The 250795-nt window shown below is 39.9% G+C and overlaps 2 protein-coding genes, 1 non-coding gene and 2 pseudogenes across 3 annotated transcripts; 2 read left to right on the forward strand and 3 right to left on the reverse strand.

Moving 5' to 3' along the window:
- Positions 1-1067: 1067 nt before the first annotated feature.
- On the reverse strand, positions 1068-44411 carry Snx3 (sorting nexin 3). Its single transcript, XM_042701110.1, has 4 exons — positions 43972-44411; positions 8046-8141; positions 4952-5076; positions 1068-1813 (listed from the first exon to the last, which is right to left on the reverse strand). Exons 1-4 carry the CDS (start codon positions 44131-44133, stop codon positions 1708-1710), a joined length of 489 nt encoding a protein of 162 aa, XP_042557044.1. The 5' UTR covers positions 44134-44411; the 3' UTR covers positions 1068-1707.
- A 19485-nt stretch (positions 44412-63896) lies between these two features.
- Positions 63897-221550, forward strand: Afg1l (AFG1 like ATPase). The gene is made up of 13 exons (XM_042702129.1): positions 63897-64124; positions 78279-78502; positions 87026-87077; positions 93764-93865; positions 96228-96358; positions 111547-111646; positions 126077-126135; positions 165648-165730; positions 188798-188868; positions 189125-189225; positions 215706-215846; positions 220167-220280; positions 221235-221550. The coding sequence occupies exons 1-13, from the start codon at positions 64007-64009 to the stop codon at positions 221361-221363; spliced, it is 1425 nt and encodes a 474-aa protein (XP_042558063.1). The 5' UTR covers positions 63897-64006; the 3' UTR covers positions 221364-221550.
- LOC122103570 lies at positions 88989-89093 on the reverse strand. The gene has a single exon (XR_006146784.1). It is a non-coding gene; the product is annotated as a small nucleolar RNA U13 (small nucleolar RNA).
- LOC122127899 lies at positions 170934-171374 on the reverse strand (annotated as a pseudogene).
- Positions 182727-195218, forward strand: LOC122127777 (annotated as a pseudogene).
- Positions 221551-250795: the final 29245 nt, after the last annotated feature.

Below are 250795 nucleotides of genomic sequence, written 5' to 3' on the forward strand. Positions count from 1 at the left end.
CTGGGAAGTTGGCTCAGTAGTAGAGCGCTTGCCTTGCATGCCTGAGGCCCTGGGTTCGATTCCTCAGCACCACATAAGAAAAAAGAAAAAAGCCGGAAGTGGTGCTGTGGCTCAATGGTGGAGCGCTAGCCTTGAGCTGAAGAGCTGAGGGACAGTGCCCAGGCCCAGAGTTCAGGCCCCACGATCGGACCAAAAAAAAAAAAAAAAAAAAGAAAAAGAAAAATCTGTGAGACTCATCTCCAATTCATCACCAAAAAGCTGGAAATGGAGCTTGGCTCAAGTGGTAGGGCACTAGCCTTGTGCTAAAAGCTTAGGGACAGTGCATAGGCCCTGAGTTCAAGCCCCAGGAAAAGCACAAACCAAACTAACCAACCCTCCAAACACTGACTCATCTCTAGAGAAGGCTCTGGGATGGGAGGACAACTTTCTTTATCTTGGGATTTAACTAAAGGTCACAATGGGTCCCAAACCATCAGAGTTTGGGCAAGCTCCAATTAGAAACCACATTCCAGACATGCAAAGGCCTGGCCACAATATAAATTAGGCAGCAAGGGATTGTGTATTTTCTGATCTCTTATCCTTTATACAAGTCAGACTATAACGCTATGCCCTTCTACCTTAAAGAGGATAAAATGTGCCACTAGCCCAAGCCTAATTAAAGAGAAAGCAAGCATCTGCTGACTTATTATACCCTTGCTGAGTTTAAAGTCATTCAGATGGACTAGGAGAAAAATTCTTTTGAGAAATAGGAGGCATGATATTGACTTATCTTAAAAGGCCTTTTAAAGAATGACTTAAGATTATAAAGCATTTCTCAAACACACAAAGTCCTTCCTAACAATCCAATAAGCTTTAAAGGAATGCTTTTTCAGTGCATCACTTTTTTTGTTGTGTAAAAGAAAATGCCTCATTCAAAAGGTGGTAGCATATTTGATATCAGCACTGTTTAAAAAGGAATGGAGTTACAGGAATGAGAAGTATATAATTAGTAAATAATCCTTCTCAACTAGTGAGTTAAGCAGTAAGGCCACAAGGGGGAAAAGAAAAGCTGGAGGCAACACAATCAGTGCATATCAGAAATGCATTTGTATTTTTATTTGAAAACAACTTAAATTTTTAGACAAATGATCTTAGTATATAAATTTGATTTTGTTTTTATACAGAATATAAAGATTTCCCTCTTTAATCTTCCATGTGAGGGGAAGTACAGGCCAGGAGGAAGATATGTTCTGCACACAATGTGTATCTTACATGTGCGGCACTGGAAACGCGGGTGTAGTGCTCCTACACATAAATCAGATCAAGTGACATTACATATTGAGAGGGGAAAGAGAAATATTTGAGTTAATCAGATTCAAGAAGCAACCATGACACAAAATCTGGGCAAATAAGACAAAGTCAGCAACTTTAGTCAGGACACCAAAGATTACACTGGGACGATTTGTGAGGCTACAGTGTGCACCGCAGGAAGACAGCAAGACCTTTTATAGAGAAAGGCTAGAGTGAGGGATTTTCACTAAAGCAAATTAACTTCTTGTCAACGGCCCAAACAAAACAAAATAAAACTGAGCATATGAGTGTTAGTATACCGAAGGCATGTTATACCAGTTCTGTGCAGCATGCTAAGTTAGTTTGAACTTCTTCACTGGTGCATATGAAATCATGAATGGTCACAGATTTTTTTTTTTTGCCTCTTCCTGCCAAATTTCAGGCGTGTCTTATTTTAGATGGAGTATAGCTTTTATCTATTATTTCATCCTGTAAAAACATGTGAAGACATCGTTCATTCTGTGCCAGAGGATGACCAGCGACCCTGGGAATAAAAAATAAAAATTTAGTCCAATATTTTATAAAGGTGATGGTGGTAGGAATTATGATACAAAAAAAAAGAATATATTACTTACTAAAAATCATTCAAGACTACTGCATAAACTATACTTTATCAATTAATGGTATATTCCCTTTCTTTTTTGATTTTTCTCTTTTTGATTCATAAGAGTGATTTAAAAAACATTTCACCCAGTACTGGAAAAAAAAAATTCATGCCAGGTTATTTTTTAGTGCTTCTGGTATCTGTATCCAATTAGTTTAACTATAGCTGGTGTATTCATAAGACACTTAAAATGAACCTTAGGGTTAAAAGTAACAATATGCTGCTAGATTCTAAGAAACCATTTTAAAGATATAGAATTCACAGGCACCAGTGGCTCATGCCTGTAATCCTAGCTACTCAGGAGGCTGAGATCTGAGGGTCACGGTTCAAAGCCAGCCCAGGCAGGAAACTCCATGATACTCTTATCTCCAATAAACCACTAGAAAACCGGAAGTGGTGCTGTGGCTCAAGCGGTTGAGCACTCGTCTTGAGCTGAAGAGCTGAGGGACAGTGTTCAGGCCCAGAGTTCAAGCCCCACGACTGACCAAAAAAAAAAAAAAAAGCTATAGAATTCAAGCCCTCTATGGTATTATGTGTTTGGCCCATATAACAAGATCCTGTCTCAAAAACAAAACAGAACAAAAGATGTGGGAGTGAGAAATATAGGAAGCACATTTGCAAATATCCAGGTTTTCTCCTTTCTTGCTGACTTTTTAAAGATTACCATCATAAGTCGGGCGCTGGTGGCTCACACCTGTAATCCTAGCTACTCAGGAGGCTGACATCTGAGGGTCTCGGTTCAAAGCCAGCCCGGGCAGGAGAGACTGTGAGACTCCTATCTCCAAAAAACCACCAGAAAACCGAAGTGGCACTGTAGCTCAAGTGGTAGAGCACTTGCCTTGAGCTGAAGAGCTGAGGGACAGCGCCCAGTCCCAGAGTTCAAGCCCCACAACTGACCAAAAAAAAAAGGTTTCCATCATAGGCTAATGCAAACCACTGTGCAGCCAGACTTCTATTTCAGAAGGTTAAAAACATTTAGTATAAGCCAGAAACCTATGGCTCATGCTTGTAATCCTAGATCCTCAGGAGGCTGAGATCTGAGGATCACAGTTCGAAGCTAGCCAGGGCAGAAAAGTCCCAGTGAGACCCTTATCTCCAATTAACCTCTCAAAAATCAGAAGTGGCACTGTGGCTCAAGTGGTAGAGCACTAGCCTTGAGCACAAAAAGGCTACGGGAGGGCTGGGAAGGTGGCTCAGTGGTAGAGCGCTTGCCTTGCATGCCTGAGGCCCTGCGTTCAATTCCTCAGCATCACATAAGCAAAAAGAAAAAAACCGGAAGTGGCGCTGTGGCTCTAGTGGTAGAGCGCTAGCCTTGAGCTGAAAAGCTGAGGGACAGCACCCAGGCCCAGAGTTCAGGCCCCACGACCGGACCCCCCCCCCAAAAAAAAAGGCTATGGGACAGCACCCAGGCCCTGAGTTCACGCCCCACAACCTACCAAAAAAAAAAACAAAAAAAAAACAAAAAACAACCAAACACCTAGTATAACATTAAAGCCTTCCATAAGTCAGAGTGTTCATTAAAAAAAAAAAGTGGGGCTGGGAAGGTGGCTCAGTGGTAGAGCGCTTCTCTTGCATGCCTGACTGGGTTCGATTCCTCAGCACCACATAAGCAAAAAGAAAAAAGCCGGAAGTGGCACTGTGGCTCAAGTGGTAAAGCGCTAGCCTTGAGCTGAAGAGCTGAGGGACAGTGCCCAGGCCCCACGACTGGACACCCCCCCCCAAAAAAAGTAAACTGAAGGTTGTATACTCTGATAACCTCTTCAAGATTTTCAAATTACTAATGATTAATATATAAGCTTACATAACTGTATTTTCAAAGGATTTTATTTCCCTGGTGAAATCTTAAGGCCAATACATAATTACAGTATGACACTACTTAACGTAAGTTTTTGAAAATAAGTCAACTTGAGCTGGGTACAGAGTGGCACACATATGTAATCCCAGCTACTTCAGGAAGCTGAGGAATGAGGATCCCTTTAACCCAGCAGTTCAGGGCCAGTCTAGGCAACCAGCAAAACCCTGTCTCTTAAGAATTAAAATTAATTTGATAAAGGAAATGGGAATTGTGAAATGAGTCTAGGGGGAGGGGTCAACTGGGATGGAGGAGAATGATGAGACTCTGACAAGAAGCACTGGACACTTAGGTGGACACATTAAATTGCAACCCTCCTTGGATACATCTGGAGCACAGAAAAATAAAGATTTTATTTAAATGAAAATGAAAAACAAAAACAAAAACAAAACAAAACAGTATCCCAGCCTGTAATTTTAGCTATTCGGGAGGCTGAGATCTGAGTTCGAAGCTGACATGAGCAAGGAAGTCTGTGAGATTCTTATTTCCACTAAACAACCAAAACAAAACAAAACAAACAACCTGGAAGTGGAGCTGTGGCTCAAGTGGTAGAGTGCTAGCTGTAAGCAAAAGCAGCTCACGGATGGTGCACAAGACCCTGAGTTTCAAGCCCCAAAGTCCAGTACCAAAACCAAATCAAACCAAACCAAAAATGCAATCTCAAATGCAACCAAAATTAAAAGCTAGAAATACTGGCTTGATAGACCTTCTTACATTAAAAAAAAAAATTGCTATGAAGACAAAAAAGTACAGCTTTACATAAAATGTGCTGATAGTATCTCCACTGCAATCAAACGAAATGATTGCAAATGCATTGTACATTTTATTGCTAGAACATACCTTAAATCAGAAACTCATAAGTAAAACTATTTTTTAAAATACTGTAATTTTAAGTGTAATTTGCATAAATTAGCCAAGAAAAACCAATATAAAACTTAGGTCAACAAGAAGCTACTCATTTCAATCACTCAAGTGTGTTAATATTTATCACATGGTATTCAACTTGTTAAATACTTTCACACTTTGTTAGAAAGTTAGAAAACAGCAGAAAATGGCTGAAAGGCAAGGTAATACTGCAGTTTAGCTAAACATCTAAATTTCTACTAGACACCTAATGTCTCAAAACACTGTTCATCTCACCTTTTTGAAGACTAGAAAGCACTTACTTGTTAATAAATTGCTCCAGTCCTTGCTTCCTTTCCTCAATAAAATTGTCATCAAATATTCCATCATCTCCTCTAAAAGGAAGTTGACGCAAAAATGCTTTCCCGGGGAGCGGGGGAACTACAACCTAAAACAACACCAAAAAATGAAGTTTGTGACTATGCTTGACTGGGTTGTGAAATTGTATAAAGCTCAACACAAAGACCAAGTATAAACTCACTAGGAGAGCGATCAAACATAAAGAGGACTGGGAAAAAACAGTGCAAAGACTCAAATGTTTTGGAGGTAAGATAAAGCAGAAAAGCCCATGGGACCAGAGTTCCTCAAAGGTGAGGACTACAGTTTTCCTTGGAGATAGTGTTTCTCATGGACTTATCAAAGTTATAGTATACAAAGACAACTGAAATTAAAAGTATCTACATCTTTCATACACTTCTGTTGCTACTCCAGAAAAAAAAAATGCCTTCTTGCACTGGAAACCACAGACTCCAAAATCAAGCCTCAAAGAAATAAAATGTTAGGAATGTTCTTTGCAGCATGGTTAGATATCTCTTTTAATATCTTACCATCTACCTATGTCTCCAACTTGTGTTTGAGGTGACAACAAATAATTAGTTGTCTCTCTTCTATTTATTAAGCTAAGAAACATGTCAACTTTCTCTCAAATCCTCTATTCTTATCTTTCCCCAAAGACATCATTATTTTTCCATCCCATGCTATCAGAAGATCTTCAAAGTTCCCATTCAAAGCTTTACGTAGACCTAGCATGGGTGGCTCATATCTGTAATCCTACCTACTCAGGAGGCTGACATCTGAGGATCGCAATCCAAAGCCAGCCCAGGCAGAAAAGTCTATGGGAATCTTTGGTTGTTAATTAACAACCAAAAAGCTGCAAGTGGAATTGTGGCTTAAGTGGTAGAGCGCCAGCCGTGAGCTTAGGTGAGTGTGGAAGGCCCTGTGTTCAAGCCAGGTCAGATAGACACAAGAAAGCTTAACCTATGGTCAAGTATGTTTTGATCCTCTTTAATATCAAATTATTTTGCTTCAGCAGCCTGGAATGGTCTAGTTAGAACTCCTACATCAGTTTAAAAATCATGAATCCAGGGATGTGTATGTACGCATGTGTGATGACAAATAGGGTAATACTGGGTGAATACTAAAGCTAGAACTAATCATAAAGACTCTTATGGACTTATTGGGGCTGGCTTTGAATTGTAACTCTCAGATCTCAGCCTCCTGAGTAGGTAGGATTATAGGCATGAGCCACCAGCAGCCACTATATCAGATAATCTTGTCTTTAATTTTTAACATCTAGATGGAATTCTGTAATAAAAGACAACAATCTGGGAATGTGGCTTAGTGGCAGAGTGCTTGCCTAGCATGCATGAAGCACTGGGTTCCATTCCTTAGTACTACACATAAACAGAAAAAGCCAGAAGTGGTGCTGTGGCTCAAGTGGTAGAATGCTAGCCTTGAGCAAAAGCAGCTCAGGGACAGTGCCCAGGCCTTGAGTTCAAGCAAAAAAAAAAAAAAAAAGAAAGAAAGAATTTTTAAACAAACAAAAGATCTCAGTAAACATTTATGGAAAGATTAAAAAATGTCAAGTATATAAAAGCATGATCAATAATACTAGCAATCAGACAAATCAAAATCGAAATCACAATGTAAAACTTCTTAAAGCACTAGGAATAATAAACAATAAGGAGGATGTGAAGAGAAATAGAACCCTCATATACTACTGGTGAGATTGTGAAATGGTACAAATATACAGGGTTCAGTGGCAGATGCCTATAATTTCCATTACTTAGGATGAGGTAGGGAGAATCAGTTGAGTACAGAAGTTTGATGCCAGTATGAAGCACAGTGAGTTCAAGGACAGTTTGAGATACATGGTAAGATGCTGCCAGGAAACACAACAACCGTAAAACAAACAACAATAACAAAAGTTATATGCCAGAGCAACAAAATCCTTATATACTCAAAAAAAAAAAAAAAAAAGGAAAGAGAGGGAGGGAGGGAAGGAAGGAAGGAAGGAAGGAAGGAAGGGAGGGAGGGAGGGAGGGAGGGAGGGAGGGAGGGAGGGAGGGAGGGAGGAAGAAAAAGAAAGAAAACAAAACAAAACAAAACAAAACTGGGGCAGGCATGCCTGTAATCCTAGCTACTCAGGAGGCTGAAATCTGAGGATTGAGGTTCAAAGCCCAGGCATGAAAGTCTGTGAGACTCTTATCTCTAATAAACCACCAGGAAACCAGAAATGGTGCTGTGGCTCAAGAGGTAGAGTGCTAGCCTTGAGCTGAAGAGCTGAGGGACAGCGCCCAGGCTTAGAGTTCAAGCCCCACGCCCCTTCCCCCCACAAAAAAAAAAAAGAAAAGAAAAGAAAAAAAGAAAAAAAAAAGAACCATATGCTCAGAAAACAAAACAAAACCAAAAAAAACTTGCTAGGTGCTGGTGGCTCACACCTGTAATCCTAGCTACTCAGGAGGCTGAGATCTGAGGATTGTGGTTCAAAGCCAGCCTAGAGAGGAAAGTCTGTGAGACTCTTATCTCCAATTAACCACCAGAAAACTGGAAGTGGCACTGGGACTCAAGTGGTAGAACACTCATCTTGAGCTGAAGAGTTCAGGGACAACAACGCCCAGAGTTCAAGCCCCACAACTGACCAAAAAAATAAATAAATAAAAAGAAAGAAATCAAGTACTGATATATATTACAGAAGGAAAAATCTTTTTTTTTTTTTTTTTTTTTTTCAGTAGTGAGGCCTGAACTCTGGGCCTGGGCGCTGTCCATCAGCTCTTCAGCTCAAGTCTAGCGCTCTACCACTTGAGCCTCAGCCCCACTTCCGGCTTTTTCTGCTTATGTGGTGCTGTGGAATCGAACCCAGGGCCTCATGCATGCAAGGCAAGCACTCTACCACTAAGCCACCTTCCCAGCCCAACAGCAGGAAAAATCTTGAAAGCATGCAAAGTCAAAGAAGCCAGACACAAATGATCACATTTTGTGCTTCTACTTATATCATTTATGCGTATAGACAAGTCCATAGAGAAAGTAGATTAGTGCCTGCTTAGAGCTTTAAGTTGCATTATTAAAAATTCTTACCTTGCTTTCTCTCTCTAATTCACTTCGTAGCCATTCAAAATCACTGTATCTTCTTCTAACAGTAGATTCCTTCAGTTTGAAAATAGGAAGATTTGTCTGAAAACAAAAAAGTCACTTCTAAATTGAAGCATATTGACTTTAGAAAAGGGGAGAGGAATATGTGGAGTCTACCTTTGTTAAATTGATAATAAACAAGCCGTAAGCATTTTACCTGAAACAAAACTCAGCTAGTTATTAAGAAGTAGGTTACTTACACTAGAATACAACTTTTTTTTTTTTTTTTTGGTCAGTTGGTTGTAGGCCTTGAACTCTGGGCCTGGATGCTGTCCTTGAGCTCTTCAGCTCAAGGCAAGTGCTGTATGTACCACTTGTGGTTTTTTGGTGGTTAATTAGAGATAAGAGTCTCATGGACTTTCTTGCTTGGGATAGCTTTGAACCTCAATCCTCAGATTTCAGCCTCCTAAATAGCTGGAATTACAGACATGAGTCACCCGTGCTCAGTAGAATATAACTTTTAAATGTATCTTTGCAGCTGGTGTGTTGGTATGTTGGTGTATACCTGTAAATCCCAATACTTAGGGGAGGCTGAGGTAGGAGATAAGGTCAGCAGGGCTATACAGTAAAACCCTGCCTGAAATAAACAAAAGAACACACTTTTAACCTATATTTACTTTTAAATTGCCAGCCCCAGGACTGGCAATTTTTTTTTTCATTTTGCCTGAGGTTATTTACACACATAAATCCAGGCCATAATTTTATTTTGGTAAAAATGACAACTGAAGAACAGAATAGGCTCTGACTGTTATTTGGCTTAGCTAATTCTTCAGCAGACAGTCAGTCCTAATATGGTAAACAGACCTCAGCTACATTTTTAGTGAGACAGGGTCTCTAATATATGTAGCCAAGGCTGGCTTTGACTTGTGATCTTCTTGATTTAGTTTCCTGGGTGCTGGGATTTTAGGTATATGCCACCACACCGGCTTCTCAAAATGCTATTTCAATACACTGTGGGATGTAGGGATCAAAAAAATTAACGTATTTATCATATCAAATATTTACCTTTTGTGTCATGAGAGCATTTTATAAATCCTCTATTAGCTATTCTGTGAAATATGTATTAACTATAGTTCCTCTGCAGAACTATTCCTCTCATCTAACTAACTTTGTGACCAACATCCTTCCCCTTGGCCTCTGGTTAACTACTTTTCTACTATATACTTCTGAGTTTTTTCCCTCCCTTAATACCATGACTGAAAAAGCATTCTTCTTAATGCAAAGAGGGTAGGGGGGAAGAGAGGTGTTGCCATTTCTCGCACTCTTCCTTAGCTTTTTCCTCTCAAGGCTACTCTTCCTTAGCTTTTTCCTCTCAAGGCTGGTCCTCTACTACTTGATCCACACTTCTATTTCCAGCTTTTTGCTGGATGATTGGAGCTAAGATTCTCAGAAATTTGTCTGCTTTGGCTGGCTTTGACCCATGATTCTCAGATTTCAGCCTAGCAGATCTCAGCTCACAGGTATGAGCCACCAGTGCCTAGCTTAGTGTTGCAATATCTGTACTCTTATCAACAGTAAGAAATTAAGAAACATAATTAAGAAATTAAGAAACATAAGATTCTAAAAAAAGAAAAAAAAAAGTAATAAGGCAACCAGGGGCTAGAGGTATAACTTGATGGTATAATACAGTATGTTCTTAGGTTCATTAGAACAGCTCCTAGATCAGAGGTTTATAATCAAAAGAGTATGTTTACGAACCCCAAAATATAATGTCTAGTATTTTGAAGTTAGTCACAATGTAAGAAAAAAAATTAAACACTTTGCTCTTTACAAGATTTTAAAAGCTACTTATTGTCATTCTAACAACTTTTAAACTTATTGGGGGAAAAAATAACACGAGTGGCCTGGAGTCTAGGGGTATGGCAGTTTAGAGTGCTTGCCTGAAAGGCACACAGTCCTGAGTCTGATCCCTAGCACTGGCCTCTACAAACCAACCAACACAATTCAGACCCAAAGCAACAAGAAAGATTTCTATTATCTTTCTTGTTGTGAAGAAAAAAATCACTAGCACAGAAAAAAAAAAAAAAGTGCTATCAAGCCCAATAAAATGATTTATGATCACAGATTATTGTGTTATTAATAATAGAATTATCTTTCCTCCCTCTCCTTCCCTCCAATGTAACAGCTTTCTTGCTTACACCTTGAATGATGAAGTCTTGAAGACTTTTTTTTCCTGGACTGACTTCAAACCACAGTCTTCCAGGACTCAACTTCCAGAATAGTTAGGATTAAGGCTGGCACCTAGCTCAGGAATAGATATTTAACATGCATACAATGTACCATGGTGGTACAATGCCTTTTAATCAATCCTAACACTTGGAAGCTGAGGCAGGAAGACTGAGTTAGAGGCCAGTCTGGGCTAGTGTGGCACAATGAGATTTACCTCAGGGGGGAAAAAAAAAAAAACAAAGAAAAGAATTTAGCACAAAGCTTACAGGAGAGAAAACCAATAAATTCTATACCGTGCCAAAAATGCTCTATAATACTATATATTTTTTTAAAATTATGCTTTATTCTTAAAACGTAGTCTTTGCATTTGTCAAACTGGTAAGTATCATACAGCTGAAAAGAAAAAATTTAAATTTCACCTAAAAGAAAACAGTACCTGCTTACTTTACAGAGTAGGACATCATCATCTTGTAAACTTCACTATGAAAATTCTATTCACTTGTTAAAACTTAAAGCCACTAGTAAATAGTTGTCATTCAGCAAAAGAAAAGCTCTCATTCAGGACCTTAAATCCATTTTGTAGTGGTGTCAATTTTGTCCAAAGTGTATTAACTTCTCTCTATGTTGTGCACCTTAGAGCTGGGGATCCTCTATAGATGCTACTGGGCATTAACAGTGTATAGGTTTCAAGCATGAAACCAAATCTCACAAGAGTTTTAAAAGCACTTGAATTTTCTTTCCCAGGTAACCACAACATTTGTTCATTGTATAAATGACTAAGAGCAAAATTGCACCTAACAAGACTCTTATTATACTAAAAGTCAAGCTTGTATTTAAGAGGTGCTGGCTTGCTATACAGAAAAGTATTCTCATTCCTCACAGGAATAAAATTAGGTCCCCTGGAGAGCGGGATGATAATTCCCAGAAAGAAAGTACTGGATTATTTCTCTCTAATTTCATCCATTGGCTTTTTAACCAAGTTCACCCTTCCGCATTAAAATATTAAGTCTTTGTAAGTGTCTAAAGATAGAAAGGCCTTTACAGAGTTGAGTATTTTCTGCAGGTGAGATTTTACATTTTGAATTCCCTCCTCTCAAATTACTTTACAAAAGGGATTAACTGCTCTCTTTATTCAGTATGTTAAGATCAAGCTTGTGAAAAGAGGTCCCTAAGAATTTTCATACTTCTGGGTACGGAAGTCTATAAAGTTAATCTCTGAAACAACATATCAAGCTTACAGGTACAATGTTGAGGGAAGACTGCCAATTCAGCTCATTTTACCTTCCATTTTCCCTTTTGAACTTTTGACACAATCATGATTATATCTGATTCGCTCTAATTGACTAAGGAGGGGGAAAGTCCCTTCCCCTTCTATTATCTAGGAGCCTGACTGTTTATTTTTTAAAGGATGAGGATCATGGCTAGTTTAAGAAAATTTTTTTACTTAGTTTTCTCAGCTGGTTATGACTTTGTATACAGGGACTACTGTGGAGTTTTGATTAGTACATCAAGAAATTCAAGGTTGGGGCTGGGAATGTGGTTTAGTAGTAGAGTGCTTGCCTAGCATGCATGAAACTCTGAAACTCTGATTCCTCAGTACCTTATAAATAGAAAAAGCCAGATATTGGCACCGTGGCGCAAGTGGAAGAGCACTAGCCTTGAGCACAAAGAGACTCAGGGACAGTGCCCAGGCCCTAGGTTCAAGCCCCACAACCGACAAAAAAAAGAAATTTTAGGCTGGAGACCTGAACCAGTGGTAAATTGATTGCCTAAGCATACGTAGGCCATGGAGCTAATACCCAGTTCCACAAAAAGAGAAAACAAATTTGTTAATATTATATGCCCACTACATTTAGAGTAGCAAGACTGTAAGATCTAGAAGATCTTTTAACTTAATATCAAAATAATCAAATAAAAAATGGGGTTACTTTTGTTTCAATGACTGAATTATAAACTCTTGTGATTGGTCAGTGTCACTTTCAGTTTATTTAATGACCCTAGTAAAATGTTGGAAGGGGAGAAAGAGTAGGGTTATTTTCTCCCTTATGTGAAGTTTCAACAATTATTTACTGATCAGCTATCAAAAAGTCAGGTACTGGTAACCCATACATGTAATTCTAGCTACTCAGGAGGCTGAGGATCCTGATATTCAAAGTCAGCCCAGGCAGGACTTGCAGGTAAGTCAGTAAGACACTTGGTTTGTTTTGTCTTGGGGCTTGAACTAGCATTATCTGTGAGCTGTTTCTTGCTCAAGGCTAGTGCTCCACTTTGAGCCACAGCTCCACTTCTAGCTTTTTGGTGGTTAATTGGAGATAAGAGTCTGAAAGACAGGGCTGGAAAGGTGGCTCAGTGGTAGAGCACTTGCCTTGCATGCAAGAGGCCCTGGGTTCGATTCCTCAGCACCACATAAGCAAAAAGAAAAAAAAAGCCGGAAGTGGCGCTGTGGCTCAAGTGGTAGAGTGCTAGCCTTGAGCTGAAGAGCTGAGGGACAGCACCCAAGCCCAGAGTTCAGGCCCCACAACCGGATCCCCCCCCCCAAAAAAAAGAGTCTGACAGACTTTCCTGTCCATACTGAGGATTCTCAGTCTCAATCTCCTGAGTAACTAGGATTACAGATATGAGCCGCCAGCCTCCGTTTCCATAAGATTTTTATCTCCAATTAATCACCAAAAAGTTGAAGTGGAGCTGTGGCTTAAGTGGTAAAATGAGCAAAAAATACTCAGGGACAGTACCCAGGCCCTGATTTTCAAGCCCCACGGCTGGCAAAGACAAACGAACATACACAAGAGGTGCTAGTGGTAAATAAAGTAATTATTATTTAACATGCAATCTTGGCCCTTAGGAAGCTTATAACTCACCAAGGCCAGAAGATAAATATATGAAAATCTGAATTTGCATTGCTAAAAATAAGACAAAAGAAAGTTGGGGTACAGCACAGTGAGTGGTAAAATGCTTGGCTAGCACAGGTAGGGCGCTAGTTGATTCCTTGGCACCACCAAAGAAAAAAGAAGAAAATGACAACTGATTTGGCCAGGATTATTATTTTTGTAATTATACTTGAGACAAGGCCTAAGTAGTCCAGGATCACCTCAAATTCACTGTGCACATCAAGATGGTTCTCGGATCCTCCTGCCTCAACCTCTTGAAGGCTAGGATTACAAGCATGTACCTCCACACCTAACCTGCCAAGAATGATTTTAGCCAAGTGGGCTGGCTACCATACTACAGAAAGGTAGTTGAAAATGGTAAAAAAAGAATGTGAAGTAAACACAAAGAAACAAATACAGATTATACCTAGTAAGAAGCTCTTGTAGGAGATGATGGAAAATAAGACTGAAAAGGCTTGAACTCAGTCCTGAATGTCTGGCTAAGGCATCTGTTTTCACATCAGAAGTGGTATCTCTAAGCAGAAAAATAAAACAACAGAAATAAGAAGCCACAGCACATGACAGATTAGCTGTCTATGTTTAAGAGGTAGCATTAATGGGGCTGGGAAGGTGGCTCAGTGGTAGAGCGTTTTGCATGCATGAGGTCCTCAGCACCACATAACCAAAAAGAAAAAAAAGCCAGAAGTGGCGCTGTGGCTCAAGTGGTAGAGTGCTAGCCTTGAGCTGAAGAGCTGAGGGACAGCGCCCAGGCCCAGAGTTCAGGCCCCACGACCGGACCCAAAAAACAAAAACAAAAGAGGTAGCATTAAAAGTAACTGATTCAGCAGGGCGATGGTGGCTCACGCCTGTAATCCTAGCTACTCAGGAGGCTGAGATCTGAGGATCTCGGTTCAAAGCCAGCCCAGGCAGGTTCAAAGCCAGCCCGGGCAGGAAAGACCGTGAGACTCCTATCTCCAATAAATCACCAGAAAACCAGAAGTGGCGATGTAGCTCAAGTGGTAGTGTGCTCACCTTGAGCTGAAGAGCTGAAGGATAGCGTCCAGGCCCAGAGTTCAAGCCCCACGACCGACCAAAAAAAAAAAAGCAATTGATTCTAGTTAGTTCTTGGGTTTAATTGGCTTTAAGTGTATGGATAAATCAGACTACTGAGGTAAATTATAGTAAAAATCCTTTAGAAGTTTTACATCTAAACGCTTTAGATTTATCCAGAAAGTGCTGAATTCTGAAGCTAACTGTAAATCAGACTTAAAATATGGTTGTTTTACTTGAAAATAACAACTTCTGAGATTTAAAGAGCAAGATTTAGTATTCCCACACTGATACTTTGCTCAATACCAGGCTGAGTATAAAATCACACAATATTTTTCCTATTTACTGTCAATTTTATTTCCTAATGGGTACATCACACTTGCCTTTTTATAAATGTTTGTAGGAAATATTAGTATTTGTGGGAAAGTAATATCTGTCAATATAGGCACAGTGATGAGAGTTAGTATCAGAGACAGACAAGAATGAAGTCTATTGTCAAGGTAAAAACAATAAACTATATTAGCAAAGGCTGAAAGTGCTAAGTTTGGATAACCTAGCAAAGCCAGGCTGGGAGGCTGAAGCGGGAACATCATGAGTTTGAGGCAAGCCAGGATAATAATAGTAAGCTCTTGTCTCAAGACTACCTACCTCTACCTATCTAGTTAATTAGCTGAATGAGTGATTAACAGAGAGGAGTACTGTATAACTTTAATGTCTTGAGAGCACTTGCCTAGCCTGTACAAGGTCCTGGGTCAGATATCCAGCACAGCACAGGGGAGAAAAACAGCAACACACACACACACACACACACACACACACACACACACACACACACACACACACACACACACACACACACACACACACACACACACACACACACACACACACACACACACACACACACACACACACACACACACACACACACACACACCTTTAAAGACAGCACAGCACAGGGGAGAAAAACAGCAACACACACACACACACACACACACACACACACACACACACACACACACACACACACACACACACACACACACACACACTGTATCTTTAAAGAAGGTAGCTATCTGGAAATCATGCACTCCATATAAAATGACTTTTCCACACTCAAAAGTTGCCTTTTTCAATTATTAATTTTTTTTTCTTGTTGTTGTTCGTGAGGCTTGAACTCTGGGCCTGGGCACTATCCCTCAGCTCTTCAGCTCAAGGCTAGTACTCTACCACTTGAGCCACAGCACCACTTCTGGCTTTTTCTGCTTATGTGGTGCTAAGGAATCAAACCCAGGGCCTCATGCATGCAAGGTAAGCGTTCTACCACTGAGCCACCTTCCCAGCCCCTCAATTATTTTTAAAAATCCACTGCTAGCTTTTTCTGAGTAGTTTATTGGAGATAAAAGTCTACGGATTTTCCTGCCCAGGTTGGCACTGAACCACAATCCTCAGATTTTACTCTTCTGAGTAGCGAAGATTATAGATGTGAGCCACCAGTGCTCATCTCTTTTTAAATTATTATATGCCAAATACTAATTCGTTATTAGAATTTAATACTATATTTTTTGAAAACTATAAAATGGAATCAAATTATCCAGGGAAAAACTGAGATAGAAGAAAGTTCACATTAGGGGGCCGGGGGTTTAGTCCAGCAGAAGGGCACCTGCCCGGCACGCTCAAGGCCCTGGGTTCAGTCCTCAGCCCTGGGGGAAAAAAAAGAAAAAGAAAAAAAAAAAAAAGAAAGTTCACATTAGGTCTAAAAAGTATTTCTGGTATTTGTTTTTCTTCTTATTCCTACCTTAGTCTCTTGCATACTAGGATTATAGTCATGTACTGTTATGCCTAGTCTGAACACAGCTTTAAAATAACATGTAAATATGGTATTCTTAATGTCAGAAAATCAAAGCCAACTCCCCCCCATTCCTAATATATTTATATCCTTTCTACCACTAACATAAAATGAATTGTTCTTTTTTTTTTTTTGTCAGTTGTGGGGCTTGAACTCTGGGTCTGGGTGCTGTCCCCTCAGTTCTTCAGCCTAAGGCAAGCACTCTACCACTTGGGCCACAGTGCCATTTCCAATTTTCTGGTGGTCAACTGGAGTCTCACAGACTTTCCTGCCCGAGCTGGACTTGAACCATGATCCTCAGATCTCAACTTCCTGATAGCTAGGATTACAGGCATGAGCTACCAGCACCCAGCTTGAATTGTCGTAGGGCTTGAACTCTGGGCATGGGCACTGCCCCTCAGCTCTTCAGTTCAAGGTGACAGCTCTACCACTTGAGCCACAGCACCACTTCCGTTTTCTAGTGATTTATTGGAGATAAGAGTCTAACGGACTTTTCTGCCCGGGCTGGCTTTGAACCTCGATCCTCAGACCTCAGCCTCTGGAGTAGCTAGGATTACAGGCGTGTGCCACAGTGCCCGGCTTAAATTGTTTTGTAACCTGATTATCCTTCTGTATTACCCAGGTAATATCAAAAGTTCTAAGTGGAAAAAATAATGAAAATATAGGAAATAAGTTTTTACATGACATAACATCTAGGCAGTTTTTTTTTTTTTAATCTTAATGTCTACCTCATATCAACAAATCATTTCTGGCTGGGCAATGGTGGCTCATACCTGTAATCCTAGCTACTCAGGAAGCTGAGCTCTAAGGATCATGGTTCAAAGCCAGCCCACCAGACTCTTATCTCCAATAAACCATTCAGAAAACCAGAAGTGGTGCTGTGGCTCAAGTGGTAGAGTGCTCGCCTTGAGCTGAAGAGCTGAGGGACAGTGCCCAAGCCCAGAGTTCAAGCCAGACAGCCAACAAAAAAATAAAAATAAATGAATCATTTCTAAGAAGAGGAGCACTTTAAAAGATTCCCCAGGGGCTAGAGACTTGGCTCAAGGAGTAAAGTATTTGCCCAGCAAGTACAAGAAAGGCCTTGGGTTCAACGCCCAGGATTGTGAAAACAAGGTTCCTAAAATGACTGATACATAACTACTTTACTATATCTGGCTAGTTCAAAAGACCATACTAATAGCCCTCACAGGGAAATTTAGAGCTATAAGTGTTTACATTAAGAACAAGAGAAATTTCAAATCAACAACCTATACTTCCACTTTACTGCACTAGAAAGCTGAGGCAAAGAGATTGCAGTTTGAGACCAGCCTGCACTACACAATCAAAAAGGGCAAAAATGATAAAAATTTAAATAAAGGAAATATTCTTGTGTATATCTTCAGGACAAAAAAGAAGAAGAAAAGAAAACAGTTTGTTGGGCTTGGGTATGGCTCAAATGATAGAGTGCTTGCCTAGCATGCATGAAGAGTATGTCTATAGGTGCTTTTGAGTCTCTGTTTGAAGACAAGAGGAAAATAGTTGTTGAATCTAACTTGTTAGGAGCTACTGTTTTATTAAGATGTGCAAGCACTGTGTACATCACCTTTATAATAATGATAAAATATTTTAAGATTTTCTGATTAAAATGATCAGAAATGATTAAAAATATGTGTAATAAAGTCACTAAGTATCAATACATATGCATGGCAAGATTCTGCCTAGGACTTAAGCTACTTAGGTTTGTTTCTTAGAAACTAATGGCCTATTATGATAAACAGACATATCATTTATGTGTTTGCTTCTTTATAATAAGGTGTGTCAAAATATTTTTAAAGAAAAATTAAGGGCTGGGAAGGTGGCTGGGTGGTAGAGCGCGTGCCTTGCACAAATGAGGCCCTGGGTTCGATTCCTCAGCACCACATAAACAGAAAAGGTCAGAAGTGGTGCTGTGGCTCTTGAGTGCTAGCCTTGGGCTGAAGAGCTGAGGGACAGCTCCTCAGAGTTCAGGACCCACAACTGCCCCCCCCCCCCAAAAAAAAAAGAAAGAAAGAAAGAAGAAAAATTAAGTACCACTGTAGTATCCTGATGACTCTAACACTCAGGAGACTGAACCCAGAGAAGTTTGGGGCCCAGCTTGTACTACAAAGTGAGTTTAAGTCCAGCCTGGCCTATACAGTGAGATCATTATTTCCCAAAAACAAAAAAAATGAACCAATTAAAAAAAAAACAAAAACCCAAACACCTACTCCTCTCCCAACCCCAAAGAATCAAACACTCCACCACTGTTTGGCTATTTACTTCCCTTCAATTCACAACAGTCCTCCTGCTTACTCTATTTAAGACACTCTTCTTTTTCTCAAGAGTCCAGAAAGTTATTTGAAGTATATGACATACTTGGATTTATTTCCTCATGACTAGCTCCATGTTCTGCATCTTTGGCAGGAATGTTGATGCCTTCTCAGAACATCACAACAGAAGGCAGGTGATGGCAGTCCTATTACTGCATCACATGAGTAAGGCGACTAGTCAGCCAGATTCTCCAGTGTATATACATTCCTTCTGGGTGGTACCTCACCACCACCCTACCCCCCAATAAAAGTGGTAGATACTCTGCCAATGAGCACACCCAGCTCTATTTTCCTTCTTTGTAATATTTTTTGCTTATCCTGAAACTTGCCTTTTGTAATAAAATTTGTCCAACTAAATTCAATATTTACAAAACTGTCAAAGGGACAAAATGAATTCTGCTTCTTTGGGCTGTAGGCATATTTCAAATAGTACAGTACATGAGTACCTGGGTTCAATCCCTAGTACTAAAACATAACATCTACGTGCCAATGGCTCCTGCCTATAATCTTAGCTACTGAAGGCAGAAATCTGGAGGATGGTGATTTCAAAGCCAGAAAAAACTGTGATAGGACATTTCCAAAATATTCAGCTAGGAGCTGGGATGGTGGCTCAGTGGTAGAGCGCTTGCCTTGCAAAAATATCCAGCAAAAAATTAGGCTAGAGGTATGACTCAAGTGGTAGCAAGATGAGCAAGTATGAGGCCCTGCGTTCAAACCTCCCAAGACATCAGCAAAAAGAAAAAAGAATTTGTTTCTTGGAGAAACTACATATATAAATCAACATTTTTTTTTTGGGGGGGGGGAGGATGGTGGTCATGGGGGCTGAACTCTGGACCTGGGCGCTGTCCCTCAGCTCTTCAGCTCAAGACTAGCACCCTAACACTTGAGCCATAGCTCCATTTCTGGCTTTTTTCTGCTTGTGTTGTGCTGAGGAATCAAACCAGGGCCTCATGCATGCAAGGCAAGCACTCTACCACTGAGCCAACTTCCTAGCCCCAGCATTTTTCTTATTTGTGTGACTTGTTTTCTACTCTTTTTGTCCATTGGTTCTGAGGACTAAACCTTGAACATGCTAAGTATGTGTTAAACCACCCTCATCTTGCCTGCTTTTAGCCATTAACAGAAAAGTCCCATCCCCTGATAAACACAGTAGGAACATGCAGATGTGTAAGTGTATGGTGTTCACAATTTAATGATTTAATTGCCCACCACACCCAGCGTATCTTGCCTTTTCACACTTAGAAAATGATTTTACATTTTGATTAGAACACAAAAAAGTGAAGTACTCACTACAAGATCCTGAGATATTCAGAAAACAAGAACAAGACAAAAAACTAGGAGAGAACTCTTCAATACTGTTTGTTATTTACTCTAATAATGTACCAGATAAAGCTCCAATGAATGAAAGAAATGTTATTAGATGACTGTATGTCTGATACTCATAAACTGCTATTTATATAAAACAGAAAACTATTTTCCAAGAAGTATGACTAATCTGTGGAGTGTGATCACCAGGAATTCAAATGGACATTACATACTAATACAAATTTTTGGTGCCTAATTTACAGGTCTAAAATACATAAATACTTCAAGTCTAAGCACAGGAAACTGCCCATAGTACTGGTCTCCAAAAGGTAGGTTTTATACACTTACACAGGCTGACCTATTAAAGTCAGTAGCTCACAGATACCATATATGTAACCTGATTATCACTGATAGTGAAGCAGAAAACCAAGCTTCAAAATGTGATCACCTGAATATAGTTTAACACTAGATATCAGAAAAATGTTTACTAGGTATTTCTAGTATTTCTTCAGATAGTGTCACATGTACATTTGAAAAGGAGACTGGCAACAACATCAAAAGTATACTCAATAGGCCATACTCTATTTAACCAATCCTAAGAGATGTAAATGGATGCCGCACAACAGTTCTCATTAAATAGTTGCATTTCTCCAACTATCTACATCTACAGATAAAGGATAAGCTGAGAAGTGCTTAAGCTATTACCTCTCCCTTAATTACTTTTGATACTTGTTTTACCCAATCTAAGACAGCATGAATAACTAGAGATATGGTTTATAACCTAGATGAACTCCTAAATTCAGCTGGGGAGAAGTCATTTAAATGAAGAATAAGCTTTTAGGCTGCAGAACCTTTGAAATGTAGATTGTTACTAAGCCAAGGTATTTAGTTTCTTCCTTTCTTTCCTTTTTAAAAAATAAGGACAGGGCCTTCCAGTGATACAATTCCTTCTTATTTTAAAAGTACCCTTTATGGTATAATTTCCAAAAACAGAAAACGAAGAGCTAGACTAGCTTACTGTATAAACTAAGAAATTCCATATAATCTTCTTGCTTTATCTTTATTCTTCATTTGGAGCAAAAACTTATTTGTGAGATCACACAGGTTTTCATCGAACAACCTTTGAAAAGCATTGTACTATAATTGTTGGACAGAAAAATTCATAAAACTCCATGTACACTTACACAATTCTACAGCATTACACTGAAAGAAATATGCGTATTAACATCCTAAGACCTTTGTAGGATCATTTAAAAGATGTAAAATGATTTAACTTGTATCTTCCCAACTTGCCTACTCCTGAGAATCATGTCCTTCAAGTGCCATCACCTAGGGTCTAATTTAGTTAAATCTATGGTAGAATCTAAACATTAACATTTTAAGGTTCTGAGATACAGCCAGGGTTTAGAACTACTTCCCTAGACTGTCCAATTATGAAATGGGTACCTATATTATCACCAAGTGATTCTTGTTTAGCTGAGCATGACATAGGCAACAATACTTTACCTTGCTAACGAGAGTGATAAAATACTAATTCTAGTAAGAGGTACTGAAACTGTTTTTGCTGAAAAGCACTGACTGACTCCTTAGTTGAAAGAGAAAAGGTTGGTATCTCGGCCTCCATTTTGTATCTGTGCTCTTTGTTCTGTTTTTTTTTTTTTGTCTCTATTGTCACTTTGCAATCATCTTGAAATGCAAGAAGTACGTGACTTATTAATATGTTTATGAGGAAAGAGAGAACTGCCCCCAAAATGGGAACAGCAGAGAACTACAAAACATACCCAGAAACAATCTTTTTATCCTAACCAGATTGCTAAAGACAGAGGTAACAACTTTTCCAAGACTCCTCTCAAAACGTGCACTTGAGATAATGATCCACCAAAACAAACCTGTGAAGAAAACTGTTCAATCATTAGCATAGGTTTTGCCCCAGCCTAAATTCTTTGTCTACTTAAATCTAAAGTTCCTGTCTTCAGCCAAGAGGACTGAAGATACAAACTTGGCTTCTTACCACATATGCCTGTACCATGTAATAAATCTCCTTTCCCTGTCCTTCACCATTACTCATTTCTTTTTTGGGGTACAGGGCAAGTGGCAGAACCTGACATGTGGAAACACAAGATTTTAAGTCTGGGTTTTGAAACTCTGACTTCACTATCATAAGAATATCAAATGCTGGTGTCTCATTCTTGTAATCCTTGCTACGCAGGAGACTGAGATTTGAGGATAGAGGTTTGAAGCTAATCTAGACAGAGAAGTCTGTGAGACTCTTATTTCTATTAACCAGCAAAAAGCTGGAAGTGGAGGTACAGCTCAAGTAGTAGAGTGTCAAGCCTTGGAAAAAAACCAAGTGAGAGTGTGAGGCCTGAGTTTAACCTCCAATACTGGCGTACACACACAATACCATGAGAATACTGAACTCAGATGGAATACAAAATCATTATAGAAAACTGCAGTAGCTGGTAGCTCATACTTATAATACTAGCTACTGGGGAGGTTGGGAATTGCAGTTCAAAGTCAGCCTCAGCAGGAAAGTCCAATTTAAAAAATAAACAAAAACCTGGAAGTAGAGATGTGTCTCAAGTGGTAGAAGGCTAGCCTTAAACAAAAAAGTACAAGAACAATGCCCAATCTTAGTCCCAAGATCAGCACACATCAAACACACACAAAATAGAAAAAGAGTATCCTTAATAACGAGCTAGAAAAACTGGATTTCCACATATAAAAGAATAAAAGTGGAGGCTGGGAATGTGGCCTAGTGACAGAGTGCTTGCTTAGCATACATGAAGCGCTGGGTTTGATTCCTCAGTACCACATACACAGAAAAAGCCAGAAGTAGCACTATGACTCAAGTGGTAGAGTGCTAGCCTTGAGCAAAAGAAGCTCAAGGACAGTGCCCAAGCCCTGAGGTTCAAGCCCCAAGACTGGCAAAAAAATAAAAATTAAAATTAAAGTAGACCCTTATTTTATACCATACCAATACCAAAACAAATAAATAAATAACACCAGAGAGCCCTAAAACCATAACATGTCTAAAAGAAAACCTAGATGCCTGGCGCTGGTGGCTTACTTCTGTAACCCTAGCTACTCAGGAGGTGGAGATCTGAGGATCAAGTTTCAAAGCTAGCCAGGAGCAGGAATAACCTCCACTTAACTCCAATTAACTACCAAAAAGCCAGAAATGGCACTGTGGCTCAAAATGGTAAGAACTAGCCCTACACAAAAGTTCAAGGTCAGGTGCCAGGACTGGCAGCAAAAAAAAAGAAAACCTAGAACTGGATGTGGTGATGAAGGAAGATCAGGAGAGCAAAGCAAGCTTAGGCTACAAAGTGCACCTGTCTCTAGCTAAAAAGAGAAGTAGTCAGACAGATAGATCAAAGGAAACTTAAAAGGAAAAGCTCCTTGACATTCGTGTTGGCAATTCGTGGGTATCACACCAAGAGTTTGGGTTACAAAAGTAAACATATATGGGGCTGGGAAGTTGGCTCAGTGGTAGAGTGCTTGCCTCGCATGCATGAGGCCCTGGGTTCAATTCTTTAGCACCACATAAGCAGAAAAAAGCCAGAAGTGATGCTGTGGCTCAAGTGGTAGTAGGGCACTATCCTTGAGCTGAAGAGCTGAGGGACCATGTTCAGGCCCAGAGTTCAGACCCCACGACTGACAAAAATAATTAACAAACATAAATGAAACCACATCAAACTACAGTTTCTGCACAGCAAAGGAAATAAATAATCAATGAAATGAAAAGGCAATCCTGGGAATCCTACAAATAGAGGGGAAAGTTAAGCTTTACAAAAACTCATACAATTTAATAGTAAGAATGCACATAAACTAGAATAAAACTGAGCAAAAGTTAGGGATGTAGCTTAGTGGCAGACTGCTTGTCTATTGTAGACAAGAATCTAAGGTCTGGAAGTGGAGCTGTAGCTCAAGTGGTAGAGTGCTCGCCTTGAGCTGAAGAGCTGAGGAACAGCGCTCAAGCAGAGTTCAAGCCCCACGACCGACAAAAAAAAAAACAAAAACAAGAATCTAAGGTCTATCATTGGCACCTACCACATACACACACATCTCTGTGTATGTGTGTCCACCCATGCCTTCTCCCCTCCCTTCATACACAGAGGCTTTGAATAGGCATTTCTCTAAAAGAATATGAAAAGGTACTCAACATCACTATATTCATCAGAGAAATGCACATGAAAACCACTGTAACATACTATACCTCTTCACCTTTTATTTTTATTTATTTATTTTTTTGGTTTTGTTTTTGTTTTTTGGGTCCGGTCGTGGGGCCTGAACTCTGAGCCTGGGCACTGTCCCTCAGCTCTTTAGCTCAAGGCTAGCGCTTGAGCTAAAGCCACTTTAGCCAAAGCGCCACTTCTGGCTTTTTTCTTTTTGCTTATGTGGTGCTGAGGAATCGAACCCAGGGCCTCATGCATGCAAGGCAAGCGCTCTATCACTGATCCACCTTCCCAGCCCAACGTCTCACCTTTTAGGATAGCAATTATCAAATGTAGAATGAATGTAGAAAAGAACTTTTGTATGTTATTTATAAAAATAAACATTGGTGGGCTAGGAAGGTGGCTCAGTGGAAGAGTATTTGCCTTGCATGCATAAAGCCCTGGGTTCGATTCCTCAATACCACATAAACAGAAAAAGGCAGAAGTAGCACTGTGGCTCAAGTAGTTGAGCGCTAGCCTTGAGCTGAAGAGCTGAGGGACAGCGCCCAGGCCCAGAGTTCAGGCCCCATGACTGGCAAAAAATAAATAAAAATATATATTGATGTAATCATTATGAAAAACAATACGATGATTTTATTTCCTATGGGTAGACATGCACAAGAGAGGTGGCTGAGTCATATAGTAGCTCCACTACTCATTAATTTTACTTATTTAGTTGTGCTGGTCCCGGGCTTGAACTCAGGGGGGGGGCCCTGGGCAGAGTCCCTGCTCAAGCCTAGTGCTCTACCATTGAGCCATAGCTCTACTTCTGGTTTTTTGCTGATTAATTAGAGAAAGTTTCACAGACTTTCCTGTCTGGACTGGCTTCAAACCACAATTCTCAGATCTCACCTGTCTGGGCTGGCTTCAAACCACAATTCTCAGATCTCACCTTCCTGAGTAGCAAGGTTACAGATGTGATCCATTGGTGCCTGCTATTTTCAATTTCTTCAGGTATCTTTATATTGTTTTTCATCCTCTGATGTTTCATTTTATGGCAGTAGGAGAACAAAATACTGAGTGAAGTAACTTGTTCGAGGTTACAAGTAGTCTACTAATGGGCAAATATATATTTTTTAATCACAGAATTTCAAAAACCAGGCTCTTAAGCATACTATGGTTGTAATACCTGACTCAAAGTAAAATTGAAGAAAGTTCTAAAAACCCACTGAAAGAGCATTTGATAAATATCTCAAGGCAATTATTTCGTGTGGGGACTATGCAATACTTGGTTAAGAGGCTTAAAAAAGTTTAAACACTGAATAAACCCATAAATTAATATATAAAGTTTAACAAGATAATAAGGGTTCAAAATATGAACCCTGGCCAGGTACTGGTGGCTCATGCTTGTAGCTACTCAGGAGGCTGAAATCTGAGGATCATGGTTCAAAGCCAGCCAGGGCAGGAAAGTCTGTGAGACTCTTACCTCCAATAAACCACTAGAAAACCAGAAGTAGTACTGTAGCTCAAGTGGTAGAGCAGCTAGCCTTGAGCTGAAGAACTGAGGGACAGTGCCCAGGCCCAGAGTTCAAGCCCCATGACCGACCAAAAAAAAAAAAAAAAAAAAAAAAGTGAACCCTAATAGAAGGTATAAAATAATAAAGGTGAGACATATACTTCACCAGATCACCTGCTTAACATGAGATACGGGTTCCATCCTCATCTAGACAGACAAAGGTGAGATATGGAATTGCTACCTGGAATGGCAGAGTGAGAGGCTTAGTAAAGTCTCTACCTAAAAAAATTAATAAAAACTCCATAAAAAAAATTTGTGGAGGGGCTGGAAATGTGGCTTAGTGGTAGAGTGCTTGCCTTGCATGCACAAAGCCCTTGGGTTCCATTCCTAAGTACCACATAAACAGAAAAGGCTAGAAGTGGCACTGTGGCTCAAGTGGTAGACTGCTAGCCTTGAGCACAGAGAGGCTCAGGACAGAGCCCAGACCCTGAATTCAAACCCCAGGACTGGCAACAACAACAAAAAAAAAAACTTGTGAAGTTTTATTAACCATATTAGGATTCTACAAATTGAGTACTGGCATATAGTTCAGAAGCACTTTAAGCTCAAAAGAAAAACTATTGGTCAAGTGTGGTGCTAGACCTTTGTAATCCCAGCAGTCAAGATGCTGAGGCATAAGGATAGGGTCAGCTTAGACCACACATTGAGACCTTGTCTCAAAACAAGCAAAACACAAAATCCAAAACAATGAACTGTAAGTGTCAGCTCATAAAAGCACTAGAGCACAAGAAAACTTAAAATGTATTTATCCCTAGCACAGATTAAAACACCATTGTAAAAAAAAAAAAAAAAAAAAAGACAACCTACTGGAAAAAAAAAAAGAAGCAAAAGAGCAAAAGTCTGATACGCTCGCCCAGGGGTGTTACTGTCATTACCATGCCACACTAGATCCTAATAGTTGTGCTATCAGGTTGGGAAACTACTAGAGGGGCTTCCTGGTTAGGAAGAACATATAGCAAAATTCCATGTGTAGGTGATTGTTGAAAACAATTGGGAAGGGGCTGGGTATGTGGTTTAATGGTAGAGTGCTTGCCTAGCATGCATGAAGCTCTGGGTTCAATTCCTCAGCACCACATAAACGAAAAAGCCAGAAGTGGTGTGGTGGCTAAAATGGTAGAGTGCTAGGCTTGGGGGGGGGGGGGGGGGGGGGAGGGGAAGAAGCTCAGGAACAGTGCCCAGGCTCTGGCTTCAAGCACCAGGACTGGCAAAATAACAACAACAACCACACACACACACACACACACACACACACACACACACACACACACACACACACACACACACACACACACACACACACACACACACACACACACACACACACACACACACACACACACACACACACACACACACACACACACACACACGAAAGCCTGATATTGCAATAAACCAAAGCTGCAATACTGAGGCAAGAAACCAATGGACTTGCCAGACGTTAGCAGGACACTGGAGAATTACAAAGCCATGGAGGGCCTTGATAAGCTTCTACTTCTGGTCTGAGGCATCTCATGTTTAAAAGATAGTTATGAACATGGGAAACATTTTAAAATTTAAAATAGGAAAGTTAAACTGCCAAAGTTTTGAATGTATTCCCCAACTGAGCTTTTTCCCTTAAAGCTAGTGCCTTACTACTCTGAGCCCCAGTGCCACTTCCAGCTTTCTGGAAATTAATTGAAGAGTCTACAGACTTTTCTGCCCCAGCTGGCTTTGAACCACATCCTCAGATCTTAGCCTCCTAAGTAGCTAGGATTATAGGCCTGAGCCACCAGCATCTGGACATTATTATTTTTTTTTTTAATGCTTCTATCTTTGGCATTTAAGGCCAGAGATGTTGAACATTTCTTCATGGGTTTATTGGCCATTCTTGCTTCTTCTGAGAAGTCTCTCTTTAAGTCTTTAGCCATTTATTAATTGGGTTGATGTTTCTTTGTGGGTTTATTGGGGGGGGGTTAATTTTTTCAGCTCTAAGCATATTTTAGATATGAGACCTTGTTGGATGCATAGCTGGTAAAAATCTCCTCCCATTCTGGGGGCTATTTATTTAGTTAGCTTTATCCTTTGCCATGCACAAACTCTTCGGTTTGATGCAATCTCCATTATCCAGTCTTTCTTTGATTTGTTGTGATTCTGGATCTTTACGTAAGAAGTTTTGATCCATGCCTAAGAGCCCTAGTGTTTCTCCTACTGCTTTTCTTGTAGTAGTTTCATGGCAAAGAAATAGAAACAAGTCCTTTTGTCTTATCTGTGCTTATCTGTCACTGCAGAGGTAAGGAGGGTAAGGAGGGCACAGAAGGGTGGGACAAAGGGTGAACCAATGCAGCAATGATCCTCACTAGAAACTATGTTGAAAATGAACTATACAACTTGTCGGCCAGGATGAGAGGGAAAAAACCTGAGAGGGATCAAGGAAAGGGTGACACTGTTCAAACAGAAATTTACTTATTACCTGACATATACCTGTAATATCTTTGTACGTCACCTTTACAACAACAATAAAAATATATGTTAAAAATATCTGCCAGGCACCAGTGGCTCATGCCTGTAATTTTAGGTACTCAGGAGGATCATGGTTCAAAGCCAGCCTGGGCAGAAAAGTCCAATTAACCACCAGAAAACTGGAAGTGAGGCTGTGGCTCAAGTGGTAGAGCGCTCACCTTGAGCTGAAAAGCTCAGGGATAGCACCCAGGCCCAGAGCTCAAGCTCCATAACCAACAACAACAACAACAAGTATTTGTCTCTTAATGTGTTTAGTGAATGGGAATGGGATATACTATCATTTCTATAATCTAGAAAATTATGGTAGCTTAAAGGCCTGACAGTAAAGCTTGAGATGTTTTCTAAGTTAAAGTTTAGTCAAAAGCTAATAACCTAAAATATTTATCACCTAATACTCACAATTTTACACTTGTCTAGCTTCAGAAGTTAGTTGTCTGAGGGCACCAGATCTCAACAGCAAGGATTAAAAATTATCAAGGATACATATGAGTTGAGTGTACATATATGACTGAGATTATAGGTTTCTCTCATTTTCATCTCAGTATTTTCTTTTTTTTTTGAGACGGGGTCTAGTGTAAGTAACATTCCTGCTTCAGCCTCTGGAATAGCTGTGCTACTGTGCTCGGCTCCATTACAATTGTCAATGTTGCTGAGTGCTGGTGACTCACGACTGTAATCCTAACTAGTTAGGAGGCTGAGATCCAAAAATCAAAGTTTGAAACCATCCCCAACAGGTAAGTTCATGTGACTCTTGTCTTCAATTAACTACCAAAAAGCCAGAAGTGGAGCTGCAGTTCAAGTGGTAGTGCACTAGCGTTGAATACAAAAGCTCTAGGACAGCACCCAGCACCACTTGAGCTACAGTGCCACTTCTGGCTTTTTCTTTTTGCTTATGTGGTGCTGAGGAATCGAACCCAGGGCCTCAGGCATGCAAGGCAAGCACTCTACCACTAAGCCACCTTCCCAGCCCGCTAGGCTCCATTTCTTATAAAGGATCTTGGAGAATGGTTTTTTATCTTTTCATTTCAAAAAGCTGTATGCATTTCTTGGCCATCTTTAAAGTCAGTAATTTCATCACTTCAACTTCTACTTTCATTGTCACATTTCCTTTTTTGATTGACACTTCTGCTTCCCTGTTTCACTCATAAGGATCTTTGTGATTACATCCAACCTACCTAGTAAATTCAGAAAAATCTCATCTCAACATCCTTCATTTTGTCACATCTGCAGTAATTTTTGTCACTTCAGGCAATACATTCACAAGTTCTGTATATTGGGGAGTCAGTCTTTTTTTTTTTTTTTTTGTCGGTTGTGGAACTTGAACTCTGGGCCTGGGCACAGTTCCTCAGCTCTTTAGCTCAAGGCTAGTGCTCTACCACTTGAGCCACAGCGCCACTTCTAGTTTTCTGAGTGGTTTATTGGAGATAATAGTCTCGTGAACTTTTTTGCCCAGGCTGGCTTTGAACTAAGATCCTCAGATCTCAGCCACCTGAGTAGCTAGAATTACAGGTATGAGCCACCAGCGCCTGGCTGGGGAGTCAAGTCTTCTAACCATAGTCACCAAAATCACAGTTGCTACAAACAGCTGTGGCATTTGGCAATTTCTAACTAAGGACTACTGTGTGGTAAATATATTTTGCTACAAATTATTTGAAGGTTCTTCATCAAGAGGTTAAATCTATAAGGTTGGGGATGTCGTTTGGTGATAGAATGGTTGCTTAGCATGTCTGAAGCCCTCCTGTACAAGGTTAGGTTTAAGCCTGCACACCATGAGAGGTAAGAAAAAAGGAAGCAAAGTCTAGTTGTTCACTCTTTAAATTTAGAGTAGGTTTATGTCTTGCTTTGACCATTAAAATGTGGTAGAAGTGATGAAGTTTTGGAGCCTAAACTGAAAGATACTGCAATTTCTTTGTCTTCTTACAATATTAGTCTAAAGATTGTCATTTAAAGAAACCAGGGCTGGGAAGGCAGCTCAGTGGTAGAGTGTTTGCCTCACATGCATGTGGCCCTGGGTTTGATTCCTCAGCACCACATAAACAGAAAAAGCCAGAAGTGATGCTGTGGCTTAAGTGGTAGAGCTCTAGCCTTGCACTGAGGAGCTGAGGGGCAGCGCCCAGGCCAGAGTTCAAGCCCCATGACTGACAAAAAAAAAGAAAATCAGTCTAGCCCACTGGAGAAGAGCCACGTGGAAGAGAATATGGCTTTCTAGAGGATACACAGCATAAAACGCCAAATATGTCAACTCTCCTGCTTAAAACATCTACCTAATGAGCAAAGGCTGAGACTCAGAGAAATACCAGCCAGCACAAAGGGGGAGGAAAATAAAAGGTTGTAAGCCATTAAGTTTTAGGGTGGTCTGTTGTACATTGCCAACACAATAATAAAGGTACAGAGGGATATGAGTGAAATATTGGGATTGAGTTTTGGCAAGAAGTGTAACAGATGATCACATGGTTAAGTGTGGGAAGAGAATAGGTAGACTGTTTCAAGTATTCATAAAATACAATAAAACAGGAAATGATTATGATTAAAATTTATAACTGTAAGCTTCTAAGAGCTAAGCATCTCATTCATTTCTTAGCCAAAGATCTAGCATAGTACTTGTTATATAGTAGAGTTCAGGAAAGTTTCTTTATTGAATGGTTTGAGAGAAATCTTCTAATGCTATTTCAGGTTGGTGTGATTTTAATGAATACAACAACCATGTCTTATTAAAGTTAGCATTCAAAATGCTCAGTCATTGGGCTAGGAATGTGGCTTAGTAATAGAGTACATGCATGAAACCCTGGGTTTGATTCCTCAGTACCACATACACAGAAAAAGCCAGAAGTGGAGCTGTGGTTCAAGTAGAGTGCTAGGCTTTAGCAAAAGAAGTTCAGGGATAGTGCCCAGGCCTTGAGTTCAAGCCCCAGGACTGGCCAAAAAAAAAAAAGTGTGCAATCAAACAATTGGACCACAAGAGCTATTCAAGTTGAAGTCAGCAAAAAAAAAGTTAATTGTGGGGCTTGAACTGTGGGCCTGGGCACTGTCCTTTAGCTCTTCAGCTCAATGTGAGTGCTTTACCATTTGAGCCACAGCGCCACTTCCAGCCTTCTGCCTGTTAACTGGAGATTAAAAGTCTCAAGGACTTTCCTGCCCAGGCTGGCTTTGAACCACAATCCTCAGATCTCAGCCTCCTGAGTAGCTAGCTAAAGTCAGCAAATCTTTTTTTCTTTTTTTCTTTTTTGCTGGCCGTGGGACCTGAACTCTGGGCCTAGGCGATGTCCCTCAGCTCTTCAGCTCAAGGCTAGTGCTCTATCACTTTGAGCCACAGCGCCACTTCCAGCTTTTTCTGCTTATGTGGTGCTGAGGAATTGAACCCAGGGCCTCATGCATTCAAGGCAAGCACTCTACCACTGAGCCACTTTCCCAGCCCCTGAAGTCAGCAAATCTTAGTTAGAAAAAACTGACTACGTGTCTTGACAAAATTAAACTGAGAAGAAGCTAGTACCAATGGCTCATGCCTGTAATCCTAGCTACTCAGGAGGTTGAAGTCGGAGGATTCAGTTTGATGCTAGCCCAGGCAGGAAAATCCTTGAGACTCTTATCTCTAATAAATTCTCAGAAAAAGCCAGAAGTGGCACTGTGGCTGAAGAGAGAATGTTACCATTTGAGAAGCTCAGGGATAGGACCTAGGCCCAGAGTTCAGGCCCAGGGACCAGAAAAGAAAAGAAAAAAAAAAAAAAAAAACGGGAAGAAAACTGGGCAGATACATTGCAGATAAAAAGGGAAAAAAAAACAAAAACAAAACAAAAAAAACAAAAAACAAAAAAAACCAACAAACTGTAATTAGCCAGGGGGCCAGTGGCTCATGGTTGAGGAGTCTGAGATATAGGGATCACAGTTTAAAGCCAGCCCAAGGAAGAAAAAGTCCAAGAGACCATCATTCCCAATTAACAACCAAAAAGCTGGAAATGAAGCTGTGGCTTAAGTGATAGAGTGCTAGCTAGTCTTGAGCAAAACAGCTCAGGAACAGCACCCAGGCCCTGAGTTCAAGTCCCATAACTGAAAACAAAACAAAACCCCACAAAACTGTAAAACTGCAATTTATTTCACTTTAACTGTGTCAACATTATGGCCCAGTTCTATAATTCTAGTACTTGGGAAACAGGGTAAATAGGATCATCCAGTTCAAGGCTAATCGAGGTGAAACCCTATCTCAAAAGCAACGATCACAACACAAAACTTTTAGTGTTTTCATTTTTTTGTTTTTTGTTTTTGACAGTCTCACTATATAGACCAGGACAGCTTCAAAATTTCAATCTTCCTCAGGGTCCTTGACAGTAACTTCAATTGATTTTTTTTTTGACCAGTCCTGGGGTTTGAACTCAGGGTCTGGGCACTGTTCCTGAGTTTCTTTTACTCAAGGCTAGCACTTTACCACTTGAGCCATAGCACCACATCTGGCTTTTTCTGTGTATGTGGTACTGAGGAATCAAACCCAGGGCTTCATACATGCTAGGCAAGCTATTTTATCACTAAGCCATCATCCCTGCCCTCAATTGAATTCTTATGTCCATACTTCAACCAATAACAAATTTAAAATTTTTTTTAAATCACTTCTATAATGGAACATTGCCATTTTATGGAAGTCAGTATGTTACAGTGAAAAATAGTAAATTATATAGAAAATTAATTTGGGGGGCTGGGAATGTGGCTTAGTGGTAAATGCTTGCCTAGTATGCATGAAGCCCTGGGTTCGATTCCTCAGTACTACATAAACAGAAAAAACCAGAAGTGGTGCTGTGGCCTTGCACAAAAGCAGCTCAGGAACAGCACCCAGGCCCTGAGTTCACGCTTCTGGACAGGCAATATAGACAGACAGACAAATTATAAAGAAAATTAATTTGGGGCCACAAAATACCTAAATAACGATCCTGGATAGCTAGCCAAAACTAATTTCAAGTGTTAAAATACCATTTTCAGTTTTACTACTAGCTTGTTTTCTGACTTCACATAAAAAAAGATGGATTGGTTGACCTTTTTTTGCTGGTCCTGGGGCTTAAACTCTAGGCCTGGGTTTGGGCACTGTCCCTGAGCTTCTTTTTCTCAGGGCTAGCAATCTACCACTTGAGCCACAGTGCCACTTCCAGCTTTTTCTGAGTAGTTCATCGGAGATAAGAGTTTCATGGACTTTCCTGCCTGGCTGGGCTTCACACTGTGATCAACAGATCTCAGCCTTCTGAGTAGCTAGGATTATAGGCATGAAGCCACCAACACCTGAGTAAATTTTGTGTGTGCTAGTACTGGGACTTGCACTGGTGCTGTTCCTGAGTACTCTCCCACTTGAGCCATAGCTCAACTTCCTATTATTATTATTATTTTGGTTGGTGGGCTTGAACTCTGGCCCTAAGCCTTGTCCCCTGAGCTCTTCAGCTCAAGGCAAACTCTCTACCACTTGAGCCACAGCCCCACTTCTGGTTTTCTGGTGGTTAACTAGAGATAAGAGTCTCACAGTGGGGGGGGGGGGGGTGAGGATTGGGGGGGGAGGCTGGGAAGGGATGTGAAGTGTAAACAAAGGAGGAGGCTGCAATGCTTGATAAGAAATGTACTTATTATCTTGCCCATGTAATTGTAACCCCTCTGTACAGTATGTTCACAAAAAATTAAAATTAAAAAAAAGAGTCTCACAGACTTTCCTGCCCAGGCTGGCTTCAAACTGATTCTCAGATCTCAACCTCCAAGAGTAGCTAGGATTAAGGTGTTAGCCACCAGCACCTGGTTCTATTAACTTTTTAATATATGTTATATATTGAAAATCCTTGTGGCTGATAAGAAATTCTACATTAAAAAATGAGCCTTTAAAATTAAAGAATGGTGGGCTGGGAAGGTGGCTCAGTGGTAGAGTGCTTGCCTTGAATGCCTGAGGCCCTAGGTTTGATTCCTCAGCACCACATAAGCAAAAAGAAAAAAGCTGCAAGTGGCGCTGTGGCTCAAGTGGTAGAGCGTAGCCTTGAGCTGAAGAGCTGAGGGACAGCGCCCAAGCCCAGAGTTCAGGCCCCATGACTGGGCCCAAAAAATAAAAAAAATAATAAAATTAAAGAATGGTGCCTAATATTTCATTCAATAACCAGCTATAGGACTATGCATTCATATCTTCTTAGGACAGGGTGTTTCACACTTAATTCTATCATTCAGGAGGCTGAGACTGAAGGATGGGAAGTTTGTGGTCAGCCTGGACTACACAGTGAAACTGTCTTGGAGGGGAGAAGAAATTCAAGACTTTTCTGGATACCAACTATAATGCTTAATTTGATATCTGAAAAATTGCTGACTCTTCACACTTATATGCAAACAATATAATATGGCTCAAACATCAAATTATCTAATAACCAGTCTACCTTTGGTAGGGATGGTAAGCATGATTATGAGGGTGAGCAAGGAAGAAAAACCTCTATGACATGGAATCATTAACACAGCCAAAAGAAACTTTTTTTTTTGGGGTCCGGTCGTGGGGCCTGAACTCTGGGCCTGGGCGCTGTCCCTCAGCTCTTCAGCTCAAGGCTAGAGCTCTACCACTTGAGCCACAGTGCCACTTCCGGCTTTTTTCTTTTTGCTTATGTGGTGCTGAGGAATCGAACCCAGGGCCTCAGGCAGGCAAGGCAAGTGCTCTAGCACTGAGCCACCTTCCCAGCCCCCAAAAGAAACTTTTGTACTTTCCCCTTTTAAAATATATAGACTGGTAATATTTTTTTATATTAATAAGTTTTTTACTGTGAAAATACCATACAGAGGGGTTACAATTACATGAGCAAGGTAGACTGGTTATATTTATAAAGCAGACTTCTCTAAAATTTGAAAGTAATTTGCAAAAATGGCACTAGCTTAACTGAATAAACTTATTTTGCCGAGCTTCTTCTCATGCAGTTTTTATGTAGGGCTGGCCTGAAGCTATAGCAATGTGGGTCTTCCAAAGTCTGCTCTTCCAAACATTGTTCTTAATAGGTGTGTGATTGGGTTTATGATTCCTCTGGATTCCAAATGCCTCATATTATCCCAACTAAATCAAAACTGTACTGAAACTATAGAAAAACTTCATGAAAAAGTGTCATCAATTTACATACCTTCTTTTAGTTAAGCAAAACATGTGAGTTCTTTTGTTTTTATCTATCAGTCTTGGGGCTTGAACTCAGGGCTTGAGCACTGTTGGTGAGCTTTCTCACTCTAGTTAGGATAGTGCTCTACCACTTCAGCGACAGCTGTATTTCTGGCTTTTTGCTGGCTATTTGGAGATAAAGATTCTCACAGACTTTCCTGCCAGGGTTGGCTTTGAACCAAGATCCTCAGATCTTAGCCTCTTAAGTTGCTAGAATTACAATCATGAGCCACAGGTGCATGGGCTTTAAATAATAATAATAATAAGGGGGAGTACTTAACAATGTATAAATAATGCTGGTATTTGTCACTACATTTTTCAAATTGAACCGAAGATTTTCCCCCAAGGGACTCAAAACAATGAAATCTTTAAAAATATAAAATTCCTTTCATATATATTTGTCTTTTCTTGACTTCTGCCTTACTGTCAGAGATAGAAGTAGCTATGGCAAGAAAGATGAAAGATCGGGCTGGGAAGGTGGCTCAGTGGTAGAGCGCTTGCCTTGCATGCATGAGGCCCTGGGTTCGATTCCTCAGCACCACATAAGCAAAAAGAAAAAAGCCGGAAGTGGTGCTGTGGTTCAAGTGGTAGAATGCTAGCCTTGAGCTGAAGAGCTGAGGGACAGCACCCAGGCCCAGAGTTCCGGCCCCAGACAGGAACCCCCCCCCAAAAAAAGATACATTTCACTTTATATCTAGACCGCAATCTTATTACATTCCCCTGCAGTACTGGGATGACAGGAGCTTGCCACTCTGCCCTGTCATTAGTAGAGATGTAGTCCCAAGGACTTTTTTTTATTTTTTCCTTTCCTCCTCCTTTTTCTTTTTGTTTAGTCCAGGCTGGCCTTGAACGATGATCCTCATTTCTGTCTCTCAAGTATCTATGATTATAAATTTGATCTACTTTTTTTTGTTTAATCATTTATTGCCATTATTTTTAAATCTACTTTTGCAAAATTGTATCAAGGCTACCAATAATGGCTCATACTTCTCAACTACCTGTTATTTCTTAGAGACAAACAGCATAATGCTTACCAGTAAAAATTCTGGCTACAGGGCTGGGAAGGTGGCTCAGTGGTAGAGCGATTGCCTTGCATGCTTGAGGCCCTGGGTTCGCCTCCTCAGCACCACATAAGCAGGGGAAAAAAAAGCCGGAAGTGGCGCTGTGGCTCAAGTGGTAGAGTGCTAGCCTTGAGCTGAAGAGCTGAGGGACAGCACCCAGGCCCAGAGTTCAGGCCCCACAACCAGGCCCCCCCCCCCCAAAAAAAAAAAATCTGGCTACAGGGCTGGGAAGGTGGCTCAGTGGTAGAGCGCTTTCCTTGCATGGCTGAGGCCCTGGGTTCGATTCCTCAGCACCACACAAGCAAAAAGAAAAAATCCAGAAGTGGCACTGTGGCTCAAGTGGTAGAGCGCTAGCCTTGAGCTGAAGAGCTGAGCTGAAGGACAGTGCCCAGGCCCAGAGTTCAGGCCCCACGACCGGACAAAAAAAAAAATTCTGGCTACATAAGTATCCTAACTGGGGTGATTTTTAAATTATTGCTGTCTAAATCTATAATAATGTAAAAAAGAATCTCAACTGGTCTCTCTGAAGTGTCCCAAGTTATCTGAATATTTATTGAAGAGTGAAAACATGTATTGGCTCTGAAGGTCAGAAAATCTAGATCGAAACCCTCTGTCATAAGTAACTGTGACCTTGAGCAAGTTAACTTTCTTAAACTTCATTTAATCATACATGTCCAGTATGTTCACAATGTCAGATTGGTAAGCAAGGATGATTATGATAGCCCATGTACTCTAGGAACTTATAGTGGAAGATAATAGGAACTACAGGAAGACACAGGCAAGCAAATTCAATCCTAACAAGCTACATGGCACACAGGAAGTAAATATACTTTAGTATGAAGAAATCAGCAAAATCTCTAAATATGGCTGAGTAGGATAAGTCATAGCAGTTAAAGGAAGAGGCTGCTAAAGCAAAGCTGTTCTTAACAGAAGAGGAAGGTGCAGAGGTCTGGAGAGAACAAAACTCAGCTAGTACATAAAAGTAGACTTGGACTAAAGCATAGAATAAGAAACACTAGGGGCTAAGAAGGTGGCTCAGTGGAAGAGTGCTTGCCTTGCATGTGTGAGGCCCTGGATTCAATTCCTCAGCACCACATAAGCAGAAAAAGCCAGAAGTGGCTCTGTGGTTCAAGTGGTAGAGCGCTAGCCTTGAGCTGAAGAGCTGAGGGACAGCACCCAGTCCCAGAGTTCAAGCTCCATGACTGACCAAAAAAAAAAAAGAATAAGAAACACTAGTGGCTGGAGAGTAAAAAGGAAAGGACAAAGGATGAAGATGATAAGGATCTCAGCTTCTACATCTGGAAAACAGCAATATTATCAATTACATATATAGCACAGTGCATTGCATACAATAGTCAAGTGATAGAGCCCTCCAGTTTTTCAGTTTTAACATAGACAGAAAAGTCTTTTTTTTTTTTTTTTTTGTCGGTCATGGGCAGCAAAGATGGTGCTGAGAGGGAGTTGAGTGGCAGAGCCTAATTTGTTTACATTTAGTGCGTAAACAGCTGGTGGAAGCTTAGGTGCATGATAGGGTGTGACCTTTTACAGTGAATGGTTGGTTCCTTTTCCTCCCCATGCCACCAGGTCTCTTTTGCTTTTAAAAAGTGCTTGCTGTGTGTTAATAAATGAGTTCCTGCTTAACTTGACTGGGGAGTCTCCCCGATTGTCTGATTGTCTCTCGGGTTAAGGGAGGGTGGGGAACGGGGCAAGCGGCGCACCTTACCTTTCTTTGGACCCCATCGTCTTTTGTGGGAGGGACGAAGACCGGACAAGTCATGGGGCTTGAACTCAGGGCTTGGGCGCTGTCCCTGCGCTCTTCAGCTTGAGGTGAGCGCTCTACCACTTGAGCTACAGCGCCACTTCCGGTTTTCTAGTGGTTTATTGGAGATAGGAGTCTCACAGTCTCTCCTGCCCGGGCTGGCTTTGAACCGCGATCCTCAGATCTCAGCCTCCTGAGTAACTAGGATTGCAGGTGTGAGCCACCGGCGCCCGGCTCAGCCTTTTTTTTTTTTTAAGCATCACTAGGCAACCCTTTACACTTTTTCTTCAGGTTATCCCATCATATCACAAAATTTTGAAAGTAAACTCTTTGCTGTTTTTCTTGAGTGTATCTTACTGAGGTCAATTGCTAGATACCAAGATTTTCTTTAAAGATTCAGGAATTTGAAGGTGTCCCTAAACTAGGCTATCGATTCCCCTAACGGCTTTTTTTTTTTTTTTTTTGCCAGTCCTGGAGCTTGAATTTGGGGCCTGAGCACTGTCCCTAGCACTCTACCACATGAGCCACAGCACCACTTCTGGCTTTTTCTGTTTTATGTGGCACCGAGGAATCGAATGAACCCAGGGCTTCATGCATGCTAGGCAAGCACTCTACCACTAAGCCACATTCCCAGCCCCAGTGTATTGTTTTTTAATAAAACAAACTATCTCTAAACCAGGTCCAAAATACTTCAAATCTAACCCCAACTCTCACAACAATTACGTACTTAGGTGAGAGACCTCTTGTTTCTTGATCTGTTAAACTGAACAGTACAAAACAGAGTTCCTATAACCCAATATACAAGGCCAATTGAAAGAACTACATATCCAAATGTCCTCTGTGCAAATGACCTGATTCTTTTTTTCATTTCTGGTGCTGACAATGGTGCTTGAACTCAGCACCTCATGTTCTCACTCAACTTTTTCTGCTCACAACTGTCACTCTTATCACTTCAGCCATACCTGTTTCCAGTTCTGGCTGATTAACTGCAGATAAAAGTCTTGAGAATTGGTCTTCTTCTGAATGTGTTTTTTTTTTAATTGTGAAAATACTGCACAGAGGAGTTATGAACGTGTTTATCTGAGCTTAGTTCTCAGCCTCCGGAGTAGCTGGGATTATAATTGTAAGAAAGTGGTGCCCCAAAACCTGATTCTTCAAACTATTTTGGTCTTTAATAGAACATATTTATAAAGACTAACAATAAAATTAAAATAATATTATTTATTTCTCAGCTTTGAATCTATTTCTCAGCTTTGAATCTGGATATTTATTCCTTCCAGTTTATTAGAGGGCTGACTATAAAAAATACCCTATATGTATACGTGTTTAGAATAGCAAATGCTATCAAGATGCTACTTTTAATTGGGCACAAACAGAAAATTTAGTTGATCACTGACTTTTTACTTAGGAATTAATATTTAGGAAGAACTAGGTTTTGAGTGAGTATTATATGCCAGTCACCACGCTAAAGAGACTGATACACATGATCTCATTTGGTCCTACATAGTAGGTACTATTATCAGAATACCTATTTCAGCAGAGATTTGATTTTGTACCGTGTTCTGCCAGTAAATGGAATTATTATTGGAATCCAGAGAACAGATCCTTACCACCACTGTTGCTTAAAACAGCTGTCTTTATGTATAATAGTAGATCTTACAATAATTTAAAATATCCAGAAAATTAAAGTTATAACGCAAACTTCATAACAGTGACTGGATTTCCCTTTCAGCCCTTTCTTTAATATGCCAAAAATAATTTTAGACCCTGAGCTTTCCTAAACCTTTAATCATTTATGGTGTTCTCTGCTGTACCTACCCATTATAACAATTTAAAAAAAAATTAACACTAGGCCAATTATTTTCAAAAGCCCAGAGATACTAATCAAGTGATCCTAATAATCTTAAACACTATTCTCAAACTAAAAAAGATAAATGGAGATTGAGAAACTTGTATTCTAAAGTGCTACCATCCAGATAAAATTACCCTGTGAATTAGAGTAATTTCAATCAGATCTTGTAAAATTGAACATTTTTCTCAAGACTAGAATTAAAGTAACTATAAGACAGTTTAGGGGTCCAAACTCTGAAACATAAAATGCTTTTCTACATGGCAAATTCAACAGCAGCAGGCATTAAGGGCTAAGGTGAACAGCAACAGTTTAGAAAAGTAGTAACAAATAAAATTACAAAATACTGACCTATTTGTCTCAAGGCTATTCTACCTGAATATAATAGACCATAATTACTCTTAGAAAATATGAGACTGAGCTGGGAAGGTGGCTCAGTGGTACAGTGCTTGCCTTGCATGCATGAGGCCCTAGGTTCGATTCCTCAGCACCACATAAGCAGAAAAAAAAAGCCGGAAGTGGCGCTGTGGTTCAAGTGGTAGAGCGCTAGCCTTGAGGGGAAGAGCTGAGGGACAGCGCCCAGGCCCAGAGTTCAGGCCCCACGACCTGACCCCCCTAAAATAAGAAAACATGCTAACCACTGGGCACCGGTGGCTCATGCCTGTAATCTTAGCTACTCAGGAGGCTGAGATCTGAGGATCACAATTCAAAATAAGCCCAGGCAGGAAAGCCTGTGAGACTCTTATCTCCAATAAACCACCAGAAAACCAGAAGTGGCGTTGTAGCTCAAGTGGTAGAGCGTTGGCCTTGAGCTGAAGAGCTGAGGGTTAGCGCCCAAGCCCAGAGTTCAAGCACCATGACCGACAAAAAAGAAAGTAAAGAAAACATGCAACTTCAATAAGACCTAATGTCTTATTATACAATATCCTGAGTTTAGGAATTTTTGTTGTTGTCATAGTTTTTGTGCTTGAACTGGGGATGTAAACTCAGGGCCTGGCATTTTCTCTTAGCTTTTTTGCTTCAAGCTGGCACTCTTAACAATTGAACCACAGCTCCACTTCCAGCTTTTTGGTGGTTAACTGGAAATAATCTCATGGATTTTCCTGCCTGGGCTGGCTTCAAACCCAGATCCTCATATCTCAGTCTCCTAGATAGCTAAGATTACAGGCATCCAATCCTAGATAGGCATGTAATCAAGATATTAGGATGTCTTGAGTTTTAAGTTAACATACAGATAATCTCCAACAGCATTTTATAAGAATTAAAAACTCAATAATGCTTTATTACTGGATTCCTGCATTTATGACTATAATCATTAACATACAACAAACTGGTTAATAATATAAAAGCTAGTGCTGGGAATGTGGCTTAGTGGTAGAGTGCTTGGCTTGCCTAACATGCATGAAGTCCTGGGTTTGATTACTCAGGACCACATAAATAGAAAAAAATGGAAGTGGTGCTGTGGCTTAAGTGGTAGAATACTAGTCTTCAGCAAAAGAAGCTCAGGGACAGTGCCGAGTTCAAGCCCAGGACTGGCAAAAAATAAAACAAAATAAAAATAAAAACCAGAGGTTTTTTTGTTTAATTTTTTTTATTTCCTAATTCACTAATCACTTTTAAAAAGGATTATTTTCTGTATCATGCAAATGACCACATCTAAACTTATATTCAAATGTACTACCAACTATTTGGTAATAAGGTATCAGGTATGTATTTTTAAGTTATCACACTAGAATACATCTAATAGTGAATTCAGGAAGTAGGCACAAAGTTATTAAGGGGAGGAAGTGTAGGCAGGAGATTCCAATTCAATTGTGTGACAGGAAGTACTAGCTATGAATTTTTAGAAACAGGAATACCAAGTTTTATGTGGGTCCAAGACAAAAAAGGAAAATGTGCTAGCGAATAAGGGCAAGAGAAAATTCTTTTAATGAACCATCTACCAGATATTAAAAACAATTCAAAATCATTCCAAAAGCTAAAACATAACTAGCCCTTAACTTTTTGACTAGGCTTATGTGAGAATGTACTTCTTTTTTTGAGGGGGGGGGGAGGGTTCCGATTGTGGGCCTGAACTCTGGGCCTGGGCGCTGTTCCTCAGCTCTTCAGCTCAAGGCTAGCACTCTACCACTTGAGCCACAGCGCCACTTCCGGTTTTTTTTTTCTGCTTATGTGGTGCTGAGGAATCGAACCCAGGGCCTTATGCGTGCAAGGCAAGCGCTCTACCACTGAGCCACCTTCCCAGCCCTGAGAATGTACTTCTTTAGGTGTACTGATGTCTGAATTTTGCAGTTAATCTAAAAGATGACAAGCTTATGAATAAGGTTTAACACATTCCCGAGGGAGGCAAGGGTGGCTTGTAACATTAAACTATTACATTTCCTATCTTAAAGTTTGATGATTAACTTTCTTTTCCAGCAGCACTATACAAGAATATTTTTTAAAAGTGTGTGAGTTTTACAATGTTTAACTAATAAACCATATATTTAAAAATAGTTTATAGCCAAGCTCTGGTGGCTGTAATCCTAGCTAGTCAGGAGGCTGAGATCTGAGGATCCTAAAGCCTATCCTAGCGTAAGTATGTGCAACTCATCTCCAATTAACCAAGAGCTGGAAGTAAAGGTATGGCTCATGTGGTAGAGCACCTGCTTTGAATGAAAAGCTAAGGGACAGTGTTCAGGCCTTGATTTCAAGTCCTACTACAAGCGTACGTGCACGCACACAGGCACACACACATGCAGGTCAGGAGATACTTGTTGTTCAGTGATAGAACACCAGCTCAGCAACCAAGAAGCCCAAATTCAAATCTGAGTGCTACCAAAACTAAAAAGTTAAGATGTGACATTCTGTGCCTTGTGACACACACACAAAAGAACATGTCCTACTTAAATGTTAAACAGTAACTTTTTTTTCTTTTTCTTTTTGGGTCCGGTCATGGTTCCTGAACTCTGGGCCTCTCAGCTCTTCAACTCAAGGCTAATGCTCTACCGCTTGAGCCACAGCGCCACTTCCGGCTTTTTTCTTTTTTCTTATGTGGTGCTGAGGAATTGAACCCAGGACCCAATGCACGCAAGGCAAGCTCTCTACCACTGAGCCACCTTCCCAGCCCAACAGTAACTTCTTATGCAAATTTTTGTTACTCTTAATGCCAAAATCATCTTGTAATTTTTTTTTTTTTGTATGTGTGCCAGCCCCGAGGCTTGAACTCAGGGCCTGGGAACTGTCTCTGAGAGTTCTTGTTCAAAGCTAGCATCTTAACACTCGAGCCACAGCTCCACTTCTGGCTTTTTGGTGGTTAAATGGAAATAAGTGATTTTCCTTCGATCCATGACTCTAGATCTCAGCCTGTAATCTCAGGATTACAGATGTGAGCCACCAGCGCCCAGATAATGTAATTAATTTTTAAACATACATCTATACAAGGGCAAGTCTTTAATCCTGCACTACAGAATGAAAATGAGGCGCTATTTTCAATTAGCATCTTTCAAACGATCTAAATTACTTATTGCCAACAAATACTAGTTATGAAAATGTAAGTGTATGTTTCTACTTCAGCTGATTCCTTCATTCAGTTAAGTGCAAATCTCGAAATTAGAAGAGCAAGATCTCTAACTAAGTGAATAGGTTTTTCTTCAAATCGTTGTAGTTTTGAAACAGGAGCTTCGAGACGTTCCCCACACCTAGGCCGCCTTCAGCAGGATGACGGCCAAGAATGCTAAGGTCAACTATTTCTAATTCTAGGTCACACATGGCTCAACTCTCTCAAAAAAAAAATGTGTTAGGCTTCTGTGAACTATTATCAAGTTCTGCACAACCTACGATAGTTTGGTAGGTTGAGAAAGGCCTAGAACAATCGGCTTGGCCACCTCTGAGAAGTCTCCAGGAAAAGAAAATTGGGAAGGTTTCAACTCTGTGCAAACCCGTTCTCTACTCAAGTCAGTCACACCCAACTCCCTGTCCAGTGAAGGGCTGTGTTCTAGAAAGATCTACACCTTCCCAACTGAAATGTCATCCCCTGAGGAGCTGCTGGAAGGGCCCGAGGCGCTCAACACACGCCCCTCTTCTTCGAGTACCTTCCCCAATGCCAGCACGGGACTCCCTCGGCTGTCCCCAGACAAACCCTACACGGAGGGGCCTCTAGCTCAGGCCCCCCCGCAGGGGGTCCTGGCCTGGGTGGCTTTGGCCACCAGAGGGGACCCGCGCAGGGTAGGTCCGGGGGGAAGGGAGGCGGCGCGAGGGGTCCCTCCGGAGCGGGAATGGGCGTCTCACCTTGACCCTGATCTCGTAGGTGGTGAAGCGGCCCCGGCCGACCCCCACAGTCTGCGGGTTGCTCACGTCGATCTCGAGGAAGTTGCTGGGCGGCCCGTAGGCGTCATTCAGGTTCTGTGGTTTGGTGATCAGCCGCCTGGTGTCTGCCACCGTCTCCGCCATTTCGCTGAAGCCGCTACCGCCGCCGCCGCTGCCGCCGCGGGCTCTCTCCGCCCCCAGCAAGTTCCACGGACGCCGCCGCTGCCGCCCACCGCGGGGACACGGGGTTCGCGCGCAGCGGTCGAGAGGCGAACGAGCACGTAGGACGGACGTTCAGTCAGCGAGCGAAGCTCCGCCCCACACGCTCTTCGGGGCTTCCGCCTCGGTGTCCTGAGGAGAAACCGCTGACTCGCCGGAACGCCACGCCCGGGCTGGGGAGGCCCTGCGGAGGCTGGGAAGGGGCGCTGCGGGGTCCGGGTTGAGGAGAAGCGGTGTCACGGGACTTGTGGTCATGAACGGGTTCCCGCAGGACTACAGCACCCACAATACACCGCAGCGCGCCGCCGTCGGGCGACGGCCGAGGCGCAGAAGCGCCCGACGTCCGGGGGCGGGGCTTCCTGTCTCTCTGTGACTGCGTCTGAGGAGTCCCGGAAACGGCCTTCTGGCCGGAGGGGTGTGGTGGGTGGGGCCTGCAGACTTGAAGCGCAAAAGCCTGGGCTCTCCTCAGATGGAGACGTTCGGCGTCTACTATAAACCATCTCATCTCTCCACAGTCCTACGGTGAACCACTGGAAATGCCTTTAGTATAGAAAGTAGCTTTTAGTAAAAAGTCTTAAGTGATGATCTTTGGCACAGGCATAGTTTCACCAGACACACTTACATGGCGAAAGGGAAGTGGGATGTTCAAACCCTGGTTGGAGCATCAACTAGGTTCAATCGTTTCTCCTGGCACATCTATGCTCTGAGAATGAGCCTGTAAGCTACTTTGAGAACCGTATGTCTGGGTGACCTGTCTCTTTTTTCCCTCAAAGTTGTGAGCAATTTTTCTTAAGTAGTAAATGTGCCAACATGGCACTTGAAATGCAACTTAGAGGAACTGGGAGGCGAGCGACTGAGGAGGGGGAAGAAGGGGAGGCGAAGGAGAACGTGCCTATACATCTAGCTCCTTGGAGGCTGAGTCAGGATAATGTCAAATTCCAATTCAGTGTGAGCAAATCAGCTGGACGCTGCTTTAAAAAAAAAAAAAAAAAACCCGCAAGGAAGAAATGAGGAATAACTATATCCTAGATAATCTCAAAGAGTACAATTAAGTGCAAACGTTGAACTTTGAGATAGGATACATTTCTCTGAATAGTTATTTTCCTTGATGTTATGGTCTCACAATGATTTCTGCATTTTTATTATGTTTTATTAAGCCTATTTAATTATATCTGTCCCTTAAACTGAAAGTTTACAGATCAATATCAACAGCTTCCCCTCCCACCCCCCCCACCCCCCCTTGGCTTTTTTGCTCAAGCTGGCTCTCTCCCTACCACTTGAGCCACTCCTTCAGTTCTAACTTCTTTCTCTCTTTCTTTTTTTTCTTTTTTTCTTTCTTTCTTTCTTTTGTTCTTTCTTTCTTTTTCTTTCATTTTTTTGCTAGTCCTGGGACTTGAACTCAGGGCCTGGGCACTGTCCCTGACCTCAGGGACAAGCCTGAGAACAGAAGAAAAAAAAAAGTTACTTTGTAATAGAAAGGATGAGTCCTCTAATCAGGATACATTGAACTTATTTTCTTCCTGCTTCAGCTCCTCCATACTGGAGCTACACAGTACTCCATCATGCCCAGCCAAGTTTGCCAATTTAAACTAAATGTTTACATGATTCTAAAGTCAAACTGGGGCCAAGAGTTACGGTATCTGTAATCCCAGCTACTTGAAAGCCAAAGAATATCACAGCTAGATGGATGCTGGTGGTTCATGCCTGTAATTCTAGTTACTCAGCCTGAACGTCACAATTTGAAAGTCTATGAGACACTTATCTCCAACTTACCACCAAAAAATTCTGGCTTAAGAGGTAGAGCCAAAAAAAAAGAGTTAGAGCCATAGTCCTTAACAGGGACTCCAGGGGCAGCACAAAAAACAAAAAAACAAACAGCTGTCCAGCGCCAGCACAGAAAGAAAGAGACAGAGACAGAGAGAAAGGGAGAAGTTTTCCATGACAATCAGAAAAAAAATTAAAAAGATTTTATCTCAACAAGCAAGCTCTGTGGTGGTTCACACCTGAATACTAGCTACCTGAAAGACGTAGGTAAGAAGCATCTCAGTCTTAGGCCAGCCCTAGAAAAAGTATGAAGACTCATCTACAAACAAGTGACAAGAGATGGGAGTGTGGCTCAAGCTGAAGAACACTTGCCTATCAAGCATGAATTCCTGAGTTCAAATCCCACGACTATCAAAACAAAAAGAAAAGAAAGAAATGAAGGAAGAAAAGAAAGAATGAAAAAAGAAGAAAGAAAAATTAAGGATATTCATTGAAAAATCTGCTTCCAATGTTCAGCCATCTTCTAGTGGCCTTATCTTTGTATCCTTCCATAAACATTCTAGGATATACAGCATTAGCTGTAAATAGTGTAGGACACTATGATTGTGTACACCTGTAATCCCAGTATTTAGGAAGCTAAGGCAGGAGTAACATGAGTTTGAGGCCAGCCAGGGATACAGGGCAATTTCCAGGCCATACAGATTTCAAACAGGAACCCCTCTAAAAACCAATCAACCAACCAACCAGACAAAACAAAATGAATGAGTCAGGTGCTGGTTGCTGATACCTGGAATCCTATCTTCTAGGAGGCTGAGATCTGAGGATTGCAGTTTAAAGCCATCCCAGCCAAGAAAAGTCCATGAGACTCTTATCTCCAATTAAAAAGCTGTGGCTCAAGTGGTAGAGGTTAGCTTTGAAAGGAAAATGTAACCCAGGCAGAAAGTAACTCAAAAGACCACAGAGACACAAGTCAAGTACAAGAAAGATGTATTATTGGGCTGGGAAGGTAGCTCAGTGGTAGAGTGCTTGCCTTGCATACATGAGGCCCTGGGTTTGATTCCTCAGCACCACATAAGCAAAAAAAAAAAAAAAAGGCAGAAGTGGCACTGTGGCTCAAGTGGTAGAGTACCAGCCTTGAGCTGAAGAGCTGAGGGACAACGCCCAGGCCCAGAGTTCAGGCTCCATGACTGGACCCGCCCCCCCCCCAAAAAAAAAGATGTATTGTGAGCAGAGCTAACAAGGCCAAGTTCTCATGAGGAAAGTGAGAAAATGGCACCATCTGGCTCCTTGGAGCCCCCTTTTATTTTTATTTTTTAAAATTTTTCCAGAGTTCAAGCCCCACGACTGACAAAAAAAATTTTTTTTCTGCCTTCGTTACATTTTCCTTTTAAGCTTTGAGCAAAAAAAGATCAAGAACTGTGCTCAGGCCCTGAGTTCAAGCCCCAGGATAGGTGCAAAAACAAAAAGCAAAAAAAAATAGAAATGGAACCGCAGGATGTGTACACTTTTGCAATATCACTTTATGATTTATCTATAGAGATATATAGATATACTGTACATCTGTACAGTAATAAAAACATTCAGTCATAAAATGTGCAATAGGGGGCTGGGAAGGTGGCTCAGTGGTAGAGTGCTTGCCTTGCACGCTCGAGGCCCTGGGTTCGATTCCTCAGCACCACATAAGCAAAAGAAAAAGAAAAAAGCCGGAAGTGGCGCTGTGGCTCAAGTGGTAGAGCGCTAGCCTTGAGCTGAAGAGCTGAGGGATAGCGCCCAGGCCCAGAGTTCAGGCCCCACGACCGGACCCAAAAAAAAAAAAAAAGAAGAAAATGTGCAATAGGGCTATGAATGTGGCTTATTAGTAGAGTGCTTGCCTAGAATACAAGAAGCCCTGGGATTGATCCCTACATAAACAGAAAAACCTGGAAGTGGCACTGTGCCTCAAGTGGTAGAGGGCTAGTCTTGAGCAAAAGAAGCTCAGGGAGAGTGCCCAGGCCCTGAGTTCAAGCCCCAGGACTGGAAAAAATCATTCATTCATTAATAAAATACACCATAGTTCATTTGTTCCCTGACAAATATATGTTGTGATTTCAGTCTTTTACTATTACAACACTACAGTGAATAACCTTGAATATGCCAGTCATTACACACACATATTAATAGGATAAATTGTGTGTGTGGTCCTGGGACTTGAATCAGAGCCTGGGTGCTATTCCTGAGCTGCTTTTCTGAACGTTACAGCTCTACTACTTGAGCCACAGCCCCACTTCCAATATTTTTTGGTGGTTAATTGGAAATAAGAGCCTGTCCAGGCTAGCTTTGAACCATGATGCTCAAACCTCAGCCTCCTGAGTAGCTAGGATTACGGGCATGAGATACCAATACCTACTTAGGATAAATTCTTATAAATTGAATTACTGGGTCTGACAATGTGTTTATGATTTTGTGAAACACTGCAAAATTTTGTCTGTGCAGGTTTTAATGATTTACGCTGTACAGCAATGTATACAGGAACCAGTGTGTCTACAGCTTTAACACACTTCATTAGAAAATTTGGAATCTTTACTAATACGATAATGTCCAGTTTGAATTTTCCTTATTTTCAGTGCAACTCTACATCATTTTATGTGTTTGTATATAATTCATATTTCTTCTTTCTGTGCCAATTTTTTCAAATCATTTTATCCTTTTAAATTATTTATTTTGCTTAACAAGGAAAGTTTACTAAATATAAAAGGTAAGTCTTGGCTGGGAATGTGGCTTAGTGGTAGAGTGCCTGCCTAGCATGCATGAAGCCCTGGGTCGCACATACACAGAAAAAGCCAGAAGTGGTGCTGTGGCTCAAGTGATAAGAGTACTAACCTTGAGCAAAAGAAGCTCAGAGACAGTGCCTAGGCTCTGAGTGCAAGGTCCAGGTCTGGAAAAAAATAAAAAATAAAAAGGTAAGTCTTATATAAATGGCAATTCCCTCCATTTAAGTTTAACTTTGCTGGGCTGGGAAGGTGGCTCAGTGGTAGAGCGCTTGCCTTGCATGCCTGAGGCCCTGGGTTTGATTCCTCAGCACCACATAAGCAAAAAGACAAAAGCCAGAAATGGCGCTGTGGCTCAAGTGGTAGAGTGCTAGCCTTGAGCTGAAGAGCTGAGGGACAGCACCCAGGCCCAGAGTTCAGGCCCCACGATTGGACCAACAAAAAAAAAAAAAAAAGTTTAACTTTGCTAATGATTATTTTTATCACTTAGTTTGTAATTTGTGAGTTTGAATTTATTTTTATAGCTTCTGAATTATTAAAATGGTAAGACTTTTATTCAAGAAAATTACAATAGAGGTCATATATTTTGCGATCAGAGAGAATGGGTCCAAACTCAATACACAAAAAGGAATTTATATCTAAGGAACAAAGGAAAAAGGGGCAGTGATGAAAATTACTAAGAAAAGACTTAAGATTCTTTCTAAAGGCAACCCAAAGAGTGAGACAGCATAGGTGAAGAAACTGATCAGCTATAAAGGACAAGGAATTTCCAAAATAAGAAGATTCTTGCTGACTGACTTCAACAAAAATGGACATGGAAAACCAAGATAAAGACTCATAGAGAGATTAGTCCTTTTCTTAATGATGCCAAGCAAATATTATCCAAACCATCTCTTATTTTCAGTGTGCATACAGGTTTACCACAAAGATGGTGATTATTGTACCTAAAACTAAAAGAAGTTGCTGTAAAAAGTGTGGCTAGCCGGGCGCTGGTGGCTCACGCCTGTAATCCTAGCTACTCAGGAGGCTGAGATCTGAGGATCGTGGTTCAAAGCCAGCCCCGGCAGGAGAGACTGTGAGACTCTTATCTCTAATAAACCACCAGAAAACCGGAAGTGGCGCTGTAGCTCAAGTGGTAGAGCCCTCGCCTTGAGCTGAAGAGCTGAGGGACAGCGCCCAGGCCCAGTGTTCAACCCCCATGACCGACAAAAAAAAAAAAAAAAAGTGTGGCTAGTCTCAGCCTAACAAAGTGACTCAGTATATGAAAGGATGGATTTCTTGTATGCCCAAGGAAGAGGTGCTATGATTGAAAGCAGAGTTGGTTTGGTGGACAGGCAAGGCCAACATTCTGAAGAAGAAGGGGGGAAAAAAGGCTAAAACCACATAGATTAGGCTGGGCTGAGGTTTGACTATGTTAAGTCAACTCTAGATTCAATAAAAATACTGACCTAGGAAAGGGTCAAGTGATCCAACTCTAAACTTTGATGGTTTTATTGGTCTTAATTTTGAGGGGGGAGGAGATATTGAAACTATAAATTACCTGTTGGAAAATAAATTAGTGACAGTCAATACCTCCTACACATACAACAGAAAAAGACAAGTAGGAAAGAAAGTTCTGGAATGTGAAGTGATCTGCTGCAAGGTCTGTGATTCTATGGAGCCTCAGGTTGATTTGGCTAATGTGGTTGACTGCTCCAGGTGCTGTCCTCCATAATCTGGGTTTTAAAAAGGAAGGGGACGTCTGTCTGAGAGAAGGACCACTCTTTATTCAAGGAGTATATAAGAAGCTTTGGTCTACTTTAGAACCTCCAGTCCAGCTCTCAAGGACCAGAAGTATGATTCAGCTAGTAGAGTGCTTGCTTAGTAAGGGCAAGATCCTGAATTCAGTCCTTGGGACCAGGGGAAAAAAAAGCCTAACTAAAGTTTGTTCAAGGAGATAGTCTTTGTCAATAATGTCAAGGCTGTAAAAACAATACTTGGAATTCCATAGTATTTACTTTGAAGTACCCAGACCTTCATCATCTCCCAGATCACTAAGGCATTTCCTCTGAAGCTCCCTTCCCTGAAGGAAAGCTTTAAGAAGGAAAGATCAACCACCAAAGAAAGAATAAGGATTTCTGTTCTTTCCAAGGCAGCTCCCAGAAATTACCTTAGAGATTTTATAACAACCTTTGTGGGGGAGGGAGCAGTGCCTACCAGCATTCTGAGTTCTTGAAAGGCCAAGGTCTTCTTGGACCTTGTTTCCAAAAAAAAAAAAAAAGGGGATTTGATTTAATGAGGTGTGATGGAATGAAGGTCCCATGCCAGGACCAGTGGCATGTCATCTCTTTAGCTGAATAAATGTGTTTTCCTTAGAACCCTTGGACCTGCTTGGTGCCGGTGGGTCAGCCTGTAATCCTAGCTATTCAGGAGATTTAAGAATCTTAAGTCTGGGACTGGGAAGGTAGCTCAGCAGTAGAGTGCTTGTCTTGCATGCATGAGGCCCTGGGCTCGGTTCCTTAGCACCACATAAGCAGAAAAAGCCGGAAGTGGCACTGTGGCTCAAGTGGTAGAGTGCTAGCCTTGAGCTGAAGAGCTGAGGGACAGTGCCCAGGTCCAGAGTTCGGGCCCTACAACTGACCAAAAAAAAAAAAAATAATAATAAAAGAAAAGAAAGAAGAATTTTTCTTTTTTTAGGGTCCGGTTGTGGGGCCTGAACTCTGGGCCTGGGCACTGTCCCTCAGTTCTTCAGCTCAAGGCTAGTGCTCTACCACTTGAGCCACAGTGCCACTTCCGGCTTTTTTCTTTTTGCTTATGTGGTGCTGAGGAATCAAACTCAGGGCCTCAGGCATGCAAGGCAAGCCCTCTACCACTGAGCCACCTTCCCAGCCCAGAAAAAGAATCTTAAGTCTGTCTTTAGTAATTTCCATCACTGCCCTCTTTTCCCTTTTTCCTTAGGGAGCTGAGATCTGGGGATCACAGTTCAAAGCCAGCTCAGGCAGGAAAATATGTGAGATTCTTACCTTCAATTAACCACCAGAAAACCAGAGGTAGTGCTGTGGTTCAAAATGATAGAGTGCTAGCCTTGAGCAAAAAGAGCTCAGGGACAGCACCTCGGCCTTGAGTTCAAGCTCTATGACTGACGAGAAGAAATAACTCTTGGACACTTTTGGTCATCCAGGAATAAATGTGTATTAAGCAAACTGTGCCAAAATGTATGCATGTAAATATATAATACTCTTCTATCTGGGAGTAGAGTGGGCAGCACAAAGGGGAGGAATTGTAGACCTAACAGTTTTTGCTTCTAGGCTCTTTTGGTCTGGTCACAGGGATATAAAAACAAATAAGCTATGTATATCAATAGAATGTGATAAGAGCTACATATCATGGTCTTGGAGAAAAAATAGTAGGGGAAGGATTTCAGAAATAAGCAATAGCTGAGCACCGGTGGCTCATACCTGTAATCCTAACTTACTCCAGAGGCAAAGATCTGAGGATGTAATACATGGACTCAGGACCCCCAAAAGACCACCAGAGACCACGACCAAGGCAAACAGCAAAAGAGTCGTTTATTTGCAAGCTCAAGCTTGGTCCTCCATGTACTTGGTAACTGGTGACGCGAAGAGGCCCAGAAGCTAAAATCAGCATGACTTTTATACTATTGAACAAACAAGTTTAGAGGATTTCCACACAAGCACTAACACAATTGGTAGATTTTTTACAGAGATTATACTATTGATCCATGTTTGACAGTTTGATAGTTGCAAACCTTTTCTGAACACCTGGGCAATTGTTCTGTTTCTTAAGGGTGGGTAGGGTTGATGGCAACCTGAGGTTTTTCCCAGAATTTTTTTTTTTCTTTTTTTCTCTTGGAGTTATGCTAGGCTAGGGCAGCCTAGCACAAGATGGTGGGACCAGTCTCAAAATGGAGTTACTTTGGCTCTTCAAGGATAACAGTTTGAAGCCAGCCGAGGCAGGAAAGTACAAGAGACTCTTATCTCCAGTAAACTACCAAAGAGCAGGAAGTGGAAAAGTGACTCATGTGGTACAGTGTTAGCCTTGGGTGAAAGATACTCAGGGATGGTGCCAAGGCCCTAAATTCAAGCCCAAGGAAAGAAGGAAGGGAGGGAGGGAAGGATGGAAGGAGGGTGGGAAGGAAGGAAGGAAAGGAAGAGAGAAAGAACGAATGAACAGGAGGGAGGGAGGGAGGGAGGGAAAAAAAGAAGAAGGAAAGACTAAAGGAAGGAAGGAAGGAAGGAAGGAAAGAAGGAAAAAGAAAAGAAAGAAAGAAGCACTAATGGGATGAAAAGTTGGTGTGGTATTTTGTGGTGTTGGAGTTGGAGGCTGAGTCATCTTGTGCAAGTTAAGCACTCATTCCACTTACAGAGCCACACCTCCAGCCCTGTAGTTATTGGTAGAGGGACAAAATTACTTCTAATTTTGGGTGTGCCTGAATGAACAAGGTCCATACCAAAGATAGAGATAAACAAGGGAGGTGCAGAGAAAAGGAAGGGCATGACCCATCTAGAGAATGATACACTGTTCTAGATATCTAGAACTGGAATGAAAAGAAAATATGACAAAGATTAAGGCCCAAGAAACAAAACCATGTTTGATGTATTTATGGTTTTAGACATCACCTAAGTTACTCTAAATGAAAATATTGAATGGGAATTACTTTTTAGTTTAGTGCCAAAGGCTGTCAACCAGCTCTTTAACACACAGACCTTTGGGCAGTATTTCAGAATCAAACTATAGCTGAATGTTGTAGTGAAAGTATGTTAAATGAAAATTAAAGGATTAAAAAAAAAACTAAATTCACGTCCTACTCCCTACAGACTAGGCTAAAAATAAAAATGGAATCACTCTTACAAATTTTTATTTCAGCAAAGTAAAATTAGAACATTTATCTAATCTATCTATCTAACCAAGAGAAAGGCTAGTGTTCAGTCTGCCCAGGAGAACAGCCCCTCCCCTCTTCCTCTACACCTGACAGAAATCAGTAATCACCTATCACCTGACCGGGAATCAGCGGAGGACTCCAGGCTCTGAGGTCACTTCCTCATCCCCTGAGGTCATTTCCTGAACCACCCTAGTCCCATCTCCCTCTGACAGTGAGAGGTTCCCTAGGCATCACTTCTGCTTCTGCTCTGGACCCACCTCCTGCCTTTCCCTATGTAATCTGGCTCAATACAAGCCCTTGCCACCCCCTTCTTTTTCTCTTCTTCCTTCCCTTCTATCTTCACAAGTCTCCATCTCTTGCCAGCCCATAGTTTGCTCTTACCCTCCCCCACAACCAATAAACTTTTTCTGCCTGAACCATGTTTCCTTTCTGGTGAACCTTACATTTAGGTATGTAATCTCAGGTAGTACAGGGTTGGAAGGCTAAATAAGGAAAATTTCAGGTTCAAGACTAGACTGGGTTATATAGATTGTCTCAGAAAAGACAAGTAAAAAAATAAAAGAGAAACAAAGGGAGGAAAGGGAAGAAGAGGAGAAAAGAGAAAGAGAAGGGGAGGGGGGAGGAAGGAGGAAAGGGGAATAAGAGAGGGAGAGGGAAGGGAAAGGGAAGAGAAGGAGAGCTAGAAGAAATGTTATTACAGCCAAATGTCCCAAACATGACAGTTTTGATTGATAATGAGGTTCTCCTTGCCTATGTATTCCAAGTAATCTTCAGTTATTTTTCTATTTTTTCTGTCTCCCTCTCTCAACGTTAAAAGAAAAGGAACTGTGAATGAGCAATGTACATTTTGTACTGGAGTTTAAACTCAGAGGCTCAGACTTGCTCAGCTTGCTTGCTTAGTTGGCTCTCTACCACTTGAGTTATACCTCTAGTCCTGCCTGTTACTAGTTATTTTGTAGATGGAGAATAGTGAACTTTTCTGTTCAGCAAGCCTTGAACAGCATCCTAAGGATCTTACCCTCACTAGCTAGGATTACCTGGAATTGTTTTTTGTTTTTGTTTTCAGTACTTTTCTGTCAATAAAACCAACCTCTTTTTAGCTTACTAGAACATTAATTCTTCTTTATAGAATAATTGCTGTCAGAATGTAGAATAAAAAAGAAATCTAGTTAAGATCTTTAACTTGTGATAATATTGTCCTTACTAGGCCTTAGCTCAAGGAACATATTGATTCTTAGTTGTATTTGCAGAGGAAGTTCTTTTAACTTTTCATCTGGGAACATATCCTTGTACAAGGATATGTAACCTATAGATTGAGTTTGGTAGAAAACATGACCAGTATTATTGCATGAAGTTGTGGTCCATTAATCTGTCCAATGCTGCAAAATCTAAGCTTATCTCAAAACAGTATGCATATATGATTATAACACTGGTCACTCATCATCCCTCACACCATGTGCTCTCCTTGGCAGCCATTTGTTATTTCTTTCAGGGGAACAGAATTGGACAATGTCTTACTATGCAACCTACTATGCCAGCCTAGAATTTAAGTTGCACAGTTTGGCCTCAAACTTGAGATACTCCAGCTTTAATTTCCCTACTACTCAAATTTCAGGCATATGCCATCATCACTGGCTACCATTTGCTATTCTATTTGTTATTGTACTAACTAAATCAAACTTGTCTAAAACTAGTCTTAAGTGATTCCCAATAGTTCCATCTTTTCTACTACAAGTACTATTAATTTTCATATTACTTGAGCCTATGACTTTGAGAACTTTTTGGTCTTTGTTTTGTTTTGTTCTCCTGTATCATCTACCCTTTACTGAACTGCCACATCTTAGCTTGAATAATGCTGAATGACAGAGAACTCCATATTACCTCACTGTCTCTAATGATTTCCAGTTTATTATGCACAATGCTAGCATGATTTGGATGTTACTGTTGCTTTTTTTGTATCATAAGTATCTTTTGGCTAGACATTTATTTATTTACTTATTCTTTGGTCTGGGTGCTGTCCCTGAGCTCTTCAGCTCAAGGGGAGAGCTCTACCACTTGAGCCACAATTCCAGTTTTCTGGTGGTTAATTGGGATAAGAGTCTCAAGGACTTTCCTGCATGGGCTGACTTTGAACCTTGATCCTCAGATCTCAGCCTCCTGAGTAGCTAGGATTACAGGCGTGAGCCACCAGAGCCCAGCTAGAAATTTATATTTTATATGCCTGTCTGAGATGAAGACAATATTATAAGCAAATCAATTCTATTTAATCTGGGTTTGGTAGCAGAGATAAGCAAAATCCTGTAACTGTAGATGAGTTATTTCTCTTGTTATGTGTCCATTCTTCACATGTAAAATGGGAACACTAAGAGTACCTACTTATAGGGTGGTTGTAAGTATTGAAAAAAATTATTATTTGGAAGGCATTTGGAACAGTGCTAGATACACAATGAGCTCTGAGATATCCAGTTTCTATGTGGAAATTTCTAGCTTACCTAGAAATAATATGGTTGGAAAGTCATAAGGCCTTGAATGCTAGGCCTGAGAACAAATGATTTTGGTGATATTGGGTTAGGTTCCTGAGCTGAGGATAGCAACGGAATGTTGTAACCAAATGAATCTACTAGTGGAATGCCTAGTAATACTCTTGACCAGAAACCTTAGTTTAAATCTGGTAGGATGTTTGAACACCTACATTTATTTACTGTTCTTTTAGATTCAAACTAGTTCTCATAGACATTTCTTTTGAATGCAATATCAGCTAATTAGGTTTCAAATAAAACAGTTACCATAAGAGATTTATATTACTATAGCTTGAGTTTAAGAAAGCCAACAATTTCAAAATATGGTTAGTTTCAAAGTAAATTTTTGAAAAACTAACTTGAATACTGCATTCCGGATAACAAGGTTAAATAAAGGTTCTAATAAGACAAACAGTGACAATTTAAATAAATCAGATGTTTTTGTAGAAGATTACTCTGTGATTTTCTCCAATTATTCATGACATTTCACCCATTCATATTGTGATCTGCTTTAATAGTGGAAGAAAAAAAAGTCTTGTCTCCTTGTTTATTCTTTGTTCTCAAGGAGATAAGCTGTTTATAAAGATACGTTATTTGTTATTTAAATCACTTTTACTGAAGTTGTTTATTTCCTTGTTTCAGTTTCTAAAAATATTGCAACAATTGTAATGCTTCTTAGAGATGTCTATTCAATCCAGAGTGATTTGTACTGAAATTCTTTGCTAAATGGGCACAGGTGCTAATGTGTATGATATACTAGAGTGAGTCAAAACTAATAAATGCTTTAAAAAATAATAAGAATGTACTTGTGTCAACTTTTAAAATCTGTAATTAAAAACATTTTAGATCTAAAGTCTTAGATATTTATAAAGGTCTACATCTAGACATGCCATTTCATTAATATTTAATAATAGTTATAGTAATAATGATCATAATAAATTAGGCATAACACTAAAACTGCAAGCAGAAATTGCATAATTGAAATCCAGTAATCTATTTCTTATAAAATGCCCTTTAATCATTTTGCAGACTTTCAAGATCATAATTATTACATAAAAGTAATTACATTAAAAGATAATTTGCATGGCAGTAAAGTATCAAATTAAAGCTGAAAAACTGTACATGTAAACAGAACTATATATTTAAAAAATGTTGGAGATCAAAGGTGAAATTATATCCAGTTTCAAGTTTTCTATGCATATAATTACCTCTAAAATAAATTTTGGTGATCTGATACTAAAAAAGTACACAATAGTATAGCATACAGCAACATTACATCTTTTGCATATCCATCTATAAAGTTAAACTATGGCTTCTCCTAGGTAATCAACAGGATTGATGTGTTAAATAAAGTCTAGTGGATTTGACATTGTAAAGGGACAGTTGATTATTTTCCAGAACTAAAGATTCCAAATGAAGCTGGGTTGATTTGATATAATAATTTATAGTATGTATTCCTGCTGAGTAAGCCCTGGATACTGCAAACTCGGATCTGTGGTCGCATGTCTCTCCCTTTGAAGTTGATGAGAATTGCTTGGGCTAAGTGAGATACATGCTGGGAAAATTGGGCTCTTGTGATTGGTGTGGATAGACAATAGAGGTCTCCTGACACTTGCTTCCTTCATCTGGTCCCTTAGTTTTTTCCAGTCCTGGTTCTGACAGAAAAAGCTAAGCTTTGGAATGAACATTCCTTAAATTAGGTAGGATGTAATAACTAAAAAAGCATTCAGGTTTGATCATCCAAAAAAACCTTACTTGAGAACTTCATTATCAGTGAAGTAGGATAAATAAAACTTACTTTGATTCAAATCTTATCAAAATGATCTCTCCAAGATGCCTACTTGAAAAACAAAACAATAACAAGATGGTTCCTTTGAAGTCTAGGCCAAGTCCCTGCCATTCTGAGTTAGTCATCTGGAGCAAGTACTATAAACAAATGAGTCCACATAGTTTCATGAGACAGGACAACTCTAGGTCCCTGGAATAGGTGGGCATAGAAAAGGAAAAAAAGAATTTGTTTTCTGTTTTCATTAGATTACCCCAGCACGGAATATTAAATACAAATAACTACTCCATGATAGACTCTCTTTAGACTTTGATTTACATGACCTAAAATTACATTTCTGGTAAATGCAAATCTTCATGGTTAGGATATAGACTCTCCCTAAACTCATTGTCTCAATGCTTGGAAATGTACCAAAATGATTAAGCACTGCTAAATAATAGGATACTGTTAGTCTCCAAGATCAGAAAATATAAAGACCTAAGACAAGAACTACCATTTTAGGTCTTTACTCCCTACTCCTTTGTGTAAAATAGATGTTTCCCTTTCATACTTATCTCCACTGTATGCTGTTTTTCTAAAGTCCTTGATAAACTTCAAAATAATTAGTAGTTTTTACAATTTTCATTAAAATGATTACAATAAAAATCAAAAAAATTATGAGAACACATGCATGAGAAGGAAAGGGAATGGAGATCAGTCAGTGGATGTAATAATATGTACAAAGGTTCATAAAAACAAATAGATACTTTGTAAATATCTCAAGACATATTTTAGTCTAAATCATTTGGTTGAAAGAAGATAAGATAGATAGGAGACAGAGCTTGATTTTCTAAAAGTCTTATAAAGAAATTATAAACTGGGCTCCTGTAATCCTAGCCACTCAGAAAGCTGAGATCAGAGGATCACAGTTCAAAGCCAGCGTTGGCAGGAAAATCTGTAAGACACTTATCTCTAATAATCTACCCTTTTAAAAAAGTTGGAAGTTGCGGGGCTGGGAAGGTGGTTCAGTGGTAGAGTGCTTGTCCTTGCATGCCTGAGGCCCTGGGTTCAATTCCTCAGCACCACATAAGCAGAAAAAGCTGGAAGTGGCGCTGTGACTCAAGTGGTAGAGCGCTAGCCTTGAGCTGAAGAGCTGAGGGACAGTGCCCAGGCCCAGAGTTCAGGCCCACGACCGACAAAACAAAAACAAAAAATATCTCAAAAAAAAAAAAGTTGGAAGTTGGGCTGAGAATATGGCTTAGTTGTAGAGTGCTTATCAAGCATGCATTAAGTTCTGGGTTCCATTCCTCCATACTGCATAAACAGAAAAAGCCAGAAATGGTGCTGTAGCTCAAGTGGTAGAGTGCTAGCCTTGAGCAAAGAAGCTCAGAGACAGTGCCCAGGCCTGAGTTCAAGCCCCAGGATTGGCAAATAAGTAAATGAATAAAATAAAAAATTATACTGTATTTTGTAATCAATAGGGAAAATATCTCAAATTTAGAAATTGTAAAGGGAAGTGGTCACGTAGGTCACATCTCTGGAAAGATATATCTAATAGGGTGGCATGAAGAGGAAAGACAGAAGTACAGTTAGGTGATAATCAAATCTAGATGGTAGTGGCTGGATTCAAAGCATTTTAAGATAATACAGGATGACACTGTCCAAAAAAGAAATATACTCTTCACCTGTAACCCCTCTGTACATCACATTTATAATAATAAAAATGTTTTGTTTCAAAAAAAACAATACAGTCAATCATATTTGGTGAAGGGCTGGATGTGAAGAATGAGGAAGAGAACTTAGCTGAAAATGGCTCCCAGATTACAAATTTGAATGTAGAATTGTTTTGGGATTGCTGCTCTTTTAAAAAGAATGGGCCAGGTACAGTGGTTTATGCCTGTAATCTAAGTTACTTAAGAGGTACAGATTGGGAAGATTGTGATTCCAAATTTTCCTGGGCAAAAACTTCAACCAATAAAAGCTTAGCTGAGCTCTGATCCAAGCAACTCCAGAGGCTGAGATCTGAGGATCACAGGTCAAAGCCAGCCAGCGAAGGAAAGTCTATTAACCACCAAAAAACTGGAAGCAGGGCTGGGGCTCAAGTGGTATTGCACTAGCCTTGAGTAAAAAAGCTCAAGGACAATGGCAGTTGGCTGTAGCTCATGCTTGTAATCCTAGGTACTCAGGAGGCTGAGATCTGAGGATCTGCAGTTCAGAGCAGAGCAGGTAGGAAAGTCCATGAGACTCTTCTTCTTTTTTTTTTTTTTTTTTTGGCTAGTCCTGGGGCTTGAACTCAGGGCCTGCCCTGCACTTCTTTTGCACAAGGCTAGCACTCTACCACTTGAGCCACAGCACCACTTCCAGCCTTTTCTGTTTATGCAGTACTGAGGAATCGAACCCAGGGAGGGCTTCATGCATGCTAGGGAAGCACTCTACCACTAAAACACATCCCCAGCCCCCCATGATGTTGTAAGGTAAATCATCCCAGAAGCCACATTTTAAAAAATAGACTATTGGAGTCTTTATTATGCAGTTAACAGGCTGCAGGCCACCAGTTGTTACAAAGGCCTGCAGCAAGCAAATACACATAACACAGCTAGGAAACATGCTAAAGAGAAAAGAAATAACAAAAACAATACCAACAAGCCAATTCAGCTCCAATGGAGAGCTGAATTGGGAGACCATGATCACTGGAGAGGAGACAGGACACAGGATGTGATCACAGAGACACGTGGCATGGAGTCCTGCCAGCTAGGCTGGTCTGGGCCTAAATAGATCTGCACAGGGTGCAGATCCTCAGGAAATTCCTAGTCCCAGGCACTACTAGACTGAAAGATTCAGTAACCTATCATCCAAGTGCTTGTCCCTGCCTACAGGGATCTGGGCATGCCCATTGCCTGGGAGGCAGGTGATTGGGGGGGGGGGGGGGAAGTTCCTTCCCCCAGCATGAAGACAAGATGCCAGACCCTACCATCCACCATGTGGCCAAGATGTCACCAGCCAGACCTGGCCTCCTTACTTCAGTGAGAGTTGTTCTTCTTTCTTTCTTTTGGCTGTTGTGTGCTTGAACTTTGGATTTGGGTGCAGTCCCTGAGCTCTTCAGCTCAAGGCTAATTGATTAGAGATAAGAGTCTCATGGACTTTCCTGCCTTGGCTGGCTTTGAAACGTGATTCTCAGATCTCAGCCTCCTGAGTACTAGGATTACAGGCATGAGTCACTGACTCCCAGCTCCAGGAGACTCTTAACTCCCAATTAATCACAGAACAAGCCAGAAGTGGTACTATAGCTCAATTTGTAGAGTGCTAGCCTTGAGCCCAGGTCCAGAGTTCAAGGCCCAGGATTGACAAAAAAAAAAAGAAGAAGAGGAGGAGGAGGAGGAGGAGGAGGAAGGAAAGAGCTCAAGGACAGTGTGCAGATCCTGAATTCAAGTCTCAGGATACTCCCCACAAAAATATGTATGTGTATGTTTAAACATGCATTTTTCAGGTAGTAAAGAATTCTCTAAGCCGGGCGCTGGTGGCTCACGCCTGTAATCCTAGCTACTCAGGAGGCTGAGATCTGAGGATCACGGTTCAAAGCCAGACCGGGCAGGAGAGACCATGAGACTCCTATCTCCAATAAACCACCAGAAAACCGGAAGTGGCGCTGTAGCTCAAGTGGTAGAGCACTCGCTTTGAGCTGAAGAGCTGAGGGACAGCACCCAGGCCCAGAGTTCAAGCCCCACGACCGACAAAAAAAAAAAAAAAAGAATTCTCCAAATTATTTTTTTGTGCATTATACTTTTCTTTTGCCATTTCTTTGGAATCCTTTTTCTAGTGAGAACTTTAAGCTCTCAGAGTCAGCTTCCCAATGATTAAGTCCCCACCCTGTATCCACCTGTTTACAAAAATGTTACTATTTCTCCAAACTGTTTTCCTGCGTGACATACTTATTCCTGCTGTAGTTGCAACTGTCTCTTTTCTCAAATGTGACTCTCCCCCCTTTATAATACCTCTTCCTGGAACTGACTCTACCCCCAAATTCTCACAGTCTATGTATGTGATTGCCTTTGTGATCCATGTGACTGCCCCCTAAATCTTTAAGTTCAGCCTACACGTGTCCATGGCTGCTGCCACCATTCTTGTTTGGAGTAGCCCCGCAGGTCTGCACCCCTATCAAGCTTTGGGCTCGTATTGGTTGCTCTCCCTTGCCTCTCACTTCTTACAAGAACCATGTTTATGATTTCCTGGAATTCTTCCCTTGAGTCTCTACCTTCACACAACTAAAACTTGGTTTTCTCCACTGGTACTGCCATCCCTGCATGCTTGGAAAGTCTTAATTTCTTGGTAAAAGAAAAGCTAGGGAGCTGGAAATGTGGCTCAGTGTTAGAGTGATTGCCTAGCATGCATTAAGCCCTGGGTTCCTCAGTATCACATACATAGAAAAAGCCGGAAGTGGCACTGTGGTTCAAGGGATAGAGTACTAGCCTTGAACAAAAGAAGCTCAGGGTTAGCACCCAGGCCCTGAGTTCACAAGGCCCAGGACTGGCAAAAAAAAAAAAAAAAAAAGCAAGCCAAATGGTGCTTTTATTGATTCTGTAATTTGTCTTATCTTTTGTTGCAGTCTTTATTCAGCCTACTGGCTTGCCAACTTCCTGTATTGACAGCCTTTTCTGGACAGCGATTTGTATTCTCATAGAGTCTCAAATTATTCACTGTGTAGTCGGGTGCCGGTGGCTCACGTCTGTAATCCTAGCTACTCAGTAGGCTGAGATCTGAGGATAGTGGTTCAAAGCCAGCCTGGGCAGGAAATCCGTGAGACATCTCCAATTAACCACCAGAAAGCTGAAGTGGAACTGTGGCTCAAGTGGTAGAGCGCTCACCTTGAGCTGAAGAGTTGAGGGACAGCGCCCAGGCCGAGTTCAAGCCCCACGATCGGACCCCCCCCCCAAAAAAAAATTCGCCGTTTAATCGAATTTGGGATGATCACTTTGTGGCTTAGAAGTTCTCCTTTGGGGGCTGGAAGGTGGCTCCGTGGTAGAGCGCTTGCCTTGCATGCATGAGGCCCTGGGTTCAATTCCTCAGCATCACATAAGCAGAAAGAAAGAAAAAAAGCTGGAAGTGGCACTGTGGCTTAAGTGGTAGAGTGCTAGCCTTGAGCTGAAGAGCTGAGTGACAGCGCCCAGGCCAGCGTTCAGGCCCCATGACCAGACCAAAAAAAAAAAAAGAAGTTATCCTTTGTATACACTATATCCCATTATATACCACGACTACTTCCACTCTCCCTTTTTGGGACACTGGCTTTCCCATCCCACTTACAAATCCTTTCAAAACATTTTAGCTTAAACACACACATACAAAATTTAGTTTGTGTCATATTGAAAGTGACTTCCATGAAAATGTCAAAAGAGTGATAGGACCACATTTCAAGTATTCTTCAGAGATGTACTTGGAGGCAAACAAGTTTGAAGCTAACTTTTTATTTTCACTTTTGTCAGTCGTGGGGCTTGCACTCAGGGCCTGGGCACTGTCCCTGAGCTTCTTTTGCTCAAGGCCAGCACACTAACACTTGAGCCACAGTGCCACTTCCAGCTTTTTCTGTGTTTGTGGTACTGAGGAATGGAACCCAGGGCTTCGTGCATGCTAGGCAAGCACTCTGCCATTGTGCCACATTTCCAGCTCTGATGCTACCTTTGAGGTGGGGTGTAAGGAGGTAAAAAATATTTCGATGAAACATGAGGGCCCAAGGCCCTCATAGGTGCCCTAGCTCCAAAGGTTCAAAAGTAGCTACTACAGGATCTACTGTCTCCGCGCCCATAGTACTGCTCCCGGGGTGGGGCTTAGCATCGTCCCACTCTCCTTCCTCAGACCACAGAGGCTCATCCTTGCCACGCCCCTTCGCCCCTGCCCCACGCATTCGCGTTGCATGCTGGGAGTTGTAGTTTAGGGCGGGCCCATCCGGAAGGACGAAGTTGCCACAGAGTTCTGCCCGCCCCTCGGGTTGGAGGTCAAGTCTCTGAAGGTGCTCCCTCTCCACTGTCAGGCGGAGCCTTCTGCGAGCACGCCTGCACTTGTCTGTGCCACATTCCCTTTCTGGCTTCAAATAAAGTTTTCCTCTTCCCCCGCCGGTACGGAGTTCAAGATGGCAGCCTCCTGGTCGCCCTTGGCTACCCTGCGCTGCATAGCGCGGAGCGGGCTGAGAGGGAGAAGTGTCTGGTGCGGGGTCCGGGCCGCCGCCCCGGGGAGGCCCCTGTGGAAAGGTCAGTGACTGTGCCCGGAGTAGGCCGAACCCGTCCTTCATAGAACCCGGGAAGCCCGGGGTTCCCTCACTCTCCGGTCTCCCCCACGTTCCACAGGTTGGCCGGGCTGAGGGGTCTAGGAGAGGAGTTAGCTGTATTCATTACCTGCCTTGAAGTCCCGAGACAGCTGCCCTCAGGGGTCTCACGCTGAGGGTCCGAGGTCGACCTGTAGTTGCACTTTTCCAGTGGCCTGGGGAGCCCAGGTGTGGAGTGCCTGGCTTACGGGGAGCTGGTATATGGGTGGTGGCCAGTGACCCCCTTTCCCCCCGCCCCCCTCCCGTGCCTCCCTGTGGGTTCTGCGGGTGACGGAGCACGGGAGTCAGACTCCAGCAGGCTCCGCAGCCCTGGGGATTCTGGGAACCCAAGTACAGAAAAGTCCTCAGATTTGAGGGGTCAGGTCTTCTTGTTCAAGTAACTAGAAGCTTCAGTAGCGTGTATTTAATCTCCAGGCTTTCTTCATTCATTGATTCAGAAATATGAATGTTTATGAAATATGTTTATTTATTCAAGTATTGTCTGAATGAATAGATGTGTATCTGGAGTAACCAAGAAGCCACCGGAATGCTTTTTTTTTTTTTTTGATAGATCCCTGCTTCAACCTCAGCTTCCCACGAGTGCTCATTTTACTGTTCTATTGATATATGCCCACATTTAGTGTCCGAGTAACGGAGGTTCAAAGACAAGAACCTTGTGTCTTTGTTTTCTCAGCGCTTAGCACAGTCAGTGATACCTGATGGGCAGATAAGATTTTTGAATGCACAATTCGTTGTTTCTTCTGGCAACATGCCTCTCTCTCCCTCTCCCTCCTTCTCTCCCTTTCCCTCCCTCTCCTTCTGTTTCTCTCTTTCTCTCCCTCTCTCTCCCCCCTCTTTCTCTCCCTCTCCCCTCCCTCTCTCTCCCCCTCTTCCCCTCTTTCTTTCCCTCTCCCTCTCTCCCTTTCTCTCCCCCTTCCTCTCCCTCCCTCTCCCTTTCCCTCCAACCTTTTTTCAAATCACGTTCTGTAATCCTATCTTCTCAGGAGGCTGAACTCTGAGGACCTCAGTTCAAAAACAGCCTCGACAGCTGGACACTGGTGGCTAACATCTGTAATCCTAGCTATTCAGGAGGCTGAGATCTGAGGATAGTAGTTCAAAGAGCCTGGGCAAGAAAACCCATGAAACTCTTACCTCCAATAAACTACTAGAAAACCTGGAAGTGGTGCTGTAGCTCAAGTGGTAGAGCACTAGCCTTGAACTGAAGAGCTGAGGAATAGTGCCCAGGCCTAGAGTTCAAGCCTCATGATTGACAAAAAAAAAAAGAAAAAAGAAAAAAAAAAGACTTAAGGAGTGTCATTACCATAACATGATTTACTGAATGCACTTTTTGTATCAGACTCATGATATGCTAAGTGCTTCCAACACACATCTCATTTTTTTTTTAAGTATTCTTACTGGGGCTTGATCCTCTAGGCCTTGAGGTCTCTGTCCAAGGCTGGTGCTCTACTACTTGAGTCACACCTCCACTTCTAGCTTTTTGGTGGTCACTTGGCATTAAGAGTCTCATGAACTGCTGCCTGAGCTGGCTTTGAACCTCTGTCCTCAACATATCTCAGATTTCTGAATAGCTAGGATTATAGGCATGAACCACCAGCACCTGATTCATTTATTTCTCATTATCCTAATTTTAGGGATTAGGAATAGGAAGTTGCAGAAGTTATGAGGTAGTGTCACAATTTGTGGGTTCAAGTGAAGGCTATACTTGGACTAACTTCTTTCTCTAAAGACCATGCAGATAATCTACACTCATACTGTCTTCTACTGAATATGTAGTCAGAGCTAGATATGAAGATTAGATGAAAACATAGAGTCAATTTAAGAGCAACTAAAAATGTTCCCTTTCCCTCATTAAACAAAATAATATATTTTTTTTCTCTTTGTTGGTCATGGGGCTTGAACTTTGGGCCTGAGCTCTGTCCCAGAGCTTCTTTTGCTCAAGGTTAGCACTCTACCACTTGAGCCACAGTGCAAGTTCCAGATTTTAAGTGGTCAATTGGAGTTAAGAGTCTTATGGAGACTTTTCTGCCCGGGCTGGTTTTGAACCTCGATCCTCAGATCTCAGCCTCCGTAGTAGCTAGGATTACAGGCGTGAGCCACCATTGCCTGACAAAAGAAATTTTAAATTGAAAAATTGTTTAGCATTTACAGCTTTGTCTTCTGTCCCTTGATCTTTTTTTGGGTTACTCAGTGTTTACATTTCTATTTTGTCTTCATTTTTTTTTCATCTTTTGAAGTCTTATTTTATATAGTGTAATGTGACTGAAGCATTGTCTTAAACAAAAGAAGGAAATAGGTAAAAGAAAGGAATGTAGAGAAAGAAGGACAAAATGTCTTGCTGGAAAAAAAAAAAAAAAAAATGGTCTTGCTTACTCTTGCTTTTAGTGCCTGCCTAGCTCCAAGCCATTTAATAAATTGGAACTATGAAAACTATGGTCCCTAAAATGCTCTTCATCTAAATCATCTACTTGATAATATAATTTTAAACTCCTTAGGAAGTATAACATTATGAATTACATTTTGGGACATGTGTATTTCCATTACATTATTCCACAATTGACAGTGAAATTTGGTATATATATTATATATAAAGCATATATATATTTTTTATTTCATTAGCTGTTTTAGGTCTAAATGTATCTTCATTTAGTGTAGCAATTATTCAGCCTCCAGATAGTTGAAAATAATTTAGTGGAAACCAGAGTAGACTGGATATGGCTTGAAGTAAGAGTAAAGGTGAATGAAGCTGCTTAAAAGAAGGGAGATGGAATTATGACAACATCAAGTCCTTTCCATATTTTAGGCAGTTTGCAAAACAATTTCTTTGTCTCACAATTGAATTGATTTTTTTTTTTTTTGAGATGAAGTCTTGCTATGTTGCCTAGACTGGTCTCAACTCATGAACTCAAGTGACACTTCTGTCTCAGCCTTCCCATTAGCTGGAGTGGCACTCAGGCCCTGAGTTCAAGCCCCCTAAAATTATTCTTAGAAAAGTTGTTCTTAGTAATTCTTTGGGGTTGGGAATATGGTTTAGTGGTAGAGTGCTTGCCTAGCACACATGAAGCCCTGGGTTCGATTCCTCAGTAACACATAAATAGAAAAAGCCAGAAGTGCACTGTGGCTCTTGTGGTAGAGTACTAGCCTTGAGCAAAAAATGAAGCTTAGGGACAGTTCCTAGGCCCTGAGTTCAAGTCCTAGGACTGACAAAAAAAAAAGTAAGTTTAGCAGCATTTTTGTTGTTGTTGTTATTGAAAGGATTCAATTTTGAGCTTGTTAAAATTTAATAGATGGCTCCATGTAAATAACCTATTATTATGACACAGGAGGACTTAAAGGTAAAGATGGAATAGGAGACCCTGAGAGCTAGGAGAATGGAATAATGACCCTGAGAATAGGGTCATTATAGGAGGAAAGCAGCTGGGAAGGTGGCTCAGTGGTAGAGTGCTTGCCTAGCATGGAGAAAGCCCCGGAAGTGGTGCTGTGGCTCAAGTGGTAGAGTGCTAGTCTTGAGCAAAGGAAGCTCAGGCCCTGAGTTCAAGCCCTGGGACTGGGGTAAAAAAGAAACACCAAAAACTAGCATTTGGGGACTGGGAAGGTGGCTCAGTGGTAGAGTGCTTTCCTTGCATTCATGAGGCCCTGGGTTCGATTCCTTAGCACCTTATAAACAGAAAAAGCTAGAAGTGGTGCTGTGACTTGAGTGGTAGAGGCTAGCCTTGAGCTGAAGAGCTGAGGGACGGTACCCAGGCCCACAGTTCAGGCCCCACAACTGACCAAAAAAAAAAAAAAAAAAAAAGGAAAGCAGAAAAAGCTGAGGATGAGCCCTTGAGAAAAAGTCACAGTATTGGAAGACGGCAAAGAGAACAGAACTAGAAATATCAAGGAAGCAAATGTTTCTAGGTTTTCTAAAACGTAAAAGTTATTATGTTTAAAACTGCATTTTATTTAAACTAGCCAACTTGGGAATTTATTTTGTAGCGCAAGAGACTTTGAAGAACAGCTCTTCTTCTTCCTCCTCTGATATAGGGCTTAAACTCAGGGCCACCCAAGGTTGGTGTTCAAAACTGGTGCTTTGCAGTTTGAGCCATACCTCTACTTGTAGCTTTTTGTTGGTTAGTTGGAGATAAGATTCTGATGGATTCTCCTGCCTGGGCTGGCTTTGAACCTCAAACCTCAGATCTCAGCCTTGTGAATAGCTAGGATTACAGGCATGAGCCACCAGCACCTAGCTCAACATTAGTCATTTCTTTGTGCTAGGAACTTTCCAACTCCTTTAGCTCTTCATGAAATATAGGGTAGTTTATTGGAGAGAAGAGTGTCAAGAACTTTCTTGGCTGGCTTTGAACCAGGATCCTTAGATTTCAGCCTCCTGAGTAGCCAGGATTACATATGTGAGTGCTATATGCTTTGTTTTGATGGTACTGGGATTTGAACTTAGGACCTCACACTTGCTAGGCTTGGAGCTCCACTAATTGAGCTATGTTTCCAGCCCTGTTCTTTTGCTTTTGCTGTTGTTTTGGAATTATAGTCTCTTAGACTTTTCTGCTTGGTCTGGCCTTGTATTACCTACCATCCTTTAGATTTTAGCTTTCTGAGTAATTAGAATTATAGTAATTATAATTATAGAATTATAGGCACCATTGGTACCTGGCTTTTGTTGTTGTTTGGTTCTTGAAACAGTGTCTTGCTATGCAGTCTTGGCTGTCCTTGAATTTGTAGTGCCCCCTGCCTCGTCCTATTGAGTGCTAAAATTAGGTAATGTGTCACTGTACCTAGCCTTGCAATTTTAAACATAAGTTTAAAGGATAGATCCTATTTTAATATTCTCATTTACATGCAGATTAGCAGTTTAAAACTAATACAACTTATCAGTTACTTTATAACTCAGTTATTTTCTTTATCTTTTGAAAGAAAATAGTTTCCTTTAATCTCATTATTAAATAGTATATGAGCTGATTGAAGACTTTACTCAGTATGCTAGGCCATGCCTATAATTACTTCAGAGTAGCTTTATTCAAATTTTGAGGCAGCATTTTACTGATTTGTTATCATGAAATTTAAAGTATTTTTTTTTAAATTGTATGCACTGGCATATTTAAGATTGCTGGCTTCTAAAGGAAAAGAATGATAACCAGGAAGCATTTAGTTTTAATTTTCATAATTTTTCTATTTAAATCAAAAGCACCCTTTTAAGGCCCCTAAATCAGCCTTTTATAAATAAGGTAAATCATCTTGTGATGCATTCTTTGATGATGGCTTATGTTGTTTTTCTAAAGAAAAGCATTTAATTAAGATTTGATTTTCTCCTATTCTTTACTTTGTTTATTCATCACTGAATCAAACATAGGTCGTCAGTGTCACTGTTAAGTTGACTTTTTGGGTTGTTGATGACCACTGTAGTTCTCCAAAAGACAGCTGAATATTTATCTTTTGGGTGTAAGTAGAAGATAACAAAGCATAAATAGGCTGTCTCTGGCCTCAGCATAAGTTTCTGTCCCTATAAAACATTTCTGGTCAGTGGCTACTGTTTACAGTTTGGTAAAATCCACACAAATGTACAAATAACTCATGAATAATTTGCTCAAAGTATTTGAATGGATGTTTAATAAATATGCATTAAAAGCTAATTACAGTAATGAAGTTTACAGCTGAAATTTTAATCCAGCCCTTTAGAAATATTAAATGTGCTTTTCCTGATTGTGCATTTTTCTTACAGCAGTTGGGTAAACATTTTAAACTAGAAATATAAATTCCTCATATAGTTTTGATTTCATTTAACTAAGTATGTGTTCTTCTTGACAACAGCCTTCTCTTTGTGGAGAAGTGAAGCCTCTTCATTCCATAACTGTTATTTTGAAGAATTTTGATTAGTCTGCCTTAGGACTTTTTTTTTGTAGGGTCGTGGGGTTTGAACTCTGGGCCTGGGTGCTGTCCCTAAGCTCTTCAGCTCAAGGCAAGAGCTCTACCACTTGAGCCACAGCGCCACTTCTGGTTTTCTGGTGGTAAACTGGAGATTAGAGTCTCAAAGACTTTCCTTCCTGGGCTGGCTTTGAACTGCGATCCTCAGATCTCAGCCTCCTGAGTATTCACCCACACCGATAATTAACTCGTAGGCCTAATTCTACTAAGCGTGTCCCACACCCAGGGAGCTTACATGGTCACTTAGTCCGGAGGTCGAGGGGAGTCCGCCCAGGGCAGGTCGGGGCTGCTAGGGATCGCTGGAGGGAGAAGCGGCTGCAGAGGAGGGCCACCCCGTTCCGGGAGGCCGTCTCACTCAGTCTCCGCTGCCCTGGGTTTTTATATGTTTTAGGCTGCGCTTCTTCGCTCTGGCCCTGTCTGGTTATGCTGTCGGCTGGTTGCCCTGGTGACTCTGGCTGTGTCTGGTTATCGCTGTGGGATCTGCGGGCTCCCGGGGTGTGGGACACCCTTAGTAGAATGAGGCATAAGAGTTAGTTATTGGTGTGGGTGAATACTGGTATTTTCGATGTGTTTGAATAAATTGAGTGGAACTCATTAGTCTAAACGTGATGCTATCTGCGTGCTCGGCACACCTGAGTAGCTAGGATTACAAACGTGAGCCTCCGGCGCCGGCTTATGACAGAGCTTTTAAAACTGTTTATTTAGTTAAGGATTGAACTCAGTGCTTTGGGCTTCCTGCTAGTCCACCATTTGAACCATACACACAATTGCTCCTCCTCTTCTTCCTACTCCTGTTTCTTTGTGTTACTGAGGTTTTTTGAACTCAGGACCTCATGTTTATGTTCTCTGAACTTGTTTGTTCTATCTCCAACAGTGCTTTTTTTTCTGATTATTTTAGAGACCCAGACTAGCAGATTTCTGTCCAGGATTGGCTTCAAACTTGAATCCTAGATGTTAGCCACCTGAAATAGGATTACGTGTATGATCCATTGATGCCCAGCTTTAATAATTTTTTGATTGATTCTTCCAAGGAAAATTAAGTTTTTTTTCTTTCCTGTGGCTGGGATTTGACGCTAAGCCTTATGCTTGCTAGACAAGCCCTCTATCATTCTGAGCCATTTCCCAGCCCTTTTTTGCTTTTAGTTTTTTTTTTTTTTGGTCCAGTCGTGGGGCTCTGGGCCTGGGCTCTGTCCCTCAGCTCTTCAGCTCAAGGCTAGTGCTCTACCACTTGAGCCACAGTGCCACTTCTGGCTTTTTTCTTTTTGCTTATGTGGTGCTGAGGAATCAAACCCAGGGCCTCAGGCATGCAAGGCAAGCGCTCTACCACTGAGCCACCTTCCCAGCCCCTGCTTTTAGTTATTTTTTTATGTAGGGAATCACATTTTTGTGTTGGACTGGTTCTCTTCCATGTAGTTGGGACCAACATGTCTGCACCACCTCAACATCTAATTTATTTCTTTTCCTTCCTTCCTTCCTTCCTTTCTTCCTTCCTTCTTTTCTTCCTTCCTTTCTTTTCCTTCCTTCCTTCCTTCCTTCCTTCCTTCCTTCCTTCCTTCCTTCCTTCCTTCCTTTCTTTCTTTCTTTCTTCCTTTCTTTCTTCCTTTCTTCCTTCCTTCCTTTCTTCCTTTCTTCCTTTCTTTCTTCCTGGTGGGTCATGGGGCTTGAACTCTGGGCTTGGGTGCTGTCCCTGTGCTCTTCAGCTCAAGGCGGGCGCTCTACCGCTTGAGCCACAGTGCCACTTCTGGTTTTCTAGTGGTTTTATTGGAGAAGACTCTCACGGACTTTCCTGCCCAGGCTGGCTTTGAACCGTGATCCTCAGATCTCAGCCTCCTGAGTAGCTAGGATTACAGGCGTGAGCCACTGGCGCCTGGCTTCTAATTTATTTCTTGAGATAGGGTTTCTAAAGCTTCTAATTTATTTCTTGAGATAGGGTTTCTAATTTCTTTTGCCTCAAACTTATTGGTCTCTCTCTACCTCCTGAGCAGCTGGAATTATAGACATGGGCTATTGAGCATGGCTAAGATAATCAAGCAGTTTTTTTTTTTTTTGATGGGTCCTGGCTTGAACTCTGGGCCTGGGCGTTATCCCTTAACTCTTCAGCTCAAGGCAAGCGCTCTACCACTTGAGCCACAGCACCACTTCTGGTTTTCTGAGTGGTTTATTGGAGATAAGAGTCTCACAGACTTTCCTGCCCTGGTTTGAACCGTGATCCTCAGATCTCAGCCTCCTGAGAAGCTAGGATTAAAGGTATGAGCCACCAACGCCCCGGCTAATCAAGTTTTTTTAAACTTAAGTACACTTTAGTGCAATTTTGTGTTGGTATGTTCATCTATCTATTGTAGCTACTAACATCTTGAATTCTGATTGTGATACAACCTGGTATCATCTTCCTATTAGAAGACTATGTAGATTACACATGCCTTCATTTAGTATCAACTATATTAATATTTTGTACTTGAAGCTCAAAACATTGTTCAAAAATTATTGCCATAACTCTTTTTTTTTTTTTTTTGGTCGGCCATGGGGCTTGAACTCTGGGCCTGGGCGCTGTTCCTCAGCTGTTCCGCTCAAGGCTAGTGCTCTACCACTTGAGCCACAGCACCACTTCTGGTTTTCTGGTGGTTTATTGGAGATAAAAGTTTCATGGACTTTCCTGCCAGGGCTGGTTTTGAACTGTGACCCTCAGATCTCAGCCTCCTGAGTAGCTAAGATTATAGGCATGAGCCACCAGTGCCTAGCTATTGCCGTAATTTTTAAAAGTTATCTATATGGAAGATACAGGCTTTTACACTTGTACTGTAGCTTTGAACTTAAATTTTTTTTTGTTAAAAATGATTAGCATGTATTACTTGTACAAGGGGAATTTAGTGTGATCTCTTCAGATAAGCATACTATGTATTTTGATCAGAATCACCCCTCTAATACTCTTTCTTATCCCTTGTTCTCCCCAAGCTGCTGCCGGGGGAGGAAGAGCCAGAGTGTGACAGTGGAGTGCAGAAGTGCTGAGCTGGGCAGGGAGACTGGGAGGCCAGGAGCAGCAGAGTGTTTGTTGCTCTGGGAGGCCTGGGTACTTCAGATAAGAGGGCTTCAGAGAGGGCCTTTTGATTTTCTGTTGCCTGGCTATGTATGACAAAGGCGAGCACAGCCTTTATTTGTGGATAGCATTCTGGTTTTAATGAGGGTGATGTTTGGGTTACTTGCCTTCAAATCTTGGCCATTCACCTCAGTTTCCTAACCTTTTAGGTACTTTAGTTTCCTCATGTAAGAAACAATGGCTCAGTGGATTTTTTTGTTTTTTTGGTGTTGGTCAAGGGGCTTGAACTCTGGGCCTGGGCACTGCCTCTCAGTTCTTCAGCTCAAGGTGAGTGCACCACTTGAGCCACAGAACCACTTCTGATTTTCTGGTGGGTATTTGGAGATCAGAGTTTCATGGACTTTCTTGCCCGGGTTGGTCTTCAGATCTCAGCCTCCTGAGTAGGTAGGATTACAGGTATGAGCACCAGTGCCCGGCTACTCTGCCATATTTCTTTTCTTTTTTCTTTCTTTCTTTTTTTTTTTTTTTGGGTCCTGTCATGGGGCCTGAACTCTGGGCCCGGGTGCTGTCCCTCAGCTCTTCAGCTCAAGGCTAGCGCTTTACCACTTGAGCCACAGTGCCACTTCTGGCTTTTGAATTTTTGCTTATGTGGTACTGAGAAATTGAACCCAGGGCCTCATGCATACAAGGCAAGCCCTCTACCACTGAGCCACCTTCCCAGCCCTTACTCTGCCATATTTCTATCTCAGAATTTTCAAATGAAATCCCAGTTTTGAGAAGAAAACCTTAAGTTGTTAAAATGAATTTAGCTTTTTTGGTTTACATAAATGTTTCCTAATCTGTTGTTGATGGAGTCTATTATAGCACTAGCTGGCCTTGAATTTGGTGTCCTGCTTTTAGTCTCTTGAGTAGCTAGGATTACAGACGTGAGCCACTGGCACCTGGCTCTGCTTCCACTTTTAAAACATAGCTGTATAATAATGGAAATATCATTTACATATTATATAATTCCCATTCTGCTTCCACTTTTTTTTTCTTCCAATACTAGGGGTTGAGCTCAGGGTTTCACACTTCTTTTTTAACAAGGCTGGTGTTCTACCACTTGAGCCATACCTATAGTTCCTGCTTTTAGCTGGCTAATTATAGCTAGTCCAGACTGGGTTCAAATTGTGACCCTCAGAGCTCAGCCTCCTGAGTAGGTAGGATTATAGGCATAGCCACTGATGCAAAACTTTGCTTTTACTTCATTTATTCTATTTATTATTTTTATGCCAGTACTGGGACTTGAATTCAGGGCCTTATTGTCTGGCTTGACTTTTAATCTCTCAAGGCTTATGCTCTACTACTTAAGTCACAGCTCCAATTCCAGCTTTTTGCTGGTTATTGGAGATAAGAGTCTCTCAGATTTGTCTGCCTGAGCTAGCTTTGAACTGTGATCTTCACATTTCAGCCTCCTGAGTAAGTAGGATTATAAGCATAAGCCATTGGTACCTGGCTCCCATTCCTTTTAATTGTATTTCAAGACAGGATTTTAGTTGTTTAGCTGGCTTTGAATTTGGGGTCCTCTTGCTTTAACCTCCCAAGTAGTTGGTGCACAGATATGTACCACATGCTAGCCCTGACTTAATCTTGTAGCAAGTAGGCTATGGAGTGTAGTAGGGTCATCCTAAAACTCGATTTTGGAGAAAGCAATGAAATAAGGTGCAAAATTGAGGTGTCAGAAAAAATAGCACAGACTTTTTGGGCTTCTACAGTCTTCCATTTATGTTTGTAGATTAGTGTGTGGTACTTCAAAATGGCATTTTCCCACTGTCCATTTGTAGTACAATAAGACAAATTAATACAAATCAAAATAATATGGCAGCAGCATCACATAATTTGTGTACACTGATGTAGTAACAGATTTAATTTAGTGCGGCTTTTGAGAAGTCTTTTGTATTTCAATTTATACAGCTGCTATCCAAGGGCTAAGCTGGCCAATCTCTCAGCTCAGCCTTGAGTATCTTGCCGACTGCTTCTCTTTTTATGATTGCAGGCTAGCTCAATGAATGATCCATTTTCAATGTACCTTGGTTTTCTTTTCTGAAAAATGAGAAGAAAGTACATACTACTAACTAAAGATGTTAGGCTAGTGAAAATAAAAGCAGATGTGAAGGACTTTAAGTTCCCCCAAAACAGATCCAAAAAGAAACAACATACTTTGTCCCTAGTCCTGATATTTTCTATGAATAACTCCTTAAAATGAGGCAGCTTGCAATTGTAAACAGGGCAATGAAGACTGAGAAGTAGCTGCTATATTTGGCCTCCTTGGCATAAGCTATCTCAGCAGAAGTCTGATCACAGTGGGTTGAGAAATGAGCAGAATGTGAGGGTGAGACCACAGAAAGTAGAGGTCACTGGGGTAATTTGGCTGTGAAAGGAGGGAGGAAGGCCATATGTTTTATGACTATTGGATCAAGGCTTTGTTATTATTATTGGTGTTTTCCAAAAAGATGGGAAATGGTTGAGTGATAGGAAAAAAATAATAGAATGCCAGGTTTGTGGCTCATCCTAGTAATTCCAATATCTAGGTGGCAGACGCAAGAGGACTATGAGTTCAAGACTAGCCTGAGCTATGGAGAGGACCCTGACCAACAATACCAAACCAAACAAAGCCAAACAAAAACCTGGAGCTGGGCACCAGTGGCTCATGCCTGTAACCATAGCTACTCAGAGGGTTGAGATCTGAGGAGCACAGTTTGAAGCCAGCAAGATTAGGAAAGACCATGAAACTCCTATCTCCAAAAAACTACCAGAAAACTGGAATTGGCTCAATGGCTCAAAGTGGTAGAGTACTAGCCTTGAGTGAAAAAGCTCAGGGACAGTGCCCAGCCCTGAGTTCAAGCACCATTACTGACAAAAACAAAACAGAACAAAAGACCTAGTAGAGGTGGTTAATGAGGGCAGTGAGATCTCTGAAAATGTAGGAAAGGTATTAAAAAATATTTAAGGGCTGGGCTCAGTGGCTTACAACTGTAATCCCAACTATTTGAGAGGCAGAGGGCAGGAGAATAGAGGTTTGAACAAACCCAGGCAGATAGTGACATTCTATTTTCAAAGAACACGCTAGTTGGGGTGATTCATGACTGTGATCCCAGCTATATAGAAATAGAAGGATCATAGTCTGTAGCAAGCCCAGACCAAAAAAAAAAAAAGACCCTATCTATATAGAACTAAGGCAAAAAGGGCTAAAGGTGTAGTCTAAGTGGTAGAGAATCTGCTTAGTAAGTACAAGGCAAGGTCCTGACTTTAAACATCAGTACTATATTTAAAAACTCAAAACAAGAAAGAAAAAAAAAGAAAGAAAAAACGTCTAGGTAGCTACTCCTGAGCTGATTTGGCTAGTCAGCGTTGTTAGACAACTAGTTTCTATATAATTCACTACTCTTCGTAAGTCTGTACATATTGTTGCCCTGATTGCCTCTAGCAATCTCAACCATTGTCTTTTTTTTCCCCAGTCCTGGGGCTTGAACTCTGGTCACTTTCCCTGAGCCTGTTTGTGCTCAAGGCTAGTGTTCTACCACTTGAGCCACAATGGTACTTCTGGCTTTTCCTGAGTAGTTTATTGAAGGTGAGTCTAATGGACTTTCCTGGCCATGCTGGCTTGGAACCGCAATCTTCAGATCGAAGCCTCCTAAGTAGCTAGGATTACAGGCATGAGCCATGTGCACCCAGCTTATTGCACTTCTGTTACTAAGATTTTAGAGCCAAAGCACTAACTTCAGGTTCCCAATGGGCTAGACTTTGCTACCTGTTCCAAAATGCCAGTCATAGGGACAGGTATGGTAAAGGACAAAGAAAGGAATTTTATCATATTTATTTATTTATTTTCATTTTTTAATTTATGTGGTACTGAGAAATTGAACCCAGGGCCTCATGCATGCTAGGCAAGCACTCTACTGTTAAGCTACATTCCCACCCCCTGAGAAGTTTAACTGATGTGACCATGTTAGAAAGAAGGTTCAGTGACCTCAAATCCTTTTTGAAGGGACTAACAAGAACTTTGAAGTTTTTCTAGAAAAGGAGAGGTCTAGGGTATGCACATGTGACAGAGCAGATGATCTTGGTTAGGCCAGTGGCCTGCCTCATCATGATCTCAGTTCTGCTCCTACAAGGGGTTGGGGGGGGGGGGAGGAGTTGTGATTATTGCTATCACTTGAGGGTGGAAATATGGTTCCCATGAGGTAATAGTGGTGTCATAGGTAACTGCTGTCATTTGAAGAGACTGTGAGCTTATGAGATGATCTGCCTGGGAGGCTTTTTTGTCATAAAAATATTTGTCAGTCCTATCCTTCCTGGACTCCAGGAGAAAAAAACAAAAACTAGATAGAGAGGGACAAAAATGGAGGCAGTTAGAACAGTGACTAGTTTCCTTCATTTTCATCTATAGATAGTGGGCAGTAAAAGTGAGGTGGGGGGATGTATCCCCATCTTTTTGCTTATATCTCATTGTTTGGATCTGATCACATGTCCATACTTGACTACAAGAGAAGAGAGGAAATGTAATATACGAACAGCCTTAAACTTCTATTCAGGGCCGGGAAGGTGGCTCAGTGGTAGAGCGCTTGCCTTGCATGCATGAGGCCCTGGGTTCAATTCCTCAGCAACACATAAGCAAAAAGAAAAAAAAGCCGGAAGTGGCGCTGTGGCTCAAGTGGTAGAGCGCTAGCCTTGAGCTGAACGCTGAGGGACAGCGCCCAGGCCCAGAGTTCAGGCCCCACGACTGACCAAAAAAAAAAAAAAAAAGAATGTGCTAAGTTACTGTTATTAATTGTTGCTTCTGGAAAACAAAGAGGGCACCAACTGGTGGCACATCGCAGCACTGGAGGGAGAAGCTGAGGCAGGAGGATCTAGAATTCCAGGATATTGTGGGCTACATAGTTAGAGCCTGTCTCAAAAAAAAAAAAAAAGGAGGAAACAAAGAAGGAAGGAAGGAGAAGAAGGAAAGGGTGGATAAGGGCATTGCTTAGTGGTAGAGCATGTATTTAGCATGCAAGAAACCTTAGGTTAAATCTCTAGCACCAAGTGTTTGGGGCACTAGCACTATTAAATATATTTAACAAAGTCTAAAATGTCATGTGTTTTTGTTTATAGCCTATACAGTTCAGACATTGGAGAGCATCACCTCAACTGCTGCTTCTGAGGCCCATTTGAAAGCTTTGGCTATTTGCCAAGGACCCCTGGACCATTATGACTTTCTGATCAAAGCTTGTGAGCTAAAAGATGATGAACATCAAAGAAGAGTCATCCAGTGTTTGCAAAAGTTATATGAAGATCTTAACGGGTACAGTGTAGAGGCAGAAGGCTTTTTGTCAAAGGTAAGGTTTGTGTGACAAATGGAAAAGTTAAAAGTGTAGGCATTTCATTAGACAAAATAATGGCATTTGCAGGGAAATGGATGGAACTAGAAGAAATCATGTTGAGTGAGGTAAGCCAAGAGCAAAGAGACAAACGGCACATGGTCTCCTTGATAAGTGGATGTTAAATCCAAAACGTAAGGTGATACGACAAAGCAAGCAAGACTCAAGAAACAAAGGACCTCCACTCATCTGGTTGAATCATTACTAAATGACCCCATGCTGCTGATCACATATATGGTATATATGTGCACATTGGAGGGAAACTAGGAGGAAGATACAGAACTAGAGGGAAACGGGAAAACATACAACAGTAGGACCCATCAGCTGCACTGGACTTTGATCAAAACGAACCAAGCAACTCAATGGCAGCGATGGGAGGGAGAGAATGAGTGGGAAAGAGGGAACAGCTGACACTGTGCAAAAGGAAAGGAATGTACATATCACCCAATGTGGAAGAAATAACTGTATAGTCAAAATCCATAGAATTCATAAACTTTATAGACCACAATGAACAATTTGCCCCATGAAGGTTAGAATGTGTTTGTGACTTTAACTAAGCATCACTATTCCACAATATTGTGAAATTTGTGAAGTTATATAATCACTTAATCACAATAAAAAAATTTGCAAAAAAAGTCTAAAATTTTTTAAAAAGTGCAGGCATTTTATAAAAAGGATTCAGGGCAATGGGGCATGATCATGAAACAGCTGGAAAGTTTCCTATCAGTTTCTTTAAAGGAGTGTTGTCAGCTATGTTCCATAGTTTGCTTTCTTCTTCATGGATTCATGCAGTTTTTTTTTTTTGTCAGTCATGAGACTTGAACTCTGGGCCTAGGTGCTGTCTCTGAGCTTGTCAGCTCAAGGCAACTGCTATACCATTTTAGCCACAGCGCCACTTCTGGCTTCTTCTTGTTTATACAGTGCTGAGGAATCAAACCCAGGGCCTCATGCATGCAAGGCAAGCGCTCTACCACTGAGCCACCTTTCCAGCCCCTCAAGCAGTTTTATAGGTTATTAAAAGATGAAATGCAGGCTGGGAATATGGTTTAGTGGTAGAGTGCTTCCTAGCATGCATGGAGCCCTGGGTTTAATTCCTCTGTAACACATAAACAGAAAAAGCTGGAAGTGGAGGTGTGACTCAAGTGGTAGAGAGCTAGACTTGAGCAAATGAGGCATAGGGACAATACCCAGGCCCTGAGTTCAAGCCCCAGAACTGGCAAAACAAAAATAGTAACAACAAAAATTCCCAAGTCCAGTCTCAACAAAATTTTGACACAATTCCAACCTCTCCCTTTCTTCTAGCTCAGCTCTTAGTCTGGGAAGAGTTGTGGAGAAAGGGATATGGTTTTTCCTTTTTAGTGATTTGTGTGTGTGTGTGTGTGTGTGTGTGTGTGTGTGTGTGTGTGTGTGTGTGTGTGTGTGTGTGTGTGTGTGTGTGTGTGTGTGTGTGATTAGAGTTTGAATTCAGGGCATTGTGCTTGCTAGGCTAATGGTCTTCTACCTGAGCCACTTTTTTTTTTTTTAAATGCCGGTCCTGAGGCTTGAACTTAGGGCCTAGCCACTGTCCCTGAGCTTTTGTGCTCAAGGACAGTTAGGACTACCACATGAGCCCCAGCTGTACTTCCAGGTAGTAAATTGGAGATAAGAGTCTCACAGGCTTTCTTTCTTGGGATGGCTTCAAACTGCAATCCTCAAATCTCAGCCTCTTGAGCAGCTAGGATAGAGATGTGAGCCGCTGGTACCTAGCTTAAGTTAAGTGTTTTTAAGTTTTAAATTGCTCTTTTTGTCTTTCTCCTTTCTTGTCTTGCTTTCCTAAGCATGAGAGATAGGAAAGAGTAGGGCAACACATCAGAGTCTTAGGTACCCAGTCAACTTCTGGAGTCTGTTTGTTGAGGCTGTTAGCTCTTTATTTGGGCTGCACTTGTAGTCTGTTCCAGACTCATGGTGACCTTCATGATGTTCTATTTGATTACGTTCTCAAGACTCTGGGACCCTCTTGCTCTTATAGTTAGCCTTCTTGGGGCAAGTTCTTTTACAATGGTCCTGGCTGAATCACCTTTCATGGTGTCCACTTAGGACACAGGAAGCATAGTATTTTGTTCCACTAGCCCCTACTTTGTGGGCAGCTTCAGTCAACTTCTTGTCCTTGGAGTTCTGTAAGGAAGAAGTAGAAGAAGTCCTGTAAACCCCTTATATTCCTGAGGATGCATGTCAAGTTCTTCCAAGAACTCTTCCACACTCTGCTCTGCTAGCTGCCTGTGGATCTTCCTCACTTAAGCGAGCATCTGGCTTGGAATGGTATGTACTTATCTCAATTTACTCTCAACCTTAATTTCCTTGGGAACCCTTCTGAAATTGGCATGGTAAAGCCACAACTTTCTGCCTTGATCACTTGTTTTTCATTTCATTTTGGTTTTAGACCTTTTTTATTTTTATATTTTTCCTCTTAACCTGTTTTTTGGGTGGGGTGGTATCATGCTGTGTAGCCTAGATTAACCTCAAACTCAAGATCATCTTACCTCAGACTCAGGAGTGCTGGGATTCTAGGCATGAGACATTATACCTGGTTTGCCTATGTTTTTCTTTTAAAATAATCCCTGCATGGTCTGAGGTCAAGTAGTAGATTGCCTGCCTAACAAGTACAAAGTTCTAAGTTAAAACCCCAGCACTGGACTGGGAATGTGGTTTAGTGGTAGAGTGCTTGCTTAGCATGCATGATGCCCTGGGTTTGATTCCTTTGTATCACATACACAAAAAAATTAATAAAAATTAAAAAAAAACAGTACTATGAAATACCACTTCCTACATGGATATAAATCATGCATGGTCTTAGGGTGTGTGTTGAGGGGAAAGGATTACTTCCTTTCATCTCCACTGAGCTTTTGCTGAAATTCTGCCACTACAGGAAAACTCTCATTTCTTATCCAGTTAGTGAAGCCAATGTCAACAGTGGCATCAACTTTAAATTATGAGAGATGTTAGTAGTAATAAGAGTTATAATCTGGGGCTGGGAAAGTGGCTCAGTGGTAGAGTGCTTTCCTTGCATGCACCAGGCCCTGGGTTCGATTCCTCAGTACCACATAAGCAGAAAAAGCTGGAAGTGGCGCTGTGACTCAAGTGATAGAGTGCTAGCTTTGAGCTGAAGAGCTGAGTGATAGTGCCCAGGCCCAGAGTTCAGGCCCCATGACCAGGAAAAAAAAAAAAAAGTTATAATCTGATTCAACCTAAGAAACCAATTCTTCCTTAATTGACTGGTCACTACTCTTTCTTTTCCTCCAACCCAACTTTCTTTTTTCTTCTTTCTTTTTCTTTTTTTGTTGTGGTAAGCTCTTTAGAAAAAGACATTGCTGGGCACCCCTGGCCCAGCACCTATAATCTTAGCTACTTAGGAGGATGAGATTTTAGGATTACAGCTCAGGCAGGGCCAGCCCAGGCAAGAAAGTCCAGGAGACTCTTAGCTGCAGTAAACTACCAGAGTGGAGCTGTGGTTCAAGTGGTAAAGCACTAGTTTTTCAGTAATAGAAATTTTATTTGTAGAGTCTTTAATTTTTTTTTTTTTTTTTTTGTCAGTCGTGGGGCTTGCACTCTGGGCTTGGGTGCTGTCCCTCAGCTCTTCAGCTCAAGGCGAGCACTCTACCGCTTGAGCCACAGTGCCACTTCTGGTTTTCTAGTGGTTTATTGGAGATAAGAGTCTCACAGATGTTCCTGCCCGGATGTTCCTGCCCGGGCTGGCTTTGGACCGAGATCCTCAGATCTCAGCTTTCTGAGTAACTAGGATTATAGGCGTGAGCCACCAGTGCCCAGCAGAGTCTTTAATTCTTGTAAATAATATTGACTGATTTTTTTTTTTTTTGTAAACTCAGGACCTCATACTTGTAGACAAACACTCTACCACTTAAACCATATTCCCTGTTGTTTTGCTTTTAGTTTCTTTTTCAGATAGGGTCTTACTCTTTTGCTTGAGCTGGCCTTGGACTGTGATCCTCCTATTTTAACATCCTTAGTAGCTAGGATTTAAGGCATTTACTACCTGGCTTGACTTCCTTCCTTCCTTCCTCTCATTTTCCTTTCTCTCTCCCTTTTTCTCTACTTCTCTCCCCTCTTTTGGTACTGAGGGTAGAACTTAGGGCTTTGTGCTCATTAGGCAGGCTCTTTTTGAGCCATGCCCAAAGCCCCCCTTTTGTTTTTCCAAGTAATGTCTATTGTTATTATTAAGATGTTGTTCAGAGGGGCTACCATTTCCTAAGTCAGGTAATGAGTACATTTCTTTCTTTCTTTTTTTTTTGGGTCCGGTCGTGGGGCCTGAACTCTGGGCCTGGGCGCTGTCCCTCAGCTCTTCAGCTCAAGGCTAGCACTCTACCACTTGAGCCACAGTGCCACTTCTGGCTTTTTTTTTTTTTTTTCTGCTTATGTGGTGCTGAGGAATTGAATCCAGGGCCTCATGCATACAAGGCAAGCGCTCTACCACTGAGCCACCTTCCCAGCCCCAGAGCCCAGAGTACATTTCTTTTATTGGACAATGTCACCCCTTCCTTTCCTTTCCTCCAGTTTTCCCCTCTCATTCCTGCCCAAGTTACATAGTGTATGCTTACTAGCATGATTGTATTTGTTTATCCTTCCTCTCTCCCTTTCCATGCACCACCACCCCAAAGAAAAATAATCCAAAGCGAAAACAAACATCACCACTACCACCACCAATAACAAAAAAACCCATGTTTCCATTTCTTGGAGATCATTTTGAGAAATAGTTTGTTTCATAAATTATACCTTTGTATTCCTTCCCCTAAGGGTATGCAGAGCCCTTTTTGCCTTTTTTTTTTTGGTACTAGTCCTTCGGCTTGAACTCAAGGCCTGGGTGCTATACATAAGCTTTTTTGCTCAAGGCTAGCACTCTATCACTTGAGCTTGAGCTCCAGCGCTAGCTACACTTCCAGGATTTTTAGTACTTTAGTGGAGGTAAGCGTCTCCCAGACTTTCCTGCCTAGGTTAGCTTTGAACTATGATCCTCAGATCTCAGCATCCTGAGTGGCTAGGATTATAAGTGTGAGCTATTGACTCCCAGCCCTTTTTTGCCTTTGTCAAGTTTTGAATTAAATGTCTACCTGGACTGTGATACTTGTATTACGCCTTCTATGTCACTAGAATGACAGGCACTACTACCACATCCATGATTGATTGAGATGGGATCTCAAATTTATTCCTGGGTATTTTGAACTGCCATCTTGTTAATCTCCCCCTACTGAGAAGCTAGGACTACAGGTATGAGCCATTAGTGTCTTGCTTGATTTGTTGTTGTTGTTATTGGCTGGGGGCTTGAACTCTGGGCCTGGGAGTTGTCCTTGAGCTCTTCAGCTCAAGGCTAGCACTCTACCACTTGAGCCACAACACCACTTCTAGTTTTCTGGTGGATAATAAGAGATGAGTCTTACGGATTTTCCTGCTTGGGCTGGCTTTGAACCATGATCCTCAGATCTCAGCCTCTTGAGTAGCTAGGATTACAAGTGTGAGCCCCTTGTGCCCAGCTTGTTTTAAGTGCGGATATTTAAACTTTTCATTCTTTTTTTTCTCATTGTAATCCTATAGAAACTTTCTATAAGCTGAAGCTATCATATTAAAATAAAATATACTTCCACAGATTTATAAATCAGTAAGGAAGAATTGGTGGCTTAATATTACACTGCCTTTACCTATGTAACAAAGCTTTTTCTAATGAATATTTGAAGAAGTTATAAGCAGACTAGGCCATACGTGTAGCAAACTATGAAGAATGAACACTTATGGACACTTTACTTTTGTTATGAAATAAAACTTACAACCAGGGTAACTCTGACACACTTAATGTATGCATAATTGTTATTGTGCTGTGAGGTAATTAGGCATAAATGGTAAGTAGTTCATGTAAATCACTATAATTAAAATTACTTTTACACAGCCGAATCAAGCATTTCTAGAGTCAGGGAGGGAGGGAATTAAATAGCATATGGAGCAACTCTGAAAATCTGTTTCCATTAATCAGGGGTATGTAGGAAGCCTTGTTTTTTTATCTCTTGGGAGAAGACTTCATGACATATTTGCAAGAAAGTTGAGGTTGGGGGTTGAAATACAGTCATGTATCACATAAAGATTTTTTGATCAATGAGGGACTACATGTACAACAGTGGTCCCATGTAATTGCAAGAGAGCCGAAAAGTTCCTGTCACGTAGTGATGCAGCACAGTGTATCATTACTCATTCTAAATAGAGTCTTCATGAAGTCACTCTAGACAAAGAGATTTAAGTTGGATGGTGGTGGCTCATGCCTGTAGATGTAGCTACTCAGGCTGAGATTTGGACAATTGCGATTTGAACCAACCTGAAAAAAAGCCATACACTCTTGTTTTATCTACAGCTATATAGCTAGCTTGTAGCCATAGCTTGACAACTTTTAAAGCCCCCCTTATTTAGATATTTAAATGGCTTAATTATACGAATAAATGAAACAAATTGATGTAGGTAAGGTTAAGAAGGTTGTTTTGCAAATCAGCAGCATTAAAATATTTTTATTTCATGGCAGTTTATGGATGCTAACATATAGTTCAGTTTTTTTTTTTTTTAGTTTTAAAAAATCTTCATAGAAACCTGAAGTGATCTACGTTTATCAAAAAGTGGTCCATGTTGAGAATGATATAATGTGAGTTTATAAAAGATGTAATTATACTTAGCATTCCAGCTGGAATCATTGTCTCTGATTCTGTCATTTGGGAAGATAATAATGCAGTGGTGGGGGGAGTGGAGAGAAACAGGAAAAGTAGTATTCCTGCATTTTCAACAAATTGAAAACAATACTTTTATCTTAACAGCAACACCCGTATTATCTAATTGTCCTAATGAAAATTAGGCTGAAATAGCAGGTGGATGGACATCCAGAAAGGCAGAGAATATACATTTTAATTTATAACTTTGATGAGAACTACCTTGTATCATTTTGTTGTTGCTGTTGTTCTGAGAAAAGGTCTCATTCTGTAGTCCAGGGTGGCCTCAGACTTGTGGTTCTCTTGTGTCTGCTTCCCATTGTTGGTATTATGTACAGCTGCTTACCACCATGTCCAGCCTAGCAAGTGTGAGGCTTTGAGTTCACTCCCCAATATTACCAGGGAGAGGGGCGGGGGAAGAGGGAGCAAGGGAGCGAGGTGGGGGAAAACAGGTATGGTTCTAGAGCTGTCCTCACCTCTATCTCACTGGGTCTCTGGTTTCCCAGGGAGCCTCTGTGTTTGCTAGGGCCTGTGTTTTCTTCTTCTTATGTGGGAGGTTTTCTGAGAGCCTATATTCATGAAAAAACAATTTTCCATCTTCACACTGGAGTATTTTGAGTGAATTAGATTGGAAATCATTTTGTCTTAACCTTCATTCATGTTTATGTCATTTGTAACCCATTTCCCAAGTCTGAGCTCACTATCACCCCAGAAGTTTACAGGATAGTCTTAAAATCCCCTGTGTTTAAAACATTCAGTATTGTAATGTGCTAGACATGAGGTCCCCCTAATCCTAGATATTCTTTCAGTTCTAGGAAAATTTTTACATTATTTTGTGGGAAGCATCTTCTTTTTCCCTCTCTCCCCTCCATTTCTTGTTTCTTTTTGTCAGATGTTAGAGCTACCTGAGTTAGTCTTATTTCATCATCATCATCATTATTATTATTTTGTCAGTTGTGGGACTTGAACTCTAGGCCTGGGTGCTGTCCCTCAGATCTTCAGCTCAAGGCAAGCACTCTGCCACTTGAACCACAGCACTTCTTTCGGTTTTCTGGTGGTTAATTGGAGATAAGAGTCTTACAGACTTTCCTGCTGGGGCTGGCTTTGAACTGCGATCCTCAGATCTCAGCCTCTTGAGTAGCTAGGATTACAGGCGTGAGCCACCAGTGTCCAGCTTCCTTATTTCTTATCATGCTTTCTTTTTCTTTTTGAAAGTACTGGAGTTTGAACATGGTCCTTATGCTTGCTAGCCAGGCACTGTATCACTTGAGCTACATCCTCTGGCCCTTGTTTGCTTTAGTTATTTTTCAGGTATGATCTCATGCTTTTGTCTGGGACCAGATTTGGACTAGGATCCTTCTAACTCCTGGGATTACAGGCATGTACTACCATGCTTAGCTGCCTCGGATCTATTTATTTATTTATTTTTGTCTTCTCTAAGTGCCTCATATAAGTAGAATTATACAGTATTTTTTTGGTGTGACTTATTTCAGCTAACAAAATGTTTCCCAGGTTTCTCCACATTGTTAGCTTTGTCAGGATTTCTGTCTTTTAAAACTGCAAAATAATCTAAGTTCATAGATTTATATGAAGCTTTCTTATGTATTGTATATAATAATTATACATAATAATATAGTAATTATATATAATTGTAATAATATAATAATTATATATAACATATATATCACAGTATGTGATTCTGCTTAATTATTTTCATGGAAGGGATTTATAATTTGTTTTTAATTTGCAGCTTTTTTCAAGGAGCAAACCTCCCAGGGGCCTGTATGTTTATGGTGATGTTGGTAAGTGTTAAAATAAATTTGAGTGAGCCAATCAGAAAAATTTCCAGTTTTCACTTAGGAATGACTTTCATTTCTAGCCCTTAATCCACTACCAGGAGGGAACAGGGTCAGGTAGGGTGAGAAGAGGCAGTTAGCTTTCATTTTGACTTCTTGTAGGATGTGGCAGTAAAGTAAGGCAGAATTAGATACTATATCAGGGTGCAAACATTATGTAACATATAAAGTAAGTTAAGTTTTGGGAGGGAAGTAGATAAATCAGGGTATTATCACTCAATGTTATTGGATTCAGCTGCTGCTGCTTTTTTTTTTTTTTTGCCACTCTTGGGGCTTGAACTTTGGGCCTGGACACTGTCCCTGAACTTCTTTTGCTCAAAGCTAGTACTCTACCACTTGAGCCACAGACCACTTCTCACCTTTTCCTGTTTATGTGATACTGAGGAATTAAACCCAGGGCTTCACATGTGCTAGGCAAGCACTCTACCACTAAGCCACATTCCCAGCTTGCCTCAGCTCCTTTTTTTTTAAAAGCTGTTTTTCATTTTAACCTTTCTTTTCTTTTCTTTCTTTTTTTTTGTCAGTCGTGGGGCTTGAACTCTGGGCCTGGGCGCTGTCCCTCAGCTCTTCAGCTCAAGGCGAGCGCTCTACCACTTGAGCTACAGCGCCACTTCCAGTTTTCTGGTGGTTTATTGGAGATAAGAGTCTCACGGTCTCTCCTGCCCGGGCTGGCTTTGAACCACGATCCTCAGATCTCAGCCTCCTGAGTAGCTAGGATTACAGGCGTGAGCCACCAGCGCCCGGCTTAACCTTTATTTTCTATTAATATTTCTACTCATAGTCTAAGCCTTTAATAACCTAGTTATGATTATGATTATTTTTTGGGCTGGTACTGGGGCTTGGACTCAGAGTTTGGGCACTGTTCCTTAGCTGTTTTGCTCAAGGCTGTTACTCTGCCACTTGAGCTACAGCTCCACTTCTGATTTTTTGGTGGTTACTTGGAGATAAGAGTCTCTGGGAGGGCTGGGAATGTGGCTTAGTGGTAGAGTGCGTGCTTAGCATGCACAGAGCCCTGGGTTCTATTCCTCAGTACCACATAGAAAAGTCAGAAATGGCGCTGTGGCTCAAGTGGTAGAGTGCTAGCCTTGAGCAAAAGATGCTCAGGGACAACACCCAGGCCCTGAGTTCAAGCTCAATGACTGGCAAAAACAGTTAAGAGCCTTAGCTGGGCACTGGTGGCCCATGCCTGTAATCCAAGTTACTCAGGAGGCTGAGATCCAAGGATTACAGTTCAAAGCCAGCCTGGGCAGGAAAGGCCATAAGACTTATCTCCAATAAACCATTCAGAAAACTGGAAGTGGCACTGTGGCTCAAAAGAGCGCTAGCCTTGAGCTGAAGAGCTGAGGGACAGCGCCCAGGCCCAGAGTTCAAGACCCATGATGGACCAAAAAAAAAAAAAAAACCAGAGGAAAAAAAAACATCAAAGGGTTGGGAGCCAGTGGCTCTTACCTGTAATTGTAGCTACTCAGAAGGCTGAGAGCTGAGGATTGAGCCCAGTCAGACAAACCTGAGAAACTCTTACCTCCGACTACCAGCAAAAAGTTGGAAGTAGAGTTTCGATTCAAGTAGTAGAATTCCTTTAATGAAAAAGCTAATCAAGTGGCTTTGTGGTAGAGTGCTTGCCTGAAGAAGCCCTGAGTTAGATTTCCCAGTACCACATAAACAGAAAAAAGCTAGAAGGGGCACTGAGGCTCAGGTGCTAGAGTGCTAGAGTAAAAGAGGCTCAGGGAAAGTGCCCAGGCCCTTAGTTCAGTCCCCTGGCAAAGAAAAAAAAAAAGAAAAAGAAAAAGCTAATCAAGAGTGCAAGACCCCTGAGTTCAAGCCCCAGTTACTTCTCTTTCTTTTTTTTTTTTTGCACATCAGACAGGTAATGTGCCCATGTCATAACAAGGTTTAGAGGGAGGCACATATCACGCAAGTGAATGAGAACCCAATCATCACACTTATGAACTGGAAAAGGATCACTTCTCTTTCTTTTCTTCTCTTTTAATAGCTCATGGGGCTTGAACTCTGGGCTTGGGTGCTGTCCCTGAGCTCTTCAGCTCAAGGTGATTGCTCTACCACTTGAGCCACAGCACCACTTCTGGTGATTCATTGGAGATAAGAGTCTCAAGACTTTCCTGCCTGGGATGGCTTTGAACTGTGATCCTCAGATCTCAGCCTCCTGAGTAGCTAGGATTATAGGTGTGAGCCACCTGTACCCGGCTACTTCTCTTTCTCTGTCTCTCTGTCTCTTCTCACATACACAGTATTCATGAAGCTCAAATTCTTTCATCTTTTCCCTCTCCCTTTAGAAAATAGCTCCCAGTCTCTTCTATTGTGCTCTATTGTATTAGTTTATTGGCTAATTGGAAGTTGTTTTTTTGGGGGGGTTTGGTTGTGGGGCCTGAACTCTGGGCCTGGGCACTGTCCCTCAGCTCTTCAGCTCAAGGCTAGTGCTCTACCACTTGAGCCACAGCACCACTGCTGGCTTTTTTTCTTTTTGCTTATGTGGTGCTGAGGAATCTAACCTAGGGCCTCATGCATGCAAGGCAAGCACTCTACCACTGAGCCACCTTCCTAGCCCTAATTGGAACTTTTGAGACCTATATTACTTGCTTCTTTTTTTTTTTTTTAGTCCGGTCATGGGGCCTGAACTCTGGGCCTGGGCGCTGTCCCTCAGCTCTTCAGCTCAAGACTAGTGCTCTACCACTTGAGCCACAGCGCCACTTTCGCCTTTTTTCTTTTTTGTCTATGTGGTGCTGAGGAATCGAACTCAGGGTCTCAGGCATGCAAGACAAGCGCTCTACCATTGAGCCACCTTCCAGCCCCCTTACTTCTTATTTATACCAGATGCTTATTAGTTTTCAATGCCTGCACCTTGGTTGCTGCTAGCAAACCTAATTGTGTTACCTTTAGTTCTTGGCTTCCTGAGAACATTTTACTTCCTATATCTTCACTTTCATGTTCAGTCATTGTGAAAATCAGCAGCTCTGTTTCTCCTGTTACTTTAACCACTTAACCACAGATGAGGGAAAAGGCTAAGTAAAGTAAAACTCTTTTTTTTTTTTTTTTGTCATGGGGCTTGAACTCTGGGTCTGGGTGCTGTCCATGAGCTCTTCAGCTCTAGGCTAGCACTCTACCACTTGAGCCACAGAGCCACTTCTGGTGGTTAATTGGAGATAAGAGTCTCACGGACTTTCCTGCCTCGGCTGGCTTTGAACTGTGATCTTCAGATCTCAGCCTCCTGAGTAGCTAAGATTACAGGCATGAGCTAATGACACCTGGCAGAAAAAGGAATTCTAAAATGAGAAATGGCTGGACCTTTTGGCTATCAGTTTAGAACACTTACAAAAACGGGTAGTAAAAGATGGGCATTGTGCTCCTTTTAAAGGCCTCTCTGACTGGAAGAATAGATTCAGAATGCCATCATAAGCTCTTCTAATTTTTTACTGTTTTCTTGAGATTTGAGAGGTAGGCTTAAATAAGAAAAGATATGTGCTTCTTCGAATTTCACTCCTCACACCTGTACTGGGTGTGGGCTTTGTCATGCCTACTTCATTCTATTCTCTTTGTGGATGTGTTTCATTTATTTATTTATTTATTTATTTTTTGGGTCCGGTCGTGGGGCCTGAACTCTGGGCCTGGGTGCTGTCCCTCAGCTCTTCAGCTCAAGGCTAGCACTCTACCACTTGAGCCACAGCACCACTTCCAGCTTTTTTCATTTTGCTTATGTGGTGCTGAGGAATCGAACCCAGGGCCTCAGGCATGCAAGGCAAGCGCTCTACCACTGAGCCACCTTCCCAGCCCCTGTGGATGTGTTTCAATGATTGACTTAGATGGACTTTAAAACCATGGAACTCCAGCAGAGTCCATATATCAACTGGTAGGATTAACATCATAATTCAACCTTGAAAAGAAAATCTTTATCATATCTTGCACAGAAAAGCTTCAGTGATATTATTTCAAAGCTTCATTCTTGTAGTACAGCTAGTGGTACTGGCATTTGAATTTAGGGCCTTGTGCTTGATAGGAGGTCTACCACTTGAGCCATTCCTATAAGTCCCTTTGTTTATTAGTTATTTTTTTTTATTGGTTGGTTCTGGGGCTTGAACTCAAGGCCTGGGCACTGTCTTCTAAGCTCTTTCGCTCAAGGCTACTACCTTTCCACTTTGAGCCATAGCTCTACTTCCAGTTTTCTGGTGGTTAACTGGAAATATTAGTCCCATAGACTTTCCCATCTGGGCTGGCTTGGATCCAAAGTCCTCAGATCTCAGCTTCCTGAGCAGCTAGGATTACAGGCATGAGCCACCAGCACCTGGCTCACTAGTTACTTTTGAGGTTGAGTATCATTTTATTTTCCCACTGACCTGGTCTGTGCTCTTCCTACTTGTTTTAATCCATGTGGCTAGGTATGATGGGCATACACTAGTATGCTCTGCAATTGTGCTTTCCCATAGTTAGGATGACAGGTGCATTCCATGCTATCCAGCTTTTGGATGAAATGGAGTATTGCAAACATATCAAGGCTAGTCTTAAACCTTGATTGCCTGATTTCTTATTTTATGATTTCTTATTTTATCTATCTATCTATCTATCTATCTATTTTTGAGCCCTTCTTAGAGCTTGAACTTAGGACCTGGGTGTTGTTCTTGAACATTTTTGCTCGAGGTTAGTGCTCTACCAATTACACCACAGTTCCATGTCTGGCTTTTATTTTTTAGTGGTTAAATGGATCTTCCTGCCTGGGCTGCCTTGGAACCAGGGTCCTCAGATTTCAGCCTCCTGTGTAGCTATTGCAAGCATGAGCCACTGGTGCCCAGTTCATTTTTATACTTTGTACATTTTTAGTTTATAGGATTAGCTTATTTTTTAGCTTTATTATTTGAATTTTATTATTTTATCCCTTTTAATGATTGCCCTAAAGTGGAAAATGTGTTTTATTATATTACAATCTTATAATAGTATTTTCATGTCACAATGAAACCCCTCACTTTATACAATATATGCTAATATAAATAATATTTGTGCCATTACCATCATCTATATATCTATATAGATTATTAACTATGTAGATTGCTAACCCCAGATAATACATTATTCTTGCGATTTTGTTTAACTTTAGTAGTACTGACTGGGGTTTGAACGCAGTGCTGCATACTTGTTAGGGGAATACTCTTACCTCTTGATCTAATGCCCCCCCAGCCCACTTAGTGTTGTTCTAGATAGTTATTGCCTAAAGAAATATAAAAATGATAAATTTTTCATATATTCACCAAAATATTTATCATTTCCTGTGTTCTTCATTTCCTTGTGTAGACTAGTTTCCATCTGGTATCATCTTTGTTCAGCCTGAAAAACTTTTTTCAATAACTTTTTGTAGCACAGATGTGCTGCTAATTCTTCTAACTTTTGTTTTTCTCAAAATGTCTTCATTTTCTTTCATTTTTGAAAGCCATTTTTCCTGAGAACATAGAAACCCTAGATCTTTTACTTTTTCTCACTTTTGTGTAATCAACATTGTAAATATTAATATGTTGACAGTTTGGATTGTTGTTTTCTTTGAAGTGTTTCAAAATTTGGAAGTGGAACTGTGGTCCAAGTGGTAGAACACTAACTTTGAGCTAAAAGCTAACTGATAGTGCCCAAGCTCTGAGTTTCAGCCTCATTATTGGCACCAAAAAAAAAAAAAAAAAAAAAGGAAAAGATATTGTGTATTGAATTTTATTTTGGCAAGCCAGATTGATTTGTTCAAACCTCTTCATTTTCTTTATTATCTTTGGGTTCCTTTTCTTTATTGTTGGCTTTATTCTTGATCAGAGTCTTCTGATGATGTGGGAAAGATGGCTCTTGATAGCTGACAGATTGCTCTCTCAGCAGGAGGAATCATGATCCTCCTCAGAATTTATAATAATCCCTCTGAAAGATTGACCACCAATCACATGGATCCACCCTATAATTCAGAATCACACCAAGCAGAAAAGAGGCAGTTTACAGAAGGAAGGGATTTAGGATAGACTGAGTATAAAAATCTCACAAACAAAAAAAAAAAAGGAAAAGAAAAGAAATAACATGTCTATTGTAGTCCATAAGAGCTCTTTGTATCTATATCCTTTTTTTTTTTATTGTGAGAATACTGTACCGAGGAGTTACAATTACATGGGCAAGATAATGAGTACATTTCTTATCAAGCATTGTTGCCTCCTCTTTGTTTCCCTTTCCCATCCCTTCCCATACTCCCCCCTTTCCTTCACCGGATCCTCCCCTCACACCATTTTTTTTTTTTTTTTGTTGCCAGTCCTGGGGCTTGAACTCAGGACCTGATCACTGTCCCTGACTTCTTTTGCTCAAGCCTAGCACTCTACTACTTGAGCCACAGTGCATTTTCTGCTTATATGGTACTGAGGAATGGGATCCAGGGCTTCATGTATGATAGGCAAGCACTCTACCACTAAGCTACATTCTCAGCACCTAATAGCATTTTAAAGATATAGTTTAGCATACAAAGTAAGTACCCTCTTCTAAAAAACTAAGAGTTTCCAGCTTTCCAATAAAGGAGTATAGTTTCATTATATCAAAGCTACTGAACAATCACTAGAGCAATCAGTAATACTGTTTATAGTATTCTCATTATGTTTTCTTTAATTTTTAAGGTACAGGGAAAACAATGGTGATGGACATGTTTTATGCATATGTGAAAACGAAGAGGAAAAAACGGGTCCATTTTCACGGTTTCATGCTAGATGTGCACAAAAGTAAGTTAATGATCTGAGAAAAGTGATTTTTCATGGGTAAATTCTACAAAATAGTTGGCTTTAGTGAACATCTAATTTTTAAAATTTGATTTGGCTTGAAATGTAAGGTGAATCACCCCAGAAGCCATATTTTAAAATATAGAATATTGGAGTCTTTATTATATAGATAACAGGCTGCAAGCTGCCAGTTGTTACAAAGGCCTGCAGCATGTAAATACACATAACACCGCTAGGAAACATGCTAAAGAGGGAAGAAATAACAGAAACAATACAGTACCAACAAGCCAATTCAGCTGAATTGGGACACCATGATGACTGGAGACGAACCAGGAGACAGGACACAGGACACGATCACAAAGACACATGTGGCATGGTCTTGGCAGCTAGGCTGGTCTGGGCCTAAATAGGTCTGTGCAGGGGGCAGATCCTCAGGAAATTCCCAGTCCCACGCACTAGACTGACAGATTCAGTAACCTATCAGCCAAGTGCCTGCCCCTGCCTCCAGGGATCTAGGCATGGCCATTACCTGGGAGGCAGGTGATGGGGGGTGGGGGGGAGGTTCCTTCCCCCAGCATGAAGACAAGATGCCAGACCTATAATCTACCATGTGGCCCAAATGGCGCCAGCCAGAACTGACCTCCTTACTTCAGAAATAAGGTTATGTTATACTAATCGAATCAGAACTGGTTCTCAAGACCAATTCAGTTTTTTCCAATCAGAATAGAGGTTAACTGTATAAAGACCCAGCATTTTCAATTTCTACTATGTATTGATGAAAAATGTTAAAAAATGTACCTATTTCAAGATGTTCTTTTTTTGTGTGGAGGTGGTACTGGGGTTTGATTTCAGGGCCTTATGTTTTCTTGGTTATCTATCACTCTATCAGTTGAACATATCTCTAGCTCTTCTTGTTTGGTTGTTTTTGAGATAGGGTCTTACATTTTTGCCTTAGCAAGCCTAACTTTGGATCTTTCTATTTACATTCCCCCTTGTAGCTGGAATGATAGGTATGCTCCAGCATACCTGGCCTTTTTTTTTTTAACCAGTCTTAGGTCTTGAACTCAGGGCCTGGGCACTGTCCCTAAACTTTTTGCTCAAGGCTAGCACTCTACCAGCTTTTTCAGTTGAGATATAGTCTCAAGAACTATGCCTTAGCCAGGCACCGTTGGCTCACACCTGTAATCCTAGCTACTCAAGAGGCTGAGATCTGAGGGTCATGGTTCATAGCCAGCCCGGACAGGAAAGTCTGAGGGACTCTTATCTCCAATAAACCACTAGAAAACTGGAAGTGGCCCTGTGGCTCAAGTGGTAGAGCACTCGCCTTGAGCTGAAGAGCTGAGGGATAGTGCCCAGACCCAGAGTTCAAGCCCCACGACCAGAAAAAAGAAAAAAAGAAGAACTTTGCCTGAGCTGACCTAGAACCACCACAATCCCCTCCCCCCTTCTTTGTTTCTAATTAGCTAGGATTGGCTATAACAATAAGCAACTGTGCCCAGCAAGAAGTTATGGATTAGGGACTGCTCTTTGTAAGCATTTAGCTTGTATTTGCATGTAACTTTTGTTTCTTTTCCTAGTATTCTTTCTTCTTCTTCTTCTTCTTCTTCTTCTTCCTCCTCCTCCTCCTCATCTTCCCTCTCCCTCCTCCCCCTCCTCCTCCTGTTCTGGGTCTGGACACTGTCCCTTAGCTCTTCAGCTCAAGGATAGTGCTCTACCATTTGAGCCACAGCACCACTTCTGGCTTTTTCTGCTTATGTGGTGCTGAGGAATTGAATCCAGGGCCTCATGCATGCAAGGCAAGCACTCTACCACTGAACCACCTTCCCAACTCCCTAATATTCTTATATTATTTCTTTGTGTGTGTGTGTGTGTGTGTGTGTGATTTTTCTTATCAACTACGCTATAATCCTCCTACAACAGAAGCATTGTAGTTTTTTTCCTAATATGTTCAGCATTTAGTAAACATTAAATGACACGAGATTGGCTAGAATGTTATGAGCTGGAGATAAGGGAACATTTTGATTAGATATGCTAGACTTCTTGGGCTACATCACTCCCATTCCATCACTGAATTCTTCAAGACTGATAGCAATATACTGAACTGTCTTATTATGTATCTCTTAATCATCTCTGATGTGATTCAAGAATGGATCTTGAAGCTTCTTTACAACTCCACAACTATAATAATACTTGAATAACTTATCTGAAGGTAGAAGAAACACAACCAATTTCAACAGTCAACTGTGGTAGTATATAGAATTTAATTTTGATGTTTGAGCTAGTTTCACTTAGGAATTAAAAAATAGTTGCTTAAAATATACTGTTAATATTGTATTTGGTCTGTGTTAAATTTCATTCATTTAAGGAATTCATCGCCTTAAACAGAATTTGCCAAAAAGGAAAGCAGGATTCATGGCTCAATCATATGACCCAATAGCTCCCATTGCTGAAGAAATCAGCCAAGAAGCATCTCTCCTGTGTTTTGATGAATTTCAGGTAAAATGGAGATTTTTTTTAATAGAGAATGATATAATGAATGGAGTATAAAGATTTAAATTTTGCTCCTGTTGTTTTATTGTTGTATAAATCAATTTGATTCATCACTTTAACTTTCCTATCATTACAGGGGTCAGAAAACTATGGTATACATGTGGGTGAATCTAGCCTCCCTTTCTATGTGTGGCCCCTGAGAAAAGTATTTATGTTTTTAAAGGTCGTTGAAAGAAGAAAAATGAAAATACAACACATATATACTATGTCACATGCAAAACCTAAAATAAAATACTTTTCAGTCTTTTTTTTTTCTATTGGTGATACTGGGGTTTGAATTTAGGCCCTTGCTAGTCAGGTGCTCTACCAGCTGAAATGTGCTCCTAGTCCTTTTTTTTTGTCAGCTGTGGGGCTTGAACTCTGGGCCTGGGCGCTGTCCCTCAGCTCTTCAGCTCAAGGCAAGCGCTCTACCACTTGAGCTGTAGTGCCACTTCCTGTTTTCTGGTGGTTTATTGGGAGATAAGAGCCTCATGGCCTAAGATCCTCAGATCTTAGCCTGCAGTCCTTTTTGATTTTTGTATTCCTTTGAATAAGAATTTGCTTTTAGCTAGGGCTGGCCTGGACTGCAATCCTCTTATTTCCACTTCCTGTTTAACGGATTATAATTGTGTATCATCACACTTAGATTTTGATTGATGAGGATAAGGTCTTGAGAATGTTTTCCCTGGGCTAGCCTCAAACTATGATTTCTTAGCCTCCTGAGTAGCTAGGATTAGAGGCATGTACCACTGTACCTGGCAATTATTCATTCTTTTACAGTAGAAGTTCCCACCTCTAAATTGTCAATGGCTCTATATGTCCTCATATACCACAAAGATAATATAATTATAAAATAATGACTTTTTTTTGCCAGTCCTGGGGCTTGAACTCAGGTCCTGGGCACTGTCCCCGAACTTCTTTTGCTCAAGGGCATTCTACTGTACCTTGATCCACAATGCCACTTCTGGCTTTTTTTGTGTATGTGGTGCTGAGGAATTGAAACCAGGGCTTCATGAATGCTAGGCAAGCACTCTACCATTAAGCCACATTCCCAGCCAAATAATGACTTTTTTTTTTTTTGGCGGTCTGTCCTGGGGCTTGAACTCTGGGCTTGGGCACTGTCCCTGTGCTCTTCAGCTCAAGGCGAGTGCTCTACTGCTTGAGCCACAGTGCCTCTTCAGGTTTTCTAGTGGTTTATTGGAGATAAGAGTCTCACAGACTTTCCTGCCAGAGTCTCACAGACTTTCCTGCCCAGGCTGGCTTTGAACCTCGATCCTCAGATCTCAGCCTCCTGAGTAGCTAGGATTATAGGCATGAGCCACCGGCGCCTGGCTAATAATGACTATTTTTAAGTGTTATATAAAGAAACAGCTGACTCATATATCTAATTTAAGCCTCACAACATACCTAATCTATGAAAAAGGAAAAGAATTACCTCTTTTGACCATTTGAAGTCTCATATTTTCAGGATTCTCTGGAATTATGCAATGGAAAAGAGTAAGTGCTTCCTGCCACTCTGAAGAGGCATCAGTGTATTATAGAAGGAATCGACAGGAAATGGCTTTCAGTAAGAATTATACTTCTAAGAACATGTCAGTGAATCAATCAGAGTTTTCTATTATTAGCCTTTTAACTAAAATAACTCTAAATACAATTGAATATACACAGTTAATATATTTTTCATTTTAATATTAAGTTTAGCTGGATGCCAGTAGTTCATGCTTATAATCCTAGCTACTCAGGAGGCTGAGATCTGAGGATCACGGTTCAAAGCCAACCCTGGCAGAAAAATCCCCATGAGACTCTTATCTCCAGTTAACATTCAAAAGCCAGAAGTGGAGCTGTGACTCAAGGTGGTAGAATGATAGCTTTGAGCTATCAGGGGCAGTGCACAGGCCCTGAGTTCAAGACCCATGACTGACAAAAAATAAAAAATAAAAAATAGTAAGATATATTGATACTCAACCTTTGTAAAATGTAAAATGTTTGTATATCCTCATTTAATTCAATAATATTTTCTCTACATAGAGGTGAGAAATCTAATAGCATCAGCATTTATTATATATGATATAAAATAATTACTTTTAACAAAAATATAAATTTCAAAGTATTTAGAAAAATGAGTGACAAGTTTCTAGTCTGAGGAAGTTTAGGAGGCAAGAGTAAGAAAGGAAGCCACCACACTTTGTGTAAGGCACATGATCCTGAAGAAGACATGAGACACGGAGAGCATCTTACCTGTAAGGCAGAGAAGGAAAGTGCTTAGAGCCCATGATACATTTAGAAGCTCTGGAAAAATTTTTTTCTGATCCTGTGGCTTGAACTCTAGGCTGTACCTGAGCCTCTTTGTGCTTAAGGCTAACACTCTACTACTTGAGTCACAGAGCCACTTCCAGCCTTTACTGTGTATGTGGTACTGAGGAATGGAACCCAGGGCTTCATGCATACTAGGCAAGCACTCTATTGCTAAGCCACATTCCCAGCCATGTGGGCTGACTTCTAGTGTGAGCCACCTGTACCTAACTTGAAGATGTTTTAATTTAGTTTCTTTTTGTTGTTGTTGTTGTTTTTGCCAGTCCTGGGGCTTGAACTCAGGGCCTGAGCACTGTCCCTGAGCCTCTCTGTGCTCAAGGCTAATGCTGTACTACAGTGCCACTTCAACTTTTTCTGTTTATGCGATACTGAGGAATCAAACTCAGGGCTTCATGCATGCTAGGTAAGCCACTCTATCACCAAGCCACATTCCAAGCCCAATTTGGTTTCTTTTAAAATTTGACATAAATGTATATGTGGTAACGATTCCAGCTTCTGTTTATATCTGTGTTATACTTGTTTTTCTCTTTTCCAACACAATTTTAATTTTTTGATGGATTAAAGAAAGGAGTTCATGAAGGTAAAAGTTCCTAAGGGCCCCAAAAGCTACAATGTCACCCTGATAGTGAAGTCCTAGCAAAATCCTGTCTTGTTGACCTGGGTACTCACCACTGAGTTTAGCCTTTATTTTTTTTTTTTTTTTTTTTTTTTTTTAGAACCCCAGCCTATAATCCTGACTAACCCATCATTTTTAGTGCCCATCTAACTTATCATCGTAATGACTGCACTGACTCCTTTTTAGAAAATGATGATGCTCAGGGTTATTTATTGGCATTATTTGGCAGTTGATTTCTAGTGAAGGTTTAGCACGAAAGTTATTGAATAATTTCCACTTCTTCTTTTTTTTTTTTTTTTTTTTTTTTTTTATTGTAAAGCTACTATACAGAGGGTCACAGTTACATGAGTGAGGTTATGAGTACACTTCCTCTTGAACATTGTTACCCCCTCCATTGTTTTCCCCCTACCATCCCCTCCCTCCCTCCCTTCCCCGAGGTTCTTTTTTTTTTTTTTTTTTTTTGATTGTGATTAAATGATTACATAATTTCAAAGTCACAAGTTCATTCTAACTTCCCTGGAGCAAATTGTCTACCACAGTCTGTAATATATAACAGTGTTCACATGTTATATACCATATTTGTGATCAGCAGCATGAGGATATTTAGTAGTGGTTCAACCAGATGAGCGGGAGTTCTTTGTTTCTTAAGTCCTGTTAGTTTTGTCGTATCACTAACCTTTTGGATTTAGCATCCACTTATGAGGGAGACCATGTACCGTTTGTCTCTTCGTTCTTGGCTTACCTCGCTCAACATGATTCCTTCTAGCTCCATCCATTTCCCTGCAAATGCCATTATTTTGTCATTTCTAATGGCTGCATAATATTCCATTGTGTATAGATACCACAATTTTTGGATCCATTCATCTGTGGTGGGGCACCTAGGTTGTTTCCATATCCTAGCTATTGCGAACAGTGCTGCAATAAACATGGAGGTGCACGTGTCCTTGTATATTGGTTCCTGTTGTTCAGGGTAGATGCCTAGAAGTGGTATGACTGGGTCGTAAGGGAGGTCAATCTTTAGCTTTCTAAGGACCCTCCAGACTGCTTTCCAAAGTGGTTGTATAAGTGTACATTCCCACCAGCAGTGTAATAGGGTTCCTCTTTCTCCACATCCCCTCCAGCATTTGTCGTTGGCTGATTTGTGGATGTGGGACATTCTGACTGGGGTAAGGTGGTATCTCAGGGTTGTCTTTATTTGCATTTCCTTCACCACCAGGGATGATGAACATTTCCTCATGTGTTTCTTTGCCATTTTTATTTCTTCATTTGAGAAGTCCCTCTTTAGTTCCCTTGCCCATTTAGTAATTGGTTTGTTAGGTTTGGGAGGGATTAGTTTCTTGAGTTCCCTGTATATACAGGATGTTAACCCCTTGTCTGATATATTGCTGGTAAATATTTTTTCCCAATTAGTTGGTTGTCTTTCTAGCTTAGTTGCGATAGATTTAGCTGTGCAGAAGCTTTTTATTTTAAGGTAGTCCCATTTGTCGAGTCTCTCTCCAACTTGTTGTGACCCTGGGACTCTGTTCAGGAAGTTCCTTCCTGTGCCTATTAGTTCAAGTGTCTCTCCTACTCTGTCCTGCAGTAGTTTCAGAGATTCAGGTTTAATGTTAAGGTCTTTAATCCATTTTGAGTTGATGTTGGTGCATGGTGATAGGCTGGGGTCCACTTTTAGTTTTCTGCATGTGGCTGCCCAGTTTTCCCAGCACCAGCGGTTGAAGAGGCTGTGTTTCTTCCATTGTATGTCTTTGGCTCCTTTGTCGAATATCAGCTGGCTGTAGGCCTGTGGATTTATATCTGGATCTTCTATTCTGTTCCATTGGTCTTCGGGTCTGTTTTTGTGCCAGTACCATGCTGTCTTTGTGATTATAGCTCTGTAGTAGAGTTTGAAGTTCGGCATGGATAGCCCTCCCATATTGTCTTTATCCCCTAGAATTGTTTTGGCTATTCTAGGTCTTTTGTTGTTCCATATAAATTTTTGGACTGTTTTCTGTATTTCAGTGATGTACGTCATTGGGATTTTAATAGGAATTGCATTGAATTTGTATATTAATTTTGGAAGTATCACCATCTTTACTATATTAAGTCGGCCTATCCAGGAGCATGGGAGGTCTTTCCATTTCCTAGTGTCTTCTGCAATTTCTTTCTTTAACTTTTTATAGTTCTCATTAAATAGTTCTTTTACATCTTTGGTTAGGTTAATTCCTAAATATTTTATTTTTTGGGAGGTTATTGTGAATGGGGTTGCTCCCTTTATTTCCCTCTCTTCCTGTGTGTTATCAGTGTATAGGAAGGCAACTGATTTTTGTGGGTTTATTTTGTATCCTGCTATTTTGCCGAAGTGACTTATGATTTCTAAAAGTTTGGGGATGGAGTTTTTGGGATCGTGGAGGTATAGTATCATGTCGTCTGCAAAAAGGGATAGTTTCACTTCTTCTTTCCCTATGCGGATCCCTTTAATGTCTTTTTCTTGCCTTATTGCCCTGGCTAAGGGTTCTAGGACTATGTTGAAGAGGAGTGGAGACAGTGGACATCCTTGCCTTGTTCCTGTTTTTAGGAGGATTGGTTGTAGCTTTTCCCCATTAAGTATAATATTGGCTATTGGTCTGTCATAAATGGCTTTTATTGTTTTTAGAAATGTTCCTTCTATTCCTATTTTCTCCAGAGCTTTTAGCATGAATGAATGTTGAATTTTATCAAAGGCCTTTTCTGCATCTGTGGCGATAATCATGTGATTCTTGACCTTGGCTCTGTTGATATGCTGGATTACATTTATTGACTTACGTATGTTAAACCATCCCTGTGTCTCTGGGATGAAGCCTACCTGATCATAGTGTATTATTTTTTTTATGTGTTTCTGGATTCTGTTAGCTAGAATCTTGTTAAGGATCTTTGCATCTGTGTTCATCAAGGAGATTGGCCTGTAATTCTCCTTTTTGGTTGGGTCTTTGCCTGGTTTGGGGATGAGTGTGATATTGGCTTCGTAGAATGAGTTTGGGATAGCTCCCTCCTTCTCTGTTTCTCTGAAGAGCTTGAGGAGTATGGGTATTAGTTCTTCTTTAAAGGTCTTATAGAATTCTGCTGTGAATCCATCTGGTCCTGGGCTTTTTTTTGTTGGAAGACTTTTGATAGCTTCCTGTATCTCATTATAGGATATTGGCTTATTTAATTGGTTAACTTCTTCTTTGCTCAGTTTGGGTAACTTGTATTTCTCTAAAAATGCATCCATTTCCGCCAGATTTTCTTCCTTTAGAGAGTATAGCTTTTGAAAGTAGTCTGTTAGAATTGTTTGGATATCTTGGGTACGTGTTGTGATGTTTCCCGTGGCATCCCTAATCCTATTAATATGGGTTTCCTCTCTTCTTTTTTTAATTAATCTTGCCAACGGGCCCTCAATTTTGTTTATTTTTTCAAAGAACCAGCTTTTTGTTTGGTTTATTTTGGTTATGGTTTTCTGATTTTCTAATTGGTTAATCTCTGCTCTCAATTTGGTTATCTGGCTTCGTCTAGTAGCTTTAGGTCCCATTTTTTCTTGTTTTTCTAGCTGTTTTAGTTGCAACATGAGATTATTTACTTGGTCTGTCTCCATTCTCTTGATGTGGGCACTGAGGGCAATAAATTTGCCCCTCAGGACTGCTTTTGCTGTGTCCCACAAGTTTCTTTGTGAGGTGTTTTCATTTTCATTGAGTTCTAGGAAATGCTTTATTTCTTCTCTGATCTCTTCTGTTACCCAGGCCTTGTTAAGGAGTGTGCTGTTCAATTTCCATGTATTAGAGAAATTTCTGCGGTATGCTTTGTTATTGAGAGCTAGCTTGATTCCACTGTGGTCAGATAGGATACAGGGGATTATGTCGATCCCTTTGTATTTGCTTAAGTTCCTTGAATGAACTATGATATGGTCTATTTTGGAGAAAGTTCCATGAGCTGCTGAGAAGAATGTGTACTGTGTTGTTTTAGGGTGAAATACTCGGTAGATGTCAGTTAATTCCGCTTGAAGTATGGCCTCACTTAATTCGGTAGCTTCTTTGCCAATCCTCTGGTTGGTAGACCTGTCCTTTGGTGAGAGTGGCGTGTTAAAGTCTCCTAGTATTATCGTATTGGGATCTATTTTATTCTGTAAGTTTGAGAGCATTTGTTTAACATATCTGGGTGCACCGATATTTGGGGCATATAAGTTGATGATGGTTATATCCTCCTCTTGGATTGTTCCCTTTATTAATATGTAATGTCCGTCCTTGTCTTTCTGTACTGATTTTAATGAAAAGTTTATTTTGTCAGATATCAGGATAGCTACACCTGCTTTCTTATTGGGGGAATTTGATTGGTAGATCCTTTTCCACCCCTTCACTCTGAGTTTGTTTGTATGTTTGGCTGAGAGGTGGGTCTCCTGAAGGCAACAGATGGATGGGTCTTGTTTTCTGATCCAGTCCTCAGTTCGTTTTCTTTTAATTGGCGAATTCAGCCCATTTATATTAAGAGAAAGTATAGAGAGATGCATTGTTGTCCCTGCCATTCCGTTTTCCTAAGTTTTTCTTCTTTCCTTTCCTCCTGTGCTTGCTCAGTTAGACTTTGAGTAATGCCTGTTTGGGGCAGGTCCCAGTTCCTGGTTGCTTTCTTCAGGTTGTGTCCCCCCTCTTAGAATTCTTTGTAATGCTGGCTTAATGTTTATGTATTCATTTAGTTTTTCTTTGCTATTAAAAGTTTTCAGTTCTCCATTGAATGTGAATGCTAGCTTTGCCGGGTATATCAGTCTGGGTTGGCAGTTATTGGCTCTCAGGGCTCGTATGGTGCTTTCCCAGGCTTTTCTTGCATTCATTGTTTGTGTGGAGAGATCTGCAGTGATTCTAATTTTTTTCCCGTTGTAGTATAGCTCCTTCTTCATTTTTGCTGCATGCAGGATTGTTTCCTTATTATTCAGATCCATCATTGTTACTATTATGTGCCTAGAAGTGTTTCTCCTGGGATCTTGCTTGTTGGGTGTTCGATAAGCTTTTGTGATGTAGTTAAGATGGTCGTTTTTGAGGTGGGGAAAATTTTCATTGACTATCTTGTTAAATAGGTGTTGCATTCCCTTGCTCTGGAATTCCTCACCTTCGTCCACTCCGATTATGCGAAGGTTAAATTTTTTAGCATTATCTGCTTGCTCTTGAATTTCCCTTTGGTTTAATTTGAGTGATTTTTCCATATCTGTCACTTGAGTTTAGCCTTTAAATGATGGGTTTGGAAATGGAAAAAGGAACCAAAAGCAACTATCCGCATACTCATGTTCTAAATGAGTCTAGTCTTGCAAAAGGCACATAAGCAACACAAAGGATTTTTCCCCTTGCACACTGAATATGTGAGAGGTCAAGGGGAGACAATCCTTATTAAATATTGCTTATTAACAGAGAAGGCAGATGTCATGGAGGTGTCTGTCATCACCTGCTCCATCCAGCTTTGATTTGTTCACTCATTTACTCTTTTATTCCCTCAACACAGGACCCCATTGTCCCATGGGTCCCACAGCTAAATGTCCCATACCTATGAGTAACTATTCCACAAGCTTGTCATCAACTTAGGACTTGTGTGACATGGCTTTTGGAATTGGTCATGAATTCCAGCTGACACAGAGGAACTTTCTGTCTAGTTAGTGAGACAGGAAAAGCAAACAATAATAACAACAATGTGGAAAGTGACTGAATCACATTAAGGGAGGTGAAGGCACTTCCTAGACAGCTGCTGAACTTTCCAGAACTTCTCCAATCTCAATGAGTTATGATCAGTGCCATTCCCATTTTGGATACTACTATATATTCTAGGCATCTGTATACCATCCATGTACCTCAGCTTTCCAGGTGCTAGATTTCTATATCCCCATGCCCAACTACAAGTCTCCTTTCCTTAGCTGGACCTTCTGCATCTGTTTCCAAGAAACAGATTTGATTAGAATGAAATTCTTCAACTTATGCTTTACTTTTATTTCATGTCAGGAAAATTTCCTATGATCTGTAAAAATAGCAGTATAAACCTTGGTAAGACGTACTGTAAAGCTGGGTGCTGATGGTTCACACCTGTAAACCTTCCTACTCAGGTGGCTGAGATTCCAGGACTCTGTCTCAAAGCTAGCCTGAGCAACCTCCTGTGTCTCAAGTGGTAGAGCACTAGCCTTGAGCAAAAAAGCTAAGGGACAGTGTCCAGGCCCTGAGGTCAAGCCCTTCTCTTAAAAAAAAAATACTATGAGGGAATGTTTTCCTTACTATAAAGTTTTACCTATAATAAAAGAATTACCCAATAAACTAAAACTTAAGAAGAGCAAAGATGAGGCATCTACTAAGAATGCTCATAGCTGTTATAACAGGAAAACTAACCTTATACTTGAAGGGAGAATATTATGTTATGTAAGGTTATAATTTACCTTGTTCATACATTCCTTCTTAGAGCATATTTTCAACTTGTTCAGCCTTGTTCTCTTCTGTCCACAAATCTATTTTCTTCATAGATTAAGGAACTACAGTTAACAAGCACTTCTTCCCCAACAAGGCACTGAAAAAATATAGATGTTACAAAACAAGACTAACAAAAAATACAAATTGATTTTGTTTTTCGAGCACCATTTTTTTTTTTTTTGCCAGTTCTGGGCCTTGAACTCAGGGCCTGGCACTGTCCCTGAGCTTCTTTTACTCAAGGCTAGCACTCTTCCATTGAGCCACAGCACCACTTCAGGCTTTTTCTGTGTATGTGGTACTAAGGAATTGAACCCAGGGCTTCATGCCTGTTAGGCAACTACTCTACCACTAAGCCACATTCCTAGCCCTAGAGCAGCAATTTTTTTTTGTGTGTGTATGTGTGTTAGAATTGACAAATGGAAGACATACCTTCCTTGAATAAGGATGATCTAAATATTCTAGAATGAAAAATATTAGTCTTGCTATTTTATCTCATACAATTCCAAACACGATCTTGTAATTCACTGTATACAAGAAGAGGCCAGTGTGAGCCGGGCGCTGGTGGCTCACGCCTGTAATCCTAGCTACTCAGGAGGCTGAGATCTGAGGCTCGAGGTTCAAAGCCAGCCCGGGCAGGAAAGACCGTGAGACTCCTATCTCCAATAAACCACCAGAAAACCGGAAGTGGCGCTGTAGCTCAAGTGGTAGAGCACTAGCCTTGAGCTGAAGAGCTGAGGGACAGCGCCCAGCCCCAGAGTTCAAGCCCCACAACCAACCAAAAAAAAAAAAAAAAGAAGAGGCCAGTGTGTACATATACTCAGTGTTGAGAAGAGCCACAGATAGTAGAGTGCTTGCCTAGCATGCATGAAGCCCTGTTTCAATTCCTCAGTACCACATAAACAGAAAAAGCTGGAAGTGGCACTGTGGTTGAAGTGGTAGAGTGCTAGCCTTGAGCAAAAGAAGCTCAGGAAAGCCCAGGTCCTGAGTTCAAAGCCACAGGACTGGCAGAGAGAGAGAAGGGGGAAGAGGAAGAGGGAGAGAGAGGGGAGGACAGAGAGGGGGGAGGGGAGGGAGACAGAGAGGTGCCACAGAAAGCAAGAATATAAGGAAAAGAACATATCCCTTAAGAGATGATGTGATCTCTAAACAGAGCCAGAGTTCCCTGATTTCAATGTCCAGAAATATCTTCTGCTGGTTTGAAAGGAGTTCCTCCAGAATACCATCACTAGTTTATCACATTTTACCACTAAGCTACATTCCCAGCCCCGCCTTTTTTTTTTTTTTTTTAACACCAGCCTCCCTATGTTGCAATCCTCCTGCTTCAGCTTCCAAGTAATTGGGACAATATGTACATACAACTGCACCTTCCTTCCTTCCTTCCTTCCTTCCTTCCTCCCTCCCTCCCTCCCTCCTTCCCTCCCTCCCTTCCTTCCTTCCTTCCTTCCTTCTGTCGGTCATAGGGCCTGAACTCTAGGCCTGAACACTGTCTCTGAGGTCTTCAGCTCAAGGCTAGTGCTCTACAACTTGAGACACAGAGCCACTTCCAGCTTTTTCTGCTTATATGGTGCTGAGGAATTGAACCCAGGGCCTCATGCATGCCAGGCAAGCACTCTACCACTGAGCCTCCTTCCCAGCCCAACTGTACCTTTCTTAACCCAGTCTTCTGGACAGGAGAGGGGCCTCTTAAGTTCTTTCCTCTAGCCACAGTGCCACTTCCAGTTTTCTGGTGGTTAATTGGAGATAAGAGTCTCATGGACAGGAAACTGCCCGGGCTGGCTTTGAACCTTGATCCTTAGATCTCAGTCTCCTGAGTAGCTAGGATTATAGGAGTGAGCCACTGGCACTCTATTCTTATAAATAGGAATTTTTAAGATTATGTTTGGTAGCATTTAGATTACATTTGTAGGATATATGTTCTACTAGCCTGTTCATTTTTACTAAGTGTGTCATTTCAGTCTTATTTGTCATATGAGATGCACAATTCTTTTTTTTTTTTTTTGTTGGTCATGGGGCTTGAACTCTGGGCCTGGGCCCTGTCCCTCAGCTCTTCAGCTCAAGGCTAGCACTATACCACTTGAGCTACATCACCACTTCCGGTTTTCTGGTGGTTTATTGGAAATGGGAGTCTCACAGTCTTTCCTGCCCGGGCTGGCTTTGAACCTTGATCCTCAGATCTCAGCCTCCTGAGTAGCTAGGATTACAGGCATGAGCCACCAGCGCCCGGCTCTTTCTTTCTTTCTTTCTTTCTTTCTTTCTTTCTTTCTTTCTTTCTTTCTTTCTTTCTTTCTTTCTTTCTTTCTTTCTTTCTTCCTTCCTTCCTTCCTTCCTTCCTTTCTTTCTTTCTTTCTTTCTTTCTTTCTTTCTTTCTTTCTTTCTTTCTTTCTTTCTTGTGTGTGTGTATGTGTGTGCATTCATATGTATGATACTAGGATTTGAAATAAGACCTTATACTGCTATAACCTTATACTTAAGCCATGGACCAGTGAAATAGGTTATTTCATTTGTTTTTTGTTTTTATAATGTATTTAGTTGCTGTAAAAATAGCTTATCCTCTAAGTTTGCTTTAGGATACTTATCATGTCCTCTTTTGAATATTTATGTTAGTTGTAAACCATTTATTCTGAAGATATTAGAATACCTGAGGAAATATATTTTAAACTTATGTCTTCACGTCTCTTTTTAGGATATTAAATAGATATTTCACTGATATAATAAAAAAGGAAAAAAGAAGAAAAGAGAGCATTATAATGAGCAGAGTATCATGCAAAATTCTCCTCTATAAGCTATCAATATCATTTGAAAAATAGTTTTAAACCGTTTTTATAAAACAGGGAAGCTATTAAAAACTGCTAATAAAAACTAGGTGCTTATTTTTGTGCTAATACTAATTACTGATAATGCATGCTTATGTTTGTCACTCATTACATGGCACTGTACCAATCAGTGGATGACTGAGACTCAGGCACTTACACATGTAAATTAACCATTAGGTTTTTTTTTTTCTTTTTACTTAAGTGAGTCATAATGGAAAGCAACTCTAGGTCATAAAAAAATCTCTTCTCTTCAATGCTAATGAAATGTCTCTACTCTATTAGCAGACTACCCTTATTGGTAATCTGTAGCCTTCTCTTTTGTTCCTGGTGGTAATGAAATGCTGGGTGCTAAAAAACGCCAGCTCTCCAAGAATGTAGGGCCAATTGTCTTCTGTTCACTTACACTGTAAAATTACTGTTCCCCAGCAAAGCTGAACTAGTGCGGGGACAAGATCAAAAGAGTATACATTGGCACCCGGCTGCTGCAAGTGACTCCTGCTTTATTAATTAGTCATAACTTCTCCAAGTTAATTCTCTGATAGGGCAAAATTATTCTATAGTATTAAAGCAGCAAAGTATAACTCAGCCACAAGCCCTTACTCTTTGCTTCCTTCAGTTTTCAGTTTAAACCTCTGTATTATGTTTAAAAGCTAAATGTCTCTTTTCTTTTTTTTTTTTTTTCTTCTTTTTTTTTTTTTTTTAATTTAATTTAATTTTATTTGAGAACATACTGTACAGAGGGGTTACAATTACATGGGCAGGATAATGCATACATTTCTTACCAAGCATTGCAGCCTCCTCCTTTGTTTACCCTTCACCTCCCTTCCCAGCCTCCCCCCTCCCTCCCACCCAATCATACCCCCCCTCCCCCACCCCCCCCCCCCCCCCCCCCGACATTGTAAAGCTGGTTTTGACATGACATTTTGTACTTCTCATTGTTGCAACAGGTCCACCTGAATCCTTAAACGACTTGTTTGTTGTTTGTCCCCATCTCCTCCACATGTTATACTGATAAATGTCTCTTTTCTGAACCTTAGGAAACAAAACCTATTTTTAATTTTTTTTGAAAATATAGGCAAATGACTGTTTTATTGTCTTAAATTGAGTAACCTGTATTTAAAAAGTAAATGTATTGGGAATTTAAATTGGATTTTAAATCTATTTTAAAAGTGCAGTTGCTACTAACATTTGTAAGCTTGTTCTGTTCCCTCATCAGAAATGCCACTGGTGTTTGAGCATTTGAAAAGGAACTTCTTTGTGAGTGATTTTGCGGAAGCAAAATTTGACAATGATCCTAAGCTCCAAATTAAATAATATCTGCACCACTTTCCTTTTCATTTAATCTCCACTTTTGAAGTTCCTAAAGTCTTCAATTTTAAGGATCTTCACTCATTTTTTAAAGTTAATATGCTTTCAAGTTACAGCCCAAGATTGGGTGGGTAGGGGGGAGGGCACCTATATCCTTCTTTCCTGATTTTGTTTTGTTCTGGTGGTAAAGAAATCAATAAATGTTTGAGTTAGATATCACCTATAAAGAGAAAAGTAACTTAGATCTATTCAATATAGGTTATAGTTACGTTGTAACTGATTAGTTGGTAACTTTTAGTATTTTGGTCAAATTGAAAGAATTCCAGGTTCTATGTTCTTTAAAAGGGTTTTAAAATAATAATGTGATATATTTAGCTAGTATTATATAAAACAAGTTTTATTTGAGATTATTTGAAAGGTATTTTCAAAGAAACTGCAAAACATTTTTTTTTAGCACTGGGAATATAGAAAATATGTTATATTCTTAGGGGAACTTCCCTCAATGATTGTAAACAGTCTTTGTATTTTAATATTCTTGTCTTATTATTTTTTTGCCTCCTCTGTTATTTGGGAGGGGAGGGACAAATGGCAGTAGGCATAGTGAGTTGGTCATGTTCTCATTAATCAATCTTCTTTAATGGTTAGGACACCTATCTATTCTTTCTACTGTAATTCTATAGAAGAAGTTAACATAAAACTATTCTACATTGGCTTTTAAAGATAATTTCAATTTTTGGCTATCTTTTCAAATTTTAAAAGCTTTTCTAAGAAGTTATCACTAAGTTTACTTTGCAATCATGAATTTTTAAAATAATTTTAGAAAAGATCAATAGTTATATTTTTCTTAACCTAATTTAGACCGAATAGTTTTATGTCCATTATGCTAGCTTTGTCAGAAGTCTCCTTTAAAAAAAAAAAAAAAGCATTGTATTAACTGTTCTTGTAAAGGATTTTTTTTCCCTTTTCTTTTCGAAGGAGTATTTGTGTTTGTGAAGGTTAGCAGAGGCTGGCTGTGCTGGAAGTGACTGCAGTGCCTTTTGATTATTCATGGACAGTAATAGAAGGCACTTACAAAGAACAATGAAATCGCTTATTTTTGTGATGGGCCATCTGTTGAATTGTTTTGTGCAACAATTGCACAATAGTATCTATGTCATATCATTCTATTTTCAACAGCAGCTGATTATGTCTCACTGGCTACTTGTCCTTATTTCTAAAGTCTCATGACCATTTAAAGTCACCTTTCCAGGGACCTTTGCCAGAAAGGTATTAGAAATCGTAAACAACCTATGTATTTTAATATTCTTATTTTTTTGTCTCCTTTATTTTTTTTGGAGGGAGGGGCAAATGACAGTAAACAGAGTGAGTTGGTCATATTCTAATTTATTAGATTCTCTTATGTTTAGGACAGTTATCTATGCTTTCCACCTGTAGTTCTATAAAAGAAGTTAACATAAAACCATTTGATAATTTGCCTAGAAATTATAGGCTTGCAAAGAAGAGTCAAGTTTAAAGGACTGTTACATGGTCTTTCATGCTTTTAATTATCTACTTTCTTCTTCATGATGATAATTAGACTTTCTCTTGGAATTCACTTCCATCTTTTAAAAAAAGATGAACCATTAACAAATATGTTAGAGCAGAAGTGAAATTAAAATAAAACAAATATGTTGTTGTCCATAGGTCACTGACATTGCTGATGCCATGATTCTGAAACAGCTTTTTGAAAATCTGTTCAAAAATGGGGTCGTCGTTGTGGCAACATCCAACAGACCACCGGAAGGTAAAAACAAACATTGTGCTAGTCTCACCCAATTAGGTGGAAACTAACAAGCTTTTAAAAATCCATACTTCTGTACTAAATTTATTGTGTTAATAAATCTGATGACCTTGCTTATCATTAGTTTTATAACTGGCTTAGTATGACAAATTAGTCTGTATTTATATTTGAAAAATGTGTATATTTTAAGCAAGATAAAGCTAGCTCATCTCTCATGTTGAATGTACTTTTTCCCTGACTATTGCTTGTATGAATGGTTTCTAATACTTTACTAAATTGATCATTTCTAAGCTCTTGTGGCTTATTAGGAACATACTTAGGAAACTAAGATACAAGTGATCTTTAGACAAAAGTAATGAGTTTAAAATATTGTATCTTTCAACACATTATTGTGGTCAGTAAAATGTATAAACTAAAAAATATGTTTTATAAGAGACTTAATGTTAACATCTTTTTGCCAAGAATGCTCATCCCCTAGATATTTGCATGTCAGATGTTGCTTTGCTCGGGAAGCCCCTAGACCTATTTCAGTTTACAACTCAACCCTATTTTCTGATGCTGTTTCTTCTTACTCATCTCAATTTTTTTTCCCATAGAACTTACAGACCAGCTGTCATTCATTTATTATATTTTTGGTTTATTGTTTATCCCCTTCTAGGATGCAAAAAAATCATGAGGGCAGCAATCTTTAACAGGGCCTAACATACAATTTCAGTAATGTAAGGTACATTAAGTAGGTAGGTTTCATTAGGTAGTCCATGAAGAGAAGACCACGCGCTATTCAGGCAGGAGAAAAAGTTCATTTACTCCACCTGCCGCACATGGTGGAGAGGCATGGCTGAAAAGCAAACTGGGGTGACCCACCCCTGGTCCAGGACTTATCTAGGCCAGGGACTGGAACAGGTGTGGCCAGGTGGGGGGAAGGTGTAGCCATTCTGGTTCTGGATGTGACCTCAGGGTCTGGGAACCACCTATGATAGATGGGAGGCCTGTGACTAGTGTTGGCCCAGGATGTGACCTAGCTGGAGAGGAAGGTGACTACTTCCAGGTCTGCCAGTTACCTAGGTAACAGATATTGGGCAGAAACTTAGCCAAGAGGTAGGGAGGTGTCCCTGTGCAGACCTTACAAGTAAATAGTCTTAGAATCCTTTAAAAGGATCTCACGGCCTTGGGTTCAATCCCCAGTAGCACAAAATGAAGGAAGAAAGGAAAAGGAAAAAGAAAAGGAAAAGGCAAATAAAAGATCTCTGGCTGCAGTGTGGTGTGGGGAGTGTGAGAATGGAAATTACAAGGTTGGGATAGAGGAGACCATTCAGGATATTTGCAAAAATATTGAGAGAAGATAATGGAGCAGCCAAGTGATGAGACTGGTCAGATTTTGGATATATTTTTCGCACAGACTGAATAGGACTTAGTGATAGAATGGATATTTGGAATGAAAAAGAGGCATTAGAAGGGTAAAGTACCCATCCTGAGAAGGGAAGGCTGCAGAAAAAGAAGATCTGGGTAGGGAATTGGAAGTGTGATTTTCTATGAAGATAAGACTGATACACTTAAGAAGGATTTTTTTTTCTTTCTTTTTTTTTTTTTTGTCAGCCGTGGGGCCTGAATTCTGGGCCTGGGCACTGTCCCTCAGCTCTTCAGCTCAAGGCTAGCACTCTACCACTTGAGCCACAGTGCCCCTTCCAGCTTTTTTTTTTCTGCTTATGTGGTGCTGAGGAATTGAACCCTCATGCATGCAAGGCCAGCACTCTACCACTAAGCCACCTTCCCAGCCCCAATTTAAGATCAGACTGGAAATATAAATTTGAAATTATCAGTCCTAAAAGAGGGTAATGAAAATAGCTGGTAGCATAGGAGGATAACCAAGAAAATTTCAAGCAAGGAAAAGAAGTGGTACCAAATAATGGGAGACCACCTTTGTAATAAATGCTGCTAAAAAGTTAAAATGTGGTTGAGAGCGATCACTATAATTGCTAACATGGAGTTTTTTAGGGAGCTTGAAAAGAGCAATGTAGTAGTGAGTTTTTATTTTTATTTTTACTTTTTGGGGGGTCCGGTCGTGGGGCCTGAACTCTGGGCCTGGGTGCTGTCCCTCAGCTCTTTGGCTCAAGGCTAGTGCTCTACCACTTGAGCCACAGCGCCACTTCCAGCTTTTTTCTTTTTTTCTTATGTGGTGCTAAGGAATCGAACCCAGGGCCTCAGGCATACAAGGCAAGCGCTCTACCACTGAGCCACCTTCCCAGCCCCCCCCCCTTTTTTTTAAATAGGCTATGTCACATTTGATGACTAACACATCAATACCTTATTGTGGAAACTGCTGTCAAACTTGGCATAGCTTTGTGTAGTTGATTTTCTTTTCTTTTAATGTTATTTAATTCTTGAGATGTACTAGCATTTATCCTTGTTTGTATGCCTGTGTAAATGTGTGTGTGTACTGGCCCTAGAGCTTAAACTCAAGAGTCTTGCCACTATTTCTGAGCTTTTTTGCTCAAGGCTAGTGCTCTACCACTTCAGCTTTTTGGTGATTAATTGGAGATGTTTCTCATGGACTTTTCTGCCTTAGCTGGCTTGGAACTTTGATCCTCAAATCTCAGCCTCCTGAGTAGCGAGGATTACAGATGTGAGCCACCAGTGTCTGGAACAGCTGTGAGCTTTTTTAAAGGTAGGATTTCACTACATATCCCAACCTCATATCCTACCTCATATCCTACCTCTTGAGAACTGCAATTAGTTGTGTATTCTCATGCTCAGTTGGCAGTGAACTTCTTAATAGTTAGATTGTCTATCCAGGTGAAAGTGAGGTTTGCCTCTACAGTTGCTGACATGTTGATTTAATAAATGTCACCAGTATTGCCTATAGACATTCAGAGATAAAGTTGTGCATGTAAATAGAATGATGCTAGAATACTCTTGGAAACCTCCTAGCAAAGATTGCTAAAAGAAAAAAAAATGTGCTATTGTAATGTGGTATATTGAGGAAGGACAATCACTAGGAGAGGTTAAAGGACATTTTGGAGCTCATGGCTTTGTAGAAGTGAACAAAGTACTTGTATACCAAGAAAACATGCAAATATTGAGCTGAAGCAGCTATTTTTGAGATCAGAAATTCAACATTCAGAATTGCAAAAGTGAATATTAGTTGACTAAGAAAATGCCTTTTCTAAATAAGCTGTAGAATGGTTGTGTGTCACATACCAGATTTACTGGTATATAGTAGGCAGGCATCTTTTGTGTGTGTGTGTCTGTTTTGGTGCTGGGGATTGAAATCAGGGCCTTGTGCATGTTAGGCAAATGCTCACTGAACTATAACCCTAGTCATCTAAATAGTCATCTTAAATAGCTTAATATTTTATTTTATTTTTTATTTTTGGGTCCAAAAATAAAAACTGAACTCTGGGCCTGGGCGCTGCTCCTCAGCTCTTCAGCTCAAGGCTAGTGCTCTACCACTTGTGCCACAGCGCCACTCTGGTCTTTTTCTTTTTGCTTATGTGGTACTGAGGAATCGAACCCAGGGCCTCAAGCATGCAAGCATGAGCCACCTTCCCAGCCCAATAGCTTAATATTTAATGTAAAGCCAATCTGAGATGGGAGGATCATAAGTTCTAGGCCATCCTGAACTATAGGGTGAGACCCTGTATAAACAAACCATCAAAAGTTTAAAATATTTTAATGTGAAGATGGTATGTCTATGTGTGTGTGTATGTGTGTGTGTGTGTGTGTGAGAGAGAGAGAGAGAGAGAGAGAGAGAGAGAGAGAAAGACAGACAGACAGACAGACAGAGTCAGAGAGAGAGAGCAGGGGAGGGAGGGAGAGGGAGAGAGAAAGAGAGAGTGTGTGTGTGTGAGAGAGAGAGAGAGAGAGAGAGAGAAGCGGAGGGTGGGAGAGGGAGAGAGTAAGAGAGAGAGAGTATGTAAACTTCATGGGTGAAGAAAACGACTCAGAATATAGATACTAGGAAAAAGCAAAACAATTGGACAAAAACATATCAAGTTGGGTGTTATAGTGTATCCTTATAATCCTAGCACTTCGGAGGTCAAGACAGGAGGATCTGGATTTTGAAGTCAGCCTTGGCTACGTAATGAAATCCTGTCTCAAAAACAAAAACCTACTGGGTGCTGGTGGTTCATGCCTATAATCCTAGCTACTCAGGAGGCTGAGATCTGAGGATTGAGGTTCAAAGCCAGCCCAGGTAGGAAAAGTCCGTAAGACTCTTACCTCCAATTAACTACCAGGAAACCAGAAGTGGTGCTGTGGCTCAAGTGGTAGAGCCCTAGCCTTGAGCTGAAGAGCTGAGGGACAGTGCCCAAGTCCAGAGTTCAAGCCCCACAACCAACAAAACAAACAAGAAACCTCCAAAAACCCAAAACAAACAAGTAAACAAGAACAGATCACTCCTTGCCTGGTGCTAGGATAGAAGATGTGTTTGATGACAGGAGCATCAGAAGACTTTCTTCCTTCCTTCCCTCCCTCCCTCCCTCCCTCCCTCCCTCCCTCCCTTCCTCCCTTCCTTCCTTCCTTCCTTCCTTCCTTCCTTCCTTCCTTCCTTCCTTCCTGTCTGTGTCTATCATCTTTTCTTTCTTTTTAAAAATGTCTGAACCTCAATCGGTTGTGTAAGGGATTATAATTTAATTGCATAAAGGAATATAATTTAATTTTTGGTATTGGTTATGTGTTAAAACTCAAGGAACTGAAACCACCACCTCCCCAAAGTAAAAACAGCCCCACTAGTAAATTTTTAAAAAACCAAATAGCCTCATTTGTGTTTCTCTTTGTTGGTCATCATCAATGTTTCTTCCTTTTGTTCTTTCGTTCTTTCTTCATTCCTCTCTCTCTCTCTCTCTCTCTCTCTCTCTCTCTCTCTCTCTCTCTCTCTCCCCCTCCCTCCCTCCCTCCCTCCCTAGGGGAAGAAGTTTCTTGGTGACTGGAAAAAGGAGCTATAAAGGTGGTCAGCATGGCTGAAGAGTGAGGGGAAGCAGGATGCAGGGAGATACAGTATAAATCTGGGGGGAGATGGCCTAGTTCTTGTAAAGCAAAAATAAGAACTGGGGATTTTATTCTCTGTTCCCCTTTGGTTAAAAAAAGGAGAATGTACTCAAGGCCTCTTGCTTGTTAGACAACACTCTGCCACTTAAACCATATGTCTCTATACCTTTTTGCTTTAGTTACTTTGTAAATAGGATCTAACTTTTTTCCTGGATGTGCCTGAACCACAATCCTGTTTTTACATTCCCACCATTGATTAATTTATTAATCATTTGCTAGAACTAGGACTCATACTCTGCTCAGCTTTTATACTCATTGATGCCCCTCTGCCTCTTGAGAGGGTTAATTGGAGACAAGAGTCTGATTTGTTACCCAGGCTGCCTTCAAATCTTGATCCTTAGATTTTAGCTTCCTCCATAGCTAGGACTACAGGCATGAGTCACTAGCTTCTGGCAGTAAATTATTATTTTCAACATAAAATAATGATTATTTAAGCCAGGCACTGTGTCTATTGCCTGTAATCCTAGCTATTTAGGAAGTTGAGATCTGAGGATTGAAGTTCAAAGCCAATCTGGTTAAGAAAGTCCGTAAGACTCTTATCTCCAATTAATCACTCTCCCCCCCCCCCCCAAAAAAAAGCTGGAAGTAGCTCTGGCTCAAGTGGTAGAGCACTAGCCTTGAGCAGTGCCCAGGTACTGAATTCAAGCCCCAGGACCTGCACAAAACTTTTTAAAAAATTGAATATTTAATAAATATGTATTAAGTGGGGTTTCATTGGCTCGCGCCTATAATCCTAACTACTCAGGAGGCTGAGATCTGAGAATGGGGGTTTTAGGCTAGCCAGGGCAGGAAAGTCCTTGAGACTCATCTCCAAAGGTGGAAGTTGAGCTTGGCTCAAGTGGTACAGTCTTAGCCTTGAGTAGAAAAGCTTAAGAACAGTGGTGAGGCCCTAAGTACAAGCCCCAGGACTGCCCCCCTACACACAAGAAAAATAAAAAATACTTATTAATTTTAATTGAAAATAATTTATTAGGACCTAGAAGAGTAAGTAGCTGAGGGTTTTGGGAAGTTTTATAGAAGAAAAAGAAAGCTGGGAGGAGCCAAGCGACAACAGAGTCCTGTACATTACTCTTTGAGGCCTAATCTGGTTTCCTAGGTAGGAGCTGAAAGGATGAGACCAGTGACTTTTTTTTTTTTGGGGGGGGGGGTCTGGTGTGGGGCTTGAACTCTAGGCCTGGGTGCTGTCCCTCAGCTCTTCAACTCAAGGCAAGTGCTTGAGTGTGCTTGAGCCACAGCGCCACTTCCAGCTTTTTTCTTTTTGCTTATGTGGTGCTGAGGAATCGAACTCAGGGCCTCAGGCATGCAAGGCAAGTGCCCTACCACTGAGCTACGTTCCCAGCCCGAGACCAGTGACTCCCCCCCCCCCCCCCCCATCAGTCCTGGGGCTTGAACTCAGGGCCTACGCACTGTCTCTGAGCCTCTTTGTGTTCAAGGCAAGTGCTCTACCACTTGAGCCACAGCTCTACTTTCAGCTTTGTCTAAGTAGTTTATTAGGGACAAGAGTCTCAGTTGGTCGGGTCAGTGATGGCTTTTGATGATTAGTTTTTACTTTTCTGCTTGATTTTGATCTCTCTAGATATTTCTTTCTTTGTTTTGTTTTTTTGTTTTTTTTTGGTCGGTAGTGGGCCTTGAACTCTGGGCCTAGGTGCTGTCCCTGTGCTCTTCAGCTCAAGGCGAGTGCTCTACCACTTGAGCCACAGTGCCACTGCTGGTTTTCTAGTGGTTTATTGGAGATAAGAGTTTCACAGACTTTCCTGCCTGGGCTGGCTTTGAACCTCGATCCTCAGATCTCAGCCTCCTGAGTAGCTAGGATTACAGGCGTGAGCCACCAGCTCCCGGCTCCAGATATTTCTTTCTTGAGATCTGTAGAATACTTTACAGTATCTAGAATATGTAGTGCCTTGTAGTGCCTTGTAGTGTGTGCTGAGTTTGCATATGTATAGCAACACGTTTAGATGTAATACATTTTACTTAATTTATTTAAGCACTTCAAATACAATCCATACCAATAACTAACTCTTAGGCCTAATTCTACTAAGCGTGTCCCATACCCTGGGAGCTCACATGGCACATCACTTGGTCTGGAGGTCAAGCGAAGTCCACTGAGTGTCCTTGGGACTTCCGAGTCACAGAAGAGAGAAGTTGCTCCAGCGGAGGGTCTGTCCCGCATGGAGTCACCTCGCTCCTGGAGGCCGTCTTGCTTGGTCTCTGCTGCCCTGGGTTTTTATTTTCATTTCTGGCTATGTCTGATTATCAGCGTTGCCTCGATGGCAGCTTTGCTTCTGGTCACATCTGGTAATCCATGAGGGCAGAGCTGGCTTGCTTCTGTCTGGGTCTGGTTATCTGTGGGCTAGTTGCCTTGGTGATGGCTCTGTAGGCTCCCTGGGTATGTCCTTATCTCTATCCTCCACAGTTCTAACTCCTAATTTTACAGCTTAACATTTAATATAATTTCACAGCACAAATACATTTAATATATTCCTATTCAATAGCTTACCATATCAATATTCAATAACTCTATGTCAGTATTCAACAATACACTCTGTCAGTATTTAATAGCACACTATATCAGTACACATTATGTCAGTACAAACTATGTTAGTATTCAGTAACACACGTTATGTCAGTATTCCCTAATATTCCCTACATAGTAGTGCTGTCTTATATTTCACGACACAATCTGGTTAAGGCTCCTGAAGTACAGAGGATCATGAATTAAATATGTAGGAATGGGTATAATTAGAAAAGTTCCATCCAGCTAGGGCCTGGGAAGGTGGGTCAGTGGTAGTGCTTGCCTTGCATGCATGGGGCCCTGGGTTCGATTCCTCAGCACCACATAAGCAGAAAAAGTTGGAAGTGGTACTGTGGCTCAAGTGGTAGAGCATTAGCCTTGAGCTGAAGAGCTCAGGGACAGCTCCCAGGCCCAGAGTTTAGGCACTCTAATGCTCATATGCAAATAGATATATTTGTAGTTTTCAAAAATTATAATGTTAAGTCATTAGAAAAGCTACAAACCAAAAATCAAGAATGAAGAGTTCACATATATGAGTCCCACTTCTTATGTTCCAAAGTAAAATTTTGTTAATTTTACAAAATTCCAGTAAGAATAGTGCAGTGATATTATTATTATTATTATTATTATTATTATTTTTGTCAGTCGTGGGGCTTGAACTCTGGACTTGGGCTGTCCCTCAGCTCTTCAGCTCAAGGCGAGCGCTCTACCACTTGAGCTACAGCACCACTTCCGGTTTTCTGGTGGTTTATTGGAGATAGGAGTCTCACGGTCTTTCCTGCCCGGGCTGGCTTTGAACCGTGATCCTCAGATCTCAGCCTCCTGAGTAGCTAGGATTACAGGCGTGAGCCTCCAGCGCCGGCTACAGTGATATTATTTAGTTTAATGGAAACTCAGACAATAAACTGATAGTCCAGTAGATTAGATTAGCCAAAAATTGGAAATTAATACTTAAACTTGAGAAAAAAATTTGTGTGCTGTTACTGAAGCTTGAACTCAGGATCTTGTATTCTTCTTTAAAAAATTATATTTTATTATCTTTAAGTAATTGTACTGAAGAGATACAATTCAACACATCAGTTTTCCAGTATAATGCATCTTGATCTGTATCACTCCTTTCATCATTCCCACAACCCTACCAACAAAACCTCCCTTGATTTTCCTAGTTTCATAGGATATACATTTCATATGACTGCATTCTTTCCACCATTCCTTTCTTTATTTATCCTCCTTCCTTTGATCTCTCCCCACCACACACCTCAAATACCAGCTTCCTTGTATTTATTTTGTTAGACTGTTAAGTTAGTTGTTTAAAGGAATTACGCTATTTAAATTCCCCCTGCATATACCATTCACTTAGTAACATTTGTGTACATGTGCACATGACCCTGTATATGCTTATATATGTTTATAAATTATATATTTCACATATATATCTATATATTTTGCTGGTCATGGGGTTTGAACTCTGGGCCTGGGTACTGTCTCTCAGCTCTTCAGCTCAAGGCTAGTGCTCTACCACTTGAGCCACAGCCTCACTTCTCGCTTTTTCTGCTTATGTGGTACTGAGAAATAGAATCCAGGGCTTCATGCATGCAAGGCAAGCACTCTACCACTGATCCACCTTCCCAGCCCTTTACATATATATATTTTTATACTAAAATAAGGTTATTTACTTAAAAAGGATACATTGGACATAATCTGTATATAGAACAAAGCAATTAATAGTAAACTTAATAAGGCACCTTTTAAACCAGATGCTATACAAAATACATTTAATGTATTACATATCAAAGATGAATCTCTAGTTTTGGTGTTTTACAATTACATATATTTTAATAAGTTGTAATATATATATTTTTTCTTTTTTTATTGTGAAAATACTGTACAGAGGGGTTACAATTACATGGGCAAGATAATGAGTACATTTCTTTTTTTTTTTTTTTTTTTTGTCGGTCGTGGGGCTTGAACTCCGGGCCTGGGCGCTGTCCCTCAGCTCTTCAGCTCAAGGCGAGCGCTCTACCATTTGAGCTACAGCGCCACTTCCGGTTTTCTGGTGGTTTATTGGAGATAGGAGTCTCACGGTCTTTCCTGCCCGGGCTGGCTTTGAACCGTGATCCTCAGATCTCAGCCTCCTGAGTAGCTAGGATTACAGGCGTGAGCCACCAGCGCCTGGCTATGAGTACATTTCTTATCTAGCACTGTTGCCTCCTCCTTTGTTTCCCCTTCCCATCCCTTTCCATCTCCCCACCCCCCCCAGTATATATTTATAAATTGGAGAAGTGCCTAGCAAATGGTCTGGCTTCTAGTAGGTGTTCTGTAAAACTTAGCTCCTCCTTCTATTTATTTTCTGTCTTCAACCTTTATTTCAGTGCAGGAATATAGTATGAGTTCATAATTGTGTATTGAATTGATTGTAAAACTACAATATTCTACCAAATAGGAATACTTAATTAGATATGTAATCTACAGATTCAGTAAAAATATTCTTGGAACTTTTATATGTAAATTCACATACATGGACATATATATGTATGTGTGTATATATATTATATTGTGGCACTGAGATTTGAATGCAAGATTGTATGCTTGATGAAGTAGGTAGGCACTCTACCACCCGAAATGTGCTCTTAGTCCTTTCTCCTTTGATTATTTTTCAAATAGGTTCTTGGAACAGTTTTGCCTGACACCTGTGAGCCTCCTATATAGCTAGGATCGCAGATATGACACTACCATGCCCAATTTATTGTTTGAGATTGGGTCTCACTGTCTGGGTTGGCCTTGAGTGATTCATCTGGGCTCAGCCTCCTAAGTAGCTAGGAGAATAGGTATGAGCCACTAGCATCTAGCTGGAATTTTAGTTTTTTAAGAGGAAGCTGGCTATTTTTGCTTAAATGGCCTAACGTACCATTCTAGTCTATAATAACACAAAAATATCTAGGAAGGATAAATTAGATTGACTCCATAGAACCATGTAAATATGTCAATTTATGCAAAACCTTTTTTGTGTATGTGATGGTTCTGTGACTTGAAATCAGGGCGCAGGCACTGACCTTGAACTTTTTACTCAAGACTAGTACTGTACCACTTCAGCTATAGTTCTACTTTCCGCTTTTTGGTGGTTAATTAGAGATAAGAGTCTTGGCTTTCCTGCCAAGGCTGGCTTTGAACCTTGATCCTCATATCTCAGCCTCTTGAGTAGCTATTATCACAGGCATGAATCACCTTGTTTGGCCAACAATGTATCTTAATTACATGTTTTAAATGTTTTTCTTACTTTAAACTGATTTGTACATATATAAATAAGCATTTTTCATCCAACTCTTGTTTTTCATATTTGGCTGTTTAGGAGAAAGATCTGCATATCTATGTGCATTTCCGAAGTATTTATGTGCTTGTAATTACTTTAAAAATCCTCTTTGTATGTGTTTCATTTGTAAGTATTATTATAGTTATTCATTGTGGAGAATTTAGAGTCCTTATACCATTCTCTGCAAAATGAATGTCCCATAATTCTGGTACTCTATTTTATATGACCAAGTGTTCATTTAGTTGTGTTCAAAGATCATTAAAAAATCAAAAGCAAGAGCTCCTAAATTTTTAAATATTGTTTAGTAAATAATGACAAATGTTGATATAAATGTATTATAAAATCTTTATGTCTGAGAAAAATAATATTAAACAACTAATACTTGCTAGTGAAATAACATTTCAGAAGATGGATCTGTTGCATTAATAATTAGCATAATATTTGAATTGCAGAAAAACTCTTCAATTTAATGAATACAGTCATTTCTCACTTAAGTGTCCTAAAAAAACCTAAAGGTTTTCAAGCCAAATTATTTCTGTTTAGAATTCTATTTAGAAAATACTTTTCATTGTATAAAGTTTTGAATTAATGTGTCTTTACGAAGTCTGAATTTTAAAAAACTAACTCTTTGAAAATTAGGTCTCTTAAGAGTTAATGGCTATTATTATTCAGCTTTAACTTTGCTGATGAGTGGAAATCTTTTAATCAAGAATATTACAAGTGGATCTTTACATCTTTGTCATTAACATTTCTAAAAGATATACACTTGTTAAGCTTTTATCACAGTCTTATAAGTCATAAGATGCTATTCTATAAGCTAAAACAAGTTTACCTTAACACAAACTTCCTATTTTGAGTTCTGTAATAGTATACTTTTAGATAAGTAGTAATGCATGTTTCTGAATTTTTTTTTTTTTTTTTTTTTTGTTGGTCAAGGGGCTTGAACTCTGGGCCTGGGAGCTGTTCCAGAGCTCTTCAGCTCAAGGCAAGTGCTCTGCCGCTTGAGCCACAGTGCCACTTCTGGTTTTCTGGTGGTTCATTGGAGATAAGAGTCTCATGGACTTTGCTGCCCATGCTGGCCTTGAACCTCGATCCTCAGATCTCAGCCTCGTGCCTGGCTTTTGATAAATTTTTAATTGATTCACAATAAATGTTATATGTTTATAGGATCCAATTAAAAATATTGACATGTCTATATATCTATAAAAATATAATGCTAATCATGTATTTAATATTACAAACACCTCCCCAAATTTTCTCAGGCCCTTTTTTTTCATCTCTCACTGTCACCTTGTCCTGTTTTGTTATTTATTTTTATTTATTTTAATTTTTGTTATTATCAAACTCTTTGCTTTTTCTAGAGTTTCATATAAAGGAACCATATAGTATACATTCATTTTTATTGTCTGGCTTTCTGAATTCTACCTAATTATTTTGAAAGTCATCATGATTTTTCTTTTTATTGCTGCATAGTATTTCATTGTACAGTTATCCCACTGTTTGTTTTTCCATGCACCTAATGATAGTCATTTGGATTGCTGAAGTTTCTAGCTATTATATGTAACGCTGCTATAAACATTGAGTATATATTTTAAAAATGGGCTTATTTTCAGTTTTCATTGTTTTCTGTTAACTATGGCTGTCAACCACTATTACCCAGTAGTGCTTTTATGTACTTCTCTCAAAGCTTTTGAAAATACTTAACTATGAAAATACTTAACTAACCATAAGCCATTTCTTGCATTTTGCCCATTTTGTTTCTTAGAGGTACGATTATAGGAAAGAAAAGATCTCATTTTGAATTTTGAAATCCTAGTGGCCTACCAGCATTATCTTACCTTTTATGATATCCCTAAATAAAAATGTTAAATGTAACTGATTTGAAGCCTCTACTCCTTAATTAATCAAATAGTTTATGCAAATACTTTCTTCACTATAATGATAATATGATGAGTATTTTTCTAAAGAGAATAAATGTTTCTGAATGACCATATTTTATTTCTATAAGTAAATGTGACAGTTAAAATCTATCATCGTTATCAAATTTTCTCTAAACAAGAAAATATGGAAAATATCCCATAATGCTATACTTAAAAAATTGAGATATAATTTAACCTAATTTATATTACGTTTGAGTGAACTTTTTGACTATTCTTATTTTTATAATTAAAAAGTCTAATATCTTTATAGAATGGTTGTTTAAAAAGGATTTTTTCAATGGAATAAGATTTTGAACTCTTGAAAAAAAAATTGAAGTAGTCTCTTATTCCCCCTCTCCCCTTTTTTTTTTTTGTCAGTTATGGAGCTTGAACTCTAGGCCTGGGCACTGTCCCTGAGCCTCTTCAGATCAAGGATAGCACTCTACCACTTGAGCCACAGTGTCACTTCCAGCCTTTTCTGTTTATGTGGTGCTGAGGAATCAAACCTTGGGCCTCATGCATGAGAGGCAAGCACTCTACCACTGAGCTACCTTCCCAGCCCTTCTTATCCCCTTTCTTGAGATAAGGCTTTTACTCTGTAGCTTAGGCTAACATTAAACTCATGATTGTCTTGCCTCAGTCTCATGAGAGGTAGGATTAAAGTGTGCATCACTGTGCCTGGCTAGAAGTATCCTTTGTTGAAGAAAAATATGCAAAAACTTAAAACTTGTTGCATCTTCATTTGTTTGTCCTGAAAAATAAGGAATTTATTTATATATCTGGATGTATATGTAAACATATTCATGATGACATACACACACATATAAGTAAACATCTTTCTAAGGAAAAATAGTTTTCTTTATATTTATTTTTGCATCTTATTAAAATATGGTTTTAGTTTTTGGACAATTTCATTTAAAGTGGAATTTTTTTTTACCTTATACAAATACAGAAGCAATTCTGATTATTGATGTGTTTTCTAAAAGGTTAATCAAAAAAAATATATATATATATAAAACTTTTAATTTTTTACTGTAATTTATTTCACAATAGAACCCTATGTATTCAAGTATTAAGTGTATTTAAACATGTCATCTGACGTTGAATTATTGATTTAGGATTTTGGAAGGGAAATCTTCCACATTCTTTTTGTTGTTGTTGTTGGTCATGGGGCTTGAACTCTGGGCCTAGGCACTGACCCTAAGTTCTTTAGCTCAAGGCAAGGGCTCTGCCACTTGAGCCACAGCTCTACTTCCAGTTGTCTGGTGGTTAATTGGAGATAACTTTCCTGCCTGGGCCTGGCTTTGAACCTTGATCCTCAGATCTCAGTCTCCTGAGTAGCTAGGATTATAGGTGTGAGCCACCGGCAACTGGTCTTCCACATTCTTTATTTTTTAAAGCCAATTTGATTGAAGGCTTTTTGATTTGTTTTCTGTGACTGCTATTTTTTCTCTTATTATAGTGAATTTTGTATAGTCTCTGAATACAAATCAATGTTGGGTCATTTTTTTTTTTTTTTGCTTCTGTATTAAAAAATCAGTAGAAAGTTTTATTTACCTGCTTTAAAGATAAACTAATGTTATGATTAAAGCAAATTTAAATAAATTTTAAATAAATTTAAATAAAATGTCATTTATTTTTTTCAGATCTCTATAAAAATGGACTTCAAAGGGCTAACTTTGTGCCATTTATAGCTGTCCTGAAGGTAAGAAAAATCATTTACTTACAGCCTGAGACATTGATCAGTAATCTAGGCTTTATTATTGTTTATTATTTTGAAGAAGTTGTTTAGAGAGTTGTCATTTAACAAAGCAGTTTATAAATTCAATGCATCATGATCAATATCACCCCTTTCAATATTCTTAACTACCCATCCTGACTCAACCTTTCTCTTAGTTTTCTTAATTTTGTAGTCCATACTTTGAATTCTCGGCTCCATTCTCACCACCTTCTCCTTTTCATTCATGTATCCTTTTCCTGTTGAGCCCAGTCCAACTCTTGCAATTACCCGTTTTTCTGGTGTTTATTTTGTTGGGCTTTGACTTTGTTTTTCTAAGGAAATAAGCTGAGTTCTCCCTTGATTTGGTCTTGTATCCAAGCAGAATTCATCTTTGTATTTAGAAAGTGATAGTCAAAGACATAAGGAGAACATAATTATCTCTTTTGTACAGTATTCACCCATGTGTACATGAGAAAAATTACAAAATATAGTCTAAATTATTCTCTAACTGGAACATTGACAGTTTGCATTTTATAAATTTTAATTTGAGGTTTGCTCATAAATATTATACTGGAATGTTTAAACTTATACATTTGTTTCTGAAAAAAAATGTTTAATGTTCCTTGTTTCCTTCAGGCTAATGGCCATTATTAACATGTTTTCCCAGCTATTAAAGTTGCTATTCTAGAATAGCATTATTATAAAAATATTCTAATATATTTAAATGTGATTGCCATCAAGTTATCATAAAATTATGTCAAGTTGAGGCACATAAATAGTTTAAATATTTGTGTGTATCATCACTGCTTAGAGTTTAAAATAGTCTACATTACAATATGATTAAGAATAAAATAACCTCCTTTTTATTATTAATTTTAAGTCATTTTTACATGATTATTCAATAATTCTATTGTCTACCAGTATTTATTGAAAACCTACTATGTGCTAAGTGCCACACTTGTCATAATGGAGAGTACATATGTGAGTCATTCATATTTACAAGTAATAAAGACTATTTCTTTTGAGGATATAAAACATATACAAATATGTATAACCAAAAGCAAAGTATAGTGCCAAAATGACACACAATTATGTTGTAAAATAGAATCCCTATAATTTCAGGAAATAATATTTTTTGATTTATGTCAACCTATGAAGAAAGGGTGAAGTAATATTTATTTTTTTTTAATTTTATTTTATGTTATTTGAGAACATACTGTACAGAGGGGTTACAATTACATGGGCAGGATAATGCATGCATTTCTTACCAAGCATTGCAGCCTCCGTGAAGTAATATTTAATGAAGACTAAAACCTTAAAAATTCTTACTGGGAAGGGAGAATTGAAATTTTTTTTTTTTTTTTTGCCAGTTGTGGGGCCTGAACTCTGGGCCTGGGCACTCTCCCTCAGTTCTTCAGCTCATGGCTAGTGCTCTACCACTTGAGCCACAGTGTCACTTCCAGCGTTTTCTGCTTATGTGGTGCTGAGAAATCGAGCCCAGGGCCTCATGCATGCAAGGCAAGCACTCTACCACTGAGCTACCTTCCCAGCCCAGAATTGAAATATTTTTATTTTATTTTATTATTTATTTATTTATTTTTGGGTCCTGTCATGGGGCCTGAACTCTGGGCCTGGGCGCTGTCTCTCAGCTCTTCAGCTCAAGGCTAGCGCTCTACCACTTGAGCCACAGCGCCACTTCCGGCTTTTTTCTTTTTGCTTATGTGGTGCTGAGGAATTGAACCCAGGGCCTCATGCATGCAAGGCAAGCGCTCTACCACTGAGCCACCTTCCCAGCCCCAGAATTGAAATATTTTATCTTCAAATATCCTAAAGTCATAGTCTTTTTTGACCTTAGTTGAGATTCCTGTTGGTGCCACCTTTATTCCCTGTGCTCTACTTAGGATAATTCAAACATCTGTTTCCTTTACCAATTTTAGTTTCCTAAGGATTTTAATTTCCCTGAGGTATTTATAGACGTAGGAAAAATACCTTGAAAGTTGTCTGCTGTTAGTAATATTTTCCTTTTATATTTATGTTTCACATATGGGGGAGAAGGTAGATTTGCATTATTTCCTGTACACTAGGAAGCCAAAGTTATATGGCATGTGCAGATAACAAAATATAAAGAAGGAACTAAGAAAAATAGGGATTAAAATAATATATATAGTTTAAAATACACAAAATACCATAAGGATAGCCGGGCGCCAGTGGCTCATGCCTGTAATCCTAGCTACTCAGGAGGCTGAGATCTGAGGATCCTGGTTCAAAGCCAGCCCAGGCAGGAAAGACCATGAGACTCCTATCACTAATAAACCACCAGAAAACTGAAGTGGCACTGTAGCTCAAGTGGTAGAGTGCTTGCATTGAGCTGAAGAGCTGAGGGACAGCGCCCAGACCCAGAGTTCAAGTCCCACAACCGAAAAAAAAATACAATAAGGAGAATGAAATAGGAGGTACTCAGGAAGTTTTTGACTATGTTCTTTTTTGTTGTTTATTGTTTATTGTTTTTTGCTTTTGTAATTCACTTACTTAAATATATGATAACACTATCAATAGGTACCTCAACTGGCCAGATTGAATTTATTAATTTTCACTTCCTCTCCCAACCTTAATTTTTTTTCAAGTGGAAAGAAAACCAGAAATCAATAATTTATAATTAGAAATTGAATATGAACTGAAATTCTCAGGACTAAAATAGAAGATTAGATGAGAAAATATCTAAAATGTCCTATTTATTCAAAAGATTTTTCAAATATGATGAAACCTCAGCTCAATGAAAAGAAAAGTAGAACTGATTTCTCTGGAGCTTATCTGGCTCTTTGCATAAAGTTTCTCTGTAGGGGCAGGTTCTTGTGTATCAACTTAGGTAACAGTTTCCAATTCACAGATAATAGTGTTATACTTTTATTTTAGCAGAGAAATGTAGAACAAAAGTCAGCTTCAAAGCAAATAATCTTAGTTTAATAAAAAGATAAGATAAACAAGATTGATGGGGATGGATGGTGGCTCAGTGGTAGAGTGCTTGCCTTGCATGCATGAGACCCTGGGTTCGATTCCTCAGCACCACATAAACAAAAAGAAAAAAAGCTGGAAATGGCACTGTGGCTCAAGTGGTAGAGCGCTAGACTTGAGCTGAAGAGCTGAGGGACCGCGCCCAGGCCCAGAGTTCAGGCTCCACGACCGGACCCAAAAAAAAAAAAAAAAAAAGATAAACAAGATTGAGATTTGAAGAAATAGGTATATCATAAAGTATACTTATTTTATATATTCTTATCATTTAGTGTATGGCTTATTGCTTGGGGAATTGAAACATAACAAAAGTTATATAAGCTCTTAATAAATAATCCTATTTTTTTCTTTCTTCTGTGGCAATATGAGAGTTTGAACTCGTGGCTTTGTGCTTACTTAGGGTAGATACTCTACCACTGGAGCCGTACCCCTGGCCCATGACTAATGACTGTTTTCAGAAGATAGCAATGATGACAAGGAGGACTCATTCATATGCTATTTAAAGTCAAAGGCCTATCAGTAGATGAATAAGTAACATGGACTATATCTATACATTGGTATAGTGTTCAACCATAAAGTTCTTTTTTTTTGATGTATATATATTTTTTTTATTGTAAAGATACTATACAGAGGGTTACAGTTACATGAGTAAGGTAATGAGTACACTTCCTATTGAGCATTGTTACCCCCTCCATTGTTTTCCCCCCTACCATTCCTTCCCTCCCTACCTTCCCCGAGGTTCTTTTTTTTTTTTTTGATTGTGATTAAGTGATTACATAATTTCCCGAATTTCACAGTATTGTGGAACCATAAAGTTCTGATAGATGTTATTATGGCATGTAAATATGAATGGATCTTGAAACATTATGCTAAGTGAACTAAGCCAGGTGCAAAAAATTAGATAATAATTCATTTATATAAGGTACTTAAAAAAGACAAATTTATAGAGAAAGAACGTAGAATAGAGGTTACTACATGCTAGGAAGGAGGAATGGGTAGATATTATTTAGTGGGTACAGAGTTTCTTTATAGATGATAAAAAGTTCTGAAAATAGAAAGTGTTGTTGATCAACAACATAGTGAATATGCTTAAAGCTATTGGATAAGATGGTAAATTTTGTTCTGTGTATTTTCTAGAGTAAGTTTAAAAATAAGATTTAAAGTCTTATTGTGACAAAGTACAAAAATGTCCCCAAGTTACAAATTGAAAATTGCTCATATGAAAATCTAGGAAGATCTCAAACTGAATGTAAAAAGACAGTAAATTGATGACAACATCAATCAAGATGATAGAGATGTTAGAATTATCTGCTAAAAAATCTTAGTCATATTAAAAAGTACTTCAACAGGCAGATAATTCATATGCTTGAAGATGGCATTACTACTTAATGATCTTTGAAAGTTCTATTCACAGCAATATTTAATCATTTTAAATCTATGTGCAACATAGAACATAGCTTCTTAATATGTAAGAAATGACAGAATCATAAGACAAACAAATTCACATAGTGGGAGATGCTTTTCGTAAGCTTCTCTGTAATTTGTGGGAAGAAATATAGACAATGATAGTAAAGATTTGAGCAGGATAATTAAACAAACCTAATCTAATAAAGTTAGATGGATAGATCCTAAAATAGTGAGAATTTTAAAGAACATAGAAAATATTCACAACATGTGGACAAAAGATGTGGACAATCTTTTGTCCACATGTGCTACAAAACAAGTTTCGATAAATTTCAGAATTGGGAGTTAAACAGCATATTTTCTGGCCATGGTGCAATCAAACATTAGTTAAAAATATAATAAAAAAGGTAAGTGAAACAAATTCTTACATGTTTAGAAATAAAGAAATACGCTTCTAGATCGCACATAAATTAAAGAAATTACACAGGAAATTAAAAAATAGTGTTTTCAAGTTTCATTCATGTTGTACATCTATCAGAATTCCATTTCTTTTGGGGGTTGGTTGGAGGAATAGTGTCTCATAGGAGCCCAGGTGGATCTAGAGGTCAATTTTACTTCCTTAGCCTCCTAAGTGCTGGGTACACATATGCACCACTAGGCCTAATTTCCTTTGTATGGCACAATAATAATATACTATGTGGATATACCATTTTCTGTTTATCCATTTGTCTGCTGATGTGCATTTGTATGTTTCAACATTTTTGTGAACATTGTGTGCAAACATATTTGAGCTTATGCTTTCAAATCTTTTGTGTATATACCTAGAAATGGAAGTGTTGCATCATATGATAATTGTTTAATTATTTTAAGCTATTTAAGGAACTGTCATATTGTTTTCTAAAATGGCTGTACTATTTTACATGTCCACCAACCTGGGTTCTAGTTCCTCCACATCCTTGTTAACATTTGTTATTCCTTTTTTTTTTTTTTTTGGGTCCGGTCGTAGGGCCTGAACTCTGGGCCTGGGCGCTGTCCCTTAGCTCTTCAGCTCAAGGCTAGCGCTCTACCACTTGAGCCACAGCACCACCTCCGGCTTTTTTCTTTTTGCTTATATGGTGCTGAGGAATCGAACCCAGGGCCTCAGGCATGCAAGGCAAGTGCTCTACCACTGAGCCACCTTCCCAGCCCCAGCATTTGTTATTTTCTTACTTTTTTAAAATAATAATTATCCTAATGAGTATGCATGGTGCCTTATTGTAGTTTGATTTGCATTTTCCAAATTGTAAGTGATGTTGAGCATCATTTTCCTTTGGGAGAGTGGTAGACTTTACTGATGGTATATAAGGGAGTGCTCCTTAAGTCTTTCCCCTTCAGGAGATTTGGAATGTAAATTGTGTCAAGAGGGGAGAGTTATCAGTTGAGGCAGAGACTTCACAGCTGCTGAAGGCCTCTCTCTAGTACTGCATGGGGATGATGGTCTAGATGTCTTATTCCTTGCAGGCCATATGGTCCACTACACTGTTGCTATAGTCTAGTTCATTATCATACCAGGAAGTGAGCTTGATGGAATAGTTGTTAAGGGCAAAGTTCACCTCAGTATCAATGGTAGAAGAGAGAATATCCTTGTTATGGGCAATGTCCCTCAGCTCTTAAGCTCAAGGCAAGTGTTCTACCACTTGAGCCACATTTCCAGGTTTTCCTGCTTATGTGGTGCTAAGGAATCAAACCCAGGGCCTCATGAATGCAAAGCAAGCACTCTACCACTGAGCCACCTTCTCAGCCCCTGTAGGGGACTTTTCAATGTCTATTTCATTACCCTCTTGATATACTCATATTTGAGCCTTTTGTCCAAATCAGATAGCTCCACAATGGATATGTTGTGGGTGGGCACACAGAGCCCTGACAGTGAGCTTCCCATTCAGTGGAGAGTTTAGTCTTGCTCACAACCTTAGAAGTGCCATTATTACATTGCTGGGATGATGATCTGGGCAGTCCTATGACCATCATGTCACAGTTTCTCACAGGGGACATCCATGTTCCTCTTTGTGGTATAAATCTCTCTACAATGCAAAAATTGTCATAGATGACCTAGGCTGAGGGGGCTAGCCAGGTGAAGGTATAAGAGGTATTGCTGACAATCTTGAGGGAGTTGTTTCTCAAGGTTTATACCCATCACAAACATGAGGACATCAACAGAAAGAGTTCTTTGGACTCTAGCCTTCTACAAAGTAGTGAATTTACCAGTGGACTCTATGATATTTGATGTAGTTTGACAAGCTCTCACTTTGGAAGTGGTGGGGTTTCCATTGACAAGCCTTCTGTTCTCAGCCTTGGTTGTGCCATCGAACTTGTCATGAGTTAGGGGTGTGGCTCGGTAGTAAGAGCATTTGCCTAACAAGTATAAGAACTGAAGTTCAAACCCTAGTATCACCAAAAACAAACAAATAAATAAACAACCCCCCCCAAGCCCAAAGAAACAAAACACCAAACCAAAACCAAAAAGCAAACAAGTACAAAGAACCCTGAACTTGCTGTGAGTGTAATTATACTGGGACATGGAGACCGTGTATGTGAGGTCAGTGAAAGAGAGGTTATTGATGGGAACAACATCCAATTAGCCAGAGTTGAATGAAGCCCTGGTGACCAATAGTCCAACATGTCCAAGTCCATTTACTCAGACCTTCATCATTATGTCTCAGGGACAGCTGCTACTGCACAAGAAGACACAGCTGTCTGCTGAGGGAAAGAGCAGAGAACTTTGAGAAGTTATTCATGTGCTGCTTTTCAGTCTATATATCATTTCTAGTGGATCTTAGTTAAGCTTTCTGTTATAGCTGACTTTTCTGTTTTTTGGTCGGTCGTAGGACTTGAACTCTGGGCTTGGGCGCTATCCCTGCGCAAGCGCTCTACCGCTTGAGCCACAGTGCCACTTCTGGTTTTCTAGTGGTTTTTATTGGAGATAAGAGTCTCACAGAGTTTCCTGCCTGGACTGGCTTTGAACCGTGATCCTCAGCTCTAAGCCTCCGGAGTAGCTAGGATTATAGGCGTGAGCCACCGGCGCCCAGCTATAGCTGGCTTTTTGGACACTAGTTTGACAGAAGTACTGCTTTGATTACTGCCAGATAGAGTGAGAAACCAAGGTTCCTTATTTAGCTTTTATTGGCAGTTAAGATACTGAGGGCAAGGAATTCCAACTCCCCATGTGATCTTCATTGCTATTGTAGGAAGAGGGGATGCTCATTACTAGCTGTCTGGGAATGACAGTTCCAGTCTTACCTGATCTTGTCAGGTATGACCACAGTGTTGTGTGCCTCATTACAACCTCCTGAAGGTGGAACTCCAGGCTGTGCTTACTGGCATGGGTAAAGAGTGGATCTAGTTTTTCTCTGCAGTATTTGCTACAATAGTGAAGTTATCATCTAAGACTTTTTTCCCCACCTGGATACTTGGTTGAAGTGAATAGACTTTCTAGGGCCTGTCTCATTTGTTTGTGCCCACTGGCATTTCTGAATCATTATCTTTTCCAGCTCCAGTTCTAGGTTACATGATTAAATAAACACCCCTTTTACTGGAAAAAAAACCATCTTATTGAGCTTTAGATCTTGAAGTTTCTAGCTGTTCTTTTTTCTACGATTCAGAGTCTTCTTTATATATTATTGTTCACTTTTTTTTTGTACTGGGCCTGGGGCTTGAACTCAGGACCTGGGGCTGTCTGGCTCTTTGCTTTTTTGCTCAAAGTTGGCATTCTATGACTTGAGCCATACCCCCACTTCTGACAGTCTTTCAGACTTCCTGTCCAGGCTGCTTTTATTTTGGGGGGGGTCCGGTCGTGGGGCCTGAACTCTGGGCCTGGGCACTGTCCCTCAGCTCTTCAGCTCAAGGCTAGTGCTCTACCACTTGAGCCACAGTGCCACCTCCAGCTTTTTGCTTTTTGCTTATGTGGTGCTGAGGAATCGAACCCAGGGCCTCATGCATGCAAGGCAAGTGCTCTACCACTGAGCCACCTTCTCAGCCCTCCAGGCTGCTTTTGAACTGGGATCTTCAGATTACAGCCTCCTTGGTAGTTAGGATTTATAGGTGTGAGTTACCAGTGTTGTGCTAAAAGCTGAAGTTTTACCTGTTAATTCACCATCTCTAGTATATCTGGTTTTGTTATCCCTCTTAGTTATTTATTTTTTTCCCCAGTCGTGAGGCTTGAATTCTGGGTACTGTCCCTGAGTTCTTCAGCCCAAGGTGAGTGCTCTACCACTTGAGCCATAGAACCACTTCCAGTTTTCTGGTGGTTCATTGGAGATTAAGAGTCTCACAGCTTTGCTGCCTGGGATGGCTTTGAACCTTGATCCTCAGATCTTAGCCTCCTGAGTAGCTAGGATTACAAGCGTGAGCCACTGGCGCCTGGCTTTTCTTGGTTTTTGCATGTATAAAAATGTATGGCACAATGGACAAGGGTCTCATATCTAAAATATACTTAGAACTCAAAAAATTCAATCCCCCAACAGCAAATCCTCAAAGAAACAACTGCCCAATAAATAAGTGGGCTAAAGACTTAAAGAGAAACTTCTCTGAAGAGGAAATAAGAATGACCAATAGACACATGAAGAAATGCTCAACTTCTCTAGCCATAAAAGAAATGCAAATCAAAACAACATTGAGATTTCACTTCACCCCAGTTAGAATGGCCATAATCAAGAAATCTAATAACAGATTCTGGAGGGGATGTGGCCAAAAGGGAACCCTACTGCATTGTTGGTGGGAGTGTAAACTTGTTCAACCACTTTGGAAAGCAGTATGGAGGTTCCTTAAAAGACTCCACAAAGAGCTCCTTTATGACCCAGCAATCCCACTTTGGGGCATTTACCCAAATGATCACAAACAAGGCCATATGAAAGCTACCAGCACAACTATGTTTGTTGCAAGCATTATTTACTGTAGCTAAGGTATGGAACAAACCCAGATGCCCCTCAGTAGATGAGTGGATCAAGAAAATGTGATATATGTATATGTATATGTGTGTGTGTGTGTGTATACATACAATGGAATTCTATACTTCCATCAGAAAGAATAACATCGCCCCATTTGTTAGGAAATGGAAAGACTTGGAAAAAATTATATTAAGTGAAGTAAGCCAGGCCCAAAGAAACAGGTCTCATGGTTTCCCTTATTTGCAATAAATAGTATATGTCTAGGACAAGCAGAAAAGGTCAAAAGCTAAGTACATATGACCATATAAGATAATGTTAAGCAAAATGAACCCCAAGACAGGGACACAAGTGGTTTTTTTCTTTCTTGCTATTTTTTTTTTTTGGTCGGTTCTGAGGCTTGAACACTGGGCCTGGGTGCTGTCCCTCAGCTCTTCAGCTGAAGGCTAGCACTCTTACCACTTGAATGTTAGCCCCACTTTAGGGTTTTTCTGCTTATGTGGTGCTGAGGAATCGAACCCAGGGCCTCATGAATGCAAGGCAAACACTCTACCACTGAGCCACCTTCCCAGCCCCAAAATAGAAATCAGTTTGTTTTTTTTTTGGTGGGGGGGTCAGTCATGGGGGCTGAACTCTGGGCCTGAACGCTATTCCTCAATTCTTTAGCTCAAGGCTAGCGCCCTATCACTTGAGCCACAATGCCACTTCTGGCTTATGTGGTGCTAAGGAATCGAACCCAGGACCTCATGCATGCAAGGCAAGTACTCTACCACTGAGCCACCTTCCGGGCCCTCTTGCTATTGTTTTTAATATATTTATAATGTACTATGTGATTTTTTTTCTTTGGTATACTCCTCCCCCATGGATAATCCCTGTTTTCACTGTATTTGATTCCAGTGCCCTGCATCTTGTATATACACTTTTTTTTAAAAATTTTATTTTATTTTATTTGAGAACATACTGTACAGAGGGGTTACAATTACATGGGCAGGATAATGCATACATTTCTTACCAAGCATTGCAGCCTCCTCCTTTGTTTACCCTTCACCTCCCTTCCCAGCCTCCCACCTCCCCCCCACCCAATCCTTCCCCCACTTCCCCCCCCCACACCGACATTGTAAAGCTCGTTTTTGACATGACATTTTGTACTTCTCATTGTTGCAACAGGTCCACCTGAATCCTTAAATGACTTGTTTGTCCCCATCTCCTCCACAAGTTATACTGACATCAAATATAGTGAAAGCGGGGGTTACACTGTGGGGGAGGGACATACAAAGCAACAAAGAAATAATCTTATAAATGCGTTAGAAACACATGCATTAAAGAAAAAAAACATTAAAATACATATTTAAGGGTTCGTTTTCCTAACATCACATTATCTGACCTTTTCCACTTGACTCATACATATACTAGATATTGCAAATAAGGGAAACCATGGGACCTATGTTTCTTTGGGCCTGGCTTACTTCACTTAATATAATTTTTTCCAAGCCTTTCCATTTCCTAACAAATGGGGAAATGTCATTCTTTCTGATGGAGGCATAGAATTCCATTGTGTATATATACCACATTTTCTTGATCCATTCATCTACTGAGGGGCATCTGGGTTGGTTCCATATCTTAGCTATGGTAAATAATGCTGCAATAAACATAGTTGTGCTGGTAGCTTTAGTGTGGTCTTGTTTGTAAACATTTGGGTAAATGCCCAAAAGTGGGATTGCTGGGTCATAGGGGAGTTCTATGTGAAGTCTTTTGAGGAACCTCCATATTGCTTTCCAAAGTGGTTGAACAAGTTTACATTCCCACCAACAATGAAGTAAGGTTCCTTTCTGGCCACATCCCCTCCAGCATCTGTTGTTTTTAGAGTTCTTGATTTTTGCCATTCTAACTGGAGTGAGGTGATATCTCAATGTTGTTTTGATTTGCATTTCTTTTGTGGCTAGGGATGTTGAACATTTTTTCATGTGTCTATTGGCCATCCTTCTTTCTTCTTCAGAGAAGTTTCTCTTTAAGTCTTTCGCCCACTTATTTATTGGACAGTTGTTTCTTTGAGGATTTGTTGTTGGGGGGTTTAATTTTTTGAGTTCCAAGTATATTTTAGATATGAGACCCTTGTCCGTTGTATGGCTTGTAAAGATCTTCTCCCAATCCGTGGGCTTTCTATTGATCTTGCTAGCTATGTCATTTGCCTTGCAGAAGCTCTGCAATTTTATGCAGTCCCATTTGTCCAACCTTCCTTTGATTTGTTGTGTTTCCGGGTCTCTATTCAGAAACTTTCGGCCTGAGCCAAGGAGACCTAGGGTTTCTCCTATTCCATCCTGTAATGTTTTCAGAGTATATACACTTTTTTAATTTGGGGAGGGAAAGGGAAAAAACAAAATGTTTAAATAGGGATACAGGTTGACCCATTGTAACAATGAGATGTATAAGACACTATGTTGAAAATGAACTTTACAACTTGTAGGGAGCAGGGAGGGAGGAGTTGGGGAGGTGGGGAGGGAAGGGATGGTAGAGGAAAAACAAAGGAGGAGGTAACAATGCTCGATAGGAAATGTACTCATTACCTTACTCATGTAACTGTAACCCTTCTGTACACTATTTTTACAATAAAAACCATATTAAAAATATATGGCAGGATGCTGGACATTTTGATTACTCCATTGAGTGTATGTTATTTCCTTTAGAGGTGGTGTTTTATTTTGACAAGTAAATTTCTTGCAAATTAATTCTATCCATCTGAGGCTTGTTTTTAAATCTGTTAAAATGTATCATGGGGGGCTGGGAAGGTGGCTCAGTGGGAGAGCGCTTGCCTTGCATGCCTGAGGCCTGGGTTCAATTCCTCAGCACCATATAAGCAATAAGAAAAAGGCCAGAAATGGTGCTGTGGCTCAAGTGGTAGAGCGCTAGCCTTGAGCTGAAGAGCTGAGGGACAGCGCCCAGGCCCAGAGTTCAGGCCCCACGACTGGACCCCCCACAAAAAAATGTATCATGGTCAACCTTTTCTGTAAGTCTCTTTTAAGTCTTTCTTCTAGAACAACCTTTCTAAATTGTCTATGGTATCTGTCAGTGTTCAGAGAAAACTTTCTTCTCAAAATATCTCTAAAATCAGGCTGGGAAGTTGGCTTAGTGCTTGCCTCGCATACATGAGTCCCTGAATTTGTTTGCACCACATAAGCAGAAAAAAGCTAGAAGTGGCCCTGTGGCTCAAGTGGTAGGGTGCTAGCCTTGAGCTGAAGAGCTGAGGGACAGCACCCAGGCCCAAAGTTTAGGCCCCACAACTGGAAAACAAAAAAACAAAAGACAAAACCAAAAAAAAAAAAAACAAAAACAACCCAACAATCTGAAAATGGCTGTTCAGAATGTTTATTTTTCACAGTTTGGTTATTTGTGACTTTCTCATTGCCTAGCCTTTTGGAATTTCACCCTATTTGTGTACCATTTAATATTCAACTAACAATTAGTTATTCCTTTTTTTAAAAACTTTTTTATTTTATTTTTTTGGGGGGGGGGGGGTCTGGCCGTGGGGCCTGAACTCTGGGCTTTGGCGCTGTCCCTCAGCTCTTCAGCTCAAGGCTAGTGCTCTACCACTTGAGCCACAGCGCCACTTCCGGCTTTTTTCTTTTGCTTATGTGGTGCTGAGGAATCGAACCCAGGGCCTCAGGCATGCAAGGCAAGCACTGTACCACTGAGCCACCTTTCCAGCCCTAGTTATTCCTTTTGCAAATATGTTTCTGTATAGCTTCATCATACACTTAACTGTTTTGTGCAAACTCAGCTTCTTTACATTTACAAGATTCTGATCATTGTCCTTAGATTGCTGTGCTGAAGTCTATAAGTTGCCCATCATGGAAAGTCAGGAAAATGTAGTAATGTAGTACTCTCTTACTTGATTCATTTTTGTCTCTCAGGGGTTTCCTTCCTTCCCTCCTTTCCTTCCTCCCTCCCTCCCTTCCTCTCTCCTTCTCTCTCTCTCTTTCTTTCTTTCTCTCTCTCTCTCTTTCTTTCTTTCTTTTCTTTTGTTGGTTGTGGGGCTTGAACTGTGGGCTTGGGCGCTGTCCCTCACTTCAGCTCAAGGCTAGTGCTCTACCACTTGAGCCACAGTACCACTTCCCGTTTTCTGGTGGTTTATTGGAGGTAAGAGTTTCATGGACTTTGCTGCCTAGGCTGGCTTTGAACCTCAGATCTCAGCCTCCTGAGTAGCTAGGATTACAGGTGTGTGTCACTGGCACCTGGCTCAGGGGTTACTTTCTCTTACTAACCATTGGGTAATGTCAGGAATTAGTTGATTTATCTAGTTTTTTCTGTGTTTAATGACTTATGAGAAGACAAAATACAGTCTCAGCTACTCTGGTGTGGCCCGAAACAGGGCCTTTTGTTTTTGCTTTTTGACCCAGGGCCTCACTTTTGCTAAACAGATGCTGTGCACTCAGTTTAGTTTTTAATTACAAAGAGAAAAGAAATGATTTTTTTTTTGTAATTGAGACACAGAGCTGTTTTACCATAGATACAAAAAATATAAATAGAATAGCTATAAAAAGCAGTGATGGGCACAGAGGTTGCTACATCTTTCTCTTACATGTATGGGGTATATAATGTAACTGGAATATTACTTTCTAAAAGCTTTTGATAATATAGGGCAATGGACACATAATATGAATAAAAATATGATGGAAATAATATATGGAAATAATGTACATTTGTGGAAAATATTGAGAGAACTATCACAGAATAGTAATTGGGCCTATTTCTGAATATTGAGATATATGTGAATTTAATCCTGTCTTTTAGATTTTCAAGATTTATGGTGTGATTTTTGTATTATTTTTATAAAACTCCTATTTATTTATATAATACATTTATTTATGTACTCATTTATTTTTGTGCTAGTCATAGGGCTTTAACTCAAGGCCTGGGCTCTGTCCCTGAACTTTTGCTCAAGACTAATGCTCACACACTTCCAGCTTTTTTTTTTAAATTGTGAAAATACTGTACAGAGGGGTTACAATTACATGGGTAATGAGTACATTTCTTATCAAGCCTTGTTGCCTCCTCCTTTGTTTCCCCTTATCATCCCTTCCCATCTCCCCCCTCTCCATTAGTTTATTGGAGATAAGAATCTCTCACAGACTTTCTTGCCTGGGCTCTTGGCTTTAAGCCATGATCCTCATCATCTGGATAAAAGTGCAAGACCTTATCTGGACAGATTTTTTTTTGTTTTTAAGTATTTGTCTTGGGGCTTGAACTCTGGGCCTAGGCTCTGTCCCTGAGTGTTTTGCTCCAGGCTAGTTATTCTACTTGAGCCACAGCTCCACTTCCAGCAAATGAACTTGGGGTGTGGCTTAGACAGAGCACTTGCAAGTAGAGACCTACAGCACTATAAAACCAAACAACAACAAATCAAAGTTGAGGTACCAGCAGGGAGAAAAACTGATTGAATATGGGTATCATATAGGAAATAGAGTGTTAGTTTAGTGTATGTTGTTATAACAGAATACTTGAGACTGGGTAATTTTTGAAGAATATAGCTTTATTTCTTACAGTTCTGAGGCTAAGAATTCTAACATCATAGAACTCAAATATAGAGAGTACCTTTCATACCGTATCATCTCATGGAAGAAGGTAGAAGGGTAAGATGCACATACTTATGTATAAGATAGAAATAAGGAAAGGAGGTTCCTTTTATTAGGAACCAATGATAATGTCTTATGATGATATATAACATTAATCTGTTCTCCACGGCTGAGTCCTTTCCTTCAAAGTTCTACCTCTCAACACTGTTGCCTTGGGAATATTTCTAATACATAATTCTTGAGGAAATTCAAAAGGCCAGAGGAAGGAGTCATCAGAAGCAAAGAGGAAAGCTGACATGAATTAGTAAGTAAAAGCATATCATGAATGTACTTTGGAAGTACATGACTTAGGACAGGGAGAAATTTTCAGATAATACTTTTCTATTTTTCTTTTCTTTTCTTTTTTCTTTTTTTTTTTGCCAGTCGTGGGGCCTGAACTCTGGGCCTGGGCGCTGTCCCTCAGCTCTTCAGCTTAAGGCTAGCGCTCTACCACTTGAGCCACAGCACCACTTCCAGCTTTTTCTGCTTATGTGGTGCTGAGGAATCGAACCCAGGGCCTCATGCATGCAAAGCAAGCACTCTACCACTGAGCCACCTTCCCAGCCCACTTTTCTATTTTTCATTCTATACAATAATATGTGCTAATAAAAATGTGGAAAATAATCTGGTGGCTCACTTCTGTAATCTTAGCTAATCAGGAGGCTGAGATCTGAGGATCATGGTTCAAAGCCAGCCCAGGCAGGAAAGTCTGTGAGACTCTTATCTCCAATTAACCACCAGAAAACTGGAAGTGGAGCTGTGCTCAAAGTGGTAGAGCACTAGATCCCAGGGCCAGTGCCCAGACTCTGAGTCCCAGCCCCATGACGACAAAGAGAGACAGAGACACAGAGAGAGACAGAGAAGAGAGACAGAGAGAAAGAGAGAGAGAGAGAAAGAGGAACTGGTAGAATAGAACTAAGAACAGGCTAAGGGCACAGCCATAAAAATAAAAGCATCTTAGAAAATGTGAATTATGTAGTTGATATGGTTGAAAATAAAATCCATGCTAAGGGGACTAGCCTTATGAAAAATTATACAAAATGAAGTTAGAATAATCAAATGTAAGAATCATTACAGAAGTAATCATATAGAAAGCAGGTATAAGTGCTATTTCTCTCTCTCTTTCTCTCTCTTTCTCTTTCTCTCTTTTGGTCAGTCGTGGGGCTTGAACTCTGGTCCTTAGAGCTGTCCCTGAGCTCTTCAGCTCAAGGCGAATACTCTACCATTTGAGCTACAGTGCCACTTCCAGTTTTCTAGTGGTTAATTGGAGACAAGGGTCTCATGGACTTTCCTGCCTGGGCTGGCTTTGAACCATGATCCTCAGATCTCAGCCTCCTGAGTAGCTAGGGTTACAGGTGTGTGGCACTGGTGCCCGGCCATAAATGATATTTTAAGAAAGAAAGAAAGAAAGAAAAAGAAAGAAAGAAAGAAAGAAACAAAGAAAGAAGAGAAAGAAAGATAGAATAGAAGAAAACTTGTCCCTCCCCCATGGTATAATCCCTGCTTTCACTGTATATGATGTTGGTATAATTTGTGGAGGGGAAGGGAAAAAAACAAATTGTTAAAACAGGGGAAAAAATAGAAGAAAACTTTCTTGAAATAAAATTGGGTTAAAAGTCCAGATTTGGAGTGTTCATTGTATTCATTTCTTAATCTCATCAAAAGAATACATTTTTCTGATCTATAACTGAACTTCAAAGAGTAAAGACAGAATCTTTTTATCATATAGAAGAAAAGTTAATGAGAAAAAGGAAACTAGGGCTGGGAATGTGGTAGAGTGCTTACCTAGCATGCATGAAGCCCTGATTTTGATTTCTCATAAACAGAAGTGGTATAGTGCTAGTCTTGAGCAAAAGAAGCTCAGGGACAGAGCCCAGGCTCTGAGTTCACAACCCCCCCCCCCCTCCAAATAAAGGAAACTGACTTGAAACTTGTCAACTACCAGTAGATGCTAGAATAGTTTTTGTTGTTGTTGTTTTCTCCGTTGGTCAGGGGTCCTGAGCTCTGGGCCTGAGTGGTTTCCCTTAGCTCTTCAGCTAGGGCTCTACCACTTGAGCTACAGTGCCACTTCTGGCTTTTTCTGCTTATGTGGTGCTGAGGAATTGAGCCCAGGGCCTCATACATGCAAGGCAAGCACTCTAACACTGAGCTACCTTCCCAGCCCTAGAATAGATTTTTAACATTAAAATAAAATGATGCATGTTCTCTCTGATATATGGAAGTTAGATCTAAAATGCACTGGGGTACAACAAATCATAGAGTATTCTAGATATTAACACACAGTGAGTAAAGGAGATAAACACCAAGGTTATGTAGCTCTTTGTACTTATATAAAATGTACATATTGAAATGAATTCCAAGATATGGAAACAATTTTTTAAGTTTTTAGTTTTTGATGATTCTATCTTCTTTACCTTACATATGGTGTATCTACATGTATGTATTTGGGAGGGTTGGGCCTAAAACTCTAGGGAAAAAAGGTAGAAAAGTGAAGCAGTACAGCTCACTGGACATTAATGAAATTGAGCTATTCAACTCATGGGTGGAGATGGGAGGGAGAGACTGTGAGAGAATGAGAGAACAGAAGACACTGTATGAAAGGAAATGTACTCATGCTCATCCCTCCGTACATCACCTCTATAATAACAATAGAGCAAATTATTTTAAAAAGTTAAAATAGGTGATATCTGTTCAGCTAAACTGTCAAGTATGTGTCTAAATCCACAGATAAATATTTTGGCCATATGAGAGTTTAGGAATTATGGTCCTTGTAAAGCTTCCTGAACAGATCAAGATTTATGCTACTAGTCAAAATTAAATATGTACAGAGATAGTGGCAATCAAAGATTGGTGATAGTTGAATTGAATCTTATTAAACCTTGTCTCATCCCAGGCTATCTGGAAGACGATGAAAATTCTTCCACATCATGTGAGAACTTCTATAACTAAATTGACTATAATTTGCAGATACATACAGAAAAGGGGCCTTGACCCAAACTAGCAGTTTGAGAGGAAGAGTTTGTACACATCAGGACATTTCCAAAGAGCAGATGACACTTGAGATTTTTTTTTCTACTTTTTTGTTTTTTGTTGTTGTTTTTTGTTTTGAGTCCAGTCGTGGGGCCTGAACTCTGGGCCTGGGCACTGTCCCTCAGCTCTTCAGCTCAAGGCTACCCGCTCTACCACTTGAGCCACAGCGCCACTTCTGGCTTTTTTCTTTTTGCTTATGTGGTGCTGAGGAATTGAACCCAGGGGCCTCATGCATGCAAGGCAAGCACTCTACCACTGAGCCACCTTCCCAGCCCCTCTACTTTTTTTTTGTCGGTCGTGGTGCCAGAACTCTGGGCCTGGGCACTGCCTCTCAGCTCTTCAGCTCAAGGTTGACACTCTACCACTTGAGCCACAGGGCCACTTCCAGCTTTTTCTGCTTATGTGGTACATGCAAGGCAAACTCTCTTACCACTGAACTACCTTCCCAGACCTTAAGTTAAGATTTTAAAGGGCAATATAAACATTACCAGGCAAAATGAAAAAGACTCATTGTGTAGAAAGGCATATAGTAAAGATAGAGCACCAACATGATAGGTTAACATGTGGTGATTAATAAGTTCACTGAGATTGAGATTTTGTTAAAATAATAGCTTTCCCTATTCTGATTGAGTTTCAAAAACTTTGTTTAAAATTCAGATCCCTAACCCTTCCAAATAAAATTAAGATATGTTTTATATTGTGTGTAAATAATAAAGAACATTTTGTTACCACTTTTATTTATATAAAACAGTATAGAATAATTGTTTCTGCTTTCATGAATTTGTACTTCAACTTGAAATTTTGAAACTGAAGAAAACAATTTCTTGATAAGAATCATATTTTTCTGTTTCTATAATCATATTTTTCTGATAAATTCTTGAAAGGTCTTTGTTCTGATATTTTATAACAGCTAATTCTTCTAAAGTATGTGAACAAATAAAATTCTTAAGACATTTGCTGGTATCTACTGGTATTGCTTTAGTCTCCATACTGCAGTATTTTTAAATTTTTAATTTTTTGGTGCTACTGAGGATTGACCTCATGCCTTTCACTTATTAGTCAAGCATTTTGCCATACTTGCAGTCCTTTCAGCTTACTTATTTATTTTTATAAGGTTTCATGCTTCTCAGTATGGCCTCCTAATAGCTGGTATTACAGGTATGAACTCCCACTTCCAGCTTATTTGTTGAGATGGAATCCGGTTAAAGTTTTTCTAGGTTAGTCTCAAACTACAACCATCCTGATGCTCACCTCCTGAATAGTTTGAATTATAGGCATGAGCCACCATGTCTAGATGCACAGCAGTATTTTGAAGTAACCCATGATAGTCTGTACTTAGGTGAACGTACTCTAGTCAGTGGCTCAATCTGGCCTTTCACCCACTTTTCTGAATAAATTTTTATTGAAAAACTTCACACTCATTTGTTTATATATTGTCTATAGTTCTTTTTATATTATAGTGGCAGAGCTGAGTAACTACAATAGAGAAAGAAAGGAAGATTAGTGGGCTAAAAGTGGAGAGGGTGGTCCAGTGTGAGTTTCAGATAATTCAATAACTTGGGAAAGTCAACTTTATTAGGATTCTAGGTTCCTTAGAAATGTCTTCAATTTTAGGGCTGGGAAGGTGGCTCAGGGGTAGAGCGCTTGCCTTGCATGCCTGAGCCCCTGGGTTCAATTCCTCAGCACCACATAAGCAAAAAGAAAAAAGCCGGAAGTGGCGCTGTGGCTCAAGTGGTAGAGCGCTAGCCTTGAGCTGAAGAGCTGAGGGATAGCACCCAGGCCCAGAGTTCAGGCCCCATGACCAGAAAAAATAAAAATAAATAAAAAAAAAGAAATGTCTTCAATTTTAGATTTCAGAATGTAAGAATAATATTTTAAATGTACATTCATTGAATAGTATTCACTCAACATAATCTCACTGACATAATCTCACTGACATAATCATTTAAAATTATTATGGTTAGTTATACATGGTGGCTCATACCTATAACCCCAGCTACTTGGAAGGCAGAAACAGGAGGACACAGTCCAAAGCTGGCCCAAGCACAAGTGCATGATCTTATCTGAAAAACAGGCTAAAAGCCCAGAAGACTCTGGACTTGGGTCAAGTGGTAGATCATTTGCCTAGCCAGGCCCTGAGTTCAGTTCTCAGCACTGTTTCCCTGACCCTCAAATTATTGTGGGAAAAGAACACAAAGCGTTATTTTGATTAGAACAATACCTTTTTAGGTCAGTTTCAACTGTAGTATATCTTTGGCCTTCCTAAAGGTTGGAATTGCTAACAGATATTGCTATTCTCATTTGTTCAGCTCCCAGCAGATTTTTTTTGGGGGGAGTCCGGTTGTGGGGCCTGAACTCTGGGCCTGGGCGCTGTCCTTCAACTCTTCAGCTCAAGGCTAGCACTCTACCACTTGAGCAACAGCGCCACTTCTGGCTTTTTTCTTTTTTTGCTTATGTGGTGCTGAGGAATCGAACCCAGGGCCTCATTCATGCAAGGCAAGCACTCTATCACTGAGCCATCTTCCCAGCCCCCCAGCAATTTTGTTTTCTATTTTTCAGTAAAACAAAACAAACAAAAAAACCCTGTCAGTGCCTTCCATTACTTTCATAAACTCCTTTATTTGACCTGTAATGACCCATAAAAGACAGAAATGCTATTCATAAATTTTGAAATTGAAGAAAACAATTTCTCGATAAGAATCATTATCTTTTTATGTTTTTCTTAATCAGTTTAGCAATATGTAGAAATCTAAAATAATCTTTCCCTGTGAATGTTCTGCAATATTTTGTGTCATGCTTTGCCACACACTGATATATTCTGATATTAGTAATTTGGCACTTTAATTTTCTTTTTCAGAGACAGCAAGCTATCTTCCTTTTATAAAAACATTTTTCCTTAAAGTTAAATGTTAGGTGACTAGTTAATGATTGAAATGTCATTTGTAAGCTGCTGAACAATAACTAAGAAGGCATTTTATACTGTAAGTTTCCCTTTGATTAAACTCAGCTAGGAAATGAAATTAGAGAAAAATAAATTCTAGCATTTCTTTTAAAAAGTTTTCAACTTGGAAAGCATCATAATGTGATTTGGCTTAACATTATTTGAGTTTAAATAACACATAAAAGTCCTTATAAATATAAGGGTCTAAAAGTATTATTGTTACTATTTAATAATATTTGTTTAATATTCAGTAAAGACTACCTTCTACTTGGCTGTTAATATTTCCTGATTGTTGTAAATTCTATATATAAAACTGAAAACAAATAACATTTTTATTTTCTGACCATTACCCCCCCAAGGAACATTATTTCGATGGTGAACAATTAAAAAATTCTCTCATGATGTGATCTCCACCATGAACACTAGAAAATAGTTGATGTTCCTTAGATGAAACACTGCAGTGTCTAGCCTTCATCTAGCCACCGGCTCTATGATTTATAACCGTGCTAAAATATGTATACTTGCCCATTGTTTTCCTTGCTACAATTTTCATAATTGATGAGATGATTTGTGATTTTCTTCATTATAACTGTCCATATTAGACATTTCAGAAGGGTAAACCATCAGAATCAGTCATGTCAGCCTGGATGACCTCCACTGCATTGTCACCTGAGTCAGCCTTGTAGAGAGTAACCCTTTGTTAATGTGGTAATGTCTTCACTTAGGAGTTGTCTTTTTTATACTTAAGACTGAAAGGAATAAATGAGAACAAAAGTAGCAGATTGAACTCTTGAATTGAAAAGACTTTTGGTTGTCCCCCAAACCATTAAAAGTATTCATTTAAATCTGTGCATTTAATACTTTTAAAATACAAAAATGATCACTTGACATGTAAAATAGCTCCCTGTATAGCAACTTCTAATTTCCTGAATAATGTAAAGAAATACATTTGAGATATTTTAACAAATGTATATGTTTGAGAACAATCTAAGAGAATTTTCTCTAGTGATAAGCATTGATTTTTACTTGTGGATTTTTTTGTTTTGTGTTCTTGCAATTAATATATAACTAGGGTAAGAGTTGTAATGTGGATTTAAAATGTATTAAATTTAAATTAAGTTAAATTAAAATGTAAATTTAAATTACTATAACTTAGACAATGTATTAGTCAGGGCCCACCTATGGAATAGTGAATTGGGATGTATGCTTTTAAGAATACTTTCTTGCTTATAAAAATGAAAATAAATATTTCCCATGAAATATACTAATTACATATTTATATTTGACTGAAATGTAACAAACAATGGTATACATGCAAAATATATTCTAGCTAGGACTAATTCTTTTCTCTGAATAAACAATTATTTTTGGCTAAATTATAAGAAATTAACTCTCTGATGACAAAAGTGGTTTAAAGGAAGTATGTATTAAATATGAATTAATTGCTTCTTTGAATCATGAGATAAATTAGTTTAATAACACGTGGCAGTTTTCTTGGCTAGTGATGTAATGTGAAATTGAATTCTCTCTTTCCCCTCCCTGAAAACTCAAGCCAATTAGTAGAACTTTTAAGCTCTTTGTCACAGGCCACCATGGAGGTCTGCAGAGAAGAACTTTAATCCAATAAACATTTCATTTAGATCATGAAAAGAAAGCATGAGGAGACACTCCTGCAAGAGCGGGTGTTACTATGATTCTACCCATGAAGAGATGTGAGGAATTTGCCAAATTAACCAAGAGGTCCTCATATTTAACGCATAAATGTGTCAAAACTAACAGAATCATTATTTAATTTGCTTGAACTCTATATTGAGGAAACTCTTAAAAAGCCACAACTGTTTTCTTCAAAGCCTTCACTGTTGGACTGGATGGACAGGGCAAAAGGAGGTTGTGAGAAATCCAGATAGCAAATAACACTGGCCGAAGCTGGTCAGAAAAGGGAATAGATAATTAGGCGTAATTAGCGTGTATGAATCGTTGTCTCTCTGCCCTTAACTTGAATAAATTTTGAAGAAAAAACCCTAGTGGTACAAATCCTTTGATGTGGGAAGAGTCATTGTGGCTTGGCAGCATAAAGGCAGTGTTTTATACTTTTACATAATGGTTGTGATACAGAAGGGTGAATGGACCCTGCACCCCCCTGTCTGCTTTATACCAAGGACTTTTGGATTCTCTTGAAACAAAATGCATCACAAGTTTTCAGTTGTTCGTAATGAGGGAGCGGACCTCATCAGGGCTCAGAGGAAGCCATCTTTAGCTTTGTTTAAGTCTTAACCACAGCTTTTTTTCTTTCTGGGAAATCTGTTTTCTTAAATCAATAGTTCTTTTCCTTTCTTTCCTTGTACCTCCAATAAGACAAAGGAATAATGCATAAGAAAGCTAAATAGAAAAGTTAAACAAAAATTATCACATAAAAGACAACACGTTTTTGTGTTTTTAATCCTATGGGGGGAAAAATCTTTGCTGTGTTCCTCTGCTTTCAAATCAGTACATTCTAGTAAGGTTATTTTATAGTAAAATTCATATGAAAACATATAAAGAATCATTTTAGATTGATTTTTTGGAAGTAACTCATTTTCAAATTGAAATCACACAAAGAAAAATGAAGTGGTATTGGTATTTCACAGTATTTAAGTTTCTTAAATGGAAATCAGTTTCACTAAAAATATTACTCCATATATTGTCTATAAGCATTATTTGAGAGACATAGTTGATAATAGTAGGCTTGAGAGCCTAGCTTCGTGTCCAAAATAGACCACTATTTAATGTTTACTACTGAGAAGACAAGAAGTTATTTATGAGAGAGCAAGGCACTCACTCTGAAATTTTCTGGGAGAACTGAAATAATTAAGTTATCTAAAATACAATATACATTTTTTTGGTAGTTGAATTGTGTTTACTTTGATGATCTAAAATAATTCCAGATTAATCCTGAGCCAAAAGGAATCAGCTGTTTTTAAAACTGTAAAGTAAATCATATATTTTGCATAGATAGGGAGAGAGTGAAAACAATTTACACATTATCCTTAATATTAGAATAGTATCTCTAAGTAAGTTTTATGTTTCCAATATTCCAACCCCTTTGATCAGCTATTTTGGAATCACAGGAAAAAAAAAAAAACAACAAAATAACCCGATCCCTCCCTTCGGATATTTGTGTGCAGATTTCCTTCTAATTAATATTCTTCTTTTAACATATTTTAATTATAAGACTTTCTGCAATAGTCATCAGTGATCCATTCGCTGATGTGTAATCTATGATTCTATTTTTAAAAGTGCTGCTTTGCTTTAGTTTTGTTATGACGTTTTGATTTTAGATAGACTTCTTTCAAGCTACAATGCTCTAAGATGCTTTTGGCTACTTAACCCATTTTGCATATTGTGCCATTTGTAGAATAAAGTAGCCTTTTATACTTGAAGTTGATTTGAACTCTGAAAGGCAACACCTGAACATCTCACAAAACTGGATAATTATGGCTGATTGTGTTTTTCAGGTATAGGTCACAGGAAATTCATTTGGGGTAAAGTATGTACAAAGCTAAGAAATATGCAGATTTTCTGTTGTAGGATTGTGTAAAAATTATTTACAGTTAATACTTGCATAAAGGTTAGAAAGGTTGATGAAGTGATATTTAGTTTTGCTTTACTATTCACTGCATGTCAGAATGTAATTATGACTGATTCATGAAACTGTCTTAGAAACGAACCATCTTTATTAAAATGCTGATCAAGATAAGAGCTGACAGTAATAAAGAATAGAACATTTTAGTCTTGTTGCTTTTGAATGATTGCTAATTACCCCAGAGGTCATGTATAGTGCTTGGTAGGATTCATTGACATTATTTCTTTTAAGTCTGCTGTTTCAACAACATCTGAGCATGAAGACACAAACTGTGTGCACATTGAACAATAGTTTGGCCAAGTTTTCAAGGCTTTAAGATATCTAAGAAATCTTTTCCTGCTGTGTGAAGTAAGCTTTTTTCTCCTTCAAAATTATAGAATACTAGGAGTGCTTGGTGCAAAAGGCTTTGTATATTCATTTCTTTTTTTTTTTTATCCTTTTCTTTTTTATTGTAAAGATACTATACAGAGGGTTACAGTTACATGAGTGAGGTAATGAGTACACTTCCTCTTGAACATTGTTACCCCCTCCATTGTTTTCCCCCTACCATCCCCTGTATATTCATTTCTTATTGATTGTGTCTATACTTCCCATTTTAATGTTGGGATTAAGCAGTATATTATTGTTATTGATACAATGTCATCTCTGAATATATATAAACATAAAATTAATAAAAACAAAAATAGATATTGACTCAAGTTAAAATCCATGGAAAAGATTTTCTTTTTTTGAAGGGAGGAAGACTGGTCCTGGGGCTTGAGCACAGTATTTAGGAACTGCCCTGAGCATTTTTTTCCCCTCAAGGCTAGCACATTACTACTTGAGCCACAGCTCCACTTTTGGCTTTTTGGTGGGTTGTTGAAGTTAACAGTTGTATGGACTTTCCTGTCTGGGCTGGTTTTGAAACTTGATCCTCAGATCTCAGCCTCCTGAGTAGTCAGGATTATAGGTGTGAACCACTGGTGCCCAGCTTAGAAGAGACTTTTGAAAAAAAGTATTTATTGTTATTACAAAGGTGATGTACAGTGTACGGATTTACAGTGAGTTATAGTTATGGTAAAGAATACATTTCTTTTTGAACAATGTCACCCTGGAAGGGACTTCTTTATGCTTAATCAGAATAAAATACCTTCTTTGCCATATAAACCAGTTCAGTCTACTCAAAATGTTGATTTAAAACAAAGCAGCTAGGCCCAGAATTTTTTTTTTTTTCCAGCCCTGAGGCTTGAACTCAGGGCTTGGGCATTGTTGCTGAGCTTCTTTTGCTCAAAGTTAGCACTCTACCACTTAAGCCACAGCTCCACTTCCGGCTTTTTCTGTTTATGTGGTACTGAGGAATTGAACCTAGGGCTTCATGCATGATTGGCAAGCACTATACCACTGAGCCATATTCCCAGCCCCAAAAACAATATGTTTAGTTAAACATGAATCTATTAGCTGCATAGCCACTAGGTATACAATGAAGCATGTAATTGAGATAAATTGTGCCATCAAGGAAATTAGGATGTTTTAGTACTGAAAATTAATATACTAACAAATAACTATCATATAAAAGTATAGTATAATCAAAATATTATACTATAGAATGAGCAGGAGTGATTAACTGTGTGGTAGGTACGATGTTAACAATGATATAAAAGAACAAAACATTAAATTAAAATCACAATTTTTTTGTTTTTTTGCCACTCCTGGGGCTTGAACTCAGGGCCTGGGCTCTGCTTCTGAGCTTCTTTTGCTCAAGGATAGAACTCTAGCACTTGAACCACAGCTCTACTTCTAGCTTTTTCCATTTATGTGGTACTGAGAAACCAAACCCAGGCTTCATGCATGCTAGGCAAGCACTCTACTACTAAGCCAAATTCCCAGCCCATAAATAATCACAAATTTTAAATAAATTTTCTGCCCTCTCTAAGCTGGCAATTGTAGAGAATGAACGAATGAAATGGAAATATATGTAAGTTCTGAATAGTCTGTGTTTACAGATTTCAGGGAGAGATAAAACTGGAGCTTTAGCCAGGCGCTGGTGGTTCACGCCTGTAATCCTAGTTACTCAGGAGGCTGAGATCTGAGGGTCACGGTTCAAAGCCAGCCCGGGCAAGAAAGTCCGTGAGACTCTTATCTCCAATGAAACTGGAAGTGGTACTGTGGCTCAAGCAGTAGAGCACTCTCCTTGAGCTGAAGAGCTGAGGGACAGCACCCAGACCCAGAGTTCAAGCAAGCCCCACAGCCGACAAAAACAAAAACAAAAAAAACCCTGGCGCTTTCTAAGCATATTGCATCCATTCTGTGGATGTGTCACTGTCACCACTCTTGGTTTAATAATGATGCCTACAATTTTGTTTTTGCTCCAAGTAGAATGAAGTAGACTTTCTTGGAAAATTGGACAAGGCTCCAAAAGGAGAAGGGGAGGGCAAAAGAAAACTAGAAGTAATTTCAGTGCATGTTGGAAGAGTTACCTGGTGTGGAACTAAATAAGTTAGAAATAGTGAGGGCTGAAGAATATCTTTTGAGGAGCAGTAGTGAAGAGAGGGTACTGTAGTAGTAAGCAGCGATTAAAAGACTGTATCTAGGATGATCTTATGTGTGGAAAGCAGAATGCAGAGATGTTATACATAGTTAAATATTTTCTAATTTGGAGAATGCCTGAATAATCAAAACTTTTCAACAACTGGTATAATCAAAACAGTCCTTGAGTGGTAATCTGATCACCTGTTTACCAAGCATGAAGCCCTGAGTTCAAAACTTCAATACTATAAAAAAAAAAAAAGTAAATGATTCAAAAATAAACAGCAGTATATGACCTTCTCACAGGGTTTCTGAGTCTTCAGAGACCTTAGGAACAGTTATCCCACTATCTCATGTACCTTATGAACCTTATGTTTCATTATGGAGATAATGAAAGTTCATGTCTGAGATTATCTTACTAAAGATTGTCCAGCCAGAGATGGAGCCAGGCCTGGACTCAGATTTCCTGCTCTTCAGTGAGAGTTTTTTTTCTCCAAGCCATGTTATACAGGGTGATTGCCCATATATTTAATCATATTTGCATATTATATAGTCTTTAGGTACAATTAGTTATAGTCTCAGCTTCTTCTTTAATCAATCAAGAACTATTTATCTTTCTTTTATAAAAGTATAATCCATTTTATTAATGTACCTTTATTTTATTTATTTATTTATTTATTTATTTGGGTCTGTTGTGAGGCCTGAACTCTGGCCCTGGGCGCTGTCCCTCAGCTCTTCAGCTCAAGGCCCTACCACTTGAGGCACAATGCCACTTGTGGCTTTTTTCTGCTTATGTGGTACTGAGGAATGCTTGCATGCAAGAGAAGCACTCTACTACTGAGCCACCTTCCCAGCCCTAATAGTGTGATTGCTATGATATAGCCATCAGCTTTTTCTAAGCATCACTATTTGGGGACAATGCAAGGTCTCTAGGATTTTTCTTTATATAAAATCTTATGAGAGACCAGTAAATAGATTCCTTGATAAAAAGTCTAAACATCACATTGAGTGTGTGTACTAATGTTCGTTTTTTTTTTTTTTTTTTGTATATGTATATGTGCCAGTCCTGGACTTGAACTCAGGGCTTGAGCTGTGTCCCTGAGATTTTTTTTTTTTTTGCTTAAGGCTAGCACTCTAGTTCTTGAGCTACAGCTCCACTTCCAGCTTTTTGGTGGTTAATAGAGGTAAGAATCTCATGGACTTTTCTGCCTGGGCTGACTTTAAACTACAGTCATCAAATCTCAGCCTCCAAAGTAGCTAGGAAAAGGCCTGAGCTACTGGCACCTGGCTTGTGTATTAAATATTGAAAGCTCCCTCTCTACTGCTCTTCCCTCTCCCCTTTTCTTCCCACTCTCCACTTCATCTCATTTCTACTTCCCTCCTTATGCTCTGAACAATTATGTGACTCCTAGGTTCTGAATAAGGCATGGAATAAGACTTTAAAACTTCTGCCATGTTTTTTTTTTTGAGGGGGGGGTGTCTGGTCATAGGGCCTGAACTCAGGGCCTGGGCGCTGTCCCTCAGCTCTTCAGCTCAAGGCTAGCACTCTACCACTTGAGCCACAGTGCCACTTCCAGCTTTTTTTTTTTCTGCTTATGTGGTGCTGAGGAATCGAACCCAGGGCCTCATGCAAGCAAGGCAAGCGCTCTACCACTGAGCCACCTTCCCAGCCTCTTCTGCCATGTTTTGTAAATAAAATTTTATAATAGCCAAGTGCTCACTTGATATTTATAAGCAGAATCCAGTAAAATCCCAAGGCTGCATACCTTAATTACATATGATTTATTATCATTTACTTTCATACCTTACTGTGATCTAGAAGGATTAATAAGACTTGTTTAAATGTAATAGATCAGTGACCTTGGTACTGATTGAGATCTGAGGATTGTGGTTTGAAGCCAGCACAGGTAGGAAAGCCTATAAGACTGGTATGTCCAATTAACTATCAAAAAAAAGCCAGAAGTAGGAGCTCTGGCTCAAATGGTAGAACTCTAGTGGAGCTGTGGCTCAAAGAGAGCTCATGCTTTGAACAAAAAAAGCTCAGGAACAGTGCCTAGGCCCCCCGAGTTCAAGCCCCACGGCTGGTATCTCTCACTTCCCCATACATATATATTTTTTTCCCTTGCAAATTTAGTTTCAAAATTTAACTTTTTTTTTTTTGAGATACTAGAGTTTGAACTCATGGCTTCATGCTTGCTAGGCAAACGCTCTACTGCTGATCTACGCCACCAGCCCTTTTTTGTACTAGTTATTTTTGAGACAGAGTCCTACTTTCTTATTTTGGACTTTCCATATAACTAGAATAACTGGTTTAAGTCACTGGGTTTTGCTCTTAGGTGAGACTAGGTCTCACAAGCTTTTCTGCAGGGCTAGTCCTGAACTGTAATTCTCCCAGTCTCAGCCTCCTAAGTAGCTAGAATTACAGGTATATGCCGCAGCACCCAGGCCCCAATTTAATTTCCAGTGTTACCCAAGGTGCATAGAAAGTACAATCTGACAAAAATCTGCCGAAGTTTAATTGCAAGTCCTTGACCTAGAAATTCCATTTCTAGACATGTAATAGATATATTAACTCATATGCAATAAAATGCATTTCTGAAAATATTTTTGCAGTATTATTTGATAAACAAAAATCTAGAATAAAGTTAAACATACAAAAAAATAGTTTTAACAGAATAGTGTAGACATATTGTCACATGTAAGGCAGCTATCTAGAAGAATGTCATTGAAATATAGCTTATATAAAAAGATTGCTAAGATATCTCCAGGGCTTAAAAGCATAACTCAGATTATGCCATACCTACTCCTCCATTAATTTACAACCAACTAAAACTGTATGTGTGAGCACATATACAGACATGTATAAATATGGGTAGAAAAATCCTTGAAAAGAATAAAAACTAATTTTCTTTTGGCTGTACTGAGGTTTGAATGCAGAGCCTCATGTAGTCAAGTTCACCTTCCTTTCTTGGCTTGTGCTCTACCACTTGAGCCACACTTCCAGTCCCAAACTAAAGTTTTAGCAATGGCTTTTCACCCGAGTTCAAAGCTATTCTATTCACCTGAATAGGCTGAATAACTCTAAGACAAAGGGGAAAATAAAAAGACTTTATCGTTTTGAGACTCATTGAAACCTTTTGGCTTATTTGCATTGACAATTGGGACTAATAGTCCTACTTTTATAGGTTGTAATGTATTAATTTCTCAATAAATGATTGTAGTTGTGATTTTTGTTCTTCTGTGACAGTGTATAAAGATAATCATAATTAGAGTAAATGACTGAATGACATCTTTTTTTTTTTTTTTGTCGGTTGTGGGGCTTGAACTCTGGGCCTGGGCGCTGTCCCTCAGCTCTTCAGCTCAAGGCGAGCGCTCTACCACTTGAGCTACAGTGCCACTTCTGGTTTTCTGGTGGTTTATTGGAGATAGGAGTCTCACGGTCTTTCCTGCCCGGGCTGGCTTTGAACCGCGATCCTCAGATCTCAGCCTCCTGAGTAGCTAGGATTACAGGCGTGAGTCACCAGCGCCCGGCTGAATGACATCTTCTGAGTTAAATGACATCTCACAAAAACTCTATGGTTCTTGGCTCAAGGCTTGTTACTTTTTTGATGAACAGAAACAACTATATTAATATTAGGATTTTTTGTTTTGTTTTCCATCTCTTCTGCCAAAATAATTTGAATGGCACATACATAAACTTGTTTCCTGTTTCTAGTTACAAATTGTAAAGAAAACAGGTTTATTTTGGTTCATGTGGTCCATCGGTGGGACTCACCTGGTAATGGCTTTCTTGCTGGTATTCTGAAACCATACAGTACCATACAGAGGATCACTTGGCAAGTAAACAGGAGCCTGTGCACACATATTCTGGTCTCTCTCCTCTTCTCTATCTCCACTTCTCTCCTTTTATTTATTTTATTTTTTTCACCAATAGGAATTATTCTCGTTCTGATGACAGGTCTATTTGAGGGCACATCTTGTGTTTGTAACAGCATCTATGACTGTTAAGTTTCTAAAGGAGAAAAGTGTTTCTCTTGATAACATAATGCATACTAGCATTAAGTGATGAGTATGGCTGTGTTTCTAAGGACAGGCAGAGGTGACTGATTGTAGTTCTAGTTGAACCAGATCCTACAGGCAGAAGCTTAGCAAAGGAAGCTGTATAGGTAAGGACTTATTACTGGGATAGTGCTTGTGTCCTTAAAATCTACTAATCTTCAACTGTGGAGTTTTACCCTGATGACCTTACTAGTTCTAATTGCTTTCTATAGTACCCTTCCCCCCAAACACTACAATAGGTTTAAATTTTTACTTTTTTGTTTCAATTTTACTTTTTTAATTCCTCACAGTGGAGATTGAACTCTGCTGTGATTTTTAGAGGGGAAAACTTACCTTCTCACCATTGCTATATAGGAGCAAGACTACCACATCTTACTGGCTTACCGTTTTGGCGCAAAGGTATTTCAGATGCAACTAGTATCTTAGGTGATCCCAGGTTATCATCTTATCAGAAAATTGAACTGTTAATGGCCCCCAGGCTCTTGCAAACGTTGGTATAGGTTTTTGTTCTCTATTCTTACTGATATTTTAAATAAACACTATACTTTCTAAGAGTCCAAATATTTTGTAAAAATTGTTCTGCCTAATATAGTTGGGAAGAGAAAGTAAGTTTTTGTCATTTTGAAGAAAACTCTGGCTAGCTAAACCAAGTTGCCTCAGCTAGATATGTTGTCTTACCTTTTATAGATGGTGAGAGTGTTGGTATCTCTGAAGTGACAGAAGCTACCTCCAACTTTCAAACACTGGCAGAAACTCTGCAATGCTTTGTGTTGGGCTTCAGTGCACACTTGCAGTTTGGTCAGGGATTCCATCAGATGCTGGTGGTGCCTTGTCCTTCTGTGAATAGGCATCCAATTATTTGAAAATATTTGTAGTGACATATTTAGAAACACATTATTTCAGATTGGAATGTTTGCACATTTTAGTTAAAAGATAAAAATGTGACTTCATTTACAATGTGTGATATGAGTTGAAAACTCTTGAACCTGTAACACTCATGTGGTTTGAGATGTTGAAATCTTTACCTGAACCAATTTTAGGAGGTCATAAACAAGGTCATATTCTAGCCCTTCTGGTGTGTGTGTGTGTGTGTGTGTGTGTGTGTGTGTGTGTGTGTGTGTGTGTGTGTGTGTGTGTGTGTTTCAAGTCTTCTTAATTTAATCAGACTTTTCCAGTTTTATCAGTCCTTTGTTTCCTTAATCCTCTACTTTTCTCCTTCATTTTTCAAATAATTCTTGACAATCCTTGCACTTTTATGTACTTTACTCCGATTGCAGAGGAATAATGGGTTTCCTTTCATCTAATTTAATGCAAGCATAAACCAGAAGGAAGTCAATGCTACCAATCTCTACCTCTGTGATTCTCAGAACATAAACACCAACCTTGAAAAGTCCTATGGCTTTTCTTCCCATCTATAGTTTGACATTGTAATTATATCCCTCAAATCCATTCCATCCCTGTGCTATTGAAGAATAGCTATGTAATTTGGATTAAACTGATCAGAATTGGAGCTTGATTAAGCTTAGCCAGAGGTTCTCAACCCTGACCTGTCACAATCACCTAAGCCTTAAAAAAACAACAACAACAAATACACAGGCTGGGGATCTAACATACAAGGCCTCATACATGCTAGATTAAGTGTTGTGTTACTGAGCTATACTCCCAACCTAGAAATGACCTAACCAAGCCTTCTTCCCCAAAATGTACCTTCCTCCCTACTTTCCTGTACTAGGGTTTGACCTCAGTCCCTCACACTTGCTAGCAGGTATTCTGCCACTTAAGCCAGTTCCCCAGCTTCAACTGAACTTTCTAAATAGTTTCTGGATGAAACTGATGTGTGGCCAGTGTTGAGAGCCACTGGTCAGCCATCTTTCCTGCCACTGCATTAGTCCAAGAGACTTGAGCCTAAACTAATTAGTTTGTTCAATTGCCTAGACTACTGGAATTAGTTGTGGTAGTTTTAATCAGCCCATTCAGGGTAGCTGAGGTATGTAAATTTTATGTATGTGGAAATGGTCTCTGTCTCTTTTCTTTGTTATGGAACAAATGCACTATCTATGCTGGACTTCTGTACTTGGAGAACTCTTGAAATGCTCAAATCTAGCGTGTCACCAAATTCTTCCTCCAGTTCTTTTTGGATGACATAACCACATAGTTGCCCAAGCCAGAAACATAACAAGTTCTGTTGTTTGCTGCAATTTGTAAGTTAATGAATGATTTTGCCAAATTACTTTGCTGCAAAAGTTTATTGTTAGATGAATCGTCTTAATCTTATTAGGAAGTCTTCAGATCATGGGATTCTGGAATTTCTTCCTCCAGGCTGCTGATCTCATTCATTCTTTTCCTCAAAGAGATTTCTATTGAACACCTGCTATGATACATTTTTTTCCATCTTCATTCACAAATGAGAATATTTCTGCTACTTTTTCAGTTTCCAACCTTTGAACTGGCAGTATCTAACTGGAAGAATGTTCCATTCTATCGCAGAAGCTGTTTGAGAAAGCGACTATACTGGGTTTTCCCTTTTGTTTCTGAGTTTGTGTCTGAGCTTTGCACATACACAAGTTTGCTTATGGTTTCTTTGGTTTATTAAGATACACTGAGTTCTTACCATGTAATGTGGTAGATGTTGGGGATACAGTAAAACAACAGACACAGTCCTTCCTTATCTTGTAACATGTGAAAGCTGTTTTTACTATCTTCATTATTATAGGAAAACATATAGTTTTGTTATGTGTAGTATAATACAGCCAGACAAAGTCTTTAAGAAGTTGACTCTGTACAATTTTTCTAGGGGATTAAATTGTAAATAAGTGAGCAAATCTGGGTATTGTAGCATATGTTCGCTAAGTAACGGTGAAGGCTAGGCTTTGCTTGGAGAATACATAAGAAAAGGGCAATAGACACGGTACTTTCCCCAAGCAGGCTGACTGAGTTCTGCAAGCCAATAATCACGTGTAAAATTTCTGTTCTTGTATATCCAAGCAGGATGCACATATTGTGGGGTGTGGTGCAACACTTGAGCCTGCATTTGCATTCTTGCTCTATCACTTGGAGCTCTTTCATAATGGTCAAGTTTTTAAACCTGTCTGTGCACTAGTTTTCTTCTTCATCTGTAAAAGGGAGAGAATAATAATGCCTACCTTACAGTGGTTGAGAAAAATTTATACACAAGAATTAAATTAATAACAGTTTCCAAGGATACAAAGCCAGTATTTAAAATTGTATTTTTCAATTGTATTTCTCAAGACCAGTGCACACTAACACTTAGAAATGTTGACACAGCACTGGTAGAAGTTTTGATTGGTACAACCACCTTGGAAAATACAGTGCCCACAAATGTTGAGCATATTCTTTCCCTATGGTCAAATAGTTTCTCTTCTAGGCATATATCCATCGAGAGCATGTGCATATGTACACCAAAACCTGTGCAAGAATGTTGTGCCTGACTTATTTGTAAGAGCAGCCCCATATATCCATCAGTGGTGGAATGAATCAGTACATTATAGAGTATTCACACAGAGAATCTAATAGAGCAATCGGTGAACAGCATAAAAGAACAACATAAAAGAATGAATACTGTATGATTCATTTATATAAAACAACCAAACCAAGCAAAATTTTATGGTGTAAGGTCAAGAACTTACTACCTTTGGGAAGGGAGAATGTGGTATTTGAAGAGCTGCAAAGGTGCTGAATGATGTTCTGTTTGTGTGTGTATTTATGTGTGTGTGTGTGTGTTTGTGTGTGTGTGTCTGTGTGTGTGTTGCTGGAGATTGAACCCAGGCCTTAAACATGCTAGGAAAGCATTATATCTCTTGAGCTATGCCCCCCCCGCCCCTTTTTTAGTCAGTTGTGGGGCTTGAACTCTGAGCCTGGGTGCTGACCTTCAGCTTTTCAGCTCAAGGCGAGCGATCTACTACTTGAGCCACAGCACCACTTCTGGTTTTCTGGTGGTTAATTAGAGCTAAGAGTCTCCTGGACTTTCCTGCCCAGGCTGGCTTTGAACTACGATCCTAGATCTCACTCAGCTGCCTGAGTAGCTAGGATTACAAGTGTGAACTACCGGTGCCTGGCCTTTTTTTGTTTTCAAATTTTCCCTTCCTTTCTTTTCCTTTTCCCTTTTCCCTTCCTTTCCTTTCCGTTCCCTTCCCTTTCCACTTGAACTCAGGGCCTGGGCATTGTCCTTGAACTCCTTTTGCTCAAGGTTAGTGCTCTACTACTTGAGCCATAGTTCTGGCTTTTTGGTGCTCAAGGCTTGTGCTCTACCACTTGAGCCACAGCATCATTTCCAGCTTTTTCTATATAGATGGTACTGAGGAATCGAACCCAGGGTTTCATCCATGCTAGGCAAGCACTCTACCACTAAGCCACATTCCCAGCCCCTGATTTTGAATTTTCTAAACTTCAAAAGGTAGTATGAGGGGATACAGTATCTTATTTGGTTTGGAGGCATTTTGTTAACATTGCCTGGGTTGGCGCTCAGCCTATGATTTCTATGTCTTGATTGAGCTGAATAGCATCATGTTCCTGTATTATTTTCTCTCAAAAGAATTTGTGTGTGTGTGTGTGTGTGTGTGTGTGTGTGTGTGTGTGTGCCTGTCCTGAGGCTTGAACTCAGGGTCTGGTGCTGTTCCTGAGCTTTTGTGCTCAAGGCTAGTGCTCTACTACTTGAGCCACACTTCTGGTTTTTTGGTTGTTAATTGGAGATAAGAATCTCATGGAACAAATGGCACTGTGGCTCAAGTGTTAGAGCACCCACCTTGAGTTGAAGAGCTCAGGGACAGTGCCCAGGCCCAGGGTTCAAGTCCCACGACCTCCATCAACAACAAAAAAGAATCTCATGGACTTGCCTGGCAAGGCTGGCTTTGAACTTTGATCCTCAGATCTCAGCCTCCTGAATAGCTAGGATTACAGGCTTGAGCCACTGCACTCAGCTTAGCAATATTATTTTAAAATAAAATAGATTTGTTAGGGAAATATTCCTCTTATTAAGTCTTTGGTTCAGAGGTTAATATGCTGTGATTTTAAAGGATCTTCTCCACTACATCTTTTGTTCAAACTGGGAATGGGGTAAAAGCTATACAAAGTCATTTGTGAGGTGGTTATGTTTCCTAATGCTATTATTCAGGACTGCTAAAAATACATACAATGGATTTAACAACATTTTAAATTGTTCTTTCAGTCATACATTTTTCTTTCCAAAGTCAAAGGCTTGTGATTCATGAGTATGTGAGCCTTTCTCATTTTCCCCCCTAAATATCCTAATTGCAATTTTAGTTTATATAATTGTATTTGCCCTTTGTATAAAAATATATAAACTATTTTCAATAAATAAATATATAAACTATATTTCATCGGCTGGCTGATTAATATAATCGTGTTATGCATTAGAATTGGGTGCTGATAAGAGGTCACAGGTCTTGTAAATATATCTGAAAATTAGGAAACTGCTTAGAACTGTGCCTTTTAGATTGTCAACTTAGAAACAGCATAGCTTTCATTCTGTTCCACCCTTTCCCAAAGTACTCTGAAGACTCTAGAGTGAGTGAATAGAAAAAAATCAGGTTTATTTTTCTTTAAAAATATAAATTGGGTGTTAGTATTTTTCTGACAATTAAGAACTCACATCTAAGGGTTTTGGTTATAGTTCTTTTGCTGCTGATTAGGTATTCCACAGTGGTGATTAGTGAGTGTACAAATGCAATCATTTGGTAGGGCTTAATCACTTTCATGTTTGAGAAGTTAGTTACCCAGAAAGAGAAATTGAAGCTTGTATAACTTCCATTAGCCTTATTTTTAACAGCAAAAAATGAGAAGAAATTATGACTAAATTAGGAATATTGGGTCATATAAGATAAATTGTAATTTAAAAGAAATAGAGAACCTAGGCAGATACATTTCTATGAATGCTGTGTGGTGTTGTATTGTCTGCAGTAGATAGCATATGAATAATTAGCCCCTGCTTACCACACAGGAGTGTGGTAAGAGATATGGAGTGAGACGTGCTCCGTAAACACGTGTATTTTCTTTTCTTTTGAATTGGTGACTGAGTCTTCACTATTACAGGAGAGGACAAGAAGGAAGGCATATCTCTTTTCTAAGGTCTCCTATATTACTCAAAGCTGAAAAGGAGGTTATATGGGAATGCTCTTTTTAAAAAAAAACACAACAAAAAACAAACACAGATAGGTAATCTGAAGCAAGTAGTATTTGGGTGATTCTGCATTCCTTTCTGGTAGGATGGTTTAATGGGATATTAGCTTGGGTCCTAAAAGTGAGGCCTAGCGTGATTGTAAACACCTGCAAGTGCTGAGACAGAGGTGTCTATGAAGGCAGCAACTGGCTGTTTAGGCCAAACAGTATAAGGGATTTTTCTTTCTTTTTCAGACAGGATCTCACTGGGAACCCCAGGCTATGCTCAAATTTGAGATACTCCTGCCTTAGCTTCCTGAATATTGGGATTATAGATGTGTCTGTCCTACTACATCCTCTAAAAGTTGTTTTATTGTTGGTGGTGGTATTTTGTTTTATTTTGCTTTGCAGTGGTATTGGCACATGCTAGGCAAGCAGTTCAGCACAGGGCTATACTCCTAGGCCTTGTAGTATCTCTACAGATCCATCTTCTTGGGGACTATTTTATTTTAAGTAGATTGCTGTTGTGTACATCATAATGCTATACCTACACCAATCTTCCAACCCAGTTTTCTGAGTTTTTGCTCTTTGCTCTTTGTTCTTTGGGTTACTACTATCCAAGATTGCCCAGGACTGTCCTTGTATTAGCACTGCAAGTTCCGTGTTTTGAGAAAACTGTCTGTTTCAGGGAAACCCCTCAATCCCAGGAGTTACTTGGTCACCCTCTTCATTTTCACTCTTTGGAGCCCTTAGCAGCTGCAGCATGGGAAAAGGGAAAATGGATTCTCACTGCCACTGAGTGTGGCCTTCTGCCTGGAGTACGGATAATAAGGAGCCCTCTGTCCTCACAGTACAACCCAGAAGACAATTTGAGGGACTGAGAACATCACTATTTCTCAAGTGTGCCAGATGTTACTGTTCACATGATTTACTGCTGCATAGTAAATGGCCACAACATTTACAGGCTTAAAACAGTATGCCTTTAATATTTCTCCTGTTTCCATGGGTCAGGAATTTGAGAAGGGCTCAGCTGACAGTTCTAGTTTTCTTAGTACTGTAGTGGCTATCCTAGAACAGCTTACTGGTCAACACCTTTTTCTGCTTTCCAGGCCTCTCCAAGGCTCTTGTTTAGGTATATAAGCTTAGGCTTTTTTCTTGGAATAGTGGCCTGCAGGCATTTATATACTTACCTGGCCCCTTAGGGTTTCAGAAGAAGTATTCCAGCCAATAAATAAGAAGGTGCTTCAAATGTCATGTAGGATATTATTGCATAGCATCATTTCTATCAGTCTTGAGTCACAAAACTCCAGGGGAAACACATAGACCCCACTTCTTTTGGGTTGAAATATCAATGTCACATTATAAGAAGAACCTGGGATGGAGAGATTATTGCAGCTATCTTTGGGAAACTGTCTGGTATGAGTGGCTTAGCTTTGATGATTTGAAAAATGCAGGTTTTCATTAATATAAGTAGTAAAGTTATTAACATATAATTTTCCCTCATGAGTTTCATAAAGTAATTTTCACTTTGAATGCAAACTAAAAGGTTATCCTGTAAATATTTCTTGACTTATTTAAAAATACCTGGTCACCAGTTCTACTAGAATGAGTCTGTATGTATGTGTATTTACTCCAGCTGATCAAAGTAGGCATAGCAAAGTTTGTTTTTGCAGTACAGTTTTGGGGTGTGTGGCGTATTTGTGTGCATATATGCATCCTAGAGCATGAAAAGGAAAAATTGGTGAAGAAAAGGATATTTGTGACACAGAATGACTGCATCCACAGCAGGATAAGACAATAAAAGCATGATGACTGGGACAAGAACTAAAGGACAAGGATAGTGGTAGCTGTTTAGGAGTCTTCTACATATACCATCACTTTATATGGTTCTGGCCTAACTCTCTTAGGCTGCTTCTCTTTCACTGTGTTGCTTAAGACTTGTGAGTTATTATTCTTGTTGGTAGTTCCCAACCTCTTATTCCAGAGTAATGGGAATTAGGCTATGTTAAAAATAAAATAAAAACTCACATGCAGTTACTTGGAAAAATTTTCTGACACTACTGTTTGGCAATGTTTTAAGATCTTAACTTTTGAAAGCTGTATTTGATAGTGTATTACTTCATATATGTTTACTACTTCACCTTTAATTTTGTGAATCTTGTATGAATTCTATTTTATCTGAATAAATACATATACTATAGCAAAAGCTTATACTTCTGAACTTGTATTTTTTAAAAAACATATTTTATATGTTTGGATTGTAGGAATATTGTAATACAGTCCCACTTGATTCTGGGATAGATTATCGGAAAAGAGTACTCCCTGCTGCAGGAAAACTCTACTACCTGTAAGTTTTGTTTCATTTTTTTGTGAGTGTGTTTTTAATTTTTCCAAGTCTAAAATCTAGTAATTTATCAGGACAAGATGAGGAAAATAAACATGTTAATTAAGACTAGTTTTGAAAAAAAATCTCATGATTTTTAACCAAATGTTATTTTTACCAAAATGCTATTCTTTACACTGAGATTTTACATTCATATTTGCATCATTTATAAAGTGTGATTGGGTGAAATCTTAATTAGTTTTGAGGGGAGGAGTGATGACAGATGGTTAGAAAGTAATGAGATCCTCTAAGAAGAGACTGTGATATAAAGAGATTATATTTAACATGCTAAAGTAATTAATTATTTGTGGACATTTTATGACAAGTGTATCATTTATATTCTCCCAAAATTATTGTCTTATTTTGTAAGACAGTCTGTTTGTATTTATCATTGTTGACTGACTTCCATACAAAATTGATACAAAATATGTTCCATGGGCAAATGCAACTGGGTGTATTTTTAAATCTTTAAAAAATATGATACTCCTGAGTAGAAGCAATTTATAATAATAGATGTATTCAGCATGTACAGTTAATACCAAGAAACTTGTTTGTTTGAGAATGTCACTTGTGAAAACCTGAAAGGAAAAAGTGCTTTCCAAATGCACACTGTTGTTTAGTATGTGCCAACAGTATTTGGTGCATAGTGGGTTCTCAGTAAATAGATATAAGGACTAATTGTAATTGAACTAAAAGGCATGTTTCTAGTAATTTAAATTTTGATGACAACGTGCTTATGAGAGGTTGAGGAAAGTTCTTCTCTCTGCACCTTGTAAGCAGAAGTACTTACTGTTTTTCAAGCAGAAATTAGCTAGAAAAATCACATAATTAAAATTGCATACTTTACAGAGTACTAAAGGGACGATTTCAGTTTATTATTCAGTTTCAGATGATTATTATAGAAGGTTCTTCATCTACGCTTAAGTACTTTGTCTTTAAAGTACTTTATAATTGAAAAAAATTCTTACAGCCCTATTTTTTGCTTTCACTTGGACTTTTTCTTCTTTGTATCTTTTATCTTGGTGGTTTTTGGTTTCTTTTTCTGGTATTCACAATATTTCCTTGATTCTTTCTACCTGTTTCTTGCTATTCCAGGTGATTGGTACTTAGAAATGAATTATTATTCCCTTTATTCCGTTCTCAGAAGAGTTAATTCTTGCTTCCTGTTTCTCTACAGAATATATTCTTACATGGAAGAGTTAAGATATTTTCCTAATGAGGAGGTCTTAACACAATTTATTATGGTCCTAACTCAAGAAATCTATTTCATGATGCTGAGAGACTCTCAGTGGAATTTCCTGGAGACAAAAAAGCCGCTTTTGCTTGGAGCATGGAACAGAGCCATTTTCTCTCTCTGACTGACCATACTGATTATTGCTCTTCCAGGTTAACGTAAGATGGTTTTGACACAATGAAATTCAGTTTCATTCTTCAAACATACATGGGAGGAAAACAAATTCTTTTCAAACATCTCAGAATCCAGTAAACTGTAATCAACAAGGTTCACCTTGAAACTCTTGGAATCTCTTTCTTTTTTTTTTTTTTTCTATTTTAGGGTTGGGAAAGTGGCTTAGTGATAGATTGCTTGCCTAGCATGCATGAGGTCCTGGTTTTAATTCCTCAGTACCACATAAACCGAAAAAGCTGGAAGTGGTGCTGTGGCTCAAGTAGTAGAGTGATATAGCCTTGAGCAAAAAAGAAACTCAGGGACAGTGCCCAGGCATGTAGCCCATATATGTATATATATGAACACACACATACATATACATATATATACACATATACATACACACACATACATATACATATATATACACATATACATACACACATATATATGTATATATACATACACACAATTATCCCTTGCTGCGTCACTTATTGCAGAATACATAAATAGTGATCCCTCACCTATTGCAGGAATTATGTTCCAGAGGCCCCTGTGATAAGTGAAAATCCACAAAGTAGCAATAAGTGAACAATTATATAGTGAGGGACAACTAACACTGCTACTTTGCAGATTTTCATCTATCATGGGGATCTCTGGAACATAACTTTCACGACGTGTGAGAGGTCACCTGGATATGTATGTATTTATGTATATGTGCTATATATATATGTACACTTTTGTGGAAATATCACAATGAAACAATTCCTTAGACAACAAATAAATTCTAATAAAGAGTATATATATTCATTTACTCTTATTTTATGCTGATAAAATAGTATATATGTGTATATATATTCATTTACTCCTCAAGACACATTTGTTTCTTCAAAAGGGCTTGACCATAGTCATAACTAAGATTAGAGAGCTTTGGGCATACCTCAGTAGAATTAGGCAGATGTGTATCCCTGAAGAGACTTAGAAATTAAAGTCATCTCAGAAGTAAGAAAATAATAGATACCAAGATGGGAATTCTAAGATTGTACATCTTGTTTTACATGAGCACTTAAAGTAGAACTTTCACAAAAGAGTAAAAGAAAATTTCCTTAGGTCATGTGAACATTTCTGATTTAATTTTCTTCTTGCCTTCTTCTCATAGGAAAAATTACTACTTTTCTGTTTAGAACAGATTTCAATGTGGTGTACCATATATCGCCCAGTTAATATATCTGTTTGTCTTAATAATCTCTGGCCATAACTGTAACCCTCTGTATAGTATCTTTACAATAAAAAAAAAAAATCTCTGGCTAAACACCTGGAATTGGTTCCTGAATATTCAAGTCCAGTTTACCCCTTCTCAATTTGACTCCAGTGAATTTGGGCTCCAGCCTAATAGTCTGAAAAGAAAAATGAAATGCTAGCACGTCAAGCACTACCTCAGAGATCCTGTGCATGATTATGGTTCTTACTTGTATAGAAATATTTAGAGCTGGGCACTGGTAGCTTCACACCTGTAATCCTAGCTACTCTGGAGCCTGAGATCAAGGGATTGTGGTTTGAAGTTAGATGGGGTAGGAAAGGTCCGTGAGACTCTTATCTCTAGTTAACCAGCAAAAAACTAAAGTAGAGCTGTGGCTCAGGTGGCAAAGCACTGGCCTTTGTTGAAAATTAAGGGACAGTGCCCAGGCCCTGAGTTTTAGCCCTAGTACTACTGGTACAGACAGACAGACAGACAGACGGACGGATGGACGGAGAGACAGACGGATAGACGGACGGATGGAGAGACAGACGGACGGATGGACGGACAGACAGACATATATCCACAGAAAGAGAGACGTGAAGCAATTTATATGCTAAACAATTTACGTATTTGAAAGTGTAATTTTTTCATATATTGACAGAATTATGTAATCATTAGCACAGTTAACTTTAGAACATTTTACCACTCTAAAAAGAAATACTTCCTGCATTCTTTCTTTCTTTCTTTCTTTATTTTTTGTCGGTCGTGGGGCTTGAACTCTGGGCCTGGGCGCTGTCCCTCAGCTCTTCAGCTCAAGGCGAGCGCTCTACCACTTGAGCTACAGCGCCAATTCCGGTTTTCTGGTGGTTTATTGGAGATAGGAGTCTCATGGTCTCTCCTGCCCGGGCTGGCTTTGAACCGTGATCCTCAGATCTCAGCCTCCTGAGTAGCTAGGATTACAGGCGTGAGCCACCAGCACCCGGCTCTTTATTTTTTTATTTTTATTTATTTTTTTTGGATCCGGTTGTGGGGCCTGAACTCTGGGCCTGGGCACTGTCCCTCAGCTCTTCAGCTCAAGGCTAGTGCTCTACCACTTGAGCCACAGCACCACTTCCGGCTTTTTTCTTTTTGCTTATGTGGTGCTGAGGAATTGAACCCAGGGCCTCAGGCATGCAAGGCAAGAGCTCTACCACTGAGCCCCCTTCCCAGCCCCTTCCTGCATTCTTTAGATATTACCTCTATCCTTTCCCATCCAAATCTACTCTTCTACCTTGCCAGTCAAAGAAACCAATCTATTTTCAATCTTTACATATTTATGTGTAATGATATTGTGATAATATAAAATGTGGTCCTTAGTGATTGCCTTTTGTTTTCAAGTTCATCTGCATGATAACATGTATCAGCACTTTTTTTTTGGGGGGGGCAGATCTTGGGGCTTGAACTCTGGCCCTGGGAACTGTCCCTGAGCTTCTTTCACTGGAGGGAAACACTCTACCACTTGAGCCACAGCACCACTTCTGGCTTTTTTTTTTTTTTTTTTGAGTAGTTTATTGGAGATAAAAGTTTCATGGACTTTCCTCCCCAGGCTAGCTTTGAACTCCCATCCTCAGATCTCAGCTTTCCTGAGTAGCTAGGATTACAGGCATAAGCCACCAGTGCCCTGCTGTGTCAGCATTTTAATTACTGAATAATGTTTTGTTGAATAGATATACATCTTCTATTTATGCATTCATCAGCTGATGGACATTTAATGTATTTCTGCTTTTTTGGCTATTGTGAATAGTGCTGCTATTAACATTTTGTACAAGTTTGATGGGGTTTTTGGGGGTATCAACTTATAATTAATTTATTTTCTACATCTTGGAGTAGCATGCAGGTCATGTAAGAATTCTGTTAGGATTGGGAGTGTAGCTTAGTGGTAGAGTGCTTGCCTAGCAGGCATGAAGCCCTGGGTTCAATTCCTCAGTATCACATACACAGAAAAGGCCCGAAGTGTTGCTGTGGCTCGAGTGGTAGAACACTAGACTTGAGCAAAAGAAGCTCAGGGACAGTGCCCAGGCCCTGAGTTCAAGCCCCAGCACTGGCCAAAAATAAATAATTATATGTTTAGCCTTTTAGGGTACTGATAGACTTTTTTCCAAAGCAGCTATACCATTTTACCTGTCCACTAATCCACATCTATGACAATGTATATTATCTGTTTAATGGTTTCAGTTTTTCCGGTTTTATTTTGCTGGCTCTATGGCTTGAACTCAGGGCCTAGGCACTTACTTGACCTTGAGCTTTTTGCTAAAGTCTAGCATGCCACCACTTGAACCACACTTCCAGTGCCAGCTTTTTTAGTGGTTATTTAGAGGTAACATTCTCGTGGACTTTCTTGCTGGGGCTGGCTCTGAATCATGATCCTGAGATCTCAGCCTCCTGAGTAGCTAGGATTATATATAGGCATAAGCCATAGAAGCTTGGCTTTAGGTTTTGTTTTGTTTTTAATGATAGCATTTGTATGAGTTTCCTAGGTTTGTTTGTTTTTTTCCCCACTGAGGCATTTTATTTATATGCATGTGTTAATGCCTAGAAAAAGAATTCCAGGATTTTTCCTCCTATGTGTTTCCATCTTGCTTCTTCATGGTCCATGATGCTGTGGTGGTCAGAACAATGAAGCCAAACTGACGGGTTGAGAGCAGATTATTCTGCCATTTTTCAAAGTCTTTGAGCTGCACATCAAACCTGGGGCTGATTACTCCACACTTGTTTAACCTACCTGTGAGGTTCACAACAATTTTCCCAGCTCTGTGATCATCAGTGATTTCAAACTGGCCAATGTAGCCATGCTTCATCATCACAGTGAGAAACCGGATATGACTTTAGAGCACGGCCTGATCAGCACCTGGCGGTTTGCCTCTCTTCTCAGCATTGTTGATGCTCTTAAGGGCATCAGCCAGGACGTTCATGCGCACCATGATGGCGGCACAGAAAGGTGGTGAAAGAGTTCCTAGGGTTTTTATAACACAACAAGATGGCTTAAAACAACATCTGTTCACAGTTTTGTAGGCCCCATGTCTGTAGTCAAGGTATTGGCAAGGCTCCACACTCCCCTCTGAAACTGTGAGAGGTCCATCCTTCTACTTCTGTTCAGTTGCCATTATATTCCTTTGTTTTCCTTGGGTAGATAGTGTTCTTTAATTTCTATGTCTGACATCAAATGGTTACTTCTTATAACCATTTCTCTCCTATTTTTTTTTTTTGGCTGGTGTGGGACCTGAACTCTGGGCCTGGGCACTGTTCTTAAGCTTTTCACCTGAAAGCTAGTGCTCTACCACTTGAGCCACAGCACCACTTCTGGCTTGTTCTGCTTATGTGGTGATGAGGAATCAAATCCAAGGCCTCATGCATGCAAGGCAAGCAACTCACCACTGAGCCACCTTCCCAGCCCCACCTCTCTCCTATTTTTATAAGAAGTCAGTCATTTTGAATTAAGGGCCCAATCACTTAACTAATTGCATTTGCAATGTAATTGAGGTACTGGGAAGGGGTGTGTGTTAAGACTTTTAAGTATCTTTCAGGAAGATACAATTTAACCTAAACATCCTCTTAGTGGTTGTAAAATTAATTATAGGTGAGGTACTGGGGCTGGGGGAGGGGAAGGTGTATGACTTCTAAGTATCTTTTTAGGAAGATATAGTTCAACCTAAACACCCGTCCTAGTGAGTATAAAATGGTTTCTCATTGTAATTTTGATTTGCGTTCCTCTGAAAACTACATTCTCTGCCAAGAACCAGCACAATGTTGAATAGAAGTGATGAAAGTAAATGCCTTTATCTTGCTTCTGATCTTTGCAGAAAGACTTTGGTTTTTCACCATAAATTATGATATTATCTCTGGATTTTTCACAGATGATCATTATAAACCTAAGAGCATTTTGATTTGAATTTATTTTTTATCATGAAAGGCTATTAGATTTTGTGAAATACATTTTCTGTTACTGTTAAGATAACTGTGATTTTTGTCCATTGTTCTATTGATATGGTATTTTCTCTAAACTGAATTTCTGATGTTTAAATCAGTCCTGCGTTCCTAGGATTATTATCAGTAGGCTGTCATGTTAGTCAACTTTCCATCACAGTGACAGAATAACTGAGAAAATGTTTATTTTAAAAGGAGAAAAAGAGCTGGGCGGTAGTGGCTCATGCCTTTAATCCTAACTACTGAGGAGGCTGAGATCTCAAGATTATAGTTTAAGACCAGCCTGGGCAGGAAAGTCTTTGAAACTCTTAATCTCTAATAAACTACTCAGAAAAAGCTGGAAGTGGAGCTGTGCCTGAAGTGGTAGAGCACTAGCCTTGAGCAAAAGGAGACTCAGGAACAGTGCCCAGGCCCCAAGTTTAAGCTCCAGGACTGGCAAAAAATTTTCAAAAGGAGAAAAGGCTTATTTTGGCTCCTGTTCCAGAGGTTTCATAGTCCATGGTCAGCTGGCTCCATTGCTTTGGGGCCTGTATCAAGACTGAACATCAGGACAGGAGAGGAGTAAAGTTGGAAAGAAAAGACAAAGGAGGGAGGAAAAGGGTTGTAATATTTTATTCAAGGGCATGCCCCCAGTAACCTAATTTCATTTTAGTAGGTCTCAATTCATAAAGCAAGGGTGGGATCTTTCATCTGCCAATGGCCGTTTGGATATGTATAATATCAATCAAGGACCATACAAAATTATCAATTTAAGGATTAGCCTGCTATAATTTGCTCAAATATTTAATTAATTCATCCCCGGTGTGATGGGAGGAACTGCATCTGTTGGGTTTAATGTTAGTTTGTACTGATGAAGTTGCTACTAAGAACTGCTTTTCCAGGTTTGTGTCAGGCAGTCTGGAACAGTCAGTTCTTTACAATGGTAAATTTGAAAAGAACTGCTGGCAGTAATAGTAAGTTGTTCTGAACACAGGTGCTTATTTCTTAGCATGTCTCCTCAAGTGGGAAATGTGATGTTTGTAGAATGCAAGTCATAGGAGGCTGTTGTACCTAGCTTTCAGCTCATTGCCTTGTAGCTGAATGATCTTGTGTTGTAGGTTATCAGGCACGTCAGCTGGTTACTGATTGAATGGTGTAGCAAATACATTCAATTCCACTTACTTACTTTTCATATCCTTGAATCTTTTCATTAAAAACTTTAGTTAGATTCACACATTCACCAGCATATTTTTGTGTCATAGAAATATTTTGTCCTTCCAGAGTGAGGAAATACACCATTTGATTCCTTTTGAATTGCACTTTGTCACAGTCTTAATTTAGCTTCAAATTATTTAAAAGCAAGAAAGGGAGATGCTGATTGGGGGTCTGTAGGTTGTTGTTTAGTCCTGAGAGGTACTTGGTAATGTCCGCTATAAATAGTAGATCATACAGCTATTTGACATTGAGTTTCCTGACAGGTTTTCCCTTCATATCCATGAACTCCCTGACATCATCCTGTAGTTCATAAACTTGGGGAGCATGATTCCAAAAACTCAGTCATATTTTATAGTGATAAACAAGATCACTACTCAGAGTCAAGATCATTTAGTAACTCCTTAAACTGGTGGCTGTTAGACCCTCTGCTTTTTGTAAAATTTATGTATGACATTACTGTTGGTTTGAACTGTAACAACTGTGCACAGAGTCTTTCTTGTTGCATAATCCGTTGGCATATAATTAAATCACTTGGCTCAAAACTGAGATGATTCAGTTCTTTCTTAACAAATGCAATTAATCCGTTTTCAGAGCCAACCATAGCTGTAGTAAGACCACTTAACTTTTAAAATGTTAGCTCAGGATTTCTCATTGATAAAGCAAGTCTCTTCAACAACTCCTCAATTCTTGTAATGCCATGAATGGCTCCCAGTGACAGCAGATCCTCTCCTGTGTCAAAGCCTGCAGTTATTCTATGGACCAAAACAGCTAGTTAGGCAGTATTTGTTATGTCTGTTCATCACAAGCCAGAGAGAAAAATTGAAAATATCATACATAATCCGTCAGTTAAAAAAAATACCTGTATTACATTATTAATCCAGTCTGAGGGCATTCTTTAAGACTAATACCTAGAAAAACTGTACTTTGTTTGGTGATAATAAGTCCACAACAGCTACCATGTACTCTTTCACACACTCTCCCTCTACATTGATCTTTATCAAGACATTTGACTTTATCAGTTCTTTGAGTTTAGCATGTTTTGAACTGGAATGAACTATAATGATTGGCACTTTTTTAAAATTGCTTCTAGCACTCCCCTACAAACTTAAACATACAGGTTTGCCTTTGACTTCAACAACAAAAAAAGTAATCATTTGTCCATTTCTCTTGGAGAGATCAATATTTGTCACTACCTTTTGTTTATTTTGTTGTCATCATTTGTAGTATATTACATACTAAAGTTTTAAGAAGTAAGTATTTAGTGTGTGTATGTGGCCAATGACACCATTATTGTGCTTTGAACACTGTTCTAATTTTGCATCTTAGATCTGGAAATATCCGATGTTTGTATTATCAACTCTTGAAGTTTTTACTGTGTATTACAATCTTCATCTTAGACTCAGTTTTTTCAAAGATTGCTGATCATGGACGTGTGGATAAAGGTTGAACTAGATTTATCTGTATGGTCAGAGAAGTTGACATCACCCATCACTGAAGGAAAAGCTTATCAGCGTCTCAAGGAATTGTCTCATCTCATCACAACTTGTCTCATCATTTCTAGATTGCTGTAGTTTTGCCACTATGTGTTAATACCTGCAACATGAATACTTCTAGCTAGCCTAGCACTGACTGTCCCTGGAATTACTGCACTTCAGGCAGATGGCACATAAGCAGTCCATGAGAAGCATAAACTTTAGTCCTGTTATGTACTCATCTATTTCCTGTTTATCCTGTAGTAGATGTTCCTTGCTTGTTCCTCAAAATTCATGTTATTATTACGATTCACTTAACACAAACTTACGTCACTATGAAGAAAGTTTCTAGACCTATTGAATTTCAAGTCTTACCTGCTGTTGCCTTGGCAGGGCTGAACCAAATGATTTCTGAGGCCTTGTAAGGCCCATGCATTGGATGTTCCCTCCTCCTGTGATAGGTTCCACCATCTCCCAATAGTGCCATCAGCTGGATACTAAGCCTTTAACACATGAAGCTATGGAAAACACTTAAGATCCAAACCATGATAGTTATTAAGATGGTTAATCCTTTTTATAGATTGCTCAATTTGGCTTGCTAATTTTTTTTGAGTAATAAGGAAATAGTGGTTATTAATTTTGTTCTCTGGAGATATCTGTATTTGGTTTTGCTTTTAGGATAATACTACCTTACAGAATGAGTTCAGAAATTTGCCTTCTTAAAGGTTCTGTTTTCTTCAGTCAATTTCAGTAGCTTTATCTTTCTAAAAATTTATAGGTTATCTAATTTGTTTTGGTATACAGCTGTTCACCTTATAAGTTGAATACTTCTTATCTAAAATGGTTAGGACCAGAAGTGTTTCTGATTTTGGAGTGTGTGTGTGTGTGTGTGTGTGTGTGTGTGTGTGTGTGTGTGTGTGTGTGTGTGTGTGTGTGTGTGTGTGTGTGTGTGTGTGTGTGTGGTGTGTGTGCTTGAACTCTGGGCCTGAGCTCTAATCGTAAACTTCTTTGCTCATGGCAAACACTCCATTTCCAGATTTTTTTTTTTTTCAAATTGGAGATTAGAGTCTCTGGTTTTCTCCTGTTTGGGCTGGCTTTGAACCTCAATCCTCAGATCTTAGGCTCCTGAGTAGTTAGTATTATAGGCGTGAATCACCAGTGCTCATCTCCTTTGTTTTTGCTTTTGCTTTTGTTTTTGTTTAGGTTTGGAATTGTTGCTCAAACTTTTTTTTTTTTTTTGGTCATCGGCCTTGAACTTTGGGTCTGAGTGCTGTCTCTCAGCTCTTCAGCTCAAGGCTAGTGCCCTACCACTTTAGCCACTCTGCCACTTCCTGCTCAAACTATTTTAGTTGAGCATCCCTAATACAAAATTTGTATTTTCAAATTAAAGACTTTGAAATTATGTAATCATTTAATCACAATCAAAAAAAAAAGAACCTCGGGGAAGGGAGGGAGGGAGGGGATGGTAGGGGGAAAACAATGGAGGGGGTAACAATGTTCAAGAGGAAGTGTACTCATTACCTCACTCATGTAACTGTAACCCTCTGTATAGTAGCTTTACAATAAAATAAAATTAAAAAAAAAAAAAGAAAAGAAAAAAAAAAAAAAGAATACAAAATCAATAAAAAAAAAAAAAGAAAAAAAAATAATATATAGCTATAAATTTACTCATTCATAAAGTATCAACAATAAAGTGAAGAATTAAAAAGAAGTTGCTATCAACCTTTCTGAAAGTAAAAGGACTAAAAGGAATACAAATTGAGCATCTTTAATTTGAAAATACAAATTTTGTATTAGGGATGCTCAACTAAAATAGTTTGAGCAGGAAGTGGCAGAGTGGCTAAAGTGGTAGGGCACTAGCCTTGAGCTGAAGAGCTGAGAGACTCATATATATATATATATATATGAGTAGAATATAAGCCTCCTATAAAAATATGAAGAACATTTTTGGATTTTCTTAGAATTTTTATCCACTTGTTATTTCATCTTCAAATAGATCACAGCAATAAACTGAAGGTCAATCTCTAGCATAAGAAAAACTGATCTGGCAAAAGTTCTGGGTCTTCAGTTACATACTGTGTACCTTTGTTAGCTATTAAAAGTATCCAGTCTCTCCCACTCTCTAAGTTCACTTTTATTTTTATTATTTAAAAATCTTCTATCATTATAGTCTTTCTGAAATTTTATTAAAAAGAAGTGCTTCTGGATCCACTACACAGCAATTCTGTGTTACTCTACTGATTTATTTTAGGGAAAATATAATATAGAGAGTTGACCGATGTTTTATATGGCATTGTGGTTGAGGAGAGGGGGTGAAGGTCTGGAATTTGAGAGTTAAAGGTGCTAGATCCCACTTTCTGTATTATATACAGGTCAAGATTAATGGAACCAGGTAAATTATTCTCCAGGTGATTGAGAAGGGTGGGAAATTTAGAGACTGAAATGGATCTTTGAACAGTCAATTAAGCCTTTGAGTGACTGAAAAGATAAATACTAGGAAGAAATCCATTCTAACAACTGATTCCGTTATGTAAAACAAACCTACAGGATTTGAAATGCAACCAAGTCTGTTTTATATTAAGGCAAGTACAAACCAACTTAATTTTAGACCTGCTTCCAGCCCCAGATTATGTTTAGTGTGAGGACAAAGAGCCATACAGCATGAATGCACAAGGAATCAGTAGAGTAAAAAGGCTCTCTGCCAGGGAAGTTTGGCAAAGAACTCTAAGAGGAAGGGGAAATTTCTCTGTCAAATCAACTTTGGCTCTCTAGAATAGAGAACATAGAGAGAGAGGGACTAAGGAAAGCCAACCCTATTCTACTTGTTGATACCTTAACAAGCTGTTGATTTTTGAAAGGGGATAAAGGAGCAAAGTGTGGGTAGCATTCTGTTCCCTTGAGTCAATCCTAATGAAGTGGGAGGTTCTTGAAGAAATTAATTTCCATTTAAATTCATGTGTGACCCTCTTCTGGAAACCTCCAAGTGTTTTGGAATTTTTGTTGAGAATTTCAAATGATCCAGCAATAATAAGGTCTGTTTTTTGTTTATTACATGTTTTATTTCTTTGAGTCTAAGTTTTATGTTGAATACCTGATTTCAGCCGGAAAAAATTTCCTCAAAGTGGAATAACTGACTACTTCATCTTTCTTTACGGATTTAAAATATGAAAAAGTAAATCATGATTCTCATACTTTCAAAGCAATGAGGCTTTCAGTCCATGGTACTGTACTCCAGGATTCCTGTAGGAACTGATGCCAAATTTCCTGGCAACTAAACAGTGGTTGATTCCAGGGCTTTTCTGACTTAAAGACACAGTGGTGCTGCACAATAGAAAAATAGAAGCCTTCTCCTCCACTTCAGACTTAGCTTAACAAAAGGTGACAGAAGCAGTGAAATGGGTGGTTTCACCAGGGAATTGCAGAGCAAGAGAAGTCTCTGCTCAACCCTAGCTATCCCACTCTTAGAGGGAAGGAGGAGGGAGAGAGAGAGAGAGAGAGAGAGAGAGAGAGAGAGAGAGAGAGAGAGAGAGAGAGAGAGAGAGAGGGAGAGGGAGAGGGAGAGGGAGAGAGGAGAGAATAAAAGCTTTCTGAAAGAACGACTTTACTTCTGCATCTGAAATGACTTGAAATCTTTTGCTTTGGTCAACTTAACTGTGGAGGATTTTCTTCTTTGATTCATACCTGAACCAAGCTACTATATATTAGCATTTGATTGATAAGCAATCATCCAGAGTAGGAAGACAGTTATATTCTTTATCCCTATTCATTTCTGTCTCCCATAGGAAAGGGAGTACTATTCAGAGCATCTGAGCTTAGTTCCTTGATGTGTTCCTGATCATTTTGATGCTACCCTAGTCAGCTTTCCTTGTAGGTTCAACAGGGCATTTGATTCTAGGACATTATATTATTTTTGTAGCTCTAAAGAGAACTCCAAACATAGCTTATTTTTCATGCTGTGACATTTCCATACAGCTACTTAACTACCTCTGCCAAGGCCCTACCATGTGTCCTGATTCAAATTTTACCCTTTAGGCTGGAATATTTTTCAGTTAGGTTTGTAATTTGAACTTAATTTTAATTAATATTTGTAATTTTGTGTCATCTTTATTGTGGTGTATTTTTGTACATTTGTTTTCTAAATACGCTTGTTGCCAATCTTAGGTCTTATATTCTAAACACAACTATTTTAAAATCCTGGCTCTTTAGAGCTCTACAAGCATGGTTATATGTCTAAGTATACATTTTTGTTGTAAGGCAATGTTAATTTTTTAGCAAGGAACTGATAAGAGGGTCCTGGAGTTGTGAAGTCACTGATGATATGCCAACTTTGCTTAATTAAATAACATTATATTCTTACCTGTTTTGAATTTAAAGGCACTTTTTCTGGCTAATGTTCCTCCCCCGCCCCCAATCTTGGGACTTGAACTTAGGGCCTAGGCACTATCTCTGAACCATTTTGTGCTCAAGGCTAACACTCTTCCATGTGAGTCCCAGCACCACTTCTGCCCCTTTTTTGACTAGTTTATTGGAGATAAGGGTCTCACAGGGGCTGGGATGGTGGCTCAGTGGTAGAGCGCTTGCCTTGCATGCCTGAGGCCCTGGGTTTGATTCCCCAGCACCACATAAGCAAAAAGAAAAAAGCTGGAAGTTACGCTGTGGCTCAAGTGGTGGAGCGCTAGCCTTGAGCTGAAGAGCTGAGGGACAGTACGCAGGCCCAGAGTTCAGGCCCCATGACCGGACCCCCCCCCAAAAAAAAAGAAAGAAAGAAAAAAAAGAGTCTCACAGCTTTCTTGCCCAGGCTGGCTTTGAGCTGGGATCCTCAGATCTCAGCTTCCTGAGTAGCTAGGATTACAGGTGTGAGTCACTGGTGCCCAGGGTAAAGCTTTTTTTTTTTTTTAAATAATCTTTTTTTGGGGGGGGAGGGAGTCCGGTCATGGGGCCTGAACTCTGGGCCTGGGCGCTGTCCCTCAGCTCTTCAGCTCAAGGCTAGCGCTCTACCACTTGAGTCACAGCGCCACTTTCAGCTTTTTTTCTTTTTGCTTATGTGGTGCTGGGGAATCGAACCCAGGGCCTCATGCATGCAAGGCAAGCACTCTACCACTGAGCCACCTTCCCAGCCCCTTTTTAAAAAATAATCTTGAAATTTCCTACTTAAGAAAGCCAGGCTCTCATATGGTTTGAAAAATGGATTTAAAATATTTTATGTATATGACATTTTATTAAGAATTTCTGAATTCTTTCATTAATTAAGTTATATTTATTATGTTATGCCCTACCTATGTTAATAAAGCAATTTGAAACAGTTTACATCAAAGCAATTTATATTGTCTCTTGCATACTTGGAATGAGATGGAAAATGCTGGCTGTTGGCAAGGACATAGAACTAGTAGACTCTTAGTACACTGCCAACCAGAGTATTTACTGCTAGAACCATCCTAGAAAACTGTTTGGCATTGTCTACTAAGCTGAACATACCCTAGAAACAGCAACTGTACTTCTCACTTTATGTCCTACAGACTATTTGCATGAGTTTACCAAAGAATATTACTGGAGTGTTCATAGGAACACTATTCATAGTCACCTCAAACTCTGAACTGTGTATATACTCACTGTTACGGGCTGAATTGTGTTGTATTCCCCCCAAATTCAAACATGGAAACCAATGATATTATTTTATTTGGAGACTGTTTTGGCAGAGGTAATTAAGATTAAATGAAATATTTTAACTATATCCTGTGTATTAATTGAATATAATCCATGTCCTTATAAGAAAAAGAAACTTGTGCCCAGACATGCACACATACAATGGAAAGACATGGAAGACCACAGTCATCTGCAAATGAAGCGGAGAGGCCATAGGAGCAACTGGTTCTGCCATACCTTCCTCCAGAACTAGAGAAAAATACGTTTCTCTCTTTTTAAGCCACCTATTGTTATTTTGTTTTGGTACCCTTTGGAGATAAACATACCCATCAACAGGGAAATGATAATAAATTGTGGTATTTTCATGTAATATAATACAGTGCAGTAACAAAAATAAACTACGCTTGAAAATCAAGATAGATGAGTCTCAAGCATAATATTGAGTAAAAAAGCCAGACACATGGTAATAAGAGAAATGAAATTAGCTGAAGCAATGGATGTTATACTCAATTTGGAAATGATCTAGGACAGACTCTTAGTTATTTCACCAGTGGCAATGTAAAATAAAGGCATTTGCCCATATTAATATCTCCTGGGAATTTTGAAACACTTTTTCCAGATTGCCCTTGACTTTCCAAATGCATGGATATTCCTGGTTCTTATCTGGCTTTTCATGTTAAAAGGTCTACAGACTTCCTATTGGAGTTTTAGTTGCTCCGAGCAGTATTGACTGTGCTGTCCCCAGTTGGAAAGCTGTAAAAATGAATATTGTTTACTTCTCCTCCAGAGTCTGCCTGTTTCTGTCCACTGTCCAATCCCTTTTGGTACTAGTTTTTGTATTTTGTCCACAATTTATGGTTATCAACTATGAGTTGGACAAATGGTTAGACTAGGGCTTACTTTGTCCTACTAGAAGCAGAACTCTTTCTTTGTTCTGGCAGAATGCCCTCAGGTATTTTTCTGGGAAATGTACATGGGTAATGTACATTTTTTGAGGTCTTACATATCTGAAAATGTCTGTATTTTACTTGAGTAGCAATTTGATTGGGCATGAATAGTTTAATGATAATGTTCCTTTAAAATTATAGACATGATATCATTATCTTCAAGTTTATCTTATTTTACTGTTTGAATAGAAGTTCCTTGATCTGCAATATTTAACCTGTTTTTCCTCTCTGGAAATTTTTAGGATTTTTCTGTTTCTGGATTTCCTGAAATTTCCAGATAATGTCCCTTGTAAAGGAGTTCCCCTTACCCTATTCTTTGTGCTGGATATGCAAAGGACTCTGCCAACTTATCAAGTCTTAGCTTTCAGTGCTAGAAATTTAAATTTAATTTTTCTTTTGCTCTTTTCTTTTCTCACATTCTTTGGCATACTTCCTAGTCAGATACTGAAATGTCTGGATTGGTCTTCTAGTTAGATCTAAAATACTCTGGGGCATGAGAAATTAATTGTGTAGGACTCTAGGCACTCACACACAGGGAGACCAAAGGAGGCTACTCTTAGGTGAGGAACACAAAGGTGCAATGCCTGTATGCTTCTGATTGTATAAAATAATATTTATCAAAATAAACTTCAGGAAATGGAAACAAGGTTTTTTTCCCCCTCTGTTGTTTTTGTTTTCTTTTTGTCTTGTTTGTTCATTATCTGTCTTTGGGAAGGTAAGGGGTACAGAAATGGATGGCCAAAGGTTGAACAAATACAGCAGTGGTACTCACTAGACACTATGTTGAAAATGAACTATACAACTTGTGAGTGGGAATGGGAGGGTGGGGGAAGGGGTAACATCCAAAAAGAAATATACTCCTCTATACATCGTCTTTAAAATAACAATACAAATTTTAAAAAGAATACAAAATTTAAAAAGGTATTAAAATGTGCATATCGTTCAGCTTTATTAGATAATGTAACTAGTTAGATTTTTCATTAGCTACCTCCAAATATCAGTATTTGTAAGTTCTTTCTTTTGGCTCTTCTAATAGGTAGTAGGTCCAGTTCTAATATGTAGTAGTTCATCCTAGTAGTAACCATTTATCCTTGTTTCCTCCAGAGATAAAACTTTCTGTCTTCTTCCTGGGATAGAAGCATTGCTTGTATAATTCTGGATGTTGAAGATTTGGGGTTGTTGGTTTCACTGTATAATGTGTAGTATTTCAGTGTTGTGTTTGCCCATCTTTCTTCAGTTAAAGCTTTTCTAGATGGTATCCTTACCAGTTTCTACTAGCGTGGAGTTAGGGTAGGGACTTGCTATTTAGGTAGAGGAGGAACTGCTGCGGAACTGCTATTGCCTTATTTTTAGTGCGCCCCCCCTCCTACTTACAGACTGACTTCTTGTTTGCCTAATGTATCTAGTAGTGCTGAAAGCTTTGGAGGGGTCTTTGGTGAAAATTGACTTGCATTCCACCTCCCATGTTCTCATTTCTCAGTTTACTAAGGTCCTTTTCATCCATTTCATGCCAGTCTTTGCTTCTTCTACATTAATCTAATCTTTCTAAGGGATTCTCTTAGAGAGCTCTTCCTTTTATTTTCTTGTCTTTGCAGAAGGTAAATCATCTCTCTGAAGAAAAGGAAAAGGATCTTATGATGAAAACTGAATGCCAAGGCCAGTGAATCTTGCTCTCTTTCCTCTCTTTATAAAGATGTTGTAGAATGGAGAAAAAGAGAAATATAGAAGAGAGGTAACAGGAAGAGTGGGGCTGGGCCTCCTGCTAGTGCAACCATACAGCAGGAGTCCATACTCAGTTATTGTAGGCTCATTTACAGATCTTACCCGTCCACTTTGTGACTTAATTGAAAATATTTTGCAGGGAAAAACCTGCATAATATTCCATTGTATGGATGTATCCAGATGTATTTAATCAATAACTCCATCACTGGACAATTAGATTCTTTTTCACTTTATTTATTTTTTATTTTTTTGCCAGTTATGGGGCCTGAACTCTAGGCCTGGGCACTGTCCCTCAGCTCTTCAGCTCAAAGCTAGCGCTCTACCACTTGAACCACAGCGCCACTTCTGGCTTTTTTCTTTTTGCTTTTGTGGTGCTGAGGAATCGAACCCAGAGCCTCATGCATACAAGGTAAGCGCTCTACCACTGAGTCACCTTCCCAGCCCTCTTTTTCACTTTAGTGATATTATAATCAGTCATAATTAACCATTACTATTTCCTTAGTTAAAATTCCTATGAACAGAGTAGTGGATTCTATGATACGTATTTTTGTTTTTGTTATTAATTACTATCTCTAAGTAGTTGTATATATCTTGATCAATGTCACCCCTTTCAACATTCTCACTCATCCCTTCCCTACCCGCCCTTCTCTTCCTCTTTTAAAATTTGTAGGATAAACATTGGATTCTTTTTTTCTTCTACTTTTTTTTTTTTGATTGGTCGTGGGCCGTGAATCTAGGCCTGGGTACTGTCCCTGAGCATTTCAGCTCAAGGCGAGTGATCTATCACTTTAGCTACAGCACCAGTTCTGGTTTTCTGGTGGTTAATTGGAGGTAAGAGTCTCACAGACTTTCCTGCCCAGGCTGGCTTTGAACTGCCATCCTCAGATCTCAGCCTGCTGAGTAGCTAGGATTACAGGTGTGAGCCAGTAGTACCCAGCTTACATTGGATTCTTATCTTCAGTTTCCCCCTTTTCCTAGTCATTCATCCACTCTCCCCTTCCCCTTAAACTAACAGCACCACTACTTTCTTGTGTTTTATTTTGCTAAACTTTTTTTTTTTTTTGCCAGTCCTGGGGCTTGAACTCAGGATCTTGACCCTATCCCTGAGCATTTTTTCCTTAAGTTTGGAGCTCTACCACTTGATCCACATCTCCACATCCAGATTTCTGGTGGTTAATTGAAGAACCTCATATACTTTTCTGCTCAGAAAGGCTTCAAACCATGATCCTCAAATTTCAGCCTCCTGAGTAGCTAGTATTACAGGTGTGAGCCACCAATGCCCAGCAATGTGTTACATATTATCTGGTTGGCCTGTGTTTTACTTTTATTTATTTATGTTTTTGTGGGCCCTGGGGTTTGAACTCAGGGTCTAAGCACTGTCCCTGAGCCTCTTTGTGCTCAAGGCTAGCACTCTACCACTTGAGCCATAGTGCCATTTTCAGTTTTTTCTGAGTAGTTTTTGGAGGTAAGAGTCTCACAGACTTTTCTGCCTGGGCTGGGATTGAACCACAATCCTTAGATCTCAGTCTTCTAAATAGCTAGGGTTACAGGTATGAGCCACCAGTGCTCAGCCTGTGCTTTACTTTTATTATCACTATGAATGAATACTGGACAGAAACAACTTAAGGGAGGAAAGATTTATTTTTTCGTGATGGTAAAACAGCTTATATTACACTGGACTGGAAGTAGAACAGTGCTGCTTACAGGAAGAGGACAGGGAAAGACAGAGACCAGTGACAGGATCCCTGTGTCCCACTTCCTCTAACCAGGCTCCCCTGCCCCCAGTCCTGTCACCTCCTAATAATTAATTCAGATTTGGGGTCTATCAATGGATTAAATCATTCATGAAAATCAAAACTCTCATGATTTCATTGTCTCTGGGAATATTCTCACTGACACACCTAGGGGTGTGCTTTACTAACCTTCAAGGCTTTTCTCAATCCAATTAAGTTGACAATTGATATTAACCATCACATCCTGAAGTCTTGTACTAATATTATGATGAATGTCTTTTCTATTCATACATTTGTTCAGAGTGTTTTTTTATTTTTTCCGTGTCTCTGCCAGATAGGATAGAAGAATAGTATCTCATTATTTCACTTTTAATGAATAATGAATAATTTTCACACATGCTTCTTGCCCTTTGAACTACCTTTTCATGCAATTTACCTGTTCCTGTCCCTTGACAATTTCTTAAAAATATTTTATTTTTGCCAGGTGCTGGTGGCTCATGCCTGTAATCTTAGCTACTCAGGAGGCTGAGATCTGAGGATCTCAGTTCAAAGCCAGCCTGGGCAGGAAAGTCTGTGAGACTCTTAGCTCCAATAAAACACTCAAAAACTGGAAGTGGTGCTGTGGCTCAAGTGGTAGAGCAGAGTGCTCGCCTTGAGCTGAAGAGCGCAGGGACAGCGCCCAGGCCCAGAGTTCAAACCCCACTACCAACCAAAAAAAAAAAATTTTTTTTTATTTTTGAGGGCTGGGAAGGTGACTTAGTGGTAGAGTTCTTGCTTTTCATACATGAGGCTCTGGGTTTGATTCCTCAGCATCACATAAGCAGAAAAAGCTGGAAGTGGCACTGTGGCTCAAGTGGTAGAGCACTAACTTCGAGCTGAAGAGGTGAGGGACAGTGCCCAGGTCTGGAGTTCAGGTCCCATGACTGACAAAAATTTTTTTTTTAAATTAGCCTATATTTATAATATGATGAGGTTTTACTGTAACAATTTCATAGATATGTATAGTGTACTCTGAATGAAGGCAGTTTTTCTGTTGGAGTTTTAACCTTTTAATCTGTTGGAATTTTTAAAATTTTTATTTGATAAGTTCTGGATTTGTGATCATATAATGAAATTTTTCTAAGGGTGTTATAGGTAAAAATTAAATTTGTGTCACACGTGATGGTTGAGATAGGAGGATCATGGATTTGAGCACCAGCCTGGACTACATAGTAAATTCAAGGCCATCCTCAAACCTGTGGCTGTGTAGACATAGACATTTATATAGAGAAACCCTGTCTTAAAGACATAATGAAACCAAAAGCCAACATAAACAACCAATTTTAAGAAAAAAACTGGGAAAATGACAATTTTGCCATCTCATATATCATTACTATATGTGATATCAGGTATAGAAGTTTCACATATGTTTGAGAAGATATGTTTAAAATATAGTCTGTTGAACCACATGTTAATAATGTATTATAGATGGGGCTGGGACGTTGGCTCAGTGGTAAAGTGCTTACCTGGCAAGCATGAGGCCCTGGGTTCCATTCCTCAGCACCACATAAGCAGAAAAAAGCCGGAAATGGCGCTGTAGCTCAAGTGGTAGAGCGCTAGTCTTGAGCTGAAGAGCTAAGGGACAGCGCCCAGGCCCAGAATTCAGACCCCATGACCGGACCCCCCCCCCCCCCCAAATAATAACATATTGCAGAAAGAGCACTGCTGGGCACCAGTAGCTCATATCTGTAATCCTAGCTACTCAGGAGGCTGCAATCTGAGGATTTGTGGATTTGTGGTTCAAAGCCAGCACAGGCAGAAAAGTCATGATGAGACACTTATCTCCAATAAACCACTCAAAAAAGCCAGAAACAGAGCTGTGGCTCAAATGGCAGAATGCTAGTCTTAAGCACAAAGAGGCTCAGGGACAGTGCCAAGGCCTTAAATTCAAGCCCCAAGGACCAGCAAAATAAATGAGTGAATGAATAAAATAAAATAAAAAGGGCACTAAGGTTAAAAAAATTGCTACCAAGTAATTTATTGCTTATTTACCAAATATTTATGGTAAACGTTATCTATCTGAGTTATTTTTCAGAATTTAGTTCTTCCTTTATATTGGATAACATGCCTCGCTTAAGGCAAGATTGATTTCTAAAAGCATGCAGATATGTTGTGTGGCTAGTGTTGCTGTGTGTGTGCATGATATGATATGGATCAAACCCAGAACTTTGCACATGCTTGACCAGTGCTGTACCCCAGACCCACTCTCTCCTTTCTTCTACGTATCTTAAAAGGTAAATCATTTCTCCAAAGCTTGTGCTTATGCACGCTGTCATTGCAAGGTGTAAATGGTCCAAATGAATTCTCCAGAATGGTATATAAACATACCTGTGGTTGTGTGGGCATAGACATTTACATTGTCTCTCTCCATAATCACTTTCTGTGATATCATTTAGTTCTTTTAATATGGCTTTCTTCAAATTTTATATAGGCTTTCTGAAAGGAAATAATATTTCTCTTACAAGAAAGTGGTAGAGTCGCTATAATTTGTAATGTGACAGTTCCATGCCCTTCATAATGACTTTGTGTTTTGCTGCATTTTTAGGTCATTTGCTATGGAACAGTTGAAGAATTAGGTGGTTGTATGTTAAATGTCTGCCACTTGATAATTATCTCAAGGGAGAATGGTTTTGTTTAGTTTAAGCTTAAAAAATACAATATGTTGAATTAATTTTCAGTAAGACTTTATTAGAGTGGATGTTCAGATTGTAGTTCAATTAGTTCCCCAACTAGCGAAGAGTGATTTGTGTGTCAAAATTAAGCATATTGGCAGGTCATCCTGTATAATTTTTTTATGAAGAATTGGAGTAAACTTACATTTTCACTTCAAGTTTTTTTTTTAAAGTAGTGTTTCTTTCTTCTACAAGTTATTTTATTTTATTGACTGCTAATTTACCAACCACTCGAAGCAAAGTGAGAAGAAAAAAGGCCATAGCATTATCACATTTCTATATGTGGGTTCCCTCAACCATATGGTGATTTCTAATTAGAATACAAAAGATTGTGGGATAAGGCTAACTTCGTAGTAACTATGATAGTATGTACCACAGAGAGAATTTTCTGGAATTTCCAAAAGTCCACTAGTGAGAGAAAGTGTGAGATGTATAATTTACCCTTTTACTTATAGAAATTTATCTTATGTAAGTCCTCAGACTTAGAGAAGTCTGATAAAGTTATTCATGTGCAGATCAAGTTGGTATTTTGAAACTAGTAATTTAATTCTGGATGCTTGATCCTCTCAGTCAGTAGCTTGACTTGGGTTTTCTTTTTTTAAAAGCAGCTTCATTATTTAATTTCACGTGTACCCTCTCAGTAGAGATTTCAAAGGATACTTTGCTGGATGCTTGACTGCCTTGTCTATTTGCTCTTGTTTTGCATGCAAGAGAGAGCCAGGAGCTTTCTTCTCATTGTGTACACATAGTATTAATGGATTTACTCTGCCTGTATTGGTCTCATTACTGAAAACAGCTAGAAGCACAGAAGTCTTTCAGTGTATGCAAATAAGGCAGAATCATCTACCTGAGAGTTAATATTCTCTGCTTTTAAGTGTATTCTAAATCTAATGTTTGTATTTAGAGCATAACATCCTGTTCTCTTTTTTATGGGCAAAAAGCTAAGCAGGCTCAGGCAGCTGTTTGATGTTGGCTTCAAGTGTTATTAATTTCATATTCTATTATTCTTTTCACTGTAGCACAAGTGAAGCTGATGTGGAGGCTGTCATGGATAAGTTGTTTGATGAGCTGGCTCAGAAACAAAATGATTGTACGTAAGTTAATTTCTCTTGAAAGAGAATACATTTAGAACACAATGCCCAATCTCCACTGACCAATTAATAAGTTCCATTGCTGTATATGGGTTGATGCCACGCTCAAGTGGCAGTCATTGTATCAGCATTTTGTCTAATTTATGTGTTGAATCATGTGCTATTATTCATCAAGCTATGCATTTCCTATCTGTAAGAGATGAATTTTATAGTAATTATCCAGACAAGATTGAGTCTTTGTTCATGTTCCCATAGTAACTAGACCAAGGATTCTAAAAGTGCAAGGCAGAGAGCTGCGGCTGAATAAAGCCTGTGGAACCATTGCCGACTGCACATTTGAAGAGCTGTGTGAGAGAGTAAGTATCCAGGCACGTCCAGACTCATTGGCCTTTTCACATGTTAAAATCCTTCATGTTCTCCTCTCCGCCTGTTTCAGCTTTAAATGTTTTTCAGAGTTAGGACCAATGTAAAAATCTCATTAAGAGAAATACTCATCTATATTTGCCATGTGCTTTTTATAGGTATTGGCACAAAATTTGGACTTAGAATGGCTCTAAAGCAAAATTAGAAATGCAGAGAGAATTGTCAACTGTTGCTGGAAGTAAAAATAAAATCAGTTTGGGGGCTATAATGTAAATTCATATATGAGAGATTAAAAAAATCAAGATGAGGTTAGCACGTGAGATAAAAAGAACACATAGTAATATTACCAGGATCCAAAGAAGCATGACTTAAATAATTACCATTTTCATATTCATTACCTGTCTGCTGTGCCATAATATCTGGCCTATTTGTGTTAGGGTCAAAGAAAATGAATTTCTAAAACTCTGACATCTTATCACATAAGTAATATGTTTTACAGATAAACTATATACATGTGCAAACATTTTTATAAGTGAAGGAGACTGCAGATTCATTATAAATATGAATTCTGCATTTTCAATATTCTAGAATTCTCAGTACTCAGTGAATATTCAGTATGCTTATTGATTATAAATATTAAGGAAAACATACAAATTAGATATAACTTTAAACATTATTCTTTGATTAAGTATCATTCCTAATCTCTGATTTATCTTGACTTTTACATACAAAGAATTGCTTTGCTATAAGGGAGAAGAGAAAGCTTTATTTATATCTGCCAGGCATTTTATGAATACTTTTTATAAAAGCTAGTGACTTCCAGCTTGATAAATTTGTAACTTTTAAAACAGACTCTAATTTGCAGTGTTGTGGCACTTCAGACTGCATAGGGTTTTGGATCAATGAGGTTGGGGTTATGCCTATTTCAATCAGTGATCTCATTCAGGCTAATGTGGACCCTTCAGACTTCTACTGAACTGATCTCATTAAGTTCCTAATAACCTGCTATCTCCAGACAGAATTCTATTAAGGTTTGCATTTAGGTTTTATTCCCTTTGCCAGAGAAACACAATCGAGAATACTCCCATGTTCTCAAAGCTGAAGCTCTTCCCTTTGCAAAAGGCACCTGGTAAGGACAGGGCTGTTGAATTTTTCTGGGTCTAGGTCAGGAGGCAAGGAATTTTCTTGGAGCAGACACCAATAATTTACCTGTAGTTAAACAATAGGTACATTATTTTTGAAGACTTAGGAAAAGACCATTTAAAGGCTAAAATGTTCATAGTCTGTTTACTTAATGATGGAGAGGCTAGGAAGAAAGTTGATTGGGATTCAATGATAAAAATGAAAATAATAGTTATAAACTTACATAAACACTTATATGAATCACTTCTATCTTACTTGACAAAAATAGCTTGTAACAACTGAGCTGTTTTATTCAACTGTGAACCAAACTCTTAGAATAAACAAAGAGGTTTTATTTTTGGCATAACTTTCTTAAAAAATCTGAGATGATAAACTATTATTTTAAGATATGAAGAATTTCTTTTATTTACCATTGTGTGTAGTATTATGATTTACTACTCCTGTATGTAGCAAAGTGATATGAATTAATATAGAACACAACAAGGGTACAATTATTGTAAAAAGGAATTCATGATGTTGAGTAAATCAGATGATAAAATACATCTAGATGATAAATTGTTATATTTAGTGGTTCAGTAACACAGCAAATAATTTTAATGGAAACATTTAAGGATATTATACTTTTTCTTCATATCTTCTTAATTCATGAAATTTTCAACTGTTTTGTTTTAAAATATTTTGTAGTGCCATTGTGCCTGATGATGTTTTTCTTCCCTAAATTAGATATATCCTCATATGCCAGTGACTTTGCAAAAGACAAATTTGCTCTTTCCACTACATCAGACAAGTTCTGAATGATCAACAAAAGACACTGGCATGTGGGATAGGGTTAGTTCCTAGTATTAAGCCATGAGAGATATGCAAAGAAAGGCTATATTTTTAAGTGGTCAATTCATTTCTCACTGTTTGTTGTAATGATGATTTTGCATTTCTTTGCAGCCTTACAATTGTGGCAATTCAGATATTGAATACTTGTATGAAGGGGCTCCTTAAATTGATTCAACTTCAGACACAGCCTAAAATTTAATTAATTATAGTGATCTTATTAGCCAGGCTATCTAGTTGTAAAAAACAACCCCCCCCCCCAAAACACACACACACACACACACACATGTTCAGTAAAGAAAAAAATATCCAAGCCCAGTAAAGAAAGAATCATCCTGTGTGACTGGCAAGGTGTCAGCTTTGGACTGTCTAAACTAGTTTTCTGGGAAGCTCAATACACACCATACCACCATTATGACATCATTAGGAAAACTTCCTACAGCAAGGTCCGAATGCATTGACAGTCTGTAATGATTGTTTTTGAGCCATGGTCCCTTTCTTAGGGGAAATAATTTATTTGTAGATTTTTAAACATACTGAGTAGACCTCTGTACATTAGTGTCATTTTTACTTTTTTTTTTTTTTGTGCCGCTAGAGATTGAACCCAAGGTCTTCACACAAATATCCTGTCACTTGAGTTAGGCTTCCAGCCCTTTTCTATTTGTCTTGATAGTGCTAGGGTTTGAATTTAGCCTCTCACAGAATAGCATCTGTCACTTGAGTCATGCTATATTATTATCTTGATAAAGGGAAAGATTGATTCAACTAAAAAATAGTGACATATGCCACAAGTAAAATGAAAAAGACACTAGGTATCCTGCTTTTTATATACCTGTCCCTGGTCCAGAGAGATCTGCATTTAACTTCTTGATATCTCCAGGATTCTTTCTGTTATTCTACACTGTGACGTTCAAAGAAGCAGTCCCAAGTAGCCCCTATTGTCTCCTTTGCCTTTCTTTTCTTTTCTTTTTTTTTTTTTTTGTCGGTTGTAGGGCTTGAACTCTGGGCCTGGGCGCTGTCCCTCAGCTCTTCAGCTCAAGGCGAGCGCTTAGGAGTCTCACGGTCTTTCTTGCCCCAGCTGGCTTTGAACCGTGATCCTCAGATCTCAGCCTCCTGAGTAGCTAGGATTACATCGTGAGCCACCAGCGCCCGGCTTCCTTTGCCTTTCTGTAGCAAAACAATTCCTGTGACATTGCTGCTTTGTGTATGCTCATTTTCTACCTAAGCTGACTTCTGATGATGCTATGTCCAAATAAGTCAGCCAGTCAGTCTGGCTAAAGCATGATAGTAGAAAAGCATGATAAAGCACTTGCATGATAATAATAGCTAACAGCCATGAACCAAGCTAAGCACCTTTCATAAATTAGCTTATCTAATACTTAGCATAGGTAGGCATTATTATTATACCCATTTTATGGGTGGAGAAATTGAAACACTGAGGTGCTAAAGGTTACTTTCCCAAAGTCACACAGCTAGTAAGCGGCAGAATCAATGGTAGTTTGGCAGCTGGATTCTATGCTCTTTATCACTACATTGTTTCTGAAAATGTTCTGGACAAGCTCTGCCTCAAATCATTTATATGATTATAATTCTTTCACTAAGTATACTTTGCTCGCCTGAAGACTATATGTGGTCTGTCTCCAGGCCAGGGCCTGGTATTAGGTATTCAATCTTTTTCTTTTTTTTTTTTTTTTGTACCAGTGTGGGGCTTGAACTCAGGGCCATGTCACTTGTCCTGAGCTTTTTTGCTCAAGTCTAGTATTCTACTACTTGAGCCACAGCTCCACTTCAGGTTTTTTTCATGGTTAATTGGAAATAAGAGTCTCAGGAACTTTCCTGTCTAGGCTGGGTTGTTTGTTTGTTTGTTTTGCCTTTGTTTTTTTGTTGGTTGTGGGGCTTGAACTCAGGGTCTGGATGCTGTCCCTCAGCTCTTCAGCTCAAAGCTAGCACTGTGCCACAGCGCCACTTCTGGTTTTCTGAATGGTCTATTGGAGATAGGAGTCTCACAGACTTTCCTGTTCCATCTGGCTTTGAACTTCGATCCTCAGATGTCAGCCTCCTGAGTAGCTAGGATTACAGGTGTGAGCCACCAGCACCCAGCTGTCTAGGCTGTTTTTGAATGGAGGTCCTCAGAGTTCAGCCTCCTGAGTAGATAGGATTACAGAACATGATTTGAAAAAAGGTAGGGAAATGTTCCCTTCTTATGAGAGAGTAAAAAGAGAATTGTCTTTCTTCTTCCCTTTTAGAGATTGAATAAAGGAAAATGAAGCAGTTCAGCCACATGAACATGGCATGATCTTTCTAGTTTCCTTTCTTGACAGTTTGCCTTGACTTAATTGGAGCATATGGAAAAGTCACAATCATAGTTACTAACATCACTTACATACCTCTTAGACCTCTAGTGGTCCATGAGAGCCTTTCAGGGGTTCTTGAGATCCAAACACATTATGTAAATGCTAAAATACATTTTTTTTCTCATTGGGGTGATAGTTACAGTAATGGTACAAAAGCAATGTGTTGAATCAAGACAGTGGCACCAAATCAGAGGTCTTGCCACATATCTATAATAAAAACAAATGACAAACAAAAGCTAGTTCCCTTTAAGTATATATCCTTCAAGAAGGAGTAAAAGTGATTAATTTTGTTGTCTTAACCTTGAAAATATGTCTTTTCAATATTCTTTCTGATGAAATGGGAAGTATTCATCATGATACTCTTTTACTGAATAAGAAGTATGGTAGATGTCTTGAAGAAAAGCCCTTGGGAAGTCGTTAGAGGTGCAAGATGAACTAGCCACTTTAGTTCAAGAAAATCATCTTTTTGGGCTGAGAAGGTGGCTCAGTGGTAGAGTGCTTGCCTTGCATGCATGAGGCCCTGGGTTCAATTCCTCAGCACCATATAAGAAGAAAAAGCTGGAAGTGGCGGTGTGGCTCAGGTGGTAGAGCGCTAGCCTTGAGCTGAAGAGCTGAGGGACAGCGCCCAGGCCCAGAGTTCAGGCCCTACAACTGGCAGAAAAAAAAAAAAAAGAAAAAGAAAAAAAATCATCTTTTCCTTAAAGACTGAGTGACAGACAAACTACTGTTACTTAGACTTGGCAGACATTTTCTCACAACGTTTGACAGACACTCGCTTCAAAAGTCATTTCGCTCTTTCCCATCTTACAAGATGGCGGATGAAAAGGCTGAGAAGCCGGACACGAAGGAGAAGAAACCTGAAGCCAAAGAGGCTGGTGCTGATGGCAAGGTGAAGAAGGCTACCTGTAAGGCTAAAATACTCAAGAAAGGGAGGCCTGCTGCAGCCAAAACCCTGACCTGGTCCGAGGAGTTGTCAGATACTCCAGGTCTGCTATGGATTCCAGAAAAGCCACTTACAAGAGGAAGTACTCAGCTGCTAAATCCAAGGTTGAAAAGAGAAGAAGGTTCTTGCGACTGTCACAAAAACCAGTTGGTGGTGACAAGAACAGTGGTACCCAGGTGGTTAAGCCTAGATACTACATTGAAGATGTGCCTCAGAAGCTGCTGAGCCATGGCAAAAAGCCCTTCAGTGAGCATGTGCGAAGGCTATGGGCCAGCATCACTCCAAGGACCATCCTCCTCATCCTCAGTGGATGCCACAGAGGCAAAAGAGTGGTTTTCTTGAAGCAGCTGGGCAGTGGCTTACTACTTGTGACTGGACCTCTGTCCCTCAATTGTGTTCCTCTGTATGGAACACACCAGAAATTTGTTTTTGCCATCTCCACACAAATTGATACCATCAAGGTGAAAATCCCCAAACACCTCAAGAAGGTGAAAATCCCAAAGCACTTCAAGAAGCAGCTGTGCAGCCCAGAAACCAGGAGGGTGAGATCGACACAGAAAAAGAGAACCATGAGGTTACAGAGCAGCACAAGTTTGATCAGAAAGCTGTAGACTCACTAATTCTACCCAAAATCAAAGCTACTTATTCTTCAGCTCCAAGGCTACATGAGACCTCTTTTTGCTCTTACATTGGAATTTATCCACACAAAATAGTGTTTTAAACTTACCGAGAGCCAATTAAATCATTTATACATTAAAAAAGAAGACTTATTTCAAGTAAAACAACCAATAATATTTTTGCCAGTGATAAAATTTGAGAAAAGAAGTGAAAATTAAAACTTTGAAAAACTTGGTCTTTTTTCCTCATGAGTGTGATAGCTTTCTAATTCTTGAACTTTTTTTTTAATCTGTTTAGATTAGTGGTAAAACTTAAAAGGCAGTGTTGTTGTTGGGAGTTATTTTGTTTTGCTTTGAGACAGTGTCTCCTTGTGTAGCGTAGGCTAACCTTTAACTCACAGTCTTCCTGCCTCCATCTCCTGAGTAGTGGATTAAAGATATGTGGTACCATGTACAAATGAGTTTTGATAATTATATAATTAAATTGTCAATTTTTGGAAATTTTAATATATTGAACCAATAACCAGTGTATACTCTTGTAAAATCATGCATCACAAAAGATCCATTTAAGATGCAAGAAAGACTAATGGAATGTAACAGTTTTGAAAATGTAATACTGCTTTGGATTCTACTTTGCAACTAAAAAAAACTAAATCTTAATCATATATTAAAAATTTTAAATATCTGCTCCAGAATGCCATCCAGAAAACTCCCATTACCGTAAGTTATCATGTTCCTTTAGGCTATTCTTTAAAAAAAATTGTTATTTAAATTGTTATATTACACACACACACACACACACACACACACACTTACACACACACACACACACACTTACACACACACACACACACACACACACACACCCTTCCCCACCCCAGACACACACACACACACACACCTTTCCCTACCCCAGACCTGGGGCTTGAACTCTGGGCCTGGGCACTGTTCCTGAGCTTCTTTTGCTCTAGGATAGCACTCTACCACTTGAACCACAGTGCCACTTCCAGCTTTTTCTGTTTATGTGGTACTGAGGAATTGAACCCAGGGCTTCATGCATGCTAGGCAAGTACTCTACCACTAAGCCATACTCCTAGCCATTATATATTTTTAATTGTTACTTTAATAATTGTTATTATAAGTTATTTATTATATTTATGTTATATTATTCATTATACAAATTGTTATTATAAATTGATATAGAGAGGGGCTACAGTTACATGTCAAGTCATGAGTACATTTGTTTTTGAATGTCACCCCTTCTTTCATTCTTTCCCAGTTTTTCCCTTGCATCTCCACAATCAAGTTATATATTTTATTTTCAATATAGTGTCTAGTGAGTACCACTGCTGCATTTATTCAGCCTTTATCCCTCCATTTCTGTGCCCCCTTTTACCCTCCTAAAGAGAGATAAAAGAAGACAAAACGAAAAGAAAACAAAAAATAGCAGCAAAGAAAAAAACCTTTTGTTTTCATTTCCTGGTGTTCATTTAGATAATCCTTAGGCTACTCTTCACAGTGAGTGTCTGAGATTCTGCTTTTTGTAGATGTTCTTGACAGTTTTGAAGAGCACTAGTCAGGCATTTTGTAAGATACCTCTTGTCTGGTATGAGTCTGGTGTTTTTCTCATGATTAAACTGGCTTTTGGAAGAAGTTACAGAGGTAGAGGGGTATTTTCATCATACCATATTCAGGGACCATACTGTGGCTTATTACCATTGATGCTAATGTATCCTTCATTATGCTTGGCAGAAACAGTATTTGTCAGGTTCCCCCCCTCCCCCCCCCCTTTACATAGTATTCTCTTGGGAAGGAACTTCTTCTTGACTTTATATATAAATATCAAGAAATAGTATCTGTAATTATTAGGCTATTAAAATACTTTTCTGTTTACCAACTTTATATCTATATAACCAGATTTTCCTAATTACTTCAGCCAATACAACTCAATTGTAATACATTGAATATGGAAACAGATATGAAAATCTGACTATTTTTTGTTAAGCCAGACATTAAAGTATGTGGAACAGTGTCATCCTTCTTATGAAGTTATTTTTACTTTGGAAAGTTATTTTTTATAAAATGTTTTTGTGTTCATTTTATGGATTTAATGTAACAGTTTAATCATTGTAACTTTAAATTAATTTAAAATAGTTAAAATTTTTCTCAGCTTCAATTTTTAATAAACATTAGGGAAAATAAGACATATAAACAAAAGTTTTTGGATTCCTCAATAAAATTTAAGAGCATAGAGGGGTCCTGAAACCAAAATGTTTGAAAACCACTTGCTTAGGGTTAAACTTTTGTGCACCAAAAATGAAAGAATCATTTTCAAAGAAAGCAAGCAAGCCAAAGCTGAATTCTAAAGGCTTAATGAGTAAACTAGCTATACCTAAATTTTCCTTATTGAGAAATATAATTTTTACACCTGCAGAAAATTGTTTCCTCAACCAACAACTATGTTCACAAATAACTATTTGTAAGAGAAGTTTGTTATTTGTGTCTTAAAAATAATGACAGGTAGCCAGGTGTGTTTGCAAAAAGTCTGGGCAGAAAATAAATCATTTGATGCATCTGCATGCTGATTATTCACTATCCACTTCTTGTTTGCTAGCTCTCCCGCTTCCTCCCCTCCTAGTACTCAAGGAGTGGAGGACCATCAGATACATGGATTGGCTTTCATCTGTCTATTAATTTTAATTATATCATCTTATATATTGTTAGAATTTTAGCAGTACCATAGTATCTTTTAACAAGTTATAGAGTAATATTTCTCTTCTCTCTCTCCCTGTCTCTCTCTCCCTCTTCCCCCCACCCCCCCCACTCTCACTTTTGTTCCTGTCCTGGGGCTTGAACTCAGGGCCTGGACACTGTCCTTGAGCTTCTTTTGTGCAAGGCTAGTTTTCTACCATTTGAACCACAATTCCATTTCTTCTTTTTTGGTAGTTTAATAAGTCTCATAGACTTTACTGCCTGGGTTGTCTTCGAACCATGATCTCACATGTCAATCTCTTGAATGGCTAAGATTACAGGCGTGAGCCACTGGTGCCTGGCTTTTCTCTCTCTTTTTTTTCTCTCTTTTATGCCTTCTTTGGTTTTATTCCAAATGAAACCACTGGTTAGGAACTACTTTTGATTTGTATCTTGTACTTCATACACAGTCAGGATACTAAAGGAATGAATAGCTTTTATCTGTAGTATTTGGCTAAGACTCCAGACTGGTAGTATTTGTATGCCAGCAGTTGTGATTAGCATGACGAACTAAAGGCATTAATCAACAGAGCTGAGGCAGCCCTGGGATCTCCTTGGCCCTTTACTTTCCTCTAGTGAAACCATTCCTGTGGCGTTGCTGATTTCCCACTTATACAGACTTCTGACCATGCTATGTCCAAATAAGTCAGCTAGTCAACCTGGCTAATGAGGTAACAGGAAAGACAGAAATGATATTACAAAGAGCTTAGTAGGCAGTTCTGGTTCTTGTAGGAATATGAACCCTGTATCACAAATGAGCACCAATAGTTTTGTTCTCTGTCTTTCATGCCATGTTCCTAGTGAACTCTTATGCTACACAGTTTTAGTGTTAGAAAGTTATCTAACCTTTCAACAAATACTGAATCTTCTCCTAAGACCTGGCCCCCCATTTGTCTTTCAGTGTCAGTTTGGGAAGTGCAGTGGAATGAGTGAGAAAACCTCATATTTGCTAGGCAAGGATTCTTACGAGAGCCAAAGCCTCAGCCTTGGCAACTATTAAGTTCATTCATACCTGCATGTATATTTTATAAGGAATAAAAAAGAAATATAAAAGTTTCATTCAAAAAGTTCAAATGTTAGTAAAGGAAACAACCAAATCTCAAGTGTAGTAGAGTAGAAAGAGGTCCAGTGGAATCAGGCAATCACTGGCTTACTCAGATAAAGGAGATAACATAACCACTGTAGTGTTCAGCTCCCTTACCTATAAAATGTCTTATGGGATCAGTGAATTTCTCTCATTTGTTTATCTATCATAGTCTACTTCAAGGAGCTGTCCTTACAAATTTAGTACATATTAGGAGAGTAGCAGGATTTAAAAGATTGCCAAGGGTTGGGAAAGCTCCTAGGAGATAAGAAATTAAAAGAGGAAGTTAATCTTGACTTTACAGTGATTAGAATTTAGATGAAAAGAGTGAAGATATTGCTATGATCATCTGAAGCCAAGTACCACATGTTTCAGTGAGGATGGAAGATGCTTGCCTAATGAGAACACAACGTAAGTTAGAGAGAAAATGAAAGTCGTGGACAGATCCATCATAAAAACTAGGCAGAGAAATACAGCCTTCTTATTCTGATTTAGAATCACTGTAGATTTTGGGCAGGAGCATGAAATGTAATATATTAGGAGGATTTATGAGGTGCTACACTCCAAGTTTCACCAGCAGCATTTTCCAATGGGTCAGCAAATAGTATTTCCTCTTGGGAAGGGCCTTCTTTCAGGAAGGAAACTTAGTTAAATAAACCAACATGCTAGATACTTGCTTAGCTTACCTTAAGCAAAGGAATAGTCAGAATCTTACCCTTTTATATAATATGGCACTTCTCCAAAATCAGCAAATATTTCCTGAGTACTTAATGAAGGCTGGCATAGTTCTGAGAGATGTGAGGAGGACCAAGATGAGTGTGAATCAGGCTCCAGTCTTACATAGCCTTGCTTTAGAAGATGATCAGTACATAGATCAATAGAATGTGAGGCAGATTATAATTAGTATTACAGAAAACGTGGCCAGAAGGCTGTGGATGATAAAGAGGAATTGGGCCTTGGAGACTGAAAGGTTAGAGATTCTGTTGGTGAACCAGTGGGTGGGAGAGAGAGTATGTGTGGATAGCCATTTAGTTCCTTTAAAGGCAGGTTCATGAAAGAAACTTCTGTGGCTTCTTTTCCTAAGGTTTTATGTTATTATGAAAAACAGAGTTGGAGCCAGGCTCTGGTGGCTCACGCCTGTAATCCTAGCAATTCAGGAGGCTGAGATCTGAGGATTGTGGTTTGAAGCCAGCCCAGGCAGGAAAATCTGTGAAGCTCCTATCTTCTATTAATCACCAAAAAGCCAGAAGTATAGCTGTGGTTGAAGTGGTAGTGCTAGTCTTGAGAAAAAAAGTTCAAGGACAGTATCCAGCCCCTGAGTTCAAGCCCCAGGACCAGCAACAAACAAACAAAAAACAGAGTTGGAAATTATAGAATGTATTTAGAGAACTCCAGAGTCCCATGGTTGTGCTCCTATTAATGACAGAATAGCTTTTATTTGACCAACTCAACTGATAATTACATCTGTTAAATCTAAAATCTGAAGGAATCACCAGTCAGTATGTACTGAACAAAAATGTACTGAACAAAAATGCAATCAACATGAAATAAAGGATTGATCTAGATGAATCTCTCTCTCTCTCTCTCTCTCTCTCTCTCTCTCTCTCTCTCTCTCTCTCTCTCTCTCTCTCTCTCTCTCTGCCAGCCCTGAGCTCTTCTCTCAGGACTAGGGCTGGATTTGAAACATGATCCTCAGATCTCAGCCTCCCTAGCAGCTAGGATTATAGGTGTAAGTCACCAGTGCCCAGCAAATTTCTCATTTTTATATTTTTTATTTTGTGTTGTATTTTCTTGAAGAAGGAGCACATTTTGTCTCATAATGGACACCTAAATACTTAGTAGAAACTGTTTCTCTTTCTAGCTTGAGGAACCAGAGGGGAGCAAATGAGCGACCATAGCAGCTAGAAATCTAGGACAAGGGAGAATGAAAAAGGAATAGCCTTAAATTCTTTACATAAACAATTCCCAAATCTTGGTCTGGTTTATGAAACATACATTCATAGATAGGTGAGGAAAACAACAAAACTGAAAAGATTTCGGTGCTGTTCATTACAGAGTTAGTACTTTGACCTTAGCTAACTTAATTTCCTGTTAAAATAGAAATAGTTAATTTTTCTTTTTCTTTTTGGTTGTGGGGCTTGAACTCTGGGCTTGGGTGCTGTCCCTCAGCTCTTCAGCTCAAGGCAAGTGCTCTACTGCTTGAGCCATAGTGCCACTTCCTAAAATAGAAATACACAGACACAGATACACACATAGACACACAGACACTCACACACTTAAGAATCAATCACAGTACTCTGCCAAGCATTGTGGCATGAACATTTATCCCAGTACTTGGGAGGAGGAGGCAAGAGGATCATAAATTTGAGGCCAGTTTGGACTATATAGGTAGATCTTGTCTCAAAAACAAATGAACAACAACAAAGAATCCCAAGTCTCCATAATGGATCATATATAATGTCTAGAGTACAATCTCAAATTATGAGGTATATGCAGTCACAAGAAAGTATGACTCAATTTCAAGAGAAAAAACCATCAACACACATTGAGATGACACAAATGTTGAAATTAGAGACAGAGGCTTAAAAATAGCTCTTTATTGTGTCTATACTCAAAGATATAAAGGAAAATATACTGGTTGTGAATTAATAGATAGGAAATCTTAGAGAAACTGAAAATATAAAAAGAATCAGATGGAAATTGTAAGACTAAATTTAAAACTTAAGAACTTTACTTAAAATCTTTACTGTATATGCTTAACACCAGATTGTAGATGCCAAAAGAATTAGTGGAGTTGAAGATTGATCAATAAAAATTATGGAAAATGGGAGAAAAAAATCACCAAAAGAAAGAACAAAATGTCATGGCATTAAAAAAATTGCATCAAAAAGTTTAGTACATCTCATTGGAGTCCTGAAAATAAAGAATCATCCAAAAGAAAAGAAAAAGGCAGGAAATTATTCTTAAATGATATGTATTTATAGATTTTAGAAGCTCAACAAACCCCTAGCAGAGACAGATTCATTCCTAGTCACCTCATAGTTGAATTTCTGAGAACCAGAGATAAAGAAATCAAATCAAAGCAGCCAGGGGAACAATAATATGACTAAGGGCTAACTACTCATCTGAAGCAATAAAGGCTAGGAAACAGAAAACATCAATTTTAAAGTGCTGAAAGAAAAATATTTTCACATTTTAATTCAATCTAATATAATCTTAGATTATATGCAATATAGTAGTATAACTGGTGTGAAGTCTGTGTAAAAGTACCAATATGTAAAGTAACACAGTTTGGATGAAAACTTTTCTCATTAGAAATAATGCAATGTAATATCATTTTAAAACATTTGTATTGGATAATCTGACAAAAATGCATATAATTGCCACTGTAGCTTGTGTGTGTGTGTGTGTGTGTGTGTGTGTGTGTGTGTGTGTGTGTGTGCGCGCGCGTGTGTCCCTGGAATTTGAACTCACAACCTTGCACTTGTGAAGCAGGCATTCTGTCACTTGAGCAACTCCACCAGTCCTTTCTTGCATTGATTATTTTCAAGATAAGATAACATTTTATTCTCAGCCAATCTGCACTTTGATCTTCCTATTTGTGCTTCCCTTTACTACTGGGATGATAGGTGTTTTCCTCTGCACCCAGACATTGTTTGAGATGAAGTCTCACAAACTTTTATACTTTGGCTGCCTCAATCTGCCCCTCTCTAATTTCTGCCTCTCAAGTAGCTATATAGGCTTGAGCCATCTCATCTGGAACTTTTATATGTATTAGTTGCTGCCTCTGCAGATAAGACTAAGCTATGAGAGAAAAATCAGACTTTTGTGGGTATCTCTTTATGTAGATATTACTTGTTAGGGTGTATGGATTGGCAAACAGAATGGACTAGATCTCATCTCTTGATTATTCCCTGGATGGGGAGCATAAACCAGGTATAAATGTTAAATTGACAATACCAGATCAATCTGAGAGAAATCTTTAGGATTGCATTTGGAGGGGCACAGGACTGATGACAAGTAGCTAGGGCTGTGATACTTTCAATTTAGATGACCAGAAGAATGACAGGACCCCTACTTAGAAGTACAAAAATAGGGGAAGGAAACTTACAGTTGGAAATTTAGGACAAGTTAAAGATCTGACAGATCTAACTAAAAGAGTTAATGGAATCATTTGAACTAACATAGAAAAATGAAGAGATGACGTTATCATGGGGTTGGAATGTGAGTTATCACAAGAGTTAACAGAATAGCCAAGATGGGCATGATTGAATCAAAGGCACAATGTCTTAATGAAGAGTTTCTTAAAAAATGAAAATAATTTACTAGGTTGGTATGTGTGTGTATATATAGATAGATGGATAGATAGAGAGATAGAGCTATCCTGGAATTTGGATGTTACTCTGTGTTCTGTACAATGTGTTAATATAATAAGCCACTACTCTTAAGGTTATTCATAACAATTTTACTGCTCTTCAGTCTTTTTTTTTTGGGTCCAGTCGTGGGGCCTGAACTCTGGGCCCGGGCGCTGTCCCTCAACTCTTCAGCTCAAGGCTAGCGCTCTACCACTTGAGCCACAGCATTACTTCCAGCTTTTTTCTTTTTGCTTATGTGGTGCTCAGGAATTGAACCCAGGGCCTCATGCATGCAAGGCAAGCGCCCTACCACTGAGCCACCTTCCCAGCCCTCTTCAGTCTTAATATATATGAAAAACTAAATTATAGAACTCTTCATATTTACATGGAGTTAAGAAAATAATTTTATATACAATTTATTATCAACCATTTCTTTCAGAAATTTTCTGTATCATCTCTTTATCATGTCATAATATAAATCCAAATTGCTAACTATTCCAGACTACCGCATCTTTTACAGTATGTTTCTTTTTTCTTTTTTTCCTTTTATTGTCGGTCATGGGCTTGAACTCAGGGCCTGGGTGCTCTTCCTGAGCTCTTTCACTCAAGGCTAGCACTGTACCATTTTGAGCCACAGCACCACTTCCAGGTTTTTGGTGGTTAATTGTCTTATGGACTTTCCTGCCCAGGCTGGGTTTGAATGGCAGTCTTCAGCTCTCAACCTCCTGAGAAGCTAGGGTTACAGGTGTGAGCCGCTGATAACCAGCTGCAAAATGTTTATTAATCTTCTTTGTTGCTTTAATAAAGCCTATGACTCTTGTTTTTCTTAGGCCATATTCTGATAACATGCTGATCACATCTGTGTTCATGAAATAGATTTCTACTTCTTATTTCCCTGTCTTGAAAACAAGTCTCCCCTTCCTTTCCCCCTTCTCTTCCCTCTTCCCTTCCTTTCCCTCCCCTTCCCTTCCCCTCCCCCTCCCCTTCCCCTTTCCCTTCCCTCTTCCCTTCCCTTCCTTTTCCTCTTCCCTCTCCTCCTGTCCCCTCCCCTCCCCTGTTCTCTTCCCTCTTCCCTTTCTTTCCCTTCCCTTCTCTTACCTTCCCTCCCCTTCTCTTCCCTTCCGTCTTTCCTTCCCTTCTTCCCCTTCTTCCCCTCCTTCCTTCCTTCTCTCCCTCTCTCCCTTTCTCCCTCCCTCCCTCCCTCCCTCCCTTCCTCCCTCCCTCCCTCCCTCCCTCCCTCCCTCCTTCCTTCCTTCCTTCCTTCCTTCCTTCCTTCCATCTCTTTCTCTCTCTCTTTCTTTGTGCCAGTCTTGAGACTTGAACTTAACTTCTGGGTGCTGTCCCTGAGTTTTTTGCTCAAGGCTAGTGCTCTCTACTTGTGCCTTGGCTCCTCCACTTCTGGGTTTTTGGTTTTTTTTCCCAATAGTTACTTGGAGATAAGTATCTCATAGGCTTTTCTCCTGGGCTTGCTTTGAACCGTGATCATTAGATCTCAGCCTCCTGAGTAGCTAGGATTACAGATGTCTTTTCTACTAGTTTCACTTTTAGCAATTACATAGCTGGTGGCTGCTCAGTACATAATTTCTAACTAATAAAAAAAATTAAAAGTCATACTGTTTATTTTGTTGTTGTTGTTGTTTTGTTGTGAAAATACCATACAGAGGGGTTACAATTACATGGGCAAGGTAATGAGTACATTTCTTATCAAGCATTGTTGCTTCCTCCTTTGTTTCCCTTTCCCATCCCTTCCCATCTCCAACCCCCCCACCCCTGCCATACTGTTTATTATTTAAAGTTCTTACCAACATTTATTTTCCTGATCTTTTTCTTCCTGTTGAACTAAAGCAAAAACTAAGCAAAATGAAATAGAGAAAAAGAATAATTTTAGAAGGTATTTATATCTTAGCTGATTCCAAAAAGAATTTTATATGTGTGTATACACACATGTATAATTTAAAAATAGATTTAAAAAATCTTGGCATAAAGAAAATAGAAGAGGGGCTGGGAAGGTGGCACAGCGGTAGAGTGCTTGCCTCAGATGCATGAGGCCCTGGATTCGATTTCTTAGCACCACATAAACAGAAAAGTTCAAAAGTGGCATTATGACTTGAGAGGTAGAGTGCTAGCCTTGACCTGAAGAGCTTAGGGACAGCGCTCAGGCCCATAGTTCAAGCCCAAGGACTGACAGAAGAAGGAGGAGGAGGAGAAGGAGAGGGAGGGGGAGAGGGAGGAGGAGGAGGAGGAGGAAGAGGAGGAGGAGGAGGAAGAGGAGGAGGGGGAGGGGGAGGAGGAGAAGGAGGAGGAAGAGGAGGAGGAGGAGGAGGAGGAGGAGGAGGATTAAGTTGAAAGATAGAAAAAATAGTGTATATAAATCCCTGTCATAAACTACACAGTTTTTAAGATTAAAAAAAATTAAATCACTTCTCAGCTTCTGTCAGCCAAAGAGGGAAAGTTATTCAGTATGTGAGAAGATGGATGAAATAAACCAGAAGCAAATTAGAAGTTTTGGAGGTTTTTCTGGCTCTTGGAGCATTTATAAAAGGACTCCTAAAAGATGCCAGCTTACAAGTTCCTTAGTATCACTCCTGCTGCCAGTCTGAGTCTGGATAGTACAGATTCCTATATCCAAGCTGAGAGCATAATTACAAAGTTCAATGAAACTGCTGCTGTGAGGGAGTGAGGAAGCCAGTACTTTACAAGTAAGCTTTTCTTTGAATTGCCTAACTTGATCAAAAAAATTTTTTTTAAATTAAATAGACTTATGTTGTTCAGGCCTTTCACAAATGTTCATATTTTAATAAAATTTGGGTAGCAGATAATTGAAGGTTGTCTTTTCAGCAAGAAGATGAAGAGAATAATTCTATCAATACTACTCATAATTTGAAGGATTTGGCCCTTTGTGTACCCAGCAGCACGGAGAGCCATTCAGCCTTGCTTTGATTTACTTTTCAATATCTTTAGAGTACGAATTAACATTTTTATACCAAGTATTTCTATGAATTGGAAAGCAGAGAACAGATGGAAAAATAATAACTCTTTTCTATCTACTTCATTTCCAACTCTGATTGGGATTTTCAAATATCTAAGCAGAAAAGGACTCAGTTTCTCTCCAATGGATTCTCAGAAGGAAAGAAAAAAAAAGAGCAAAAAGAAAAAAAACTCACAATGAAACCACTGCATTTATAGGACTTCATAAATGTCTACAAGTTAGAATTTTAAAATTTACAGTAAGTTCTTGACCATTTGAAAGTCATTTTCTTTTCCTCTTTAGCTTCCACTTAGCCCTGATGTCCAAATGAAAACAGAATTGATTCACCTTAAATTTCACATGCACATGCAAGGCAGGGTATCTAGAACCTGTTCTTGAACTATGTGGATAATCTTTCAGATTTCTTATGGAAAGATACCAAAGCCAGAAAAATTTGCAATACTCTCCTTCCCACAAAGATGAATCAAATAGCGCCCTCTACTGAGAGGATACTGCTTTCATTATGGTAATGATCAAATGCTAATCCTCAGGTACGATCATTTTGGTCAAATAACACTGTTACTAATTACGTCATCATTATTGTATATATAGTTATTAAAAGCACTAAATTTAAGGTTCTTTTTTTTTTTGGTCCGGTTGTGGAGCCTGAACTCTGGGCCTGGGCGCTGTCCCTCAGCTCTTCAGCTCAAGGCTAGCACTCTACCACTTGAGCCACAGTGCCACTTCTGGCTTTTTTTTCTTTTTGCTTATGTGGTGCTGAGGAATCAAACCCAGGGCCTCAGGCATGCAAGGCAAGCACTCTACCACTGAGCCACCTTCCCAGCCCTAAAAGCACTAAATTTAAAATAGAACTCAGAAAAGAAACAAGTTAGCCTTGGCCACATATATTTATTGTCTTCTGTAGACTCTACAATCATAGCATTATGTCCTTAGGTATTAATGATTGTGTAAATTTCCACCTGTTTTGAATGATTGTAAGATAGCTTTTCCAATTGGAAAATAGAAAGGACTGTTACAGTGTTATGTTAATGAACAATTTTGTGAAATAATTCTAGCACCATTTGGGTGGTTTTCTTCCCTTTGCCAATATTTTTCTTCAGCATCTGCTCAATTGCTAATATCTATCTAGATTAGCAAATAACAAAAAGAACCCAACTATCTTTTTGTGCAGCTATAATAACTTTTCCTTGTTTTTTTATTATTTCAAAGGGTTAATTGTAATGCTTAACAGTAGTGGCACATGTTAAACTAAATGGCTTCCAAATAAAACTCCTTAAAGTTGGTTAGAATGTAGCTCGTTGGCTGTTTGTCTAGCATGTGCAAGGCCCTGGTTTCAATCTCCAGCAGTACATTAAAAAAAACAAGAAGAAAACAAAACAAGAATAAAAAACAAGGAAAGAAGGGAGGGAAACATTAAACTCAACAAATGAGGGATTAGGGTATGGAGCTCAGTAGTGGGGTGCTTATTTAACATGTGCCATGTTCTAGGTTGAACCCCATCACTGTACTACCCCTTATGAGAAAACCTCAACAAAACACAGACATTTGTAGATGACTTTGAAAGATGTTATATTATCTGTATGTACAGAGTAATGTTCTGTTCAATGCACTCATGTTCCATTTTTGCCAGAAGCTAAACAAATTTTAGCAAAGGAGCCATGGTGACAAAATTTAATTGTTCAAAATGTTTCCCTGGCTTCTAATAAAATGTAGGGTCTAAAATTTTCATTGCTTTACTCAGAAACTTTAGATACTATGAGAATTAGAGGAGAGTCTAGGTTGAATCATCTTGAGATGGAGATAAGTACCAAAGTTCTAGGATATGGTTAGCTGCATCTTCTCTTTCCCCTTTCCCTTCTCCTTCCTTCTCTCCTGTCTCTCTTTTTAATAGACTCTAGGCTTCTTTCTGACTGTGCCTTACACTATAGTTCAACTGAAAACTTAAGCTGAACAAAGTGCCTGGTCAGGACTTGCTAATAATCGAAGTATTTGGGGGTGTATCTATGAGTTGTGAGTCCTGAGAGATGCTAACTTACCATTTTAATTATGTTGGTGTGATAAAACCCAGATCATTCCATTTATAAAAGGGGCAATTTTCAAGTTCTTCCAAATTTCAGACATCTGTGAAATGATTGGACAGTCCATCTTTGTGTCTTGGTGACATTGTTAGTTACAGGATCTTCAGAATTAGATAGCAGAATTTGGGTCATCTCAAATTACATACACTAAGATAGTCAAGTAAGGAGAAAGAAGGGTACATCCTCCTCATTTACTTGGCCAATTAATTCTTCCATAAGCTATCCATTAAAATAAGACTCTGAGTCCTCAAGAGCACTGTATTAGCCATTGAAAGGGGATGTGCAGCTTGTTGAAGACCTGGCAGGCTTAGGTAGAACTAGCCTCCTGCCTTTCAGACTGCAGGAGTCACAGAGTACAGCTTTTCCTCTGTACTTGGTCTTCTGAGGTAGAATTTGTAAGAGTTGGTGGTATTTTCTAGAACAGTGAGGTTTTTCCCAGCTGGATGTTACAGTAATTAGATTTCTTGTATTAAAGTGCCATCTCTCTTGTGGGGAAATGCTTGGCAAATACACACATTTCAGTGTTCTGGTTTTCTAAATATTACGTTAATTAATTTAGAATTTGACAGCTATAAGTTGTTTTAACATCAACTCGCATGGTAATTTCAGTTTGTGTTGAGAAGGGCACATTCCTCCTAATTCCCATTAAGCATTTGTTCCTAAGGTACTTGTCTTTAAGGTCTGAGGTATTGTTATTTCTGTGTAAACAAAGCAAGATGCCATGCACACTTGTTTAATGAGGTGCTGTCAGGGCATCGCCACAGGGATTTATAAAGACACTCTGTATAGATGAAGAGTAACCCTTAGGACAGTATAATCTAGACAGAGCTTGAAAGAATAATCGTCCTACTTGAGCTGAAATAATGGTGGCAGAACAAGCAGTAGTGAGGCAGAGGAAAAAGAAACTCAAGCTGACAGCTCCTTTGCGGGTGCTGAAGTGGATCAGCCGTTCATTGTAGGGCAGAAGGCAGTCTGGGGAGATGCTCATGCATTTCACATTGGCATGGCATTGGGAAAATCTCCAGTCTTAGCACCAGGGTCAAAACCAAAGCAGAGAGTTGTGCCATTTCTTATCCAGGAGAGAGAAGACAGCAAAGCAAGCTCTTTGTTCCCCAAAGTTTACTAGAGAAATTGTGCTATGTATAATCCAGCTGTATATTCCTAGTAATTAAGGAAAACAAATGCTCTTTGCAAACTCATTATAGATTTAAAGTTCTGTAAGTTTTCATCAGGTTTCCACAGAAACAAAGAGTTTGAGACAATAGTCGAGAATGCACAAACCATCGAATAAGTGGATTTTAATTGTTCCGGTGTAGAAAATTATTCAGATAAACAGCCACATCAAAGACTATTAAACTTTTTAATTGCTCAGGTAGAAAGATGGAGAATGTCATCATTATCTATCATAAGACAAATCTGCATTAGATGATTCTACTTGAATTTTTGAGCTAGAATAACATACTCAAGGATGCTACTAACTGAAGTGCCATTTAGTACTCAAAAGTAATCATATGTTTTAATTATTCATAGGGCACAATGCATGAATTCACAATACTAATTTTATGGTTTCAGAAAGTGTCTTATGCTATGGTTTACTTACATAGGAGACTCACTAATGTAAAATAAAAGTATAAATGTTTGCAACTACCATAGACTATTATATGCATACAATTGAGATGCATTATACTGTGATTAAAAGAGTAGAGAAATATGAGTTTTTAAAAATATGTTTTGCAAAGTTCTTGTAGGATTTAGTACCATGTTTTATATTTATTGAACATTTAGTAGTTTTATCATTGATTTAGAAAGTCTTGATGATAGTGTATTTATTCATTGTGTATTATTTAAGACGTTTCCCCCTAGTTTGTGCTAGGTATTCAGGACACTGAGGCAAATAAGACTTCTGGGATACCCAGGCTTGTACAGTGACATACATGGGGGTGGCAATGGCAAATTGAAATAGATTTGCAGTCTCTCAAGTTCTTTAGTATAGTCACATACTGCCTATTGTCACAACAGGTTCTGAGAGATGCTGATCCAGGTGATTTTGTCATACAAACACCAGACAATGTTTTTCCACACACCCAGATGATACAGCCTACTATACCCCTGGGCTATGCAGGGCCTTTTGCTCATAAGTGACAAACCTGTGTAGCATATTGATGTACTATTTTAGACAGCTGAAATACAATAGTATTTGTGTATATAAACACTGAAGCAGTACAGTAAAAATACTAAGTGATAGGGATTTTTTCAGCCCTATTTTAATCATATGGGACCATTGCTGTACCTGTACATCCAGTTGTTGACAGACACATTGTTATACATAAATATACATATGTACTGAATATTTTATACATTCACTCTGCATTCTTATTATGCAAGATGCAGGCTACATATCTGAGTTTTTAATGCATAAAATATAACTTATTTGGAATTATTAAAGATCTTCAACATTTCTTTTCTATATTGTTTTGTTTATACCCCTTTTCAACATAATACTTTTTTGTTTTTCTATTTTGAAAAACACAGAAAACCCTTATAAAATGGTTATCAAACAAATATACAAATCTAAACAAATATCCTAATAAAATTATAACTTTGCATTATCTTTTTTACTTAGCATTTTAATCATAAACATACTTTCCATATCACTGTCAATAAATAACACTTATTTATTGACAACATGTTTTTCTGTTACACCAATGTGCTTTAATTTATTGATTCATTGCTCTGTTACTAGATATTAAGTTTTTTGTGATATACTTATAAATATCCTATGTACATAGAGGCTTTGATTGCATGTCTGCTCATTTTTTCTGATTGGTTTCTAGAAGTGGAATGTTTGGGTAAAGTTTAAACCTGTGTGTGTGTGTGTTTGTATGTGTATGCTCTTAATACAGTCTTCTACTAGGAATGGATATACATGCTTGCTAACACTGACCAGCATAATTTATTTTTGTTTGCAAATTGCTACATGAGAAATGGTATATAATTTTTTATTTTTTCTTTGTTTGGTCACTACTAAGCTTGATTGTACTTTTTCATACTTTTATATTTTCACTTGTATGAGTTGTTTAAATCCTATCTGTTTCTGTTGTTGGAATGTTCTTACAATTTTAGTTCTAAGCTGGGCATGCTTATAATTCTAACTACCCAGCAGGCTGAGATCTGAGGAGCAGAGGTTTAAAGCAGGTAACTCCTTGAGACTCTTACCTCCAATTAACTACCAAAAAGCCAGAAGTGGAACTGTAGCTTAAGTGTTAGAGCACTAGCCTTGAGCAAAAAGAGCTGAAGGACAGTGCTAGGCCCTGAGTTCAAGCCTGAGGACTGGAACAACAACAAAAACAAAAAGACTAAACCAGAAGCTATTTTTGTCAGCAACATATGACTTCTTAGAGAGCTTTGGTGTACATGGCAGATATCTTGATGAATCAAAAAGAACTTCTTTTATCTTTTGGGGACTCAAAGACAAGCTTGGAGTCAGTGCACCTGTTCACTAGTTTAGGCTGTTGAACGCATGATCTGGGAAAAGGATTGTTTAATAATTAATATTAGATAGACAGGTAATAATAGATAGCTAATAATAGACAATAACTACTATTTACTGAGTGTTACATGCTAAGGAATGCTCTATGCATGTATCATTTCTGTAAGTTAATAGCCAACATTTATTGAGAACTTACTATGTGTAGCCATTGTTTTAAGATTTTTACCTAATTGCAAGACAGACTCATCAGAGGGGAAACTATGCAATAAATCTTAATATGATTCCCTTTATAGATGAGGAAACTAAAGTTCAGAGAGATTCATCATCCACAAAATGGGAAATGACAAAAACCAGTGGTTCCAAAGTTTCCATTGTATTGTACCCTATGATGGTAAAATTTTATTAGCTAATTAAAAGTAGCTTTTTTGATGAATAGGAATCACCATAGCTCACCAAATTCAGCACTGAAATTTACTTCTTGGACACTTCAACATCTAAGCCAGTAATCACTAAAATAACAATAACAAAAGCAAATAAACTCAGGCTGAGTATGTAACTCAGAGTTAGAGTGCTTGCCCACATATGCAAGCCTCTGAACTTGATCCCCAGCACCACAAACTACTTCATATTTTAGGTTAATCTTGATTCCTTTTAGGAAAAGACTTTATTATTTAATACATTTCATTCTTTCTCATGCTTTTAAAGAAAAAGTAGTATTACTCTCTGTGGCTTAATTTGGGATTTCTTTGGCAATCCATAGCCTCTCACTATAATGACTGCTAGTTAATGTGACAAATAATACATAGTGTAAAATTTGCCATTTTAGCCAGTTTGGTGGCATGAATAACCATCACCACTGTCCATCTCCAGGACTTTCTCATTATCCCAAACTACATGCATTAAACTATAACTCCACATTCCTCTAATGACTTTTTTTAAACATTTTTGTATTGTTATTATAAAGGTGATGTACAGAGGGGTTACAGTTATATAAGCCAGGTAATAAGTACATTTCTTTTGGGGCAGTGTCACCCTGACTATTGTTTTAATTGGAGATAAGTAACTGTATTAGGTTTTGCTTTCATTATAAGAAAGAGCATGCGATTGTTTTAGAGATATGAGGAAGAGAGATATTTGCTAATACAATGACAAATGAAGAACCTACTGACAAAGGTATATAATTTGTAAAATAGCTGAGTGGGCAGAATTCTGATTTTCAGTTGCCCCAGGCACTTCAGTGCACTTCTGATAATGATTTTCCTTGGGCATGCAGTTACACTGATAGAAATCACATCCATGCATAAAGAGTGAGCTTAATTATACATAACTAAAACCTAATATGAGGTTTTACATTTTTTACATATACTTTCTGATTCACAAAAGATGAGACACAATTCTAACTGATCTCATGGAAGTTGTATAGATTCAGAGCATGAGAATATTACATATGTTATTCTTTAGTGTAAAAAGATACTCTTGCCTTCCTCATTCCATTCTGAGCACTGTTTGCATTACATGGTGATGTAATGACACATTCTCTTCTGGGCCCTGCTGGGATTCAGGTCAGGCAAGTCACAAAGGCTGTTTAGGGGTTTTGGATACAGTTAATTGTGAAGCAAAATTAACCGATTCCCACGGATACCATATCTATATTCTCAACTTATTTGAACCCAATCATTTGTGTTGAAAATAATAATAACAAAAGTAGTGAAATGATGTGAATGCCAAGGCATGGGCCAGCCACTACACTAACTAACTATATTACTTCACTAATCTTCTTGATATTGTAAGATATGAATCAAATTCCCATTTTATAGATAGAAAAACTAAAGAACAGGAAGACTGTATGAATAGCTTGTTCAAAGTTCCCAGTTAATAAGTAGCAGACCAAGGATTCAAACCCATGCATTCTAGAGCACTTGCTTTTCATTCCTAAATGAATATACATTTCTGGTGTGTTGAGCCTTGACAGCAGAGCATCCTTGTAAGAATGTCAGAGCTAAACCAAAAATGAGTTCTCATGACACCCTTGAGCCCTTCCATGGCTATGGTGAGCAGCTTGATTCAGCTAAGGTCAAGCATAGGGTTTAGAGACAGAGATTCTCCAGACAGAGAAAGAAGACGACAGCAGAGCATCCTTGTAAGAATGTCAGAGCATCCTTGTAAGAATGTCAGAGCTAAACCAAAAATGAGTTCTCATGACACCCTTGAGCCCTTCCATGGCTATGGTGAGCAGCTTGATTCAGCTAAGGTCAAGCATAGGGTTTAGAGACAGAGATTCTCCAGACAGAGAAAGAAGATGAAAAGACAAAAGTCATCTCCTTCCAGCTGTGGTTTTTTTTTAGCTAGTAAGGGAGAGGGGAAGAAAAGAAAGGTCATGTTAAGCACATTTCTAAAGGAGTCTTGTCATTCATTCTCTATACTCTTCCTCTCTGGTTTTATGTGGCCAAGGTCCCAAAATCATTGTACCTTTCTTAGAACTGCCTTTTCTCTTTCTCTCAATGGAGTCCCTTCTCCAGAACTTAATTGTAGATGTCCATACCTTCATGAGAACTCCGTTGTTCAGAGGAGGTCATGAGGATACAGTAGCCTTACACGAGTGGACAGAAAGAATCTCATACTTAGAGCTTCCCAATTCTCTCAGAAACATGGCCGGATCATCATTGCCAAAGAAAGAAGCTTTCAAGCAAAGGATCTTCAAGAGACAGGCACAGCCACTCCTGTCCCAGGAGCTGGTCATGGTGATCCAGAAGCTTTCTGAGGGACTGCATAGTGGCTACCCAGTCTTTGATCTCCTCCCCATTCTAGCAGGGTCAGAAGTACTGCACTCTCCTGGATTTGACTCATGATTTTGGTGCTCACAGAGTACACTTACCCCCACACAACTTGAGATGAATAGAGGTCATATTTCCTGGGATGTTTCTAAGACCAAAGAATGTGTTTGCAGATAGCTTTCTTAATGTTCATGTATTAAATTCATGTTCCCACTTATAGGTGGCAGTTTTCTGGATAACTTTGAGGACCTTGATCATGTACCTTCTTTCTAGCAAGACGCTCCAAATTATTCTTTTTTTTGGAAGGGAGGGGTGCCAGTTCTGCGGCTTGAACACAGGGCATGGGTGCTGTCCCTGAACTTTTTTGCTCAAGGATAGCACTCTACCACTTGAGCCATAGCTCTACTTGTGGCTTCTTTGGTAGTTAATTGGAGATAAGAGTCTCACCCAGACTTCCATCCTCAGATCTCAGCCTACTGAGTAGCTAGGATTACAGGCATAAGCCACTGGTGCCTGGCTCCAAATTATTCTAGAGGTCTCAGATGTCTGCGCAATCAAGCCTTTTGGTAGGTAGTACCTAACAAAATTAGCAAAGCTTACTACTTTCCTCTTTAAAACTTATACATAGAATTAAACAAAAAATTATTCCAGAAGAAATACAGAAAGAATAGTCTTTATTTTATGCAATATCCTATATACCATTATAAAATACCTCCACTGAACAATAGTGACAGTGTGCAGTTGACTTGTAAGAAATATTTAAAAGGATGACATCTAGATAAAAAAATATGGCAGTCTGGACTTAGAATACTGACATAAAAGGTACCTTACCATTGAGATATTCTTTTACCCTCACTGCACTCCTAATCTCTTTCCTCATTGCTTTTTAAAATCATTGTTAAGGCCATACTGTGTACAGTGTCAGTATCCCTAACCTATTCTGATAAACTTCAAAGGCACTTCAAGGCATGTCAAAGTCACACTGTGACAAGCTAATTTTCAAATTCAACAGATCTAAAGGTGACTAACACTAGTTTATTTTATTTTCCTTGATTTTGTTTTAATTACAGGCAGTTGGAGCCAGTGACTATTTGGAACTCTCAAAGAATTTTGATACACTATTTTTACGAAACATTCCACAATTTACGCTGGCAAAGATGACTCAAGCTCGAAGATTCATAACTCTCATTGACAACTTGTATGATTTCAAGGTAAGGATTTAAAACATTTTCTCGAAACTACATTTTGATTGTGGAGGCTGATGTCCTCCTATGGAATCCTAGCTCTACATACAGCTTGCTTTACCCCTCTGTGTTGGGTTTTCTAATCTGCAGATTGAGGATAATAACTGTTTACTTTAGAGGACTAAGAAGCTGGTCCAGGTAAAATATATAAGAGATCATTACACAGACAAATACTCTGTACTTACTGTTACTTATAACAGCATTTAGAAGTATAGTCAAATAAGTCACTCTGCTAATGACTCCATTATACCATTATACCACCAGAAGGAACAGGCCCATCTATGGTCATGAAGAACATAAGGCCTGACCCAACTGCTTGCTCAGTATACATGTGTTATCCAAATAAATGACTGATAGAATAATGAATCAACAACTGAATAAAGGACTAAAGGATCTTCACAGTACTGAAGCTTTCTCTCCCTGTGACTTAGAACACCAGTAACTAGTTTAAAAAAAAAAAAAAAAACAACTTACATGTTTTAGCATGGATTGCAGAGCCATTGGACAGTTATGTATAGTTCAGTGGTAATGAGCCCTAATGCCAACCTGCCTATCTTAACAACCTGCTTAGTCTTCTGAACTCAAATTTCCTATTCTGGAATAAGGGGATAAAATTAGTACTTATTTTACAAGATTCTTGTTAGGATGAAATGAGTAAATAAGCACTAAGAGCCTTGTCTGGCATGTAGTAAGCTCACAATAAAGGTGAGCTGTCACTGACAGCCAAGGTATGCGCAATTTCAAATTACTTAACTATTACTTTACTATGAGAGACATTTAGTGCATTTAGAATTACCGCTCCGAGTCTGTACTCCCTAGTCACTGTATAGACTGAGAATAGTAATTCTAAAATGAAGAGACTTTGTGGTAGAGGAGGCACATAACAAACTACTGGGAGGGACAAGTGAGATTTCAATGCTTCTCTGACTCACTCAACATCTTTATGATGCTAAGAACAGTAGTGAGTAATAGAAATTCAATGGCAATAATGCTGGACAGAGTGCTTGCCTTTGCAAACTTACAATCCAAAGGCTGGAAACAGCAATCATGTGTACAGAAGTCAGTGGCCAGTCACCACTGTGGGATGACCTTTTGGACACAGAGAGGCACCTGAGCTAAGGGATTCAGGAAAGATTGCACTTATCTTGGGGGAGAAGTTTTGAGGGTTGGCCCAGAGAATTCCTCTGAGAACTACCTGCATCAACCACCATCTGAGCTACCTAAAAATCTAGATTTGGCTAGGCACTGGTAGCTCATGCCTGTTTCTTAGCTACTCAGGAGGCTCACTGAGGATTGTGGTTCAAAGCCATTCTAGGCAGAAAAACTTGTTGAGATTTTTAACTCCAATTAACCACCAAAAAGCCAAAAGTGGAGCTGTGGCTCTAGTGGTAGAGTGCTAGCCTTGAACAAAAAAGCTCAAGGGTTGGAGGCATGGATCAGGTCAGGTCGTAAGTGCCAGCCAACGAGGAAAGCATCAGATACCAAGTTTGAGTCCCAGTCTCAGACCAAAAAACAAACAAACAAATAAGAAAAAAAAAAAAAGAAGCTCAGAGACAGTACCCAAGCTCTGAGTTCAGGCCCCAGGACTAGCACCTAAATAAATAAATAAATAAATAATGTAGATTCATAGCAAGACTCAATGGCTCACTTTGGTAATCCTAGCTACTTGAGAGGCTGAGATCATAGGTAGGAATGGCAGTGGCAGACCAGCCCAGGTTTCCAAGACCTCATCTCAACCAATAAAAAGGTGAGTGTGATGGTGTGTACCTGTCATCCCAGCTACATGGGAAGTTAAATAAGAGGACTGTGGTCCAGGTCCAACCTAGCAAATGTGAGACCCTTTTCAAAAAATAAGGAAAGCAAAAAGAACTGAAGGTAGAGGTAAAGTGGTTGAGTGGTTGAAGAAGTTTGTGCCTAGTAAGCACAAGGTCCTAAGTTCTGACCCTAGTACCATCAAACACGCAAGCAAACAAAACGCTAAACCCAAACCAAACCAAACCAAAGAACTGACATGAGCTTACCATCCCCATTCCAGCAAATGCAGACCAGGCCAGGCCAGGCCTGCAACTTGTAAGTCTATTTACTCTTCTGGTACTTCTTACCAAGACTCAGCAGAGGGATGGCTGACTTCTAGCACAGGGTGGAGGGGGTAGCTAGGATGAGGTGTTTACAGCTTTGCCTACATAAAATGCAGCAAGCAAGCACTGGTGCAGGGGTCAAGGGAAGCTTGCATTAAGTGTGTCGGCAAAACCTGCTGCTTGTTCCAGAGAGCCAATACACACGTGATCAGTAAGTCAGGAAAAGCAGAGGCCAAGGTCAGAGAGCTAGGGGTCAAGGCCTGTCAGCTGTGAGTGGTTGTCTTCTGCAGAGACTCTCCACTCATCTCCAGAGCTCTAGAATGAAGTGTGTGATTCTGGAGGTAGCATTGTATTTACAGCCAAAGCTTTACAAAGAAAGTGGTATAGGGACGTAATAGGTGGCTCATAGATTGGAGGAACAAGAATTTCATTATGTTTATATAATTCAGTTGGCCATATCTTAAAGCCTGTGCCCACATCCCTTACTACCCAATCCTACCTCACACTTACTTCTTTATTTAAAGGAAAGAAAGATTGGTCTGGCAATAGACTGGCATGTACAAAGTGCTCTCACCATTAGCTCCAACTAAATCATGCACCTAGAGATTATACGCTATATTAAAGTGTAGCCCAAATTATCTTATTTCATAAATTGAGAGCAATACACAGTATTATAGAATATAGTCATGGAGATTTGTAAAATAAGGGTGTTATCATTTAAATAATGAAAAGTATCATTTGTGATAAATAGAATTTATTAGTGGTGATAGAAAGCTATTTGGATATGGGAAAGTGAGTCCCAAATATTAGCATGTTATTTTAAAGTATTAGTATATTTTTTAAAGGATACATAGGAATCCTGAAAATACCAGGATTTTTTTTGTTGTTGTTGTTGGTTGTAGGACTTGTACTTTAGGACTGGGCACTGTCCCTCAGCTCTTCTGCTCAAGGCTAGTGCTCTACCACTTGAACCACAGCACCACTTCTGGATTTTTCTGTTTATGTGGTACTAAGGAATTGAACCCAGGACCCCATGCATTCAAGGCAAGCACTCTACCACTGAGCCACCTTCTCAGCCCCCAGGATGTTTTAAATATGAAGAAAAGTATGTTTTGCATTTAAACTGCTGAACATGCAATATATAAAAGCCACTTATAATATATTATCACACATGCCTAGTCTTTTTGAAGAATGTCCTGACAGGATGCTGCTACAAATGTAGGTTCTAGAAGCTAGGGATAAAGGAGTAAAGGAATAATGGGCTGAATTTGGCTGTCAGCTACTCAGTAAAGTTATATAACTACCTCTTTTATAGTGCATGTGGGAGCCAACACACAGGGACCAGCTCCACAGAGACATAAAAGTTGAGAGCCAAGTATAATTGTCCTAGCTTGTTTATGCTTCTATATCAAAATAATCACATGCTGGGAAAATCATAAATAAAAGGAATTTATTTCTTACAGTTCAGGAGATTATAAAGTCTATGATCAAAGCTCAGACAGGAGACAGGTACCAATGACTCACACCTGTAATCCTAAACTACTTAGGAGGCTGAGATCAGAGGATCACAATTCAAAGCCAGCCTGGGCAGAAAAGTCTGTGAGACTCCTATCTCCAATGAACTACTCAGAAAAAGCCAGAAGTGGTGCCACGGCTCAGGTGGTAGAGCACTAGCCTGAGAACAAAGAGGCTTAGGGACAGTACTCAGACCCTGAGTTCAAGCCTTAGGACTGGGATTAAAAAAAAAAAAAAAAAAAAGAACTCAGGCAGATCTTTCTGGAGCTCTTGTGGCTCAGTCATTCTTGAAATTCCCTACATTTTAATAATACTATACTATGAATAAGTTTCAACATGAATTTTGGAGAGCACACAAACATGTAAATCATAGCAGCAATGCAAAGAACATTATGCTTAGCACCAGAAGACCTTGGCTCAGGTCCCTGCTGGCCTGGAGTGTCCCAATTAAACCTTTGCTCCATACTTTTCCATGGGGTATAGTCTGTGTAGAAATATTTGGAAAAATACTATTCAGTTTCAATACATCTATTAACTACAAACTATTAGAAAAAGTATGGACATTTTAAAAGCAGAGATCCAAGCTCCCTTTGCGAAAGAACAGATTATTTTTTTATCTTATGAGAAATTTTTCTTACTTTCAACTTGGTAAATGTAAAGAGTAACACCATCTACTTATTTTCTTCTATTACAGGTGCGGGTAATTTGTTCTGCGTCGACTCCTATATCAAGCTTATTTTTGTATCAACATGATGACAGTGTGTTGGAGCAAAGCAGAATACTGATGGATGATTTGGGACTGAGCCAGGTAGATGATATTAACATAATCTCTTTTTATTATAAAACAGCTTAATTGTTTTGGTTTGATACATGTTACATTTTGAAGAAAGAATTCAGATAGTTAACCATTGATTTGCTGCCTTCTTTTCACTCAAGTGTAGCAGACTTATCCTCAATATCAGTAACTTCAGAGAATTACCATTTAAGAGTAGAAGGAATACTCAGTGATCACATCAGACCATCAGAATGAACTCCAGAGAGATGGACTAATGGCCCACAGTCACACTGCTGAGTAATGGTGGGCCATACCTGGAACTTTCTGGTTTCAGGCTTTCCCTGCTGTACCATGTTTTTCTGGATGTTCTTCATGATTGCTAAATCTGCAGTGCATGAGATAGAATCCAAATGTGTGGGTTAGTTAGTCTAGACTCAAGAAGTACTCAGGAAGGCCCTTGCTGAAAAAAGAAATCCATTAATCATCTCCGAATCTTCTTTTAGCAAACATTTCAGGGATACTTGTGGGTGATAGGCTATGAAGACACACGCTGATGCTTGCCCAGTTCTTCTGGAGCTTGGAGTCTAGATTTGCCTCAGGCCAAGCAGAATTGACTTTGTATTTACTTCTGTAAGAATATTACAGTCTATATTTCTCAAAAAGTGACCATGCAAACATTAGTCAAGATGTAAAATACCAACACAAACTCTAAGAACGAAGACTTCAGTTCTTCTGCCCCGGCAAAAGCCCATTTGGAGGAAGGAGAGTAACTTTTCCTGGCAGTTTGTTCTCTTTATAGCCTATCAGTTTTGATCTGTTGATTCTGTAGATTCACTTAGGAGGATAGTATTTGAAGAAATTATATAGCAATTTTAAATCTAAATAGGTTACTCAAAGCTTTTCTTTTTGAAAAAAGTGTACTTCTATAAGTTTTCATTTGGGTGGCTTTAATTGGTGCTGTTTTGTTTTTTTTGTTTTTGTAACCAGGAATCAGCAGAAGGGCTTTCCATGTTTACTGGAGAAGAGGAAATCTTTGCATTTCAGCGCACAATTTCCCGACTCACAGAAATGCAGACTGAACAGTACTGGAACGAAGGGGAGAGGAGCAAGAAGTAACTGTCAATTTCACATGAATAAAACTAGATAAATGACTAATACAGGGAGAACTCTGTATTTTAAGACTTGAAGGAACCATTTTCTCATCATTAATTATGCACTTTGTCCTCTGGACCATTTTAATCTAATATTGCTGTCAAAGATGTAGTGGATTAGTAAGTTAAAGACTTACATTTTTATAGGTCTACTTTTTTGCCTATTTATTTGTGCTAATTTCTGCACTACAATATTGTAATTATCACTCGTGAAGATTACTGTCAAACCAGACATGTTAGCTTCCCATTAAGCCACCTGAATGAACCTTGAACATGCAACCACACAGTAAATGTAGGGTATGTAGACATTTCCAGCTTTGCTTGTATGGTTGTAGCACTTAAGAAGGCCATCTTTATAAGGGGAAGAGAACCTTGCATTTTACTTTGAAAAAGAGCTTTCTGATCTTTCTGTAAACTGAAGGGAATAACAATTTAGAATGTGGGTTTAAATATGTGATTTCTTTAAGGAGGAGAGTTGGCTGTGAATTATAGTAAGTCCCTTAGATTTTCAGGTTTTCCTCATGCTAGTGAGAGTATTTTTTATTTTTTAATTTTTGTTGATTGTGGAGCTTGAACTCTGGGCTTGGGCACTGACCCTGAGCTCTTCAGCTCAAAGCAAGGGCTCCACCAATTGAGCCACAGCGCCACTTGCGGTTTTCTGGTGGTTAATTGGAGATAAGTGTCTTATGGATTTTCCTGCTTGGGCTGGCTTTGAACCGTGATCCTCAGATCTCAGCTTCCTGAGTAGCTAGGATTACAGGCATGAGCCACTAGCGCCCAGTTGGGAGAGTATTTTTTTTAAATCTTGAGATCATGCTTGGCAGGCAGGGCTGCATCTTATGTAAAACCTTGAGATCATGCTTGGCAGGCAAGGCTGGAACTTATGTGTATGCAGAGAAACCTGGGTAAATCAAGGAGTATAGTGTTAATAAGTAAGGAGCAAATACCAAATCTAAACCAACAGGCAGCTCTGCAGGCAGTTCCCTGACTGTCAGCCAGTGGGAAGGCAAGTACCAGAGTATGGGAGGAAATGTCGTCATGGAAATGTAGTCATGGACATTGCTCATCTGAGACCAGCCAGGCCCTCATGGATAGCAGACTCCTTCCCACAGTTCACCTATACTAGCTGACATTGCAAAATGCTGCTCCTTGCCCTTGCCCTTGACTCTGCAGAGTTGTACCTACTAATAAATAAAAAACCACCTGGAAAAGCATTAAATAAAATCTTACTTGTCGGCCAGGTACTGATGGCTCCAATTAACAAGCAAAAAGTGGAACCAATGGAAGCAGAGCTGTGGTGCAAATGGTAGAGCACTAGTCTTAAGCAAGAAAGCTCAGTGACAGTGTCCAGGCTCTGATTTCAAGCCCCAGAACTGGCACAAGCACATATGTGCATGCGTGCGCGCACACGCGCGCGTGCACACACACACAAATTTTATTTGCCAATCAAACTTGTATCTTGATTGATTTAAATAACACTTGGTGTCACTATTATCACTAAGAGAGGATTTGGGATGAGGCTGTTAAGAGAGTCTTAAATCCCTCTTCAGAAAAGACAAAGAAAAAATATAAAGTCTAAAAAGTGCTGTAAAGATCAAGGATTTGGGGAAATAGGCAGAGATGAGTTGGTTCAACAATGATTGTAATGGTCAGCATAGGTAAGCTCTTTGAATCCTATTTGATCCTTATTCCTGTAGTCTATTTTTATTTAATTTTTGCCAATCCTGGGGCTTGAACTCAAGGCCTGCGCTCTGTCCGTGAGCCTCTCTGTGCTCAAGTCTAGTGCTTTACCACTTCAGCCACAATGTCACTTCCGTCATTTTCTGAGTAGTTTATTGGAGATCAGAGTCTCACACACTTTCCTGTTTGGGCTGGCTTTGAACTGTGATCCTCAGATCTCAGCCTCCTACACAGCTAGGATTACAGGCGTGAGACAATGGTGCCCACATAGTCTATTTTAGATATTAACCTGAAATAGTCAAGCAGGTACATGGGTAGATATGCAACCATAGAGAAAACTTTAGAGTGTCTGAAAGTCAAATGTGGTTCCAAAATATTTTATTGAAGTAAAACAATTCCAAGAGATTAAGTAAAAGGGGAAAATTGGGAAATAGCACTATATGCTTGACTTAACACTAGGTATTTACATTAGGCCAGTTTAAAAAGTAGTGCTAGAAATTGAGTATGACATCCTGAGGTAAGGAAACTGAAGCTTCAAAAGTGAAGTTGTAAGGCTGGGAATGTGTCTTAGTGGTAGAGTGCTTGCTTAGCATGCATGAGGCCCTGTGATTCCTCAGTACCACATAGACAGAGAAAGCCAGAAGTGGTGCTGTGGCTCAAGTGGTAGAGTGCTAGCCTTGAGCAAAAGAAGCTTAGGGACAGTGCCCAGACCCGGACTTCAAGCTCCAGGACTGGCAATAAAATAAAGGGAAATTGCTTACACTGTTGTAAATACACCATTTATTTGACTAAATAAATGTAACTGTTTACCTTTATTATTTAAATCTTAATCTCCCTTCTCCTGCAGTACTGGCATGTGAGGCAAGTACTGTACAACTTAGTCAAACCTCTAGCCCTAAATTTCACTTTTCCTTTTGACATTCCTTTAATAACTATTCTTGATATAAAAAGATGGTAGGGACAGATATATGGATAGAGTGACTAGTAGAAATGGAAACTGTGTATTCTCTGAATATGTTGGTGTATGTAGAAGAGTGCTCCACTCAGGTGCTCTTGAAAAAGTTCATTTGAGTTGAGATATTTGGGTTAATTTTTTTTTTTTTTGGTCAGTCATGGGCCTGAACTCTGGGCCTGGGCACTGTCCCTCAGCTCTTCAGCTTAAGGCTAGTGCTCTACCACTTGAGCTACAGTGCCACTTCTGGCTTTTTCTGCTCATGTGGTGCTGAGGAATTGAACCCAGGGCCTCATGCATGCATGCAAGGCAAGCACTCTACCACTGAGCCACTTTCCCAGCCCTGGACTAATTTTTTTTAACAGAAGTAATGTTGAAGCATTAAGCCCTGACTCAATGCACAGAAGCCTATATAATTTTCAGTGTAGGTATCCTATATCACCTTGGTGATAAGGACCTTAAACAACTTTTAAACTATTATGTCTGCAGATGAAGCTATAATGCAAGCTTTACCTACCTAACTGGAAGATGTACTCCTCCTATTCTTCCCCCCAGCTCCCTGGGGCTGGAGGGCTGAGCCGTAGTAGAAAAGGCTTTCTGAGCTTGGAGGAGAGGCTGTATAGAGAAAAGGGCAAGAAGGTAAGGCTGGCTTGATCTCGTTATCTGCAAGGAAGAGGAAGGAGTTTCATGGTGGCTGGAAATTATACATCTTCATTTATCTTGATCTCGAAAGATTGGTTCACAAAACAACATGCAAGAAAAAAATCTTAATGATTAACTATTACTAGAAAACAATATGGTAGTTCTAGTAAAAGGAGTGTTGAGTATGCTTTATCTGAAGTGCTTTGGATCTGAAGTGCTTTGAATTTCTAACATTATCAGACTTTGGAATGTTTATATATTTGTAATGAGGTATCTTGGGGATAGAGCCCCAGTCTGAACACAAAAATGCATTTATTTTATGTAAAGCTCATACACATACCCTGAAAGTAATTGTCTGCAATATTTGTAGTGTGCCTGTGTTTTGACTGTGACCAGAAATGCAAGGTGGCCATGGAATTTTCCATTTGGAGTGTCATGTCTGTGCTGAAAAGGGTTCAGAATTTGATGTCAGATTTTCTAAATAGGGATATTCAACTTGTAATACAAAACGAGACATGAAAACAACCCGTAGGTCAGAAAGCACATTTCTATGTGTCTTCTGAGTTGTGTCCCTATTAAATTCTCAGCAATCCAGTTTTTGTCCCCAAGGTTACATAAATCTCTTAGAGCACATGTATTTACTGGGAGTGCTTTACATCCATGCTAAGAAATGGAGGTTGCAGCCAAGTACTGCTATGGAAGAAGAGTCTATCTTCTTAGAAACCCAGACCAGGGAAGCCAGCAGAGTCTGGAATACCCTCTAAAATGATTACTACTTTCTGCCAGGCACTGGTGGCTCACGCCTGTAATCCTAGCTACTCAGGAGGCTCAGATCTGAGCATTACGGTTCAAAGCCAGCCTGGGCAGGAAAGTCCGTGAGACTATTATCTCCAATAAACTACCAGAAAACCGGAAGTGGTGCTGTGGCTCATGTTGAGCTTGAAGAGCTGAGAGACAGCAATCAAGCTCAGAGTTCAAGCCCCACGACCAAGAAAAAAATAAAAATAAAAAGCAAAAACAAACAAAAAACATTATTAAAATGATTGCTACTTTCCAGACTTAACAGCAGGCAAGTAAGGGGGGAAAAGGAAACTTTTCCTTTAAAAAAAATAAAAGGGCTAGAGGCATGGCTCAAGTGGTAGTGCTTGCATAGATAGTGTGAGGCCCTACCTTCAATCCCAAGTGCCAAAAAGAAAAAAGAATAAAAACCTGATTGCTGTCATTACTTTTGTATTTCTTTAGATAGTATTAATTTATTTGCTGATAACAGTAGTCATGAGGCAACATGGTAGATTTAAACAATTTTAACTTATTTCTGAGGCCAAAAAAAACCTATTGTATTGTTTTATTCACATATATGCATCTGCAATGAAATTTCACAGTTTAATCATAAGGCAATACTTTAATCTTTCTGAAGTGTATTTCTTGTACTTACAAGTGTGCAAATAATGGAAGGTTAAAATTACTTGAACATTTTGTAAATTAAAATTTTTCTTGCAAAATATATAAAATGGATGTGCACATAAGCACTTATTTAAGAAACACATGCTTACAATGTGCTTGGCATGGTTCTAAGTACTTAATAAATTCTTTTGATCCTTCTCTGAAATGAGTACTGTTATGGCTATTTTATAGAGAGGGAAGCTAAGGCACAGAAAAGGGCTAAAAAGAATACTGAATTGCTGATATACACATTACAGTCAATAAAATGATCAGGGGCTGGGAATGTGACTTACTGGTAGAGTGCTTGCCTAGCATGCATGAAGCCCTGGGTTTGATTCCTCAGTACCACATAAACAGAAAAAGACAGAAGTGGCACTTTGGCTCAAGTGGTAGAGAATTAGCCTTGAGCAAAAGAAGCTCAGGGACAGTGCTCAGGCCTGGTGTTGTGGCTCAAGTGGTAGAGTGCTAGCTTTGAGCAAAGGAAGCTCAGGAATAGTACCCAGGCCCTGAGTTCAAGCCCCAGGACTGTCCAAAAAATAAAATAAAATGATCCAAACACTATTTTTTTACACTTTACATTTCTTTGCCTTTGTTCTGAACACAACATGCACACATCCATCTAACTTGATCCTACCTATGCTGCACTTTCATCTGAGATTAAAAACAAATGAACCAACACTTCCCAAGGATTGGAGTGGCCTGCATCTCTGACACTAGGGTTTTTGATCCATTATGAGAATCTGTGTAGCAACAGGTCTGTAAGTAATATTGTTAAGTTATCTTGAGCCACTGATCTTTTTTGTATTTTATTTTTTTAATTTTTTTGTATATTTTTTGTAAAAATACTGTACAGAGGGTTACAGTTACACGATTAAGGTAATGAGTGCATTTCCTAGCAAGCATTGTTACCTCCTCATTTTCCCCCTACCATCCCTTCACTTCCCACCTCCCCAATTTCTCCCCCCCCCCCCGCCCCACCCCAAAGTTGTAAAGTTCGTTTTCGACATAGTGTCTTGTACATCTCATTGTTACAATGGGATATCCTGTAACCTTAATTCAGCACTTTGTTATTTCCCTTCCCCTCCCCAAATTACAAAAATGTATATACAAGATTCAGGACTCTGGAATCAAATACAGAGAGCCCCTGATCTTATATGACATCAGTTACTGGTAGAAAAGGGTTTTCTTTGGAGATGAGTTTGCAATTTTCTATTAAGGCAGAATGAAGATTAAACTTTGGCCATTATCAAGTAGCAGTTGATTTTCCTGGAAGAGAAAATTGTTGAGTGTGCTGCCTGCAGTCAACTCCTCCCCAGGACCTCCCAGCTTTACCTCCATTGACCTCACAGTTCAGTCAGACAGGTATGTCTGTCCACCTGTGTCTCATGGCATGAAGTTCCAGGACACCTGTCTTTGTGTGTGTGTGTGTGTGTGTGTGTGTGTGTGTGTGTGTGTGTGTGTGTGTGAAGTTTTCCAAAGGTTATACTAAGAAATTTCCTTTCTCAAGGGTTCCCCAGACTTGACTATGATCTCGGATGCAGGAGAAAGGGCTCAAGATCTAGAGCTAGAAAATTCAACTCTGCCAGTCTGACCTTAAATAAGATAGTGCTCAAGCCTCAGCTTTATCATCTTATAAATGAGAATAATAATAATGCCCATTTCATAGATTATTTTGAGGCTAGCTGGTAAAGAGCTCTTTGTAAATGGATAAAACTGGATAACATGTGTTACTAGTTGTAATTGATACGAATGCACATGATCTTAGTGGGCAGCAGTGTCTGTTCTCTGCTTTGGCATTCTTACCCTATGAAGAATGCAAAACAACATCCATCCAAACCCAAATGGTGTCTAAGATACCATATACCTTTCCCCGAAAAGATAGTATATTCTCCAAGATAGTATATCTTTTCAAGGAAAAGGGACATAGTATAGAAAAAGATGCATAGTAAATGTACCTATGTGTCTTGTATGTGTATCAAAAAATATATAGTAGATGGCCTACTGAGATGCTTGAGGTGGCTAAATAATTCAAGCCCATTCTTTTATTGCATTTAATTTTTTGTGCCAGTCCTGGGCCTGAGCTTCTCTCTCTCTGACTCTACCACTTGAGCCACAGCTCCACTTCTGGCCTTTTGGTAGCTAATTGGAGATAAACAGTTTCATGGACTTTCCTGCCCTGTCTGGCTTTGAACTGTGAACCTCAGATCTCAGCTAGGATTACAGGTGTGAGCCACTGGTGCCCAGCTCCAAACCCTCTCTTTTCCAATTGCTTAGCATAGCAAACAAATTGTTACTCCTTTGGTGCACATCAGAGATTTCCCAGAAAAAGGGCACCATCTTGTGGTCAGTGTGATGAACTGATAGGAAAACAGTATTATCAGTGGGTTGGTGAACAACAGATGCTGCCCATTCCCGGGGTGGAGATGCACCTCAGAGACACAGGTGCCATTGTATAGGGGCGGGCCCTGTATCCATACTCATTAATGCCCCACCATGGGGCTCTAACTTGCAGTAGAGGACAGAAATATTGCCTGTGGCTACAGTGTTAGCCACCATGTAGAGTTGGGCCTGCAGCTAGGTCTCCTGTCCTAGGATAACTGATTCTTTGGCTGGAATGTTTTCAATGGAGCATAGAGTTTTGCTGTCATAGTTCTGACACCCAGTCCACAGACTTGTGAGGCTATCTCAGGTACCAGACTCCCCTGATACCTCTGGATCCCCGTTTCCTACCTTCTAGAGGCCTGGATTCTTCTTCCATTCATCTCCATCCCCATAAACCAGGCAATATCTCCAAGGTTACAGAGCATTTATTCCCACCTGGAGTTTACCCCACAGCCTTCTCTGAGGGAGGGGGTGAGGATTATCCCAACTGTGAGGAAACAAGGCTCTAGAACAATCTGTGGTTTGCCCAAGATAGCACCACTGGGAAATGAGTGTTGTGAAGAAGGCCCAGATCTCGGACTTTCTCTGCAACAGTAGTAACAAAAGTGGCCTCATTAATGAAGATGGGGACCCTGAAAGATGGCATAAGAAAAGGTGGAGGGGGTAAGGGAGCATGCACGAGGGGGGGGGGCTGGCTCTTCACAGCCCCCATTTGTGATGGCAAAGAGCTAGAGTCACCGCAACTGGCAGAGCTTTGAGGTACTAATCCTTGCAGCAATCTGGAGAAGGATGTATTATTGCCACCAGTCTTTTCGTTTGATGGTGAAACAGCATCAAAAGCGGGATTAACTGGAGTCTTTGTGAGTCCACTGAGTCCACCCAATCCTAGGGACTAGCGGGTGCGTGGGCATGGCATGCAGTGGGGCCTCTGGCAGGTACGGCACACTAGGAAGAACAGCTGTACTGGCACGGCAACATGGACAAGCTCAGAAACCCTGGTGGCAGGCACCAGCGCCTTACTTGCCAAATCCTAGCTGCTCTGGAGGCAGAGGTCTGAGGATTACCCTTCAGAGTTAGCCTGAGCAAGAAAATTTGTAAGACTCATCTCCTATTAACCACCAAACAGCCAGAAGTAGAGCTATGGTGTGTCTCAGGTGGTAGAGTGCTTGCCTTTACTGAAAAAGCTAAGAAACAATGCCAGGCCCTAAGTTCAAGCCCCAGCACTAGCACTTTTCCCCTTTCTGCACCTCCCAAACAAAAACATTTCAGCTTTCTGGTATTCATTTTGTTAGACTGTTCTTTAGCTGTTCAGAGAAGTTACATCATTGGAATCTTCCTTTAAGTCTATCATCCTTTTGTCAATTTCTTTGTGTATACGTTTTCAAATCTTAAGGTTTAAATTTTTATTACTCTAAACTTATAGGCACAGTAAGATAATAGAACTTAAAATTACTATAGGTTCTTCACAATGGTCATACATATATAAGGAAAAACTGAAGTATATAATCCCGAATAATTTTACACTGTAAAGAAGAATCCTCTTGGAGGAAAATTAGAAAGCCTACACAGAAAATAATTCTTCTTCTTCTTTTTTTTTTTTTCTGCCAGTCTTAGGGCTTGAACTCAGGGCCTGGGCGCTGAACCTGAGCCTCTTTGTGCTCAAGGCTAGTGCTCTACTACTTGGGCTATAGTGCCACTTCTGGCTTTTTCTGAGTAGTTTATTGGAGATAAGAGTCTCATGGACTTTCTTGCCCAGGCTGGCTTTGAACCATGATCCTTAGATCTCAGCCTCATAAGTAGCTAGTTACAGGTGTGAGCCACCAGTGCCCAGCTCCAGAAAAGAATTCATATATGTATATGTATATATATATATATGTATACATCTTATATGTGTATTTACTGAAATACAAAATCTATCTATATATCTTTATATATATACATACATAGGCAGCAACATAAATACACTAGAGACAGGGCTATGGGAGGAGGAAATGAGATGGTGCACAGTGATGAGAAGACATGGACAAATGGCATTTATGTATCAGAAGCAAAGGGGTATGATCAACAGTTGTAAAAAGAGAGAAGAATAGAAAGTGTCTAGATCAAGCACTTGAAGGTGAGCAGTGTGAGCTGGGAAGTTGTGTTAGGGATGACTGAGGCCCTCAGGCCCAGCTAAGGAGACAACATGAATGCTGAAAATCCCAGACTCTTCACCACACTGGATCCCTGCAAAACATGCGAATGAACATTATTCATAGTAGCCAAAAAGGAGAGGAAACCACCCAAGTGTCCTCTAACTTAATGGATGGATACATATAAGATGTATTCATGTAATGGAGTATTATTCCATAGCAAAAATGGAGTACTGATTTCTGCTCCAAAATGGATAAACATTTTGAAAGTGGGAAAAGCTAGCCATAGGGCTTTTACCGTATAATGCCATGTATATATTATGTCTAGAGGAAGCAAACCTGTAGAGTTGGAAAGTGGTGCCTGGGGATGGGGGCAGGAATGAGGCATAATTCCTAATTTGCACAAGGTTTCTTTTAGAATAACAAAAAACTGTCAAAGTATATTGTGTTGAATATACAAAACACACTGAACTGTGTGCTTTCAATGGTTAAATTTTATGGCATGTGACTTACATCTCAATAAAGCTGTTAAGATTAGCATAGAAGTATTCACTAACCATTCATTGATTCATTCATTCATCATTTTGTGCTGTGCTAAGAGCCAGGTTACAGGGGCACCAACGTAAATGGAACAAACTGCCTGGCCATGTTGGCCTCATGACCTGTTAGGAACACAAGTGGACACAATGTGAGACGTGTTAAGAGGGAAGCTAGCCGGTACTCTGGGAATAAGCAAGGGTACTCAAATCAGCCGGGAAATACAGTAACAGAGAAAGGACTGAGGACAGTGGTGCTGTGCAGTGGGAAGGATGGGTGATGGCAGGTCCTGCCTGTCTCCCACTGTAGATTAGAGAGAGAGAGAATGACAGTGCAGAGATATGTGCTGAGTGACCTGGGAAATTAGCCAGTGCTCTGGAAATGCAGCAAGTGGGAATACAATGACTCGACCATTATTCTTCTCAAAGATGTTTGAAAGAAATGGAATGTAATTTTTGTTTCTCCCAGACTTAATAATCCATCTTCAGAACCCTAAATTCAGGGAGCATAGTATAAAAAAGATACTATCATCAAAATGTCTCCCTCATTTTGTATTAATAACCTATCATATTTTAACCAAACTCTATAACATGTAGAATATTAAATTCATTTGCTAAAGAAGTAGCAGTTGATTTCTGTTGATTAGAGTAACATAGTCTGTAGAATTAAAAATAATTGCTTATACTTTTGTGTAACTAACATAATCAGATTTAACAGCACAAAAAGAATCCTCAAGTGGGCTGAGAAGTTGGCTCAGTGGTAGAGCACTTGCTTTGCATGCATGAGGCCCTGGGTTCGATTCCTCAGCACCACATAAACAGAAAAAAAAAAAGCCAGAAATGGCGCTGTGGCTCAAGTGGTAGAGCGCTAGCCTTGAGCTGAAGAGCTAAGGGACAGCACCCAGGCCCAGAGTTCAGGCCCCATGACTGGACCAAAGGAAAAAAAGAATCCTCAAACCATGATAAAGCAACATTAAGTATGGAACAAAATACACACACACACACACACACATATACACACACACACATATACACACACACATATACACACACATACAATGTATGGCTGAGGTAAGCCCTCATGTCAGGACTCTCTCCTTTTTAGAGTCTCTAGTGATAGTGAGAAGAAAGAAGAGAAATTGGTTTTGGTGGGGCTAGGGGGAGGGGGGCAGCAAAGGATAGGGCCAGGATACTGACATCTGGAGCTGCTATCATAACATACTGACTTCCCAGCCACTGGAAAGTCCATCTTTTTTCTGGAACCAACATGACCAGCTTAGAGAGGCCTAGGCCTGGCCCCTTACTCAGGGCTGCCCCTCAGCCTCTGTGTGTGTATGTGTATGTGAGAGAGAGGAGAGAGGAGAGAGGAGTGGGAGAGAGAGAGCGAGAGCGAGCGCCCTGCCTTAACCCTTGGCTCAGGAAGAGCTTTCTCCTCCAAGGCTGTGCCTGTCCCCAGTTGTACGCTGGACTTGAATGCCCTTCAATTCTGCTTTTCAAGACCAGAAATTATTCACCAGGGTTACAGGGATGGGGAAGTGTCCTCCGACCTCTCCCCCTCATAGGCTGCAGCTGCCCCATTTAAAACTTCTGTTATCTGCCTTTGTCCACTCTCTTTCCAAGATCTGCAATGGCAGATTTCAATATCTATAATTTCCAGCTCAGCTCCTGGGAACATGGTATGCAATTCATTTAGTGACAGCTTGTCACTAAATCACTATCACTGATCTGTGATAGCTGTGTGACCTTAGCAAGTGACCTTAACTTGCTCCATTTCCCTTTCCTTGTGGGTAAGTTGGGGAAACCATACCTATTTGCAGGGTGCTGTTTTGCTTGCCTGGCATATGACAGGAAGCAGATTCCCTCTATCATGCTTTCCCTTTCCCGCCCCTCATCTTAAAGCAGTTTTGGTAAGTTGCATCATGCTATTTTCATACATAAATATGAGGTAATATTTATTATCTGATATTTATCTGATATTTCTTATCCCTCATTATCGTTCCCTGTCCTGCTCTGACTCATCCCATCTCCCCAAATATAGTAGTTATCCTTCTGAACCTGGCTCATTTTGTTTTACATGACTTTTAGTTCCATCTGTTTTCTTGCAAATGACATTTCATTCTTCTTGATGGCTGAATAATATTCCATTGTGTCTACATATTTTCTTTATCCATTCATCTGTTGGTGGACACCCAGATTGAGTCCATAGCTTGGCTATGGTGAAGGTGGTATAGCAAACCTGAGTGTGCAGAAGTCTTCCTAGTCTTTTGCAGAGGTAGAGGTAGGGATGTGGTTTTTGTACTATATAGGAGTTTTTGGATTAGTTATAGCAAAGTGATTAAATTGTTGGACTTAAAAGTTTTAGCCAGGCACCAGCAGTTCATGCCTGTAACCCTAGCTACTCAGGAGGATATCCGAGGATTGCAGTTTGAAACTAGCTCAGGGAGGACAGTCCATGAGACTCTTATCTTCAGTTAACCACCATAAAGCTAGAAGTAAAGTTGTGACTCAAGTGGTAGGATACAGCATTGAGCAGAAAAGCTCAGGGATAGCACCCTGAATTCAGGCCCCCTGATGAAATGTGCATATGCCTGCACACAAACACACACACACATAAACACAAAGATTTTATACTTCAATAAACAATATAAAAGAAAACTTACCTGTAAGTTCTGAATTTGCCAGGTTTTCCAGTAATAAATAGTTCAGTAGTATATGGTTAACAGGTGTATTTACAACAGTAACTTGAATAGATGGTTTTTAATGAGTGTGGAGAGAGCTGCCTTACAACTAGCTTCTGTTATAAAGAGAAAATTCTAAAGAGGTGCGGAAATGCTACATCAAGATGTAATTTTTGGCCAAAAATGTGGCATCATTTGTGAAAACTCCCACAAATACAAATAAAAGGATGAGGGAAGACTACAAACAACTGTGCACATGTGAACTTGACAGCTTTGATGACACGTTCCAATTTCTTAAAAAGTACAAACTACCACCTCATCATTTGGATGACTCCTAGAACTGTGAGGGTATCTGAATCAGGAACTCCCTGAAAAAGAAGTCTCAAAACTCAGGTGATTCCCTTGGATAATTCAACCAAATCCTAGCTATTCAGGAGGCTGCAATCTGAGGAGCATGGTTTGAATCCTGCCAGAGCAGGAAAGTTCATGAGATTCCTTTTTTTTTTTTTTTTTATATTCATGAGATTCTTATCTCCAATTAATCTCCAAAAATCTGCAAGGATACAGTGCTGGATTTGAGCAAAAAAGCTCCTAACAGACAGTGCCTCGGCTATGATTTCAAGTTACAGCGTACATGCATGTGTGTGCACGCGCACACACACACACACACACACACATACACTCAATTACTAGGAAGAGCAATGGGGTGAGGGAGAGTGATATATTGGAGTACATTGTATACAGGTATGGAAATGACACAATGAACCTTCCTCACCTTGTATAGTTTAGGTATGCTAACAAAAAAGTTCTCAGGGGCAGTGTACTCAGCATGTGCAAGACTCTGGGTTCAATCTCTGACACCAAACATTTCTTTAAAATATATAAAATAGGCCAGGCGCTGGTGGCTCATGCCTGTAATTGTAGCTACTCAGGAGGCTGAGATCTGAGGACTGAAGTTCAAAGCCAGCTAGGGCAGAAAAATCCCTGTGAGACTGTTAGCTCCAATTAACCACTCAAAAACAGGAAATGGCACTGTGGCTCAAAGTAGTAGAGCACCAGCCTTGAGCAAAAGAGCTCAGGGACAGCACACAGGCCCTGAGCCCAAGCCCCACAACTGACAAAATAAAATAAATAAATAAAACTAAAACATATAAAATAAAATAAATTTATGCGGGGAAGTTTAAAGTACTCTAGTGAAAACTAGTGACAGAAGGAAAGCAACCTTAACTATCATTATCCTTGGGGAAAGAGTATTTTCACCCTAAGATTCATAACAAAGGATGTCAGCTCCCATGCCTCTTACTGGACATAATGCTAACCTACTAGCTGCTAAAATAAGGTAAGAAAAGGAAATAAAAGGCAAACAGACCATAAAGGAAGAGAGAAACATTATTTGCAAATATCATGACTGTCTATGTAGAAAATATCAGGCAATCACAATGGAAAAAAATGTATAAATGAATAAACAAGTTCAGCACAGTCAAAGACTATAAAATACATAGACATCAACTTAATCACTATATATTGATAATGAACACATAGATGCTAAAATTTATTTTATAATGGTTAGAAGTTATTGTGTTCAAACCTAACAACATGACTTGTCTTGTATGCTGAAGACAACAAAATGCTGGGGGTCAGAGACAGGAGTAAATAGAGGACATACCATGTTCATGGGCTGGAAGACCCAATACAGCCGAGATGACATTTCCCCAAAAATGGATACTCAAGCTTAAAGCACTTCATCTCAAAGCCATTCAGAAATTTAAGGAAGATTATTCTAAACAATATGGAAAGACAAATGAAAAATGAGAAAAGCTAAAACAATTTTGAAAAATATTCAATTTTAAGACTTAAGACTTAGGGTGACATCAGCTGACACATTAAATTGAAATCCCTTTATACAACTTAAAAAATCTTAAAGACTTAGAATTATCATAATCAACACTATATAGTTGCAGAGGTTAGTAACACAGAATAGAGAACTGAGAAAGTGGTACCCAGCTGATTTTTAAGAAAGGTATAAAAGTAACGTAATGGAACAAGGGTAGGCTTTTCCACAGTGATGCTGGAACAAGTAGGTGTCTAGGGAGGGTAAATAAGCAAATAAATATCAAACCCACATTCCATACAGAACTTAACTCAAAATCAATCATGGACATACATGTCCAATGAAAAACTATAAAATGCTTGGAAGAATTGGAAAACATCTTCAGGATCTAGGGCTGGCAGTGTTCTTAATGTGCAAAATGTAATCCATAAAGGGAAACATGGATAAATTAACTGCCTCAAAATGAAAAGCTTTTGTGAAAAACTGTTAAGAGGATAAGAAGATAAACTGCAGACTGGGAGAAAATCTTTGCAACCTATGCATCCAGCAATTCTAGACAGTCACATAGTCTAGCTACTAGCCTAGAATGTGTGTGAGCAGCAGATTTTTTGAGCAGCCTAACTCTTAGCTCAATGTCCAGGATCCAGAATGTCGGTGGAACTAACAACCAAAAAGATATTTAACATCTTTCACCATTAGGGAAATGCAATTTAAAACCACAATGTGATGTCACCATACATGCAGCAGAATGGTTAGAATATAAAGTAGTCACAACACCTGCAACTCCCATAGGGCTCTGCAATGTATGTCAGGGAAATAACTCAGGAGGATTCTGCTTCAAAAACAAAACAAAGTGCTTCTCATTCCAAATCACATACCACAGTACCATTTATGATACATTCTCAAAATAACAAAATTATAGAAATGGACAGCAGATTAGTGGTTGCTAGGAGTCTGGGTAAGATGCATGTGGTAGAAGGGAAGTAGGTGCAGCTAGAAGAAAAGGGGGAAGGGCAGGGTCCATATGGCAATAGAATAGATTGTGATGTATCAGTGTCCATATCCCAGCTGTAGTTTTTCAAGAAGCCACAACTGGAGACACCCAGTGTTATTTCTTACCATATGTAAGTGAACACTTACTCCCAAGTTTTGTTTCAAAGATTCTAATATTTTGCCAGTCCTAGGACTTAAACTCAGGGCATGAGCACTGTCCCTGAGCCTCTCTGTGCTCAAGAGTAGCACTCTACCACTTGAGCCTCAGCACTACTTCTGGTTTTTTCTGTGTATGTGGTTCTGAGGAATCGAACCCAGGGCTTCGTGCATGCAGGGCAAGCACTCTACGACTAGGCCACATTCCCAGTCCCCGCCCCCCCCAAATTATAAATGATTTAGGTGCCTGGCTAGCAAGTGCAAAGCCTCGAGTTCATAAAATGTTGGTGCAACTAGACTTCTGTCCAGAACACAGTGACCATAATTTGTACTTAAACCAGGGTGAGGGAGCCTGAGGAGGAACACACCCTGAAAGCTGCAGGATGCGGGGCACCAGTGGCTCACACTTTGAAATTCTTAGCTACTCGAGGCTGAGATCTGAGGATCAAGATTTGAAGTCAATCTGGACAGAAAAATCTACAAGATTCCCTTTCCAATGAGCCAGGGAAATAGGTAGACTGCAAGCATGGCTCCAGTGGCAGAGTGCTAGTCAACTGTGAAAAGGCTAAGCTCTCTGAAACATTCTCTCTCTCTCCCTCTGTCTCTGTCTCTCTCTCTGCAGGAATGAGACTTTTCCACTTCTTCCTTGCCTGTCCTTCCTTCTTTCACCCCATCAAACCTTAAATATCAGAGTATAGAAGTTGAAGTATGGGGACGGAGGGAGATGGAGATTTTCCTGTATGCTCAGCTTCCGGCCACAAGAGGGCAGGAGGAGATCAGCAAACTCAGGCAAAGACTTTTCCTCTTGAGATCTGCACCAATGTCCTCTACTTGAAAACCGGCCACACATTGCCCAACGTAGCTTATTCTTCTGGGTAGGTTATGATGTAGAGAGATACATTTTCTTTTTCTAGAGTTCTCTGCAGAACAATAACAGGAGAGCGCTGTGAAGTCTGATAGCAAAGGCAGCGAACAGGGAGGGGACATTTTAAATCTGCCTCTTCCTCTGCCCCTCTGTCTCCCCTCTCCACCCGCAGAATTGGGATTCTGGTGTGACCTACCTTTCTGCCAAAGAACAAGTAAGAGATGAGATGAACTCAGGCTGGGCTGGTGCAGATGAGAGGAGATGTTCTAGAGTGACTGGTGTCAGTGTGTCACTCTGCCCCTTCTGGGTCTTAGTGCTGCGGGGCAGTGGGCCTTGGGATGAATTGCCAACAGTCCTAGCACTGATCTTCAGTGAAGTAAGACAGTGAAATGCAAACACTCAGAAAAAGTTGCCCTTTGGCAGGTTCCAGAGGCTGTGGAGAACACCCATTTTCCTACAAAGACAGGTTCTGAGAGGGCTAGATTCCCACTGGAGAGTGGGAATTCTGATGAAGCCTGGGTGTCTGGGCATCTGGGCCTCTCCCTACCATCCAGAAAGGAGGACAGAGCTGAACCCACAGCCTCTCCCAGGCTGTTTCCCATCATGCTAAGGAGGTGAGACTCTTCCTGTCCGTCCTTTGTGTAGCGTTCTTCCTCTCCTGAGGGGGTCTGAGTGCTCCCACCAGAGAACCCTACTCGGTCAGGCTGAGGTTCCTTCTTCAATGTCTCAATCCTCTTTCACAGATGTCATCGGTGTTTCTTGAATCTTGAGCTGTGAGATGCAGTGTGACTGGGGCCACTGTGTGCTTTCCTTTCAGTCAGGAAAATGCCATTCAGTAAGTTCATGCTAAAGCCTTACACACAATCTGGGAGGGAGAAATTAAAATGAACTAGCTGCACCTGGGCCTGGCTCCTGCATGCCATCACCAGGTGCTCACAAAAACTGAAGTTCAAGGATACTAACTACCTGTTGGGAGAACGTTCAAGAAGTATAGAGTTCATATTTGCCCCCAACTACCATGTATCTATTGAATGCCTAACCCCCAGTGGGATGGCATCAGGAGTAAAGGACTTTAGGAGTTATAAGGGTTAGATGCAGTCCTGAGGGTGGGGCCCTCCTTATGTGATTAGTGCCCTTAAAGTAAGAGAAGACTAGAATGTTCTGTCTGCCACATGAGTTCAGGAGAAGATGGCTGTCTGCAAACCAGGGAAGAAACCTCATCAGACCTGGGTTTACTTGGACGCCATCTTGGACTTTTAACTTCCAGAACAGTTCTAGAACAGTGTCTATTGTTTAAGCTAGAGAGGAAGGAAAGTGGGAGGAAGGGAGGAAGAGAGGAGAGAGGCAGGAGGAGAAGGAGGAAGAGGGAAGGGAGGGGGAGAGGAGGAAGGAAGAAGAGGAAAAGGTAGAGGGAGAGAGAAAGAGGGAGGGAGGGAGGAAGGAAGAGAGAGAGGGAAGAAGGGCAGAAAGGAAGAAGAAAATTAGCTGCACTGTAGCAGATGCTGCTTACGGAGAGGAAGGCACTAGAGGAGACGGTATGCTGGACCTGGCCATTTACTGGAGGGATCCGAGGACCTGGTGCTCCAGGTGCAGCTGTGGTATAGCCTCAGACAGGCTCTTGGGCTAAGTAGAAAACCTGGCTTGAAAATGCAATGGAGGTGGTTTCTCAAATGGACACCAGGAGTGTCTGGTGGTTCAAATGAAAGGAACTTGAGAAGAAGAATCAAAGTGGAGATATGTCACTGGCACAGAACTCAGAAATTGGTTTGCCATGTGTGTGTAAGAGGGCACCTTGCCTACCAACAGCTGAACAGAGAAAAACTTTGTGTTTTATACTCTAGTGAGGGATGTGGCATTAACCAGGGGAAAGTGATCTAGTTCGAACACAACCTCAACAAAGCCCCTCACAGGTCAATAGGTCAAGGAAGTTTTTGAGATCCCAGAGCTGGACTCAGGGAAAGAAAATGAATAAATGAGTTATTCCTGAAGAGCATCTTGGAAACACTAAAGCAGCTACAGAGAGGGGGTAGCTCGTGTCAATACTCACTCAGCAGAGATGGGCTCTCCTGGTATAGATCTTCTAAGATTAGAAGCCAAATGAATTTGGCAACCCAATTGGAATATTTTCTCCCCTCCTTTGCATGCAGATGCATTTGACATCTTTTGTCAGGACCATGATTATAATACACACTACAAAAGGCAACAAAAAAAGTAATTTTTCTATGGCTCTGATGATTGTTGATTCAGTAAAAGGTCAGAGTTTGCTGCCAATAGCCCTCTCTGTGGACAGGGACTGTGACTTAATTATGAATTGTTTTCTGTGCCCATTGATATCACAGGTATGAGAAGATTCTAAGGATTAACACCCCCCCCCCTCCTTTCTGTTCTTGCCTCCTTACTGCTTTTATTGAGTGCCTTTGATATGCTGAGGTATAAAGACAAATCAGATGGAGTCCCCGGTTTCACTGAGCTTCCAGTCTAGTGGAAAAATAACAATAATGGCTCTTACCAAGAAAGACCAAAGGCTAGTAGTTGGAAATAGCTAAACCTTGATGCCCCAGTGAGCACTCACAACATGCAAACCAGAGAAATGAAAAGTGCTGTGGCACTTTACCCAGGCACTACGTTTGTAATGGGTATACTTCAAAGGCACTGAATGAATACTGATTGAAAAAATTAACCGAAACGGTCACAGATAGAAGTTGGCATTAGCAAGAACACCTTCCAGTTCCTCTAGTCGAGCCCTTTCATCTTGGAGAGAAAGAAACTGAGACTTGGGGAAAGCAATACGTCTAGTGAGTTCAGGGTAGAACACAGAATCTCAAGAGCTCCTGGTCCTGAGCTCTCTCTCACATTGATGCCTTGCAGGATGTCAAGAAATGTTTTTTTCTTTTCTTTTCAAAAGAGATTAAGGGGCTGGGAAGGTGGCTCAGTGGTAGAGCGCTTGCCTTGCATGCCTGAGGCCCTGGGTTCGATTCCTCAGCACCACATAAGAAAAAAGAAAAAAGCCGCAAGTGGCGCTGTGGCTCAAGTGGTAGAGCACTAGCCTTGAGCTGAAGAGCTGAAGGACAGCGCCCAGGCCGAGTTCAAGCCCCATGACTGGACCAAAAAAAAAAAAAAATATTAAAAAAAAAAAGAGATTAAGACATAGACTTTGCCATGAGTCAGCTCAGACTGAGAGAGTGAAGGTCCACTGCAAAAGAACCTAGAAAAGCCGGGCGCTGGTAGCTCACACCTATAATCCTAGCTATTCAGGAGGCTGAGATCTGAGGATCGCGGTTCAAAGCCAGCCCGGGCAGGAAAGTCCGTGAAACTCTTATCTCCAATAAACCACTCGAAAACCGGAAGTGGCGCTGTGGCTCAAGCGGTAGAGCGCTTGCCTTGAGCTGAAGAGCTCAGGGACAGTGCCCAGACCCAGAGTTCAAGGCCCATGACCAACCAAAAAAAGAAGAAGAAGAAAGAACCTAGAAAAGCCCAAGACAGGCTGAAAGGGCTCAACTCCTAGTATACTAACAAGCAAGCAAACAAGAGAACAGTGAAAACACAGGTGGGCCTGACCCAACCTGGCTAGACTTGATTCATTCCCTAAACAGGCCAGAGCGCTCAGGCACGTTTCATTTATGGAATTATTCACTTGGTTTCATTTCCCCCCCAATATACAAATTTCCTAAGTCATTTGAAATGAAGGGCCTGAAGAAGAAGGAGACACAGGAGGACTCTGAGTGCTGCATGAATGTGTAAGGCTCACGTATCATCCTCCATAAATGAGCTCCAGGTTCATGGTGCTTCCTCCTAACACGTCTCACTCAGTGATCCTGTCACGAGTTTTGGTGGCTTCAGCTGTCTCTCCAGAAGTGAGCACAAGAGGGCAGAGACAGGACATGAGAGGAGTGAGCACCACTCTAAGACTAGGGGAAGAAGTAAGGATGAATCCATGCTGTGGGGAACAGCCAGCCATCTTCTGGGCAGAGCAGATCCAACACCAGCCAGAGGTGGGCTCAGACTCCACACTTTGAATGCCATCTTCTGGGCTAGACAAAGAAGGGTTTGAAATGTTTGTCTCACTAACCCCTCCCTCCCCAAATCCTCCAATGGGCTACTAAGAAGGGCTCTCCCAGGACCTGAATTTCCTCTGACAAAGGAAAAACTTTCTTTTAAGACATGCTGATGACGGGTATTCAAATCCCAATCTACCACCTTCGTGGGACCACTTGGTTCCTCTGTGTGCCAGGGTTTGCTGGACACGTGCTTGCTGGACAATTTTAAACTGATGTTCACATCAGACTTGCATATGTGGCTGAACTTTTCATTTTTCCTGTCATCTTTGTTTCATCTTCCATTTCCAGGTATGACTGTGGGAGGGACAATAATCAGATTTAATGTTCTCTGAATCCCTAACAACTTTGTGGGGGCTTTAGTACCAGACTATTCCATAAAACTACACACATAGCACACGTACCAAACTGTACCTGGAGAGATGTATGCAATGTATCTTGAAGAGTTCCATGGGACCTTGATTTCTTTAAAGGATCAGCACAATGTTTTAAAGCCATTTGTATTTAAGATACCAATAATGAAGCATTTTATATTAATTTTCTAACAGGCAGATACTAGCACATGCTCACTTCACAAGTTCTCTCAACATGAAAAATGCAATTGAAGCACAGCTTATGGAGTTTAATACAGGCCAGTTTGACTTCATAGCTTCTTATCACTTACCTTATAATAGGAGGGTTTTTTTTGGGGGGGGGGGGGGCGGTCCGGTCATGGGGCCTGAACTCTGGGCCTGGGAGCTATCCCTCAGCTCTTCAGCTCAAGGCTAGCACTCTACCATTTGAGCCACAGCGCCACTTCCGGTTTTTTTTCTTTTTGCTTATGTGGTGCTGAGGAATCTAACCCAGGGCCTCAGGCATGCAAGGCAAGCGCTCTACCACTGAGCCACCTTCCCAGCCCCAGGAGGGTTTTTTTGTTTGTTTTTTATGTTTACATTAAAAAAAAATTGCAGCCACAAACTCTCATTGGCTTTCGAATGCTTTCCTTCCTTCCTTCAGTTGGCAAGCTATTATCTCTCTTACCTTAGATCCTCAACATCTAGAGCTAGGCCTGGTGGCTCATGCCTGTAACCCTAGCACTCAACAGTCAATGAAAACAGTTGTTGAGTTTAAAGTGAAGGTGGCCTACATTGTGAAACTCTATATTAAAAAAAAAAAAAGTAAAAAATAAGAGCTGCAGGCTAGGAAGGTGGCTCAGTGGTAGAGTGTTTGCCTTGCATGCATGTGGCCCTGGGTTTGATTCCTCAGCACCACATAAACAGAAAAAGCCAGAAGCAGCACTATGGCTCAAGTGGTAGAGCACTAGCCTTGAGCTGCAGAGCTAAGGGACAGTGCCCAGGCCCAGAATTCAGGCCCATGACTGACAAAAAAAAAAAAGGGCTGGAAATGTAGCTCAGTGGCAGAGTGCTTTCCCCTCATGCATGAGGCCCTGGGTTCGATTCCTCAACACCACATAAGCAGAAAAAGCCGGAAGTGGTGTTATGGCTGAAGGGGTAGAGTGCTAGCCTTGAGCTGAAGAGCTCAGGGACAGCATCCAGGCCTAGAGTTCAGGCCCCATGACCAGAAAAAAAAAAAAAAAAGGTAAAAAATAGGAAATACTTGGATTTAAAATACTGAAGTTGTTAAAAAGAAACAATTGTTCTTATATTTTTTAAAAACTTCTATTTCTTTATATTAAGCTCACTTATTTTCTGTCTGCTTATCTCAACACTAGTTTTTTTTATTCCTATTTTATTTATTTACTTATTTATTGGTCAGTCATGGGGCTTGAACTCTAGGCCTGGGCGCTGTCCCTGAGCTCTTCAGCTCAAGGCTAGCACGCTACCACTTAAGCTACTTCTGGCCTTTTTTTTAAACTGTTTATGTGGTGTTGAGGAATTGATCCCAGGGCCTCATGCATGGGAGGCAAGCACTCTACTGCTGAGCCACCTTCCCAGCCCCTCAACACTAGTTTTGTTTCTATCTGTCCTCATTTAGAACTTGGTTCCTTGTTTGTTTTGTGCTTCATGGTGTGAAAGTCTGTTCGTAAATTTTTATATGTGGGAATTCTTTAGGGTCTAAGTTCAAGGTATTTTCCCAGAAAAGATTTATGTCTGATTCTGAGAGTTGCTTAAAACACCATAATGTGGAATTTTTGAAGGTGTTTTATAATTCCATGGTATTGTGAATTTGAGTCATGATGTTACATATTAATGTTACATATACCATAGTTATGAATTCCCAAGAATATCTTTGTTTTGGTGTCCATACTGGGACTTGACCTCTGGGCCTAATCACTGTCCCTTTGCTTTTTCACTCAAGGCTGAAATTGTTTTCAAAAGGGAGATAGGAAAGAGTGATACACTGTATACATGTGTGGAAACTTCACAGTGGACCCTATCTCACAACTGATATATGCTAAAAGTGAGGTTAGATAATGCACAGCCAATTGGTAAGCAGAGTTCAGACAGACTCAAGTGCTTTTGTGTCCTCTTTCAATATCTTTTGTTTTGAAACAAGGTCTCTGTACATATCCCAGCCTAGACTCAAACTCAAGATCTTCCTGCCTCTATCTCCTAAATCCTGGGAATACTAGAATACTGGTGTAATCCTATCTTTTTTTCTTTTCTTTTTTTTTTTTTGTTAGTTGTGGGACGTGAACTCAGAGCCTGAGCTCCTTTTGCTCAAGACTAGTGCTCTACCACTTTGAGTCACAGTGCCACGTTTGGTATTCTGGTGGTTAATTGAAGGTAAGAGTTTAACAGACTTTCCTGCCTAGGCTGGATTTGAACCAAAATGCTTATATCTCAGCCTCCTGAGGAGCTAGGATTATATGTGAGCCACCATCACCAAGCCTGTCCTTGTCTTTCTGTTCAGAACAAATCATCCACCTTAGAGTGTAAGACAGTGGCTGAGGAGAGTGTATTTGGAGGAAATGGGCACTGGCCAAGCATCTAACAGCAAGAAGGGAAAGGAGAGAAGGGAGTAAGTGAGGAAAAGAGGGAAGGAGGAAGGGAAGAAAGGAAAGAAGGTAGAAGGGAGGAAGGAAAGAAGGAAGAATAGAAGGAAAGAAGGCAGGCTTGATAGCATTTGCCACATCCTGTGGGTAAATATTCCCAGTGTTCAATTCAAATGACAAGCACAGTTCTCTCATGAACTAGAATGTCCCAACTCTAGCCTTCCAGCATAGAGTACCAGGTACCAGTTAGAGGCTAAGTAAAGCCCAGTCATCTGGAAGGAAGTATAAACAAAGGAAGAGGGTTTGACCGTGCAGGTGAACTAGAAAGCACAGACCAATTATACTAACCATGTGAGTGTAGGTACCAATGTTACCAGATCTTCCAATTCTTTCAAGAGCTAGATATCTAGATTTCAGGTGAATCTCTTCCCTCTTAAATGGCAACAAACTAAAATAAACTTTATAACACCTGAGAAATCCAGAAAAGAATCATCTGGGGGCACGTAAGCATCAGCTTTGGCCTGGCCATGGAAATCCTTGAGGTTCTGCTTGTCTGGCTCCAGACTCTTTTCTTAAGGCCAAATGGCTCAGAACACTGCTCCCTGTCTCTAGGGCCAAGGTTGGGGAGACAGAGCAGGGGTGAGGGTGGAGCATGCCCTGTGTATTTAGTAAGATTTCAGTTCAAATTCTGGGCCTGCTGGGCAACCTAAGGCAAATTCTTGTGAAGTGAGAGGGATGGACCCTGCCAGAGCAGGTTGTTTGAGATAAACTGGTATGTTTTGTGTATGGACATGCCTCCTCCAGTGTAATCAGTTAATGGCCCTGTCTCATACTTAGCAGGAAGCTATTCATCAGTGCTGAGGGCAAACACTGTGCAGGATAAAAACTCCTCTCAGGGGCCTCTACTTGCCCTGCTTTGATTCACCTGATAAACTTTTTTTTTAAGTTCCAAAGTTAGATTACCCTTAGAAACTCTAAGCCAGTTTGTTCAAGATGGAGCCTAGCACTGGTGGCTCATGCCTATAGTCTTAGCTAATCAGGAGGCTGAGATCTGAAGTCCAGAGTAAGTCCCTGGCGAAGCTATGATATTCTTATCTCCCATTAACCAACAAAAATCTGGAAGTAGCTAGGCACCAGTGGCTCCTGCCTGTAATCCTAGCTACTCAAAAGATTGATATCTGAGGATCAAGGTTTGGAGCCAGCTCCGGCAAAACAGTCTGAGACTCTTATCACCCATTAACTACCTAAAAGCCAAAGTAGAGCTTTGGCTCAAGGGTAAAGCACTAGAGCAAAAAAGCTAAAGGACAGTGCCAAGCCCTGACTTCATGCCAAAGGACTGGCAAAAAAAATAGAGAAGTGGGGGTATGGTTCAAGTGGTAGAACACTAGCTGATAATGAAAAAGCAAAGCCAAAGGACAAGGCCCTGAGTTCTTGGGCTCACTAGTTTAAAAAGCCTCCTTTCAGCTGAGTACCAGTGGCTCATACCTGTAATCCTACTCAGGAGGGTGAGATCTGAGGATAGTGATTTGGAGCCAGCTAGGTAGAATAGTCTGTGAGGCTCTTATCTCCAATAAATTACTCAGAAAAAGCTGGAAGTAGTGTTGTGGCTCAACTGGTAGAATACTAGCCTTGAGCAAAAGCAGCTCAAGGAGCTGGGCGCCGGTGGCTCACGCTTGTAACCCTAGCTACTCAGGAGGCTGAAATCTGAGGATCATGGTTCAAAGCCAGCAGGAAACTTTGTGAAACTCTTATCTCCAATAAACCATCAAAAAACTGGAAATGACGCTGTAGCTCAAGTGGTAGAGCGCTAGCCTTGAGCTGAAGAGCTAAGGGACAGCAATCAGGCCCAGAGTTCAAGCCCCAGGACTGGCAAAAAAAAAAAAAAAGCTTCCCTTTTATTGTATTCTAATCTTAAATCTCATTTAACCCAATTCTTCTAACAGTCCTAAGAGATTTTATTCTCATTTTGTGGATGAGCAATTTGGGCTCAATGGTTACATACTACCACTAAAATCACATAGCTGGGAAGTGGGGGAATCAGACTTGAAATCCTGAATTCCTTTTTTTCTTTTTTAACCAGTCCTGGGGCTTGAACTCCAGGCCTGCACACTGTCCAGGAGCTTCTTTTTGCTCAAGGCTAGCACTCTACCACTTGAAACCACGGTGCTACTTCTGGCTTTTTCTATTTATGTGGTACTCAGGAATCAAACCCAGGAGTTCATGAATGCTAGGTAAGCACTCTATCACTAAGCCACATTCCAAGCCCGAGATCCTGAATTCTTCAACCCCATATAACTTAGCACTATAGAATCTACTTCATATGGTGTCTGTGAGGCTTATACTCACTCTGTAAATAAGTGATTGTTATGGTACAATGCCCAAAATATAGAATTCGTCCCCATTTCTCATCTACCCAATACCATCTCAGTGACTATTTACAAAGTTTTGGTTCCCTTATCTTTCCAAATGAAGTATAAAGAAATAGTCACTGTCACAAACTGAGGCAGGTGCCCAGGGAATACCCACTGATAGCAAAGGGAAAGCGAGAGGACAGGAGTTATTGGTTCCCTTACAGGTGATGATGAAACCTGCTTGGAATGGTGCCCCTAAAGGACAAGCTTACTATGTACTTCAATACACAGTGCTCCTAGAAGAATGTTTCTATGTGTACAGTCTGCTGAGGAGAGGTAGAGAAATGGACTAATGAGGTGTCAGGCATAGATTTGGGACCACTCTTTCTTTCTAGTTGGGTCACATATTTGTTAAGATAACATAGCAGCTAATCCAAAAGAAGAACAAGACTTGCTAAGATGGAGTGTGCTTGGTTCTAGAATTTGGAATAGAGGGAGACCAGCTGGCTTAAGTGCACGGAGAATAGGGCTAGTGCTAGTGCGGGTGCTGAATGCAGCCCTTTCAGAGCGAGAGCTCAGCACCAACTGACAACCCCCTCGCAACCAGCTGTTTAAAATGGCCAGTTTACTCAGCTTCTCAGTCACCACCTCAAATCATTTGTAGAAATAGGGTAAAAAACGGGCAAGAACTTGGGAAAAAACAACTTTTCTAAGTCAACAACCAAAACTTACCCAGTTTCTTTATAATAGTTCAGAGGGGACACATGATGGAGAATGCAGGGATTCCTGGCCTGATAGACTGAAACTTCTGACAGCAGGAACAATGTGACAACCAATGAAGTAGAGCTGAAGTGCCATGACCTCCTCACTCTAAAGAACTTTAAAGGACGAGAAATTAAATCTATGTTAAGACTATCCACAATCTGTATGTATTTCACTGGATTTGCAATTTATTACAGAATTTTATTCTTCTGGGAGGATAACTCCCTTGTTTACTTACCACATTAAACACTCATTTGGGTATGAATGAAAATCTTAAGGACACAGTTCTGTTTATAAATCTTTTCTTCTCTCAAAGCTTATTTCAAAAGGAAAAGTGGTAGAACAAAATGGAGGAGTAAGGAGGCCTACAAGGGGAATACAAAAGGCAACTTCAGACTAACAGGAAACAATCTCTGAAATTCAGTTTCTGTGCTCAGTTTTGTCCATAGGACCAACATACTTGTGTTGTAATTTTTAGGTGAGATGCCACTTTACAAAGCCCACTATTTAGTTACTACCATCCTAAGTGTTTTGGTCCCCAACTTTCTAACACTTACCCAACACTATAGGCATAATATTTAATATTTTTCTTTGTGTCAATCCTGGGGTATGAACTCAAGAGCCTGTCCCCGTGCTTTTGTGCTCAAGGCTAGTTCTCTTGAGCCACAGATCTACTTCCAGCTGTATTTATTTTTTGGTAGTTAATTGAAGAGAAAGAGACACACAGATTTTGTTATAATGTTCTCAATGAATCTGATGAATCTTTAAACTCTCATGTGTTGGAGATTCCTTGTGGTATGAATTCTGTAAATGAACAATATGTTCATAGTGAAAACAGAGTGGCTGAGAGCCCCACTAGTGTACACACAAATTCTTTTTGCTTCTGTAGGTTTGTATTCTAATAATAATAGACTGCTTAAATTTACAAAACAAGCATGTACTTCTTTTACTGCAAGCTGTTTTTAAAAAATAAAAACTTTAAGTGTGAATACCATTTGGATTTCTTTTTAAAAACGCAATTCCCAGAGCGACCTAGACTCTGGGTTCCAGGACTGAAATACCAGACCTGGGAAACAAACTCCTCAGCATGCTGGCTCCTTCCTGCCATGTTGGGAGCCTCAAAACTGAAATGCAATCCTCCCATCGCCGTCCACGCTGCCAGGCTATAAATCAAATTCAGATTCGGGGCTTTTGATAGAAGCTGGCACAGGGAGAGGAGTAACCCAAAAAGAAGTTAGAGAGCCCCCTTTCCTCAGCCTTCCCTTTCGAGAGACAACCCGAGGTAGCAGAAGAGCACTGTACGTGGGCACGTGTGGGCTGGGCCGCTCGGAGCCAGGGTACACGGACCGAGCAGGGTGCCGTGTCCACCTTCGCGGCAAAGGTGTGTGCGCCCGCGTGCGTCCCGGAGATCTGCTCGGCCTCCAGGGTAAGGACGAACAGGCCGCTTTGTTCGCAGCCTGTGAAGGCGGGAGCCCAACCCAACCCCGGGCAAAGAAGGCACCCGACTCAGCCGCGGGCGCCCATCGTCAGCTCCGGGCAGCGCGCGAAAAATCGCAGTCACGATCCCCCGGCCCGAGCCTCCCGCTACGCTGGCAGCGCGCGCGGGGACAGCCTCGCCGCCTCGCCGCCTCGCCGGCGGCGCGGGCCCCGCTGCGTCCCTCCGCCAACGCGGGCGGCCCCACGCGCCCGCCACTCGGCCGCGCCGCCAGCCCCACATTCCATTTAAAAATAACACCCACGTGCGCTGGTAAACAAGCGCGCGCCGCCGCCGGGCCGCGCGCCGCCGCGGGCGAGCCGGCGCCGCGCGCTCCCGCCCCCCTCCCGCACGTGTCGGCCGGCTCCGCCCGCGCGGCTCGGCGCGGCCCAGGCCCCGCCCCCGGCCCCCACACGGCGGCCCCGCGGCCCTAGTGTCCACGGTGCGAGGCTTCCCCCGAGCGCTAAGTTTCCCACCCGACACCTGCTCGCCGCGAGCCGGTCCGCCGCCCCGGGTCCGCGCCTTGCCTCCCCTCCCGCGTCCTCTCACGTCCCCCTTTTTTCAGTCCACCGGCGTCGGCGTGCAGACTGCCTCTGGGCGCACCCTCTTCTCCTCCGTTCCTCCCTCCCCTTCTTCCTCCGAATTTTACTCGATTGTTTATTATTTGCGGGGGGGAGGGGAGTGGAGGGGGTGTCTGGGGCCTGGAGAATGGTGGCTGCGGCCAGTCAGCGCGCGGCGTGGCTTGACGAGTGAGCGGCGCAGCGAATGGCGACGCGGCGCAGAGCTCCGGGGTCACGCGCGTGTGGAGACAATGACATCATCTGTTTGTACGCGTCGAACTAGCTTGGTGCAGGGGCGGGGCCTGGCGTCACTTGAGTGACGGACCCTGCGCAAAGCCGGGAGCCCGGTATTAGCAGAGTGGGCGGGCTCCTGTGTGCACTCGGCTCTTGGACGTTTTCGTGTCTTGAGTTGTTGCGGAGCCCATTTCTAGACTAAAATATCTGAAGTGGCTTGAAGGATTTTTATTTTTAAAAGATATTTCTGAACCAAAGTGGGTGGACTTTTGGTGTGCATGTTGCATGTCGTCTTTTCGTCGTCAGGCGCTTGGAGACACGGCGGGTGAAGGACTTGTGAACATGTTTTAAACCTAAAGGCACGTCTCTTCTTCAAAAAGTCAGTTCTAGGCAGTTGTTTGGCTGTCATTTTCAGATGTGTTTCCCACTTGCAATAGTCGGACCGTGCCCTTTTCTTGTCGAGTTAGTTACACTTCTTTCCGGTGTGGTAGGACTCCATGAAAAGTGTTACACGACTGTGATCTAACTAAGGGGCTCAGTGTGCACCTTTCGTTGCCTGGCCCAATCTGAGGGCACTGGCTTACCGAAGTCCTGCAGGTACCAACATCTTCGCGGGTCAGTATTTCCACGCCAGTTAACCTTTGCCATCTGAGGTCAGTATCTTATCTTAGGTGTTACCTGGTGTTGGGTTCTAATGGGGAATCAGATACCAGGGCGGGCGTAGAGCCCGGCGGGC

This window comes from Dipodomys spectabilis, unplaced genomic scaffold (genome assembly GCF_019054845.1).
Source record: "Dipodomys spectabilis isolate Male_0828 unplaced genomic scaffold, ASM1905484v1 ptg000001l, whole genome shotgun sequence".
NCBI classification, from domain to species: Eukaryota; Metazoa; Chordata; class Mammalia; order Rodentia; family Heteromyidae; genus Dipodomys; species Dipodomys spectabilis.

What these genes read in the sequence shown, in the direction of transcription:
- Snx3 (XM_042701110.1), bottom strand. Translation starts at nt 44,133, where the DNA reads ATGGCGGAGACGGTGGCAGACACCAGGCGGCTGATCACCAAACCACAG. An exon ending in AATTAGAGAGAGAAAGCAAG is followed by an intron (nt 5,077 to 8,045) that starts GTAAGAATTTTT and finishes GTGTTGTTTTAG; the next exon opens with GTTGTAGTTCCCCCGCTCCC. An exon ending in CTGGAGCAATTTATTAACAA is followed by an intron (nt 1,814 to 4,951) that starts GTAAGTGCTTTC and finishes TTTTATTCCCAG; the next exon opens with GGTCGCTGGTCATCCTCTGG.
- Afg1l (XM_042702129.1), top strand. Translation starts at nt 64,007, where the DNA reads ATGGCAGCCTCCTGGTCGCCCTTGGCTACCCTGCGCTGCATAGCGCGG. An exon ending in GCAGGAAAACTCTACTACCT is followed by an intron (nt 165,731 to 188,797) that starts GTAAGTTTTGTT and finishes TTTTCACTGTAG; the next exon opens with CACAAGTGAAGCTGATGTGG. An exon ending in GGCTCAGAAACAAAATGATT is followed by an intron (nt 188,869 to 189,124) that starts GTACGTAAGTTA and finishes ATGTTCCCATAG; the next exon opens with TAACTAGACCAAGGATTCTA.